The 267,486-nt window shown below is 44.0% G+C and overlaps 4 protein-coding genes and 1 non-coding gene across 12 annotated transcripts; 3 read left to right on the top strand and 2 right to left on the bottom strand.

The window, feature by feature from the left end:
* The first annotated feature begins 33,702 nt into the window (after positions 1-33,702).
* On the top strand, positions 33,703-46,723 carry LOC135990443 (uncharacterized). The gene is made up of 7 exons (XM_065638133.1): positions 33,703-34,246; positions 34,310-35,159; positions 41,083-41,257; positions 42,006-42,210; positions 42,650-43,272; positions 44,889-45,034; positions 45,856-46,723. The coding sequence occupies exons 1-7, from the start codon at positions 33,703-33,705 to the stop codon at positions 46,649-46,651; spliced, it is 3,339 nt and encodes a 1,112-aa protein (XP_065494205.1). The 3' UTR covers positions 46,652-46,723.
* A 7,283-nt stretch (positions 46,724-54,006) lies between these two features.
* Positions 54,007-64,485, bottom strand: TSN (translin). Its single transcript, XM_065637871.1, has 6 exons — positions 64,279-64,485; positions 64,117-64,210; positions 57,581-57,677; positions 56,657-56,772; positions 55,884-55,963; positions 54,007-55,526 (listed from the first exon to the last, which is right to left on the bottom strand). Exons 1-6 carry the CDS (start codon positions 64,342-64,344, stop codon positions 55,290-55,292), a joined length of 690 nt encoding a protein of 229 aa, XP_065493943.1. The 5' UTR covers positions 64,345-64,485; the 3' UTR covers positions 54,007-55,289.
* Positions 64,486-64,801: 316 nt separating this feature from the next.
* Positions 64,802-69,460, top strand: NIFK (nucleolar protein interacting with the FHA domain of MKI67). Its single transcript, XM_065637991.1, has 6 exons — positions 64,802-64,943; positions 65,020-65,145; positions 66,061-66,169; positions 66,632-66,843; positions 67,555-67,635; positions 68,868-69,460. Exons 1-6 carry the CDS (start codon positions 64,815-64,817, stop codon positions 69,048-69,050), a joined length of 840 nt encoding a protein of 279 aa, XP_065494063.1. The 5' UTR covers positions 64,802-64,814; the 3' UTR covers positions 69,051-69,460.
* A 12,484-nt stretch (positions 69,461-81,944) lies between these two features.
* On the top strand, positions 81,945-255,610 carry CLASP1 (cytoplasmic linker associated protein 1). Of its 8 annotated transcripts, none has more exons than XM_065637795.1 (38): positions 81,945-82,034; positions 94,194-94,668; positions 130,039-130,117; positions 130,368-130,471; positions 130,948-131,039; positions 131,127-131,202; positions 132,573-132,670; positions 133,883-133,950; positions 164,224-164,376; positions 165,300-165,373; positions 166,150-166,242; positions 167,587-167,732; positions 168,498-168,633; positions 169,282-169,352; positions 170,325-170,384; positions 171,066-171,143; positions 172,929-173,096; positions 173,823-173,872; positions 175,041-175,211; positions 183,589-183,696; positions 186,917-187,084; positions 200,509-200,612; positions 203,087-203,110; positions 204,048-204,292; positions 207,963-208,026; positions 209,594-209,757; positions 210,655-210,733; positions 211,620-211,763; positions 220,037-220,132; positions 224,644-224,787; positions 226,051-226,157; positions 235,055-235,205; positions 236,233-236,479; positions 237,221-237,411; positions 239,106-239,234; positions 247,166-247,372; positions 249,613-249,729; positions 251,526-255,610. In XM_065637795.1, exons 2-38 carry the CDS (start codon positions 94,474-94,476, stop codon positions 251,610-251,612), a joined length of 4,488 nt encoding a protein of 1,495 aa, XP_065493867.1. In that variant the 5' UTR covers positions 81,945-82,034; positions 94,194-94,473; the 3' UTR covers positions 251,613-255,610. The 8 variants fall into 8 exon arrangements, with proteins under 8 accessions (XP_065493867.1, XP_065493866.1, XP_065493873.1 ...); XM_065637794.1 differs by having other exon boundaries at positions 237,218-237,411; XM_065637801.1 differs by lacking the exon at positions 175,041-175,211 and having other exon boundaries at positions 237,218-237,411.
* LOC135990581 (U4atac minor spliceosomal RNA) lies at positions 128,783-128,899 on the bottom strand. The gene has a single exon (XR_010606442.1). It is a non-coding gene; the product is annotated as a U4atac minor spliceosomal RNA (small nuclear RNA).
* Positions 255,611-267,486: the final 11,876 nt, after the last annotated feature.

Raw genomic sequence — 267,486 nt, 5'->3', positions numbered from 1 at the left:
GCGAAGGCTGGTACAGTAGATAGTCACAAGCCACCAGAGCCACGTTTGCTTTAGGACAAAAAGAACGTGCAATCTGTGACCAGATATTAGGGACTTGGTGGTCAATGTAAAGAAAAGCTACTGGATGTGGAAGATGAGGGGTCCCAAGCTCCATAGAGGAAGCCGAGAGCTAGCCCAAGCCCAGCTCGGCAGCTGCCAGGCACGCCGGGGAGAAGGGAGCGGGGCTGCGGAGCGGGGCGGGTGCGGGCGGCGGCGGGTCGGGCGGCGGCGGGTCGGGCGGCGGCTGGACGTGCCCGCGGGAGCCGCCGCGGAGCCGCCGGGTCGGGCGAGGGGCTGCCGGGGCTGTCGCCCTCTCCCCTTGCAGCAGCACAAGGGCTCACCAAACCCTCCCCAAGGCCGAGCGCCAGAACCACGGCGGCTCAGGGGTCGCCTCCCCCCCCGCCACCGCCCCCGAGCGCGCGGCGGGCGCGCGGCCGTCGCGCTGCGGCCGTCACCCCACCCGCGCCGCCGCGCGCCCGCCGTTGCCGTGGCGACGGGCTAAGCCGGGGCCTGGCTCCAGCTCGGCGGGCGCGGAGGGGCGGACGGGCGGCGGCGGGCCGGCGCTGCCGGGGCATGCACAACAAAGGCGGGAGGCGAGGCGTCCCGAGCGGGCTCCGCAGGTAGGTGCGGGCGACTGGCGGGCGGGCGCGGGCAGGTCCCTCTCGGGAGCCGCTCCCGCAGGACATCTCCCCTCCGCCGCGCTGCGGGGGCCGTTCTCCTCAGCGGGGAGCGACCCGGGGCGCGGGCTCCGGCCTCAGCCCGGCCTGGCGCCGCACCTTGCGGGCGCGGGGCTGCAACAAAGGCAAATGGCTGCGCGCCGGGCAGGGCTGCGGGGCTGGCGGTGGCCGACCCGCCTCTGCCTGGCTCCTGCCCCTCTCCGGGGGCGACACCCGGAGCGGAACCGGGAGCAGCCTTTTCGGTGTTTTATTTGCTCGTTGGGTCTCGTTCCCCAAGTGCTTCAGCCTGCCCCGGCGCGGTACACCCGCCGGCTCCGCGCCCAGCCCGGGGAGCGCCGCGGGAGCGGGGGGACGCGCTTTCCGCACCCTTCCGCACCTTTCCCGGCGGACACCTGCTCGTTGCCGGGGGACCCGCATGCCCCCACCCGCCTCTGGCAGCCCCTCATGGCAGCGCTGGGCGCTGGCTCCTGCTGGCGCAGCGGAGCGGGCTGAGCCGCGCTGCCCGGCGCTGATTGTTCGCCCGGGCTGCTGCTCCCGGCTTTTTCTCTCCGTGTCCTGAAACAGCAGGCGCAGAGGCAACTTTGTAAATTGGCAGGTTAGAGCGTTTTATTAGAGATGCCGTGGGACTTTTGCCCTATGCATGGTGGACTATTGTGTGCTTGTGCGGTATTAGCCCGAGTTTAATTGTTGCAAGGGCTGGCTGAGCAGCACCTAGCTCTTTAAATCTGCAGGGCGCAAGTGAGTAATCTCTTAATTCATTTCCATGTGGTTCATAACGGTTTTCAACTCCGGGATGCATTTTGCCAAATTCATAATAGGTTTGATACTGGAGCTATTAGTAAGGGCATCTGTTTGAATCCATAGGTACAAGTTTTACTGCATTATTGAAAATAGTAGCTACGACAGAATTCCCTGAAGGAAAATCTATAAAACCTGCTCCTACCATTTTTTATTTACACTGCAGCAAATTGGCGCTGGGTGCATCTACTCTTTTGCCTTCCCTCATTTCCTAGACATTGTGGCACTGAAAAGCATTAAAAACAACTCTGCATTATTTGTTGGTATTATAGTTATGCCTGAGGGCTTGGTAGCGGTTTCTTTCATTCATGGCTCTGAAAATGTTTCACAGACATCACTCAAGACCAGGAGCCCTGCTGCAGGTTGGGCAGTTTTATTGCTCCCATTTTACAGATCGAGGACCAGATCAGAGATGTAGAAAGATTTAAGTCAAACCCAGAATCTAACCCATCATCTCACAGATCTTAAATCCTTTCTTTAGGGTACTCTTCCCCACCCCCTCTAAATAAATTCTCTCTCAATTTCACTGGTGCTCTGGGAACTGTTTTGGGTGCTGATGGGCCATGTATGCTTTGGGATTTTGAGAAAATGCTGTTGCATATTGCCAAAAAATCCATGCCTTTAGTGCCATACTGTTGAGAAAGATGGTTTCTAGTTAAGACAAGTCTCCGATTGTTGTTTGATTTGTCCTGAGGTAGAACCCAAGAGCTCCATCATGGATGAGGGTGCATTAGGCAAGGCATTGTACAGCCAGACAGCAAAGCACTCACAAAGCTGATGAGTCAAATACAGAAAGCCTAGATATCTGCTATGACTCCTTTTGAAACCTCCCTCACAAAAGAGAGAGGCTCTCTCGTCACTAAGACTCTCTTTGAAGGACATATTCCCAAAAGCAAAAAGAAGTGGTTCCTATTGTGACTGTAATCCAGAAGACTCCCGATCCTAGCCTGTTTTTGAGAGTCTGTCCACTTGGTTTTGTTGCCCAGATGGGAAATGGGTTGTGTCTGCGGTCTGCTTCCCATCCTTAGGCGTTGCTTATGTTGATCTCCTTTAAGGTCTTTAACCAGAGAACCCCAGCTGCACTCTCAGGTTTAAATCTCGCTGCCCTGTCTGTAGAGCACTGCACAAGACAACAACGGTAACCCCAAAGCATTTACAAAGTTTTAAGCTTCTTAAGCCTCATCTGTGTAACAAAAGCCTACTGCAGACTAGGTGATGTTGTATAGCTCCCAGTAGTTACAGAGGGAAGGAAAGAGAGCAGATCGAATGGTTTCATGGCTTTTCTGGGTTTCATATCCATTGGGTACTTGCCAAGTGTGATCTAGTCCTACAAGATGTTCTGAAAATCCTGATTTCTTAATATTTAAGTTTGTAGGAGGTCAAGTTCCACTTTAAATATACTCCCCCCACAAACCGAACAATCTCTTCCCCAACCCTTGAATATGTCGGTGCTGCAGTTGCAAGAAGCATCATTCATTGCTGGCAGGCAAGATGTGGTATCACTGTTTCTTTCCTTTCCAGTGTTTCAGAGGACAGTTCTTGTAGAGAAGAGAGAGCAAGTGTAGCTCGAGGGCCTCCATGGCTGGGCATCAGCCAATTACTGTCATATCAGATTAGCTCTATGCCACATTAGCACTAGTTTATGTTAATACAAATGCAGCATGACTATTCCATAGTATTGATGGAATTATTGTATTTACAACAGTATAATATGACTAATTGAAAGAGAGGTTCTGATTACAAAACCGTGGAGTTCCAAGGTGATTCCTTCTGCGGCTTCTGTATAAGCTGGTTTTGAATCATGAAGAAGAAATGGACTACTAGAAGACACAGTCCAGCTTTTATTTACCATTGATGCAGTTACCCTTTTGGTAAACTCTAGGGGAAATAAAAATCCTATATCACAGAAGAAACAGGAAGAACTCATGGGTTTTTTCTACCTTGCCATGATCCTGACTGAGTAGCCTGTGCTACTTACTGTAGCTACTACTTGGCCTCTGAGAAAAGTTCGTGCTTGCCTGTGCTCTGCAGGAATCTGGCCCTTGAGACCAGCACCAAGTTTTCCTCAGCTGCCACTGCAGCACGTGAGCACATTCTCCTTTTCCAGAGCAGCTTGGCAGCAGCAGTCATGGGTGTTTGCTAGATGAGGAGGCATCACATGCAGCACTCCGTAGCCAGGATTGTCGGTCTGTCCACAGCTTGGCGACTTTCCTGCTCACACATCACCTGCTGACATTTTAAGAATGTGCCTGTTTGTCTCTGGGAATAAACCAGGCACCTCTGGCCAGAATCTCCACAAGTTTCATAGTCCCTGCTTTGTAATTTGCTCAGCCTCAGCTTCCAGCTGCTTTGCAGTTCGCAGCAGCCCAAACAGCTGGTTTCTGGCAGCCATTATCACCTTCCAGCACAGGAACAGCTTTAGCTCCGAGTCTTGGGAGGATGGACAGGTCTGGCAGGATCAGTGATATTAGGAAAAATAATGAAAGAGCAAAAAACAGGTGCATGGGGAAAGGAAGGGAAGGTAGACTGAGAACATACATGACAAGGAGGGGAAAAATGAAGCAACAGGTGGGAGACCATGCAAATCCCTAGACTTCTTGGGAGTCGCAAATGAGGTAGGATGTGGAAGAAGGCAGGGAGCTCCACCGCTTGTAGGAACAGGGTGAGTGATCTCTGCTGCCAAGGACAGATTGTATTACTGTTGCGAGCCCGCTGCCCAGGATTCAGAACCACTGCAGAGTGCCATGCAGCCTTTATTTTCAAAACACTCTACTGTTAAGTTATAGCAACAAAGGGTGAGCAGCTCCTGGAACTGCACAGGAGAGCTGGGGTCAGTAGCCTTGTCCACAGTGCCATCCCTCCTCAGGGAGGGCCCTAGGGAAACCTGGGTCACCAGAGCAGCCACCACCATCAGTTATATGAGGAACAGCGATTTGCTGCTCAAGGACAGCAAGGACAGTGGAAAGTCTGTGATTCCAGCAATTAGCTGTGGAAAGCTGGGACCCTCAGGCTGAGGTAATAAGAATAGCTAGAGAATTAGGCAATTCCCGTATTCATGAGATAACAGACTGCAGTCCCTTTGCCAAGGATGTGTTAAATACACTGAGGGGCAGAGAAGTTTTCTGGTTTTGCTAACAGCTGCTTCAAGGTGAAACACAAGGGGAAAGGAAAAAAAATCTCCACTGTCTGCAGATACTCATTTTGTCATGGAATAACATGAGGCCTAGAACAACTCAGGGCCCTCTGCAAACCTTTTGGAACCTGGGTTTGAGAGAGTCTCCTTGCCTTCTAGAAATGACCTGTCCTAAAGACTTCTTTCCAGGAAGGAACTGAAGAAACGAAAGCTTTTGCAATCCTTCTCCATCTTCTATCCTAGATAGGAATTCAAGGAGCAGGAGAAATTTTTTGTCTTATAAAGAAAAACCATGGCTTTGTGTTTTTAGCTAGAGAGAGTGTCTACTCCCTTGCCTCTTCTGCTGCTGAAATGCTTCAAGATAAGTGTAAGCAAAAATCCATTTTTCCTTTGGGATCCGAAGCTTCAGCAGATGCTAGTGGGAGTTTACAGGCTTGGTTCTTTGTCAGTGCTTGCAGAAGCAGCCAGACACTGCACTCGCTGTGGATGCAGTGCTAGAGCTGCTCCAGTCAGACAATGTGCAGCCCATCTTGGAGCCCCTCTGGCATCTAGGAGCAGCACTGACAGTGTCCCGTCAAAACTCATTTGTTGGCAACACAGCGATCTGACTGTTTCTGCAGGCATGTTTAGAAAACCAGTTGAGTGACTGAAAGGTGACAGTGGCTTTGAACACAAGCGAGTGATTCACAAGACTCGGAGTACACGCAGCTCAGCTTTTCATGCAAGGTTCTTCCCCCAGGAAGAAGGGAATTAAAGACCTTCGGACAGTGACGAGAGACAGCTCCATTCAGACCTAGCACAGAAGTGATACACGTTAGTTTCTAGTGTCACAGCCAGTCAGAACTGCTGTGACAGATTTATCTGCTGGCTTCATAGCTTGTCTCAAGGACAACTTGCCTACCATTTCCTCTAATCAAGTCCTTGCTTATCTTAAGGATCTTTGTGTCTCAGGCTTAATGAACCCACCCTGCAGAGAGGTCTAGAGGCAAAGCAGTTGTTTAAAGTTTGAGTAGAGCAGAATTAGCACCAGCCTTGGCTGGTACTGGATGGAAGCTGAGCCCTCTGGACTAATGGGACATCAGTGCGTGGGGATATCGATCAACTCTGTGCTGAAGTACTCCTGTCACTCATGGTGGTGTGGCTGATCCTTCCAGTCTACTTCTAGCAGTAGACAGGAGAAACCTTTTTCAATAAGAGGTCCCCTCTGAAAGACTCCTTTCAAGAAAGTGCCTTTCAAGAGCCAGGGAGGTAATGGCTACTCATAAAGGATCAATACAGTTTCACTGCTAATCCATGCTGTGGTAGTTTAACTTGGGAAAAACCTCAAGCCTGAATTGAACTGAGACCTCTCAATTACAAGAAGATCTGAGAGCACTCCCTCAGGAGGTCAGGTTTGCGGTACTTAACTGTTTTGCACTGATGTGCTCCATTTTTTACCACAGCTGTTGCAACAGCTCTGTTCTCTGTGGATAAGCAGGGTTCAGGTTTCCACAATGTAAGATAACCTGTTTGTGAGCCCCAATGCGGCAGTCCTCTTCCTAGTTTAAAGGCTAGACATGGTTTTCAAAATCAGTGCTTGCAGAAGCTATACCTGCAGTGGGGAGACCTCACGAGTTATTCATTCAGCTTCTCTGAAAGCTTAGTATCACTGAGAAAAAACGTCAGCCGAAGTCAACAGGAGAAAGAAGAGAAGAAAAAGCAAATTTGGTTTTGGAAGAGGAAGGAGTAGGCCATGGAAACCTTCCTTACTGATAAGCAACCCCTGAGCTGATCAGCTTTCAAGATTAAGGTGCATAGCTTGCTGCTTTGATCTGCCACTTGAGTCCCAGGACAACTTCCAGCAGGTATGGGAAGAGCTGACAATCCCATTCCTGGGTCTAAGAACCAGACCTGCTAATACAAAAGTGCCTCCACAGCCAGTCATGTCTTTCAGGGAGGATCTTCTGCCCTTTATTCCAGGTTCTGTGCTACCTGCTTGCCATATAGCCATGTCCCCAAGGGACATAGTCATTGCTTGTCTACACAGCGCTGTGTTATTTCTGGTCACATGCAAGCAGTAGAGCAATAACTCTGCAACACTTTTTATTCTGGCTCTCAGCACACTCCTCAGGCTTTTCATTACAGCAGTAGCATGAGGTAATGCTGTAAAACAGAGCTAGCGCAGTCCAGAAGCAATTGCAGGCACTAGCATAGCGCACAGCCACGTCTGCCATCTCCTCCATGCTTACGACACTGCAGTATGCATTAGTACGTAGCTTGGATTTTTTTGTGCAGGATGGCTTTTGACCTCCATGGCAAGAAGCTCCCTACTCCTTCTGGCCTGTCCAGGAAGAGTCATCAACTTTATTTCCTCACTGCATCAGGTGCCATGCTTTTACCTGGATCTCACCTCATATAAAGACTGTGTCAAAACACAGTCCTTTTTGAGTAAAGTCATATTTAGGACAAAACTCCAGTGATGCCTCAAGCTAACGCTACTATAAACAGTAATACCTTTGAGAATATCTAAATGTTATACAAATCAACTCAAAGTTGTTGTAGTAGGAAAGGCTGATGATATATTTATGCTAAGTAGTACATCATTAAAAATTATGTTCCTGCTCCACCGTAAAGAGAAAAAATTAGACATACTTTCCCTTCTTAGTATCTGTGGAAGAAACACCTCTCCTTACCTAGTCATGCCTTCTGCTTTCCTCCCAGGACGAGACTGAGCCTTTCTCTCCCACAGCAGCCAGTGTGAATGCACCTGCTTGCATGATAAAGCAGAAGCTCGTACTGCTCATTTTCCAAGGGCTAGCTACAAAGGTGTCCTAGCAGAGAAGTCCTGGCTTTCTGGACCAGGAGAGATGATCTGCTATTTCCAGATGGAGATTAGAGAAGAGAGAGAGGTTGGCCCCTAGATAGGTACTTATTTAAGGGGCAGATTTCCAGAGAGTCTCTGTGGTTCCTGCCAAATTGTTTTGAAAGATGCGAGCACTTTTTTGTGGTGAAATGATGTAGCACATTCTGTGATAATTTGGCTATGAATATAGGTGCTGGACACTTTTAATAATAAGGCTTTTGTGCTGCTGTGCCACAGAGGTGGATATGTGTTTGTAGAGTGACTGAACTTTTGAAAGGCATACTGAGGCAAAGCTAGGTCAAGTGAAACATCCACTTTTCCAGACTGTGGTATGTCTGGAAATACAACACTCAGTCTGTGGTTCCACCTGCAAGACCATAATACATCACTTTGTAAAACAGCATTAACAATCTACTTTGGATTGGCTCTCTAGATCATCATAATTATTGCATAGTAAATGTGTCCATGCGTAGAAGTCCTCAGCAGTAATGTACATGTGCAGACCGGAGTTTGACTCACATTATATGATATTTAGTAGCTGCATAATCCTGCTGATGTCAGCATAGCTTCCAATAGGTGGAAGTCCTGCACAGGGTGTGGTAACACGAGATAAGAGGTTCATGAAGTTGAAAGCTGGACAAGAATGCTGAGATCTTGTATTTTGCTAGACATGGGCTATAGGACTTTCCCAAATTGATTTCTTCTGCCCAATGCCTCTTTCCTTTAATGGCTTTTTCCAAGGCCTGAGCCCTATGAACCAAACTTTGCATTCATGTCCCCAGTCCCACTGGCTGTGAGTAGCTGGTGTCACTGTCAGCTGCCTCTCTGGGTGCCTGTGCTGATGAGCTGGACCCAGTGCTGTGTGTGGTGATGAGGGATGTGCTTCCTGTGCATCACACATTCTCCTTCTGCTTGGTGGGAATCAGCTGCTGGACTGAGCTGAGACAGAGCCGCACGGGGCACTGGGGCCACACAGAGGGGCAGGGGACCAAGGTGTGAGCAGCGGATGCTGCTTCAGGTTGAATTATTGCTTCATAGCACAGCTCCAGCTCATAATTCTTGCAGGGCTGGACCAAAGCTCTAATGGGAATGCAAGTGGCTATGGCTTAAGGGCAGGTGATAGTCCTCCTTCAGCTTCTTCTTCAAGGGCGTGGAAGGGCCAAAGGATAAGGAGTTTATAGGAAAGCACAGAAATATGGAATGAGAGCCTCATCAGGCAACAGGAAAGAAGAGTGTGCTCTGTGGTAGGGAGAGGAATTTTTGTAGCAAGGGAGAGAGGGTGTAGCAGGGGTGGCTGTGCTGAGGAGTGGGGAGGAGAGAGGGGCATGGTGAGGTGGTGGAGCAGGGAAAGGGCAGGACAGGGGTGTTAGGCAAGGCTGATGAATGGCAGTTGTGTATGAGCTTGGGAAGGCCTTGTAATCATAGTAGGAGCCCCACATACAAATGCCTGGAGCTTTTGAGATTGAGCCCCATCAAGCACCAAAGCAGCAGGCAGGCAATGTGAATCTAGGTGAGGAAGAGCAAAATGCAAAATGCCTGGCTTCTAAATAGCTTCCCTTCTTACCCTGCCCTATTCTCTCTGCCCATTTTGCCTTTCCTACTGCTGTTTGAAACACACAGCATCTGGAAAAAGCAATGCCCTTGTACAGTGCCTTTGGCTTCAGGAGAGTTCTTCCAGCATTGAATTTGGCTCATGGATTTTAATTACTCACCACTGTGAAAGTAATGAGGGCCAGCGGAATTGTACTGATTTTATTTCCTTTTAATTTGTTATGATGCTCTGGATGCAGATTAACATTCCCAGCTCGATACATATTATTGATTCATCCTGCCTCGTGGTGTGGTAAATGGCTCAAAGAGGTGGCCAGTTTCACTGTAGCTTCCCTTGGTAGCTCTCTAGTCCATGCAGTGTCCTCCTTGCTCCTGCAGTAGCCAAAATCAGGTACCTTTACTTGCTTCTAATCGGTTTGTTTACATCCATGTAAGTGAGGATAAAGTTGAGTATATGGTACTGCTTCTTTATGTGCGGTAGCCCAGATCTCCCAGCTTCCTTCTGTACAATGTACTGAGTTTGAGAACAGATTTGTGATCATTTGATGGAGATGAACCTGCTTCTCAGCCCAGCCCACAGGAGTAGTCTTCACTGAGGGGAATTGTCCTGCAAGGAAGGGGGAGAGCTGCAGTCAGAGGCATCTTCCAGCAGTGCTTCTGCAAGCACATGTCTGTCCTGGAAGCCTTTTGCAAGGCTCTTGCCTCTGTCTCCATGTGTTGAGCTTGGCTGATGGGCACATGGTAAACTGCACCACTACTCAGTTGTCCATGGGATCATGGAGCAGCAGGGAGATTCTTGGACTCAGGGCCTCCCTCCCATTGAGGGAACTGGACAGCAAAGCTTGTGGTGTGAGACTACACCCTACTGAGGGGTCTTCCCCCACTTTCTTTAGAGAAAGACGCTGGCCCCCTTGATGCAGACTATTTAGTGTCTTTCTTTTTTCCTCTGCTTTTACATCATTGAAGCTGTAGTGGGGATGGGGGACAGAGCCTGAGTTCTCTCAGTTCAAAGCCCTACCAGAAGTTGAGATAAAGAGGTTGAGAAACAATGTCTTGCTGGTTGTAACAGGAGTGACTGCAAGATAAGCTGCATGTGCATTAGCAGGAATTTGCTCCACAGGCTCAGAGACACCCCAGTGGAGCCAGGCTGGTGTGTCAGTGTATTGGCACAAGCGCACGGCCAGCCCTAGCCTGGAGCCACCTGCTGGCTCTGTGCCACACAGCCTGCTGCTCCTGGTGGCTCACTGGGCCTGACTGCAAACCTGATGTTCCACCTAATCGAATTAGCTCACAGCGCAGTGCTTGGAAGCAGTGAGGGTGTTTTCTGTCCCCCATGATGTTCCTATCCTACATCATCTTGGATAGCAGAGAGCCCAAGGGGAAAGAGAGGAAAGAAGCAGAAGTTGGACTCAGCAGACCTGCATCCCTCCACATGCCAGCCCTTTGGCATGGACTGCAGCAGGAAGCCTGGTGTGCCAAGATGCATCTTAGAAAGCAACATTGTCCTCATCCGTACTCATAACCTCCCAGCTCAAACTGTGGCTTTGTGGTAACTCATCCTCCAGCTCCATGTGTTGTTACAGCATGAGACCAGCGTGTTCCTCAGCAAGTCTAGAGAGACACTGTCTGCACTGGATGAGTGATGCAAGTGTCACATCCTCAGAGGCCATTTGGTATCCCAGTGCAGTCACTGCACTGACAATGAGTAGCCCTGCAGCTCAGTGATATCATCTGGTTGCTGATGATGGTGGTTGGTGTCTTAGAGGCATTTTCTGGAGCAGAAACTGAACTCAGGCCAGAGTAGCTTTGCCTCAACTCAGAGTCTGATCAGTAACTTCAGATGTAAAAACTTGTTCCTCTTGCAAAGAAGTCCCATTAGCTCTGTGGACAATTCTAATGCATGGGAACGTATGTACAGACCATGCAGCACTGGTCAAGCCAGGATAAAGCAGATAAGAGGTAGATATCAGTTTGTCTTGTGACACATCTGACTTTAGGTCTTAGAAGCCTATATCCAATTAAAGCAGCCAGGCAATTAACATGAAACAGTTGAGCCTGGTCTTCATCTAGTGCATGTTAACATGGCTGCTGTGGCTGCAAAGAAGCCTCAGATTTATCTGAGTGGGTCCAGCCCTGCTCCCCTTATCTCCATCTTGCAGAAGTTTTGTTTCCAAACATTGCTGTGTGTGACTTGTTCATAGCATGGCAGTGGCAGCAATCTTCTGTCCATCTCTGTCTGCCTTGGCCTCCAAAGCTCTCCTCTGTACCTGTCTGCTAACATCCCACTCATGCTGACCCCTGAAAAGAGAGGAACTGCTGTCACCAGCTTTCTGGGCAACAGACTGGGAAAATACTTTTTGGAAGATTAGAAAATAGCACTAGACAATAAAACTGAGGTAAATTGGGGCACAGTGAAAAGTCAGATACTGGGGATTAGTTTCCAAGTGTAAGCATCCTAGGGAGTTTGGGGCAGAATCCCACATACCCTCAGCTGTGGACACCCATCATGTATTAGCCCGGTGGCATCACAGTGTCCTTGTACCTGGCAGCATTTCCCTGGAATACTTGGTGTTCATGTAGGAGGAGCAAAAGCGGTGGGGACGTAGTGATTCACCAGAGATCTTTTGCCTTAGGCAAAGCAGTACAAATACACACTTCTGTCTTAGTTCCACCATATCCTTAGGGAAAATTAAAAAAAAAAAAACCCAAAACGAAACCACAAAACTTCCCCCCCCCCCCGCCCCGCTTAGACTAAGCCAAGTTTAACACTCAGCTGGGCTCACTCATCAGTGGTACATGTGCCTTCAGCACACCACCACTGAGGGCAAAACTGGGAGAAGAAGGGCCCTTCTGCTCCCCTACTGTCACACCCCAGGGGAACAAGTGTGTCTCTTCAAACAACTTACAGACTATTTTGTGATCCCAGCCCAGCTACGCCAGTGTCCCCAAAGTCTAGCCAGCTCAATTACATCCATTTTATATCATTTAGGTTAAAAAACCCAAAAACCCAAAACCAAAAAGAAACCTGCCACCACCAAAACAAACTTAACAGAAGCATCTAAATTCTGCTACTCTTGATTTACACCAAGTTTGCCTTCCTTTCTGCCTGGAATAAGAACTAGACTGCTTTGTGCCCTTCTCTAAACTTTTTTTCACTGTTCAGACTGGGAAAGTGGAAACCAGTTGAATATTTGAACAGGCTCCAGCCTTCACCTTTCTCCAAAATGGTTTGCATTGAAATGGGCTTTTAATATCTTCCTGAAAAAAATGATATTGCTTTGAAATTGTTAAAACTCTCACTCCCTACTTTTCTTACAGTCCCTACCTCACAGAATCACTTGGAAGTAACAGGATTTCTTTGAGGGTTTTTTTGTTTGGTTGGTTGTCCTTTTTTTTTTTTTTTTTTTTTTAATGATAAAATCCTTTACTCTCTCTTGTCAGTTGGAATTCCCTGAAGCATTCTCCAAGTGAGCATATCTCATGGATGATGCTTTGCTTGGAGAAAATGCTGTAAATACCGCCTGGTCTCCTAAAGGAGCAAAGCAAAGGAAGCCATGTAGCAACTGCCATTGTCTGGCGAGTCAGAGGGGCACTGTGCCTCCTAAAGCAGCTCCTAGAGTAACTGTGCATCATCTCTAGTCAGGTGCCTTTTCCAAAAGATAACAGATGACTGGTAAAAAAAAAAAAAAAAAAAAAAGGAGAGAGAAAGAAGGAAAAGGAGAAGAAAACAATAGAGAAAGGCCAAAAGCAGCTGCAAAGATGTAGCCACGTATGCTTCATGGACTGGTCCTTTGATAGCACAGTCTTGTCCTTGACTGCATACCTGCATTTCCTTACAGCTTGAGGGGAGAAGGCACCCGTGTCCTTCGAAGGAGCATGAGCCATGCCAGCTTGTGCTCAGGCAGTGGCTTGGATCTTTTACACTTGAACACAGGTCCTAGAGTTCAGTTAGTTACAAATAATTAAACTTCAGTTTTAGGAAACCTTGCTTGACTTGCCTTGGTGCTCAAAGACTACACGGAGAGGAAGGGTCTAGTTCTCACAGGTGCTGGAAGGTAGTTTTATCATCTCCTTTTACAGACATCAGAGCTGAAACACAGGAACTGGAGTGTCTTCTTTGGGAAGACCCCAAGAGATCAGGGACCAGATGTTGGTCTCATGTTACCAGGTTACAACCTGTTCACATCATCTCCCATTCTGCAGCTGTGAGAGCGCAATGTTTGCTTCATTTGCACACTTCAGGGTGAGAAGTTGCACTATCAGTTTGTGGCCTCTCTAAGTGATTTTAACCTATGTCCACAAAAAGTTCAGGAGCATAAATCAGTGTCCTGTGACCTCCTGCAGAGAGGCTATTAGCAAGAGGAGAAAGTGCTGCTTCATTTCAAGGCATGGGGAGCTGGCTTTAATTTTTAAAACACTCTCACAAGTGATGGATGAAGCAGTATTTTTGGAGAGGAGAGGAAACCGGCAGTCTCCTAGGGCTAGGTCAAATGTCTCATGATGCCAGTTGCCTACATCAGAGTACTTCTACCAAAATACCTCAGACACTGAGGCCTGGCCAAAATCATCTGCTCTGGCTGAAGCAGGAATGGCATCTGGAAATAAAATCTGGCTTGAGGCAATCAACAAGGCATCAGGATCTCTCCCTGTTCATCAGGATCTTGAGTCAAAGGCTGTCGTGTCAAACTGTCTTAATACAATCCAGAGCTGCTGTCCCATGAGGGCATCACAAATTCCTCAGTGCCCAGTGAGGCACAAAGGAAGGCAAAGCAAACCAGAGCTGGAGCTGAGAGCAGCACCATCGCTGGACACGGTGCTGGCCTGTGGGGCCAGTTTCCATCATCACCAGTTGGGAAGAGAGAAAGTGATGAGTTGAAGGAGGGTCTTTAGCTGTGGCTGGTGGAGAGTTTCGTGATCACATTAGGAGACCCCATACCAGCAGCTGGGAGGCAGAAGGATTTTCATTGCATTTATCTGTTTTTCCTCTTTATTAACTACAGTTTCTCTGACCTCCACAGAAAGAGGACATACAGGAAGAGAATATCAGCCATCTACTTAGAGTGCTTGATGTCGCTGCTGCTTTTACACATTTATCAAAGGTTTTACCATTAATTTCAGCAGAGTTGAAAAAGAGCCCTTGTTTCGTCAAGTGGCACCAGATTAAGTTAGCAGGATTCTGTTCCAGGGCTTCTGACATGCTTCCAAAATCCAGTCCTGACACTGCCCAGGCTGTGAGTAATTTGATTTTGCTGGTGCTGACGAAAGCCCTGAGCAGCAGCAGCAGAGATTGCACCTTAAGATCTGCATACTCAGATGGTAGTGCCTGCTTCTTTGCATGTCCAGCTGATTTGTTTTCAGACATAATGACCAGAAAAGCAAGCCAACAGACATCCCTAGCTTCTGGTAAATATTGTAATCTAAACTTTATTTCAGTAAGAATTGTGAAAAACAGAGACATTTTATGCTGCAGAAGTTGATGGCTGAGGCATAATGCTTTGTGCCCTGGCAAAAATTGGTGATGTTAGCTGGCTGGCTTCCATTTGAGAGACTTCATTGATTTTTGCAGATGGCAGCTGGATGACCTCAGGGACAGGAATCAGGGCCTCCCGCTTCACATGGAGAAAGCCCTTCAATCTTTAACTAGCCAGTCTTTGACTTCATTTTATTTCTAGGTTTTAGGCACTGTGCGGTGCTAAAGAGGATCTTGCTGAGCTCCTATTACCTCAGCAGCAGCTGATAAGTAATGAATTATTCAAGCGTAGCCAGTTCCTTCATTAATTTTAATAAATCAAGTTTTCCACCATGTTCTAAGCAGTGTTGCCAGCTGGGATATGATGAGGTAAACCCATTATTTCCTGGGGTCTTTTTTATTTGGTCCACATTTACATACCTGAGGGCCTTCATAGCTAGCAAGAGATTAGTAGGAGACAGTGTAAATTTGGGGTAGATCTACAGTGGGCAGAAGAGGCGACAGAACTCCCCCACCTCCTAGGAGGTAGCAAAGCCCTGTCTTTACACAGGGAAGATGATTTTGCATGTACAGAAGCGAACTCAGCTGCTACATGCTGACCTCCAGGGCAGAGTGTCACCCTTCAGACAGATGGCCTGGACACCACAGCAGCTGAAAGGGGCACTTTCCATCTTTCGCATAGACTCACTCTCGTGAAAGCGTTCCTAGGTCTCTGATATTTCTCCAGAGCAGGCAGAGTGTGGTGTTTATGAACCAGTCCCATTTAGTAAGCATCTGCGTGGATCAATCTTGTATGTAACATGTAACAACTGTTAATATGCAACCAGCATCTTTCAGGACACTACGTGCATCCTGTCCAGGCTGCTCATAAACTTCTTCACAGTGCAGTAGCTGCCACAGCAAATGCCAAGTTGAGCTGGTGACTCTTGTAGCCCGTCTTTCCCTCAGCTTCTGCTCAAACTCAACAACAGAAAATACTTTCTGACACTGAAGCACTATTAGCACTTTCTGTACATCTCTTGAGTAGGCAGGGATGCACTCGTCTCTGTTCATTTGCTATCAACCTCAAAATTGCTCAGCCTGTTCTTTGCTTCTGCTCTCTTGGCCAAATAAGAACCAATCTTATAATGGAGTCAAAGGCAAAAAGATGCTGCATGTCCCCTGTAGAATTTATTTTTACCTTGTTGTGCTGTGTTGCACAAAGAAGTCAGATTGACCTATATCCTCCTTTTTCTCTTTCTTTGTAAACTGTGGGTTATTCAGGACAGGGAATTTCTCCAGCCCAGGTCTTGTAGAGGGTTTAGTGCTTATTGTCCTTATCCTTCCTGTACACAGAACACGCAGTTTTTACTGGAGAGAAGCAGTGTTCAGCCCAAACCCATTTCTACTGTGTCTGCATCCAGCCCTGATTATTCCTCTCTTCAGAGACCTTAAATTGTCATGAAGACATGATAGATACAGCACAACTACACTTTACAACACATGCAAGGACAGACAGCAGAAATCTCCATAGCTGCTTTTGTTATAATGTATTTTAGGAGAGGGAAGATGAACTGCTGGGGAGAGAAGACACTGGACACCAGCAATGCTGAGCATGAATTGTTTACAGCCATGATGATAAATTCAGTCCACGGCTTAGCCTGTGAGCATCTAACCTGCCAGCATGTACGTGGTGCATACTCTCACAAATGTGCTGATGGTAAGGCATCCAACTACAGCAGTTTATTCACAGATCTGGCACCAAGGCTCAGTTTGATTGATAGGTGAAAGACAGACCTTGCTAAAGGAAGGTCACAGTTATGGGAGATTTAATGATTTGATCTTTGCGGATGGAACATGAAAGAATAGCACCTAATTATGAGAAATAAGAGTGTGGCTCTTCACAGTGTATTAAATAGCAATATCCATATGTCTGTGTTTCAAGAAGTGGGAGGGACGTTCGCAGATCCCTGCAAACATTGCACCTGCTGGCTCCTAGTCTGCCTCACAGATGTGGGGCTGTTTCCCATGCCCAAGCCATTCCCATGAATCATCACAGCCCCCAGAAAATTGATCCAGAGGTTAACTACCTTCACTATGAAATCATGCACCTTTGTGTAGTCTGCTTCAGTCTAGCTTCTGTTCCCAGCCAACAGGAATGTGCTGCTTTTATGAAATGTATTTTCCAAACTGACCTAAATCTAAGGCCACTCTTATCTCCTGTTTTGGTATTCAGACAAATAAAAAGATCTCAGATTAATGTTGCAGAGCTCCCAAGACAGTTATTGCTGAGCAGGAACAGATGTAGCTTTCTACTTACTCTACATTCATGGCACTGCTACTGACTGTAGTTCCACTTCATTTTTGGAATTACATTATGCTGTTTTTAGGACTCAACATATTTCAGCTCCTTCACACCATTATTAATCCTGAAGCTCTTTAGTTCTCCTATTGTCTTTTTTCCCTTATCAGTTTTGTCCAATTCTTAGCTTGTAATTTTTATCTACTACTCTCTATTTTCCCAGTGTTCATACACATAACACACTTGCTTTCACTTTCACAATAAACAAGAATCCTGCTTTTTCCAAACCAAATTTTATTAATTTTCCAAACCAATTTTATTTTCCTCAGCCAGAGGATTGTGGCTATTTGAACATTTAGGAAAAAAAAAAGAAAATAGGCTCCCAATTATCACTTGTATTTTTCTACTAAAATTTCCTTTATTACTTGGCTCACTGTTGTTTTCAGCTCTCCAAAATTGACATTTTTAGAGTCGTAATGATGGATAATTGGTTTGCACTGGGCTCTGTTTGCACACAGCAAATATAACTGTGTAGTGTGATCACTGGTAACTAAGCAACCAGTTATGTTTTTAATTCTGTGATCAATTCCTTGCTATCTGTCAAGATTAAGTCTAACACAGCATGTGCCATCAAGGGATACAGCCATTTTTGAAGTTAAGAACCCATCATCTATGAGACTGGGAGTAACAGCAGCATGAGGCCCCTGATTTACCACTCTGATGCAGTCTCTTACAGGCATGTAGCCTTTTTCTCTTTGAGTTAATGTGAAAGTTCAATGGTCTTATAGTCTTGATGGTGAAGGTAAGCATTATCCATAATTTTTTTTCTGTGATTTAGGCGGTGACATCAAACACATTTTTACTCTTTATCTGTTAAAGCAAATTGTTAACATTCAAAGGCTCTGGGTGGTTTGCCATTCAGAAGTCAGAAGGCCACTTGTGACAGGCTTGAGTTGCTTTGCTCCTATATCCTGGAAAGTCTGCTGGCAGTGGTTGCTGCATGGGACATTTGAAAACTCTGAATTTTCTACTCTGTTATTCCATGTGAATATTTCTTTCTTCAGTTTAACTTGCAGAATTAATACCAGCCAAACTCAAGGGCTTGGAAAACTTGTCAGGGAGCAAATAAGGATGGACATCTCTGGAAGGGAAGGTGAGGTGGAAGCCAGGCAGCAGGGCAGGTTGAGACAACAGCCTTGGACAAGGGATACAGCCCCACCGCGCCTAAATGGCAAGAGCAGAGTGGGCCCCATGCCTGTATCTTGGTTCAGCCAACAGCCCAACAAGCCCCAGAGAAAGCCGTAGTCCCAACACAGCTCTGATGACACCCAGGAAGTCAGGTTGGCCAGAATCAGTATACGTACAGCCCCACTCAGGCAAGGACCGGGGCAAGGACTTCAATGCAGCTCCCAGGCCAATGGCTGGCAGGAGTAAGGGTGAAGGTCTCAGGTGAAGCTGGTCAAGGTAATTAGAGGCTGTTGTACTACAGGGTCTGACACTCCTCAGCCTGGGCCTGGATCTTTTCTGCTACCCAGCTTCTGTTCCAGAGGGATCACTAGTAGACACTTTTTATAAAAGAAATCCATTTTAGCATGGCCCATCTGGAGCAGGTCTTAACAACTCCTTCATCACTGTCCATCTGCAACAAATGTTATGGGGTGCTTAGAAAGAAATCTTTACAAGCTCCGTCTTCACACTCTCTTTGCAACTCAGCCTTCTTGCTGTTACTTCTTGCTGAAAGGAGCCATATGGATTTTGTACTGAATGTTGCATAAATGCCAATATGTAACTATACTTAGAGGTGGCATATGGGTAATAGTAAATGGAAACGAGTGCTTTTTTGGTTCAGATTACATAGGCGAGTTCAGTGAAGCCAGATGCTGCAGTGGGTTAGTCAGGAAGCTTCATTCACCTGGAGTCCCAGGTTCAGATCCTGATGGGGATTATTTCTGCTCTTGGCTGTGCTGGCTGACTTTGTCAACAGTACAGATGTTTGCTAGCAGATGAAGAGAATTCTGAAGACTTCAGCCATTGTAAAAAAACCCCACAACATATAGTCTGATCTGGGTGCTATTGTAAGCTGGTCAGAGATAGAGTTCTCTGTCCTTTGGGGTAATATAGGTACAAATGCACGTTAGTCATTGGTGTCAATTTAGAAGAGTCATGTTGTAGTCTAATATCTGATGGAACAGTCTGCTATAGCTCGTAGATGAAGGAAATTCTTTTAGCTTTGAATCCTCGCTGAGGTTCAGGAAGTCTGGGGATATATGAGAATCCATGGGTTTCAGCGCCCTCTGTGTCGAGGAAGGTAACATGATTGATTTCAGTGCAGCGCATCACAGCTGCTATTGAGCCTGTCCTGGTCTTGGGGCAGGAGTGTTTTCTGTGCTCAGGCAACAGGTATTTGAGCTGTGTCTGAAGGCTTGGGACTGAGTCCCATCTGGCAACTTCCAGGCGAGCTGATGCCTGCATAGTAACTGGCTGTGTTAAGAAATCTCCTATGCAATGAGCTTTATTCTTTTCTATTTTTCAGTGTTTGGGGGATTTACTTGTAGACCCCTGAGCAAAACAAAACAAAAAAATTCCAAGTTGAGCAGAGATCAAAATTTTTAATGAAACTGTAGATAGAGCACCACCTTTGATGATAATGTTATAATTTTATCTGCTCTGATTAAAAGGTTAATTAGTTTTAGAGCATTTATACACAAAGGAAAAATGACAGCATCCTCACAGATTTTTACTACTTGCTCAGGGGTTGGCTTACAACAAATCTACTGTGGTCACTACGTTCCCCATTTCTGTCACAATCTGATGTCTCTTGTTTACAGCCTCGCCTGCAACATTAAATAGCAGCCATAAAGCATTTTGCCACTGGTCCTGCCAGCTGATGAGTCCATTTTAAAGCCTGCTCACTGCATTGCATGCATTTCTCTTTGCATAGGGAAGTACTTAGTTTTGAATGTCACCCAGTCCTGCGGAGGCAAGTGAGAAGATGGATTATGCTGGCAGTGATCCATCCATCTGTTCATCTGCCAACACTAATGTTTAGCTTTTCAGGCTCCCAGTTGTCTTAAATAATGCTGACCTACAGGATCTGGGGTGGGAAAGGTCACATAGCTCATTTTGTCTTCCATTTCTTAAGTGGTAATTAAACTTTCTGAGGTGTTATAGCTACATGCAGGAATTGTTGATGGGCAATATTTATGAAGTTGAGGTTAAATCCTTTTCTGAGGTTCTGTTTTGCATGAGAATCTTACCATCACATTGGCTGCAGCATCCCCACCCTGCCTTCTTTGAGTACTCCTTATAAAAGGTTTTTACAAAGAATTCATATCTGTTGCCCATGAGGGATTTGGTGCCTGCATGGGCAGTGTTTTTCCTCTTTTGTTTGATATTACTGAATTGTATCTATAGAGTGGTTCTGTCTCTCCCTGCTGTACGTGTTCATCTTTGAGTAGGTGTGGGTACTTTGAGACAACCACAAAGGCTGCAGACGTTCAGTGCTGCACAGAAGCCAAGTTATTAGAAGAATACTCATTTTTTGCCTACAGTGCAGCCATGATGATCTTGGTTCAGCTCTTAGCGCTGCCTTGGTAATATAAATGTGCATGTGATGGCTTTCATTAGCTACCATGAGCTGTGTCTTATTTTTTCCCAGTTGAAAAAAAAAATAACGAGAATATAGCAACCTTCAGGAGACACTTGGAACATTTTGCAGAATGGAATGAAAGTAATGATATCTCATTCTTACTGCGAGGGAAATATGAAGCCCAGAGCTGGTTGGGAGCAGCCAGCTTCAGACCCTGCAGCAAGTCAGTGGCCTAGGAAGGCACTTGGGCTACCTGTGACTCTGGACCCAGGGCAGGTCTCCTTCACACTTAGATTTATGGTGACTATGTGATGTAGCTAATACCTGAAATCCACAGCCCAGATCTAGTTTAGTGTCCTTCTTTCTCTTCCTCACTTGCTTAGAAAGAGCTGCAGAATGGCTGCATTTATTCTTACTTTTCTTCACAATCTTACCAGTGCAATGGCTAACCTGCAGTGCAAGAAGATGTAGCTTATTTGCACAACTTATCCAGTGCATTTGAGCAAGCAAGGCCAAACAAAGGGTCGTATCCTGCCTCCTCCTCCATTACCTTTCATTAGAGAGTAGGAACAGGTGAAGCACCAGAAAGACGGAGTCCCTCAGCAATATCAATAAGTAAAAATATATAGATGTGATTAGGAGCATCCCAAGAGCTTATGGGTTGGTATTAATCAGTCATAGAATTTGTTTCTTAATGGTGACTTTAAAAACATTGCCCGTGTAAAAACCGTGCATGACATGATGCACGTGAGGGGAGGTGAGGCCAGGTTTGTGTGTTGCGAGAAATCACACGGATCTGTATTGCCTCCAGTCTGATCTCTCCAAATGCCTTTCCTATGGGGTCACTGGGGAGTTAGTGCCCAGCTAGGGTCAAAGACAGCCCAGAAAGATTCTCCTGTTTTCAATGCATCTGATATCACTTAAGTTAAAAATCTTGGCATAAGGAATCTACTCTCGGAAACCTTTGGTGACCAGCCATTTAGGGCAGACCTCACTTGGAAAGTTGCCCTCTGGAAAATGCGCTCTTTCCAGCATGTTGGGATTTGTGCCTAAAGTCATTTGCCCTGGTGTCTCCAAGTGGAGGAACCCAGAGCTCCTGCCCAGTTCGAACTGGCCACTTCTGCTCAGTCCTGAGCTGCTCTGGGCAGTTCACTGCCTACCATGTCTCTGCAGTCACAGAGTCGTTAGCAGAAAAAGAATAGCTGCACATGCAGTAGAACAACAGCTCCCCACAGGCAGAGATCCAGTTTCAAGAAGCTATTATGTTGCTGTAGCCTCCTCTGTCTCCCAGTTCAATAAACCAGTTCCTGTCCCTGTTTGGCTCCACCAGTTTGTGGTGATACCTCCTTTCTTCCACCCATAGCACTCAGCCCACGCATCCCCTCGCTTCTAGCTGGAGGAAAGGCAGGGTGCTGCCGCTGGGTCTGCGCTCTCCGCCCTGGCCAGCAGCAGGTCAAGCACAGCAATTAAGCTTGCTAATTGCAAGCCACAACCTTTCCTACAGCGAAGACGCCAACTGGAGTCTTCTCCAGCCGTGACTGTTTGTAAAGCTTCTAATAGAGACTGCCAGGCAAAAGGAGCTGTGAAAAAAGATGACCCAACAAATTGTTTCCATAGCTAATTGAAATGGAAGGGAAGAGATGCAAATCCAACCTGAAAGAGCAGCCTTTGCCTCTGATTGTCAACTGGGAAAAAGAACTTACCGGACTATTCAAGAATATGAAACACAAGCAAATAAATGATGCTGACAGTCTGACGAAAGGGTTGCTATACAAGAGAGAGCCTCTGTCAGTGCTGGTCAGGCCTCCATGTGCTTAGGAACCTTGCCCAATAAACTTGATGAACAGCTACGTGTAATGTAGGAGAAACTAACTGAATTTTGCTCTTGGGCTCTGTTCCTGAAGTAGAGTGCTTTCAGACTCCATTGTCCATTAAAACTACATTTATCGAAAGATGCAAAAGAGAGGGACAGGGTAATTTTGTTTCCAGTTCTTGAGTTCACATGGAGGCAAAGGATCTGAACACACAAGGAGATGGAAAAGCTGACACATCAACTGGATCTGATCTACACCAGATAATTTACTGGCAAAAATGTCTGCATAATGATACTGCTATAGATACTGCTCCCTTGTGGTTATACTTAATCTTTAATAACAGATCCAAACCAATAACAACTTTCTGGAGTAAGAGTGCCCATCAGGTGATGGAGTGGTACATGCCTGGAGTGGTACCACTGTTTGGAGCAAAAAGTTTTCTAGTAAGTTTGTATGTGTGTAGAGCAACTCCTAGACATAAAACACAGCAGAAAAGAGTCTTTGCTAGGACAAAAAGCATACTCTGAAATTTATTGATCGTACTAAAATCTCCCCCAAAACAAGGCATCTTGCAGTTTGTACACCCCTTGGTGGGCTTAGATAAATAGCATGTGCAGAGGAAGGGGGAGTTCCACTGAGACTTTATCACTTGTCAGTCACCAGCCTGAATTAGGAATGTTTTTCCCAGAGAAAGCAAGGCCAAAGAGAGAACTGGCGTTTTAGGAAGGCGGTTCCTGTGCCCCAAATCCCTAGAACAGTTGTGCAAAGTAAGACGGCCCAATTGTGACTGGGGTGCAGCCTGTCCTTGCCAGTGGTCATTACTCAGCTAGGATGAAGGGTAAAAAATTATTCTAAACTACATATTGTAGAGTAGGAAGCTGTGAGAGAGCCTACAACACTGCCTTCAGAGAGTGCACAGCGCTGAGCCTCAGGAAATAGAGCAAAGCACTCAGTGCAACTGCGGCTTTTCCACGCTTGAAACAGCTCGGGAGGGGCAAGGGGTTCCCAGTGGCTATCGTGGTGGCTGAAAGAAATTGTCACTTGTGATAAGGCATCCTGAGAGCTGGGGAAAATCCTGGCTCTGTGCCCACTGGCACAGGTCCAGGTGATTTCACTGGAGCCAAGATTTTTACTCTGTATGTGAAATGAATTGCCAGGGTGAAGCTGCAAAAATAATGCCTGGTAATGAAATCTACTTGCAACAGCATGCCCGTGTGCCAGAGCCCTGGCGCAAGCAGGAGTGTTTGCTCTGGCTCTGAAGAGCACGGTGGTGTTCTTGTAAGAGGGAGGATGAGTCAGGAAGTGTGAAGTGCCACTGAATTCATCTAGGATGTCACACAACTGCCCTTTTATAGGCAAACTCACATTTTCCTGGGAGATTTTTTTGACCCACTTGTTTGGGGTTATTTTGGTAGCTTTCCCTGAATTCCCACCAACCTAAGGGACTATCCATCAATATCACCATAGCAACAAGAAGTCGTTAATGGTATCCTGCCTATTGACAGTCAGTGTCTACACAGTACTGAGCTGGGTGACGAGCCATCACCATCAGCTTCAAGGAGAAAGGTGAGACCTCGGGATTTCTGTGGGATCATTTCTCTCACTCTCCCTTCCCTGCATCTCCCCAGAGAGGTCCTGCATTGCGTAGCAGTAATAAGGGACATATTTCATCCCCTTGCAAGTCATGTGCATTGTGTGCTGTAGGGAGCAACTGCCAAGAAAAGATGGGGATGGTTTTGCAGCACAAGAAAGGATAAATGTGCCTCTCCTGGGTTTGTTTGCACGGGTCTGTGGCACTGAAAGACACTTTACATTGCAAATAAGCAACTTATATTCCAAACCTACAGGGAGTTCAGAGCAAAGCAGGAGGCTCGGGGGCCAGGAAAGGGGAATGGCAGGCTAAACTGCGAGGAGAGATAAAAGACGTGTCATATAATTCTGCTAAATGGTGGAGGAAGGGAAATTCTCAGTGGGTGTAAATTAGCGTTGACAAGCTATACTGATTTACACCCAGCTCATGGTCTGGTCCACAGTTTAATCAGCTGAAAAGCATCAGCATCTGAAAGGGTGGGGGTTGTTTAGAGAGGCTTGTGGGAGGAGTAGGGGATTGAGGAGTTGAAAATCTGAGAAAGAGAAGAAAATAAGTTCTCCTAGGTGGGTAGAGAAAAGGTTGTAATGTTCCTTGGGGGTAGAGCCTGACCAGCTGCACCAATTCCCTGTGAGGACTCTCACTGCCTGGTAGCAGGCAACATGCAGTGCGGGACCTTCTGAGGACAAATCCCTTGGCTGAGACAGCTGACAGGTGCGGTCCTCCCAGGTTTTCTGTAGAAGCATTGCTCGGTACCTCCACGCTCTGTGGAATGGAAGCGTGGCTGCTCATGGCCATCCATGCCCCAGCCAGGACAGCTAATGCAACCGTCATCCACATTTTGTCATGCTGAACCCGCCCCCGCCACCAATATGCCACAGTGGTTGACAGCTTTGGGATGTGACCAAACAAGGCATAGGATGAGATCATCCACCTCCCTCACACTCCTGACACCTCATTCTTCCCCCACACCTCTCTCTGAGCTCACTGGTGAGGCATGTGTTGCTGGCTTGGTAGGACTCTGCCCATCCACTTCCACTGGCTGTGGGGGTGCTGGACCAGGTTCTGGTGCAAAGGTAATGAACTGAGATCAATAGAGTTAGGTTGGGGGATTTTTTTTCTCCACTAGTGAGATAACAGCCAGGCTTCATATTGCCTTGTTGGAAAGACCAATGCAGGAAGCCACAAGTGCACTCAAACTTGGAGGTTTATGGCTGTGCGGCAAAATACCTTTTCCTGGTGCAAGGAAGGCAGCAGAAATTTTTGACATACACCCTATTCTTAGAATTAATGTGTGATTTGTTTCCTCTGCCATATGCATTTTAAAGAATTTGGCTGAGACTCTTGGGGCAATCTTAGAACATGGAATTAGGAATTTCTTCAGCAACGCTGATAGATACAGCTGTATAAGACTAGTTTTCTGTTGTCTTCCTGGGACTGGTGGAGGCAACGTGACAGGACATGGGAAAACCTGTGTTTCTGTGTTCCCTGTTGGTCATGTACTGCTAGCGCAGGCAGGAGTATTTCCATCTTGAAAAAATCCAGCGTCATGACTCAGGCCTTGCAAATCATGACATTAAATCACGGGTTAAATGATGATGCTTAAAACATCCTGATTTTTTTTTCCCATTTAGTGTGACTTGGCTTTTTACCTCTTTCTTGCCCGAGAGTGAGTGAAAATTGTGATTAGAAAACCCAGTCTTCAGTGCGCACAAGAAGAAAACATTCAGCTGAGTGTTTAGGTGAAGGCTTTGTTGATCCTCATCACATGCTGCAAGGGGAAGGGGGTGGCCAACTCCTCCCTGCTGCTGGCTTGAGGTACTTTCTCACTTTTCATGTTCACCTAACCCAGTGTGCCCCCTGCATTTTTTGCACTGTCTGCTCTGCCTTCATAAAACACACACAGAGGATCAAGACACTTCTAGATGTTCTGACATGCAGTTCCCCACCTCATCAGCTACCTGCTGCAGACACGCTCTATGTCTGCTCTTTCAAAAATTATCTGCTGTTATCACTGCTGGAGACAGGCCTCTGGGGTGGCTCACATCGGTATATCCAGCAATCCACTGAGTGCTGGGGGCAGTGCTGGGGATGTGCCTCTGTCCGCTGGAAACCAGAGGAGAACAGATCTGGAGCTGGCACTGGGATGTTGGACCCTTTGTTGAGGCTCAGCTTCAAGTCACAGCCTTGACCTTTTTTGCCCCGCACCCCCTCCCCACCCCAGGAGGAATAACAAATTCACTTGTAGTCATATTGTGACCATTTTCTGCAGTTAGTGCTGACGTTATATCTGTGCAGAGTGGGAATTTGAAGGAGGAGTGGAGGTGCCAGGCTGTAAAGTGGGCACACATGACTTCGTACTGCCCAGATCTCGTGGGGGGCTGGACAGGTTTTCCTGGCTCAGATTTGCCTGAGAACTGCATGTGTCTGAGCCAGGGAGCACGGAGCCGGGTTGGAGACTGTGCTCAGCTCATGTCTGTTCCTCGCGAGGCTAATACTACTTGCTGTGTGTGTGTGCCAAAACCAAGATGGGTGGTGGGCAAGATCTGCTCTGCATGGCTCAAAGGCATGAGAAGGCTTGGGTCATGGTGTGTACACAGGACAGGGGAAACCACCTGGGTCCTGAACACCAGCTAACTCAAGCCTAAGCCTTGGGTCTGCTTGGTTATAATCCTATGGGCTCTTTCTCCACCTGTAAGATGTGAGCAGAGTGGCTCATGGTGTTACAGACAAATGCAGGATCTCTTGATCAGATGCTGTGAGTGCTGTGGGTGATCCGTCCCAGGAGAGGACTTTACCGCAAGTAGGATTTTCTTCCTCCTGAGAAGGAGTCACCCAAAGGAGCTTTGTGGCCAGCCAGTGTGTTGACTCACTGAAAGCTTGGCAGATGATGAGTGATGCCATCTGCTGGGGTGCTTCACAGCTGATGCTGCCAAGCAGCTCCAGCTGGGGCACATGATGGGGGTGTCACACTAGTGTCTCCAGAAGCATTTGTCACAGTAACCAACATACTCAACCTTCCTTTGCTGCAAGGTGAATGCTAATCCTCTCAAGCTCCATTCCCTCTGCTGCATTGTCAGCAGGACTGTTGGAGCAATGTTGTCCAAGAGATTGAGTGGTGTGTTGGTGAAACAAAAGGGGAAACAAGGAAAACTTTCTCAAAACAAGGAATCAAGAGGGAACATAGGTCACCTTGAAAATATGTTGCCTGAAATCAGTGCGCTGGAATGCCTGTCCTTAGAGGTAGGCTGGAAGTACTGTGTCATCACAGCCTCTCTGAAGGAGGAACGCAAGGAGAAAACCAGGCTGTGACACAAGAAGGAGAAGCTGCTCAGACTTAGAGAGCAGACAGAAAAATTCATCAAAGGTACTGCTGCCAAGTGCACAGATGTGTGGAGCAGTAGGGCTTCTCAGGTGAAACCTTTCATGTCAGTAACACAAAGTTCCCAAACAGCTTAAAAACCCCACAGAAAAGGAGCCAATAGTGCCTAAGACCTTCAACTGATTCCATAACATTTTGAGATTAGCTTTTCCACTGCCTTGAGACTACTTAGCTGGCAACTGGACCAAAATAGAAGTTCACGTGAAGTTATGGTGATTTCTATGCTCTCCCTGGTGAAACTGTGTGTACCATAGCAGGATGTTCCCATGATGATCAACAGATAATGTGGCAGATTCTTCTCTGGCACATCTGGCTGGCACATGCATACCTTTGGGCTGCTCTTATCATCCAGCTCTGACCATGGCCAAAACCAGTTATTTTTCTGGAAGTAATGGTGATGATGCTTCAGAAGTGGTACCTGTTAAGCAGCAGCCACAGATGGGCTGTGTAAACTCATGTTGAATGCAGTAGGATGGAGGAAGAGTTGGGGAAGAAGTGGAGGGGAAAAAAAAAAAAGACAAGAATGTGGAGAAGAGATGTGAAAGGAAGAAAACTGTCAGACAATATAATGTGTAAGGCAAGCATCTCATTGCACAACAGAAATTTAATGTCATTGTCTGTTCTCTCTGCAACCTCCTAGACCCTGGGCTAAGCTCAATTAGAGGTTCAGAGGTTCAAGAGAGATGTTCCTCCTGCCAAGTTGTCTCTGAGACAACGTTGTTCATGTTTGTGATTAAGCTGAGAACACAAGGACTATAAATACAGTGAGCAGACTATAGAGCTTATGATTTTCTCTGTATTACCTAGTTTTGCAACCAAGATGGTAGTTGTTCCTCTTGTTTGCGATCCTGATTTGTGCCATGGAGCAGACAATGAAAGCAGTGGTAATACTGTAAACTCAATGAAAGTTAGACTCGGCTGTTCACCCTAAAAAGGAAAAGAAACCCAGAAAATTGTACTGGTTTAGATACTTTCTGTGGCTGCACCTCTCCTGCTGCAATTAACAGACCCTATATAAGCCCTGTTCCTATTTCAGCTGCTAGAACAGACAAAAAAACCCCAATAAATGTAACTGCAGTCACCTAATCATCCTACTGCATCAACTAGTTCCTGGTTAAGTGAACAACTAAGAAAGCGAATACAGCCAAAGCACCTTTATTTCTCTTGTTAACATTTAACTTGAAAAAATAGATGTATCTGGCATTCTTTCCCTTGAGATTGCTGGTGTTCTGCTAAGCAGCTGAAGTGATATGCCTGACACGGCAGTAGACAGATCATGCTGTGTCCATGAGGTTTGCTGTATCAGGTAGCAAAAAACTCACAGCGGTATCATAGCTTTCTAAAATCCCTTGTACAGCTCTTTGAAATGTGCCTTTCACATCCTTCTAGCTAGTTAGATCTCTGAAATAAAAGGGAGACTGTACTCCAGAATAAACCAACCTCTGTTCAGTGGTGTAATTTGCAAAACCCAACACAGAGAAATTAGAATAAGATGTGAAGGTTAATTTAATCTCTTATTTCAAGATTGAGTAAGGTGACTCTGGTTACTCCCTCCCCTGGAAACAGGAGTTTGGTGTGATGGTCATGACTCAGAAGTTAATTTGTTTGTGACTGAGATGTTGTAAATGTGGAGAGTAGAAAATGTGCCAGACTCACTTGATCTCTCTGATCAAGGCAGGAGAGGCCAGACAATAGCAAGCTGCTCTCCGCCATCTCATGGAACAACCTTCCCTGTTTGACAAGTCTATTGAGCAAATCTTGCTGCAGTGAACTCTGCAAAGCAGCGCTGGCAAACCTAGTCAGCCCTGCCACATTTGGTAGCCTCTTTCCCTTGTGAGGCTCTGTGGTCCCCTGTCCTGATGTCCCTGGATTCCTTGGACATGACTGGTCCTCTCCACAGTGCTTCCCACTAGCACTGAACAACTTATCTTGTGCCTGCCTGCTTCATCCTCCTGACACTTCGTCTGGTGCTTCACTGGGAAGGTCAGCCAGGCAGAATGCTTATGTATATTGGAAGGAATAATTTATCCTTCAAGCTTTAATCCTTAAGAAATAAGTTCTTTGGGGGATTTTGCAGGAAAATTAAGGTTAGTGGCAAGTCTCCAAGCAAGCACTTATCAGAGTAGTGGAGGAGAAGTTGATTAAACAGAATCACATGGTAGAAAATAAGCTGAGCACACGATGCCTTTAGTCTTATGCTCACTTAAGGCGTGAGGCTCATAACCACCAGGAGCTTTTCAGTCCCTGAGCCAGAGAACAGGCAAATGTTGCACAGACAATGTGATCAAAGAACAACAATGTGCTATTCCCACAGCAGCAACCAACACTAAGCTCTTTTTTGCTATTTGGCCTGGAATAAGTCAGTTTTGGCCTGGAGGATTACTGGGCTAGAATAAATCCCTAGCTTGGGGGAAGTGTGGACCAGGTGGGTCGTTTGCCCAGGTGGGTAAACAAAGGAGTGCAGCATCAACCCATAGTGCTTACATACACCGGGGAACAGCAAAGAACTGGCAAGCCACTGCCTGGTTTAACTGAAAGAGAACACAGGGTGCATTAGGACTGCTGTGTACCTCTAGGAGAGAGCAAGTTAGGACCCTGAGTTGGGTTACTGTGTGAGAGATCAGCATTTCCTTCTCTCCATTGCCTCACACTTCTGTGGCATTTGCTAGTTTGTGTACCTGGGATTCCCAGCTGTAGCTATAGACTGTAGTTATACCTCCGAGGTGGTGGAAGGACAAACTCTTTCATGTTGCTGTAGTTCGCAGTGTTTCTTCAATGGCGACTGTGTAAGACTGCAGCTAAATATTCTGTATGAACAGTGAGCCTGCAAGGATGTGCTGAAAGATCGTCTTTAGCATACATTAACTCAGATGCCTTTTTTCTGTCTCCATCTTGTGCTTTCCTCCAGAAGAGTGCCTAGAACATGCTTGTGGTCATGTTACTTTAGAGCTGAGTGTGTAGACACATGCTTTATATTATAGTAGTGTCACTGACGTGACAAATGCAGGCATCTGAGCTGAAACTGTGATGCTGTTGCTGTGTGCTGTGAGAAGTCGAGCACAGGAACAAGGGAAGGAGGGAGAAGGGCTCAGTGTTTCCTGGTTATGGGCCGGGTCAGAATTATCTGATGTTTTAGAGTGTCCCTTGCTTTCTTCCTGGTCCAAGCATCCCTGGGCAGCGGAGGAAGCAGCCTGTACCTCAGCACAGCTCGTCCAGCTTCACAGGTCATGACTCAGGCTGCAGTCGACCTGGGTGATCATTGAAATGAAGCTTTGCTACCTGACATGCAGTGCACAGCTTGCAGAGTAGTGACATGGGCAAGATTAGAAGAGTTCAATAGGAAAGAGATGGTCCTTTCAAGGATGGAGTGACAGGGAAGAAAGGTGCTCCTGTCTAAGCTGGCTGTTGGGAGATCTCCGCAGCTGCCTTGCAAGTGTGAGGTGACACAGAGCTGATGGGTTTCTGAGGCTCCCCCTCACTGCAGCCAGGGCACTGCACCCCCTTGCACACCTGCCTCTGGGCTACATCCCCTGCACACCTTGCTCTGAGCTCTCCTGATAGTATTGAACGGACCTCCCATGTCTTAGGGCAAAAAGTCACTTTTTAGAGAAAGAAAATTCAGCTCTGATGGGTGACAAAGATTAAAATAAATTGTTTGGAAACAAAATTCCCCTCTTCCTCCACTTAATCCGGTAATTTCTGGTGCCTGCCTACATGTCAGCGAACCCTGCCCAGCCTCCTCTGGGAAGTCTCTGTCTCCTGCTGTCTCTCACAGCTGGATCTGGCTGTTCTCTGTCTTCTCTGGGTTCTCCACTCTGCAAAACTGTCTCTGCTGCCCCTCTCTGTCCCTCCCTCCCTGTGCCACGCACCTGAGCAGGCAGGGGCCTGTGCTACCCACGCCTGGTGCCACTCCAGCTGTCCTGCAGCCCAAAGCAGGTCAGTGCGATGGACCCCGGTGATAAGTTTCCACCTGAAGAGAGACCTCAAGGACACAGGTCAATTGTATTTTCAGTGTTGCCTCATCTGTTGGTAAAGGGAGCAGCCACAGACAGATCCCAGTCCATCGTTTCTATGCCTCTGCTTCCTTGCTCTTCTCGTGACTGCTTCTGCCCTTGCCTCTGCACTTTCTTCTCCAGCTCCCTCATTCTCACGCACACATACAGAGCTTGCCAAGCAAGCGTTGGTTTCTTTTCAGGCTTCACTGTATATAATTCCCTGCCTTGGGCAAGGACTGCTTTATTCTCAGCTCTCACTACAGCAAGGGTTGTTTTCTCTTTCTACTTGGTCTGAAAGTAGAGTGCAGAAAGTACACAGTGGCTTTTAGTCCCGTGGCTGTGACCTGATCACAGACCAACCTGACAAGCCATGGCATCTCTCATTAACAGCACTTTATCACAGGATCCCTTCGGCACTACCAGGAGCCCTGTTCCCTACTCAGTGACTGGCTCTCACATCATCTCATTCTCTCTTTCTTGACAGATCATGTTATAACCTATGATCACAGAAAGTCCTGATCCTCACGTTTCTCTGCTGTCACCTGTGGGCTCCTCCAGAGCCGTGAAGAAGGGGGAACTCCAGCCCCACCATGAGAAGACTGGGTGAGAAGTGCCTGTGACATCTTGGGGAGCAGCTACACCTTTAGAGCTAGTTTTAATTTTTATTTTTAGCAATTATGAAGAACAGAAATAGTTCTCCATTCAGCAGCAATCCACAAGAGCAGCTCTGCCTTCCCTCTCTGGGACTAGATTAGAGATAAGTTCATTAATGCAGGGAAAGTATACTAATCTGAACCACTCTAAGCAAGGGGTGAATCAAGTAACCAGCACGGTTGGCTTCCAGGCAATGCGTCACCACCTCAGACTTCTCCTCAGATGGAAGATGTCTCTTGGTGTCTCACATGGTTAGATTCCTGAGGTGTTTTGTCCTTCAGGAGACAACAAGCCTCTTCATTCCTCTCCTGGCCAAGGTGGCTGTGCTGCCTGAATAGTTGGCAGAGTGTGGAGAACCCAGCTGCTCTACAAAGCAAATAGTCTGGGCTGTAACTCACATGGTCCTATCTTGTTTCACCAAGACCTCTTCCTGGGTGTTTTACCTGGTTGGTTCTGAGACTAGAGACTGTCTGGTACTAAAGACCCATGTCCCACCATCCCAGCTCTATGTTGCCCTTACAAATCTCAGACTAACCCCATATCCCCTGCCCAGTCTTGTTCTCGTTTACCTGTGGCACTCACTCATTCCCTTTGCCTCTGGTTGCCAAGGGAGGGAGTGGACAGTGCTGTAGCAGACACTGATGTCTTGTGTGACTGCTGGCAAGGCCATGAGGTCTAAATCCTTAAGAGAAATTTGGTGCCTCTCCATTCAATGTAAGGAGGCTCCTTTCACTTCCAAGGATGACTTACACGCTTAGCCTGCGTCCTGCTGGTCCAAACTGAAGTTTTGAGATTTGATTCTCTGCATTGCTCTGAACATGTGATTTTGTCATTTAGGTTCCCTGGGCCTTACAATGCTGAACAAAGATCACAGGAACAGCCTTGGAAAACACACCTTCTCTTTCTGGGCCACCGCTGAGCTGTCATGGGGGGTGATCATTTGGACCTATTGCTAAAGGGTCAGGAGCATGCATTTGTGAAAGGTGCCTTTGCCTCTGCACTGGAAAGGCCTTGGAAATGCTTGGCTACCAGTCACTAAAAAATATGCATCTTCCCTGTTAAGCGTAAATCAGAGCACTGAGGGGCTGTAGTGTGACTCTCAGGGACAAAGCCACCACCATCCAGTCACCTTCTTCCTCTGTGCCACTTGAGCCTTCCAGGAGACCACACTATCATGTCATCCTTTGCCACTCCCAGCCTCCTCCTTTTAACCCACACACTCTTGTCTGCACCCCATTCGAGGGAAAGAACCTCACTTTCTCTTGTAAAACTCCCATCTCCTTAGCGCTGCTGTGTGAGTAAGCTGGGCTGACAGCAAGTGTTTTGGAGTATTCGTCACTGGAGTTGAGCAGTGTTATAGTGAGGGAATTGCTGAGGGTAGGCAGGATAAACTTCTCCAAAATTCAGAGGGGCAGTGTAAGGCCACTGTTGGCTTGGCTAGAGATGGAAAAGATTCCCTGCCCCAAGCCCCGCAGCTTATCTCCTAGTTATGCTGCTCTGTTTCCACCCAAGCTGTTAGTGTTTGTCTTCTGCATTCCCTGGAAGCAGACCTGCTATTGCATCCTGCAAGTCATCACCAGGCTGCTTCAGTAACTCATCTTTCCTTCCATTCACAGGTCTTCTACGCATGGCGACTCAACCCATGTGAGAGCTCTCTTTTGTGAGCACCCAGCAGCACACTTTGCTGTCTGTGGACATTGACTGGCATCTAAGCAACACCCCAGCTCCCTCCTCTCCCCCTAGACGCCACTGTCTTAGAGCCTCCATGTGCATTTGCTATGACATACATCAGTGTTGATGAGAGACAGGAACACTGCCGGGTGATCTTGAGCTGCCAAAATAATCAGCTCTGTGCACAACATGGCTTAAAGGATTTTTCGGTTAGCAGCATGCATCCACTAAAGAACCTAGACACTCAAATTTTCTCTGGGGACTTCCACACTCCAGACTCCTGCCACACAGGCAAGGCACCTTTGGCCAGTCCTGTGGAGAAGCGGATGTATCGGAGCGTGGAGAACCTGCACTGGGCAACCGCTGCTGACTCCGGGCTGTATTCTCACTGCCGGAGCCTGGATAACGAGATCATCTTTCGCTATTGTGGCACCAGTCGGTGGACAGAAGGTTGTGTGGATGCGGCCCCAGTACAGAGCACATCGGACTCTCTGAGAAACCTTTCTCTGCATGCTAAACAGGCATCTCGATCAGCACAGAATGTGCTCCTCCCTCCCTTTGCCAAAGTGCCTCAGTGGCTTTTCCCTTCAGCAGAAGATAGAGGCCTACATGGGGATGCCAAAAAAGAGCTGAAAGAGAAGCTGAGGCTGCACAGCAGTAAGGTGGCAGAGCCCTGCAAGCCAGTGCGTCCACAGGCAGCCCTGCCTGACCTGATGGCCCAGGAGTCTTTTGAATGCCAAATGTGCCAGCAGTACAAGAATGGTTGTGCTGTCAACTGCTGCACGGTTTTGGTGGAACACACTGCTCTCAGGCACAGCCTCACAGGGAGGCAGAGACTGTGTTTTGCACACAGGATCATCAGTCCAGAAGACATCAAGCAGGAGGCTCAGAGGAGGCTTCAGCTCCGAAGGCAGAATAGCTCCCCCAGTTTGCCCCTTCAGCATGCCGGGGAAAGCCATGAGATGGCCCAATCCAGAACAGCAGAAACCCTGGAACAATATAGAGGGGAAACAGATGTCAAAGCCACATCGGGACAGAGCAAGAAAGGCCGCTGCAAAGGGAAGCTCTACATCCCCACCTTTGAGGAATTCAAGCAAATGAGAAGTAAGGAGGCAAATTCATCTGCCAGCAGCAGTGGGCCAACAGAGAGCTTGAGTAAGGGTCTGCCTGCAAACCAAACCCTGGAGATGAACGATAAGAATGTCTGTCCAGAAGCTCTGGGAACCAAAGCTGTGAATGAGGCTGCTGTTACAGTGGAGGATGATGACGATGTGTTCCATGAAAACCACACCTCTGCTGGCTTTTCCCAATATCCAGCCACCTGGGATGATTTCAGAATGAACAGCCCTGAGGTGAAGGACAGACCCTTCCAGATCTCCAGCCCGGATAGAACCCCAGTCCCCATTTGCTCTAGCCCTATTCCACGGTCACCATTGCAGGCAGTATCAATACACAGAACTGGGCAGGAGATCTTCAGTGATGAGCAGCAGAAAGGAGAGACAGGACAATTAAATGATGTCCTCCACCTTGCAGGGCAGTCACTGGCTTCTGAAGCCCAGTCCTCTTGCTGTTCATCGCTGCTGTTAGAAGCCACAGACTTATCCAGCTATGGAGCTAAACTACAAAAAATGAAGGATGAATTCATAGGTTCAGCCCTGGAACTTATTAAGAAAAGGTAACATGTTCTGTGGAGTCACCTGAAAGCACCTCCCCTGTTAACAATCTGGTCCCTCTCCTGATACACACATTTAACTCCTGTAGCATAAATATGCTGCTGGCAGAGCCTTTCTTCTTAGGACCTGTCTTTAAGCTGTTGAGCTTAAACTCCATCTTTATGTGGGATTAAACATCAAAAAGCATTTTCATCTAGACTTTGCCTTTTTGTACACCTTAATCCTGTACAGACAGCAGCCATTAGTAGTCCTGACACCCAATTTCGCACCCATTTCATTTCTGTAATAAATTTTCGAAAGGTCTTTTTTCTTTTTTTTTTTTTTTTTGGACATCTGTTAAAAGTAGAGGACAGCAGAAGGATACAATGAACTAATATGATTTCTTTGAAAAAAGATGCAGAGTCTGTCCTATCACTGCACACATGAATTCAGGTAGTGTGACGTGTAGCAACAAGCGCTTTCACTTGCTGCCTGTACAGAGTGAACTGACAAACAAGTGAGAGCAAGATAGTGCTGCAAGTCTTTAACCACCCTCTCGAGACCAGCCCAGGCAGCCAGTGAAAATACTTACAAATACTGTCCTTCTGCCAACTCAGCGTAAGCAGTGACAGAAAATACTCGTATAAAGCTTTCCTCCCTCTCTCCAACCAGGGTTTTCCCATTCTCTGGGTAAGATTTTCACAAGGACACTGCAGTCCTGTTACCTCCCCCCTGCCAAAGAAATGGGGGTCCCTTCCTATGCAGGTAGGTAGACCAACGGGAATCAGCAAAGTTCTGGAAGCTAGGAATTTGGGGCAGCTACCACTGTCTTATCACTAGATAAGGCTGATGGGAAGAGGAGGTGTAAATGTTGCTGGAGTGGTTTGTTTCCATACACTTGGTGTTCGGGACTAGCTTTGCCAAGAATTACATTTGACTTGGTTCCTGGCTGCTTCTGCCGTCCACTGATGTTGTGTGTGAAATGCCAGGGCACCAACCTTGTACACTGACTTGGTATTTCTGGCATGCTGGAGCTCTGAGACTGGACTCAGGTTTTAGGAGAGATTATAGTGATGTCAGCACAGGAATGACAGTTGCCTAAAAGAACTTCCGGGGAGCTGAAGCTCTCCTTGTAGACAGAGCCAGAGTGACAAGCAGAAATATTTCTGCAACTTGATAATCCAAAGGAAAGTAGGTGGTGTCAGAGCCCTAAATGCCTCTTTCAGCTGTCCGGCCCAGCCTTTGTGCTTTTGTTCTAGAGCATGAAAGCGCAATGAAGAAACAGATGAGAAAGTTATGGTATGCAGCCCTTTTCATTGAGTAGGCTATTTTTATTTTATTATGAAATACACAGTATGGCACAAGCCATGAGTAAGAGCATACGAACAGCTGTCTCCAGGCAGATCAAAGGTTTGACTAGAATCTGGAGCCTGAGGTGTCTGTGTAGCAAAGTACACAGGAACGGGATAGTTCATATCATCTTTCTTCCCATTACTCTCGCAGCCTCTGAACACTTTCTGCCCAAGGCCTTTATGGTTTCAGTGTGGTTTCTGTGCTTTTAATATCCATAGTGGGTTTTTTTTTCCTATGTGTTCAGTCTCTCCAGCTGGATTTGTTGAATTATATGAGGTGGTTTCATTAACATCAAAATGATAATTGATCTAAAAATCAGAATGACAGTGGTTCCAGTTTCAGAGAGGTTGTTTCATGTGAAGAAACCACCCTGGAATGTTTATTTTCCATACTAATAACAAATAATGGTAAAGATTGTAATTTCTTCAGGATAGCAGGAGGAAGATAAGTCTGTTGGCAGTGCCAAAATACTGGTTAGTGGGAAACTCCAGTTTCCTTTGTCTGGTAATTTCTCAATTTTCCATAATTTTTACCTCAGACTGTAAAGTACCTGAATATTGATTTATAACTCAAGCTGATTCTCACTGCGGGGGTGGAAGACTTTTTGTCTGGATGTTTTGGGTCCTAAATTATGATCGCTGACATCCAAGTCACATTTTTACGTCTCAAATGAGCTGAAAGCTGGGGGTTTGGTCCTATTTCCATGATACGGAGCTCAGCACACCTTTGATAGAGATGTTGTGATGGAGCATCACAGAATAACTGAAATTGTCTTCTTTTTCTAGTCATTCTGTGTGTTACAGTTTTACAAAGCACTTTTGTCTGGTAAGTTAATTGCCTCTCTAGTAATTCATAGTTAATTACTTAAGACTCCTTCAAATGGCTTAACACTTCAGCAGTGGAGATCTGATTTTCAGCTTCATAATTATGCTGGCTTTAGCCCCCACATAGGTCACTGGATACCTTTAACTCAGATGATAGTCCTGACAGGGAAAGGCTGTTGAGATTTGGGTGGAAATCCTGTATGCATTTCAACATAGAGTCCACTCTCTGAACTTTTTTAGTTAGCAAATTGTTCGGGATAAGGACATGCAAGGACCCTGTCTACGAAATGGGGGACAAGGTGACAACAAAAACCTGCACAAGGAAGCAAAGAGCATGACTAAGAAATAGGACTTCCTGAAAAGAGTGACGGGCTGTGTTTGGGATGACACCGGGATGGTGGGTACAGTAACAGCTTCCCATAGCAGAGGACTCCAAGTCTGGAAGGCAGATGCCAGCAGGGAAGGAGCAGACGGAAATGTTTCCATTAGTCAGAAAGAATCAGAACATGTGGAAAGGCTGAGAACTGCTGGCCTGGACAGGGATGTAACCATGAAGAACCTCATAGAGACTGTGAAGGAAAAGAGGTGTGTTTCCAGTTGTACACAACACACCCAGTGCCTCTGCTTCCATGAGATTCAGAGATGATGGTGCAAAGATTTATAAGGACATTCAGAAAGAACCTGTCCTCCAGTGCTAGCCCAAGCACATAGAATCATAGAATGTCCTGAGTTGGAAGGGACCCACAAGAATCATTGAGTCCAACTCCTGTCCCTGCACATGACAACCCCACAGTTCACACTGTGTGTCTGAGGGTGTTGTCCAGTCTCTTCTTGAACACTGTCAGGCTTGGAGCTGTGACGCCTCCCTGGGGAGCCTGTTCCAGTGCTCCACCACCCTCTGGCATCATCTTCATCTGTCTTGGAGAGAACAGGGAAAACTGACACCAACCCCAGGCAGAAAACTCCTGTCCCAGTAAGTGATTTGATCCCCCGGAAGGGAACACGGCAGAATCCCCTCTTCTGCAGCTCTGCCTGAGAGCAGAGGGGACTGCTTGAGCAGGTATTGGTGTAGATCTGTTGGCAGCCCAGAACTCTGCCAGGGGCAAGGGTTAAAGGAGCAGCCTTAAGTTTGGTTCCTACAAAACGATGTGTGTCCTCCCTGGTTTGTCTGCATCCCTCAGATCCCACTGGTGGTGTGGTGCACAGCGACTGCTCTGTGGAGCAGCATTACCACCACACGGCATAGCCAATGCATCATGCAGGAGGGATCTAATCACAACCAGAAGCAGAGCAGTCTAACCAGGGATGAAGAAATCTCCTTTCACACAATGTGGGCTGTGCATCATTGCCTTTTTCAACCCTAGCTGACCAACCATGGGGTGGGTTGAATTTCTCAGTCTCCAGTCACACTTTCTTAGTTCAGCTCTCTGGGTAGTATCAGCTTTTGTTCCCATTGCAGGTCATGCCTTGAGATTATTTTTTTAAATATCCCTATTAGGTTATGGAAACCACAATAAGCAGTGGCATCTGGTCTGCAGACCTTATCAGCAGAGAGCTGCTGTCAGCTTCACTTAGAGGAGCAGTGATACTCTGGAGTACTTTTCATGTTTAAATGGATGATCTTGCAACACTGTAAAAATGACAAACGAGAGCTCAGCTTCTCTCTGGGAGTATGGTCTGTATGGTGGGAGGTAGTGTGATCAAGAGGAGAAGGTAATATTCCAGTTCTGAGCTCTGCTACTGACCTTGGACACATCCCGTTGCCTCTCTGTGCCTCAGCATTGTCCCTGCTTTCTGCGTGTTTCAACCAGAAGCTGTTTGAGCAGGAGCAGCTTTTGGAAATGGTGGTTTTCCGGCAGTGGCAGATCCTTTTCAAGAGCTTTTTTGCTCCCTGACCTCTGCCTTCCCTCCCACAGGTATGCCCAGCTGAACTGTTCATACTTTACCCAAGTCAATTAAACACAGATGAAATATCTGGCTGGGAATACATGAGGGAGGATATTTTTTTAAACCCAGGTCATTTCAAGACTGATTTTAGATCATGGCCACACAGACAGTTACACTGGATTGGCGGAAGGTGTTGGTACCCCAAATGTGGCTGGGGATGGGAGGGAGGAAGGAGACAGGAATCTCTTAAGCCAGGCCAGGCCCATGACGGGACCACAGCCTTGCTGTGTGCCTGCGCTGCTCTTACTGCAACCCTGTACAGGGGACAATGCAGTCCGTGCTGCAGACTGCTCCGTGACAGCGCTGATGTTGGTATCCCCAGTCTACAGGCTGGGGAGAAGAGGCCAGGAGGGGTGAAGTGATGCTTCCAAATCTGCATGGCGGGGAGTTGGCACAGGACAAAGTAAAAAACAGGAGCCTGCTGTTAGTTCTGTGCCTTTGCTGTACAGCCGTGGCTAAACTCTTTTTAAGGTGGTAAATCCTCTGGTAGTGTCAGCTGGAACCTGGAAGCATAAAAGGAGGAGGATGAAAGAGCATCAGCTGGAAAGTTGCAAAACAACTTTTCTGGCCTGACAACAGAGCCAGTTTGTGTTCTGGGAGATTTGTTCCCTCTTCAGTGATTTCAGTATTGGCTGATGGTTTGTTACCAGAGCCAACTGTCATTCATTGTAAGGAAAATGCCCATCTGTCTCATGTGTTTTCTTGTAGCTGGCAGTGTTGGAATTGCACATTAGCAGTATGACCTACCAGCATAAGTTCACAAGTGAAGCCTTTAAGAAGCAGATTTTTGTCATAGGAGACTTTTGTTAAGTGTAAAATACATGTATAACCTGAAATATATTCCAGACACTGGCTTCCTGTATGTACCAGCATCCATATCCAGTCCTCACAGCCTTTCTTTTTAAAGGAATCCAAGCCCATAAAAATTAAGTAAACCCAAAATGGAAAAATTAATATTCTTCCAAGCAAGCTTCATTATGCATGGAAATAAGGTGTCTTTAGAGAGTCTGTTAAAAAAAATGTATCACCAATAGTATCACAAACTACAGACTGTCACTACTTTGTCAAGTCAGTGGTTTTGCACCAGACTGTGTCTGTCTGGAGAGGTGGTGTTGTCTACAGGCTGGAGAACATGGGGTTGGAACTGGCTGCCTGTATCAGCCAGGCCAGGCCCTTGTTAGCACCAGGCAGCTGTGAGTAAGAGCATCCCGGAATTGCCAAGCAAGAAAAACAGACTCGGCCAATCTTTACAGGACTCTCTAAGTGCACCAAAAGGCCTGATATGGAGTTCACTGAAGGCAGAGGGAATTTTTCCGTGGTTTCAGTGGGCTTGGGATCATATGGGATGAAAAACAGAGGGAAAGCTCTTTTAATCCTCTAATCTCTTCAAAGTATTACAGTTTTTAGCAGGTGATTTTCTTCCAGATGAGCAATATGGTTTCTGTGTTGACAACATCTCTTTAAATAGCAGCAAATATGGATATGGCCTACTTAGAAAGAGGTTTTTCTGGTCCCTATGGAAGAACCTCATGTTTTATGGACACAGAAATGCCCTGTGAACACCCGAGACTTGATATCCCAGACTGATGCTGGCTTGAGTGCAATTACCCGATTTGCACTGCTATAACTGAGCGGTGTTTAGAGCCCCTGAAATGCACGCACTGACATCTGTGCCAGCCAGTCTAGATTCCTGCCTGTACTTTCCCTGAACTGTTGCGGCTGGTTGTTCAAACCTGGGCTTACTACTCTGTGTCATCTGTGTCAGGAACAGCAGATGAACTGCATACGTGATGTTCATCAGCGTCCGCTTCTTCTCCTGCAGCTGCAATGCTGAGACTGCTGCCAAATCCCCCTCCGAGGGACGGTGTGATCTGAGGAAAGCTGATCTCCCACCTCCGGAGGACAGCCAGCAGCCCACAGCGATGTCCATGGCAACAGAGACCTGGGAGGACAAGCCAAGCAATGAGACATCCAGTGACACTCCACCTGCAGGAAATGTAAGAGAGAGGAGTTCCCCTCTCATTTTGAGCATGTGTTCAGGATTATTTTTCTTGCCAGAAGCTCTAAACGATCCCTTTGTTGTAGGAACTGGGCAGGCTGGGAACCTGGGGTCTGAAATCACACCAGCTCCCATGAGTGAATAAGCTCCGTGATAAGGATTTTTAGTGCCTTTTTAATTACAGTTAATCAAACAGGAGTCAGGTTTGTGCCCTTGCCTATCTGCCACTGCATCTCTTTTAGGGAGTTCAGCAATAACTCCTTTATAGCTTTCAGTGTTGCACCAGCCCCTCACTGCTGCACTGCCCGGGAGATCAGACTCCCTCCTAGTCCCCGCTTGGTCAAACCGCTGATGTTGGTAAGGCATAGAGCTGGAGCTCCTGACTCCGTAGCGCTGAAACATTCGCAAAACAGAGGCAAACTAGTTCAGATCCCTGGAGGACAGGCTCAGCCCCGCTTTAGGCCCTTAGCCAGGGCTCTGCCCTTGACGTCTTCATGGTTATTCGACAGCTGTGATCCAGGCACTGTGGAGCCACTGTACTCAGAGGGTGAGGGGCCCTCGCTGTTAGGTCTAAGCAAGATGGAGGGACCTGGGAGACAGATTTCCTAATGATCACGTAGCAGAGCTGCATTGACAATCCTAACACTGATGAGTTGCCTTTTCTCTCCTTCGGCAACCAAAGTCCAGTGGCTGCAAACCAGACACTGCTTTGACCACTGCTCCAAACCCACTTGCTTTTCTTGCAGACCCCCAGTCCCAGCTGCCGCCGGTCCAGCTCTGACATCGTCCACGAGAGCACAGAGGGTGCCAAGGCCCAGCGAGAGTGCCGGCTGCGGCCGCACTTCAGTGACCCTATGCCGACAGACTCGGTGAAGAGGAAGCAGCTGGAGCTGAAGATTGCAGCTGCAGCACGGCAGCACGCACAGAAGCGCCGGCAGGAGCGAGACTACGGTACCCGCATTCTGCACACACAGAAGGGGTCAATGGGCCACATGCTGAGCCCTGCTACACTGGTGTAAATATGGAGTGACTCTGCTGGCCCGGGGGAGGGAAGCATTCTGGGTTCTGGGAAGCGTTCCCAGGTGTGCAAGAAACCAGGATCTACTGTGTGCTGTGTCTCTGTTCCTGCCTGGGGGATAGCAGCGGGGAGAGACACCAAATGAGCTCACAGGTATGAGCAGAGCAGGGATGACAGGTTTCACCTGGGAGCCATTGACTTTTGACCCCTGCCCTTCCCAGCAGCAAAACAGGAGGAGGGACAGCTAACAGCCCTGCTTTCACCAGATCTCCCCCACCAGGGTTCCTGCCACTCATGGCTCTGCCAGCTTGAGCTCCTCAGATGAGCTCTGTGCAGCTGGCATTGCTTGTAATGATTTGTGTCTTTTCCCAGGTCCAGTGGTAGCAAAAGCCAACCTTGGCCATGGTGGCAGCTTTGATGAGACCCGCCATGCCCCACGTGGCTCCCTCCGCTCCAGACATCATTGGAGCAATGTCAGCAGCCTGAGCACAGACAGCGGGATTGTTGGCGTGAACGACGTCCGGGATGACCTGGATTCCAGCGAGGCCACCCGGACCAAGTCAGCAGATGTGGAGAGGGCAGACAGTGGCATTGGCCAGATGGCAGCCAGAAAGTGGAGGAACAGGGCATCCGAAACGCTGAGCTCCCTGCAGGCCTGGGAAGCCCACCGTCCCTGCACCGACTGTGGAGAAAGGGACCTCCCGGTGGAGACGGATGTGCAGAACTGCAATCAGAGGCGGGCTGACCTCTGTGAGAAGTGCCGTAAGCGCAGAACGGAGCGCAAGGAGTCTGTGCTGGAGTTTGTCAACACGGAGGCCAGCTATGGAGAGGACCTGCGCATCATCAAAGAGGAGTTCTACCTCCCCATGCAGGCAGCTGGGCTGCTGAGCCAGGACCAGCTCCTGGGCATCTTCAGCAACATCCAGGAGCTCATTGACCTCAACGAGAACTTCCTGGAGATACTCCAGGAAGAGATTGATCAGGCCTTTGACCAGGTATGACACTGCATGCTCTAAAGGGGCCAGACCAGGCAGACAGGAGTAGGTTTTGTATTAGTGAGGCAGCATAGGCAGAGCAGAGAATCAGGAGGTAGGACTCTGCATTCTGGTCATCTACCTGGTCTCTTGTTATCTCAGCTGTTGTAAACCAGTGATTTCAGTGGGCCTGCGCCAGGTCAGAGCTGCTGGCCTCGCTCTCTGCTGTGGTAGTGCTGCTGACACGAGCAGCCCATCAGCAGTCTAGCTCACGCAGGATCTAACTGTCCCATTACCAAAGTTCACTTGGACACTGATAAGAGTGTGACCATGGGGGCACAGCGCTCAGCTTGCACTGGCTCACAGGCCATGTGCTTGCTGACTTCAGGCTGGCTTGGGTGTATTTGCCTTGGGTTGCGGTTTATGAGAGCTTGTCTGTAGGCTACTGCAGGGCCAGGCAGCAGTGGCTGCTCCCTGCTCTGGTGACAGCTGGCACTTGGAGCTGCTGATGCACCCTGCCTTGCAAAAGGGACTTTCCTACCCCACCAGCGTGGTGGTTAGAGGGCAGAGAAATAGAAAGAAGACTCTAGAGAAGCAGACAATCACTGCAAAGGACAGATAATCAGCTCCACACCCTCCTTTCTTCAAGAAAGTAAAAACCACTTGTTGCTGTATCAGTTTCACCAGGGTGTTTTGTTCTCAGGAAACATCCCTCCTCTCCCTCTCCGAAACCATGCATGTCAGACCAAGTGACACAAGTCTCAAAACTGGCACTACTGTCATGCACCTGGCACAGTGAAGACAGATATGTTCTGCAGGTGTGATGTCCCGTGTGAATAATTTATTGAAACAAAGGCTTCTACAAACAGCTGTGGGTTTCTGTCTGCCTCCATGTTGCCCTTTGCAGTCAGAGCTCAGTACTGCACCAAAAAGCCACCAGCAGCCATAGAGCTGCTCCCTTCTCTCTGCTCAAATGAGTAGTGATTGCAGAGCATGTCAGCATACACCTCGACAGGGCTAAGAGCATTGTGTGGCACCAGATTCTTACTAGTCCCTTATTTTATTGCACATACAGAAATTGGAGAACAATTTAGCATGAAATGTATTTTTCTCTTAGGCATTTAAGTAGCCAGTGAGAGCACAACTGAAGGAGACTGCTTCCCAGCCAGGCCTGTGCTGAGACCAGCTGCAGAAGTTGTTAAGTGCCATGTTTGTTACCTGAGTCACACACCTCCCCTGCCCATTTGCTCATAAACACTCCCTGTTAATTTGTTCCCTGCTGCATTAGCCTGAGGGCAGACCTGCCACCAAGAAGGGCCCCAGTGTGACTTGCAGGCTCACTCTGGCCTCTGGCCTTTGAGCCCCTGCTCTGGTGAGCTGGCTGAGCCCACAGAAGCAGAGAAGACATCTCTGCCTGTGTAGGAAAGCAAAGTTAGACCAGCTTTCCTTCCCTTCCCCACACAATGCTTCCCCCCAGACCTGCAGGGATGGACTTTCCACCAGGATAGGTGAGCCCAGTTCCACCTTTGGGCTGGTATTGACCTTGCAGTAGATTCTTGCTGGTAGGACTGAACGTGGGCTCCATGCTTGTGCCTCTCCCGATCTGACCCAGCAGGGGCTGTGTTGCATGCTTGCAGGGTGATGGTGACCTGATGACCGTGTGTATCGGCGAAATATTTCTGGAGTTTGTCAACATGCTGCCAGCCTTCCAGACCTACTGTCTTCAGCAGTCTTCCTCCGTGAATATGCTCAACGCGCTGGAGAAGGAGAAGGAGTTGCTCAGGTGAGAAAAAGGCTGAGTGTATTCTTCCAGGCTTTGGGGACAGGAAGGCACCAGCGAAGCCTTTGTCAGCAAAACTAGATCAGTTTTCATGCTAATGTTCTTCAGTGATGAGCTGAGTAATTTACTTTAAAAAATGTATCAACCCCTTGATACCTCCACTGAGGCAGCCAGTTGGTCCCCAGCTGTACGCTGTGTTTTGTGGTACCAGTGTTTGCCCATTGACCACTGGGCTGAACTTTCACCAAATAACACCCATCTGAGAACAGCTCTCAGTCCCAACACCAGAGCAAGGTTTGGATTTCCACTGGGGAATACCACTGTGTGGAGCATGCATGACTTGAGTTAGTTTCCCATTCCTAGCCCTGGCCTATTGGGCAACATCAGGTGGGTCACATCTCTTTCCACTGCAACAGCTTAAAATGATGACTGTACCAAATTCTTGTTTAGAGTGCTCTGTAATCCAATGATGAAAGGAGCTACAGATTAGTGTAATCTGATAGAAGCTCATGTATCTGCCTGGGGCCTACGTCAGTGTGTACCAGAGAAAGTTCACACCCTCATTTTACAACAATTTAATAGAAGACTGTCAGGATGTTATGTGCTAGTGTCCCAGGCATCTCATCAGTGTTCTGCACCTGAGCACAGCTGCAGAAATTGTTGTTAGTTTTTGATAGGACAGAATTCACAAGGCTGTGAAAACCAGAGAGGGGGGCTGCAGTGCCCAGCAGCTGTCAGCTCCACACCGTTCATTTGCATTTAGGATTGCAGCATCTGCTGGCAGAACAGCCACCATTTCATTCCCTGTTCTTAAATCCATGCAGAATATTCCTCAATGTCTCCCAGAACGACAACACAGCACTGCGGCGGATGAACTTGAGGTCCTTCCTGATGGCCCCTTTGCAAAGAGTCACCAAGTACCCGCTGCTGCTCAGCAGAATCATCAAGGCCACCACCGAGTACCACCCAGATCATGGCAGCCTGCGAGAGGCCAAGAGCCGCATCGAGTCGCACCTGGAGCACATCAACATGAAAACCAAGCAGGAGGGGAACACGTGGACTCTCCGCTCCTTCCGCCAGGACAGCAAGAAGAAGAGGGAAGTCATCAATATCGAGATGAGAGAAACTGCCCTCAAAACTGTAGGCTGGCTGCGGGAGGAAACGCGATTTGTGATGGAGGGGCCTCTGCAGCTGGCCCAGCCTCCTGACGGCCAGTGGGTGAAGAAAGGCAGCAAGACCCTGAAGTTCCAGAACATGCAGGTCCTCCTCCTGGTGAACATGAAGCGCGTGTCTGAGTCCAGCCTGGAATCAGCTGAGCCAGGGCCTGTGAAGGATGCCGTGCTGGTACTCATCAGGGACAAAAATAACGGGAAGTTCCATTTGCTCAGGGAGCCCTTGAGGCTGAGTAATTGCATCGTCTCCACTGATCCTGACAGTGACGACACTTTTGAACTCATTGAGATCAGGCGGGAGGCATTTGTGTTCCGGGACAGTGACCGGGCACGGACTCACCACTGGTTCAGGCAGATCAGGCGGTACTCGAGGGAGCTGGGCTCCTGGAAGAAGCGGCGAAACGCGCTGCCCAACATCATGATCAGCACCCCTCACACTAGGCCCTGAGTCCTGCCTGGGCAGCACCCAGGGAGGCTTGGCTTGGCCAGTGCCACCTGCAAGGACCATCAAGAGCTTCAGTGGCTTGAACTTGTTCTGCTCCGTGGACAACACAGGGAGGAGTCTGGTCCACCAGGACTCAGCAGCACTGGAACCAAGTATTATGGTGTAATTCTGGTCTTCAGCCTCAGAACTCACAGCCTATTTGTGGCTGATGTACATACAGAGATGGGCTTCCCTCGAGGAGCAGATCTCTGGAGGAAAATACTGAGTTTAACCTGTTAATATTACACTGCGAGAGAATGATGTATGATGCTTGCCATTGCATGGATTGTGTTGAAAGCCAGTCTTGACAACATGAGAGAGGTTTCCACCATTGACTGTATTTCATCAGCATTAGGTAAAGTCAGGGTCAAAATTAGGTGCAGTATTATGCAACAGAGGAGGAAAGCTGGAGAAAATTATGTTTTCCACCATTGCTCTGAAGGACTATATTTCATTATTCACCTCTGTATATTCAGTCAAAATACTTGTTTAAAAACAAAGATCTTTCATCTTTAATCCAAATCAAGTAGGTATCAATTCACTGAGATACAGCTGCATGCACACAGAGAAAAAAAAAAAAAAAAGAAAAAAAAAGCAGACAAGAATAAAAGGAGTTCTCGCTTTCTGACACAAACACCCCAAATATGTGTAGAACCTGTTGAAGAACTGTCTACCCCCACTAAAAGTCTGTTATTTAACTGACTTAGGGACTGGAACATAACGCTGCATCTGAAATATCTCAGAAGTGTATGTAAATATAACTCCACTATCACTAATAGTGAATTTAAAAGTTTGCAGTTATTTAAATGATGTAATCTAGTGTATTTCAAAATTTAATTGAAAGGAACAATTTACATTGTACTGTAGAGTAATATAAAAGGTTTTAATAATTATGTTTCAATGACTTTGGGTGGGTATTTTTTTAAATTTTTGTTTCCCGGAGTAGACACTTCATTTAGTGTGGGTGGCGTTCAGGTGAACAACATGCCTACATCTGTTGTTTGAATCCCCTGAACAGAATTCAGGGGCTACTCCTAGCGAGACTGGGAGAACGGTTCAAGCCTGCTACCCTAATTCTGACTAGACCACAACAAACTGGCACAAAATGTTACGCTCTGGCTGCAGCCCTGCCTGGGCAGGTCAGGCCCTGGTGTGCCAGACCTGAGAGCCAAAACTGAGGCCACAAAGTGCTGCCTCGTAAGGTCCAGCCTCTCAGTTCCTCAGCAGGGAAATGATTCAAAGCTGAACAATGGTAAAAAGGCAAACAGGGTTTAACCTTTTCAGTCTGACGTTACCACCGACTGCGACCTTGCGATTACAAGATCAGCAAAATGTCATGCTGTGACTTACACAGCAAAGGCCAGATTGCAGCCCTGGAGGCTAAATTAAAGGAGACTGGATTTTGGTCAGTGGATCTCAGAGGACAGCCTGTAAATATTCTTTCAACCCTCAGGGTAAAGACAAAGCCAATCAGCATTATTCTCTACCAACAAAATATTTCTGTTGCAGGCATTTAATTTACAGGAGGATTCACATAAGGAAGCGTATTTGTGTATTTCTCCAGAGATGAACCAGCATCAGCGAGCACACAGATGAGGGCGGACAGAGGCTAGGAGAGGACGGGTAGTCCTCGTCTTGTAGATCCCCACTGACCCAAGGCTTAAACAGCCTTCCAGACCATGCCCAGTGCTTGTCCTGCCACAGCTGCTGGGGCTTGTGACACTGCTCTGGGCTCTGAGGCAGACACCAGCAGTGAAACTCGTGTACTACCTGTATTTTCTCTTCATCTGCGCTCTCCAGCGTTTTTGCCCTTGAGGAAATGGGAGTTATTGCATCATGGGAGGCTTTACAAACACATTCCCAAGACGCGAGGGTGGCAGCACACAGCTGAGCGCTGTAGCGAGCAATAGCTGGCAGAACACTTGTTGGGGCAGCAGCCCTGACTCCCTCAAGTTGGAATTCCCTCCACATATTTCTAGTCTTTAGACAATAAATTGTTCGTTCCCCCAAAGCACACACTGAAGAGTCAGTGAAGAGCGTGAGACGTTACTTTTACACTTTGTTGTTTGTTTTTCAAATAGATGGATGCCTAAGCAGAGCAGCTGCTGGAGGGAGATTTCTCTGATGCTGTCATGACAGATCTGCATCTAACAGCCTTCAAGCCCCGTTCACTGAACATGCAAAAAGCAACAGCCTGTAGCACCTTTGTTTTCTCTCCCAAGATCAAAATGGCACAGGTACCTTCTCTTCGTTACCTCTAGTGGCAGTTTGGATAAGGAAGGCATAAGAACAGTAAGCCTAATAGCTATATTTATGCAAACACAGTGGCTTTCACAGCCACAGAAAGCTGCTGCTTTCTGGAAAGTTTTCAGTGACTTCCCAGCACAGTGATTTTCTCCACACCAATTCATGCTCAGAACCAGCCATGGACTGTTTGTACAGTCATATCTTTAAATCAAGATACCTTCAGTCACCCTGCCTATTCAAAAAGAAAGAACAATAAGTATAAGTAAAAGGTCTGATATTCAGCATCAATCTTGCATTTAGCTGATTGTTTGATTTGTCAGGTTCAAGGTTTTTCTAGGTATCACAGGAAACACCTGCCTGCCAGGCTCCTAGTAATCCTGGTCTATTTCCTCTGAACCACGCAAACCCTCTCTCAAAGAAAGTCCATAAATAATTACTTGGTGTTGAGTTACAAACAGGGCACGTACTTAGTGCTGTAGCCCTGTCCTAAAAAACCTGCGGCCAGGGAACAGGACAAGCCCTTTGATGTGGGACAGCCTGATTGTTGAACCTGTCAAACTAGACAGAGGTGGTGTTTCCAATGTTCTTTATCTTTTAAGTATCCGGTGTGTACTCAGCTGCTCACCTGCCTTTAAATTACAGGTGTTGAAAGGGAACACGAGCACAGAACAATTTCTGTGGCCCTGCAAGAGCTCATACTGTGGGGTGATCCCGTGCAGGAAGGGTGAGGAGTGTCAGCACACTGACAAGGCAGTAGGTTTCCATAATCCTCAGGCATTACTCTGAACTAGAATGATCCCTCTCCTGGGAAGTTCCAGGTCTTTCAGTATCACAAGTACACATCTTACTTGGCAGCCCTGGAAATTAGTTGGGCTGTATTTTTCCATTTCCGATTAACAAACCTGACAAAATACTATGATAACCCAGGGTACTTGGGAACAGGGTAAGCCAAGAAAGCAATTATTTGTTACAAACTGGCCATCCTAGGGCTCTGTAATATTTTTATGCCTCTCAGAAGTCATGATTGACAATATTAAGGTTACTTCTCAAAACTCCTGCCCACTGAGCTTACCCCGTGAGCACAATCAGGCCTCTCTGGAAGTACCATGTTAAGGGGAAAAAACCCAAAACCCTCAGATTACTCCACTGATCTATCAGAACTCATAAATGACCTTAAACAAGAATTTAGGATGAGTCTTACTGGTCACTTACCAGGAAAACAACAACAGGCAGTCTTTATCATAGAGTCCATGTAGTTTTGAGCTCAGAAGGCAGACACATGAGGAGACACAACACTGGATTTAAGAGCCCCCTCTGAGATGAAGTCCCAAAGAAATGAGGAATAGCTGCTTTAAGAGTCAGCAGGCTGAATGGGAAAGCCTGAAGAAACACAGGGAAATGAAGAGCAAATACTTTAGAGGGCAGAGACTTCTCCTTTAGTTCATAGAGGGTTCTCTTCAACAGAGAGTGGAGAACCCCAATGAGGAATCAGAACAAAGGCAGAACATCCTCCAGCACTGGTCTCTGCCCAGGCTTGACTGGGAGCAGTTACACAAGTTTACAACTTTCCAGCTCAAATCCTGCTCTAGCACAGGCTTTACAACACTGAGACATTATCTCAGCTGCAGGTGAGAAGACCCAGACTGCAAACAGCCCACCCAGGGAAGGTGCCCTGCAGAGTAGCAAAAGGAACCCTTTATTTCAGCAGTGGTGAAGCCCCAGGTGCTTTTGAAGCCTTTCCTCTTAGTGCAAGAACCTCCCTTGCAGTGCCAGCATCACACCCTTGGGAGGACCCACATCAAACACCTCTGGGTATCATGAGGAGGTCTGGCAGATGAGAGTGCGAAGCCTGGAGGTCACAAGAAAGTCACCAAGCGGATCCCATGACTGATGTCTGGGGTAACCAAAACATGCAAAGAACACAAGGCCTTATAGCCCTGAACTCTTTCCCAGGGGCTGAAATTTCAGGCTTTTTCTTCCCTTTATGCTTTCTGCTATCCCTGTTGAAGTCTCTAAGAAGCTCTGGTGGTTGTCAGACTTCACAGAAGCCAGTGCAGACCTGGAGGCAGCCAGATGTTGTCCACGGCAGGATGGGAGCCAGCAGGCCTCCAAGGGAGCAGGCAGCACCCTTGCAGGGCTCAGGATCTTACATTTTCCCCAACAGAAGCAGTTTAGAAGTTTGTACACCTGTAGTGTGAACATGCAAGCAAACAAGCATTCAGACAAGAAAGGACTGGGTTTAAGACATCCCCTTAGGCTGGGCAATCCTCCAGTGGTGGCTAACCAGTGTAAGCCAGAAGCACCACAGTTTGAAGTGACAATAAACAGAGGTGGAGAAGCCTGCAAGGAGATACCCATCTCCAGGTAATTCATGCCTGAGCCACAGCATGCATACAGGAGGGATATACCATAAAGGACTATTCCTTTCAAAAAATCAAACACTTGCTTAAAGACACTCCATGAACTCAGCAGGCAGGAGGCTCTCTGAATAGCGCCTACGCACACTTTAGTACAGTTGCACCACAGCATCCAGCAAGAGACAGTACTTTATTGAGGGAAGACAGACTGCTGGTGAGTAACAGGTCAATATCCACACACAGACCCCAGGAGTCATCCATGTCCATCTTCTGCTCTCCTTAATTGCCTTGGAGTCCAATGACCTTGTCAGCAGAAAAATGTGAGTGAGCCTCTATAGCACCTGAGTCATCACTTTGCAGTAAAATGAAGGGAAATTATTTACCCAAAGAGAAAATCCTTGATAACCCTAACAAAACAGAAAGCAATTAAATTGATGCAAGAAAAATTGAAGACAGTTTACCACATCATGTTACATCTGAGTGAACACTTGAGAACCAGCACAGCAGGGAAAGGAAGAAGCCTCCCTCCACACTGGCACAGCATGTGCAGGACTGTGTGGTGAACCAGACTGGGAGCAAACACCACGGAAAAATAAAGATTATTTCAGCTGAATCTGTTCCTTGATCCAGTTCACTGCACAAAGCCGTGTGCTGGCACTAGAAAAGGGCAGTGTGGAGGTGATAACGTGTCCTTTAATAAGTGCCAGTTTAAAGAGGTTGCTGGACTCAGGCTGCAGTTAATCAATCCCAGCAGACAGAGCCCAGTGCAGCAACCAGCCCCGAGGTCTCCTCTGCATCCTGTGCCATGGAGCTGTGTTCACCTCTTTCCCAAATGGTTTCAGGTCAGCACTTCCATTGATATGCAGGGGTTGAACAGGCAGTGCTATAAATAAAGAGCAGTTAATCAGCTATTTAAGTGCCCTTTTTACTGAAATAAAGAAAACCCACAGAAATGACGTCAAGATGGGGAAAAAAAAACCCACCAACCCAAAAAACAAATGAGTGAGTGAATACAAAGATGATCCAGGAGAGCACTCCCTGGAACACACTTAGGCTCAAGTGGCTCAGAGAATAGCTGTGTTGGCTGTTGAGTCAGACTTTCCAGTGCTCCTGCACCAACTCTCTCCCCTCCCAGCTGCCAGCACATGCTGCACAGCCCATTCAGTACCAACAGGAGTTATTTGTTCAGAGTTCAAGTGTATCTGATTCCTCATGAGCCATCAAGCTTCTGCAGCCCTCTGAGCTCCATTTCTCACTGCCATTCCCTGCTGCCCAACCTGCTCTCTGGGAAAGGGAAGGGTCAGAGAAGACAGACCCCTACTCAAGTGCTTCTAGGTCCTCCCTTCTTCCATCTGCTCCCAGCTCTGGGAAAGAAACACAACTGATTATTTAGGACCAGAGTAATCTGCAGGTTCACAGTCAAGGCCACAAGGTCCTACAGGCAACATTTGTGCAGAGGAAGCTACAAAAAAAGCACTTCCCCAGCTCTCCCTGCTGCAGCCTAGGGAGAAAGCTTGCTGTTTCTTTTTCCCCTTCCCCAGACCTAGCTTAGGAATGTGCCACACAGCCTGGCTCTTGCAAGTGATGGTTTTCCAGAGAAACATGCTAGGCTCTCCCAAAACCTAGGAACAGGAAAGAGTGAGGCACTTGCTAAACACCCTCCAGGAACACAACACTGGAGCATCTCTTTTTCAGGCACTTGTTCCTCATAGAGCCTTAGACAGAAGGATCCCACACCTTGCCAACTTTGTAAGCCCTGGGTAAGATACTTGCTCCTCCAGTTGTCCCTACCACAGTATCTGCACCTGTGGCACAGCGTTGTTTTATCTCCACCAGCTCTCAGAAACCCCATAATATACAAGAGCAGGCAGTTCTAGCATCTACTCAAAAGCTGCGTACAGCACATGAGATCCCATGTCAGGAAGCAGACCTGCTGCATGACCAAATGCAACCAGAGCACCTGGGACACAAGCCAGCACAAATCCTTAACAAACACCTGTCCTGCCACACAGCCTCACATCCCAGTCCCACATACCAGGAGCTTCTCTAAGCCAAGAGACATCAGAATGATGCTCAGGAAACTTTCACTAACTCCCCTGCTCACACACATTTCCTGTGTGACGCTGGTCTGCACAGTTGTGTCATGGGGTTTTAGAGTGTTGTTTTACCTTAAGTCTCTGGGTTTAGCAGTAGAGCTGGTTTAAGCTTCTTCCTTCCTCCCACCTCCATAGGGTTAAAGTTAGAATGATGCAAACAGTGGCACAGGGCAAGAACAAAGCACTACTTCAAAAGCTGGTCACATTGCCATGGGGCTCAGGAAGTTACACCCTCTTTTTGTCAGCTGTGAAAGAGGGATATTACCATCTTCCTATGTTATGAGACATCAGATACAAAGAATGAGGACAAACATGAAAGATGAGATGCTCTGAAGATGAACCTTGCCACATCTTGGGTTTGGTAATGATAAACTGCTCCATACCTCTTCTGTTTTACTTTGTGAAATAGGTCAAAATTAAAAATAATAATAAAAGCCTATGAAATGTTTGCAGGTTGACTTAGGCTCCACTCACCAGTGGGTCAGAGTGGGCTACTGAACAGCATACAGCCAAAGCAAGGAATTCTATCATTGTCCAAGTACAGCTTAAGGCTGAACTTAAAATTCTGATATTTCAGAGTACACTCACAGGAATGGAAGCAAATAACAGATAATCAGACAACAGGCAAAGTTACCAAGTGGCCAGAAAAAAAAAAAGCTTTTATTGGCCAAAATAACCAAAGAAACCATTTTTCCAATAATAAAACCAAAACCCTACCTGAAAGTGGGAGATCTTTGCTAACAAAATGAAACACTAACAAACCCCACATAAACATGACTGTTCGTGTTCATCCTCCTAAAGAAGTTAGTTTTTCTCCTTAACCCTGCTGCACCACCAGAAGTAGGTGAAGAATGGGAAAACTCAAGTCATTTAGGACAAGAGGACATACACACTGGGAGGTAAGAGTCTGTCCCTTTACACAAATTAAAGAGGCTGCTGGCATTTGCAAACATCTTACATGCAAACTACCTGAAGCTGGTAATTTCTTCTTTTCTGAGGACACAAACATTTCAGTACATGAACTATAGGTTTGGTGTGTTTGGTTGTTTTTGAATGCCAGGACACAGATACAGTTGTGGCCTATACAGGTTGTTAAACTCAGATGCTACCTGCAATTTATCAGTTAACACTTGTCTATTCAGAAACCTTGGTAAAAAAAAAAAGGTTCCACTGAGTGCTCAAGGCAAATGATCATATTAGAACTCAACATTTACTCATATCAGTAAAACAAATACCAGCCAGTGAAAAGCAGATGTTTGAGAAAACCTTGCTCTCCCTGGTAACAGAATTCTTGGAGAAGAAAAAACAAGAGGGAGAGATATGCTGGAGTACAATATACCAGTTCCAATGCAGAAATTCTCAGGAATATTTTCACTAATTTCTCAATTAAATGAGACACATAAGCCATTTAAAGATCTGGCTAATAAGCAGGTATGCAAGTCTGTTCAACTTAGTGAAGTAGGTGAAAATTTAAAAAAGCAAAAAAGTGTCTTAAATGTATAGATATTTACACAATGCTTTTTAAAACATCACATGTACTGCAGTGAGCTGTGTGCTGTGCACACACGTTTAGAGTGTGAGCAGGGACAGAGCGTGACAATACTGCAGAACTAAGGAGAATTTCAGCTCATGGGAGTCACTGGCTGCTATTGCTGCTGTGCACAGAACAGCACCGTGTGTTTTGACAGAGGAATTCCACTGGAAACAGGGAGCCTCCTGCCCTACTCTAGACATGATTTTACAAAACATTGAGATCTAACACCCGTACTACAACTTTTGTAAGAAAATAGAGAGCAGCTTTCAGCTGCAGTTCTTCTAAACTACTGTAGGAAGGCTTCGCTGGCATGCTTCCTCAATTGGCAACCATCTGAGGTAATCAGTGACACTATTAATGAGCATTCTTCATTTCTCTCCACCCGCACCACCTGTTGCCTCCTTATTGAGTCCTCTAATCGACAAGTCGTAAACCACTTCCTCAATTTTCTTGACATCATATTTCAGGCCATCGTAACGTTTCCTCAGGGAGTCGTTCTTCAGGTTGAGGAGACGGAAGCCAGAATCCAGCTCGTTGATAAAAGTTGAGATGCGGAGAGGGCGAGAATAATCACCAGCTGTGACGCTGTTCACTGCCAGTCTGGCCTACAAGAGGAAGACACACATGAAAACATCAGCAGAGGAACCCACTCAAATCACATCACTATTCTCATCAGTTACTCCACCAAATGAAGCAGTTTTGTTCCAGACAGTCAGATTATTTATATTTAGATCTACCTTTCTGTTGACCATAATCCTGGATGTTCAAACAAGTTACTACTTTAAATCTTAAAATATCAGTGAGGAACAATTTTGGCACACAGAGAGGCAGTTTCCTAGAGGTTCAGATCAAGGTGTTTTGTAGCATAACTTCCAGAAACAACTTGGGAAAGTTAGAAAACACATTACTCTCTTTTTTCAGGTCAGTTTCAATCCAAATGTACACATAAATATCTTCCTTACCAGCTCACTGGCAAGAGTTAATACACCAGAAAGATAGTCCTCAATGTCCAGGTGAAAGCCCCGCTCCCGGTCAGCTTCAACTAAGAGGAAAAACAGAGTGGTAATCAGGTGGTACTGAACACGAGCAAAGCCAGCAAGCTGAAATTGCATTTGTTTACTGAAGCTAATTTGAAATATCAAATTTATGAAATATTATTACAACACAAGTCAGCCTTTTCCTGTACGTGATGTAATTACGTCTCTTCCCAGCATTTCAATTTAGCATCTCATGCATCCTCAACTGGATGTGCAATAGGTTATAATTGATCCAACAGTAAAACTCAATTTACATTACTACAGACCCATCTCCTGTATATTAATTTTTTTTTAGAAAAATATTTTGTTTTTTTTTTTTTTAATCATTTGCTCTGGATGGACACAGTTCTCGTACATCATCAAAATTTAACCTGTTTTCCACACTTTTTAAACACCAAAAGCAAAAATGTGAGAAAAATAAGCTCTCATATTTGTATTATTCTTTTGGCAGATTTAGGCAATTTGAATGAAGAATCTTCATTGATGTAGAACTTATTAATGAATGAATGCTTCTGTTCACATTGGGTTTGCTGGTTTCCACCTTCTAAAAGATTTATATAATGAAAACAAATACCAGATACATTTTGGAACCAACTTCTTGGGAACAAATGAAGTTCTGCTGTTTCCCTATACCTTTGAGAGCTACAATGTCTAAAAACGTGACAATTTTTTTCTCTTTAGTTACAACATCAACTTACTCCCAAGTATTTCTGCAACAGCCTCTCTGGTCACTAATGTTTCTGACTCCAAGTAAACTACAAATGCTGCCAGAAACACCAGCCGCTGAAGCACAAACCTCCAGTGCTCATGAAATCTGTCGAAGAAAACATCAAGTCAAGGTATAAATAAGTAACACCTATTACTTGAGCGTTAGGTAACAAGCATACATTATGCATACATTGTTTTCTACCTTTACACATAGCACTCTGCAACATTTTTGGCTTATCAAGACACCACCAGCTTAAAGTAGTCCCCTTGGCACTCCACAACTTCTCCCCAGGACACTACACTGGACACAAGCATTTGCTTGCACCTCTCACACCTACTCAATTCACAGAATTTTCAGGTTGCTGTGCCCACAAGACACCGGGGTTTTCCTTTCCCTCCCATCTTCCCTCAGTAGATCTGAGCTGACAAGATTCTTGTTCTTTGAAGTGTTCTGGCTAGACACTGTCCCCTTCTGGCAGCAAACAAGACACAAAGGTGACAACTTCATTTAGTATCTGCAGTAACAAGCAGCCATTTCATGACAGATTTAGAGCTCTGTTTTCAGAAATGCCCCAAGCCTAACCCAACTGAAATTAATGGAGCAGCAAATGCTCTGCTCCCAGAAACAAGGGCAGCTCCAATAGAACATCAGTTTAAGTTTCCCTTTTTATTTAAAAAAAAACCCTAGAAAAATAATTAAATACTGGATATTTTTAGTAAGAAGTTACAAAAGTCTTAGAGCCAAAGCATTTTTTACTTATGCTGATAAAAACCTCCCTTCTCTACCATGATTTGCTTTTCAAACAGAAAGCAGCATTGGGCCCACAAGCCTTTAAATGATTCTTCCAAAGTAACAATGCCCAACATGCCCAGGCAATTCCCATATCCATGTCTGGCTGTGTGGTCCTGCACACCTGTAATACTGATCAGCGGGAAACTTGGTCTTCAGAGATTCCAGCTGTGTTCTCACTGTACCAAAGTGTTCACGAGCCTTCTGACATTTCTTTGGTACTGAAAAAGAAACAGCGCAACATTCAGTCCTTGACAGAGAACAGGGCTTTGTGAACAGTTTTCTAGTTTAGACAGCACTGTTTATGCTCCATTGTTGCCCAAGACAGTCAACTGACATTCAGAATCAGTCTAAGAGATATTTGCTGTCACACCATGAGTCACACAGGTAGATAAGAAATAATCCTGAGTTTCGTGCTGTCTAATCTTAAAACAGTTTGGGTTGGAAGGGACCTTCAAAGCTCATCTAGTCCAGCTCCCCTGCAATGAGCGGGGACATCTTCACCCAGATCAGGTTGCTCAGAGCCCCATCTGGCCCAGCCTTGAACATTTCAGGGATGGGGCTCTAGTCCTTAGTTTCCAACTTGAAACAACATGCCCCATGTATTTAAGAATTACTGGTAATCATGACTTGTAACTGCTCATAACTTAAGTCATGGATGAAGACCCCATTCTGTAACAGGCACTGACAGAAGAAAGCGCTGGAAAGGTCACACAGCCTGCGGACCAAAAGGCAACGAGGGATTACAAACAGCCAAAGGCAGGAACAGAGGAATGTAAAAGTCAATCTGGTGTCTGCCTATGGATTGAACCTACAAGCAAAGCGCCTGGTGACACGCTGAGCAGGGTGACAAACAAGCAGTGCTGAAGGAGAGATGACAAGTAGAGATGGAGAAAGGCTGAAAAAGGTCTCAAGTATAAGACCTCATCTGAGGTAGCAGAAGAAAAGGGAACCACCAGATCACAAGCAACAGAACAGCACTGCACACTGCAGCTGGCCCCAAAGCAAGCACCCGTACCAGGCAGTGCCACCAAACAATTCATACAGCCAAAGGAAAAGCTTTTCTTTCTCCATTTTAAAATCTTACAATATTTTTTCTTATCAGAGTTAGGTTAGATGAGGTGCAACATCCCTTCAGGAAACTGCATTTCCTGCTTTCAATCAATGTAGTCAAAGAAAATGCGTTTCAGCCTGTCCAATATATGATATACATCTGTGGAGAAATGGTCTCTTGTTTATGTACCACCCACTGCCACCTCCTGTTTACTGACAGGAGTTACAGCCGCACTGCACCCACAGAACTAATCTGTGGTCCAACAGAACTAATCAAACCTGTACTTGTTAACCGCAGCCTTCTCAGAAATCCTGGCCCGACCCAAGGAAGACAGAAGATCAACCTAACAGGCTCTCCTGCATTTTGATGTACAGAAGCTGGGATTATTGAAACAAGATCACAGAAGCTAAACCTGAAAGTTGGAATGCATGACTTTTGTCAAACAAGCCCTATTAAGAGTCATTTAAGTGTATTTTAAAAAACCCACTTATTTCAATTAATAAAACATCATTTCTGTTAAAAAAAAAAAAAAGAGGGACACTTAAAAGCTTCAGGAAGCAGAAGGTGAAAGTGCTCCATGGGGCAGCCAGAAGGAAGGAAGTGTGTGAAGCTCACTGACAGCTGCCCTTTGAACACCCTCCTCAAACTCTAGTGTCTGCCTCAGTCATGTGAGCCACCACCTGGCAGCTGGGGACAGGGCAAGAAGTAAATCTGCATTTTGGCTTCTGCCAAAGGAATCTGTGACAAAGAAACCCCACAACAATCTTGACTGAAAAGTTTCAAACAGTGTCCAACAACTCACACATAACATCCCAACTCCAAACTATCCTCAAGCATCCTTGGATGTCACCACTGATGTTTTCCTGAATTTGACAATCCAAATCCCCATCACTCAGACTCGTGTCACCTAACAGCAGGCTGCAGCATATGCTGCCCTGAGCACCTTTCTGAGCAGTTCTCAAGCTCCATTTTGGCCAGGGAGCAGAAGGAGAAAGATCCTCTAAGCCTGTTCTGGAGGCTGCCATGCTGAGGCTCTGCTGGTTTTCCTTCCCTTCCCCACACCTGAATAACAGCTACAACCAAAAGTGCTGATGCCACAGCTAAACAGTCTCACGCTCGGTGCAGAGAGACCACGGAGAAGCCACCACCATGAAACAGCTTGTCTGTTGGCAGGTGGCTGCCCCACTACTATAGAGGTTGGACAAAAACCTCAATGAAAACAGGTTTAGCCAAAAGGTATGTTAAATCCCTGGAGAGCAGAGCAAAGGCATTGTGTAAGATAATGCTTTAAATACCACTAACTGGTGCAGGAAACCCCCATCCACCCAGCTTCCAGCCACCCCATAGTTCTATGAACAGCACTCATGCCACCCCTTCTCCTTCCCCAGTAGCACAGACTGCTCACTCAGTCCAAATGCTTTCCCTGTTTTCACTGGCTCTGTCTCCTTGAGTTTTCATCACTCTACCTGTAAGTGATGATGCAAGAATCATTACAAAGGATCAACCAGCAGCCTGTGGGAGAAAAAAAATAATCTCCCACTTATGCTGGCATGAGGGATGGGGCACAACAGGCAACACAGCTTCTGTCAGCAGCAGCAGCAGCTGGAACCATCCACAGCACTACAGCTGCAGTCACCAGGCATCATAGTTACTCTGTGACCAGATAACTTGTGGTAATTAATAGTATTTTTGCTTTTTCTATTAGTTTATCATTTAATGTTCTTATAGTTTAGTATACTTTAATAGTGTTTATATTTATTCCAAGATATAAGGAAACTAAGTCTAAAAAAAAAAATCTTGATGCTACAAAGTCTAGCCAAAACTCTGTTGCAGTGAGTAATCCTCTCTTTCATAGTTACTAGAGTCATAGTTTATCCCTTTTTAATTTACTAGGGAAGGATAATTCTACTTTCTGAGTAAAAATCTGGTACTGACTCAAATGAGATGCTGTAGTAAAGCCAAACAGCCATTTAAGCACACTACACTGCAGCACTACAACCATTATCAGATAAAGCAGTAGTCTAAATATGTGACATCTGACAAGTGCTATTTATCCCCCTAACAATCTTTCTGTTAATTGGCATCGTATTATTCTCCTGTAAACCTTTATTAATCTAAATGTCTATTGACTTTATTATGCTTGTAATTGATGACAATCTGACAGGTCTATTATCATGAGTTAACTCCCAACCTATTAAGCAAGTACTCATTATCTCTGGTATTACAAGAACTATAATCAGAGCTTTTCTTTCCCAGCTGTTCCAAATCTCTTCTCAATCTGCATGTCCCAGGACCAGCTCTCTCCCAGAATTAACAATCAAATGAAAATACACCAAGCCAGATATGGGTCTCTACTACTAAATGCTGGAAAGCAACCCCGATGCTGATACCCATGCAAAACAACAGTCACAACATCCACACATTTACTCAGCAGAAAAGTGAGTGCTTGTGTAAATTAACCAATTAGTGGTTCTAATTTTTAGCACTGCCAGATTTCCCAAGTAGGTGGAAGTGACACTTGCCAGCAGGGGTCAAACCTCAGGTGTTGCAGGTTGCTAAACACGTACCCTCCCAGAGGCCAGAAATCCCAGGTCTCCAGCTCCAGCCCGAGTGTGCTGGTGGGCACCATCAGGCTGAGAACCACCACTCAGCTCCACAGGTGAATCAAACAGCACCTGGTGGGGTTTGTTCCTCTATTTACCTTCCAAGGGTGGCCTGCCAGGTTTCTCCCCTTCCCAAATTCCTCTCAAGAATTTCCAAGCAAGTCAGAATAGTTGCTTCTCTTCAGCAGATATTGGCTTAAAAATTAGCTTGTAAGTTGCATATTTAAAGAGGGAAAGAAAAACTTGTTTATTCCAGTAATTTCACCTGTAAGTCTGAAAATGGGGGGGGTGGGAGCACAAAGAGCACATTTGACATCCAGATCTGCAGTGCTGTTCTCATGCCCTGGAGGAAACAGCTTGGCCCAGAAACATTCTGTCAAACATCTTAAACAAATTTGGATTGAAAGCAAGGAACCAGGCTGGCTACAACCCAAACCTCAAAAAACAGCAGAACAACTCCAGTTGTCACTCAAACATACATCAAGGACAGGTCCTGCTTTATCAGCTTTCCAAATGCCCTTTATACTTAGCAATATTAAAGAGATACTAAAGAGATACATACACAGAGCCTTATGCAAACCAGATTAACACTCCCCCTTCCCACACACTCCTGAACACCTCTCAGAGCATTCAGGATCACAGCTTTTTTTTTTGAGGGGGGGAGGCAGTGAAGAGGTGAGGAAGGGGATACAAAGGCCCAACACGTGATGCTAAAATGACAAGAAAATAAAAATCTACATGCATGTCACTTCAGTGGGAACATATGAGCCAACTCAGCCATGCAGACAGGGAACACCTGCAGAAAGAACTCTTGGGCACTGAGACAGCAAAACACCAGCTGAGGAGGGGAGAAATGGAAAGAACAGTGTTTCCTTAGGAGGAATGGCAGCTTTTCTACTTATCAGGCTTGTAACCTCCCAGCTGTTCCCTCCCGACCCCTAGCAGCCACCAAGAAGCCCACACAGGTCACCAAATTTTAGGAAAGCCAACTTCCAACTCTTCAATGAGTCAGCCAACAGGATCCCCTGGGAACCTGCCCTCAGGGACGAAGGAGCAGAATGGAGCTGGCAGATCTTTAAGCACACTTTCCATCAAGCACAAGAGCTCACAATCCTCAGGTGTAACAAATCAAATAAGGAGGGCAAGAGACTGCCATGGCTGAGTTAAAACCTGCTGGTCAAACCAAAGGGGAGAAGGAAAAGCACAGGCAGTGGCAGCAGGGACAGGGATCCTGGGAAGAGCACAGGGACACTGCAAGGTTGTGGAGATGGGGTCAGAAAGGCCAAGGTGCAGCTGGAGCTGAACTTGGCAAGAGACAAAAAAATAACAAGAAGGGTTTCTACCCTTCTACCGCCACAGGTATGTCAACTGGAAAAGGAAGGTCAAAGTAAACATAGCCCCCCTGATGTGCAAGACTGGTAAACTGGTAACAACAGATGAGGAGAAGGCTGAGGTACTCAGCAGCTTCTTCGCCTCAGTCTTCATGGGCAAGCTCTCTTCCCACACTTCAGGTGGAAAATGATCTGCAAGACGGGGACTGGGGCAGCAAAGTCCCTCCCACTGTGAGGATCAGGTTTGTGACCACCTACAGAACCTGAATGTACATAGGTCCATGGGACCTGATGAAATATGTCCCAGAGCCCTGAGGGAATTGGCTGATGTAGTTGCCAAGCTGATATTCCATGATAGTTGAAAAGCCCTGGCAGTCAGGTGAAGTCCCTGGCGACTGGAGAAGTGTAATATCGTGTCCATTTTTAAAAAGGGTAGAAAGGAGGATCCTGGGAGCTACCAACCTGTCAGCCTGTGCCTGGGAAGATCATGGAACAGACCTTCCTAGAAGCTGTGTTAGTGCACATCGAGGACAGGGAGGTGATTCGGGACAGCCAGAACAGCTTCACCAAGGGCAAGTCCTGCCTAACCAACTTAGTTGCCTTCTATGATGGAGTGACTACATCAGTGGACAAAGGAAGGGCTACAGATGTCATCTATCTGAACTTCTGCAAAGCCTTTGACATGGTCCCCTGCAACATCCTTCTCTCTAAATTGGAGAGTATGGATTTGATGGGTGGACTGTTTGGTGGATGAGGAACTGGCTGGATGGTCACACCCGGAGAGGGGTGGTCAGTGGCACAACATCTGGATGGACACTGGTGACAAGTGGTGTCACTCAGGGGTCTGTACTGGGACCAATACTGTTTTCAGAGCAGCCCTAAGGAGAAGGACTTGGGGGTACTGGTGAATGAAAGACTGGACATGAGCTGGCAATGTGCGCTTGCAGCCCAGAAAGCCAGTCATATCCTGGGCTGCACCAAAAGGAGCGTTGCCAGCAAGTCGAGAGAGGGGATTCTGCCCCTCTGATCTGCTCTGGTGAGACCCCACCTGGAATACTCTGTCCAGCTCTGGAGCCCTCAGTACAGGAAGGACATGGACCTGTTGGAGAGGGGCCAGAGGAGGCCACCAAGATGATCAGAGGGCTGGAACAGCTCTGCTGTGAGGACGGACTGAGAGAGCTGGGGTTGTTCAGCCTGGAGAAGAGAAGGCTCTGGGGAGACCTTATTGAAGCCTCTCAGTACTTAAAAGGGGCCCATAAGAAAGATGGGGCAGACTTTTTAGAAGGGCAATATTGTGATAAAACAAGAGGTGATGGTTTTAAACTACAAGTGGGGAGATTCAGACTAGAGATGAGGATGAAATGTTTTACACTGAGGGTGGTAAAATACTGGCTCAGGTTGTCCAGAGAGGTGGTGGATGCCCCATCCCTGGAGACATCCCAGGCCAGGCTGGACAGGGCTCTGAGCAACCTGATCTGGGTGAAGATGTTCCTGCTCGTTGCAGGGGGTTAGACTGGATAAGCCAAACTATTATATGATTTTGTGACACCTCAGGAGTACCCACGGGCGACAGAAACCCAGAAAAGCGGCACCCGCGACTGAGGGACCCGTGTACCCCGAGAGCCGCTCCCCCCCGCCAGCTCCCCCCCGCTCCCGGGCCGGCCGCGCTCACCGTCCTGCAGGCCGGGGCCCTGGTGCACGCCCTGCAGCAGCGTCAGCATCTCCCGGGCCGTCTGCTCCAGCGCCTGCACCTCCCGCCGGATCTCCTGCGGGGACAGGCCGCCGTCAGCCGGTGCCCTGCGCCCGCCCTGGCCCCCACCCGGCCCGCACCCACCTCTCGGATGTCCTGGTCGGCGGTGAGGACGCTCTGCAGCGCGATGAACATCTCGCTCACCGACATCACGCCGCCACCGCCTCCCGCCGCTTGGGCCTCCTGCGCCTTCAGAGGGCCTTTTGTACCGCCGGCGCGGGGGCTGCCCGCGCACTGCCTGACCGCGGCCGCCGGACTGCCCCGCTCAGTGCCTGAGCGGCCGGAGGAGCCAGAAAACGGCGGAGGGGGCGGCGCAGACGGGTGCCCGTGGGGAGCTGCTCGCCCCGGGCGGGGTGTCCGTGTTTCGGGCCCCACTCCTGGTGCGGCGCGGTTGAGCCCGGGGACGCCGCCGCCCCGCCCGGCCGCGCAAGAGCCCCGCTGCTGGCGACGGCGGCGCGTTGCTACGCGACGTCGCGCGGCGGGAGGCGGGGGCCGGGCGGGGAAGCGCCGTTGCCAGGAGACAGCGCCCCGCTGCTCTGCGCCTGCGCGCCCTTGTCGCCGCGTGACACCACGTGCTAGCGGAGTGACGCGCTTCCGGCGGCGGCGGCGGGGCCGACAGCATGGCGGCTGCGGCGGAGGCGGCTGCGCCCGCACCGGCGGCATCGGCATCATTCTTGGCCTTGGAGCCACGGCTGCAGCGAGAGGTCCAGCAGAAGGTGCAGCGGGTCCGCAACAACCGGGCGGCCAAGGTGAGCGGGGCCCTGTGGCGGGGCGGGGGCAGTGCGGCCCGGGCCGGCCCGACCTGACGCGCCTCTGTGCCCGCAGGAGGAGCTGACGCCGGGCGTGGTGTACGTGGGGCACCTCCCGCGGGGGCTCTGCGAGCCGCAGATCTACGAGTACTTCCAGCAGTTCGGGACGGTGACGCGGCTCCGGCTTTCGAGGAGTAAGAAGGTAAAACACCGCCCGGGCGGAACTTGCCAGTTTTGCCCTGTCGCCGCCACTGCCTGTGACGGGCCTGAGACACAACAGCGCGGCCACGCCTCACGCGGGCCCGGACGGTCTCCGTGAGGCGCTGAGGCTTTTTCCCTGCATAAGCTGCCGATTTGGGGAACGAGCAGAGTTAACTCTGGCCTGAGGTGCCTTCAGCAGCTCCGTGTGCCTCCCCGGGGCTCCGCCCGCCGTGCGCGCCGCGTGGAGAGCTGAGCTGCAGTTCGACGGGCGGGCAGAGGGGGCACCGTGCGGAACGGCTTGTCCTAACAAGAGTGCTTGCCGACGAGTATCAGGCCGATAGTGGGTGAGGCTTTGACTCAGGGGTTGGGCTGGATGATCTTTAAAGGTCCCCTCCAACCCAAACCGTTCTGTGATTCTGTGACTGCAAATAAGCAGTTTTAGTGACAGTTAACAGAGCCCCCGCTTTGTTCTGTAAGTAAATACACTTACGTGAGAAGTGTTGGCAGAATACACTAATTCAAGGTAGCATGTGAAATGTCATGGGAAACACTCCTTTTTAGCTTTCTTGTTGCTTTGTGCTCAATAAATGTAACTTCTTATTTCTGGATTTATCGTTTCATTATAATGTTGCTGTATACACTTGCTAACAGCAACAGAACAACAGCAACGCAGGGCAGCTTTTATTTAACACGTAGGTATTGCTGAGCAGTTTGTTTCATATACAAATATATATTTATGAATAATGTCTTGCTAATTTAGAACTAAATGTGGTGCTTTTCATTGATTCACTGAACTTTATGAAATTACTTGTGTTTAGCTGAGAATAGGCTATGACTTTGGAAGCATAAACTGATTTTAATTTAGTTCTTTAGGTATTGATCATCATTTTAGGTTTCTTTCTGTTGTTGTTTGTAGACCGGAGCTAGCAAAGGCTACGGATTTATAGAGTTTGAGTCCGATGACGTTGCTAAAATTGTTGCAGACACAATGAACAACTACCTGTTTTCTGAAAGACTGCTGAAGTGTAAGTATAAGCTGAAGTGTAAGTCCTCAAACGTGCAAAGGAAATTCATAGTTATTGTTTTATTTTTTTGGACTGTTAGGAGAGTTTTGGGTTTTTTTTAAAGGAAGTATTTGTAATTGTTGCAGGTGCAGCCTGTGTAGTTAGACATAAAGGGTTTTTTTACTTAAGACTTATGAAATTAGCAAGTTCTTTCAGATATGGTGGTAGAAACACTTGCTCTGTAAAGGCTTATGAGCTGTATATGCATGAACTTTTGACAAATAAGTTTATCTGACTGTTTTCTGGGTGTTCTTCCGTCCATTATCAGTTCTCTTACTAGTGACTATTTAGTTATTTTCCATGTTCTTTGTTCATAACATACTGCACTAGCGCTCTGCTGCAGCAGTGGATAGTGTTATAAGGAGAACTGAACATTTGGTGAGAAGGGGAGCTCTGCCATAACGTGATATCTTTATGATACAGGTCAGTTCATGTCTCCTGAAAGGGTTCATGAAAACCTCTTCAAAAACAGTAACAGAAGATTTCTGAAGCCTTCTCAGCCCGCGGTCAGGAGGTACAATAAGATACGCTCGCTCGTTCAGAAGGCGAAGATGACAAAGCGGCTGCTGCAGAAGGAGAAGCGTTTACGCAAGAGGCTGGCTGAAAAAGGGCTCAATTATGACTTCCCAGGATTTGTAAGTTCGGCATAATTTTGATGAGTGTTTTATTCAAAACATTTTTCTAATCTTGTGCTAAATACAATAACATCATGTGTTTCGTGAAGAACTGGTAAAAGAATTGGAGCGCCAGGGAGACTTACTTGTGTTGAGAACTATATAGAAGTTCCTGGAAATCGGCGTGGTGCTGTTGCCATGTTGTGCTATGTGTACGTGTGGGTTTGCCTTTAGAGAAGTAAATAAGTAACAGCAAAGTGAAGACGTTCCTTTTCTTCTGTATAATCTATATCTATCTATCTTGTGCTTTTCATATTTGTCTGTAGATCACAGAAGAACAGCAGGGTTTTCCCAGGCCTTGTGGGGGGCTTGGGCAGGGTCGATGTTTGAAGGCAGGTCCCAAGACTAGAGCTTCCATCCCTAGACCTTGCCTGAGCTAGCCGAGTGTATTGCTCATTCGTGGAGCACGTGGCTGAAGTACTTGAATTTTAAGCAGTACTGTTTAACATGGTATTTTTTTACAATGCATAGTAGCAGCTTCTCTTATGTTGCTTTGGGTGATTTTGTTCAAATCAGATCACCTCTGTGGCACTGTAAGTCATTTTATTAATTCAAAGCTGATTATCGTAGCAAAGGTTTTGTAGTTATGAAGCAAAGAAACATATAGACAAGTGACACAGTCTTCACACAAGGAAGTTTATAGTGATCTGCCTGATCCGTCTTGCTTCCTAGGCTGCACAGGATCTTTCCATAATGAGAAAAAACGTTAAAAGAACCAAGAAATCAAAACTGAACGTGTCTTTGAGCAGCCAGGTAAGACCCAACAGCCCTGGTGGTGCCCAGCACTGTGCTTCACCATTCACACTGGGGCAGATGTTTCACGTCTGCAACTGGTTTCTTCATATTAATTTCAACACCTGAAAACCTTGACATTGTTTGCTTGAGAGATTTTCGCGAGAGAAATAGCTCCCTTGAGATGTATTAACACTCTTGAATGGGGGAAGGTGGTTGGATCTTCTCGGTTCTTTCTCCTGTGGGAGTATTTAGCAGCAAAGGTTTCTGCTCAGCGTCTTGTCATGAGCAGCACTTGTCCCATGGTGCGTCCAGGCAGCACTGTGGCTGTTGTCGGTCTCTGCCATTCTGCACTCACTCAAGGCAGGAGAAGCGCAAGGTGCTGGGGACAGTCACCTCTGCACCACCTATGTCTGTGCTTTAAACTGGTACGTGATGATCTGCTTGCTGCCATCCTTCTATTAGTCTGCACTACGTTATAATACCAGCGTGCTCTGACAAAAAGGAACAATTAATACAGTCTGGTGCTGTCCGTCCATTTATATTGTATACTGTTCCTCCTCCCTTGCGCTCTCCAGGTGTGATGCTCCAGTATTTTGAGAACTAATGCTAGCTCAAACTTGCAGCGGGATGTCAGGGAAGCTTGGGTCATTACCACTGGGATTTGGGGCACTCACAGTCTGAAATCTCTGTTGTTAACATATTTGTTTAGTTTCATCGCTGTTGTGAGTTTCTATTTTTTTTTTTTTTTTTTAAACGTTACTGGATTTACTTGTGATAATTGGACTGGGGCTGGTTGTGAGGAAGACAGGGTAAGTCATACATTCCGTCTAATGAGTTCTGAGAATTTCTGGGATAATGAAGCTGGGAAGTCTCAGCTCTGCCGTGGGCTTGAATGTGGCATTTCTGTATGCCAGTCTCAAACATTTTTTTCTCGATTCTGTTCTTCTTGGCTTTCTTAGTGCTTTGAGTATGGAAATATAAAGTTTAGAAAGCAAATGTGCATAATGACATGGTAGGAAATGTGAGTTCATTTACATTTGCCTTTCGCATATATTTATTTGAAGATGACACTTTTGTCTGAAGAAATACTGTCTATAAAAATAGCTAGTTATAAAAAGAAAATGTTTTTCCCTAACACATGGAAGTTCTGAAGGACAGCTGGACTGAGGTGCCTTGTGGTACCGCAGAGGTAGTGACAGCTTTCTTTGGCAGATGCTTTGCAATGAATCATGTTTTTCTGATCTCTCCAGGCTCCTACTCCAGTCTGCACTCCCGCAGTGCTCGAGTGCCGAAAAGCTGCTCAGATGGATGATGACACAGAGGACAATGAAATAACTCTCAGACTGGCCCCTGCCAGTGTTAAGAATGCTGTGCAGAGACCAAAGAAGCAGCCAAGAAAAAGACCAAACTTGAAGAAACAGAAACAGACTTAAAATTTTCATGACTGCTGTGTTTTTCCTCAACTCAGAAACTGGTGAGGTAGAGCTTCTGGTGGTTCTGCTGCCCTGGCTCAGTTCGTCTTGACTAGACTGTTTCAGTCTTTCCTAGGCAAGAAATCTACCTACAAATCCTCTCCCTCCTGTTTAGCCATCAGAAGACCTATAGTCTTCTCTGCTTTTGAAAATGTTCTTCACTCTGTGCTCACAAGTGCCTGTGCTGTGACAACCTACAGTCGTGCCAGAACCTTCAGTTAGTTCTGTAACTTGTCTCTAGCACTCGCTGTTTTGAATGAAAATGTGAGGCTGTCCATTCAGAACTTGCTGATGGGGGCTGTCTTACATTTATAATTAATGATGATTAATGATGGGTTATAAAAAAAATAACCATTTTTCAACTGTTTTGGCTCTTGGCGGTGGTTCTTCTGTTTAACTGAATGTCTCTGTTTCATGCAAGTTCTCACATAGTTAGAGAGGAAGTCACTCGCATTCAAGATTCCCATTCCTTTCCCTGTGCAGGCAAAAGGTGTGTGTTTGGGAGCGTGCCCTGCTGTGGAGGACATGGTGGCTGTTTTGGTGGCTTAGCCGGAGTCACAGCTGTGCTTTGATTCCTCGCACACTTGCGTAAAAGTGATTTCACTCTCTTGTGGGAAGAGTGATGCATTTCACTTGCAAGAGAGGAGCAGCAATATGGTTATTGATATAAATCAGCGATTTCACAACGTTTGATAGTAAATGCGTCAGTGATTTAACCAGAGTCAATGGCAAGGTGCACTTGGTTGTGTACTGCATAGAGGGCAGGGTCAGACAACACTGGTAAGGAGCCCCTCCTCTTGAGTCGTGAGGTTCAGAAAGGACTCTCTTGCATTCTAAACTCCTTCTCAGAGAAGAGTCTAGGTTTGGCTGCATCCAGACTTAGCCTCAGACTTAGTCAATGGTTTATGTTGAAAGGATTATATATGCACAATCAATCCTTCGTATCACTTGGCTAAGATTTCAAAGTTCAGCATGCTGTTAGTCACCAAGGATCTGATGTGATCAGGATCCTCTCAGCCTCGAGGAGTGACCTTGGGAGGTGTTCCTGCTCAAGAGGAGATCCTGGTGTGCAGCCCGCTGCTGTGCAGGAGAGCTCAAATGGCTCTGGGCTGTCCACTGTTCATGGAGTAAGATGGTTGATTCGTAGTCGTATTTGTGTACCCACTGCAGATGTTAGTCTCTTCCAAATTTGGCTTGAGTCAGACATTGGACAGCACTGTAGGTAGGTGGGCGTGTTGCTGTAAATGAGCCCTTGGCTATTGTGTTGTTTTCTGCCTCCCCAAATCCACTTGGAGCAGGATGTAGCCATCACGACCAGATGCATCCGTCACAACCACTGCTGGTGGTTATCGCTTGAGCGGGGGTCAGGTGGGGCAGGGGGGAACACCCCACCCTGCACTCTGCAGAGGTCCCTGGTGTGCACCTATGGATCTACTTTACCTCTAGGCTGACCAGGCAAAGGTAACTTGCTGATTGTTTGGGGCTTTGTGTGCCTTAGATGTACAGTTGCCTGGTTCAGAAAACGTTCAAGGATGTGCAAAGTGTGGCTGCCTTTAGAGGGACTTCTTGCTGAACTGTGGAGAGGAGCAAACAGTGACCACTGCCTTAACTACCACTGTTCTCAGACCAAGCAAAGCTCTTTGAGAAGATTTGTCAGCAATCGGAGCAATCTGGGTTGTATTAGGAGTTCTGTCATCCTTTGGGCCCTGCAGCACCTTGTCCCTCTCTTTTCGTTTCACTGTCTGCATAAAACAAGGGTATTTTCTGCTTCAGGGGGTGACAAACACATCACAACATTGTAATAAGCCTCTAGGTGGGTGAACCAGGAATGGGAAGGCAGGTTTTTGTCACCAGTAGTAGGAGATCAGAGAACTGAGTGTAGCTTTTTGTTGTGCATCAAGATTTATTCTTGTTCCAACATGACCTGTTATAGGTGGCTGCAGATATCCAGTCCTGTTTGAAAATGCAGTTTGACTATGCAATTAGAATTTGCATTTTATTGCAAATCTGAGACTTGCAGAAATTCCAGTTTAGGTTTTGCAGCACTTACTTAACCTTGATCGTTTACTGTCTGAGATGAAACACTCTCTACTGCTGTTGGCTGTAGGTCAGGCTTGGCAGAAGATTTCAGAGGAAAGCCCAGGTGATAATAACCGGCTGCTCAGGTAGGTGGCTGGCGCTAATTTCTTGGCTATTTTAAGACTCGGACTCCTGGCAGAGGAGAAGAAATCTGAACCATTGGCCTGGCTAATTCTGTCCTGTCTGGCCTGCTCACTTGAATAATTGCGATCGTAATGACATTCTCTCAGTGACTTAAATCATTCTCCTTTGTCACTGTGAACTGTTGAGGAAACCACTTGGATGAGCGTGTCTCTATATCAAACGCTTGTCACCTTGGGCGTGCCAGGGAAATCTGTTGACCAGCCCAAGGGCCACGGACAATCCTCGCCTTTCAGAAAAGTGTTGTTCCATATGTCTGCAGGCTTTCTCTGTGCATTGTTTGATGTGAAGCAGGTAGTGTTTATACCTCAAAGCCCGGGAAAATACATCCTTAGCTAAGGTTTGGGTTAAACGTGACCAGAGTGGTTGGCAGAAATTGCTTATCTGTTAGTAACTGACAGGCACCTCTGAAAGAACTTTTCTACCTTGACTTTGTAGAGCAGAGAGCAGCAGCAAAATGCATCTGCCCAGAATGGACAGTTTTCTTTTAAAGTCCATGTTCATAAATTCATGTGAAAATGAAGATGGCTGTTGGGCCAAGATGAACTAGAAATGTGACTGCACCTTCTCCTGCCCAGAGCTGAACCCCTTGGGCGCAGCCTGACACCGGGGGGCAGCACCCTTCAGCTGTGTGGACACCAGCTGCCCTCTGACAAAAACAAGGTTTCCTGGGAAATGACCTCCTGGATTTAAGAAGTCTGTCTAGTCCAGGCAGTTTGGAGTGACTGGCTGCGTTCGTGTGACTAGCGCATCTCTAACACCATTTAAGAATGTAGGAGAAATCTGGTATGGATCTTAACCAAATCTGCCCATTTCTTTAGTGCTGCCACAGATACTCCTTCCAAGGCTGTTGAGTTAAAGCTGCTCTTAAGACAACTTAGTCTAGAGTAACTCATCCAGTGCAGTTCCACATTCACTGAAGTTCGAGCAGCGCCCTTCCTGTGCTTCCCATTCCCACCCTCGGCCTGCCTTTTGAACTTGGAGTTGATTTCTCCCTACTCTGCTTCTCTCGTGGAGCTTTTCTGTGCCCGGAGTTCTGCCCCTGCCTGCAGGCCCGTGTCTCCTTGCTGCTTTCTGCTGTGTTTCACTCTGTGGCCTCTTTCTGTGCCACTTGCCATGCCTAGGCCATCCTGTCGAGCTGCATGAGCTTCCAGACACGTTTCTGCAGATCTCTTGGAAAGGTTTGTGCCTTTAAGCTGGCACCCTGGTTGCCGCTCGCTCTCCTTGATGGGAAGACGGTCAAGAAAGCTGTGCTTCCTGGTGGAAGTTTCCTTTCCCTTCCTTTTGTTTATTAGTCTTCCTTCAATTGAGATCAGCTTAGATGGTAAATCTGAAAAGCAAGGAAACAAAATTCTGTGCTGTTCGAGTAAAGCACAACAATACCCAGGCTACAGCAAGGAACTCTCAGCAGAAGCATAGTTTTTCTTGGTGATAGTTTCTGTTTTTAGGCTGCTTGTGTTATTAATATACTGCTGTCCTGGGAGATGTACATAAGCAGAAATTCAGACACCTGATACTTGCCAAACATAGTTTCCATAGCAAATGGACAGACATGCTGTGTCATGTGTTATGCCTCAGTCCTTGCACTGATCTTTATTTCTCAGCTCTCTAGTCATTTGTTCATTCATCTTGGACAAACACAAACCTCCAGGCTGAGAGTTGTTTTTCCTGGGATGCCAGGGGTGCTGAGGCTTTGGTTTCAAGGCATAACTTGCGAGCTTTCTGCCTTTCTCATGAATTGTGGAGCTGGTTTACTGAACACCTATGTATGTAGTACCATTTTCAAACTTCAGAAACACTTAGGTGATAGCAAAATCTGCTAATTTATGCTCATTTATTCCAATTTCTCTGTTTTGCAGGAAGGGGAGCTGGGCTTAGGGCTGCATAGCATTTCCCAGCACATGAAGTGCTGGAAGTAAAAGAGGAATGAAGCGGGGGGCAGAGGGAAAAGCAGAGTTGATTGCAAAACAGGAAAAAGGAATGATGAAGCCAGTGCTCACCTCTGGAGAAAAAAGCGTTGGTGAATCTGGCAGTGTTAGATTGATCTAAATTAAAGATGCAGTTTGATGTTTTACTTATTTGTTTTGCCTGTTAGATGTGGTGTGTGCTGCACAGCATGTCAGGAGTGTGCTAGAAACCGTGGTCCAACTGCTAGTGCTTGCTCATGAGCCCTGAGTGGAGGAGGAGAGCAGGCTGGGCAAGTGACACTTGCTCTTGCCAGTAACAAGCCTGTTTGCTCACATACCTGGCTTTTAAAATGGCTGCAGCCCCAAGGAACAAGGCTAAAACCTGTCTGCAAATAGCTCATGGTGCAAGGGAGGATTTATGCATGGCTCTGAGCGGTGACATCCTCTCTTCTCCAAGCAAAGCAGAGGGTAGCTCTAGCAAATTCCTTCTCTCCCAGCTTTCAGTGCACTGGGGCATTTGGTTCTCGCTTTGTCTGTGCCCGCAGCCGGCCAGGGTAGGACTGTGCTCCGTGAGGTGCTGTGCCCGTCCCTGCCCTGGGCAGGGTACTGCCCACGAAAGCTGGCCTGGCAGCTAACAGGAGTATAGTGGGTGTTAGGTGTTTTCCAGGAATATGAGGCCTTCTCTTGGACCAGACTCTTTCATTGTCCAAGATGCTCTTCAAACATAGCCTGTTTCCCAGAGATTATAGTCTAAGCCACAAAGTTTTGAAATGTCCAACTCCAAGCGGTGATAATCGGGTGCCTTCTTGGCCAGAGATATGCGAGGGACCACCCCAGGGTGCTGCTGGGAGGGAGGCGGTGGGAGGGCTGTTCTGCACCTGGCACTGCTAATGCAGACACATCCCTCCTGCCCAAGGCCAGCAGCTTTCGGAGGAAGCCGAGGAAATGGTTAACTGCATGAGTGAGAATTGCTAAAGTGAACCGTTTTCTCCCATGCAGGGTGTGGCAAAGCCTCTAATCACTTTTCCCACCCAGTGTTAATTAAGCATATGGCAGGGACAGAGATGCTGGCTGTCCTGGGAGGCTTGGAGTAGTTACACACCTGAGTGTCTGTGGCCAGTAATTATGTGGATCTCTTATGCTGGGAAAGGATAAGCTGCAGAGAAGCTCCTACACAAGACCTGGCTCTGATCAGGGAAGAAAATGCTGGTTTATAATTGTCTTCAAATGTGGTGAAGAGAGCAGGCAGGACTGTGAGAAAGAATGCTGCAGGACTTTGAAACAGTGAAGTGGGTGTCTGCAGTGAGCCACAGGCACTGGAGTCACCTTTCTGTGGCCACATGTTTGACCCTGCATTTGACCCATCTCGTGGAGTCTAGAGCCTGGCCAGGATTTGAAACTTTTTTTAAAGAACGGGAAGGAGAAAAACAAATAAAACTGGTTTTTAGGACAGTGATTTTGGAAAGCCAGGGCTTTTTTTCAGTGCGTTTTTCCAGCGCTGGCTGAGAAGAGGGCTTGGTAGAGCAGGTACAGACCTGGAAATCGGGCTGCGTGTTCCACAGTGTGGCCTTGCTGCCAGTTCCCCAATAGTGCTTGCATAAACCCACAGCTTTCATGTGTTTTGGTTTCTTTAAAATGAGCAGGGAAATAGAGTTACTTCTGTTAGGGTATCTTTGCAAAGCTCAAAGTGTTGCACCATTCTGTGAGTGAAGGTAGCACTTTGCCTCTCCATCTCGCTTGCTGGGTTTGCTCAGAGCTCCTGTTTCTCAGCAGCCCACCCTGCCGAAGGCAGTTCCGCGGTGGGGAGTGAGCAGAGTAGTGGGGGGAGTGAGCAGAGCAGGGGTCTGTGCCAGTCGCGGCAGCAGCGCAGCTGCTTTGTTGCTTGCAGGAGTGTTATTTCTGTTATTTCTGGTATGACTTTCAGGTGCTGGGCTGCATTTGCAGGTCTGCCTGTTTGAAGGGCTGGGTTCCCTGGCCCAGAAGCGATGGGCAGAGGAAATGTAAGACAAATCTACAAGGCTTTTGTCTCAGCTATCCCACACAAAGACATGACATTTGTGGTTTATTAGTTGGGCAATGCTTAAAGTGCGTTCTGTTGAATTGTATCCTGAAAAACAAACTACCCAGGTTTGGAGCTGCCAGAGCTTTGTCACTGGGCTGGCAGGAGCCAGTTCCAGAGGCAGGATGGATTCTCCCGAGGCAAACCTGTCCTTTGGTGTAACGTCAGTGCAGCCACATCAGATGAATCACAACCCAAGTTTTTATCCTGAGAACGACTAGCTCAGCTTTTTTTCCCCATCAGCTCATATTTTTACAAGATGAAATCCTGCCGTGTTAATACGTAGTATAGATTCAATCAGTCAGTTGTTAAGAACCATTTGGAGTCGGTGATTTGGACAATCAGGTTTGAGCAGGCTGCCGGTATATGTTTGCTGTGTTGCTGTTCAATGTCAGCCCTCCCATTGCATTCTGTAAGAGCTTCCATTAATTTCAGTAAAAATCTGCATTTAGGGTGAAGGGTGACCTAATCTTTAAAAAGGATCTTAATCCACTTAGCCTGTCTTGCACAGCTCAGCGTTTTTTCCTCGTCAGGAGCAGACTGCATTCCTAACCTTGATGTGTCACTTTCCAGTTGGCTTAATATTTGGGTGAGGATAAAAGGGAAATGTTTTTCAAAGATGAAAAGAATCCATGCTGCTAAGATATGTGCATGTGTGATGTGCAAGTACAAAAAAAGAGACATGAGCATAATTATAAGTGTTTGGGTGTTGGAAAAAAGATAAAATAATGCAGATAACTATATAAAATAACAGCAGATGGCTATAGAAAACAGGCATAGGAAAAGGTAAATCAATTTGAAAGAGTTTAAAAGGGTATTTATGAGGGAAAAGGAAATAGGACTGACATGTCGTTTAATGTAAATTTAAGTGCAAGACAAAAATAGGACTCCTGTCAGTTTGACCTGTAAATGTCTCTTCCCAGAGGACTGGGGGCAGCCAGGAAAAATATGGCCTCTGATGCAAATACAAGACCTAATGCCTCAGCTTTGTTAAGACTAGAGATCATCTTCTAGGCTACTGCATTAAACCTAGCTCAGGTCAGAAAGGGTGGAAAGCTGTGGCCAGTAGCCTGGGTTCAGTTTTGGGGGATTTCTGCTCAGGCTTCAGTCACAAAATAAAGAATGCCACAATTAACACTAATTGGTACCTTCCTTGGTGTTTTGGCCAGGGAGAATGAACTGTCCCCTGCCACCCTGGAGGCAGTCACTGCGGGCCAGAGCAAGAGGCCCATGGGGACGTCGCATGGCTCACAGGACTTTCATGCCAACAGGAAAACTTGAATCAAACTCAGTTCACAGTGCATGAGGACTACCTGCTTTGTATGGGATGCTTCTCCCTGGGTGACCCAATTTGTGAGAGGAGAGAACACACACAGTTGTGTCCATGTGCACACGGTGAGCCTCGAAGCCGTTTGCTCACTTTAATCAAAACCTTCTGCACTTGCATTTTCTTTTCTGTTTGGTGACCGAAGCGAAGCTTCATGTGCCTTCACGTGGGAGTTAAGTGGGTCAGCGAGCTGCTTTGTTTGTGGCAGCTCTCATGTGGAAAAAGCCCAATGTAAAATGCTGAGGCTTGGCAGGAAAGTGCCAATTAAAGATAGGAGTGCAGGAGCATATTGTCTGAGCTGAAAGTGCTCGAATCTGGGGCTGTGACAGCTGTCATGTGCAAAGGAAAGAACGAGGAGTTATTAAATTTAATGTTGATTAGCTAATGCTTTCCCTGTTTCAAGTGTTTGAAAGTATGGACAAGGAATTTGTTCCCCGTTTCACTGGTCAGGTAAGTAAGGGGTAGAGGACATGAGTCAGACAGGGAGCCCGTGCCAGAGCATGATGAACAGCACTCAGAAGTCGGGTGCTTGGGCTTTGCTTCGTGCTAGCCCATGTTCTTTGTGCCAGGAGCCACCCAGCCCGCTCCTCAGCACTGCCCCGCTCTGCTCAGGTGATGTGTGTGGGAGATGCAAGTGCCAGGAGATAGCAAAGGGAGACATGCGGTCTTACATCGATTTGGTTGAAGTTGTTCTCCCCCTCAGCCATGCAAGCAGTCGGCTTGGGACAGCACATACAGGAAATGTGGCTTTCTAAGTCTGCATGGCAGTGTGCTCAACTCTAGGAAAGCAACCTAGGGACAGCCAGGCTTTGATGCTGCTTCCTCTGCTGCCACGGGCAACTGCATCACCACACTGTCATTCATAAATAAATACATTTTTCCTTGGAGCGCTCGGCCACCAGATTCCTGAGCAGACATTATGGAAAAGAACCCTGAAGAGAAGGAGAAGAGCAGGTCACTCAGGTATAGTCAGTGTTTCTACTGAAACAGAACCTCTCTCCTTCCCAGTCCATCCCTCTGCTTCCCACTAGTTCCGTTTATTGATGTCTTTTTGTTCGAAAGAGCAGTGTTGGTAAATGAAAGCTAGAACATCCATACATTTTTTAAAAAAGCTTACTGGTTTTACTTTGCCAATCCTTACAGCTTTCTGTGCCCTCACTGCAGATGTCCATAAGCTGATCTCCTGTTTCATCTTGCAACTGGACTGTGCTTTGTTTTGCACGTGCACAGGCACACACCTCCCACTCATGGTGAACCAGACCTTTCCCAACAAGTGGGGAACAGTGTACTTTGCAGGTGCACTGATTAGAGAGATGTGTCCTGCTTCCCTGGGAACAGCGTCCCCTCAGGAGACTCATGTTCCCACCTTACTGCTGCACTAGTCCTGCCAGGGCTGGAGATCCATGTGTGAGATGGGTAGGTCACTGATTTTTCAGAAATGGGAGCAGAGTAAGAAGTACCTTTACTGAGGTACATTATTTATAATCATAGCATCATAGAACAGTTTGGGTTGGAAGGGACCTTCAAAGCTCATCTAGTCCAACCCCCTGCAATGAGCAGGGACGTCTTCAACTAGATCAGGTTGCTCAGAGCCCCATCCAGCCTGGCCTTGAATGTTTCCAGAGGTGGGGCATCGACCACCTCTCTGGGCAACCTGTGCCAGTGTTTCACCACCTTCATTGTAAAAAGTTTCTTCCTCATGTCTAACCTGAATCTCCCCTCTTTTAGCATAAAACCATTACCCCTTGTTCTATTGTAACAGGCTCTGCTAAAAATTCTGTCCCCATTTTTCTTATAGGCTCCTTTTTAAATACTGAAAGGCTGCAATAAGGTCTCCCCAGAGCCTTCTCTTCTCCAGGCTGAACAACCCCAGCTCTCTCAGCCCATCCTCACAGCAGAGCTGTTCCAGCCCTCTGATCATCTTGGTGGCCTCGTCTGGCCCCTCTCCAACAGGTCCATGTCCTTCCTGTACTGAGGGCTCCAGAGCTGGACAGAGTATTCCAGGTGGGGTCTCACCAGAGCAGATCAGAGGGGCAGAATCCCCTCTCTCGACCTGCTGGCAACGCTCCTTTTGGTCCAGTCCAGGATACGATTTGCCTTCTGGGCTGCAATGCCACATGCTTGCTGTTAAAGCACTCACAGTGAAGTCCTTGTGACACACTCGCGTGTGATGGGTTCCTTCATTGACAGAGTCCTTTCTGCACCCCTGGATGAATCCCCAAGGACTGGGTAGAAATACTATGGTTGTTACCTAACAGTAACTTTGGAGAAGCTGAGCTATCAGTGCAGATTTGATTCCATTTGGAAAGTTAGATCTAGTTGCCCTTGGAGTATTCTGACGTGCCTTCATGGTTGGTTTGTGTTGTGAACTGTCACAAGCGATGGACACACAGGTCTGTCATAGATGGTGCTAGAACTAACGCCTAGTGATGTCCCTGTGAAAGCTGGTGGACTGTGCAGTATAGCCAAGAGGAACCTCCTCTGAGCAGAGTGAAAGAACTCTGAAGTCCTATGAGACTCTAAAAGAAAGCTAAAAAACAAATCCCTGAAAGGTCAGTGTTCTGTTAGAGAAAGCAGGATGAAGTATGCAATATAGTGTGTGGTATAGTGCAATACTGTATGCAGTAGCGATTAATTTTAAGGAACTTAGAGGGTAAGAATCAGAACAGTGCTTCACTGCCTGCTTTTAAAAAGTCTGAGGAAAACCTGCAGGTTACAGTGTATTTCAGACTTCTTTTCCTAATGAAAATGAGGTTTACATGATTGGTCTGTCTGCTTCTGTTCAGCTGTCAAGCTGTCTCCCTCCTTTTTCCTTCTCGATATTTAGGGAAGCAAGAAAGAATCTCAAGTTTCATCAGAACTAGAGGAGAGAAATAGCCACTGCCAGCCTCGGGGCAAGGCAGAGGGAGCTGGGGCACAGAGCGGTTCCTTTGCCAGCCGATCCCACAGGAACATGGCCCTGGACTAACCGCACCTCGTGCTGCCCATGTCTGCGTAGAGAGGAGCATCACAGGAGACACAGGGCTGCTGGGAGAGCGGGGCGGATGAGGGGTACAAAGAACACAGACCTGTGGGAAACCAGGCATCCTTGGTGCTGCTGCTCACCGAACAGTGTGGTTATCCTCAAAATACGGGCATTAACTGCTCTGAAAGTCTGTGCAGGGAGCCAAGGGAATGGTCACGTAATAACAGAAAAAATCAAAACATTAGAGCCGATTAAATGAAAGAGAAGTTTATTTCTGTGCAGAGGCTCTACCTGTTTTATAATAAAAATGTGAAGCAAACACGTAAAGACCATGTCCACAGTCTATCTGTTAATTTCACTGTGAAAAAGCTTTTAAGTTCCATGCAGTTGTCACCTGAAGTCTTGCAACAAAAGAGAAAACAAAAATTACATTTTCTTTGCAAGTTTTGTCTAGGAGGGGGAAAAAGAAGTACTTAAAAACCAAGCCAGCTGCATCTCTCAGCATTTCTTTATGAATCGTTAGACTGCCAAACACTGACCCTAAAATTACCAAAAGCATGTATAAAAAAAAGGGCAGACACCCAATTGTATCAGAAGGCAGTGCTGAGAGATTTCCAAGGTAAATGCCTCTTTATTGTGACACTGAAGAGAATGAATTCACAGCAAATGTGTGATACACAATTATTGATTTCTTACTAAAGCTAAATGAAATTTTGCTTCTCATAATTCAGCTAACTTAGAACTATTTGTTCAAGTTTTATCTCATTTCCTTGCTCAAAGTGGAACAAGATGGTATTTTTGGTATCAGACAAGGAACTACCTAGGGTCTCTGAGAAAGCTTTGCCTATAGTTCTAACAGATTCAGCTGAGGTGGAACGATTGGTGTTTTATTAATGTACTGACGGTCACAGGAGACTGCAAACCAAGAGAAGGGCAAATGACTGGAGTGCTGGTTGCAGAACTGCCGAAGTAGGGAGGGAGAGAACCCAGCGCAGGGGCTGTCCCTTCTCTGAGCGCACACGGGTAGTAATGTGGGGAACGGAAAAACCTACAGCAGGTGAAGCAGAGCTGTTGTGTCTCTGTCCTAGGCAGCAGTTAGTCAGGGCTCTCAGGGGATGAGCTACTGTCTGGGGAGTGAAAACTGAGGTAATTTCTAAAGCTGGTTTGTAATCACCTGCATTCAGGTTACACATGGCTGGCATCCTTTTAGGCACTGATATCTCCAGCTTTCTCTTGACATTTTTGCAGCCCGTTGCATTTTTTACGTTCAGCCTGTGCTGATTGATCTTCATGCAAACCAGCAGTTACATATTGCTCTGGAACCTGATGATGGGAAAGAACAAATGAGCAAATTTAGTATTATTTGGAGGGGGCTTGCCAAAAGCCATTCCTACGCCAAAACTGTGAGCCAAGGAGAAGGGCATTATTATTTCAAGAAGTTATGACTGCAAAGGAATATTTTTTTTTCCACAAGGAGTTTTTCTGTGTGAACTGTTTTGATGACTCAGACTACATGCTTGGTGGAAACTGCAATGTTACACCACCTTATGGAGCTCAACTGCTTTCTGCAGCGCAGAGGCTGAGGCAGCTGGGGGTGTTTGAGGTGAAATGGAGGTTCCCCACAACCAACACAAGAGCAGCTGGCGCAACCCTGGGGAAGAAGATGGTCAAACGTCTTGGTGAAGAGCCTGTGCACAGGGAGTTTGTTTCTTATTTTCACTTCAGTTAGTCATATAATAAGAGTGCTGCAACCCATTCCATTTAAGAGAAAGAAGTAGTTGCTTTTAAATGCAGCTTTTTAACTAAGGCCGCACAGGACACCGTTTCCCTCAGTGGGGAATCATTAAAACGGGGGGGCTGTGCGCTGACATGCGGCTTCAGGCTTCTTTCCACACGCAGCGCTCGGCCCCCGAGCTCCCTCTGCGCAACGTCAGGAATTTCCCTCAGAACATTTCAGCCTCTCACACGCCGTGCCCAGCAGCCTCCTGCTCCGGAGCCGCCCGTCGCCGGCGGCGCCGCCTCACAGCGACCGCGCGCCGCCCCGTCAGCCCCAACGGCTCCCGCCGCGCGCGCAGCGTCGCCATAGCGACCGAGCCCTCTCGTAACGGCCGCGGCGGGAGGGGCCGCCCTTGCGCGTGCGCACCGCGCGCACTGACCTCACCGCCGCCGTGCGGGAGGGGCTTCCCCCCACCTACCGTAGAGAGCCGCGGGAGACGCGTCCTCTCTAGCCTTCGCCTCGCGCTCTATGGTACGTGGCGGGAGGGCGGTGCGTAGGCGCATGCGCGCTGCCGGCCCGGGAGCCTTCTAGAGGCGTTGGGCGGTGCCGCGCCGGCGCGGAGCGGCTGCGCGTGGCGCGTGCGCGCTGGCTCCCATTCTTCCCGTGGCAGCGGGCGGGCGCAGCCATGCAGCGGAGCGGGCGCCGCCGGCACTGAGCGCTGCCCGGCCGCCGCCTCCCGCGCCGGGCCCGGTGGGTAATGCCTGTGCCGGCACCGCGCCGGGCGGGGAGAGCCGCTGCGCCGGGGGGCGGTGGGGGCAGGAGCGCGGCCGGGGTCTTTGTGTGATGCCGCCGCTGGGCGACTGTGGGGAGCGCAGCCGGGAGGGGAGGGGAGCGGGGCGGGGTGGGCCCCGCCGAGGCCGTCCCGCCCGCGGGAGCGGGCTGGAGCGCGGCCCCGGGTCGCCCCGCGGTGTGGTTTGTGGGAGAGGAAGGGGAGGAGGGTCCGGCGGCGTAACGGCCACAGCGGGAGCCGGGGGTGCGGGGGCTGCCGGGGCCTAACGGCCGGCGCGGGGGCGCCCCTCGGCATCCCCCGGGGGCTGCGGGGTCAGCGAGCGGCCGGGCCCGGGGGTGCAGCCGCGGTGCGGGCTGCGCTGCGGGCACACGGCTCGGCGCCGCCCGCGGGAGCGGTGTCGCCGGGCAGCCCTGCGGCGGGGAGCGGCGGGCTCGGTGGTGCAGCCCTTGCTCAGTGCCGGGGTGAAAGCGGCCGCGCCGCCTTGGCGCAGCAGTGCGGGGTTGCGGTAGCTGTATTCTTAAAACTGTCTTGTGTTATGGGTGGATTCGGCTCTTGTATTTGGCCCTTTTGCACACGTGTTGTGCTTTACTTATATCTGTCAAAATCTTTAACGTGGGTTGGGTGAGGACTGGAAGTTTGTGGCTGCACGGAGAGGTGGTTTGACTATTAGACAAATCCTGCAGCAATACTTTGGAGAGATTCTGGATCTGAGTAAATAAAATGTAGTTATTTGTCAATGTGTTTACACATGCCCTCGTGGGCTATGCTGGAGGTATTTTCAATGTGTGTGTCTTCTGTGAAGAAGGGAAAAGCCTCGCTCTTCCCCACCCCCTGCACAGCTTCTTGAGAAAGGTGGGAAACTGAGGCAGGGTGACAAGCTCAGGGCTGTGTGGGAAGCCTGTGGTGGAGTAAGGAAGAGACTTCCCAGGTGCGAGGCTTATTCTGACCAGTAGATCTTTGTCCCTTACAGATTTATTTCATAAGTCAGCATTTAGTTGAGGAGACAAGAGTTAAGTAAAGAAGCATGTGCTGAGCTGGTGTTGGTAGGGCAGAGATGTGGTCTCCACCCCAGTGCTCATCCAGCATCTTGGGTCAATACATTGGAGTCCATTTAGTGCAAACCGATTCTCTGTATCCTTTGAGCAGTTGTATCTCCATCAGTTGCTTCTCTTGGTGCCATCTGGGTACTGTTGAAGATAAACCAAAGTATCATTGCTTGATACCTGATGATGCAAATCCAACACTTAGATCAGTAGGTCCCAAATTAGATCTTGCAAAGGCATTAGAAGTGCAAGTGCTTGCTTCTGCTTGGCATTCTGAACTGGATTTAAAAGAGGGTTGCAACTGGAGAGGGAGCTGCAGCTGGATATGTTTGAGAACTTCCAACAGTGGTAAGCTTTTGCTACAGCAAAGGGCTACACCAAGTGCAGGATGGAGCTGCAGTGCTGTCACATTCAGAGTCTTCCTCATCACGGCAGCATCGCTTGCTGTGTGGAACAAGCCTTTGTGCTGCAGTCCTGGCCTTGGCAAAGTCCAGCTTTTGCTCGTTTTCTCTGAACCCTGTCAGTGGGACCGAAGCCTGGAAGTTATGATAGTAATGACTGTGCCACCATGAGTGATCCTCTCTGTATTCTATAGTCACACTTGTCTCGTTTTTTTAAAAAAAATTGCTGCCAACATGAATGGATTTTTTTCCACACTGATGCCTGCAACATTCCTGTGAAATCTTTGAAATTGGTCAGATAGCTTCCAAAGTTTCTGTTTCAAGAAGAGAAATGCCATGAAGTTAAGCACTTTGGCCTTGCTTCACTTGGCTGATAACATACAGTGCTAGAAGTGAGACAGCAGCATGCTTCTGAGATGGAAATGTTTCTCTAGTTCATGTGACATTCCCTAGAGGGACAATTGCAGAGAGTGCCTGTGATAGAGTGAGCTAGTCCTCCAGACATCTGTGAGGTTTTGTAGGAAGCTCAAATCTGAGCTACAACTTAAGTGTTATGGAAACCAGATATTTAAACAGCAAAACTCAATCTGACATGATTTGTGTGTTTCTCCCATATGTTAGTCAATCTTTCCCTATCCATCAGGCAGGTTGGTCAGGACTGTTTGTTGTTAGAGGGTAAGAGCTGACAGCAAGTCTGACCACTTCTGTAATGAGTTACAACATGGGGAGCTAGATCTTGCCCTCAACAGCCTTTGTGTTAGGGGCAGGTCATGCTGCATTATAAGCAGTGTGAAAGGGGCTGGACATGAAATGTTCAAATGGATAAAGTTATGAGCTCCGCATTTCAACTTATGGGCAGACTTTTGTGAGAGTAATGTGGCTTTGAAGCTGGTGGGCTGCCATTACGGGTACCCTTCTGTCCTCAGATGACTCTGGATCGAGCTCATGTGTCACCCTGAGTCTCTCATTATCTTGGGCCTTGCCTAGACTAGGGCTGGAAATCTCAACCTGCTGCTGGGTCGGGCTTTGCTGCTGCTGCTGCCTCCTGGGCTGGCAGCTATAACTGAAGCTTCCTCCTGGATTCTGACAGCGCACCTTCTGATAGCACTTGCCTGTACATTAAAAAATGTGGCAAGTATGTAAAGGTCTCTCAACTGAGTGGATAAAATAGACTAGTTTTGTCTGTTAATTTGTTCAGACTGTGACGTTAGTAAATTGTAAGTATCTGACTGTGAGGAAAGGGCTTCTCTTCTTTCCTTGGTGATGGGTTGATGTTTGTGGCTGTCTTGTGCAGAACAGCCTTAGCTTTACCCTGCTCTTTAATGGCGTACGCTTACGCTTCATGTTGCTCTTAGCTCAGTTTCTTCATTTTCATCAATCTATGCACGGTTGAAGTTTGCATTGCATGTTTCTTCAGAGCTTACTCAGTGTTTTGGATATTATGTGTTGGACCAACCTGTTAATCAGTCCTCAAAGCTGTCTGAAAGCCTGATGTGGGCTAGGTAAGGGTTTTGCACAGCGAAGTGCTGAAGAGCTAAACACACACAAGTTCCTTGGCATTCTTTGCTGTGCTAGTGTCTGTCATAAACAGGAGAGATCACTTTCTCCTCTTTCTGGCAGCACTAGCACTGTTACACGAAAAAAACTCCACCCCAAACAAACCAAATCTCAAATGAACTGGATGGAGTTGTAACTGTTCAAGTTATAGGAGGGCAGCAAACGGGTTTTGTGGTCTGAGAGGCTGCAGGTGCTCTCCAAGAGATACGATCTCAATTCATCTGGTTTCCTGTTCTGTCACTTAATCAAATCCCTGCGTGTTCAGCTCCACAAGGAGGGAGATGTCAATTCTGCATCTAGAAGCAGTATGCCCAATAGGGGCAGCAAAATTAATTGTTAGAAAAGCATCATCATCAACAGTTTATTGGAAGCCAGTGGGAAGATTTAAAAGTCTCTGATTTGTTTCCCCTGCCAACAAAATAAAAGGTTAAACAGCCTAATCAGGCCAGTCCCTGGTGCAGCATTTCTGTGTTTCAAGTCTAAGCTGGAGCCTTCTCTTTACGCTTTGTTTGTAGATGCTTTAGATTCCAGGATATTTCAGAAAGCCAAACTGAACCAACAATGATTTGCAGATGCAAAGACCTGATCAAAATGGAGTCAGTTTCTGACCTGTGTTTCAAGGTGATGCTGAGCAGAAGAGATGAATTGCAGGTGTATCTCTGCCTGTTACATTGCAGCTGGTTTCTTGGCCCAGCAGTCTCAGAACTGCAGCTTAGAGTTCAGCCAAATTCGTGGTATTGTCAAACAAAACCCCCTTCTGCTCCTCATTGTCCTGTGCTCCCTCCTCCCACTGTTTTGTAAATCTCAAGTGTAGTGGTGGCTTTCTGCAATCCCTTGCTGCCTATGTTGGGGGATTTCTCTGGCCATCCGCTTATGTGCGGTTGCAAATGCCAGGCTGAATAGAATCTGCTTATGCCTGAGCATGGGGTAGCCCTCCTTCCCCTCCCTGCAGCCAAACTGGTCCTAGTTTCTGCTGGCCCCTGTCAGCAGCTGCAATCCAGTTGCTGCTGAGAGTTCTCCTGTCCTTGGCCAACAGTTTCCATGAGGGTTGGCAGCCCTGGAGAACGGGAGCAGGCAAAGAGCCCTATTTTGTGATGTGAGGTCGTGTTTAGAGTTGTGGGGGAAGAGATGGGCGTTAGCTGGGAAGCCTGAAGAGAGACTGAGAAAATAAAGTTTTTCCAGAACTGTTGACTTGCAAAAATGCTGCTGTTGCATCCCACAGCCAGTCTGCTACAGGTTCCTACCTGAGCTCCTGTCTTGTTCAGTTTTTGGCATCTGATTAGTTTTCATATCAGTAATGTATTGGCATGGCTTGTTGTCACAAGTATGCAAGTCATTGTTTTAGCATTGGAGGTGCTTTTGTCTGTATCTGCTTACCTGCCTGAGGTTCTTCTGTGAGTGAACTTATTTGAGGTGTAGACTGCATGGAGTGAGGTGTGTGTTTTTTTGTTTTTTTTTTTCCTTTCTTTATACCCACATCACACACATTTTGTTAAGATTGTCTAAAATAGATGTGCATGTTTTGAGAAAATGATGTGGGGTGCAGAGGGAAGAAATCTTACTGAAAGGTGCTTAGTTGGACACTGAGTGTCCCTTGAGGGCTTGTACCTAAGGTATGATCTTGGGTACTATTTTTCCATTCCAACCTGTCATTTTACTACTAGCACTTGTCTCTTAAGTACTTTCTTCCAGAGTAGTTCTGGCTTGGACTCAGTACAAAAAAAACTTACCTGCTTCTTCTGTGTCACTAGCCAGTTACACATCAGTAGGGATAACAAGGTCCTGGAGGATTTGTTGAGTATGGAATTTATATCAAACCCTCTGCTTTAAAACTAGATTATCCTGATCTTGTACAAGCATGTGGTGGTATGGGTTTTTTCTTTCTTTGCCCATGGTGTTGTCTTGCCCTCAGCTCCCGCTGCTGACTTGCTTTGCAGTGGCTCTGGGAAAGGCACTGAATTTCTACCCCATTCCTGCCTCTAAAATAAGAGGTTCTTCTGTTCTCCCACCTTTTTCTTCAACTGATGTACAATAAGATGTGCTTTCTGTCTTCAGGACTGCTTAAATTAGTGATCTTGGCCTAAGGGGCTTCATCTATTGCAATACAAATAGAGATTAGAAGATTCAGATGTGTGTGGTGAAGCCACTCATCCTGCTAGCAATCTGGCAAGTGATGGGTCACCCTGCTCTAATTCTCAGTAGTGTCCTACTTGCAAACCTTGCAAAGCATTTTACCTGCATGAGGCTACAGGTGAAAGTATCTTCCTTTTTTTCCCCCCTTCTTCCAGATGATCCAATATTGTTGCTGTAGTGTAGAGGGGAAGATTAGAACTTGACTCTGGAAAGTTTTGTCCTACAGTCCTAGTTGCAGTAGGATGGGATATGCCACCGCAGCCCCGCGGGGGACCTTGTGCACCCTTGGCAGACACCTTGCAGAGCAGAGCTGGGAGTCAGAGCCCCAGTGCTGCATGGTGTGCTGGGCAGGGTCCCACAGGTGCCAGATCTGGAGTCTGAAGGCTCTAAGGTAACGTTAGACCTCTAGAATGAGGGAAAGGATATTGTTGTATACACAAACTCACAGCTTAGGTACTATTTTGAGTAAAGTGTCATCAGAGTAGGTTGTTTGGGTTTTGTTTGTTTGTTTTGTTTGGTTGGTTTTTTGTTTGTTTGTTTGTGGGTTTTTTGGTGTTTTTTTTTCCCCTGTGGTCCAGTTAGACCCCTAATAACTTGGTTCCAATGTATCACACTAAAAGCATGAACTGAGATGCCTATAAGAGGGAGTCACACAAAGCAGCTCTGAACATCGTAGGATTTTGATCTGCATCTCAGTGCTCAAACTGTTCAAAAGGAAGGAGACCTTGAAAGCTAGTTCTAGGCTTGTCCTTGGTCTCAGACAAAGTTAAAACCAAACTAATTTCGGAGTGGGGTTGTATCAGGCAAACAAATGATGTTCAAAATAATTTAATTTTCTACCCTAGTCCTGAAAGGGTACTGCCACTCTGCAAAGTGGTTCCATTAGTGTAAGTGTTGGGGTCACACTGAGGTGACTAAGTTGTCTTGATTTGCTGCAGCTTCATTACTGTGGACATTTTTTGAAGATTGATGCTTTGCTGAAATTGGTATCTCTATATGAAGTGTTCAGTTACTGAGGCAGCAGTGCAGACCTTTAGTGGAGGCATAAGAATTCCTGTTATCTGAAGCTTATCTCTCATCTTACCCAGGGTAAGGTAATGTGACTTTCACAGCTAGCATCTGTCCTGGAAGGATTGTGTGGGGGCTAGAAAGCCTTAGTTAGCTTAAGCCTTGGAAATCTTCCAGATTTCTTTATTCTAGAAATCTGCCTCAGTTTTCCTTGTGGCAGTGACGACATGCCCTGGTGTGGATTGAATATGGTCTGTGCTTTAGATATAAATCCTTTAATAGATCCAGCTGTGAAGTTTGAAGAACAACTACTATTTAGCAGAGTCTTAGCAAGCATTCAGCCAGACCGGGTTTTAGTGAGGGTGAACTGCCCACAACATTTGGTCGTTGACAGACGCTTCCTTAGGGCGGCCTGTGCTGTGGGAGGAGGAAGAACAGCCCCTCCGCTGAAGACCTGGTAGCACTTCCAGCAGGGAAGCTGCATCCACATGGGCTTTGCTTATCAGCAAGGCTGCCCTGTTGAGTATGAGAGGTGAAGGTGGTTCAAGTTACTGTATAGGGGTGTGGAAGGCATATCTGCAAAAAGCGCAGTCAGAGGCCCTTAGTATATTGAGATAAGCACAGGGCTGTCCCGTCAGCTAATTAGAAAGGAGTTGTCAGGCTGGAAATCTAAGACACCATCTTTGCATTAGGGGGAGGCTTAACTACAAGGCAACACTCATTACTGATGTAAAATAATCACAGTGATTGTGCAATATTCCTGGGCACTAAAGAAACATTATTGCCTACTTATGGAGTCAGATGAGCAGAAGGGAGAGCCCATCTGGCAGTTTTTGGGTGGGTGTTTCCTGCAAACTGCCTTTGGCTCTAGAAAAAGGTCGCTGCTTTCTTCAAGTAGAACACTTGATGTTTTACTTGCCACCTCATTCTCTCAGGAGGTTTGAGCAACTAAGAATATTTTGAGCTTAGAGACTGTCAGGACAGCTGTTTTGTCCGCTGCTGCTTGCACATCCAGGGAAGAGCAGGTTTGAGTGCCAGACTTTGTAAAGGCCTGAGACCAAATCCCCCCGGGCAGGCAATAGCTGCACTGGTTGAAGCAAAAATAGAGAAGAACCAGTGGACACAGGGCTCAGAGTTTCCACCCTTTGTGCAGAGCAGCAGTTTGAGGCTGCCTCGCTGATGGCATCTCAATCTAGCCTTTGCAGTATGTGATTTCTAGGTGCTGTTCTAATTGCTCTGAACTCCTTGCCTAAGGGGGCTTGGCTGGCAATGGTTAAATATTTACACTGCCCACCCTCCAGTAGTGGTGAACTACTGCAGGTTTGATGCCTGGTAGCTCATATACTTGGAAAATTGCTGCATTGGGCTAGGGTGGAGAGCTCTTGAAGGAAGAGAAGAGTTCTTTGTTGTGGAAACCCAAGAAAATATCTGTATAATGTACCCTGAACTCACTTTAAATGGAAGTTTGCATGCAGTTAGGTCCTGAGACCTGTGAGGAAGGAGGCATGTTGGTATAACTGTGTTGCTATGTTATTACTACAGCTGCTGGGCTCCAGTTAACCATGTACCAAAAAAAAAAAGACACCGAAGAAGTGTTGTCATGTTTACAAGTTAAGCTTACTGACTGGAGGTAGGTACAGAGACTAGAAAGGCCTGGTTATTGAGTGGCACTGACTATTGCCTATGGTGATTGTGAGTGGCAGCAATACTTTGTCTCTCTGCAAGTGTCTTGAGTTAGCTTCGTTTGAGCAGTTGGCTGGGGAGGTTGTGGACTACGCTTTTTTTTGGCAGATGAAGATGATGGTGAAACATGACAAAGATGATAACTCAACCTGTGGACTAGAGCAGAAGAGTGGGGCATAATTTTAAAAGTTGAATAGCTATGTTGGAAGAGCTCCCAAGTATAGACAAGCCCCCAGCAGAGTAGTACTGTGTTCTTTATGTGCTTCGTGTTTCCTTTCTCATTGCAGGAGGAAGAAGAGACCTAAAGTTTTCTGTAAATTTAGCCTAAGATTAAGTTTTACTTGAGAATTGCAAATAATGCAGATTCATGTAGTCTGGGGTCAGTGGAGTTCTCCTATGCACTGAGAAAAGGTCATTGGCTTACGTGTCTGGTTTAATGTTGCCACATCTTAGGTAACAAATGTTTCCTTATTGCTCTTTGGATTGTTTTATTCTACACGCTGAGTTGGTTGCTTTGCTGTGAGTTGTACCAGCTTTTATGGTGTTACGGTGGTGGTACCAAGGGTGAGTAACTTTGGGCTATTCAGTCGCTCTCCTTTAAACTGTTTGTTTTGAGCTCCAAGCTGGCATTAGCCTAAACCTCTCTAGTGGATTTCCACTGGGTAGCCATTGATGGGAAATTCAGATGTTACTGGCAGAGGCTTTGACTAAGCACATAGTTTTGATGGCTTAGTAGTAAAAGAGGGAACTTTACTTTTGCAGTGACAGAGTTGGAGTGGTGGGGAGAATAGTTTTTTCTCCTGGATTATCCTGTTTATATGTTGACGTTATGTCAGATGTAACCTAACCTGTCTCTCAGAGCGCAAACCGCAAGCTGAGCAGGAGGATTGGGGAAAACTCTTGCGTTGGAGCCTATATTTGTGACCCTTCTCAAAATTTGGAGAGGCTCCAAACACAGGACCTGTGTCACTGAGTTGTTACTTTTGACTTCTGTGTGACTGCTTCTGTGGGAAGAGGTTGTACTCAAAATCCTAGACCTAAATTGTATCTTCTAACACTGGCTACCTGAAAACCATGGTGTTTAAATTCTACAGGAATAGAAGTTCCTGGGGCTGAGACTGTGGCTTTGTGTTTTCCGAAGCTCGCTGTGTGGGTAGCATCTCCCAGTTGATTTCAGACTTGATGGGATATGGCAGCCATATGCTTCATTGCCTGGGAATTTCATTTTTTTTTGTCAGCTTGGGTCTTGTTTTTTTCAGGTGGTATTTTTTCCACTTCCTTGTGTGAGGAAGAGGGGGAGTCAACAGACTTCCTAACATGTGTGAAAAAGCTTTTTATTTTTTTAGTTAAAAAAAGTGCAACTTTAACACCTGTTGGCTGGTAGATGCAAGCCAGCTTGAGCCTTCCCTCTTGGCTTACTACCCCAGGATTCAAAGGTATTTCTGGCTTTTCTCCCCATACGCATTTGGTAGTGCCATAATGTATGGTGGATCTTCTTTAGATTACAGTTCTCAAGATGATGACACAAATCTGTGATAGTACACAATGATTCTTATCCTGTGCCTTCCTTCACATGTTTAAAAAATGAGCAACTCTGAGAGAAATTTGTTTATACTAGATTACCTTAAAGACCGTGCTTGTAGGCAGAGACTTACAGCTCTTAAATTAAAACCACATATAAGAAAGACTTGAAACTTTGAGTGTGCCTTTCTCATGGCACTATGGTCTGTTAATGGTTTCTTGGGTGTGTCTGGACTTGTTTATGTGTGAAGTTTAATAAAAAATGGCTATTCCATGGTAACTTACAGTCATTCACACCCTCCTGTAATCTGAATTTCAAGTTTAAGCAAGTTCCACATTTCCATTTTAAAAGCAGTTAGGGGACTTTCTTCACCATGTTCTATCCAGTTTAACAGAAGAGTCCCATTTGGAACATATGTTCTGTTTCACATGGTAGCTGCTAAATATCACTTACCTGCTCCTTTTCCACTACATCTCTGCTAGCAAGGTATCTAGAGAAATGCTGCCCTGCCGGGTGCAAACCCTTCTGTTGGATGTGTAGAGACTCCTGTGTGTAATACTGTCTGTGTGTAGTACTGTCTGGCCTGACTGGAGCGCCTGCAGCAAGGAGCAAGGCCGGCCCATGCCAGAGGGCAGGGCAGGGGCCAGTAATCAAAGGTACAGACTGGGAGGCTCAGAGGAGAACTTGTGCTGCGGTTTTAGGATTGCTTGAAGCAGCCCAGTTTTTTAGCTGTGCTGCCATGGGTAGGCAGAGCCATGTTGTGAACTGTTATGGACGAGGATGGGAAAGCTCAGAGCTCTGCTTTCAGAGCTGGTACTAAACTGAAATGGAGAAACTGTAGTGTTGGCAATAAAAAGGCATGGCTTTCCTCTAGTTTGGAACCAATGTCTCTCAGAAGGAAAAAAGGCGTTGCTCTAAGAGTACTGATTTGGGGTGTTATTGACAATTTCAGAACTTGGAGTCAAGTCGCTCTTGAAGTGACTTGAAGCAAAATGGTGAGAGCGTAGTGTGTTCTTTAGGCAGCTCAGCTTGGGGCAGTGGTCACAAGCTGTCATGGCACTAACTTAAAGCCCTCGATGCTGTGTGTGCAGTTGCAGCTAATGCTGCTTTGCTGCTCTGGAGGGTGAGGTTTTGCTGGTGAGGAGGGAGTTTAGTTCAACAGGACAGGCAGTCCCGTCTGGCTGATGGTGAGACTGGCCAGGCAGTTGGCTGAGGTGAGTCCCTGGATGTACAGAACCGGTTCTGATTGCTGTCAGCCGGCGGGGATTTGAACTGGCTGCCTGGAACAGAAGGACCTGCTCTCTGGTGACTCCTCCTGCCTGGTGAATAAGCAGTGTGGGCAGCTGGGACATGTCTGGCAGCACTTGTGGGGTTAGGGAAGAGCAAGACTGCAAGTCTCTGTGCTGCCTCTAGATGCTGTGTTTGGTGTTGGTAAGATGTGGCAGTTTGCATGTCTGGCCAAGGAGGATGGAGATGGGAGGATGAACTGAAATAGTCTGCTGTTTGATGTGTGCTTTTGTTTCCAGGCCTGGGGTTCTTGTGTGCATCTCATCTGCTGTCAGATCCATTCTGTTTTATTAAGACTTTTCTGTGAAGACCTTATTTGCTCAAACAGAAGGTATTTAGATTTGATGCCCCAGTGTTTCCAGTTAGTGAACTTGTGCCTTCAGCTTCCTTCCAGTTGTTTATTGAACCAGGTGTCTGCTCCACAGCCTCTTCCCTTGCTCTGAGCTTGACCTGCTTTCCTCATGCTGGCGTAAAAAGTAGGGCAGATTTCTACCTTTAGTTATTATTAGACAGGAAACAAAAACATGCTCTGGATTTCTAACATACTCTCCTAAAAGAGCCAACCTGTGATGGAGTGCCTTGAGAAGCAGTGTGGTGATACTGGGAGCCTTGGTCTGTGGGAGAGTGGGGGGACAGGCTGGGGTCTGCTCCTTGGCTGTCTGGAGGGATTTGTTTGGCTGCGGTTAAAGGGGCAAAAAAGCTGCAACTGGGTCCCTAATGAAGTCCTTGGACAGGACAGTTTCTAGGGTTGAGGAACATAACCAAATCCAAGACATACAGCTTCTTTTTTTTTTCACATATGCTGAAAACTAATTTCACAGATGATGCTGTGCCTCTGAGTGGCAGCAGAGTTCGGTGTGGCCTTTTTTTGTGCATGGCCTTGGCTCAGGGTGACACCACAGGCACTGTTGAGCTGCTTTTCAGTGCTGTTTCTTGGACACATGTAGTTGGGATATAACTAGGTTCATTTTGGAAACAGCTTGAGCACCTACTTTTTGAAAACTGCTGGTTTTACATTCCTGGAACCCAATGTTAGTGCTGTATCTTGCCGGCCAGCTGATGGCATAGATTGTTGAAAGCTAACAGTCAAAACAGGATCCAGACCTCTTCCTGCTTTCACTTCTTAAAGCAAATGCGTTTTCCTGGTGACCTGCTTAAGGATTTTTGTCTCTACCTTTGTGGGTGGGTGGTGATGGTGATAGTTGCAAAAATATTCATTACCAACCAGCTCTTAAGCCCCAGATTTACTGTCTGTCACTAAAACTTCTAGGGTACTGATAGGTAACTGCTGTTGTAAAGATTAACCAAAGGTTTTTGTCCTGACCTACCTTGTCTGATTCCTTAAAATAGAACTATGCTGCTCATATCCAGCTTGTCACATCTTTGCAGCTGTATATGAATAACCTATTTTGTGACATGCTTTCGATCTGGTTTTGCTCCAGTCTTAATTTAACCTATAATACTGTTCTCTTTCGTTTCTTTCAGAATGGACTGCTGAATTGGGAATTATTGCAGACTCAACAGTACAGCACAGCTAGTTGCTTCGTCTATTACTAGTTATTTAAATTGGACTTTTAATATCCTGCCAGCTGCTGTTCACACACACATGGTGCATTGTTGCCATTCTCAGAATTGCATCTTTGAAACCCAGACCCTCAGTAACCTTCATCGAACAAAGAGGCGACCTCCTGCATACGTTTATAGAGGGATTTTTTGGACCTACTGCCCTCTAGCTTTCTTGCTGGTGCTGTATTTCTAAGACACTATGGAGCCCAGTATGGAGTACTGCTTAGCGCAGGTGCTGCAGAAGGATGTTGGAAAGAGACTTCAGGTTGGCCAGGAATTGATAGATTACTTCTCAGATAAACAGAAGTCAGCTGATCTCGAACATGATCAGACTATGCTGGATAAAATGGTTGATGGACTGGCCACTTCTTGGGTAAATTCCAGCAATTACAAGGTAAGATTCATCAGAAGAAATGTGATCACAGTGAGAAGTTTCAATGTCAAGTGCTACTTGATCTAGGTGGAAATTGTATAGTAGACTTTCTAATATACTGTTCTGTAAGCTGATAATTATGCTGAATCAACCAACCAATCAATTCTCAACCTATTTCTTGGTAGTTGGCAGCTGATATGATATTGAGGACTCAAGGCAGTAAGAATTTAGTAAATGGGGTTTTAATGAATGGATTTACATTTGGTGTTCATACTTGGTGATGTTCTGGTTTCTTTGTGTATCTTGTTAGCTGGTGGCATGCTTTGATCATCCCAGTAGTTAGCAATGTTGATGATTTCCTGCCATATTAAAAGAGTTTCTAAAACTGCAAAAAGTAGATATAAACAGCAGTGTCATTCCCCGTCATTGAATCTTGCTAGACTGTTTTCCCTATTCTGTGGGCAGCTTAAGTACAATTGATCTACTGCACTTAGCTCAGGAGAGGTAGTGTGTGTGTGTCTATGTATATTCTGTTGAATTTCACAGTTTTGCAATGGATGGGTAGGGCACGGACCTTCACTGCCTTGTTATCCGTGTCGTGTTGCTTCATCTCCCTACAGGTCTCAGTGAGGAAGTGCTACCAGTGCCCTGTGCTGTGGGAGTAGGGAGGGTTCTCAGCTGTGGCTTGGAAAACTGTCCTGGTCCCTTCATGAGGCCTCTGACAAGCCTAATAGGGTACTTAAGCTGTTGTATAGGATGTAACAGGAGACTTTGTTCTTTTCTGATAAATCCATAAAAATCAGAGTAAAGTTCCTACAAGAGCTGAGCCTGTAGCTAATTAACTGAGAGTTGTACTGGAGTACTTCCTGGAGAAGTGGAGGAGAGACTAGCCATAGAGGTTGCAAGTGCTCTGGAGCTGAACATCCTCAGATTAATTCACACTATTTTTAACAGAAATTTTGATTGGGAAGTGGCTGCGAGATTGCAGTGTATTGGTCAATGTGTTCTACACAGTTGCATTTTTTCTCTTTATTTTTGTTAACAAGCAGCTGTGGTGGAAGCTGTTTGGCATGTAGGCACAAAAAACCCCAAACCAACAAACCACCAAAGCCAGTACAGTCTCAATAGAGGATCTGTTCTGGCTGAGCACATTAAGAAACCTTAGTTTCCTGTTACCAAGTGGTGTAGGTCGTTTTCTGAGAGTATGGCATGTTCTTATTCCCCCTTTTCTTGCTAACCGGCTTTCTCTTAGACTTCCATGATTCTCAGTGGAAAGGTAACGCACATTTAACTTGAAATTGTTAAAAAATGTGCAGATTGCATGGATTTTACAAAGTGATGTGGACCGCAGAGCTATGCAGTACTTTGCATTTCCAGCATCATGCTTATTTCGCAGAATTTCTTTAAGGATGAATTCTATCTCTCTCTCTCTCCCCGCGTGCCCCCCCCCCCGCCCCTTCCCAGTCTTTTGTCTGCTGAACTACACACTTAAAATGTTCACTGGTCTTTGTCCTCAACTAACAAACTGGTGGCACTTCTGTACTGCGGTGACACTGTTCCAGAACTCATGCTGCTGAGCTAACTGTTCATTAATGTGCGTGTTCTATAGATAGCATTTGCTGTGTTTAGTAGGTTTTAGTAAGCATAACAGAAGCATTGTTTAGATGTCTGGAGGGTATTTTCTCAGGGAATGAATATAATAGAGGATGTGAAACATTGGAGTGGGGCAAGCTGGCTACCTGGAGGTTAGTGATGTAGTGAGGTCTGCTTCCGTGTCCAACCAAGGCTTAGTGCGTCATCATATGCCAATAGCTTCCTTTTGTTTTAGTGCTGCATCTGTGTGATTGTTGCCTTCTTGACTGCTTGTGGGATGGTGGTTCAGAAGCTCAGCTCTGTCTGGTGTGAGGGAGAACAAGGTAGTTGGTGTCATCTGATCCAGTTCATGGATTAGTGTAACAACCTGGAGAGTGCAAGACTGAGCATCGCTGCTCTAGAATACCCATCTGGAGAGCTAAACTGCAGTTGTTTGGTCATGGTTGAAAAACCCATTATATTTGCAGTCTGTTTCTCTGCTCACCTCACTCCCTTCATTTGAAGAAGTATTGGCTTAAAACAAAGATTTGAGATCATCTACATGATCTGAAATTTCTTGACACTTCAGTGATAAAGTGTGTGCTCACAGACTTAGTCTAGGTTTGGATAACAGACCCATTATCTTGGGAGAGCGTCCAGTTAATTCATGGCTCCTGTCTGTCTAGGACTCTTCTAACTAAACACTTGCGCTTATATATTATCACTGAGGAAACATCAGCAAACCAAAGAGAAGTGACATCTCTGAGACAGTCCAGTTGAGTTTGGATTAAAAGGAGCCTCCCTTGATAGGAAAATTACTATACCTTTACAGGGAGGGCTCAAGCTGTCTTCATCATTGGCATACAAGTTTGAGATGTGTAAGTCATGACCATCATTGACATTTTTAGACATAATTGGTTTTTGTACATTGTTTTGATTTTAGTCTGACACTATTTTTGAAGTCCTTGACCTCAGCACTAGGATTGGAGACAATACAATCTGTTCTTTCATGTGATGCAGCAAGAAAGCAATGATGGAGGGGGAAGAGATGCTTCTCTTTCCTTGGTGCTCTCCAAGCATGTAAAAGCATCATGTGAGGAACAGTGAGACCTAACACACTTCTGATAGCAGCGAGCACTCTGAAATTCTTCTAAATGGCCTTGTGACCTGGTCGCTAATCCCTGCTTTGTAACAGGCAGCCTCCTTGGGTGCAGAAGGCACTTGAATAGTTCAGGATTCTTTTCAAGTCGAGGAAGCATGAGGGTTGTTACATGAAGCAAGGCACTGAGGTCCAGTGCAAGGCCACCTGCATGTTTGTGCTTGCCAGGAGTGCACTTGAACTGCACCCAACAGGCATTGCCTGGCCCGTATTTTCCCAGCAGTGCTTATAGGTAGGTCGAAGAAAGAAGAATGATGCAAAGTGAAAAGATAATTTCTCTTTTAAAGCTCTTAATTTTCTCTGGAGCTCAGTGACAGCTGCTGTTTGCATGGGCACTAGGAGGTATGGGGCATATTAGTGAGGCTGGGGTGCAGAAGGTATTGCAAGATGCTGCAGACCACAGAGGAATTCTGCCTCTTGTGGTTTTTTTGTGTGCTTTGTCTGCTTGGTCTCTGCTGTTTTAGGGTGGTGGTTCTGGTGGACTCCATTTCCTACCCAGGTAAGCAAAAACCAGTTACTTTGCAGAGCCTTGAATCTCCTGAACAATAACTAAGGTCTGCACTGAGCTGTCTTGAGAAATGCATCTAAACAGTGCAACAGCATCAAGGGCTTCAGCATGTCCTCTCAGCTTTACAACCTTATAGCAAGGGGAGAGAGCTGAAATAATCAGTAATTCTGTGGTGAGCCATCTCCCTTTGAGCTGCTTGTGGCAGTATTTAGTAATGCTGTTGTTAGATATGCAGGATCTCCTGACTCATCCGTGGCTGAGGTGCCTTTCTCAGTACCCAGACTTTGATGTGCCATTGATGTTTCATTTTGAGGTGTAACATAAGGGAATATGTCCAGGATCTTAAAGCAGTTTTCTGCCAGCTTGGTATTCTTAGAGGTGAACTGAGGGTGTTTGGCAGTGACCTTCTCTTGCCTGCTTCTCCACAACAGGAGAGTATTGTACCATCGCCTCCACCTAGCAATGAGGCTGCATGTTTCTCTTCCCTGTTATGTGTGGCCTGCGCTCTTAGAGCTGAGGTTCACACTGGAAGTAGCCCTTGGTACTGCTGGTTTTTTTGACTAGCAACACCCAAGAGTGAACTCAACTTAGAGATTTGGTGATGACAGAGAACTTAAGCAGATCAGGGTTCATCAAATTGAAGAGAGGTTCTACTCAGTGTTTTCTCATGTTGCAGAGTGGCAGAAGAGGCCAGTTTGAAGTGAAACATGGTGGAGGTCTGCAGTAAGGAACTGAATGAAACTTTTTTTTTCCCCCTGCACTTTGGCAGGTGGTGTGTTTTTGGCACTGCACTACTCTCACTGTGCAGGCTGCGCTGGCCCAAGGAGAGTCTCTTACCCCTTCATGGGATGATCCCTTTTCCCCAGCGCAGCCTGATCTGTGCAAGGCTCTGTGCCCCACAGCTCACAGGACTGGGCTTTGCCTGTGGAAGGAGGATAAGGAACTGAACTGCTATGGTTGACAGACCTCGGTGGCTGAGGACACGTCCACTTGCCAGGGTCTCCTGCCTGAGCACACAATGCTGTGCGGGTACCCCCGTCTGTCAGGGTGAGAGCTGTGCAGGGCTGTGTCCTGAGGTTTGTGTTCATATGTGCAGGACTTCAGACTTAATTTGTTTAGCAGCTAGTTGATTTTGTTACTTATAGAGACATCGCACTCTTTAAAATGTATGGTGAGATATTACAGAGAATTTTTATGTGGTGAAATACTGCAGGGAAATTCTATTTCCCTGACAAAACTCCTAATAGTGCTAGAGAAAGCAGTCTTCCATTCTGATCTGTGTCTGAATATCAAGTGTTACAAGAGCATGCTTCACTGAGCTGAAGAGAAATAAAACTTACATATGTAAATTAGCTGGCTTTCTTAAACTGTGTATTGAATAACTTTTTTGGCTTCTCTAATTGAGGGGTAGAACAGATGGTGCAGGCTTAGTTTAAAGTGGCATCTATTAGAGTTACTTAAGCTGATGAATGGTTTTTCACTGTAAGCATGCATTTCTTCTCTACACCATGTTTGTTTTTGGTTGAAATTCAGTGGAAGAAATCCTGATTTAAGAAATAATTGTCATGCATGGTTATGGGTTGATATGATAATTTGGTGTGTTTTGATTATTTAATGCACAGGGGGAAAAAAAGACTTAACCATCTGGGGAAGAAAAAAAAGAGACTTGTAAAAGGTTTCCAAGCAGCTGCTGTTATTATAGCTGGTGAGTTTTGGGTTGCTGAGGGATACATGAGGATCAGTAACATATACATTCATTTAGCAGTTTCATTCCTGAAAACCTCTTTGCCTTGAAGCTGTGAGTGCTAATAAAAATGAATTAAATTAGTTTTAATGCCCAAAAGATATGAGAAATGGACTACAGAGGAAGAGTGATCTTGATCTGGACATGTGAGTAGAGCTTATTCCTTGTGTATGCCCATATTGTGAAAGCTATCTTGTCAAAAATGGCCTCTGACTCCTCTCATGTGTGGAGAAGGGCTGTCTTAAGACCCACTGGCCTTGAACTACATTTGCAGAGGATGCCCAGTCCTTGATTCTTTAGGCTCCTGTGCTGTTCTGCTCTTAATAGGTGGGTTTTCCTGCCTTAAACTTACAAAAGAGTGGAGTTTTGGTTCAGAGATATCCAGTTTCCTGTAGGCATTGATATTAATTCCCAGTCCAGCTGTGTTGTGCGTTGTTTCTGTGGCTCTAGTAGCCGGGCCTGCCTTTCCAACACTTACCACCCTGTAAGGTAATTTGATTGGATTATGGTGCAGCTCTTACCTATTTGGTGTCAGCAGTATGGGGAGTTGTGATTTAACCTCAGCTGGCAACAAAGCACTACACAGCCGCTCGCTCACACCCCCACAGTGGGATGAGGGAGAGAATTGGAAGGGTAAAAATGAGAAAACTCTTGGGTTGAGTTAAAGGCAGTTTCATAGGTAAAGCAAAAGCCGTGCAAACAAAGCAAAACAAGGAATTAATTCTCCACTTCCCATGGGCAGGCAGGTGTTCAGCCATCTCCAGGAAAGCTGGGCTCCATCATGCATAACGGTTACTGGGGAAGACAAATGCCATCACTTTGAATGTCCCCTCCTTCCTCCTTCTTCCCCCAGCTTTACATGCTGAATGTGACACCATATGGTGTGGAACAGCCCTTTGGCCAACTGGGGTCAGCTGTCCCAGCCGTGTCCCCTCCTCACTGGTGGGTGGTGTGAGAAGCAGAAAAGGCCTTGACTTTGTGTAAGCACTGCTGAGCAATAATTAAAACATCTCTGTATTATCAACACTGTTTTCAGCACAAATCCAAAACATAGCCCCATACTAGGTACTTTGAAGAAAATTATCCTAGCCAAAACCAGCATAAGGATGTGGTGCAAATAGATCTGCAGCAGCAGGGCTAGATCAAATTTAATACTAGCTTCAGTACTACTTATTCAGGACAGGAAAAAATAAACTGCTGTAGCGTGTCAGCATTTAGAGTTTTCCTATGTCTTTCTATTAACACTTAAGGTAATAATGACTGGTTGTAGCAGGAAGGGTTTTCCTTTTCCAGCTATGGTGGTAAGAACTCCAATGTAGTACTAATATTTTCTGGTTGCTTTATATACGATGTGGATATGCTACTGGTTGCATAAAACAAACACGGTGTTTGAGCCTGAGTGTACCAGGCAACAGTATCTTTCAGTTGTTTAGCAAAGTGTTACAAAATCCAATATAAACAGCGAGAAACCTACAGGATCCCAGGAGAGTGTGAAGAGTGGAGATCCAATGTTGAAATAAATAGGACAGAACTTTGTTTCCGTAGTGGTACACATGAGGTTTGTCTAACTTGGTATCCTGTCTCTTGGTGGCCGGCAGTGGATGGCGAGACACGAGTAGAAAAATGGGATACAAAGTAAGCATCTTCCTTATGTATCCTTCTGGCTTGTAGAGATTTGAGCCCCTGATATATATATATATTTTTATTTTTTACCCCTTTCTGGTCAAATTTATATTACATTCCTATAGGATTTTAGTGATGGGACTGGCTCAGGGTCAGGGCAAGAATGTCATTTATGGCTTTTTTATTTTTTAACCCATTTTCTCTTGGCTGCTTGGTGGTGTGGCTGCCTCGGCATTGGCAAAGCCGAACAGGCTCTTGGCTGGGACTGAGTCTGGTCAACATGCAAGAGCCTGGACCATTGTGGTTACTAAATTGAGAGGATAAAGTTATTCCTTTAATGCTGGTGTAGTGTTTCAGTTGCAGCACTTCTGTGCTTGTCACCAGGGTTTATTCAGAGGTCTCACACAATTTGCTGGCTATTGTGGAAACCTTGGGTGTACTGCTTGACTGCAGGTGGAGGGTCACAGCTGACACATTGGTGGAAAAGACAGATTATTGGGGATTTATTTCTGTGGGGATAAGGGTGTACTAATGCTATTGTACAGTGCCTTGCTGGGCCCTTCCATGGCATGTGTTGTACAGTTCTAGTTGCCCGTCTGCAAGGAAGGAATTCAAGCTGGAACAGGTGCAGGGAAGGGCTGTGGTGTTTGGGGGATTGGAAAGCCTGGCTGACCAGAGGAGACTGAAAGTTTTGCTTGTTTAGTTTACAGTATGAAGGCTGAGGGGGAATATGACTGCTGTCTATAAATACATTGGGGGTGAGCATCAGGGAGAGGAAAGAACTATTAGAGCTAAAGGGCAAGGTTACCACAAGAACGAATGGGTATAAAACTGGCTGTGAGCAAATTCAGGCTGGATGTGAGATGAAGCTTGCCTGTAGCAAGAACACTGAGGGACTGGAAAAACTCTTGGGAGAGGAATAGATAAGGACAAGGCATCTATTTGATTTTAGGATAGATCTTGTGATGATTTTGGATAGTTTATATATAATATAGAATAACAGGATTATGGACAGTGATAGGGAAAGTTCATTTCAGTCCTTTGTATGGTAGAACAGGTATGATGTGCCTGAAACTGCTCTAACACAAATGAATAAACACAAATATTTGAAAAAGTGTACTGGTTTTGGGCCTCAGAAATCCCAAAGTGACTTACAGAGACTGTTCATGCTGTGCCAGAGGATCACGTGCCTCGTACCTCTGGATTAGAATTAGCTGTTGCTCGTATGCATGTGTGATCCAGCTCCCCTCATGTTTAATAGGTAGCAGGGTGAGTGGGGGAGGATCTTTGCTGTCCCTGGTGTGGTGGCTCCTGCCTGAGGGCCATTGCCTGAACTGGAGGTTATCTGCACTGTTGGGCTCTGGATGGCTCAGTGGAGTTCTGGTGTCCTCTGGATGCTGAAAGAAATATTCATCAGTCTCCAGGACCCCCACCAACACCAGCCTGATAGCTTCTCTTCCTTGTCTTATTTGTGCGATATTCCTTCAAGTTGTCTTGAAAGCTGTTTGTCTCACCCTTTTGAACTTCAGCATGAAAAATCACCTACTGACAATCCCACTGGTGATGGGATCTAGTTGCCTCTGACTTTGTCTCGTTTTAATTGTCATTTTGTAAGCAGAGAAGCCTCATTTCCTTTGGCTTTTTCTGTGTAGATTTGCTGGTGTCTAATGTTGTGGTTTTCCTCATGCTGAAGTCTTGTCTTTTGCTTGGTTACTATATTTGTAAGAGCATAATACCTTTGGGATCTCTCCCTTCTCTACCATGTTAGGTTGAAATTTGCTAAAATTGGTTAAAGAATTAAGAGGTTATGGGGAAAGGAAAGAATATATGAATGATAGATGAACAACTTAATGATCTCTTCCTTAAAAATAAGGCTGAAAAATAGGTGATATTTAGTAATAAAAATACTTTTCTAACCTTCTAGTGTGTTCTTAGCATTAAGTGCAGCCATGTTAGCTTTTAGAGGACCAGTCCACTAGACGAGGCAGTCTGTTGCAGGGATACTTCTTGTTTCACATATGTGATTCTGGTTCTGGCGGCATTCCTTTGCAGCAGTTGCGTTTTGAGACTAAAAGATAAGATTTCCTGTGTGATGGTAGGATCAGCTTGTGGGTTCACAGAGTAATTTGGGTTGGAAAGGCCCTTGGGCTCATCTAGTTCTATCCACCATATAATTGTTTGCAGCCAAGGCTCTCTGATTTGTTTTCTAACAAAATTTATTGGCACATAAATGGTAAGTGTCCCCATGTCAGAAGTGCCTATGTGTATCTGTTCCCATATACATGCTTTGGGATGCCAGTGATGGCAGAATAAGAGTTTATTTGTCTTAAAGATATGTGAGCTGGCTCTGAGATGAACCACCCGGGGTACTGGTGACAATCCAGCTGAGGCTCAGCACAGTCTGGCTTGTCCTGCTGCTTGGCTGGCTCAGAGCTCCAGGTTTCGGATGCTGGACTGTGCTCTGTGCGTTTGTGAGAAGCTACCTCATGTATTTGTATCCTATGTGCTGTCAGCGCTCTGGCTATATCATTAAATGCAGGAGGCAATGTGTGGAACACAGTGGACACATGTAGTCTCTGATTTTCTCCAAGTGAACATTACCTCCCACAAATTGTTCATTACTTTCTTCCCGGAACAGATCTTTTTTTATTTTTAACTAGACAAAACCTATGTTCCTCATTTGGTATTGCTTTTGCGCCAAGTATGAAACTTTAAAACAAAGCAACATTTGAGTATTCAAGAATCAGAGTGAAGAGTCCCAGTTATCAGAGCATGGAAAGCAAGATAATTTTTTATACTGTGGCTGGGAGTTTAGCCAGAGGCAATAATATGTAGGATTGGGCCCTGAATTAAGTGTGAGAAAGAAAATTTTCAGGCCTGGTAATGCTTTTTCATCTCCAAAAATAGCTTTCTGGAGAGAAGTTTGTTGAAACAGTGAAAAATGAGGCAGCAGAGCCCCATCCTGCCGTAGGTTCTGGTGGCCCCGCTGACATGGCAGGAGGTGTGTACAGATGTGGAGGCCGGCAGGTTCTCTTTGGGGCTGTGGGGGCATTGTGAGGTTAACAGCGGTGTTGCCACCTTGCCAGGGTAAGAGTGTTTGTGCCAGCCAGCTGGTGGTGGAGAAACTGATAACAGCAAATGGAAAACCTAAAGTTGCTTCTACTCAGTGTATTTTGAAATTATACTGTTTAAGTAATATCTGCATTTACTGTGAATTATATGTTAGTGATCAGCTCTTTCTGCTAATAGTCTTAGTTCTTTGTATGTCTGTTAGAACTATATTCCATTAAAATGCAGTATTTTTGCCTTGTATTGTCATGACTCTCCATTTGACTAATATCCAGTGACATAGTAATGTTGGGTCTAATTGGAAATCTTACGGCAAATGGAGACATCACTGCTTATGCAGTGATGTGGAACAAATGTCTGCTTTTAACAGCTTAGGAGAACTTCATGTCTCACTATTGGGAGCTTAAATAAAGGGATGCTGCTTGTTCAGCGCTGTTTAAAGCTGAATGTTACAGGCTTTTACTGATGTATACCCGTCACCAAAGTTGTCCGATGGAGCCAGATCTGTTAAGAACACAGTTTCTGTAATAACTTTATGAATTGAAACAACTCTACTTTTCACATTGGAATAAAAAAGTTTTGGAGGGAATCCCATTTGCTTATAACTAAGGGAATTGGTCCTGTTGCATCAACTTACTTAAAGCAATACTCCTCAATAGGCAACGTATCTGTGTGTGTTCTTATCTGTTTAACTGGAGTGATGTGGAGAGAACGATCCTTGGGCAGATGCTGGGGTACATTCGTAGCTTTTTAAATTAAGACCCTGGAGAAGATAGCTGTGTACCTTGTTCACCTCTGAGCCCTCAGAGGAGCACTGCAGGGTTGTACCCTGAGGAAGGACTGGTGCCATTGATGTGCTGCTGTTACGTGCGTGGCTGAACTGGTGACCTCCAAAAGGAATTTCTCTCACAACGATGGAAAGCTGAAACTGCACACAGGTTTTAGGAGGTACTTGCTCTTGGAATATTTGCTTTTCTTTTGTCTGTCTTGCTAAAGCTTTTCTTCCAGGCCTGCATAGGTGGCTTTCCTGGTAGTCTACTGTCCACTTCTTCTACCTTCTGTCCCTTTAGGTCTTTAAAAAGTTGTTACCTGTATAATGTTGCTAGACTGAATAGGTTATGTGAATAAGTCTGCTTGTGAAAGACTCTACCAGCTCCAGTGTTCTTCAAGGTCAGAGCTTTCTTGTTGCCTTTAAAGAGCTCTGCTTTTTTCTTTGTATTGCTTGGGTCCCATTCTCCCTATGCAATTTCATCTGTTTCCTTCTGGAATTTCCTGTTCTAGTAAGCTAGTTTACAATTAATGAGAAGCTTTTCCCAAGCAGGAGGTCACGTGTGGAGAAAAGTGCAGTGGTTCTTGTTTGAAAACGTTCATCTGGAGATGGTGTGATGGGAACTGGCACTAGAGATGAATGGGAAGGCAGGGGCTGACATCTCAGGCCAAACCCTTAAGAACAAGAGTTGGTTACTTTTCTAGGTGGTACCTTTGGTATGAAACTTAAGTCATGTGAAGCACGGTGTGAGAGTGGCTTGCTGACTTTTTTGTCTATGGAAAGCAGGTTTTTAATTGGGGTAAGGTGAGCACAGACAAAGAGAAGAAGGACAGGGCTGTGTGATGGTGTTCATCAGGGTGGGAGGTGAGCCAGGAAAAACTTCTGGGAGGTCAAGGAGATGACTTGAGTCTATCACATCTTCTGGGAGGATGGAAATGAAATGTGTTATTGGGGTTGCTTTCCGGGGATCGGAAGGGCACTTCTCACAGGGAGAGCAGCAGTTGTAAGTGAATGTATGCCAGAAAAACGGCTCTGCCGCCAAACTTGGCTAAGCAGCAACTAAAACAAAAATGCTCTAAAACCTGCCCTTTTTAATCAGGAAAGGTGTGGTAGGGTTGGGACAATGGGAAATCTGGTACTTAATTAATAGCCAGATCCTGCTGCAATTGAAATCAGCCAAACTCAGACTGACCCTGCCTGCTGCAGTGTGCTGCTTCAAGCATGCCCATGAGCAGGCTCTCTGGAGATGCGACGTTATTTTGGATTAGCACCACCGCTAAGGTGGGAAGCATCTGTCTTTTCTTTAGTTTTAACATTTGAAATGCTTGTGATAACATCTACGCTTGTGTTGTTTGTATGCTTGTTTAATAAAGATTAATTCATATTTGAATTTTCTTTTTTAAGGAAATTTTGGTCTGGGAGATATTCCTTTGAGGCTAACCTTTAATAATAGGTAATCAGGGGATAACTAATGTTGTTTACTCTTTTGTTACAGTAGTCAGAGTATGATTGAAATTTATGATTTTTGCACTCCCTCTATTTGAAGCTTTTGAATTTGTATTTCCTTGTGATAGTTTTGGTGGTTTTGAAGTAAAAACACATCAGTTGTCTTATATGTAAATTAAATGTGAACTTATGTCAGAAATTTTGGCTTGCATGCCGATTACTGCAGCATTGTGTGAATGTTGCATCTTTGAAAGATGCTGTTTTGTATAAAGCTTTTACAAAACAGAAGACAGAAAAAAACATCTTGGGCTATTACTGTTTTTGTATTGCCACAGGCATTGATACAAGACCAACCCAAGCCCTCTCTGTTGTTTGCAGTCTGGCTGGTGTGTACCAGTTTCCCATCTGTGATCTCTGGGCCGTGTGGAACTTGGATAATTGTTTGTTTAGGGAACTATAAAGGATAACGTGAAGTGAGGCTGTTGCCTGTGGGCTTACACTTGCTCTCTAGACATCTACATCCTTACTAGGAGTGATGTAGCTGCCTGTACATTTCAGAAGCTTGAAAACTATTGCATGTGAATCTAGGGGTGAGACAGTCCTTTTCTGGCAGATGAGAAAAATGCTTATGTTTTTCTAAATTTTACTGTGCTGTATGCAATATTTGTTCCTCTAAGAAAAATGCCAGAGTTCCTAGTTCTGATCTTATTCCTTTGTTTGATTTGACATCTTGAATCAGATTAAGCCTGAACGCTGTTCCAGAAGAAATGCTTTATTCTCAGAAAAATAATTGATTTAAGTGCAGGAGGAACTGGTTGGGATTTCATGAACTGTATTACATAGGATATCAGATTAACTGACCTAATGAGCCCCTTCTGCCTCTAAAAATCTGTTATTGGTACAAATAATGTAGGGTAAAGAGATCATGGTTTTTGCTGGCTGTTTTCTTCAAAATAATGTAGCTTGATGATAACGCTGTTTTCAGTCAATTCTTTCTTCCCTTATCCTTGCTGTTTTCTTTGCCCTTTCCAGATTAGTGATGTGAGAAGGATGTTCCCTCTCCTTCCAGACAATACTCGTTTTGACATCCTCTGTTCAGCTCTTGATTATTTTGGAGGAAACTTAAAATCTCATTTGACTCAGATAGAATCATTATAGGTGTAAATGGCTGTGAGGAGAGCAGCAGACTAACTGACATTACGGGCTGGATTGTGATTTGGAACTAAGGGTTCAGTCACATAGGGATGTCCTTGTGCAGAATGTTATTTGCTTGGGTCAATGCTGGGTGATCAGTTTGGGGGGTTTGTGTCATATTTTAAAGGGCTGCTGTTCTGTAGCAAATAGAGCTGAGAATGAGGTGTTTGGAAGAGCTCATCAGCAGATACTTGATTGTCCCAGGACCTGCAGCAGGGTCCACATTCTTGCAAGGACTTGAGGTTCATCCTGTTCCTTTGAATTGAGGGCTGAGGCTGGGCAGGCAGGGAGATAGAGATTAAACCCAGCAAGGCTGAGAGGGGGCCTTTGCTGCAAGATCATCTTCTCTTTCTCACTGACAGGTTCAGTATTTGCGGATGATGCTTAAGCTGCTTATGGATATTGTTTTAGTCTTTGTGTTGGTCTGTTTTGAATCTCTGCTGTTCAGTGCTCATTTTAGGAACAGTTGCATACCTGTAAGATGGATCTTATTTTTTTTTCCTTTTATCTAGCATGAAAAGATTAAAAGGAAACTTGAAAAGCATATGTTCATTTGACTTGCACAGCTAATTTTCTCCTTAATGCAGTGAGCTCCAGCTTTCTGCTGAAAGCGGGTTTGTGCCCAGGCAGCAGGAGTCTGCAAGGGGGGGGTCGGGCAGATAAGTGTTCTATTCCAGGGGAGCTGTAATCTCCCATGTTTTTTTTTTTTTATGCTATTTTGTTAATAATGAACAATAAGTGATCTGTCTGTGCTATGGATAGTTGAGCCTCACATGTTAGCCTTTATGTAGTTTTCTAGGCCTTGTGGGTCTTGGACTGTGGTGATGGCCCATGCCTTGTGTAGAGTCTTTCAGTAGGGACTGTATTTGTCTAGAATATTTGGGTTGGAGCATTTAATGGACTCTTTCAGTGCAGATAATGCTGTTTGTCTGATGTCTACAGCCTTCACTAGAACTAATCTGTGTATAAAACTTCCTGGAAGTTCTGCTTGTTGGGAGGAACCCCCTGCTTCTCCCCTGATCTTGCAGGATCCGAAGTAGAAATATTTAATGCGTGTTTTTCCCTACATGTACTGTAAATAGTTGGTTTGGAGTTTCACTGCTTTTCTGATTGGCATAGTTAATGATACCCCTGTCCTGAAATTCTTTGATGCTAGATCAAAAGAAAAAAATTATTTTGGAAGGATGAGATTAATATAAATGTTTAAATTCTGTACTGCTTTTCATCCAGAAGGATCTGGAATTACTTTTCAAACCAGCAAAACGGCTAAACCCATCATTGAAGTGTGCTGCTTTCACCTGCTTGAACAATAAACTTGGCACAAATGTGGTACTTTCATCAAGGGAAGTGGATTGCCTTAAATATTGATGCTATGTTCTGTTGTCACCAGGTATTAAGGCAGAGGCTCTATTTAGTTCCTAGTTGACAAAGTAGCAACACAATTCTACAGGGAAAATCTGGCAATGGGGTAGTGAATTTTAGTACTCTTTGCCCTCTGAACTAGTTACCCGGCTGCCAATGAAGTGTGGATCAGGCCTGGAAGCTCAGCTCACAGCACATTGAATAGAGCTTCCAAGAGAAGAGTGGGAGGATGACTTTCCTCCCTGACAGCTCTGACCCCGGGGCTGTGCTGAGGATCAGCCCTGCTGAGCCCAACTGAGCAGCATCCCTGTTTCAGTTGGGTTGGTCCCGATGGCTGCCGTGTTCCTGCCTGATGTCCTTCCCCGCTGCACAAGCAGGAACTTGTTCTGCTTCTTGCTGGTAACTGGATTGGTCCTTTACTCTCAAATACAATGTTCTCCAAACCTTGCTAGCAGAAGATCTCTTATTTAAAAAACAAACAAAAAACAAACCCCAAACCACCAAGACTAGACAGGAGGTAGGACTGTGCTTCTCTCCTGCTTCCTTTGACCTGACTTCATAAGAATTTTTCTTTTCCACTCACCCTTTCTGGAGCTACAGAAATCAGGCCTAGTGGGACTTGGTTAGGCAGTGGTCCAGGGTACTTGCAGCATATCCTGACTCCCTCCTGAATGAAGAAGAAACTTGTCTGAAGCAGTTGTAAAGAGGTTTTCTCACTGTCTCCTGCTTCATGTGGAGAAGCTCTTCCTTCTCCCGTTTGCTTCACCAGCAGTTGCGTTGGGTAGCTTGGCTCCTGGAGCACGCTGCTGTTGCTCTGACAGCCCAAAGCTTTTGCTTGCCAGATTGGTTTGGAGCTTCCTTGACCTGCTGTGATGTGACTGAGGACAAGAGAGCCTGGTGTGCAGTACTGTGACCTCTGTTTGGAGAGAGAGGTACAGACCCAGTGGTAGGAAAATGCTTGTACCAGATGCAGTGGGAGGGAGCCCTCCTCTGTCTGCCTGACTCAAGCAGGTTGGCAGGCAAGATGACTTGGTAGTGGAGAGGAAATCCCTGGTTATTTTTCACACTCCTCTTTTTCTGCCTTATGTTTCTGTGAAGGTGTCACTCTCAAAAGATGAAGGCTTCTCCACAAATTCCCGTTGAGAAGGACTTCTCACTGTGGAAGAGAGGCTGGGTGGGTTGCTTGCTAGCCTTGGCCCTGTAGATGTAAGAACATGATTAAACTACTGCAGGTGGGTTTTCTGTGTTTGAAAATTACGATTACAAGTTAGAGACCATCTGTCTGCATTGCTGAACTGTGAGCAACTGAGTGGGAACTGGGTTTCTGCTGGTGTAAAGGTTTGCTGGGAAAGCAGGTGCCTTTGCAGGGATTAGCTCCAGGGGAAAAGGTGTTTTCTCTCTTGCTGGTATATGCAGGTGCTCTAGCTAATGCCACATGCAGATGCTTCTCATTCCAGGTTAATGATGCCTTGTTCCCCCAGGTCTTGAGGAGGATGTTTGAAGAAGGGAGAAGTGTACTGGCAGGATTCAGTTGCTGGGTCTGATGTCTTCACCCAGTTCCTAAAACCACCACGGTGAATTCACTCAGGAGCCATGAGAAGGGTTTAGTTGCTGCTGAGCTGGTGGTCTTAGCAGCAGTTAATTGCAGTTATGCCTCCAGTATTTCAATTTCTTGGGAAATGACTAGAGGGCAGAGCCTTGCCATTTCTCCTTTCCCGAACATATTGCATAGTCTAGGTTTGAAAGACGAAAACTTCTCTTGCAGATCCCTCTTAGCCAACTAGTACTGCTCCCAGTCTGCCCTATGAAGGAGCTGTGTGGATTTTATTTCATGTGAATAAGAGGAGAGTGATAGTGAAGAGCGGTTAATACTGAAGAGCCTGTCATTGACCCTTAGGTAGCAGCAAACCCTTCTCCTTTCGTTGCAGAGGCTGTAAATCAGAGGTGGTTATGACAAAATCCAGGTTTGTAAACCACAGGTCTGTACCACAACCCAGCTTTCTTGAGCATGTAGTCAATAGCAGTCCAGTGAACCTGCAGGGTGGCTCATGAGATGAAGTTTTAGATGTCTTGCATACACTAGCAAACTTTTTCCAATTGTTTCTCTCCTGCTTACAGTGTTTGCAGGCAAAAAGGAGATGCAGCCCCTGCCTGTAAGAAGGTGTGCTCTGTGTTGGAGGAAGCAAGAGCAGACACTGTTCCAGCAGCAGTGCAGAGTTGGCCACTTGGAAGTTTCTTGTGCATTTTGTTCATGCATGTTCAGGGGAAAGCTCTGGAGAAAATCTGTTGGAGCTTTCAGAGATTGCACATGACTTTTTAGGAAACCTTAACCACAAGCTAGACTATATTTTTCCCCGTGGTTTTAAGATTAATAGGCATTGCAATGATGTGATGTGAGTACTACATGTTAATGTGTATGGCTGGTCTATGGTAATTAATATATTTTGGTGTTCTCTGCCTTCATGGTATTCAGGCTATCCTTAGGAAAAAAAAAAGTCTTTGAGATACAGTTTTAAAATAAAGTTTCTTTTTCCAGGTAACTTGGGCTGTTTAATACCATCATTTCTATGAGGAACAATGAGTACGTTTGCAAGGCCTGGGAGCACAGGTTGTGAAACAGCTGGAGTCAGTGGAGATACAAGGCTTGAGCTTCATGCAGGACCTGGGCTGTCACAGACTCAGGTTCAGCTGCCAGTTCTGCCCCTGACTGACAGTAAACAGTGTCTAAGTGTATAATGTCTTTGCCTCCTCCAGAGTATCTTCTCTGTTCTTTTGGGAGAACATTGTGCTCATTAAATTGAGGATACTGACTGTGTAAGCCCATTGTGGTCATTTGAAACTAGGGGCTGATATCAAGACCTCTGTAGGTGGGAGAGGATTTTTAACTTTAAATCAGCTTTTTTCTTGCACCCTCCAGAGCCACCACCTAAGGATGATGGATGAATGTTCCTAGCATAGACCTCACCATGGGGCTTCATTCAGTGGTGGATCTTAATTACATAGAGGGAAGACACTTTCCATATTATAAGATTTGGGAAATTGTACAAATTCATGTTTTGACACACTTTCATATAATTTAATTTAAACTTGTCCCTAATGTGCTAAAACACTACAAGTTTAAAGTTAATTTTATATTGATTTGAGTGGCCTTGGGACTTTTTCTCAAGGTTTAGTTCACTTAGTGTTGCATAAATGGGTTCAGTTTAATTGGGAAAGGGCTGATCTGTGTGTTTTTCTGGCTTTAGTAGCAGGTCTTGCTGTGGCAAAGCAGCACAACTGAGTCACACTGAGATGGAAACCAGCACAGAGCATGCTGAATATGTTAAGCTTGATTCCCTTTTACGTGGTGTCCAGCATGTGTGGTCTGTGAAGTTAGATGTATGGGTGATTAGAAAGCTGTTCTGAATAGTCAAGAGTTTATTAAGACCTATTGTTTGCTGTTGAATAATGAATGTGACAAGTATGAGGAGTTTTACTGGATCTCAGAGCAGCTCAGTGTGATAGAATCCAAATGCCTCCTTGCATCTTGCAGCAAGAAGGCTCTTCCATGTTCTCTGTGAGGTAGCGCTTGCCTAGTTTTTTCTTCCAAGAAATCTCATTACATGCATGTTTCATACTTCTCAAAGCTGGGTCCAGAATAGGTTTTGTCAAGAAGAAAATTCTGTTTGTGTTGAAGTCGGGGGTCATTGGTGTAGAGTTAAAGTATCCTGCAGGGAAAGAAAGGATGAATATGGTTTGGGTTTCAGACATGGGAGAGGGAGTCTAAGGTTCACCTTAGCCTTTATATACTTCATGGTTTTATTAATCTCGAGTTATGCAAGTTTGGAAAGTTTTGTTAACCAGGGCGTCAGCCTTACCCTGGGGAGTAACTTCTGTTTGCCAGTGCAATTTATATCTATAGTGGATCACTAATAAGAGTCTCTTGTCAGTTTGCCTGCTGTTGCTCACAAAGGATGTTTACCAACTAGTAACATAACTTATTTTGCTGATACTGTATTTCTAATGGCAAAGAGGAAATTTTGAGGCTTCATAGGTATTGTAATATAAGGCACCTGAGGAAATAGTCAAATCCAGTTTCTTGTTCACAGAAGACAACCAAATGTACCCAGATGTCTTCTGTCAGGTGTTTATCCAACCTATGATTAAAATACATTCTTTGAAGATTTCACAACCTTGTAAATGAGTGTTTCAGTGCCCCTCTGTTCTTCATGCTTAATTTCTTTTCTAGCTGATCTAAGAGGATTTATCTTTATCCTTCTTTTGAAGGATATGGGAAAAGTTGATCACCACCATTGTTCATTTCCACACTAGCAAAATCTCTTCCACATATTTTCCATTGCAACTGCTTACCTGTGCTTTAGTCTGCAGTGTATTGGCAGAGCTTTGTGCTAAGGCATCCTCTAATTGCTGGATCTGGCATGATTCTGGGATAAGGGCACATGGCTTTTTTCATCCCAGAAAGGTACTAAGTAATGGAAGGGTAGAGAAGAAACCACCTCACCGGCCTGTAGATAGATCTGCCCAAAGGCAGATCTTGCTTGTGCCTCCCTTTGGCTGAGGGATCGTGTGCCCTTGGAAGTGCAACATCTCTGTGATTTAATGAAGATCTCCTAAAGGAATCTTCTGCTTTTTTATGCTAGCTGCTCTGGTTTCTGGCCCTGTAGTGGTGTCATTAACAAAGAGGAGGTGGGGGGAGATGTGGGATGAAGCTTTAGAGGCATTGTTGTGGGCAGAGATACTTTCTGTAATCTCTAGAGGCACAGCATGTGGCAGGGAAAAGAGCAGGCTGGCAGATGGGGTGAGGGCAGCTACAGTCATACCAAGGAGACAGCGTCGTGAAGCTTTCGTGCTGTGGCAGACAAATGGGTCACAATGTTGATTTGTCACCCTGAGCAGGAACTTCTGCTGCTATCAAGAATGCAATGATATGAATTAAAAGCATTTCTGGGTAGGGTGTCAGCAGAAGATTGATCTGTGTGCACAGAGAACTTTGCCACTGGAGACAGAGTGCTCAAGTCTGTCTCCTCTGGGTGAACTTGCATGTATAGCTTGGAAAGCAACAGTGGAGAAAAGAAATGGTGTTTGAGGCTTGTTCTCTTGGCTGCAGCAGAAGTGTCCTGGACAAGTCACCTGGGCTGTAGTTTCCCTTGGTGGTCACCGTGCTTATGAAGTGTCTCCAGTCATCTTACATACCTGGTGGAAGTGACTGGTGGTGTTAATGATGCTTTGGTTTTTGTCTGTGTCCACTTAGCATAGTCTGCCCTGTCTGTTCCTTGGTGGAGCTACCTTTTTGGTATTCCTGGTAAGCTTTGCAGCCTGAGGAGAAGGACACCTTGCATGTGTGCTGAAGCTGAACGGCAGCATGCTGCTGTGTTGAGAGGCCAAATGAATATAGTGAATACTTCAAAGGAGGAAGTGATGGCTTTTAGGCCTGTCTCAAAGTTCCTGAACTGCAATTATATAAGTGGAAAATGGGTTTGACTTGTGCTCTTCTGCTTTAATTTGGTGGGGCAGGAGAGCTGTAGCATGCCTGTCAGCTCCCTCTGGAGTATGGCACCTGCTGGGCTTGTTCTCTGCTTGGTGTGGCCATGGGGACAACTTTGACCGGGGAGCAGGGGCTGCTGCGTTCAGGATCCTCCAACCATGGTCTGTGGGTTAATTACCACCAGGCTCTTCTGTGGGACCTTCATGACATAAACCTGCCTTTCCTTAGATTTAATCAAAACCCAGAAAACTGAAGGTGTGAGAGACACTGCTGGGATGGGACCCTCATGGGAGGTGCAGGTGTTGGATGCTCTTGAACTGACCTTCAGGCTTTTACTGGGTGGCCACAGGGACAAAATCACCCACTCAAGGCTGTTTAGTCAGGACATCATTTGTAGCAAAAATGGGTTACTGTGTATGTTGTAACAGTTTCTATCAGTTTTGTGTGGTCTAGGTCATGGGTTCCTCATCCCAGAGGGCTGAATCAAGATCTCTAGTGGTGATCAGACCCGCATCTCCTACATGGGAGCTGAAGGACTGAAGGCTTGGGAGGCAGACCTGGCAGCCTCATCCTGGCTCTGCTGCAAGTCTGGTTTGTGCTGCTCGGAGCAGCACCGGTTTCTTGCAGTAAAGTTGGAAACAAAATACCTTTGTGTCCTGGCAGAGACAGTGTAGGCTGGAAGGGTGCGATTTGCCTGCGTGCTGCTTCATACAAGAAAAATGAACAATAAAATTGTTTCTGATGGGTTTTCTGTATTATATCCCTTCTCAAACCCTCCTAAGAAGGGATTTCAGACTAAGCTCTGAGCAGCAGGGAGTGAGACTGCTTTCCATGGGTATTTTGCTTGTGACCTTGTGTTTTGTGCTGGGGATGAAGGATAAAAGGGAGGTGTTGATGCTGGCATATCCTGACTTCTAGTCCTAATTTTCTAGTGAGCAAGAGGAATTTTATGGAAAAAATAATGCAACTGGATTAATCTGTCTTGCAAAATAAAGTTTCCAATATCTTAGATTATTTAATGAGTCACTTAAAGAAACCATCAAGGCATATGTAAGGTCAGCACATAACCAGGCAGCTCTTTGGAGAGCATGGGATCTACTTAGTAGACTGAAATAGCTTAGCTAAAAATCTGTTTCTGGAGTTGTTTTTTCCCCACCTAATACAATTTAGGTGATCTTTACAGTCTGAATTATCAAAAGGCAAGAAGTGTGCAGTTTCTGGGTAGAATGATGTGAGTGCAGACAGGTGGCTTCATATTCTAGATTTGTGCTAGTCTGATGGGTCAGCATCTGGCCCATAGCAGCAAATCTGAACTCCTTACCTTTGGTTGATTAAAAAGTCAAGATAGATCAAAAAAAGTGCAGGGCCTGTACATCTCTTGCAGTTCTCTTCTTTCTTTAAATAAAGAGCTAATGAAGAATCTGTGCTTTGCTTCTGTTGCTTTCTGTTTGTGGCATCTTCTTTGATATATGAATTTGAAGACGAAGAACAGAATGTATATGTGCACTCAAAAAAATTTCAAGTCCTTTGAAGGAGGAGAAATATCTTTAAATGGTTATGTGAGTGTATGAGTAGCTCTGCATAGATTTTTTTTCTGCATTTATAGATCTTAGGCTAAACTTTGTTTGTAACTGGACTGCATACTGGCAGAGTCCCAACACTGCAGGCAGATGTATATGAAGTAGCCAAATAATACATCTTTCCAGCATACAGTACTGCTAGACCTCAGCATGACAAGTTTATGATAGTAATAATGCTCTGTAGTTCCAGATGAGGATATGAAAGCTCTTCAAAAACACTAGATTATATTTCCTATCTTGCCAGGATGCAGGATAGTGGCATTAGCCTACAGGAGGAAAAAGATAAAGGGCAAGAAGAGTTGTAACTGTAGCTGGATTCTCTTCCTAATCAGTTGGTGATGTTTATTTTGTGGAAGATTTAGCAGCCGATGTGCTTGATTTTTCTCCCAATGTCTGTGCTGAAGAAAAAGTGACCGCTCGACCTCTAACCCGCACCACAAGCGGTGTTATCAGGAAAGCATGTTATGTTTCTTGGTGTTATCCTTGGGCATCACCATATCTTAACTCCTTGTTCTCTAACTGATGTTTTCTCCTCTGACATAATAACTATCTGTGAAAATCTCCTGTTCTTCTAGAATAGTCTCTGTGCACTAGACTGCAAAAGACTTGCTGGCAGCGATCCCTCCTCCTTGCTGAACAAAGCTGCCATTGACACAGACTGATAGAGGAATAGTAATTGGAGCCTATTGCTGTGTGTGACTTTGAACTTTTTGTTTTTATCAGGTCATGTCAAGTTAAACAAAACCTCCTAGATAATAAACCAAAAACCCAATGTAATTTCTTTGCTGAAAAGAATGTACCAATTCCTCCTATGGCTGGCAATATTTGAGCTTGACTTTTGAGGGTGCTGATGTTGCTGCCTGATTCATGTCTCAGATTCTTTATACCTGCATGAAACCTTGTTTCAAAATTGTCATGGATCAGATCATGTAGCTGGAGTATTTGGGGGCTACAAGTTGTTGCCTGCTTGTACTACCGTATTTAGAGAGGGATTAAAAAAAAAATTAGTTCTGCTGTTTCACAGCAAAGTCTTATTGGTGGTGACACAGAAGCTCATTCATGAATTGATAAGCCTGTGTCTAACTAGAATGTATAAAACTATTTCAAGTTTTAATGAACACTTAAAGTCAATGACAGCTGAATACCTGTATGTTAGGAATCAAGTAAAACAAAATGCATTGTAGAAATATGACCAACCTGATCTAATTTTGATTAGTGGACTGGGGATGCTGTTGAACTAGTTGGCCTTTGGAAACCCCACCTAACTCGATTTTTATTGGTGAGCCCTATTATGCTAAAGGTTAAAGGGCTATTCGGTCTCTTAACTCCATATGGATGTGCAGTAGGGCTGGACGCGATGGGAGGAAACAACCTGGCATCCTTTTCACGTCAGGTGAAGTGTCCCACTGTCATGTCCAGCTTTGTGTGTCTGCCTTATTTCAGAATTCACAAGACATCAGGTTTTGGTTCTGGGAGTTCTCAGAATGACCGTGCTTTCCCTTCTGTGTAGAAGTTGCTTAATAATAATGGGGCACTTTAGTTTGGAATAGTTGCCTCAAAGTCAAGTAACCACTTCGGAAGTTACAAAAGGAGGAAGGCTTGTGTAACTTCCAACCTGTGTGAATAGAAAGAGATGAGATGGTGTAGAATGAAGAGATTTCAAAGATGCGAAGGGTGTATTTTTAGGCATCACTGGGTGCTGCTGGTTTCAGTTAAAGTATTAAGTGGGCACCTCATTTGTGCTTTCAAAAACTCCACAAAGCCTCCCTTGCAGTCTTAGAGGAAAAAAAAAACCAAAACAAAACATCTTTGAACCTGCCTGTGGTGACAGGGGACACCTGAGTCTCTTCCTTGGCAAATTACAAATATTTCTAGATTTCTTAACAAAGGAACCAAACCATTATAAACCTGAACTTGTTGATTTTTCACTAGAGGGAACAATTTGGAAAAAAATGGGTAACTGTTGTTCCTTTCCTCTTAGGAGGTGAGATATAACTTGCATCCAGCAGGTCACACTTATTCCTCTTCAAAGTTGCTTTTTGGTGTTGCTTCAAGTTTCTGCAATGTTGAGGTGAAAAACAAAACAAAAGCAAAACCAGCCAACAAAACCTCCCCCCTCAGAAGCATGGCACAGCCTCTTTTACAGAGCTATATTCAGATTAAGTTTTTGCTTTTTTTTTTAGTGTGTGCTATTAACTGCTTGCATAAATGTATATCCTGTTCAGCAGAAGGTTAGAAGGTTGTTATTTTAATAAATACCCAGTGAGAACAGACCTCTTTGAGAAAATAACAGAATTACAAAATAAGTCATCCAGTCTTCTAAAATCATGAACAAAGTGGTTATTTAAACACTTGATTCAGCTTACCCTTTGAAAATAATGATGGAAGTTGTGAAGGAGAGGAGAACATGGTAAAAACATTGTGAAAGGTGAGCAGAGAGAGTACCAGGAGGTACCTGCTTCATTGGGCTGTGCTTTCCCAGGGTATCAGCTTGTGTGCGCTGCGCTGAACTGGGTGGCTTCTGGTATTACATCAGAGGAACAGAAGCTATTGGTGTATTTCAGTTTCTTCAGAGTTCTATTTAAGAATATTTATCTAAGAGCTAATGATTTATTTGAACACTTAATTAATTTCTTTCTTGTATTAATCCACAAGAAGCCTCTGATGTGAGGGATGCTTGTTTGTGTAGCTACAGTCCTAGACCATTGATAGGAACTATTTGCCTGACTTGTTTAAATGGGCTTTTAGAGTTGGATATAGAAGCCACAATGTATGTGGTTTGTCCCTATAATTTTCCAGTTATTTTCCACTTGTGCTATCAGCCGCTCAGATGGCTTTTCTTTCCCTTAAGAAAACGCTGGATCCTTCACACAGTGCAGGATGAAGAATTCCCTTCTCTTCCCTTGAGGTGTTTGTATGTTGTCTTTTGGCTTTGTTTTGCGTGTACGTGTTTTGGGTTTTTTTGTCCTCTCCCTGTAAGGTGTCTTGCTAGTATAACAGCTCTGGAGCCAGGAGTGCTTCAGCCCCGGAGCAGACACAGCATAGACACTGAGCTGAGCCTCACTGGTGCCAGCCCACCCTCAAGTCTTGAGTTGGATCTTGAAGCTGCTATTGCCAGGCTGCCCACCCAGGTCTGCCTGCAGCTTCCAAGGGTGCCAGTTGTGTGAGGTTTTTTATAGCAGTGGGTTTCCAACAGGACTACAATATCCAGGGTAACTATTTCCAGGCAGATTTTGTCGAACAGCTGTCCCATGGTGTCGACTGTCACCCATTTCAGACCTGGAATATCAGGTGAGTGGGATGCTGTGGAGTGTTACATGTATGCAACTGGGTTTCCAAACAGCTTGCTAGAAAAGCCACAAATATGCAGCTGAACTGCAGTGCATAGTGCTTGGTGCACGTGTTCTGCTCTGGAGCAGTTCTGCAGACACCTGCAGCCTCCAAGTGCCAAGGCAAGAAACCTACCCTTGCCTGTGATTCTGTGTCTCAGACCCTACTTGTGGATAGGTAGCTTGCCTGAGATTACAAAACCTTTTTGGGTTTCTGACCATGTGCCATGCAGCAATGTGGCCCAAGGGTGTGCCCTAATTTAGATGCATTGTGCTTCACTATGCTGTCATATAATTATCTGTTGGAAACAACTGAAAAGGCGTCTGTTTTCAGTCTGAGGGAGGAAAACAGATGTTTTATTCTCTTGTGAGATGCTTCAGCTGTTGCTCCAGATCTCAGTGATGACAGCCAAAAAGGCAAAGGGACAGGCACATAGGTCAAAACGAGTTGAGGAAAGGAACATATTTCAGAAGGAGAGGGATGTTTATTTCCTGTGTGTGAAGTGGCATGTGGGGTTTAGTTCTGGAGCATGTGAAAAACATTGCCCTCAAAGTTAGCATTTACTTTAAATGGGCAGAGACAGATTTTTTTTCCATTCTGATTTGCTTTTTCCTAGACCAGATAGATCAAATTCATAGAATAATTCCAGTTGGAACAGACCCTCAGGATCATCAAGTCCAACCATAACCTAACCTAACTCTAGCACTAAACCATGTCCCTAAGAAACTTGTCTAAACACCTCTTAAATGCCTACAGGCATGATGCCTCCACCACTTCCCTGGGCAGCCTGTTCCAATGCCTGACAACCCTTTCCATGAAGAAATTTTTTCCTAATATCCGATCTAAACCTCTCCTGGCACAACTTGAGGCTGGTTCCTCTTGTCCTATCACTTGCTACTTGGGAGAAGAGACCAACACCCTCCATGCTACAACCTCCTTTCAGGTAGTTGCAGACAGTGATAAGGTCTCCCCTCAGCCCCTCCTTTTCTCCGGGCTAAACAGCCCCAGCTCCCTCAGCTGCTCCCCATCAGACTTGTGCTCTGAACCCCTCACCAGCTTTGTCATCTCCTCTGAATTCTTCTTAGAAGAGATCTACTTGCCAGAAGTTAAAAGATACTAAAAATACCTGAATTGATCAAGACCAGTGCTAAGAGCTGGGTGGCAGAGAGCTGTAGCTGCGAGAGGTCTGCCTGGGTTATGGACCGTTTGGAGCTCTGAGCTGGCTGGAGCTACTGAGCCAGAAGCTGTGTATAGAAGAGGTCTGCAGGATGCTAGGCCTGGCCCAGTTGTGTCACTTCTCAGTCCAGTGTCCCTGGTCCCTCACAGGATGATTCAATGGCTCAAACAGAGGGTGCATGCTGACAGTAGCCCAGTGCAGATGGGCACTGGGACATACCTGCTGGTGGAAGGTCTGGTTCTACCTGCATAGACACACTTGGGTGAGCAGGACAGGACTGGGACCGTCCCTTTCTATGTATTGGTGGCATTTGGTTTTCTGGGGGCCTGGTTTCAGCTGGAGTCACTGATACAGCACTGACAGTAAACCTCTGGAAGCTTTTTAAGTTGGCATGCATTGAAAAACAGCATTTAACTGTATTAGGGAGACTAAGGGAGAGAATGATAAAAGAAGCAGCTGATACAGTCAACAGCTTAAACCAGTAGCACTCAGTCTTCACTGATCTGTTGTGACAGTACTGAATAGTTAAGCTGTGGGAAGCATCACATTTGCTGTATGGGCTGTCCTAGATCTTGTGGGTGCTGGGTTAGATCTACCTTGGGTGCACCCCTCACTGGTGTAGAAGAGACTGAGAAGTATTGTCACCCAAAGCTCTAAGGGTCAACCTCTGGGCTTCCCGGAATGGGACAGAAAGGTGTCTGAAATGCACTGTCTCCTCTCCAAGGCTCATCTGTGAAGGAAGACCTCATGCTGTACTGCTGAGGACTCCCCTTGAGGGCAGTGCTTCCCAATACCGCACGGGTCACCACAGCCTCACCAGCCCTAAGGGGATGGGAGCGGAGGATGTAGGTCCAGCAGAGAATGGCATCATGTGTTGAGAGATCCTCTATACTTGACAATGATGCTGCTTAGTCCCAGAGGTTGGTTTCCTCGTGCTTCTCAACACATTTGGCTTTTTGCTTCATGTATCAGGGCGCTACTTGGTTCTGAAATATTTTCAAACTCTGAATTTTAGTATTGTCATGCAAGGTTTTGAAATCATCTCCTCTTGTGATGCTGGGCATGCTGGAGGAGCTGTCTCTGAAATATGAACAGCATTTGTGGGGCCCATGGTATGTAAAACTGACCAGAAGATCTGCAGGATATGCTGCCAGAGCATGCCTGTTTTGTGTGTTTTGGTGGTGTTTTTTTTTTTTTTCTTCTCTCCCTGGAAAGCTTTGCTTGGATTCTCTTGGTTGAGCTGCTGTGTTTGCAGCTGGGGCAGCCAGCTCTGTCCTTACCTCACCCTATGGCTTGTGTCTGTCTGCATCCAGAGATGATTTTCTCTGGCTGCAAATTTATATTGTCTTATGGTTGCAGGTAAGAAGAACATGAGAAGCCTCTTTGTCTAACTTTCTGTGGTTAAGTGTGTCACCTTTTCTTCCAGCTGCACTCTCCAGCATAGTACTTAGTGCTGTTCTTTCTAAGCAGTCGAACCTTTTGGACTCTTTGGGAACTATAAGATCAGCTGCTTATTTACTTGACTGGTAGAGCACTATAGTACTAGCAGCACTTTCCAGCCATTCTTAACAATGGAAAGTGAAGAAAGGACTCTTCAGGTAGAAGCTGAGGAGGAATTGCAGTAGGGATGTTGTAATTACCAAAGCTGGAGTTTCGGCAGGATGTGGGAGCTGTTGCCCTTGTGTTAGGAGGTTATTAAAGGCTTTCCACGTGGCCAGTTGGTCAGTGTGTCAGCTCTTACCATCTGCTCTGAGTGAAAAGATTTCAGTGGAATAGGATTCCTGCTGAGGTGGTGCCTCCCTCCATGGAGAACACATTCCCTCCTGCCACCTGTGGCCCCTTTCTCTACCTGGAACCCATCCTTCACTTACTTGGGCTATTGCCTTTCTTGCTGCAGCTAACAGTGGCATCTTGGACCTCTTTTCTCCTTTTCTCAGAGGAGTTGTGCTATTAGGCCGTTGTGGATTATATCTGGAGACACTTCTCAGGGGTGCCAGGACTTTGTGGTAGATGCTGAGCAGGCAGCCTGTGCAGGACTGGGAGCTGCTCTGGAAGCTTCAGGTCTTAGGGTGTTTCCAGAGTTTTGCAGAGGCTGTGACTGCTGGAAGTGCTGTTACAGTTTGAATTGCATGTGTTCTTTTCTTCTCAAACAAGGCAAGAAGGAAGCCTTGTTAGCTGTAATCTAGCAAGAGATGTCAGCATCTAGTAACTGCCCTCTACTCAAGTCAGCTTCTGTCAGCTCCTCACCATGATGGCTGCTTAGCCTCCCTGAGAGATCCCCAGCTTTTTAAAAATTTTTTTCCTCCTCACGTTACCAGCAGCTGGTGAGTCTTGGCTGTGTTGGCACCTGTTTGGTGCCCTTCTCATGAGACTGTCCATGTGGCCTGCCATCACTGCTTTGCAGGATTGCTGCTTGTCATAGAAACTTACGTTGAATGGTTTAATCTGGAAATGCAGATGTTCAGATGTGTGGAAGCTACTGCTCGAGGGAGGTAGCTGGATATTTGAGCATCCTCACAATACTCACTACTATTCTTGAGCCCTAAAGGACCAGAGAATGGGTGGTGATCTGCTAGATTGTGTTTGCCTTGTTTTTTTCCAGATGCTGTCTAAACCCACAGAAGCACTTCTGTTTGAATTTTAAAACGTGTTGAGTGCTTTCTGTTGCTGTAGGTGTTAGAGATGGAGTCTGGGTCAGTGCTTTGGTGCTGGGAGCTTTGAGGTGCCCCAGCTAATATGGTTCTGCCTGAAGGTGGATTACCAATGTGATTTCTTTCTCTCTGCACAGTAGCAGGCTTTTGTCTGTAATGGAGGGGAAAGCACTCTGATTAGGTAAATCAACCTGGTTTATTAATAAGGCATATAGCTGCACTAGCAATTTACTAGTTGCCATAATAAAGGCTTTCAGTTTTCCCATGAAAAACAGAGCAGGACATTGAAATGTGTTTGTGTTTTTTTTTTTCTTTCTTTCCCTGACATTCTTCTTGCTTTTCTGCAAGAGAGATCCTAGCACTCATTGTGTGATGCTTCATTTTGCCTTGAGCTCCTGAGATGCAACTTGTCATCAAAGGCAGGAGCTCATTCAAGGATGTGGTGGGCCTGATGCCCAGCTGACACACAGGCACGATCTCATCGGTGCTCACAGAGCTACAGCTGTTTTTCCTCACTGGCCAAGCACCTGGCTGCAAGTGTAAGTGCTCAGGTGGGGGCGATGGGAGTGTACAGAGTAGTGACAGTGTTTGTGACTAAGATATTAAACTGCTTCATGATGAGGAACCAAAAGCAATAGCAGTGGGTAGTGTAGGTGTTGATGTTCTTTTATGTGAAGACACTATACGTTGAGCACTGCCATGCAGATATCCATACCTGTAAGGTGCTGCAAAAACAGGATTGCCTTCCCAAAACAATTCTTGATGCTGAAACTGAGATTTAAATTGGGACTTTGCCTTCAATGTCTCCCGAAGTATTACCATGAGTGCTACTTCCCTGGAGACTGAGGGCAGACTGTAGTTCGTGTCAGTAGTGATTTACCTGCTGTGCTGGCTGGAGCTTTGACCTTGCTCAGGCTTAGAAAAACCACCTGTGCTCCACAGCAGTGACTCTGCAACTTGTGATTCCCTCTGTGTCCTTTGGACAGAGCCCAGTGGTTATGTGCGGCTCCTTCTCATCAAGGTTATGTGCGGCTCCTTCTCATCAAGGTTATGTGCAGCCCCTCAAGGACTAAAACAGAATTTGTGTGAAAGAGAGTGAATTTGTTTTTCGTGGGAATTCACCTCTTCAGTTCCACTGAGCAGAGGCAGGGAGCAGTGTGGCTGGGGGTTGACTCACTCCAGCTCTTTCACCTAGGACATTCTTGTCAGCTTTCCTGGAAGAGATGTCCACATTTCAAACTGATCATGTTCTTGTAAGCATTCCCCCCATTTTTCTCTTCAGAATTTCTGTAGTGAAATTCTTGCTCTGTGGTGCTTTACCTTGAATTGCTTTGAGTTTCTCATGTGTTCTACCAAGTCTCTAGCTATTACATCAAAAGGCAACTGAATTTTTGTTGGATTTTTTTTTTTTACTGGATACATAAAGTCACTCTTGGGATTTTTTTACTTTTGCATAAGAAAGGTGCCCTTTGTTCTCACAGTAGTTGTAAAAATACATCCTTGTAGTGATGGTTTCTGACAACTTTTTCTTAATACCTCCAAACATTTTAAATGACTTTAGTTCTTCTGGGATAGATTTCACTCTGGAGCAATGCATTATTGAGTTGCTCATCTGTTTCCAGTTTTGTAAATGAAGGAAAACTTTCAGTAACCAGGTTTTTGCTCATTTTACAAGTCCTGGTGGTTTCATTGTGTTTTGGTTCAGCTGCTTGTATCAGTCCAGCAGTGAGCCTTGTGGCAGAATGAATGGTATCTTATGGCTTTAGAGAGAGAACCCAGGAGTAATGATTTTAGATCTTCCGTCTGTTCATTTGGGCTCCTATTGCAGTCTTGTTTGCTGGTGTTGGTTTTACAAGCTGTGTCGTACAGAACAGCACATACAACCTGTGTCTGTACCAGGATCATTGGGCTGGGGCAATGCGCTTGTGTTGCCAGTGCAGATGTGATCCTGCCTTGGAATATGAAATGTGAACTGCTGGAGTAGCAGAAGGAGATGACTCCCCCAGGGTGCATGCGGTTATACTTGTGTGCAGGTGGAATACAGCACTCAGTATTTCATAAGCTAATTTCATGTTTGTCTGTCTGCCAGGAGTTTTATTATTGCTATGCTCCCCCAAAATACGTACCTGACTTCAAAACTAAATTTGCAAATGTCAGCTAACTTTAGCTCTAGCTTGGTCTTGGGTGCCTAGTTCAGTTGTGGTGGATATTTCATGTCTTGAGGAATTAGAACTGCTCCCTGTCTGAGTGAGGAGCACTAGTCATCAGTCAGTGATGTAAGACGTTGGTGCTTGTCTCGGGCTTCTCAATGTGTAATCTGAAGGGGTTCTCCTTTTCACAAAAATATTAAGTTTAAAGTATGTAAGTGCTTCTCTGTGTCGTTGTTTATGAATCTAAAAGATTATCTAAGCAAGTATTCAAAAAAACTGGTTGAATTATCTTAGTCTTTTTTGCACTTTGAGATTTAGAAGTTTGTCTTTCTCTGCCTTCTCCTTTTCCTCTTCCTCCAAGGAAGACCTCACAGACAGACTCCAAACTGAAATAGCTGAAAGGTGTCACCACAGTGTTGGAGATGAGGAAACTGAGCGTGAAGCAAGCTGGTGACATCTCTGGGATAGAAACCATATCTCTAGCATTCCCACTTGGGTCCTGGGCTGCTGGGTATGGAGGGTCCTGTGGGAAGCCAGCTCATGGGGACATGCTGCCCGGCCTTTGGCCGGTTCACTGCAAGGGACACGGGACACGCGTTTGCGCAGCAGCCACCACTGCAGCCGTTTGCACGTCTCTGCTGCGTGTGGCACGGTGCAGTGCAGAGGACAGGGCTTGTCTCTTGTCAACCATGGTCCAGAGCTGCGGTGTTGGAGCTGGCTGTTGTGGTAGCCCCAGGCCGGGATTCACTCTGGTCACTTTGTGCTGGATCAGCTGCTGCTGGATTGTGCAGTTTGCTTTCTCGGCCTTTTATGGGAATGCATGTAGGTGTGTCTTGTTTTAAGCTGTGTTGGATGCATCTATTTGTCTGCCATGCTTGGTGAGTGTTTGCTGTTAGAGCAGATGATGATAGGCTGTCTGTTCTCTGATACGTGCAGCTGCCTGAAGGCCTTTCAACACCACCCAGGTATTAGAGGACAGATACTTCAACGAACTCAAAGTAAGCTTTTTATGAACTCTTAAAAAAGTGTTTTCTCTATTGGGAAAGGCCATGTTGCATCCTGGGAACTAACAAGAGCCTTACTTATTGGGAACGATGGTGCCTTGGGATCTCTGGAGCTAGAGGGTGGCAGAGGGGCTCGCTGACAGCTCTTGGTGCCTGCAGACTGTACTCTGAGACATTACAAAGCAGCAGCAGATGCCAACTGAGCTGAGTACTGGATGGCACAAATGCTTTATTGACTGTCTTGGGGAAACTCCTGAGTCAAATAAGCAAATCATCTGAGCTGCAGACCCAGAGCTGTGCCACCGTGTGTTTCTGCAGTGGGTTTGGAAGACCTGAGATCTCCCTTCTGGGGACCTGTATGAAGTAGGGGGCTAAAAGCAGCAGCTGCTGACCTGGTATTTTCCTGGTTGAGGGCTGGGGTCCTCTGTGCTACTAGAGATATTGGTGAGTTGAGTCCTACTTTGCTTGGAGCATGAAGCAAGACCTGTGTTGATGTAAAGGCCTGGAATAGCTCTGTAGTCATCAGCACTGCAGTGTTCCCTGGAATTTCGGATGGAGACCTGCCCTGCCTGTGCCTCAGCAGGGAGTGGTGCCCCCTGGCTGACTTCCCCAGGGAAGGCTGTGCTGCAGGATCACAGCGACAGAGGGGTTGCTGTCATGTCCCATCACGGCCCTGGCCCTGTGTGACAGTCTCCCTGCTCCTCAGGTTCCCCTGGTCATCAGTGTGTGTTAACTCAGGCAGAGCTTGAGTCGCCGCTTCAGTGGAAAACTGAGGTGGGCTCTTCAGTGCAGTCAATCCAGTGCAGCAAGGGCTGGGATTCAATTCATTCTTCATTCAACAATCATGCCCTGGTGGGTTTTTTGTTTCTCTACAAGGGATCTGTTAGATTGCAATCTACACCCGATTTCAACTTTCCACCTCTGACCTTCAGCAGTTCCAGAGGCAGGTGGCACATCAGGGTTGATAAAAGAATCCAGCATGGAAGGGAATAACACTTGGTCACCCCCAGTGGTTATTTCCTCAATAGCTGTTCAAGCCACCAGTGTAATCATCGTGCTAATTAGCTCTCCATTTCTATAAGCACAACAGCAAAAAGTCTTGGGAAGCTTCGCTCATCCTCCCTGTCTGATCCTGGGGGCGAACTGCAGGGTAACTGGCTGTGTTTGCGCTGTACGTATGTTCCTTTTAGTGTCTGAGTGGTGAGTTCCCCTGCTCTTTCTGGCTTGCAGGCAGTTTGAGGAAGAGATGGATCCCTTCCTCTCCTGGGATCAGATTTATCCCCAAGGCCCAGCTCTGTAATTGCAGGCACCACACTCGTCTGTGCAAGATGCTGCTGGGTTATGGCTGATCAGACAGCTGTGAATGATGATGGGCAGTCAGAGTCCCAGGGATGTTTCTTAAAAGCATCTCTTGGCTAATGAGATTCTGAAGCCCATCCTCTTGCTGGGGCTCTGCTGTTGTACCCCAGCTGGGGGAGCTGAGGGATCTGATAGACACGGGGGCAATGAGAGGGTTTAAGGCAGCTGGCTGAGCGCTTGCCAATGGTAGGTTAAATCTGGTGTGCAAGATGGATGTGAAAACTTATCACTGTAAAAGCATGAGGAAGATTCTCCTTTAGCATATGAATAGATTCTAGATCATGTTGGCATGCTGCAGATGATGTTGAATTAAAATAATGACATGGCTGAAAGATCTGTTACTGTGATGGGAGAAAACTGCAAGAGCTGTTTGGAGAAGATAAAGTTTTACGTTTGGAGAAGTTAGGATCCAGGTGCTTGTATTAGGAAGTTTCTTTTTAGGAGACTTGATGTGCAGTAGGCTGTTTCCTCTGCACACTGTTTGTAGCTCCCAGCTATATGGCTGAATTTGGAGTGAATCCATACGACATGCTGTGGGTCATGCACTGACCACTGCTGTGCAAAACAGCCATGGCAACTGCGGCAGGAGGGTTAAAACAGGCTGGTTGAGCGCTGCAACGTGAAGGGTTCTGGTGTGGGCAGTAGCATAAAAGACACTGGTAATTCTGTCGATCAACGTAAGTCAGCCAGTGTATTTCCTATCACGTGTTTGATAGGAGCGCTGGTGGTTTGCAGCGAATATTATTCCATGTCAAGAACAACACAGTCATAGGGGGCGGGAAGGGGCAGGACAGGTGGCAGCGGCCGCCATGCTGGGCAGCGAGTTCGCAGCCCCAGCGCAGCCGGCAGCTCATTGCGACGCCGGCGATACCGTCTGGGTCTCGGCGCCGGGTTCGCGTCAGCCGTGAGAGCGGCCGTCACTGTGAACGCGCCGGGCACACGCCGCGGTGCGAGGTTCCAAAAATTGCGCCGCGCACGAAGCGGACGCTGGTGTGTTGCTTTAGGCGTTAGCAGGGCTGCCCTCACCACACGTTCATTGAGCAGCCGCGCAACCCCAAGATAAGGACGGTTAAAGCGGTACTGCGGCGCGCCCCCGCTACGGGAAAACTAACCGCGCCCTAGGTGCGGGCGAGGGGCGGCGATCCGCCGGACCCGCTCCCCTGCCGCCCGGCTCGGGGGCGCGCTCCGCTTGGGTGCGGCACGGAGGGCGGTGTTTCTGTCTCGGCCCCTGCCCCGGTTTAAGCCTTTTTGTCGACTGTGGCGGCGCCACCCAGAGTGCTCCGCGCCAGCCCGGTGGTAATTTGCATAGGGGGCTGGCCAACCGCGCCGGGCGGCGGTGACGGAGCGCGCCCCCTGCTGGCCGCCCAAGGCACTGCCCGGCACCGCCGCCCCGGCAGCAGCCGTGGTTGTACACACGCGAATGTATAGAGGTGTGTACGTGTGTGTATGTATAGAGGCTGCGCTGTGACAGCCACGGCGACACCGCCTCGGAAGCTGGGCTGTCTCTAGCGCTTCTAGGGATTGCTGACTTCAGCGCCTCGCTAAAAACGTATGGAGCCCTGTCTCATACACAACTATTGTGATCTATAGAGTCTCACCAAGTGTCTATTATACAAGCTATGCAATATATTCAGTAGATGATGTAATTTTTTTTGTACTGTCATTAAATTGAGTTAATCAGAGGGTTTTTTTCCAATTTGCAGCCTGTCCTGAAGCTTCTCTGAGTGCCTTTTCCCAGGTTTTAGTTATGTCATAAAAGTGTTTGGTTTAATTTCTGCAAGTGAATAATTAAGCAGCTCTTAGTGCACACTGCTTTATAATTATAAATGTAATAATTGCAATCAGTTAATGGAAATGCTAGTTACAGCAAATACTGAAATTGTTATGCATATGGAATGTGTTGTGTACGTTGCACATATATGTATGAATTTAGCATTGGGTGGCAATTACAGTTGTTGGCTCTGTCAAATTCTTGGCTCATATATGTCACAGTGGCAATGATTTGGGGGCTCTTCTGTTTGGAAACCACTTGGCTTGTCTGTGAGATGCTGCTCAAGGAGGAGTTGAGTGTACCTGTGCAACCCATTACCTGTGTGAGCGGCCCCCGTGGGGGGGTGGGTGGGGAGGGGCCCTTCTCCTACCTCTCGGGTGCGTTGGCCAAGGTGGTGGAGGGCCGTGTGCTAAAATGCCATCTGTCCTGTGCTTGCAGGTGGTTCTCCTGGGGATTGACATCCTTTCTGCGCTGGTGTCCCGCTTGCAAGATCGCTTCAAGGCCCAGATTGGCACAGGTAAGGGGTCTGTGTGTGGGGGGGGGATGTTGCCATTGCTCTGGTGGGATCCCTTCTGGCTGCTGTATACAAAGCCTCTTGATTTTTGTACACAAAGCCTGCCTTCTCCTCTGGAGAGCACTCAGAAGGCTCTTAGTGGTTTCAGGCTCTGCTGAAGGGCAGGAGGGCTCGTCGCTCCATGGGGCAGGGGGAGAGCAGAGGGCCTGTGTGACTTCTGAGGGATTTGGATGTTCCTGCTTTCTTTCCTCAGTGCTGCCAAGTTTACTCGATAGGCTGGGAGACTCTAAGGACTCGGTGAGGGAGCAGGATCAGACCTTGCTGCTAAAAATCATGGAACAAGCTGCTAACCCTCAGGTATGCTCGGCAGCCCTTTGCAGTGTGAGTGAGCGGCAGCTTAAAAAGGAGAACTTTTTCTGTTACACAGAAGGTTTTCTCTTGTGGCTCTGTTGGAGATGGCTTCATCTCCCTACGCCTTGTTATGAGATATTTGGTTCACTTGAGAATGCTGGTGCATGTCAGGATACACATGGATGGGAGTGTGAGTGTTGGTGGACTTCCCAGGGTGGGATGAGTGGATGTCAGAGTAGTTATTCTGGGTCTTTGGAAGGCACTTGCTTTCTGTAAGTAGAAGTATTGTTTTAGCTAGTGCGGAATTACTGTGAAGTCAGCACAGAACAAAGAATTAGTCAGGTCTAAAAATGTCTTTCTACTTCTTGCTACTTATACATAAGCTCCAGAGATGTTATGGTGTATGTCTGCTGGAGGGAAGAATCTGTCTCTTTCCCCACCTCCTTTTTTTCCTGTCTCACCTTCTTCTTTCTCTTCCACAGTATGTGTGGGACAGGATGCTTGGAGGATTCAAACACAAGAATTTCCGGACAAGAGAAGGGATTTGCCTCTGCCTTATTGCAACGCTCAATGCGTAAGTCAGAAGCTCCTGCAAACCTGTGTTACGTACACAAGCCTGCTCTGTGATTCACGCTGGTGCTCTTTTGTTCTTTATTCCCAGATCTGGAGCTCAGAGTTTAACACTGAGTAAGATAGTGCCACATATATGTAACTTACTCGGAGATCCTAACAGCCAGGTAAGCTTTTGCTGTGAGTCACATCTAAGGGTTGTGCTGACTGACTTGTTGGTAAGCGAGGCTCTGCGTTCTGGTTGCTAAATTAGCTAATTGTGCTGCTCTTGGTGAGCTCTGAACAATGCTGTTCATAAAGAGCCCTTGGCTGGTTTTGAAGAGATGCGATTTGAAGTATGTCTAAGCCAGCATTTCAATTACTCTGAGAGTTCAACAGAACATAAAATGTGCAGGTGAGGTGAACAGAGCAGGAAACCTTTGTGCCTGAGAGCCTGAACGCAGGGGAGGCTGCAGGGATCCCTCTGGGCTCCCTCAGCATCCTTCTGCCTTCAGAGAAGGGCTGCTGCTGCGGTGGGGAGCCTTCTCCTGGGCGCCCAGAGCCGAGCTGCCCCGGGCTGGGTCAGTGCCGCCCTCTCTTGGTGAGACATGGTGGAGAAACACAGATCCAGGTCAAGTGCAGGGCTTATCCCTTTTGTTGTGGACATGGGAGCTGTTTTGTTACTGCCCTTCTCAGAATGAGTGTTTTTAGTTTATGTTTTCGAGTAATGCAGTTTAAGAGTTTCTGTAACTCTGTGAGCATCTGGCATGAACAGTGTTTAAACTATGATTATGATTTTGACTCCCACCTTTAGGTGACCATTTTGACTGTGCCCACAAAATACCTTGTGTCTAGTCCTGATGTTTGTGGGTGCTTGGGCAGGTGCCATGCCATCTTCTGAGCAGCAGAGTGCAGGGCTCCATAGGTATTTCTGTAGGCAGAGCAGGTAGTTTACCTTCTCCGCCTGCTGTGTCTGGAGGAGAGGGGATTCAGTACAGAAAGGTGACACTTTAATCAGGTTTGTGGCTCTTCTGCTGGGTGGAGGGAAGGATGTGCTCAGCAATTTCTTGCAAATCAGTTTGGAAAACATGCAAAATCCGTGGTGGCTCAGGTGACTGATTATTCCTTCCTCCCTCCATATTTTGTTATCAACACAGAAACATAAGTTTGTAAGATGGCATTAAAAATCAGTTTGTTTTATAGCATACTAGCAATATAAGGTCTATTCGTGTCTGTCTCCTTTCTTTTTTGATCCAATAAATATATGTGTTGCACACAATGTGTGGAGTTTGGCAAAGGTAGCCGAGCTCCCTGTGTGTGTCCCTACATACGAAACCTTTCATCTTATGTCTTGACTGCTTTTTCAGTTAATTAGACCTGCTGATACTGCTAGTATCTGAAATGCAGGAATGGAAGCTCCTTCATGAACTTTATGGTAATGTGTATAGTGGCAACTGTTGTTGCTGAGAAATATGCAAATTTCTTTCTCTGAGGTAGAACAGGGATTTATTTATTTAAATTATAAAGAGGATTGATTTCTCTCATATCTCACATTCAGGTTCGAGATGCAGCAATAAACAGCCTTGTGGAAATTTACAGACATGTTGGTGAACGTGTAAGGGCTGATCTCAGTAAAAAAGGATTACCCCAATCTCGGTAAGTTGAGAGTGACCTTATGTCTTCATTATTTTTGATCTGCTTTTTATTCCCTTCCTTCCTGTAGAAGACTTCAGGAGCTGCATGTTTGAACTTTTTCCTGGGATTACGGTTTGGTTTTTTTATCATCCTACAAACACTCAGGTTTCACTTACTGTGGATCCTATACCTTTGCCCAAATATGCCACGATATCTTTGAAAAAAACAATGAAATATGACAGATTTGTAGTTAACTGATTTAAGATTTATGTAGTGCTTTTCCCTGTATATTCTGCATGTGCAGAGAGGGCACTTAAGAGTAGCCTGTGTTTATACAACTTAAAAGGCTGACATAAACAAAAACTGAAACAAAACAAAAACCAAACCAAAACCACACAAAAAACCACACCATAAAGCAAAACAAAAACCCCAAAACACAAACAAAACTGAAACAAACCCCCAAAATAAACTATGGTCAATATCATCGGTTCCAAGGCTTTATTAAAAACAAACAAACAAAACCCCAAAAAACCCAACCCACACCAAAAGCAAAGCCTTGTCCCTCTGCTTCTGCCACTTCAGGTGTGGTAAGAAAGCTGCTCTGCATGTTGCTGCACCCTGCAGTGTGCAGGATGGAGCGTGGCTGGAGCCGAGGGTGGACCGGACGGCAGAGGGGAGAGGGAGGAGGTTTTTTCAGAGGTGGGGTGCGTGTGGGGGGGCACGCTGTTGCCTCTTGTTCTGCAGTGAAAACATCTGCTGCCATAATGGGGCTTAAAGTAAAAAAAACTCTGGGAAGGAATAATGAAATGTGATAAAGATCTTCTACTCCAGCAGGCCTGTGACATGAATGGGAAGGAAGTGTCAGGGCCAAAGACAAATGTTGTGTGAAGGTGTTTTTTGTGGCGTTTCTGCAAAAAAATAAGATGGGTGAAGTAGTAATGAACTGGAAATGTATCTACAGTTAGAACATGTCACATCTTCAGTAGTGTAGTATTTCCAGTTCTGTCTCTTACACATCTGTAGTATCAGTTGTTTCTCAGTTTTTCCTATCAGCTTTTGCATGTTGTGATTTTTAATTTTAAATTTTAAAATAATTTTCCTCCACACTGATGTTTTCAACAGTGTTCCCAATGACCTGAGTGAAGCAAAGTTTGTCCAGTAACATCTTAAATTAGAAGATTCCTAAAGATTAAATTCAACTGTTCACTGTGTATTTCTTTAACTTTCAAACAGGTTGAATGTAATTTTTACAAAATTTGATGAGGTCCAAAAATCTGGAAACATGATCCAGAGTTCAGGTGGTGAGTAGAAGTATTCTCTTTTTGGTGTTTTAGCAAATTTTGATTGGTGAGGCATTCAAATGGACACAGAGCAAGCGTAGCATTCTGTTAGGGAACACAAGTATGGGTGATTATTCAGAAATATACACATAGGTTTTGCAGCAAATAAACCTGATGTTTAGTTAGTCTGTTCTGCGTTCCTAGTAGTATCAGAAGGAGAATGAAACGTAAATTTAACACCACCTTCTGTTCTTGAGAGATGTCCTTTTCCTCTTGGCTTTCATTAGTGAAATACATCTTCTGTTCTCAAGTGTGTGCCTCTTTGTTTAAATTGTTTATAAGGTAAATTAAATAGTAATTTAAGAGAAGAAGCCTTTTCAGCTTAATGCTCTAAATAGCACAGAAAGTGTACATATTAATGTAGTACTGTTCCATTTGAAGCTCATTATTTAGGGATTGCATTTTGCAGTTCCTAAGTTTGTGTGCTTTGTATTTTTATGACTGATAACCAAAGACCCTTATCAGAGCCTTAATTCTGCCTGTCTTGTCTGAGACTAGTGTGGTGCTTACTTTAAAAACAGGTGTGTATTACTGCTTTTCTTACAGATAAGCTTATGAGCTAGGAAGTATTTTTAGTAAGTATCACTCATTTTTTAGGAATAGATTTTCGAGAGAATTCTTGGTGAGGGAATTGATCTTTCTGCCAACAGCTGAGTAAAGCAGAGATGAAGAAGAGGGGTTCAGTGCTGCGGGTTTCTGTCAAGCTCACACCCTCTGCAAGGCCAAGGGCACGAGGGGTGATGTCCCCCATCTTTCCCACCATCCTCTCAAAAGCCAAGAGAGCAGAGAGGTCTCTGCTTTTGTAATTGGAAAAATCTTTTTCACTTCTAGGCACCATTCTTCATGCCATATCTATTTTAAAATAGAGTAAACTTAATGCCTGAAGAAAATAAAGAAATTGACCTATTTGAAAATTCTGCAGTTGTTTTGGATTATTGAGAAATGTGATGTGATTCTTTTGTACGTCTGGGAATGCAGGTTCCTCTGTGATGGAATGGGTTAAAATTATGCTTTTCCGTAATGTGGGAAAATATCGGCTGTATAGGTAGATGAGGCAAAAAAGTGCAGTTAAGAAACGAATGTCCTTGTACATGTTTTAGAAGAAGGGGAAGTAAATATTTAATCACTTAGCAAATATCTTAAGGTTTACAATCTCTAGGTGTGTGTTCCAAAAACCCAACTCTAACTGAAACAAGCTTGCTGCTGTTCCAGCTTCTTTGCTTTCCATTTGGCTAACGTAGAATTTTTTTTTTAGTAGTGGAATAGAATGGACTTGCAAAAAAGGAAAAGTTAATTTGATGCATCATTCTACAATGCAGTTTGCTGTTGTCTGGAGTTTGAGGAGGCAAGACTTGTGTTCTGTGGTGACACGTATTGCTACATGATCTTTTAAAATAAATGCTGTGATGGGATGATGACTGTAGGTGGGATTTCTGTTGGATTTCTTCTCTAGGGGCAAGGGGAAAGATTTTGGCACTTAATATGCCCCTGGCTAAGTTTAAGTTTACAGAGGGTTTTTCTAAAACGAGTGAAGGCTATCTTGGTAGAAAATCAGGTATGTTGCGATGGATTAGAAGAGTATTTAGCATGAAATGGGTGAGATATTTGTAAGAATAAACTTCAGTGAACAGCAAGAAACTGGAGTTAATTTATTTGCAATGCAAGTTTTAGCTGTGCAATCACTTTAGTATCTATACATCCCAGAACAGCACCAGAGACATCAATTGCTGATACTTGACTTTTAAAAGGTGGTTCTGGTCTCTAGACTGAACGTTCTAGCACATGCTGTGGTGTGATTCAAGGCTGCTGGCACCATGGAAAACATCAAAGGCAGCAGGGTGGGACAATAGGGATAATTTCTTCTGGGCTGACAGTTCTTAGTGTCATTTCTTTCCAAGAAAGCAAAACATCTATTTTAAAACTGCCAAGGAAGGATCCCATGGGAACAATTTTTTTTTTCCCTCATAAGTGCAAGTAAAGCATCTATGTATACTAAATCTGTTAATTTTAGGCTTCATTTAGAATTATTTTAATACCCCTTCCTCTGTCACTGTTTTGATAAATTTAAAGATTCACCTTTCTTGCACATACAGTGCCTGAGACCTTACACACCCCATCTCATGACCCTGACTCCATCGCCAGGCTCTTTGTGCTTCCAGGCACAAGAACTCCTGTATTCCTCTGGTTAGCCCCATTTGCTGATGTCCCGCTATCCTGGTGCGATCCCTACAGTGTCTGTGTGTTGGCATTTCTGCTCCATTGAATTGCCCATGTCAGCACTGAGACCCAAAAGTAGCCTGGAGAAAAGGGAATTGGAGAGAATGGAGGACTGTTAAGGGGTCCAAGAGCAAAGCATGAGGAGGATGGGATCTCCCACCACTCTGACAGGACCTTTTCATCTTCCTTAACAATAGAAGTCTGTAGTTGCATGAGTTAATTTTAAAGTAGTCCTCACTTGTGAAGCTAATAATGAAAAAAGATATTATAACTAATATTCTCATGTGTTTGAAGGGAAGGTTCAGTTTCCCACAGTGCTATAGGCTGGTTTGTTCTTTCTTGCCCTCCAAGCGCAGCACAGATGCGGCAGACACGCTCCCTGTTTCTAATGTGTCAACAGCTCTCTGCAGCTTCAGTTTATCTTTTTGAGGTTGTGTAAGCCCGTGGAGGAGGCTTATCTTCACCCGTGGTCACAAGTTTATTATGGCCTGAAGACAAGCTAAGTTTGTCAGGTTTCTTCTGTCCCTGACACCTCCTGCAGCTTTGGAACAAAGGTGACAATCTCAGCAGCTGTCAAAATTACCAAGAAAGATGATGATAAATATTGCACATCCAAAAGATTTGCCTTTCTCAGGAAACAGCTATTTCAATCTGGTTAATTCTTTGAGTCTGGCAGAGTATGGTATTGATTATGAGGATGCCTATCTGTTATCAGTAGTACCACTCACTCTTTTTTGATTGTAATGCCGGTAGGTGTGTGAACACACTACTAATGCTTTAACCTTCACGTTGTGTTACATGACCTGGATCAGATGACTTCAGGCAATATGAAGGAGTTATGCTGTGTCTTAAAAAGCTCCCTTTAGTCCCTCTCTGTAGGTGGCATGCACTATTTCTAGCTCTATGCAGGCTGCATCAGCGTCCCAGAGGTTTTGGGAGGCAGACTGAAGTCTGTACGCCCTCGTCATGTAAAACAGTACTGCAGAAGGAGGAGCATCAGCTCCCTCATTTCTGCCCTGAGCTGCTCCCCATGTTGGGTGTGTACCGACTAAAAAGTGACAGGTTTCATCACTTGGGAAGGGCTTTCTGTTGTTTAGGGTTAACACACGCCTCTGGAATGGAAGGGTTAATTGAAGCTATATCATGACTTCCAGCCCATGAGAAAAGATCAAGCCTAACTTCTTTTTTTTATGTGGTCTTACGGGTGAATCTGGTGAATCTGTACTTCTCTGGGTATTTCAGGTGACTAACCAAGAGCAAGCTGTTGGCTACGGTGTCACTTGTCACTGAGCCCTGGCCCAGGAGTACTCTAGCTGTGCTAATTACAACAAGACTTGAAAGTGGTTGTCAGACCTGAGTTACTGCAGAACTTAGTGGTACTGGGCAGGCAGGAAAGCAACTGTGGCCTCTGAAATGGTTAAATATGGGAAAAGAACTGGTCGAAGAATGATGAGTAAAACTGGTTTCTTATCTCTGAGACTGTTTGGGGTGAGTTTCCTTTAGCAGGTCACTGAAGATGCAAATAAAAGCAAGCAACTGTACCAGAATTTTTTTTTATATCAGGAGTAATTTGGAGATTAGCAAATATTCTGTAAACTGTAAAATATTCCTTAATTGATGCTTCCCAGGGCATAAATAAAGAGAAAACTCTTCAGTCTACCAGAAAATGTGGTTAAGATAATAGAGCATTTTCTGATTCCATGAATAAATCTAATGAAACAACTCTAATCAGAATGTGAATTTCAAGTCTATGAAAATAATTCATATGTTCTATATTTACTTATCTTTCTATACCATGGTCCATTAGTGCTTCTTTGAGTTTATCTTGAATGGCTTGAATCTTTTGGGAGGGTTAGGCTTTGTTTGTATCATTTAGTAATACAAGAATTAAATGCATAGTGGGGTGGGGGAGGTTTGCATAGTAATCTGAGGTGTTTCATTAAGTCAGAGGGAGGTTTTGGCATGCTCAAGTATGCTGCTTGTTGCTAGGCTACCAGCAGCCCTCATAGCTAGAATATGAAGTTAAAATCCACATTGGATTTCTCGATGATTCTCAGTGCATCTCTGTTTTGTTGTTTGGTATATAATTAGTCAGCCTCTTGAAGCAAAAATTATAGTTTTTCCCCGTTTGGGCTTTCAGCAAGCTAATTATTTTTTGTGTAACTGCTTTTGCTAATTATGTGGATGCCTTATTCCCCTGGGACAAATACATTTTCAGCATGAAAGAGCCAATAATTGCCAGCTAGTCAGCTGCTGTCTTCATGTGGCATTGTGTGACAGTCTTTAGTTGGATGTGGTACAGAGAGAGGCTATGGGACATAAACAGAGACTTCAAGAAATCCATGGGCATCCTTGGTATTATGTCTGGAAGGACCTGAACATAAAGTGTGTGGTTTTTCCATGGATTTTAATTGACTTTAGGTCAGACTTGAACTCCAGAAGACTTTATAATCAAGCTTCAGAACAGATTAAGAGTGAAATACGTGATCTTCAGAAAGATAGGGGCTGATAGGAAATGATGACCCAAACCCAAGCTATTAGTAATCCAAACATTTTTTTTCCTTGATCATTGTGAAATGTGGTGTTCTTTGATGTAAACCCTCCTTTTTTTTTACATAACTTGCACAGTTTGTGTGAGATGCCGCTGCATTGATGCGTGCAGGGATGCTGCGGTGGTGTGCCCGCATGGTACCTGGGGGTAGTGAGGGGATTGAACTTTCTCATCTACACTGAATTTCAACTTTGCTCAGGAGGGCAAGATTTAGGGATAGTGGAAGTGGCAGTGGTCTTGGGCTGCAAAGAAATCAAAGCAGGAGATTTAAAGCCAGAATTCTGGAGCTGAGATTTTTCTCTCATGGACCCTTGCACAGAGTAAGGTGAGGGGAGGATTGCAATTTCAGTAGTTGCATGTGAGTTAGTGTTCTAAGAATAAGCAGGTTAATTAAAACAACACTAAAATAGCAGATGTGACCATTCCAGTTACTGGAAGCCTGTGAAGGAAGAGCAGTGTTGCTCTTGAACAGAACTACTTCTGTAGTTGGAGTACTGCTCAAGGTAAATATGCTATTTATTGAATGAATTCTGTTTATGGTGAAGATGACAACTTGGAGGTAACGAGATGGAAACTAGAACTATTCTAGATTCCTGTGTATTGCTGGTAATAAAGCAGAATCACTGAAATGCTATTTTGATGCTTCTTATAAGGAGGAAAAATCACCCCCGTTTGCCAAGCATTGGTGTGTGTCTGTGGCTGGGATGTTGTTTGTTTGTCAACACACACATCCAAGCACCAGAATTACAGACGGGAAGGAGGAGCGACTGTCAGTGATAACATAGAGATATTTTGAACCAACAAACGCTGCACTGTGCTTTTCTGCATTTGTACCTCCTTGTGCAATTTTACTTCATTTAGGGCTTGTTCTCTATGAACACTGTTTTCAAGTTGAAATAGAAGATTCCTTTTATTGACCCAGCATTCCTGTGGCATAAAAAAGCAAGGTCCTGCATGGGGGCTGAGAGAGCAGTAATGTCTGATATTTGAATGAGTACTATTAACTGATAGTGCAGCACTGGGGAAGGTATAAATGGACAAGCTCTGCTCCCTTTCTGTTACACAGCTTTGTAAATAAGCATATTACTGCCTCCTGGATTTTAAACTCTCCAGTTCAGAAGGGAGGGATGTGAGCAGGCAGGCGCAGGAGGACACATGGTGCTGAGCAGAATGCCGAGCAGGCTTTTATTTTGGAGGAGAGGTGGCAATCGCCTGCGAGGTCACAGCGCGGAGAAGTCGCTCGGGAGGGTGGAGAGTTTGCTGGTGGTGAAGTTGCCGAGAGCCATGTACTGTGTGTGCCGTGGGGCTGCTCGTCCCCAGCATCTCCCCAGCGCCGCGGATAATGACCACGGGGAAAGGTGGGTGCTAATGAATGTGCCACAGGGATGGATGGGCTTATTTATTAGCATCTTAATATTTGCCTGTTAAATTTCTTTTTAATGGTGTAAAGAGACTGAAGCAATCTTGCAGTAAAAGCGTAACTTAAAAAAAAAAAGCCTGTAAATATATGTAGCCTGGTGGCATCAAGGTTATCAGTTAAAGCTACTATAAAATATGATAAATTATCTGTTTGGAGTAAAGAGACAGCATGTATATATAAGGGAATAGAAGAGGTGGTGAGAGGTGAAGGACAGGTGGATTTTCAGACACCCTTCCTGGTCTGTGATGGTTTTGAGTGATCACCGAGGCTTCCATTTCTGAACCGTTTCCTCTTGCAGCATCAGCTGGGAAGATTATTTAAATTGGTTAGAAGTACTTTTGAATTAACGTTGAATCACAGTTCTAAGAATGCACCAAATGGAGGTGTCACTGGCTTTTCTGCATTTTTGCGTTTTAACTGCCTTTCTGTAACAGAAGGGGTATCTGTGGAAGTCAGAGGGGCTGGAGGGGAGTAGCTGATGTGGAAATGCAGAGGAGCTCTGCATCTATTCACCTGTGAAGAGTGAATTTACAGGATAGAAGCATGTATTGCGTTTATTTTTGGTAGATCAAAACCCGTGCCTTTCGTCTCAGCTTTCAGAGATGATTTCTGTTTAGCCATCTTTGCAAAAGCTGCATCGGTTCCTTTTTCCTTCCCCCTCTTATCTCCATTACGTGTACCTGTTGTCCTGTTGAAATCCTTATTATGTTGTGGATGTAGCAGACTAAATTTAGGAAGTCTGAGATTGTTGATATCTGAGTTGTATAGACCTTGGTTTTGTATTGATATTTACTGTCTCGAGATGAGAGTGAATGTGCAGCTCTTTTTGTAATGGATTAGAAGGTGGAAATCATCTGGGCAAACTGTATGTTCTGGAATTCTACATGTGAACAATACATGCCATTTTCACAGGCATTTTAGGGGCTTGGATCCTTTTGGAATATTATGGTTTCACAATGCCTTTCCAAGGCAGTTATTACATGTATTTTCAGAGGAGGCAGAGGATGTGTGTGTGTGGTGTTATTTGTGAACTGTCAACAAATGTCTCCTAGTTTCAGGAACAAAACGCCAACACCTGTTTAGAATGGTTCTCCTTCTCATCCCAAACTAGATCACCTGTCACTGGACAGTGTCACCATCTACAGCTGAGAGAACTTTTCAGTCTGACTCCTCCTGTCCAGCTCAAAAGAGGAGTTGAGAATAATACTTAACTGCTTATTAAAGAAAACAAGCTCATATTTGTTGTTCATGAAGCGTGATAATTTCATCATGCTGGGAACGTCTCAACTTTGAAAGATCAGCTGGTGGAATGAAGAGCCTGGGGCCATAGTCCAGCTGGTTTTATCTGCTGGGAAATGTCTGACCTCCAGGTCACCACTGGTTGTCTGAACTGTGGTAGTAGCAAATGTCAGAAGAAAAATAAGTGTGTGAGTTAGTGCTATTGTGTCTTGTGGGTTGAATCCAAAGTACCTTGACCGTAGGATTCCCTTGCAAAGGAGAGTAGACCAGAGTTGCTTTGGTTGTGTGTGTATCATCACTTCTCTAACCCCTGATGGGGGTTTGACAAAAACACAGAAACGCTCTTTTGTCAAAACTTTGGTGTAACCAAGCAGAACCACTATATCACTGCATTTCATGGCAACAGATGTGCATAAAATGTAGGCTAGAGGAGTGAGCAGCTCAATGATGAAATGATGCTGTTTAATGTGGAACTCATGAGCAAAAGATTATTGTGCACAATTCTGTTAACACTGACAGAGGTTAAATACATGAATATCCTGCACATCTGGAGATGGGCTGCTTTATGCAGCACCTGTTCTTTTCTTCCCCTTTGGTAGAAGTACCATGTGGATCTGAGGGGCCTCAATGGTTGTCTTAGAGAACACATGAAACTTGGAACAGGTTGCAGGGATGAAATTTACAGTCCAGTGTCCATAACAGGAGTTGAAGATCCTACACCTGTCCCATGGAAACTGCAGTAACATCTGGTAAAGCTGCAGAGACAATCACACTTCAGTAATGCTTAGTATCTGCCATGGCCTTTTCCTCCAATTTCGTTCATGTCTTGCTGTGTCAGGTTGGTTTCATCTGTAAAACAAAGCCTCAGATCTGCTGTGGTCATAGTCCTTAAAATTTCTGGATCAGTTTCCTGGTATCTTCTTTGCTGCTTTGCCCAGCTGTCTATCCTTTATAGATTTTTTGTGAGAACGAGTTTAGGGGTCAAGGCTGGAGCAATATTAACTCCAGTGACATTTTTACATGAAAGGATTAACTCTAAATCTCATGTTTTTCATCTGTTACCTTTGTCATTTATTATACACAGCATCTTCTGGGGCAAATTTATCAATGGGATGGTTCATACACGTGTGCGTGCACACACATCGATCATTGTGAATGGAGCAGTGATTTTTCAGTCAGCCTTTTAATTCTCAACAGTTCTCTGAGAGATGGGGTACAAATTACTCAAATATCCTAAAGGAAGGCTGTCATGCTAAGGGCAACTTGGTGTGAGTAAGAGGTATCCCATAGTTGTATATTCTGCAGATTTGTGAGGCTTATTTGGGTTGTGTTTGTTTATGTATTTCACATGCTGTCTTTAGTGCTTGTTGGGGAAGCACAGTGAAGTACTTCAGTGAGCACAAGAGAAGGTGTCACGTTCTCTGCTGCTATGGGAAGAATTACAGAAGTGTGTTCTTGATGTAGGAAACTCTGCTTGAGGCTCACAAACAGTTCAGTCTCCACAAAAAGCGGCAGAGGGGTGAGTGTCTTCTGTTCCCCCTTTTTTGTGTGTTGGCTAGGTCCTGGGTTCTTGAGAGCAGTGTCTTGATACTTCTCATAAGCAAATGCTCTGGGCTGTTTTTATACAGAATCACTGCCCCAGTTAGTATTAAATTGCTGTCTTTAATCAGCAGCCTCAGCAATGGCCAAAGGCTGCTTGGGGGAGAGATGAAATTTTTTTGCACCTCTTGTGGGACACTGAATTCCTGTGCTGCTGCTCTCATTTATTTGATGAAATTTGTTTTCAGGATGAGCATGTAACAAGTGAATGAGTTCAACTGTAGTAATTAGCAGCCTTTGAGGACAGCAGTCACCCTAAGGTAATCCATGAACTATAGGGCAAGCTTTTAGGGGCAATAAGAGTACATGAAATGTGTGTTCCTCCTGCTGGTGATGAAGAACATCCCTGCCTTTACACAACAGTGTATGTATGGCATACCTACAGTAGCTGCAGCTTCCATAACCATGAGATTTTCTTCAAATATTAGACTGAAAAGCACCTGGTTGATTTCTAAAGAACCTAAGAGCAAATGCTTGCAGGCTTGACAGTCTTCTCACATCTAGTCACTTTTCATATTCAAATCATTGACTGTATCATCTCACCAGCTGGATGAGATGAGACTATCAAGTCCATTTCTGAGAAAGACATACTAATACAGATGGTGTATCCAGTTTTAACATACAGCGGTAGAACAATAACTGCAGTTACAGCCACATGAGTCGGGGGCATGAAAAGGTCCTTTTTTCTAAATGCAGGGGTGGACAAGTGCCGATTTGTTACTCCAGTGGGAAGTACAGTTCATGCATTGTCCGTACTTAGCCCTGGTCTGGCCAAGTTGCCCTCCTCCTTCATTCATTTTGGCTGAAGTATTTTGTTTGCAACATAAATATAGTGATGTGAAATAGAGCAAAACCAAACTATAATACATAAAAGCGTCCTATTTTTGTAGCATTAAGACAGCAAATACTGCATAATGACTGGGTTTCTTCTGCCTGCTGAAGCAATTAATTCTGCCCTGCTGCTCTGTCAAAGGAATCCTTTTGTTGCTTTGTGAGGCAGTTTGGGTCGGTCTTGTTTATTCCCTGAAGCCCAAAATTGCAGACAGCCCTGAATAATCCTGGCTTGGTTTACACCCTATGCGTAGCCTGAAGGGAGCTCACTGCAGCCACATCTTCATGAGGAAAACTGCTAATGGCTGCGTCTTTGCAGTTGACCTTCAAAGTCAAGCCAGGTGAATTTTAGTACAAACAGTGCACTATAGAGGTATATATACCCTTTATTCACTGTGCAGTGCCACCTGAACTGCTCTTCTCAAGAGTGGCAAAACCTATAGCAACTACACTTCCAGACCTGCTCCTTTTCATGTGGCAGACCTGGCCTACCATCCTTCAGAGCTCGTCAGGGCACCACAGAAGTCCTTTAGATGCTTGACATGGAAGTTTCTGGTGTTAGATGCTGATGCCAATGTCTAATGAATATGAACCGTATCTGGACTTCATTGGAGACTGGGATGGATACTGGTTTGATAGAGAGTTTCGGACACTTACATGTAGAAGTAGGAAAGATAAACTTATACTTTTGTTTTAGTCTAAATCTGTTCCCTCTGATGTTAATGGGATCTTTCTGGTGATTTCAATGGGAAATGAAAGGAGCACTTTGTAAACTGCTGCTTGACTATGTTGTAATAGCCTTGTATGGGTATTTTAGGCACAACTGCTCCTAGTCTTTTAGGGAGAAGGGGGAAATAGAAGTTTTATGTGTGGAACAGTGTTGGCACTGCTTCTCAAAGTGTTTTCTTTATGCAACTGGCATTGGCTCTTACAGAGTTGGTGCTGCCTCCACTCCCATGTAATGAGGCTGTTCCCTTCAGGTTTGGTATAGGTAAAAGAGAGATGTGTACATCTTGCATCTTTAAGCAGTGATGCATGTCTTCCACATACATGTCTCCTGAGTAATGGGACTTCTGCCTGGTGGAGCTCTGGCTCCTAATGAGACCCGACATTTCTAATTAGGTCTGCTTTAAGAATAATGGGTCTAACTTTGTTCTCGATCATTTATATTTCTCCCCCTTGGCCCCCCAGCTCTTGCTGGTGAGCAGGAGGGATCGGGGCAGTCCTGGAGCCAGGCCTGGAGAGGCAGCGGCTCTGCCAGTGCCCTTCAGCTCCAATTTCTGCTCCTGCTGTTTGAGCTCTGTGCTGGCCAGGAGCTGAACCTGCAGAGACCTCTAATCACACGGACCTTCTATGATGTGGAGAGACAATCACGTTCCTTTTCACCGGAGACTTAAATAAGATCTGATCCCAAGCTTCCCCAGGCAAAATATTTATGCACCGGGTCACTGAAACTTACTCTGTGTCTCCTCCCCCATGAGAAATTTCATACTTGTTTCTAGTGCTTTCCTCAGTTTTTTTATTTTTTGTGATGTGCTGGGTCTTGTCTCACTACAGTGGGCTTTCTCCAAGGATCTGAGTCTGGGGTGGATCTCGAATATGCACATTGTGGTCCTTGCTTGCTGCTCCCCTTCGTTTTGCTCCCCGAATCCTATTTATTATCGTGGGCTATAAAGCAGGCTTGTCCCTATTTTTGTCCGAACTATTTCTTGCTTATAGCAGTGTAGTATAAGCAGCGCTATGCACTCTGCCCGAGAGTGTGGGAGTGATTATGGCATGGAAGTGATTTCTGTAAAACAACACACAGTACAAATGCCAATTAAAGACTGTAAGCAGCTCATTTCTTAATTTTTGAGCTAGAATCTTGACTTTTCTGTACCTATAATGCATAGACCACTGATTCCAGAAAATGTCCAAACTGGAGATAACACCTTCCCAGCAAGAGATTTTTCATTTGTTTTTATTCAAGTACTACAGAGACTGAGGGGAGAGCTTTATGCTCCTTTTTGCCATGAGCTGGTAGCTTTTTTGCTTTGAGGATGGCTAGTGAAACACTGAAACAGGTTGCCCAGAGGATCTCCATCCATGGAGACTTTTAAAGCTTGGCTGGATGAGGCACTGAGCAACCTGATATGACTTTATCAGCCCTGGTTTAGGAAGCAGGCTGGATCATTTGACCTCCACAGGTCCCTTCCAACCTAAATTATTCTATGATTTGTATTTGTATTTTTCCTTCAATAGGAGGCAGTAGTTATCAAAGAGCTCCAAATTAATTTTTTTTTTTTAATTCAGTGTTTTTATAGCTGTGTGTGTTAGCAAGCTGAAGTCAAAGATTTCCAGTGTCATTTGAGGTGGTTTGTCTGTTACTGAACACTTCAGTTTATCAAGAGCGATAACAGTGCTAAAGGCAGAAGAAAATGTGACCTCAGCTAACAACACAACCTGATATCAGCATGAAATGCCTCCAAGCCACAACAGAGGCACCTCTATAAATGGCAGCTTGTATCACTGTACATCCTCTGCTGATTTGGTGTTATACCAGAATTGATGAGAATACTATTCTAGTTTTATTGGTCTGTCATCAGTGTGACTGTCAAGTTGCATGTGGGCATATTTAGTGAAGAATTAAGATGTAGGTTGCTCTTTGATTTTAATATTAAGAACTTAAAGCTTGATATTTAAAGATGGATATATTCTAATTGTTTATCTGAGGAGCAGCTTACTACAAATTAGTACGAGAGACTCTATTTTGTTCCATCACACCGTTCTTCAAAATACTTTTTACGAGTCTTCTGAACCTTTACTTCTAATGGTATTTTGCTGGCTGAGCTCTGTGTTCCTGTTCCCCATGTAGGAAAACTAAACACTTATTTTAACTCACGATGAGTTAAATCAATTTTTTTCTCTGTGACCAAGTAAAGTTTTGACCCTCTTCTCTCATAATGTTTGCAAAAGTAAGCTAAGTAAGCCTGGTTTAAATGTAACCTAAGAACCACTCACCTCAGCCTGCCCTCACCACCACCAGACTGCCCATGTTCTAGGTAGTAATTATCAGTCATACTTTGTGTCAGTGTGATGGAGTTTCCAGATGCTTGCAGGAATTAGTACGTTCTAGTGTTTAAACACAAAACTACTATAAAACAAAGGAAGAATGGAAGTTCTCTGGCCCATCTACTCTGTTCTGCTTTTCAATGAAGGCTTCATCAGTTCAGTCTCCAGGTTGTGGGGGGAGTGCAATAGTAGGGCCTCATGGAGCTTTGCATGGGAAAGAAGGCAAGGCAAACAGTTCAAAATGAGACTAATTGCAGCATTGACTTCTTATGACTGCCAGTATGTAAAGGTGGCATTGAAACTCACGTTTCCCAGATAAAATACCTGATCTTGCTTGCTTTCAATCTCTGGAGCAAAGCTGAAAGTGAATCTAAATATAGTTGTCTGTCACGTGCTGTGCTTCACGTGTGCCAATTCCTCTGTTTGCTAATTCTTCTGTAAGTGAAGGCAAGCACAGATGGCTGCTAAAGAGAACCAGATGATTTACCAGCATGGTGGTGTGCTTGCAGGAGTGAGACTTGGACAGGCTTGAGGCTGCTTTGTTGTCATTGCTCTTAGTTCAAAATTGTAACTTAAAGTTGAAATCCTTGGGCTTGTCCCCTTTTTTTAGTTTATGGTAGGATTTATTTGTGGGTTTTTCCATTTTAGCAAGATGCTTGTTGACCTTTCAGTTATTTATTGTTAAGGAGCCATTCTTGTTAGGTGTGGAGTCTAAATGACAGTAGGACATGCATGAAGAAATTCAAAGGTAGGACATGCCTCAGTTCCATAAGACAGCTAGAGGTTCTTCTCTCCATAGTGCCAAACGGCAAAGGTCTCATCCCTTTCCAGACCCTTTCCCAAGGGTGGCTCCGAAGCACGGACTCGAAATTTGGCAACATCTACGGAGCTGGGGGGCTGTGTTTGGTATCTGTGGGACCAGGTCACTGCTTCAGGCTGCCACAGCAGTACAAATAGTAAATAGCCATTGTATAACAGAGCCGTTCGGTTCCACTCTGGACAAAATAATAATTACTGCTACTTGGAAAGTGCTCTGTAGTGGAGGCGAGTGATTCAGGTGGCTCAAGTGATCCAAGTGGTTGAGTTGTGAGCCTCAGATGAACCAGACTGATCCTGCTCTTGTGTTCGGGGAGCCCACAAAACCTTTTCTCTCTAAATAGGCTCATAGCTGATAAAGCAGTTGGTGACATACGAAGAATAATTATCCCGAGACAGAAATCTCTTACTTCTGGGTTACCAGCAAAGATGGCAGTCCAGCAGGCCCCTTAAGCTGTAACTGGTACTTGCCTTTGCCAGAAATGCTGAAGGTTTATCTGCACATTGAGCATGGAATTTGAGTTTAGGGATTTGGTAAGACACTATTTTACCACACGTTTTATTCCTATTTCTGAGTTTTGGCTGCTTCTGGAGGCAGGGTGCTGCTGACTGCTGGCTTACCCCTGTTTGGTTTTCAGTAACAGCTGTTGGCAGATGGCAGTGCTTTGTGAGTGCTCCCTGGTGTTTGTGGTTAAACAACAAGGTACCAGCAGTCTGTATTGCATGTTAAAGTTTACTGAATTGGGTGGAAAAAGTTATGTGGCTTTTTCATCTGCAGCCCAGTCTGCTGACATCTTCTGGTAGGCTGCTACTGATATTCTTTTCTGTTTTCCTTCATTTCACATCTCTGTAGACTGTGGTCAGTTGTTCATGCTAGTCTTTTAATATTCTTCACACTGACTCTTCAGATAGTCTAAGCAGTGCCTGGAAACAGTTGCTAATTATAAAAACTTGCTAATTTGGTGCTCATCTCTGCCTCCACTTTCACACCTCCTCTGTGCTATTACCACCTCCATACCTGATAGTGTTTGAGTCATGGAGTTTGTGAGCATTTTTTAATGTGCTAACAGAGAGTAATCCTGCCTGTCAAAGGGATTATTAACACTTAGTTAAATGTAGCATAACACTGACATGGTCACTCTTTCTGCTTCTGATTTGTGAAAGTGTAAAGCAAATGCATAACAGTCTGGAACCTGACTATTGCTCCTAAGCAGTATTATAATTTAAAAATAAATTACTGGCTTGTCAAGCTCCTTTTACTTGGTGAATGAGTAAATGGAAACGGTGAGTCTCTGCTTTCAAATGCTTTTTACAACTGGTTGAAGTTGTGTGTGCATTGGAACAGATGTACTTGCAGGGCTGTGGGTCACTGTGAATACTCAGGTGAATAAGCCCAGAAGTTAAAGGTTCAAAAATTAAACTCTCAGATAAAGTCTGTAACTAGTTGTCATAATTTGAAGATTGACATCAGTGTCTCTTTCAGTTAGTAAAAGGAAGGTGTTTGTGTCACCTGGCTTCTTGATGTTGCTATACCATGTAGTACAAATAATAAATACAAACCACCAAATATATATACTTGTGTTTAATACAAGTGCATAGCTTTGCACATCCAAGTGAGAGGTTATTGTGAAATAAATGATGTACAAGGATCATTACTTTCCCTGTAGATTTTACTTTCCAGAGCCTATTTCCATCTCCCAAAATGAACTCGGACAATGTACATCAAGTACCATATTAAGCTCTGTGCTGGCTACCTTGTTACATGCATTGCTTGACCACAGTGAGACCAAAAATGACCACTATGCTGCCAGTAGAAATCACTTAGTTGAGTGTCCTGCCTTTATCTGATCCCTGTTTTTACCCTTTCTCAAAAAAATACCCCACCCAACTCCAAATTACCCAGCAAATTTAGAATACAGACGGATGGTGCCCGGTGGCAGCCAAATGGAGAGAATAACCTCATAGGCTTAATTTCCTGGTAGACTCCTCACGGTTGGCAGGAAAGGTTGCCAGGGTGTGGAGTCTGTGTAGGTGATACTGGAACAAGTTGGCACTTCAAAAGAGATTTCATTATGGTGGATAATCTACATGTTTCTAGCTGAGTAGTAAAAATCCATGTAAGTTTTAAGGCTTATGAGTTTAGGGTGTGTTGTACCTCCTAGAACTGAAAGAAACGTAGGAACTATTCATCTTAACATGCATTTTGTGATTTTTCTTCGCTATTTGACACAGTATTTAGCAAAGCAGAAACACAGTGATGTAATGGAGTCTGTTCTCCTGGCGACTTCTGCCTACAGCACGAGCAGGCTGTGGAAAAGGGGACAGCTTGTTTCTAGGAGCTGAGTCTTTATATGGACTACACTTGACAGCTTGCAATTTGGAATAAGGTGTAAATGTCATGTACAAAGGAAGCAGCTATCTACAGGGCAGACACATCAGTACAAGGAGGAAGAAGCTGCTAATTTGTCCCTTTTAGTTATCAATGCAGTGACCCTTCAGGGTCACAGATGAACAAAATGTCTGTGCCAGCCAGACTTGCCTAAGGGAGAGGAGAGATCTCAAGCTCTTTGGAAAATGATTCCTTATATTAATGAAGTATTTTCTTTTTGTTTTTGACTTACCAACTCTTCAAGTTTTGCGTGGAGGCAAGTGTGCCTGTGTGAAGCCGGAAGTCTATACAGGTGGACATCAGTTGTGTTTGGTTAACCTGTGAGACTGAGATGGACATTTCCTTTGCATCTGCCTGGATTTGGGATTCCTTATGGATGTCCGGATCCAAGATGTTATGTTTTGTGAATGCAAATGTTTGCTGTTGATGTTGCCTCACCTAATGATTTCGGTGTCTTTTCTGAATGAGGAAGGATGGTAAGACTTAAACTAACAGTGCTCACCACCTTGTCTGAATCTCATTGTACATCAGCTACTCTTAAGTTGGCAGAGTAGTCTGTTAAAAAAAAAAGTGTCACTGCTAAGGAAAGCTGAACATGGTGGGTGTGTGTTTGGTTTGGGTTTTTTTTGTGCTGTGGTTTTTTTTTTTTTCTTTTTAGCAGTGATGAAAATGGCTAAGGCAGACTCTGCAATGAATATTTTCATGTTTGCAATTCCATTTAGGTCACTATTTTGTGAAGTCTGTAATGGCTGTATCCTGAGTAAGATGTTTAAGTGGCTTGTGGTTAATACTTGTGTTCTTTGTGGTAGATGTGAATGGTTCTGCTTGGCTTAACTTTCTTTCTTTAGGGCTAAGTTAAATTATATTACCTTGCATTTGCTGTGGGTTAAGAGCAGCACAAGGGCTGTTACTGTGGCTCAGCTGGTGTCTTATAACTTGTTATATAGCAATAATTTGATCATGAGTCTGAGTCCTCAGGCACATTCAGCCTTCGCTTTACTTGACAGACTTTGTCCTTGTACCACAGGAGATCTTTTGCCTGCTTGTAAGTATATTTATTCATTGCTTCCACCACATCTTACCGAGTTCCGAACTTTGATTTAAGCCAAGTGACTAAGGTTGAAATCAGCCCGCTCTTAGTGCTTTTGTTAAGCTTTTCTTGTGGGTAAGCTGGTCTTGGAGTCAGGGTCAAGTGATACAGGAGATATGGTAGAGGAACTGTTAGAATTCAGGTCAGATGAACTGAGGTTTTAATGGTCTGTCACTGATCTTTTTCAGTAAGTAGCTTTATGTGGGGAAACTGATTTCTCTTATTCTTTCATGGATGTCACAGTTGTGGAAATAATATGTGCACATAATATATGGGAGGAAAACAATGATTATTGAAGAACCCAAATGACCAGATGTGGCATCAAAGTTAATAATTGACCAACCTTCAGTTATGGCAGAAAATTTGGGATTGTTGGGTGACAGGCTGAAGTTTTGGCTAAGTGAGGTGCAGAGACCTGAGGGTGACTGAAAAAGGATGCTGAGCTGTGAGGAGAAAGTGAATACCAGAACTGACGGAGTCAAATAAGAGTGCGTTGGGCAGGTTTATGTTAAACAGACTGATTAGGACACAAGTACTTGCATTTTTTTAACAGCCTTTTTTCTTTAAAAAGGGAGAAGGATCTTTGTGCTTATTTTTCCTGTATATAAAGTCTGAATAACAGTATTTTTTTTTTTGAACTGTGCTTTGTGACTGCATTATTTATATTGTAAGCTCTTTGGGAAAGAAGCGCTTTTTTTTTTTTTGGTAGCACATTAGAGTCCTGCTTGGTCAGGGCTTCACATTGCTAAAAATTTTATTCCTTTTATCATTAATGACTTTAGGCTTTTAAATAAAACATTCATATTTCAGATGCAATGTCTTGACACTGCCTTTTTATTTCTCTTTGTCCCCCTCTGAATATGACCACTTTATTTGCTGTACCTAATGATGATTGTTTATGGGGAAGGAATGTGGAGGGAAGGAGCTTAGATCTGTATTTTTTTTTAAAGGAGCTGCAGCAGGGGGAAACAAGCTTTGGGAAAACAGAAGCCATGCTGACTGTTAATATTTTATAAGCTATGACACGTTTTTGGCTTTGGAGCCTTTTTCCTCCTGACTTTTTTCCTTGAGGCAATGGTTTGTTTAAAATGCAGCTTTCAAGGGTAGGTGAAGAGGGCCCAAGAAACTGATGTGTCTCAGGAATTGGAGTTTTCCACTTGTAGATCAGGAATTCAGACTGTACTTTTATTTGAAGTCGTATTAATGATGAGGGGTTTTTTGCTTCTGTTTCCACTATGTGTCAAAAAATGGGAATAATCCTACCCAGATCATACATGAAGAAATCTGTGGAAAGTTAATATTAGAAGTGTTAGATGCATTAGAAGGTTAGAAGCATTATTGAAAATTCATAGTAACTTCTAAAAGTTACTGAAAAAGCATTTTTCACTAAAAGTAAAGCATGCCTTATTGTTTTCAGGTTGGGTGCTTTTTTTTTTCCCAAACTAGTCATTAGAGTCCAAAATGTTTTCATAATCTGTTATCTGCTGGTTTCTACTTTTTGCTTTAAAAAAAATTACATTACCATTGAAGTCACTGATCCTCATGTGTGGTCCCGCTGCTTTTTTTTTTTTTTTTACAATGCTCCTGGGAAATGTAGAATGCTAATTATTTAGTTGCCATTTTTTTAATCCCCAGTGTCTCAAAAGAGAACAAACAAAAGTGGCTTGATTGATGGCAGACCATTGCTGCTTCTGTGCCTGCCAAAATCGATGTGATGCTGATCTGAGCTCCGGCTGTAGTTGAATCTACAGAAGCTGGTGCGGCTGCAGACTTTGGCACTGGCCTGATGGTGCTGAAGTGTGGCTTGTACGATATTTTGTGTGTGACTTACCAAAGCCAGGCTCTGCTTGTTTGCACAGAGGTGAATTGATGTGGTGGTGGGGCAAGAATCCACCTCAGAGTGTTAGCTTTATTAGTGAAGAGTAGGCAGAAACTTTTGGTTTTTAATGCATCAGGAGAGTGCTGATGCAGCCGCTCACTGCTACTAAATACTCCCAGAGCAAGGGTCAGCATCAGTCCCTGCCTTTGCCTTCTGCAACTTGGGTGGTGTGGTTAGAACACTTGCCTGTGAGGAAGCATTTATAAAGCAGCAGCATTTTCTTATGGTAGAAATTCCTGTTCATAACTGTTGTAGTAGATGCATGTAGGGTGCAGAGTCACTGCCCGTTGCTCCCCGGTCTTTCTTTCATGGTGGTGCTTTTGTCTCATACACCTGCAGTTTTAGATGTTCTTATCTCATGATTATTGCCCCATTGAGCATTTTACAGTATTTTAAATGGTTATCTAATTAAAGTATATTAATTATGCATCAGGCCAGGCATTCTGGGTGGGAGTCATTGGTGTGTAATATGCATAACATAGTTTTTGCAGCTGTGGTACCTATGTTCTTGCATTAGCCTTTAACCAGGCAGAGGAATGTCTCAGGACAGCAGCCCTGGCTCCTGTCTTCTGTGGCTGTGTAGGAGATGTAGGCTGACAGCCTTGTTGTTTTGTTTTGGTTTGTTTTGTCTGTTTGTTTTTGGAGTGTGTGGGGGGTGTGTTTTTTTGTTGTTGGTTGGTTTTTGTTTGGTTTTTTGGGTGTGTTTTTATGTTGTTGTTGCTTTGTGGGTTTTTTGTTTTTTTTCTTCTTTTTTTCTTTTGTTGTTGTTCAAGAATAACTGCACATGTGTTTCTTGGCTCAGAGGGGATTCCTTGGAAAGTTTAGGATGCCCCACTGTCTCATAGGATAGTCATCCGCTGGCAAATGCAAAGTGCTAGGCAGCATGTTGCCCCTGTTACTGATTGTAAATACACCTAAACAAAGGTCTTGGACAGGGCTGGTGCTACAACTTCCATGGGTCCCTCCAACACATCTTACTGGCTTGAAGTCACTGACCCAGCTGTCCTCTGAGAGCTACCCCAAAAGGGAACAAGGCTGCAGTTAGGCATTTTTATCTCCTTGTAGGTATTTCTAGAAGGCTTTCTGCTGCAGGACTTCTGTGGAGTATCAGGGTTTGCACCAGGGAGGATGTTCTGTGGTGGCTGGAAGTGGGGTCTCCTGCAGCATTTCTGCCCCCCTAAAATGTGCTCTGGGTAAATGAAGGCAGTAAAATGCTTTGGGCCATTTTAGAATCATGGAATCATTTCAGTTGGAAGAGACTCTCAGGATCGAGTCCACCCATAACCTAATCTAACTCTAGCACTAAACCATGTTCCTGAGAACCTCGTCTAAACACCTTCTAAACACCTCCAGGGATGGTACCTCCACCACTTCCCTGGGCAGCCTGTTCCAATGCCTGACAACCCTTTCCGTGAAGAAATTTTTCCTAATGTCCAATCTAAACCTCCCCTGGTGCGACTTGAGGCCATTTCCTCTTGTCCTTTCACTTGCTACTTGGAAGAAGAGACCAACACCCTCCACACTACAACCTCCTTTCAGGCAGTTGTAGACAGCGATAAGGTCTCCCCTCAGCCTCCTTTTCTCCAGGCTAAACAGCCCCAGCTCCCTCAGCTGCTCCCCATCACACTTGTGCTCCGGACCCCTCACCAGCTTTGTCGCCTCCTCTGCACTCTCTCCAGTACCTCCATGTCCTTCTTATGATGAGGGGCCCAAAACTGCACACAGGATTCAAGGTTTGGCCTCACCAGCACCAAGTACAGTGGCACAATTTCTTCTCTAGTGCTGCTGGCCACACTATTCCTGATACAAGCCAGGATGCTGTTGGCCCTTTTGGCCACCTGGGCACACTGCTGCCTCATATTCAGCCGGCTGTCAATCAACACCCCCGGATCCCTCTCTGCTGGGCATCTTTCCAGGCAGAAAACAGCATTTTGTAACAGTGCTTTGTCCTAAAAATGTTAGGGTGCTCTTTCCTTCCTAATACAGCTCTCCATGGCAGTTGTCAATGCTTTACACCTCCATATGCTGCATGTATAGAAATCCAGCAGCCCTTCTGGAAGCAATAAGTGGTAGCAATACAAAATGCAATTTCCTTTCGCTGACAATGATGTGTTAGGGCAGTCTAATCTAGGTGAGCTCCGCTTGTGATAATTACTGTCGCGGGCAGAGGGATTTGTGTGTGGGATGCCAGTTGGGGAGTGTGGGCTGGAGGAGATGCCTCATCTGATGATGTCATGGCAACAGATGGAGTTAATAGCTGGAAACCTCAACCTTGTCCGTGGGGCTGGAGGCACCTGATCACACTGCACGCCGTGCTCCTGTCCTTTGCAAGTGAAATGCACTTGTCCATTTAAAGGCTTCAGATTCCTGGTATATCTCTTAATTCACTCACATAGGATCTAGACAGCCCAGGTAAGACAAAACTTCACCTATTGATTGCCCAGCTCTCTGCATTTTCATGTGGGTTTTGGCAAATTAGACCCAAGTTGTTGCCAGCAGCTGTCTCCCTGGGAGCTCGGTTTAGGCCTGGCTTTAGTAGCTGTTTCCCTGTAGCATTGTTGGGTACCAACCTTGTGAAATACAGAGAACTCAACTGCAAGTGTTGCTAAGCTTCAAGCAACCTGTCAAGAAAACTAAATTAAAACATTTTCTTTCTAATATCTTGTGATGTGATTTATAGTTTCTCAATGCCACTTGCAAATGTCCTTTTTCAAATATGCATGAAACAGTTTTGAAGGTAATATTGAGAAAATCAAGTATTTGGGACACTACTCACACCTTTAGGAGGAGGGAGAAAAAGTGATTTAGGATAAAGAATGGAACCTAATCCAGATTCTAGCAATGCCCTGAAGTTTTCACACCCTTGAGAATGTTCCTCAACAACTCTGTTCACTCACGTGTTAAAATAATAACAAATACTTCTAGCTGCTGTGGAATGACTGTGCTTTTTAATCACATTTGTATCATTTTCAAAACAAGTACACTGTGCAAGGTCAAACACAGACCCCAGCAGGGCAAGCTGTGGGTGTGGTGTGGATGACCAGTAGCTGGATTTTGCTAATTTGGCCCATTTTACCTGCTGCCTGCATTTCCGACAGAGGTGGGGCTTGCTGCGGGCACAGGGAGCCCAGCCTGGTGCCGTCTGTTTTCCAGCAAGTGTCAAGAGCTGGCAAAAACCTGGAGGTGAGGGCGAGGAGGGGAAGGGTTTGTTACTCACTCTTCATGCCAACCATGTGTATGTATGGAGATGGTGCCTGAGGGAGTTCCTGTGCTGCTGCAGAATTGAATTTTGCTGTCTTGTGAACCAAGGCAGAAGAATTTGCTTTCTTTTATGTGATTATTTGCCTAAATAATTAAATGTTGTGAAGGCTGAGTAGAAACCTCAACATGGGCACTATGCAGCACAGAGGATTGATATTAAAATGGAAAACCGGTTGCTTTTTTGTTGTTTGTGAATCAACAAATGCTTTCCTGCATCTATACCAGTCCTGCAATAGGCTGTTAGTTCCTGTAGGTCTGGAAGAAGATATTTCCTGACTCTGAAAGATCCCCCTGGTCCATCCTGCGTAAATAGCCTTTCTCATTGACTGGTAGGGCTCTAGGGCTCAGGGTATATGACCCACTTTGGATTTTTATCTGTGAAGACTATGCTAAGGAGAGCACAGTGAGGAGGGGGCGATGTCTGTGCTGGGCGCTGCTGCTGGCGTGTTTCTACCTGGTGCCATGTAAAAGGCATTTTCAAGGGTCTAGAACAAAAGGAGGACAGCACTGCCAAGTGCAGTCAGCAGGGAAAGCTGTAGCAGCAAAAACCAGAAATAACACCTTGTTGTGGAGCATTTAATAGAGTAAAATAATTGGTGTGTTTGTGGAAGGCTGTGATGGGAGATAATTGTGTCTGTACGGACAGCCTGGCTGGGAGCAGTGATGGGTGCCCTGGAAGGGCTGATGATGAACCTCTGGGTGAGAGGAGGGTACAGGTTGGGTGGGGGAAGGCTGGCTTTGCTCAAATCGAAACCGTATGGAAACATCTGGGCTTTTGGGGTAGGTGTCGTTTTATTTCCAAGGTATGCGTTATGGATTTCTTGATGCTCTCGAGGTCTGGAGGAAAGCTGTGTGGCTGGCTGGAAAGGGCACTGTGGGAATGTTGTATTTCCAAGGAGGACTCTGAGGAAAACAAATCCTTATCTTGTCTTCTCACTCTTTCTGCCTTGTGTGCATGTCTGTACCTGTCTCAGTTTTTTAATTTTATTTTTTTTAATCTGCATGGGGTGAGGGCTGTGTCTGTGCAGCTCTTAGCACAGGGGCTTGTGATTCTTCTTTAGGTGTCTGTATGAACCTGTACTGCAGTAATTAGCAGAACTAATGAATTCTGGCTATTTCAATAGATTTTATCTCAACTCTTGGTGCTTTTGTGAATTCTTTGGGCTGTAAGGCTTGTGTTTGAGCTGATGCTCTTTCACTCAGTATCACCTATTTTGTTGTCTCCTGTTGCTACTTATTTTTACAAAACTTGTAGGAATGTGAAACCTTTCTACCACCTCTCTTCCAAATGTACTTATAGCTAATGGAACCTTTTGTATTGCTGAAAACTGTCTGAATGACATTTTCACAAACTCTTAAAAATTTCCATTTCCAGGTGTTAGTTTCATTAACCACTTTGTGAAAGGCACTTCGGCTGATGTATCTGTAGTTGTGTTAATGTTTGTATGCTATTATAGAGTGGATGCTGTGGCTTGCTAACAAGATAACAATATTGTCAACTTTATGGTTTTAAATATCAGCCTTATTTAAAATCCTTTTTATTTGTTTCTTGTTTTCAAGTCTTTATGGCTCTTGGTCTCAAGCTTCCACACAGCCATCGTGGATATGACTTAAATTGGAGCCATCTGATTTCAGGATTGAAAATTACAAAATTCCTCAGAAAAGTAACCTGGATTGGTCATGATTTGCATGATTTCTCATGTTAGTTTTCTACAGGAAGATTTTATGTGGTTGATCAGGCCAGTCCTTGAGCGCAGATTTTGAGTGCTGCCAGGGCTATTGCTTATTTTCTCTGGTAGAAGTTGGTATTTACTTTCCATATGCAGACTCTGTCTGCTGTTGGATGTGGTCAGGCCAGGGTCTACATCTGTTTCCTTAGTTAAATACAGCATATCGCAATTGGTTTAATAACAGAACTGTGCTTTGTTTATTATTGGTGCTCTGGCCTGGTTGTTCTTCTGCTCATAGATGGATGGCAGACATCAGTACTCTGAAATTGTGGTGGTGATATGCTTGGGACTGAGTGAGATGTCTATCAGAACAACTACCTGTCTGTGTACATAGTATGTATTTGGAGCAGAAAACAATTCCAAGTGTTATTTCTTTCAGGAATCTTTTTTTTCCCCTTGGCAGCTGAAGACCTGTTAGGTTATGAGTAGTCTCGTTAGCTTGTAATTAGACAGAATGAGGCAGCAGCCAAGAAGATGAGCATCCTCTTTCATAGTTAAAAAAAGGAAAAATGGAACATTTTGGATTGAAGTGGAAACCACGAGGGTGGTGGAAAGATTATTAAAATAAGAAACAAACCTGGCATGATGTTCTTGGGTTGGGTCACTAAGTATCCCCTTCCCTGTGGCTGATGGCACCCATGTTGCTTGTATTGATTACGATCATTATATACATATATACATTGTGTAGACTTAGTAGAAATCTTTTTTAAGAAGACAAACTCCCACCCACAGTTATATATATGCTAGTTTAAAAAGGGCAATGTATGTGAAATAGGAAAAGGAAGCCAAGGTAATGGTGATCTGTGTGTCCTTGCAGGCTCTGTCATTGTGGTTGACTTGGTCCTGGTGAGCCCTTGGAGGGTGCCCTGCTGAGGTTAGGTTTTTGGGAATTCACTTGAAAGCTAGTTGTGAAGGTTGTTGAGATGGTTCATGGAGTTCTACTGAAAGGTTGCAGCAGGATAGGCTGGGACTGGAGCTGGTGCCTGGTTCAACCTGAGAGAACTGGACCCAAGGGGAAGAGGGGTGGTGGGTGGCACTGGGGGGCTGACTGGGATCCCTGAGCCCAAGCAGGTGGTGTTTTAAAGTCTCAAAACTGTGTGGCTGGTGTGGAGGGTGGGGAAAGAGAGGCTGGGGCCAGGAGAGAGCAGCTGGGTGTCTGTGGGAGATGGCTGAACAAGAAACCTGAACGATGTGCTGTGCCTGCATACTTCTGCTTGTGGCTGTGACTCTTTTGTTTTTAAACACTTAATCCTGCTGAGGAGCTTATATGTGTCCCTTTATCTTCAGTGGGTTCATAAATTAGTTTTCCTGGAGAAACCTGTATTGGAGCTGGGCAGGCTTGCAGCTAGGCCATGCATGGTTTTGGTGTGTGCTAATGGGAAGAGGCATTTAACCTCAGCTGATTCTGTCACACTTGGAGGCTGGTGGGACACCACAGAGAGGACTGAACTGTGCCTTGTGTCCTTCAGGAGTCACAGCTAGAGATGGGAGTGCCAGACACTGGCCTTTGGAGAGGGCATAGGCTGAGGTGTCCAAGGGGTGTCTGTCTCAAAAACGTCGGCCAAAGCATGTGGGGTCGTGTCTGGTGAAAAAGAGTAAGGAGGAATGTACCCCATGTTCTTTGGCATTGGTGGGGTTGCCTGTGCATGTTCTTGGCTTTTTTACAGGGATCTTCAGGGAGTTGGGCTTTGCCCACCTGGTAGGGGTTGAGCGTGGGGTTTTGATGCCTTGAAATGTATGTCAGCTTCAGCAGCTGTGTGTCTGCTCCAGGGGCAGGACACCATGTGGTGGGTGGGAAGGCAGGTTTCTCTGGTGCCATCCATCTTCATCTGCACCTGAAAGGGAGTTTCTTGTGAGAGAGATGTAGGTGATACTTGCGAGTTGTATCCATCGTGCATACTTCAGCTGCACTGATGCTTGGAGATGGGACATACGAAAAATTGGCACAGCGGGGCCAGAACAAGTTTAGTACCTTGTTGAGTTGGGCCTCTTTGCTAGGAATAGACATGATTGTAAGCTTTTTTTTCCCCCAATGTGTTGTCACTACAGAGTACCTATCTTCTCTAAAGCTTACAGACAACTAAAAGTTTTGAGCCTGACATTGTAAAGTATTTAAAAGCCACAAAGCATCTCCTTTCATTGCAAAGGAAATTTGAGACTCAGTTGCTTTGCTTTGAAAGGTCTCAGGCTGGTGGTTCAGGCAGGGGAAGCGCTGGCCCTTGCTAACTGCGGCTTCTGAAAAACAAGCACAGTCTCTTCTCCCCGTTTTACACCTTGCCCAGACCTGAAGGGGTTACGTTTTAAAATGAATAATGACTAAATTTATTCGTCATGGACAAACGATGACAGCTGTTGAGACGTTCCTGTTAGCGCTTCCCAGGGGATGAAGTCAGGCTGGTTCCTAGTGTAAGCCAGCCCAGCCAGGCAGACTCAGCTCGTCTTCAGCCCGGATTATTTGTCCGGAGTTCCCCTCACTAGCAGGGAATTTCCTTCCTAGAGTGAACTGAAGTTTCCTGGGCTGAAATGGGTGTTGATGAGAATCCTGCAGAGCCGCAGTCATAGCGAGAGGACTGAAGCTGTAGCTGTTTAAATCCACGTGTGAAGACGGCATGCTTAATGAATACGAGGGGCAATGATTGATTATGTCCTGGACTGAAAGCCGCAGCGCTCTGTGAAGCACTGTTACATCTGGGCACGCTATGGAAAATATGAAGGAATGTTGAGGAAGCTTATTTGCAGAAGGATATGTACTTGTAAGCAATTTTTGTTTTCTTCTTAAATAACGTAGAGGAATTGAGAAGCGTAAAGCAAAGGGTGTTCTCTGTTTCTCCGAGACAGCGGAGTGGTAAGCAGACAAAGGCCTCTTTTATAAGGGCATGTCTCCGACAGAGAGTACTACATGGCTCTTGTAAATGGGCACTGGGGGGTCTTGGGATGGGAGAACTTCAATGGTTATTTAATGTTAGAATGTGGCACTGATTCTGCTTCAGTGCACCTCTGTTGGAGGCATGAGAGTTACACCCATGCTGAATTTACTGCCTTGTGATTTGCAGATAGGCTGCAAAAAATATGAACCTTGTTCAAATGAGTATTGTGAACAGGAGTCAATGAATGGAGGAAAAAAAAAGGCTTTTTTTAATGGTAATGTATAGTAGCTTGTTTTTCTCTTATTTTCTGTACTCCCATGTTCAGGTTTCTTTCTGTTCTTTGTTTCTCTTTCTGTCCTGCACACGTGCTGCTGGAAGACTTGATGTGCAGTTCAGAATGTGGCGCTGTCATTCTGCACTGCTCAGAGGAGAAAATGCTCTTGGGTTATCGAAGGGATATCCTGATTTGATAAATATGTAATGCTTAGTTTGTAGGCTTAATGAAAAGGAATATGTGATTGTAATCCAAACATCCCCCAAACCGTGGGCTGGTTAGTTTTTTGGAATGTTGTTTTGTACCTAATGCTCAGAAAAGCCTGTTTTATGCTGAAATGATAGTTGATGTAACTGCTAAAACACTATAGGAGTGTGTTCCTTTTAATACTTTTCTTTTTCTGAATTTTTCTTTATTATACAAGATAGCAAACCACACCCTCTTCTCCTTTCAGAGGAGCTTTAAAAATGCAGATACAAGGGGAAGTGAGTTAACTGAGACTGCATATAGATAGCCTGAAATGCAGCTGATGGAGAATTTTATTACCAGGTGAAAGTGGTTTTGAAGCAGTAAAGTATCTGTTATTTTTTAAATATGACTGACTTTCTCTTGGCTGGTAATATTTATATCACAAATAGTCATTTGCTTAATATCTGTATGAGCTTTTGAAATAAATGCAATTGGGGCAAATTTTGCTCACAAGTTTTTGTATTCAAAGTCTTTTTTAGTCTTTCTGCATCACTTAAACCCTTTTCTAGATGCTTCAGAGATGATACTTTTTAAAGTCTGTTTCGATCTGCCATGACCTTCTGTGCAACTCTCACCAAACAGTGTTTTTGAAATAATTCATGTTTGAACTAGACTATATCTTTCAGGAAAAAACCCTCAATGTTTCTTTTTAAGAGCTGACCGTGGTAGAATTCTGAGTGACACCTCCTAACCTCACAGGGAGCCAGTCCTGTGATTATTGCAAAAAATGGAGGGAGGAGGCAAGGGAGGGGGGAAATAGGGAAACTCAGAACTTAATTTGTTTTTAACCTCCAGCCAGAGGCCTTGTTTTATATTTTTCTGTTAGGTGAGAAACAATATTAATAAATCACACTGGAAAACTACACTAATAAATCTTGAGTTGCTGTGTTAACACAGAATATAATGAAGCAACTTGTTAAGAATCTGGCCAGGCTAAACAGTCTCCTGCAGTGAATTTTCATTTAATTTAATTAAAAACATATTTTCCAATCCTTTAATCATTCTCATAGTTGTTCCCTGAGCTCTTTTCAAATATTTTTTTGTTACGTATGTCAGAACATGACCGCTGTCCACAGGGAGGTAGCACGGCTGCCTTAGGGCACGGTGTTAAAGAGAGAGCCCACATCCTAAATGTGGCTTATGTTCTTTTCCTTAGGTGCGTGACCTCAAATTCCTTGATGTTAAAGTTCACGTGTTCACTTTTACCTGAACAACAGTCCAAGTACCCGTTATTATATTAACCTTTTCCTTTAGATGTTACTTTTTTTTTCCTAGCCCTTTCCTGTATTCTAAGACTTCCTGAGCATCAGAATTAAAGGGAGATATGTCCTTGGTCACTTTTCTTAAGTTGTTGGATGCAGCTGCCTACCTGCCATTTCAGTGTTGTGCTGTGATTGGAGTGTGGTATCGTGCACAGGTGCATATTGGAAATGTGGGATTGGGGTTTTTAGATGACTTGTGACAGTTCTCCTTTGTCCAACTGCTAATAAGCAAATACCACGTTGGGTAGGGAAAACTCCTTAAGGCTGTTGGGCTGAGGACAATACAGGCTTTTCTTTCCGTTCTTTTGCCTCCCCTAGAATGTCTTTACTACTACCAATTTATTTTCTCACTTTCAGAAAACTCAACCTGTATTGAATTTCATTCCGTGTCTAACTAGGAGTCTGTATTTGTTACTAGATACTCCCGGGTGCTTTCCTGAACAGGGATGGATTAAAGCATCTGCATGAGTTTTTGCCAAGTGAAATTTTGCAAAGGAGATATTTCTGAGATGGTGAAGAGTGTATGTGTACCGTGGACTGTTGGAGGGGGATGGACATGAAGTGGGTCTCAAATATTGAATGAAGTGTTAGTGTGAAGAAGCTTAAGTGATGGGGACTGAGATGGCTTTTCTGGCCTCAATAAATAACGTGCACCATGTACGTCAGCTGTCTAAACACTCTGTCACCTTTCAACCAAAGGCTGTTTTTTTAAGTGGATTAACTAATCTGTGTAAAACTGCAATATAAGCACTCCTATGGAATTGAAATGACCTTCAGGGAGAATCAAAGTGACTGTAATTCATTTTAAGTTAATTTATGTTCATGTTTGGAGGTAGAGGCTGTAGTTCCCTTTGGATGTACCCAGAGGGTTCAGTAAGTTTTAATATGCCTTATATTTAGAGTTTTTATAAATTTGAGGTCAGTATTTCTATTTCTTTGTAAAGAATCTCTACTGATCATTTAAAAAGTTAAAGTGAATTTGTAGTTCTGGATGGGTCTGTAGCTAACTGTCTAGAGTTTATCAACAACATGGGTGTTGCCATGTGGTTTTCTGAGGTTACCCTGTTTATTCTTGATCTGGTGTGGGCAGCTGGCAGGGTGTGACAGGGCAGCTTGTGCTGCCTGATCCCTGCCACACTTGGACCTTGTTTTTGCTCCAGCCCATGGCAAAACAGCTCTCGGAGGCGTAAACATGAGAGAGTCTGTAGACATCACAAGTATTATCTGTAACTTGTATCTTTCTGCTCTAGATTTGAAGTTTATTCTTTTTACCTGAATGCATTCATTGAAAAGGTTTATAAAATTAGTGTTTGCAGTAGCAAAGAATTGGGTTTGGTGCTCTGGTGGTCATTTGTGAATAACCAGATTTCTAGCATGAGGATGCTGCCGAGAGGAGAGCTGGCAGAGCAGACCTGAGCAGGCAGCATGTTTGTCATCGCATGGGCGTGTTCCCTGGGATGTCCCTTTGCTTCATTTGACTTACAGCTGAGTGTGCTCTTTTTTTGGCAGATAAAATTTTTGACGATGAAGACTCGGTGGATGGGAACAGACCTTCCTCAGCTAGCTCCTCTACATCTTCAAAGGCCCCTGCAAACTCGCGCAGAGTTGGGATGGGGACTACACGCAGACTTGGCTCTGCGGCTCTGGGCTCCAAGTCTTCAAGTAAGCCGATAGCATATATGAATTGACTTTTATGCAAAGTATTTATAGTGTTTGTGTTTGAGCTTATTGTGCAAGGACTTCAAGACTGGCCCCCAGGATCCAGTAACAAATTTTCCCCTGTGAAATCATTATGTGTACGTTGTCTGCATGCCACAACCAAACTTCAGTAGGATGAATCTCCAAGCAGTCCCCACATCCCTGTGATGTGTTTTGCATTTGTGAAAGGTTGGACCCGTGCAGTTGTGCACCGAGGGGTACGAGTAAATCATGTCAATATTGCAGTCCATAGGTTTTTGCCTTTACAGCTGCAACTCTAGTTCGAGGCAGGCTGCTTACAGCTCCATGCTAAACTTCAGCCCGTGCAATTTAAAACTGATACAACGACCTTTTTCTGAGACCTTTGGGCATTGCTGGTAATGAATGTGCAGAAAGAAAACTGAGCAGTAATTTGGAATTGTAATTCTACATGTGACTATAGAAATGGAGAAAGTTCCCTATATGAGATCTCTAATCTGATTAGTATTCCAGAACCTATTTACCTTCCCTATCATTTGTCTGTTAGGGCACCTGTCAAATCTGCACCTTCATCTATTCTAAATAGGGTTAAATCCTTTAAAATAAAATCTCCAGTATAATTAAAGTAAATATTCCCTTTCATCTTTTGTCTGTGTCCCCTAACTCTTGAGTGACAACTGTAATGACTTCCCTAATGTGCCCTCTGTGTCTAGGAGTTGAAGGGTGCTGTGAATGCTGGTCTGTGCCTGGCATTGAATTTCTGTCTCTGCTTTCCTCGCATCTGCAGCACTCTGAGGCTGCATGTATAGTGAACTTTCTCCTGATTAGATGCCTTGATAGCTGGTGGTTTCTTAATTGATTCTCTCGTTGATAAGAAGATTGAAAAGGCTTTTTCATTTTTATGTCAGCAGCCAAAGAGGGAGCAGGTGCTGTGGATGAAGAAGACTTCATTAAGGCATTTGAAGATGTCCCAACGGTTCAGGTAGATTTACATGTTAAAACACAGTACTAAAAAGCAGAAAACGAGTAGTATAGGACCTAGTCCTAATCACTGGCAAATTGTGCTTTATTGTGAAGTTGGCGAATCTTTAAGGGAAAGGCAAGTTGGAAGGAGGCAAGTTTTAAATGGTGGTGTCTGCCAGTATGTTGTGTGAAACCCTCGTAAGTGGAGGGAATTGGGGGTGTGGTGGTTGTGACAGAGATATCCCAGGAGCAGACATGGCACTGGACACGCGCGCTGCCCAGTGCACAGTGCTGACTGAGTCAGCAGGAGCCTCTCTACTTTTCATCAGTACCACCTGGGAATGGAAAACAAAGGTGACTTGTCTCAGGAATCGCTGCTGTTGTGAGGGTGACAACTGGATAGTGTGCATTTGCTGATATATTTAGCTGAGTAGCTGAGCTATGTCATGTATCCTCCCTCCTTCACCAGAGCTTTATTTCTGGAACAGCTGAACAGCATGTATATCCACTTACGATATTCTGTAGGTCTTCAGTAATATAGCCACTGCTTAAAATTGTGAAAATATAGTAAAATAATAAGACGATCCTTTAATCATCTTGTGGTCATTTAGTAAAATTTGATTGCAGGATAATGGGTGTAAATTCTTTGCATTATGGAAAGCCAGCTGTGTCCAGGGATAGCACATGACATTTAAGCGTTGATGAGCAAAGGATGTAAGAATGTAGTTGAATAGTGATCTGATTTTCTGGATTTTACATCTTGCATTATGGTGCTACTCTGTATTAAATTTGCAGATTTATTCCAGCCGGGATCTTGAGGAATCCATAAACAAAATAAGAGAAATACTTTCAGATGATAAGCACGACTGGGAACAGAGAGTTTCTGCGGTAAGTAGCGAACTGAGATATGAACACATATTAATATAAGCTTTTGCTGCACTGAGCTTAAACCCATGGAAAGGGTACTGAGAAGAACCTCAGATTAAGACTAGGACGTAGTTTAAGTGGTGAACATCTGTTATGTTCCCTCAAACTTGGGGGAAACATTTCCTTACGAGGCTGAATTTAAACCACATCTGTGAAGCAAAATGCTATTTGATACACAAGGATCTACTTAGACAGCATCAGGCTGAACTGAAAGTCATGCAGCAAATCCAGATGTAAAGCTAGAAATTTGCTAGCAGATGCTGAAATCAAGATGCCCAAAGTGGTATTCAGAATATCTTAAAACTTCCTGATGAGGCATAAAGTCTTTGGTTATAGAGAGCTTATTTGTACTTTTGCAAAAGGAGAGGTATAAAACAATTCAGAAAGCATTTACACACTTAGGTTTTGAATAAATAAATATGACTGTGGGAAACGTGGAAGTGGAAAATCAGGTGTTATATGCATGCCAAGATTGTGTTTTATTTACTGAAGTGAGCTGTGTTTTCATGATATAAATAGATGCATGATCTTGTCTACAATGTAGGCTTTCTTCATGGTGTAGCATCTTTGACATATCTGTCAAATCCTGTATTACAGATCTGAGTGGCAAACTGTGCTGATTCAGCTTGATTTTTTTTTTGTTTGCTCCACTGAGTAAAAACGAGCTTAAATCGAGGCACTGTCAGATGCATCGGTACACATGAGAACCTGTGGTGGTGTCCAAAAGAAAGTCTATAGGATGAAATGGTGCTTCCTGTGATATTAATAGAAAACTTCCCACTTTGATGGAGTCAGGGTTCTACTTCTAGTAGTGCCAGATAATTATTTTAATGAAGTCAATGGACATATTCTAGATATGTCAGTGTTACTCAGACTGGAGTATGAGTCATGCCCTTCAAGTAATCTTTTTAATACAATAGTTACCTCTGAGAGGACCTGAGCTTTAGAAGCTGTTGGAAATGGGTGGTTTCAAAGGGGAATAGCAGAGAACATTCAAGACATCTTTTGGCTTAAAAAAGTAATGTTTGTGTTATTAACAATATAGTCTGAGTGGCTGTATGCAATGCTTCTGGATTCTGGTAAGTTAGCTACTGTGTTTGTTATCCTACTGGATAACCTATGAATAACCTGTGTTAACCTATGAACTGGGTAGAAGATCTGAAACAATGAAATTGCTCAGACTTCAAGAACAGAGTTCCTCAATGCATGTTGAGGACTCTGAAAACCAAGTATGACCCCTGAACATAACTGCCCCTGTGTTTATTGCTCATTGACAGACACTTCTTTCTTTTATGGTTCTAACAGTTGAAAAAGATCCGCTCCTTACTTTTGGCTGGAGCTGCAGAATATGATAACTTCTTCCAACACTTAAGACTTTTGGACGGAGCATTTAAACTATCTGCTAAAGACCTGCGGTCTCAAGTAGTGCGAGAGGCTTGTATCACACTGGGGTAAGTTTACTTCCTAAATGCGCCTGAAATGTGATGCAGAAAAAAACAGACACCAGTTAAAACATGTTTAGGATGTAGCTTGTGCTGCTAGTACTGCATAGTTATAGGTAGAACATGATTTTGCTGCAGCTGTTTGAAGCTACGTCCATGTAGGTCACTAATTGTAGTTGTGCTAAGCAGTGTTTTTGAGTTTTAAATGCTGCTGATTTGAGATGTGCTGGGTGAATAAGCAAGCCATGCATTCATGCACCGAGGAGGGAAAGATTGACCAATAAATCTGAAAAAGCATATGTGTCATTCTGGTTTGGATTGAGCTAGTTTGGGTTTGGGTTTTTTTTTTTTGATGGTTTATCTTTTGTGAAATGCTTCAAGAAAGTGTGCTGCAGTTTTTCTAACAGCTTTTTTGAAATTTTTGCATATTGAGGCGAAATAGACAGTTTCAGAGAAGCTAATACAAACAAGTTCAGAAAAATACATTCTTTCAGCATGATCCTGTTTGATAACAAATTTTTAGCTGTGCTAGTTACTTTATTTTATGCTGAACTTACTGTTTCTCAGAGTTGAGATGAATATAGAGCCTAAGTTTGAAATGGAAGTAAAGGAAATATTTTTTGAAACATGTTGTTCTCTGTCCTTTGGAGTTGTAAAGGAGGCGACAGTTGCAAAGACTGAGATGTCAGATGTGCTTATGTCAGATGTTCTGTAGAAGTCTGACTTGCTTAATCCTCAATGCACTTACCAGCATGAACTCATTCTGTTTTTCAGACATCTGTCATCAGTTCTGGGAAACAAGTTTGACCATGGGGCAGAAGCTATCATGCCAACAATTTTTAATCTAATTCCAAACAGTGCCAAAGTCATGGCCACTTCTGGTGTTGTGGCAGTTAGATTAATCATTCGAGTAAGTATGCATAAAAAGAGATCAATGTTATCAGTTCCAAATACCATGGTGTTTCTGTGAAAATATGTATGTTAACTTTTCTGATTGTGCTCAGCTTGGCTGTCTCAGATGCCATGCAGCCTTGTGTAGATGATGATAGTTAAGCCCTGCAGAGTAATATATTTCCATCTCCCTAAGAGCTGAGCAGACACTTTCCTTTGAATGGGTTTTAAACCTGCCTTGCAGGAGAGACTCATTCTCTTGACTGTGCTCTAAAACTCCACACAGCGCACGTTTCCCAAAACCATTGGGTCACAGAGGTGACTTCTGCCCCATGATTCATTGGGGAAGCTGTAGATGGCCTGATATCTCTCAAGTTGTCACACTGGCAGTTTAGATCCTCTTGCAGGGACTTGACTCACTGGACGCTGTCATTATAGAAGAAAATAAAATATCTGATAAACATATTTTAATAGATAAAATAGAAAATATTAAAAATACATGTCCATATCTGTTAGTGCTCCTTTATTTAGCAGTTCTGTTTTTAAGAATTGAACAAAAATAAGTACCTACATACTGGGATGAGTTGGCTGAAAGAGATGGCCTTTCACTCCATGGAACTCTGGTATAAAGATTTCTTCCTAGTTTTGTTGTTTCTTTTTCTTCTAGCATACACACATCCCTCGATTAATACCCATCATAACCAGTAATTGTACCTCCAAGTCTGTTGCAGTTAGAAGGTGAGCATTTAGTTTGAATTTATTCTATTTTACCAGTAAATATGTTCACATGTACTTTTCGCTAATGTTCATGTGCTTGTTTTTATTTGTGAAAAGAGTTGATATACACACTTAGTAAAGAAATGCATCTCATTTTCTGCCATGAATTGGAGTCAAATTCAAAATCGGCTATCTTGTATAAGATGTAGTCCTGCAGAGAAGGAAAGGCAGTTTTCCCCAGAAAAATGTTTTTTAAACTAATCTTTGGCTTACATGTCATTATAATCTCGTATTATTTTGGCTTCTTTACAGACACATTCCTATTTCCCATTACTAGCTGTTAGAGTGACGTATTTGTTTTTGAGCCAGTCAGCATTGTGTTCAGTGACAGCATCACCCGAAAGTTGGCCTGGATGTGCTAATGGTCCTCTCTGCACTTAATTCTAAGTGTGTTTCAGTCCACCACCTCACTGGGAGACTCACCTGGTCCATGTGGATTAGCTAGTTTTCTTCTAGTTAAACAACATGAAGGGCTTTGTGTCTGCTGAATTTGGTGACAAACCTTAAACAAATAGCAGGATACTTGTGCCTTAGTTTTTTGACATGAGGAAGGGAGATCAAAGATGAAAAGGTCTGTCTCTGCATGAAGCTAAAAGTGAAGTTTCTGTGTGAAGCCTGAGCTACCAGGTACAACATAGCATTAGCGTGGATCTTCTGGGTCTGTATCCTGTGTAATGAAAAAAGGGACTTTCTGGGTTGTTTGATGTCAAGCCCTCTCTTCAGAGGTCTCTGTAGAGCGATGCCTCCGGCTGCTACCTCAGACCGTTTATTGATGGCGTTTGTAGAGATGCTGGTATTTTTATGGGGGTTGTTGCTGAATTCTGATGTCCAAAAAAGCTTCATTACAAAGATGGCTGTTTAGAGCCAAGTATGGCAAAGCCAGTGTGCGTCTATTAATGCAGAGAACTCAGCACTTCTTCTCTCTTCTCTCAGGCGTTGTTATGAATTTTTAGACTTGCTGTTGCAGGAGTGGCAAACACATTCTCTTGAAAGGTAAGCTCAGAAAACAAGCGGGTTAATTCTCTCCTACTTATGTCTAGGGAGGTTAATTCTGGAGAAAGGATAATCTAAGAGGTCAGACTATATCAGGTAGCTCTAGTAGAGATATTTGTGCCACAAAAAAGGCATTTATATAGGTGCATGTACAACATTCATCCTTGTAGTTCTGGCAGTCAGAATTTGGCGAGTCTGTCTTCTATTCCAGCCCTGGAAAACCTGGCTAAGCGAATCCCTGAACTCGGTAAACTCAGCAGTGTTTTCTCTTCCCCCACCCTGCTCCTTTTGCACCCTGGAGTGAGGTGATGAGGTAAAAGCTACTAGATGTCTGTCAGGAGCTTCCGGGGCTTCTACAGCACTTCAGACTAAGGAACAGTGGAAGTAATTGTGGGAGAAGAGACTGGGACAAAATTTCCTTAGCCCTAGACTACCCAGGCAGTTTTAGTAGCTAACTAAAGACTGACCATGAAGAATGCTGCTTGCCTTTTCCTAGTCAGAAGTGTGGGTGAAATACAGCTGACTTGTAAGAGTAAATAAAGGCTCCAAAGGATCTTGCATGGAAATGGATGTGATGAACTCTTTGTTCTTGGAGACAGAGGCAAAATCAAATTAGTCATTTGTTTATAAGTATGGTGTGTCTTTCTGGACTACTGGATAATATATTCCTTCTTATTTCAGGCACATATCAGTGTTAGCTGAAACGATAAAGAAGGGAATTCATGATGCAGACTCTGAAGCCAGGATAGAGGCAAGAAAGTAAGTGGAAGCTCTTGTTGGTGTCCTTTCCTCTTCCCCTTCTTGTACTGTGAGTCAATGGTATTGCATGCTGGAGGCTCAAGCTCAGACAAGTTATGTTCTCCTGGCAGTTAATGCCAAATTTCCCTTGGCTTCAGTGGGAGCGTGTACTTAGCAGATGTCATACAAGGTGATCGCATAGGGCTGAGTTATGTGTGTATTGCATCTTCTAATGGTGCTTACTTCACTTTGTTCTTGTAATATTTTGTTGTCATTTTATCTATCTGAGCAGTAAAATGCTTACCAGAGTTGTTCTAGAGTTGAGAACTAGTAACCTTGCCTTTTTTTTTTTTTTGGATGTTTGACTTGCTTGCAGTTAGCTGCAGCTTCTTCTGCTTAGTACAAAATACTAATTATTTCTAGTATATTTTTGCTTTCTTTTTGGCCTGTATGCAAGACTAAGTTATTTACTGCTCTTGAAACAGAAGCCCTTGTGCTAGTACACTGTTAAATAGTATCTTAAATTAAGGAAATATTTTATGACATTGAAATAATACCTTTATGTGTATCTATAGGAAACTTTAATACTGGTAATTAATTTTCTTCTGTTGAAGATCTCTTGCATTTCTATTAATATGTTTGTACTTATGATAGTATGCTGATGTGCTAGGACCATGCTCTTCTGAACAGAACACTACAGGAACATTTTTCTTCAGAAGGAGAATGCTGTTAAACATGGAATAAATGAACAATACGTTTTATTAATCTAAATGCTATGTTGTAAGGTGTTTCACAGTCAGACCGTTTAAATCGTTTTCAAAGGGAATGTGTCCATCACTGAAAAATACAGTAGGCACTGAGGCTTCACAGCAGGTCACTAGTTAAGCTCAAGAGACAGCAAGGAGAATGGCGTGAGACTTCAGAGAGCATGCTTAACTCTCTTCCCATACTTCTTAATTAACAGCATGGCTGATTATAAGATGGAAATTTTCTTCTTTCTAGTGATGTGAGAATGCATGTGACTTCTCTGAGGCTCTGAAGACTGGCTGTCACACACAATTCTTGATTCATTTGAGCTAATGATTTTATTCTTAAGCTGCCCGTTAGTTCCCCTCTGAAAAGTGCCAAGAGTCTTCATCTCCTTTGTGATGAGAGTGAATGGTGTTTAACCATCAGCCAGGAGATTTGGACCAGAGAGGCATTCTTCTCTCATGTTAAAATGCTCTCTTATTTTCAGCATGGCACCGATTGGAAATCCATAGAAGCATCTCTTTGCTTTTCCTTGTTATTTCTTCCCGAAAAGACAGTCAATAGCCACAACTCAGTACAGAAGATTTGTCTCTGCAGCATTGTAGAAGTGCTGTTTGTTAAGGAAGAGAACAACACTAGCTGGTGCTTCCCTGAATCAGGCCCATGCATGTGTGTTCTGCCTTTGCTGGGTTTTTTTGGTGGATTTTGAGCACCCAGTCCCAAACTAGTATCAGTCTGTGAGTCTGTCATCTCCTGTGCGTGGTAGACAGCCAGAGGGATGCGGGTTTCTTCTGTAATAAAGCTTTTTTGACTACTTGTGTTCTCACAACACATCAAGTGGTATGCTCCTCTCTGCTTATTTTAATTCATTTCTCTTCTGTGTGGCTGTTTGAGCAATACAACTGGCGGAAGAAAGTGATGTGTCTTGAGTGTGCCATAGGGGCACTAGATGGTTGAAGTGACTGGGCTAATGAGCCTACTGATGCAGCAGTGAAAAGGTCTCTGCCCCCTAAAACATGAGAAGGGGATGTTCACAGTGTTGTACCTTCCTTCCAGGTGTTACTGGGGTTTCCACAGTCACTTCAGCCGGGAGGCGGAACATTTGTACCACACCTTGGAGTCTTCCTACCAGAAGGCCCTGCAGTCACATCTGAAGAACTCTGACAGCATCGTGTCCTTGCCACAGTCGGATCGTTCCTCCTCCAGCTCCCAGGAGAGTCTCAAGTAAGTCCTTTGATGTCACTACTTCTTGATGTAAGCAACTGCAGATAGCTCCATTGAATAGGTGCAGCCCATCACATTGCTTTGTCTCATCTGGTCATAGCTTGGCCTCAGCACTTGGTTACTTAAAAATATTTTTAGCTAAAACTGTATTAAAATAAAAAGCTATCAGAACCCATTACTGTCTTAAAAAAAGTCATTATCTTGACTCCATACATAATTTTCCAAGGAACTTTTAGAGGTCAGCAGAAACTGATAGTCGTTCTTTCCAGGTATGCTTAATACATTGCTTGGATTGAAATTCTTTGTTTAGCATTAGTCCTAGAGGTGTAAGTCTGCCTCTTTCCATATAAGAGAGAACTAAATCTGAGTTGTAACTGCAAAATCAATATGTAACTCTTCTGTTGAATGTATTTTAGCTTTTCTTAGAGATATGGTCAACTTAGGCTCCAAATGCCTGCAATTTAAGTGTTAGACCTATATGGAAAATATCCATAACTTATTGGTGTAACTTTTTAAATCTACAAAAAGTGTTCTTAAAAGTGTCTTCTTGCTCAAATAATTTCATGGTGGTGCTGATTTAGTCTTAAACAATCAGCTTTGCTAGTCTATGTGTATATAAATAACTTCCTGTTATCTCAGCTTTGTACCCAAGGAACAGAGTAGCACTGTTACTGATGACTGTGAAATACCAGTTTTGTTTTAATAAATATTTATATTAACTTCTAGCCGTCCATTGTCTGCCAAAAGAAGTCCTACTGGAAGTACTACATCTAGAGGTGAGAAGAGGAGCAGAAAAGTGTACTCAGGTGTTGCTGAGGAAGTGTGGTGAATTAAATGAGAATTTCAGACACTATAATATGCAAAGAAAATTTTGATCACTCTTTACCGCTCCTTAAAATGACAACTTGTTATGTAAAATTTTTAATTACTTTTAGGTTGTACACACATTCTGTGCCTCAACTGCTGATGTAATGATGCTTTTGAAAGTTATTAAATCTTGCTTGCACCTGAAAGGAAGGCTAAAAATCCTTGAAAATTGTAGCAAAAGTATGTTTAGCTGTGCAATAGCTGGAACAAACTACTGCTGATACAAAGATGTACAGCTACATAGTCTAATGGTGCATTCAGCTATACAATTTTCTGTCCTTTATTCTGTGATCTCAGCACTGACTGGAGGCATCATCAGCACACAAGCCCTACAGTGCTCCATCTCATTGCTAATTTGTTTTTACTGTCAGATGGAATATTTAGGTGCAGCTTTACTGTCCTAAATAAATGCATACAATAATCTAAATAATAAATTTTAATACAGAATATAATAGACAAAACTTTGGTAGAAGATAAGCTGCCTTCTGCATCTGACCCAGATGGGATTCTGGCTGGTTTGTGTGTACAGTACACCCTACTGACCTTTGATTCAAGGAGATATTGTTGCGTAACCTACTTGATTGTGCACACAAATGCATGTTTGCTTGCAGCTGAATAGACAAGCTTCATGCTTAAGAGGGTCAGCATCAACAGGTGATGGGAACAGCAGTCCTCATGAGAAGACAAGGTGCTGGGAAGTTAGTAGAACCTGGACTGAAGGACCTGCAGGTCTCTCTTACCAGCAACTCACCAGCTGGTAATGGGTACCATGGTTGAACTTTCCCATCTAGTTTCTGTTAGAAATTCCATTATTACTGGCCTGGCAGCCTTGTTGATTTCAGCATTTAGGATAGTGTCTGATAAAGCTTTTAGAGGTTGCATCAGGTCACCGTTGAAATATCTTTGCAGGCAGCGTGGGGAAGCCCACATTGCCCTGATAATCATTCTTAGTTGAGGTATTTCAGTTCCAGCAGGGAATGTTAAAAATAGTACTTTAAACTGCTTGTCAGGCTCTTTGAAGCACACAGCTCAAAAAATTAATCTTCTTTATTCTGGATCTCCCACTCCCATCTGCAGCATCTACAGTAAGTACAAAATCTGTGTCAACACCAGGATCCCTGCAGCGATCCCGCAGTGACGTCGATGTGAATGCAGCAGCTAGTGCCAAGTCAAAAGTGACGTCTTCTGGAGCACCCGCCCCCTTCAGTTCTGCTGCAGCCTTGCCCCCAGGCTCATACGCATCACTAGGTAAATCTACGTGTTCTTCTACTCTTGCAGTTAGCTTTCCTGACTACCAGAAAGTGCCCTGTACTTTTTATTTGACTATTAAACTCCAACTAGAAGAACTTATCTCTGAGAAAGTTACCAGCTCTCCAGGATCAGCATGTGATCTCTTGCCCTTTGGGGTTAAGGGAAAAATTTGTAACAGAACTGACTTGAAATAACTTCTTAGTTTTCGAATTGTATAATTGTCTGTGTCTACTTCTTCTTTCTGGGGAAAAGCAGATCTTATTCCGATTCTGGGACGTTGTTGAAGAAGATACTTACTGCTTGGTTCCTTTTGACATGTCCCCCTGTCCCTGTTCCTCCTCTTCCTTCCCTCCTTTCCTGAAACTTGTTTTCCCTTAATTGTTTTATGCTTTGAATGGTACATCTTAGTTGAGCTTGATCACTTTCTGTTTTACAAAAGAAGATGATGTAGAAGAAGTTAGCCTTCCTGTTTCACCACACAGGATATAAGTATCTGTTCCTTATGCTGACTCTTTTTGGCTTACAGCCACATGTCACACTATTCTCTCAAAGCATCGTATATTACTTTCAGGTGCCCCAGGATTTCTTACAACAAAGTTTGCATTTGATCTTTCTCTCCTGGAGATGCCATTGAAGGAGGCATGGCAGAGGAAACGCAAGGTGGTGATTGACACCATATTTACCGAGCTTCAACTTGGTTTTGAGGCGAGCTGATCATCTGAGCTAGTTTCTCATTCTGCTGTCTTTATGCTAATCTCATTCCAGACTTTTCATCTATTTACCTTTACAAGAGGGAGAAAAATCAGAAATCAGTGATCTTGATTGAAACTGTGTAGATTGTCTTCAGTGATCTTGATTTAAGCTGTGTAGGTTGTCTTCACTGAGTCAGTTGAAAAGTTGCTTCTCCTTAGTGTAGGGCATTTGGTCTTCAGTCTGATTAAAATACTCTTGGTGAATTATATAGGGATGGTTTCTATAGATTCCTTTTGTAGACACATTTCTTTCATGTCTGAAATATCTTATCTTGGCTTAAATGTGTTGGTTGTATTTGGTTCAGAAGTTGAGTTCTTATTCTGATCTAAATGGTTCATACTTGGTTCAAGATTTAGATACATTGCAGTGAAAACATAATACAGAATATGAAGTTGATCATGTAATAGCATGCTCTTGAGCTTACAGATGCAGCCATTTTTCAGTCGCTCTGTGCACTGGCTTCAGTGGCAAAACTGCTTTCAAACCTATGTCGTGAAGAACGGAAGAGGGCGGGAAGTGTCTTCTCAAGTTGGCTTTGTCCTTGAAGCTGGGAGTCTGAACACGGTGTTAGTCTTGTCCTAAAAGACACTAGAAGAAAAGCAACAAATGCACTAAGTGATGTGAACGTGGCTGCTCCTGAAGGAGCCTGTTTCCTTTGGAGCTAGTAGGGACATTTGTCACCTGCATGTTCTATGAGAGAAATGGTGAGGCAAACAAAGAAATGGAGCTTGACAAAGGTTGGTTATTGCAGGAGAGAAAACCTGCATATTCTTCAGATACATCAAGCTTTGATTTGCTGCTCGGTCAATTTTTTTCATTTCTTTAATTGTGTAATTCTTTTTGCATATTTCTGTAGCTAATATATAGTGCCCACTTCTGTTGATGTTACTGATTTTCCCTATTAACACTTTCCTTATTTTTTTCTAATTTGCCTAAAGATGGTACTACCAGTAAAACTGAGGGTAAGCAGTCTTTGTGTAACTGAGGTGTGTCTACAGTTGTACCACCCTACCTGGTCTCTGTTCTCAAAGTGTTATCTGGTTCTCATCCATGTTCACTGGTGACCTGCATGAAGTGTTGCATGGTTGTCCTGCTCATTTTGATGCCATGGGGTATTCTTCACTTTCTCTTCAAGCTCTTCCCCACTAATGGGCACTACTTTTTTTTATGACTTCTGATCACAAAGCTGTGTGTGGGCCTCCCTGTTAAAAGCACTGCTTTTGGTTGAAGGTGACCTGCACACAGATAAAAAAAATTTAAAACCAACCCAAAACAACAACAAAAACCTGAAAAACAAACCCAAGAAAACCAACACAGGGCTTGTGTTTTCTTGCCCTATGATGTGTAAAGGTTTGCTGTGTTTTTCCATCCAAAGCTCAGGTCGCAGCTGCCAAATGCTTTTGGGAAGAGACTGGGCAGTGAGAGAATTGAATGAGATGATCACATGGCAGAAAAATGAGGACAGTAAACAATGATCTCTAGGGAAGGAATATTTAGTCAACCTTTTTAAACCTGAGCGCTCTCTTTTTGTTGTTGACTGTCTGAGTGAGATGGCTACATCTAAGACAGCTGGAGGAAAGGCTTCTTTTCAGAAACACTGAGCCTCCTAGTTTGGGAAGGCTCCAGTCTGGTTTCCCGGCTTGCTGCCAGAGCTTGTTCTTTATTTCTCTCAAGCAAAAAAACATCACTGGGAAATCACTTTTTCTGAGGTAGACAGGAGTGGAAAACAAGAATGCTTTCTACACATAAAGACGACACCACATCCCCCAACAAACCCATTTTTTTTCCTGATGCAAGTCTCTTTTCAAGGGATCTATTACTGTCTTGTGGGACTGTGCTTGTATTCTTGATGGCTGCCTGTATTTGGATGTGGTGTTCTCAGAAGTGCCACTGTGCCGTTGTGACGTGTGTGTTTTTTCCTTGCTATTATTGATGCATTGATTCATTATTTTGAGGGAAGGGTCTCTACCATTTTTGGAACTGGCACTTAATCTTAGTGTTGAGAGCTTAACTGGCTCTGCATCATGGGCAAGTGTTTGTGCTTTGTGATCTGTCAGTGATAAGGAATATGAAGTTGGCCTAAACACCTGTATTTCTAAATCAGATGAATTAGATGAAAGCTCCAGATTGTTGTAATCCTGAGCTTTTTTTGTTCATTGCCGACCCTCCTTTTTCTCTTCTTCCTTTCCCCCCAGTTATCAAATGTATCTATTTTTGGCCTTGACATTAAAAGTTGAATGTTAACTTATGAAATACCCTATGCAGGTCTCAGTCCTCTCCCAGGCTGTAATAGTATTTGTGAAGGCCTGTTCCAACATCTGTCCTCTGGAATACCTTTATTTTTACTTTATTAAATGGTTTATTGTCTTCATGCATGAGAGTGGGGTTTATTTGATTAGTGGTGTGGCTTTTTTTTTTAATACAGCTACATTGGAAACAGATCTGATTTGGTAAAGATCTGCAGTAGAAACCAGCAAGTTGCCTGGGGGAGAGATTGTGAGATGAACTTTCAGAAATGGAGTTTGTCACCAACCTCATGTTAATACCAAATCTCCTTTCTTCATTTTACTGTAGGATTCTCTTTCTTTAGGGAAGTGATGATCAGAGAGGACTATAACAACATGACACACTTGAAGGATCAGGTTAATCACTGTTTGAAACTCTTCATCTTTATTTTCCTTCGTTGAGAGAGTTAAAGGAAAACCAGTCTTTGTTCAGGGTTTGGTGTGTCCTGGAGATAAAAGCTGAGAAAGGTCTTTTGCCAACTCTCTGATCTTGCAGAGTTTGCCAGGAACTACAGGGAAGGCAAAAGTTTGTATTTTTCACATAAATATAAAAACTAGGAGGTGGGGGCAGGGCAAGAGAAAAATATCCCCTTGCTCTGGACACACTTTGAACATAAGAAATTCCATCCACACCCATGACCCTGTTGTTGGGATTTGGTGGGGTTTTGTTTGTTGTTTTTGTTTTTTGTTGGTGTTTGGGTTTTTTGGTTTGTTTTTTTTTCTCCGTGTCACCAGTAAGTAATTTAAGAACAAATCCCTGTGGTTTTTTTCTGTGGTTCAGCTTGACACTAAATCTGCAGTCTGCTTCCCATCATGGCTTTCTGTAGCTACAGGGCAACAGTTCTGCACCTTCTCCTCAGCCAGGAGCCAGCGTTGTGTGAACTTGGCAGTTCCTGTCTGCTTTGCCCTCAGTTCTCCTCAGTGTTTTGTTTTTGAGCCAGACATCTCAAAACAGGAGCAAGATGGAGTAGATTGTCAGTGGCAAGAATACAAGTCAAGAGCTGAGTATCAGTCCTTTGGTTTTTAGTAGTGGCATCCCAATTGACAAATGCTGATAAAATGTTCTTCCTTATGGAAAGGTAGCGTGAGTCTGTTTACCACGGAAATCTGTGCAGGTCTTCTCCTGTCTCTGTGCTGCGAGGCTGTGTCTTCATGCAGTGCACCATCATGTCTTGATTGCCCAGACCCTTTGTGTGTGGGTATCTCTTGAACTGCCCTAAGAGTTTTGCAGGCAGAAAGCCTGTAAGATCTAAACCTTTACAGTCTTGATCAGGACTTAACACCTGGTGCTACATAAATAGCAGTTGTGTCCTAAATCCATGTTTGTTATACCTGATTAAAAGAAAAACCTCAGAAAAGTTTGTCTGTTTTACCATGAGATGGCTTTTCAAGGAATATTTTTAAAAAGGTGCATAATGCTGATTATCAGTACAGATTAATGGTTCAGAGAACTTTTGTTATCTCTTTTCCAAAGGTGTAGCCTAAAGACAAGCCCTTCAGACAAACCTTTCCCAAAAGGGGGAAGCTGGTCTGTCCTGAAACTGGCAAGTTTAAAACAAAATCAGCAGTTTCCAGAGTCAGCAGCACAATTTTTAATCGTTTTTAGTATTCACCAGAAAGGAAATAAAATCTGGTTTGTAGTTTTCAGGGAACTTGGGCTCAGGAAGAGCGGTCGGCTCAGGTGAACATCTTGAGCCGTAACCGAAGGCTTTGGGAGTAACACAAGGTTTATGAAATCACCATTCCTGTTTTCTTCTCTGCCTTAAAGCTCTTGCTTGTCCTCAAGGGAAAGGCTTGATTCAAAGGTACGACTGTACGTGGTGTCTGAAATGGAAATGCTCAGGGAGTAGGTTCCTTTGTTCTCTTGGTCCATCCTTTTGCAAGTGCTGACTTGACTTGCCTGTGCTTGTTGGTATAGGGCAAAGTGGTGCCACTGCTGGTCCCTCAACCCTCTGCTTTGGAGGGAGTTCTTATGCAGAGAGCAGAGGCAGCATATGCTGATGGTTTCCAGGAAGGGTCAAGTGATTCTCGGGGGAAATTATGGTGCAATCATGTCTTATACTAGTATAACATTGGACATGTGCTAGATATGCGTGGAAACCATTCCAATGGTGGTTCTAAAAAGTCATTTACAGATTTATATTTAAAACACGTTTTTAGCTGATGTGTGCATGTCTCACAGATGTCCACGTGTCATTTAACAGTGACACAGCTTGGGATGGGGTCCTAGAGGCTCTTTTGGGAATGCTTTTCTCCAAGCAGGGGAAAAACCCTGTGCTGAGTAACCTAAATGCATTAACCTGGTCTGTGGAGAGACTGTTACCATCCCAGTGCTTCCTTATATAACTTGTGTGGTTGTAGATATAATTATTCAGAGCATGGAACTGATTAAACTCTGTTGTGGAGCTGTTATATACCATTTCTAGACTCTTTGAAAGCCACTTTTTTTCAGTGTAATAGACAGACTGAGTCTCACAAAGCCAATGTCTGTTCTGAGCACTGGGGATGGTGATGCTGCAGTATCTTCCCAGAGGAGCTCAGGGTAATGCTGCTGGATGAAGCCTCTTGTCATGCAAAAACATTATTGTAGAATCTTCCTTTGCTGTTCCTCTTTAAAAAACAAAATAAACCAAAACAACCTTCCTAGGTTTAGACACATGTTAAGATATTTTAAGGTTGATTCTAATCCATTGATTGTTGTAAAAACTGACAATAACTTAAAAATAAAACCAAAACATCCTAAAATAAAACCCCAAGCAACAACCACAAATCATTTCTTAACACAAAGCATTTGTATGGAGTCTTTCAAAATACTTCCTCTACCAACAGCGATGTGTCACATGTCAAATCTAGATCAAGGGCTTTTTTTACGGAAATACTTTCATGGCTTTTGGAAGCTAGTTGGGACAGTCCTTATCTGTTCCTTTGTGCTGCTGTTGTCAGGATGCAGTAATTATTTTAAGAGGAGCAGAAAGATAATGGTTATGAAATATGAATTGCTACATCTGCAGTTTGAGCTAGATATGGAAACAATCGCACTTAAAAGCAAAAGTTTTGGGAGGGGAGGTGTTTGCTTGAGTTTAACAACAAAAAGTAGTTTGGATAACTTATTTGATATGTTATTTACAGTCTTGCTTGAAATTAGTTTTTCTGTCTGTGGTGAAATGGTAGAGATAAAGCCACATATAGCCCCACGTGCAAATAACTTGAGAGACACCTGTGCATAAGAGGAGGAGACATCAGTCCCTTCTCACCCATTCTTGGCCCATACACATCACTAAACATATTTTGCAATACTGTCTGTTACAGTGTGAAATGTTGAATTTCAGCTTGAGTTACCCCCCAGGACTTTGTGCAATGCCAAAGCTTTCTCTTGGCCTTCTGGAAGGATGTGATTTAATTCCATTACTGGTTCCTAAGACTGGTCACAGGTTTAACTTCTTGCCTCACTGTTTCGTACCCCTGCTGCCACAGTGATGCCCTCCTGATGTGAGAAGTGCAAGGAAGCCTTGAGGCTTCTGACAAGCGTGAGGTCCGTGTGCCTCCTTCCTTGAAGCCCATGATGGGGTTGGGGGTATAGACCTTGTGGCAGGTCACACAGTGACTCTGCTCCTCTGCATCTAGCTGTGCCTGTGCCAAACCCATGAGGGAAGGGCATGGGCCAGCAGAGAGCTGGAGAGCTGGCCCTGGCGGTGCATCAGGCTGGCGGTTTGTAAGGGGCAGGTCACGTCCTAGGATAGAAGAGATCTGAAGCCTTGCTGGTGGTAAGAAGAGCTTGGTGGCTGGTTTCATGGCTGGACCCATGCGAACGTGCTCAGAGCTCGTTTAGTTGAGTCAGTGGTTAAACTGATTTATTTGTTTTCCCATTTTTTTTCTCAATGATTTCTTCTATGTCACTTCTACAAATAAATGTTTGAATGTAGATACCTGTGTCTTACCTACTGAGCTATTTTAAAATTAGATGTTGGTGGAGAGGTCTGAAGTACAGCTGTCTTCTAGGCTTTTACCCTACAAACAAGTCCAGGCTTTCTTCTCAAAGTTAAGCATCTCCTTGTCGCTTTGTGTCTGTGAGAAACTTGCAGACCATGTTATGAATATTTTGAGAGCTCAGAGAAGAACAGAGCTCTCAATCTGTTCAGCCTGGGCTGCTTGCCATTGTCTTGCCCTGCATGTGTACCTTATGTGATTTTTTTTTTTTTTTTTCTCTCTCTTTCTTTGGGACGGGGAAGTGTATATCTCCCTTTACATATTTCTCTGTATGCTTATGGTAGAGACAAATGGCAGGAGATAAATATCTATAACCGGTGGGTGCAGTTGTCTAAACTCTTCTCTTACCTGTTGTTTTTTTTTTTTTCTCTTATTATTGTGCCTGAAACTTGAAGTCATCCCCTGAATGCAGGATAGCACTGGCATTAGTCCTGAGAAACAGCTGAGAACAGAGTTGTTGAAAAGTACTGATGGAGGCTTTCTTTGTGTTGCTCTTAATTATCATTTCTTTCCCATTAACTAGAGACAGATAATTGAAGCTTAGCACTGGAAGGAACATTCTGTAGGAAACAGCTCTGCCCCAGGAAGGGGATGAACCGATGACCCTGTAAGCTTTTCTAGATCAAATTTCTGTGGCTTTTTCATGAGGAAAGGACAGAAAAAAGGACCAATAACACTTTGAGACTTTATATCCATTCTCTGCTTAAATAAAGAGCAGACCCAAGGAATCATTTTTCCACAACATTGATTGTATTACAAGTAAAGTTACACTGATCTTGGGATAAATATGAGAGATCTGTAAACAGCAGGGAAAATTCAATGAGCCTGAAATAAAAGCGCAGTCAGGCTGTGTTGACAGGCTCTTGCAGGAGTGCCTGCCAGCCTGCGCGTGTAGAGCGGGGTATAAAGCACCGAACTGCTAATTGGAAATCCCAGTGATGGAATTTGTGGGGGGATCTGTCACGCATGTCTCCGGAAGGGTGATCGCCTAGTCAGAAAGTAATAATTTGACATTGGAAGCAGTATTTAGGAGACTGAAGTTTTTGTTGTTGATCCTTTGTGAAGAAACTACTATAGAACAGAAGCAAAGGCTACAGAGCAGTAATATTTTTGAAGTAAGCCAGCTGATAGGGTTACAGAAAGCAAAGAAATTTTCAGGTTCGTGGACCGTGACTGTGTTTCCACTCCTCGCCTGCGTCTCAGCCAGTCTAATGAAAGATGTTGCCTCTCCCTGTACCCTGGTTAATTGTGTGTATAGCAACCCTACAAGCATAGAAAAGCATGTTAGACACTGCTGCTGCCTTTGGAAGAAACCTATTAACAGTCTGATTGTCTTTGCATTCCTCCAGGTCGGATCCGTACAAGGAGACAGAGCTCTGGCAGTGCCACAAGTGTCACCTCGATGCCTGCTGATACCCGCGGCCGCAGCCGGGCTAAAGTAGTTTCCCAGTCCCAGCGTAAGAAATGTTTTATTTCTGGGGGAGGAGAACAAATAGCTATTAATACATTTTTCTTAATTTGTCGTAGCATCAGCTGAGGATTGGGCTCACTTCCACCAAACAATGTTTGGACATGTAATAAAACAAATCCCCACTCAGCCAGTGTGTGCTTTTGCTGACAAATAGGTCCCCAAATCTGAGAGCTTCCTTGCTGCTTTCTTAACCATCATGCAGCAGAATTTCACATTGTTGTGATGTGTAGGACTAAACTTGCACTGGGTCCCACTGAGACACCCTCTGTGTCTGTAGCTGACTGCTGTCCTGGGTTCTTGCCCTGCCAAGCTTCTCCTGCTTATGTGATCGTATTTCTGTATGTGTAACACGTGAGCTGTCTGAAGTTAATGTAATTTGACATAAATTTAAAATAGGACGTAATCTATTTTGTGTAGGTACAGAGAGGAGAGTTCTGCTCTTTGATTCACATGACACATCTGCAGTCTCTGGCTTCCTGGCAAACCCTGATTTTCCCCTAGGAGCCACATGTATGGTGCTGCTGTGTATTTGTCATGTGTATCTAAGGAGAATTTTGTCACTTGGGCATTAAAGGGTTTAGGGGAGGGAGAAAACCACTTGTGTTTTGAGGACCTTCAAGCTTGTGGGTAAGAGGAGATGGGGTTTGTGGAAAGACATGTTTGTTCTGAAGACTTGTCTTGCTTTGCACCCTTATTTCAAAGCCCCTTTCTGTTCATGCTCTCATTGCTTTGCTCTGTCATGCTGGAGGAATGGGGAAGCAGTTTATAGCATTGTGGGAGAGATGGAGAGAAGTATTATACTCAGGATGAGGCTAAATGGAAATCTTTAGATTGAGGTCATGAAGGAATTTGGGCTTTGCTATGCTGATTTAAATTGATTTATTCAATTTTGAACCTAAAACTGACCCAAAGGTAGAAGTGACTTTTTCCTAAATTTAGTTTAGTGAAAAAGTGATCACACCAGATGAGACAAGTCTTAGATGCATTTAAAGAATAGTTGAGTATCCAAAGGTTTCAAAGATTATGGGCTTAATTTTCTATAGAATGTCTTATGAAGCGTTAGGATGGTCACATCTGAACCTGCTCCCTTGGTCTAGTTTGCTGATTCCCGATTCCAGCCTAGCCCAACTAGATGTGATCTTTATCCTGAACTGAACATTGCATGAAATAAGTTATGAATTCAAATATAATACAGCCCCAGCACCAAATTCTCCATGCCCATGCAGTGATAACCCTGTTGCAATTTTGCAGACTGGGCTGGGGTGTAATTTAGAGCAGAACTTGGGTCTCAGTGTGTTGTTTGATATTTAGCTAAGAAGCTGATCAACCTTGGGAAATCGTTAGTCGCATCTGCACATTAACTCACTGTGTTATGCAGAGGCTTTAGGAGTGACATATTTGTGAATAAATCTGTCTGCATTGTGTATAGCATAAACCGCATGCTGAACACTGTATTGTCTTGCTGTCTTTTAATCCACTTTTTGCCTGTCCTTTGGTCTGCCCTCATAATCAAGGATCCAGATCAGCTAATCCTGCTGGTGGTAAGAAACGTTTTCCCTTTCTTGCTTTCTCACGTTATTTTCTTCACATTTTTAACTGCTTAGCTTCCCTCCCTCTCTGCTAACTATGAGATCTAAGAAGCATTTTCCTAAAGTCATAAATCCAAATGTGCCTGGCAAGTGATTTTGCTTTCTCATAGTAATCCAACATGGTGAGCATGCATTCTGCTTATTGCAGCTGGCTTAATGCTGCAAATGAAACCCCAGGTGCTAAATTCTTCTTTCAGTTACTTCATTGCAACCCTGCTGACATCAGTGAGATTGCAGCAGTGTAACTGAGAGGAGTGTTGACTTTCAGGGTGTGAAACCTATTTTGGGGGAGCCAGCACCACATACAGTATTGGTGTATTTGGTTCCTTTGGCCAAGAAATTGTAGTGAGCAAGTAAATTAAATAATACATGTTATCATATTGTCCATTGGATTAATAGAATTGCGTATCTTCAGAAGAGCAGTGCTTAACTCTTGCTAGTCGTAATAGTCTCTGGAACTGATTTTTTTCTGAAATGTGTGGATACTTTTCAGAAGGAAATGAACATGACTGTTGGTTCAGAATGTGAGCTTGTCCAAGTGTGTTCTTACAACTTTTTCAAAGATACATTTCCTGGCTGTTTTAGCAAACAAATTGAATGTCAGGAATGATAAGATCAGCAGCAGACTTTCAGTGACTGTTTTATACCTGAAAAAGCAAGAGAAAGTCCTTAATCTATTACAGTTCTTTGTGAGTACCTTTAAGCTTGCATGTTAATTTTCAAACTACTTACCAAATGAAGAACCACAGAAAAAAAAAAAGATATTCTTTAGCTCATTGAGTTAGACAGTCAGAGTATTTCAGATAAAAAATATCTGCTGCAGCTGGAATGTAAATATGTAAACAAACATTGGTTAGTAGACTGTGTTGCAGACAGCATTGCTTGGAAGACATGTAAACTTGCCATGGACTATTCAAGCAAACAAGGAAAAATAAAATGGGCCAACTACTCAACTTGCTGAAAATTTTCTCCGCTGAAAACTAAATAGCTTAGGTTAAACTAGTCAGGCCTAAGTAAGCCAGCACCTCGAAAAATGTGACACTCAGTTTACCCTTTATTGTGCTGAACTGCTGCTGTTGACATGGTATTTTAAAAAATTTTCCTGAATTATTGCAGGAAGGCAATGCCACTGCTGCAGTGTAGCATGAAGATGCCTGGGCCACCTTGCAGCAGGTGACCTGTGCCAGAAGCCGGCTCGCTGCAGCACAGAGCTCCACGCAGGCACATGTTGCTTCGCGAGGAGGCGACGCAGCCTGCAACTTCCCTGCTGCTGCAGCGAGGCTGCTCCTGGCACCTCCGCGGGCTCGGCCACGGCCAGCTGGGATATTCGTACCCTGCAGTGTCTGCTTTGGTCTTGCTCTCAGCTGGGCGGTATGGTTCATACAGGCAGGGTTGCTGATGTGAGTGTTTATTGTCCTTGGACTTCCCTCAGTCATCTTTGACAGCCCATGGGGAACAGTCCTGTTAGTTTTCTGAGTGATTTGGGTCAAATTCTTAGATAGGGCTGATTGTGTTCCAGTTTTGCTGTCAGCGTATTTTAAATTTTGGATGGTTTTAATTTTTTTTCTCTCCTTCTCTCTCTCTCTCTCTCCCTCCGTATTTCTGGTTCTCTTCTAGCTGGTAGCCGGTCTAGTTCTCCGGGTAAGCTGTTAGGAAGTGCCTATGGTGGCCTGAGCGGTGGAGCGTCCAGAGTCCAGCCGGTGCCGTCATCTGCGGAGAAGCGCAGCAAGATCCCTCGGAGCCAGGGATGCAGTCGAGAGACAAGTCCCAACAGAATAGGACTAGGTAAGAACAGTCACTGCAGTGACATGCTGACCGGTGTGCTCAAAAGAGAGGCTTTCCTCTTGACTAGGAGACTGTTTACGTCTTACTGTTATTCTTCTGAGTGTTTCAGCTGGCAAGTTAATGTGATTGTGTTTTATGGGAGAAAAACTTTAATTTTCCAGGTTGAGCTATAGTTTCAAAGTAGGCCTAAAGATGTCATGAGATGTTTTCTGTTTGAAATTCAACGTGAGCGATATTATTAGATCAGGCAGCAAACACATTTGTTGTGGATAACCACCACAGCAGAAACACCTCGTTTGGCATCAACAGCTTAGTCCTAAAATGAGCTGAGCAATTTTTACAGTCAGGTGGAATCAAGGGCAAAGAGTACGTTTTAGAAATTTTGCAGCTTAATTGATTTGCTTCTCTCATCCTTAATGTCTTGGATCCACTTTCTTAGAAAGTGTTTTAGACTTATGATTTAATTGTTCTGTTTCCAATATTCTTGTCTCAGTGACTTATGTAAATATTCTGTAATAGTTTTTATTTTCACATTTATCAGCAGACTCATTTTTTTAAGTCAGTTGAGTGAGCATCATTATATATAAACTTCTGTGTATCTGGATTGGGTTGAAAAGGTATTCAGCGTGCTGTCTGAACAAGTAAATATTGCTTTCATTTTTTTAAATTGAAATGTTTTCATAAGTTTGAAGCTTATGTAGAGGAAGAACACTTTAATACTGTTACTAAATTATTTTATACCTCCAAAGAATTTATTAGTAGGTTGAAATTGTTTGAAATTATAGCCCTATTGTTGTCAATTAAATATTTAACTACTGCTTTAGCAAATGTATTTTAAGCTATCTTTCTATTTAGAGTATATTGTTAATAGAGAAGTATTTTATTCATTCTTCAAGTATATTGATATGAATTTAAAGCACCTGAGTGCATATGCTATTATGATTCATCAAAAAATATTACATGTTCATTGTGATTATTTTTCCAAATTCAATGTTCTTATGTCTGATCTATTTTATGGCCTCAGTATGAATTGTGCTTTTCTGTTCATTGCTTTTAAAATGTAAAGTGCTTCCAAAATACTATAGGTAATTATTCTGTTATCACAGTGCAGAAGGATGGTGTATTTTAGGAGGAAACAAAGAATGATGGAGAGTACCATCACATATGCTTAAACTGATCATCACATTATGTGATCTGATTTGAAGCAGTCTTGAGCATCTGAAGGGAAATTGCCTTGTGTCAGATCCTCACTCTTGGGTTGCCTGCTTTCAGGTATATTATGGGAGCCTTGAATTCTTTCGAACGTGTAATTTGTATCTCATTGCTGTGATGTGCTCCCTGTGAACACAGTCCATGTCTGTTCTTTGGGAGAGAGCTCTGACAGATCTACCAGGTGTGGCTTCCACCTGCTCCCTGAGTTGATGGCCACAGCCTGTTCTTTTGGGCTGTCATGGGAACAGGAGAGTCTGACACTTGTGTTGTCTTTAGTGGTCAGTTGTAGAAATTGTGTCTTCATTGGATCTTGAAAATGGTAATATTGGCTTGGGTGGAGATAGCTTTTTGAGCTGTCATCTTCATACTTCATTCTATTGTATTTATTACTTTATAACACAGTAGCTAATGGTATTTTGCTTTTTTATTGTGTTGCTTCAGTCGCTTTTGTTGACATTTTTTTCATTTGTTCATTTCATGAGACTCCCACTCACCTTGGTCCTAAGTATGTTGATAGACCTTTTCAGAATCTGATTCAAGAAGGTGCTTGAGCTCATGTCTGGCACCAAATGTATGTGCAGTCTTTTAGGCTTTGTGGGATTATTTACACGTTTGACACAGATGTGCTTATCCAATGGGCTGAAACATCTCTTAAGCCTGTGATCACATTGCAGTGCAGCAGGTGGTAAAGCATTGTGCAGATCAGGCTTTTGGAAACGGGTAATTCCTGGATCCTGTTCATAACTCATCCGTTGACTTTTGTAGTTTCTTCAGGGACAACTGGGAGTTGCAGCTGGCCCCGTGCTGTGTATGCAAGGGTCAGCACACAGAGTGTCTTTGCATGCAGCTGGGCTTTTTGCAATAAGCTTCCACTGCCTGTCTGGGGCAGTGGCAAGCTGATAGTACCTCTGCATGTGGATGCCTGCAAGCATCAGCAGCTAGCAGTTAACTTACGTTCAAACTAGATGTAAGGAAGAAATTTTTTACAGTGAGGGTGGTGAAACACTGGCCCAGGTTGCCCAGAGAGGTGGCAGATGCCCCATCCCTGGAAACATTCAAGGCCAGGCTGGACGGAGCTCTGAGCAACCTGATCTGGTTGAAGATGTTCCTGCTCCTTGCAGGGGGTTTGGACTAGATGGCCTTTGAAGGTCCATTCCAAGCCAAACCTTTCTATGATTTCTGTGCTGCCCGGAGGTTATCCAGGGGCTTTTCTTTGGGCCCCTTGAAGGACATCTCAAATGTGATGTCTGTTTCCCATGGCTTGAAAGTTTATCTGCTTTCAGTTAATTCTGTTGGATGCTTACCATATCATGTGGCACAGCTGGATCTGAAAGGAGTGAGATATTCAAGACTGCCATTCTCCAGAAAGTGAAGCAGACACAGCTGGTTATCCTTTTAATGCAGCAGCACTTCTTCTGTTGGGGTTATGTTGTGTGTGTTTATTGGAAAGTCAGTTCTTGACTTGCATCTGTTGGGTGTACCCAACTTTCCTTTGGCTGTTCTGGCAGCATTTACAGGCTCTTTAAAATGCTTGTATTGCTGTAAAGGAAGCGTCTGCTGAAATTTAGTCTCCACTTAAGAATCATTAAAAATCACACCGTAATGAAATACAGCTTTCTTCTAAGTGGTAGGTTGGTAAACAGGGACACTATCAAGTTCTGCTGGTGGTATTTGCATCTGTTGGGTTCCACTGGTGTAAGACAGCCTAACAGTGTGTTTTAATAATGATGATAACCGTATCCAACTGCTCTGCCTTTCCAGATCAAATCGAGAAGACTTAGGACACATCTAGAAAGCTGGGGCTTCACTGGAAGCAACCCACCTTTGTCCTGTCTCAGGCCCTCGGTCCAGAGCTGGCTGTGGCCCCGCTGTCTGCTTTCATCCTGCCTGCTCCTTTGAATGAATTTTGCTACTCACTTACTTAATATCTGTTCAATTTTTATGGGCTGGGAGTTCTGAAATTGAGACTTATGTCTGTCTTCTCTGCCTTTGCTGCCTGCAGTGCAAAACCAGGCTGTGACAGTACGAGACTTGTCTAAATGACAACACTGCTGGCCCTTGCTGCTGGCAGTGCCCAGCGGGAACAGCTGATATCCAATCTTCCCTACACAATGCAGCAGTAAAAATGTGGGGCAGGTGCCTGGGAGTCCACAACAGGCTCATTCACTTCTTTCCAATCCTTTTTTTTCCCCTTGCATTTGTATCTAGTAGCATGCAAATCTTTTGTTTGACTGTTACTCATGAAATACCCAGTGTTTGTTTTTGAGTGCTCTGTGCTGTCAATGTTGTGCTTCATCTGTGGCATTGTCCTACTAATCTGTTCTCATGCAGTTAAAGTGCATTTTCCTCATACTTTGTGCAGCTGCTATTAGCTGTTATAGAAGGAGAATGTATTGTGTGCATCCATTATATTTTTTTGATTGTTCAGGTCTCTCCCTCTCTGAAGAGCCTTTCCTAGTTTTAGTAGGGTTGTATCATAAAAAGATTAACAAATCTTCTCTACTTAAAAGACTGTGCAAACCTGATATGAAGGCTGCCATTATTTACACATAAGCATGAGACCCAAGAATGAGAACTTTGCTTCTAGAGTCCTCATTTTCAGGGAAGTATTTGTGTAGAAGACTTCAGTGTGTTACTTTCACTTGTGGGATTATGGTATTTGTGGGCCTTAATTTCATCCAATTCATATTATTTAGTCTGTCTTATTTGTTACAAGACCATCTAACTCAAATTTCAGACATTATGGTGATCTAATCAACTTGGTCAACAGCTCATCTTGTGTTGTCTGACATAAAAGTTCAACCATCAGAACCATTAATTCATCTGAGAAATATGAGCTGGGTTCTGCAAAACTGGGAAGGATTTGAGAAACCAAGAATCTTGGCAGTAGGCTATATTTCAATTTTAAAGCCTAAATATGAAGGTTTCTATTTTGTTCTGTACTGTTTTGTTTGAAAGGGTACTAACAGATCCAGTGAACGTGAGCCCATAGAAGCACTGTAGGTGAACTTTATTAGCTTGAGCCCAGACATTTAAGTTCTGTATACAAACCACTAGAGCTTTATAAGAATATATATATTCTGAAGTGTGCACTATTTTTATAAATATGAGGATACAGTTAAAGTATTCATATAAAGCAAGTTCATGTTATGTTTATGTGCCTCTGCTCCATTGTTATCAAAGCTGGTAAATTAGATTTTGCTCTACATGAGAAAATTCTTTAGAAGGCATTTCCTGAACATTTAAAATATGCCACTGCCTCTTCAAAACAGCTAAGGAAATCCCTTTCTAGTGATTAAATATTTCAAGGAAAACTCATGACATAACTGCTTTTTTTTTTTACATAAGAAAACATTATATTCTCTACCAGGCATACACCTTATTTAATGACATTCTGCAAATGTACCTCATGTCAAAATGACACAATTTGCAGAGGAATAATCCAGTTTTAAATACCTAAAATGCTTATCTTTATAAAATCATAAAGTTAAAATCCTTGATGTTAAGCAACCGAAGGACCTGGCTCTGTTTTTGCTACTTGGACAATACTTCAGCTAAAGGCAGTGGGATTGGTTTTTACTACGGAAGCAGCTTTATCTTCTACTCTGCATTTGGCCAACTGAAGATTGTGCATGAGGAGTTTGACACAGCTGCCAGGCAGGAGCCTCATTAGGCAGTGGGAGATGGAACACTTGCTACCAGACCAAGGAGTATTGTTGATGTAGGGTTTTGTCAAAGTAAATAATATAGCTTAAAACTCTCCTTAAGTGCACGTATATCTCAATCTGTGTTTATGTAAAACTATAAATATAAGGTTTTAGAAATGTTTGAGTAGCAGAAATTAGATAGCTTCTGTTAAAGATCTGAAGCTGGTGCTGTCTTAAAATTCAAACCTTTTTTTTAACCTGTCTTTCAGGTATTCAGGTTCTAAGTGCTTTTTCCCAATATCTTTCATTGGAGAAAAATATCTCTGCAAGACTGAACAATACACCTTTTTTCCTTAGGATATTTGTTCGTGGCAAAACTATCCATGTCAAAGACAAATCTATGTAAAATTGCATATTGGTATTGTGACTACTTTTAAAAATTTTGACCTGTTTTCTTTCAGAAGGATGTTTATCTTATAATTAAGGAAAAAATATTCCAGAAGGCTTTCTTTTAGCCCTATCTGTTTTGCATGTTTCGTAACAGTAGAGCTCCCCTAAATGATTGAAGATTCCTGCTCTACTTGAATAACAAAACTTGAATTGCTTAAGAAAAAAACCAGACTGTCAACCAGACATTTAATGCTGCTGAAACTTCACATCACAAACACAGCTCAGCACATAAGGTAGCTGGTTTGTAAAGAGCCTGGGAAGGCTGCTGCAAATTATAATTACTAATGTAATAATTACCGTAACTAACAGATATGTGACTTGACTTTGAGCTTTCTGTCCTCATTAAACTTGTTCACCTTCTCTGAAACTCTCCATGCTGCATGCTAGCACGGAGCAGTCGTATCCCCCGACCCAGCATGAGTCAGGGGTGCAGCCGCGATACCAGCCGTGAGAGCAGTCGAGATACAAGCCCTGCTCGGGGCTTTCCTCCACTTGGTGAGTACATGTAGGCATTGGAGCTTTAAGGGTCAATTTTTTTTTTTCCTCCTTTTCCTTTTTTCTGATCGCCCTTTCAAGATACTGCCAGGTGGAATGAGCCTTTCCTCTCTTGGATTCCCGACACACTCCCTGTTTCCAACCCCGTTTGCCTTCTGTTTTCTTCTGCATGCTTCAATTCTGGTTTTCAGCATTTCACTGTTAGCAGGAAAAATAGTTTATTTTTTGAACTTCTGTAATTTTTAGTTTCATTAAATCAGCTTGTATGGGGCTGCTGTGCTTCACTTTACAGCACTGATGGAAATCTTATGGGAAAGCAAGCCTCTGTTTTCTGGGTCACAGTGAAGTTGTCGGTAGCATCATAGACTGTTAGAGTGACTCCAATTATTCATGATCTGATTTTCTTACAGCTAGGTGCAGTAGCAGTATATCATTTCTATACTAAATCCTCCAAGAAAGTTAGAAGCTCTTTTTTGTAGAGGTTTTACACAACATTGTCAATCATATATTAACAAGTCGCACATACTGTTTTGTAGAAAACTTTTTCAAGCAGCCTAAAATCATGGAAAGGTTGAGGTTTTGAGGGAGCGTCATTAACGTGCAGCTTAAGTGTACAGTGCAAATAGAAAATTTCATTACATTTACCACATGCAGAAGTTTTTCTGCACAATTCTGAAAAGAGCGGGATAGTTAATGTTTCTGATCAAATACCATGTCATATATTCAACCAAATACATTACTTGTTGTATGAAAGATTTTTGTCATCACAGACATAATGAAATATAGTTGATCTCAGGCCCTCTTCATTTCTGTAGTAATTTCATGGCTGTGCATGTGGTGTTAAAAGTGAGAAAGAAGCTCTTACAAATTTAATCAAGGCTAAAGAATGGTATTACAGGATCTATTTTGCACACAGTGACAAAATATAGGTGTATGGTGTAGTGTGTAGGTGGAACAGCATTTTGGGCTTAGTTCTACAACTTTAATCCAATAGTGAGAAAAGGTTATAAAAATATAGACAAATGGGTAAAATTTTCCTGTTTGTTTCTCATACTTGATTAGTATGCTGTACTGCTGTACTGTATACTGCAATCTTCTAAACTTGCATAGATGTTGTCATTGATTTGGCTATCACTGCAGAGTATGGTAGTCTTCATCCACGTGAAATCATTGGCAAAAATCCCATTTATTTCAGTGGTGTAGAGTGGAATCTTCAAGTTAATATTAGAGAGGCTTCTGCGTTCAAAACTTTGTTATTTTGAGCTATAAAATAATCTATTTGCATTATCTATAATATCTAAATTTCTGCTGAAAAAAAAAAGTGAGATGTCCAAGTTAGCATTCAAAACTTGGTTCATGGCTCTTTTAAGATAGATTAACTTCTTACTGATTAAATGACACAGATTTGATACTAGAGCCATAAAGGGATAGTAGATATGCAACTGCAGCTCATTTCTGTAGTTCCCTGCCTAGCTTCAGTTCTAGATTAAGTTGGTTTTTTTTTTTCTCCAGCCATGGTGTTTAAACTGGCTGCATTTCAGGGTTAACTCATCAGTGTTCTATGGCACTGTGCTATGTCTTGTTTATTGTAGTGAAAACACATTAATTGAAATACTGTCTTGAGCCCTTGTTCTGAAAAACAAATGTAGCATATGAGAATCACAGTGGGTGTGAGTTTTGTACACCACCACCATGGAGTCTGACTCGTACACTGACCATAAAATTTCAGTTACAGATGTCTGTTAAAGTGGTTGTAACAAACTTTATTGTGGAGAGAGGGTGATTTCATTTCAGCTCATATTTAATTACCTGAAGATTAATGCATTTCTAGAAATACATTGTTATTAAAAGTCATTAAGGTAAGGTTAAGGGAGGAAGTATCAATATAATAGTAACCCAGTATGGTGGTTGTTCTATTTTTTTTCTTGTGTCTTCATTGAAATGCTTTAATCTTGAATATGTTCATGAACTTGTTAATTATATTGTGTAATTCATCTGAAAGAAATTGATATATGTCAATTTAAGCCAAAACAATATGATTCTGTTACAGTATTTCCAGAACACAGTTAATCTTACATTAGTGCTAGAATAATATAATCCTGCTGTGCATGGTCTATTTTTGTTCATAAATATTAACTTGTATATTAGTAAATTATGCTTAAGCTAGCTATATGTAAGTGACAGGGTTGTTACATTTAATGTTATTATGGTCAATGTCAACGCTGACACCCTGACCTCATAAACTGCTTTGTTTCGGGGCTGCTGTGCAGGTTTGCATGTCTGTGCACCACACTTCTTACGTCCTAAGTTGGGAAATGCCAGTGAAGAGTCACTCTACACTCAGTCTCCTTGCAGAGATGTGATTATTTTTTTTTTAGCTGTTATTCCTGTTTTTCCATGGGCCTTGATCTTGTGGTGACATCCACAGGGGCACAGCGGATGGAGAAAGCGATTGTGAGCTCAGAATCCTAATTGTGAGGTTCAGTCCATAATCCCACACTGATCCTGCAAACGTTTCATGAGTTACGGTGTCAGTGCATTCGTTCTCTGGAATAGACGCATGTGTTCTCCATAGCTAAAGACCACATTGCATAATCTGTATAGCTTTTAGTCAAGCTCTCACAGCTGGAAAAAACTTTTTAACTTTTCTCACTTTGCTGATTTCTAGTTTATAATATTAGTATTTTTGTTTATGAATGCTTTGCCTTAAATGGATGACTTATAATTTTTCTCCTGCACACATATATGCATAATTGACAAAGCCTATTTGTGTTAGAAAGGGATTCTGCTTTATTTTTTCAGTTTCTTGACAGTACTAGTAATGATGATAAAGCAGCAAGGCCTTCAGCGAGTCTGTAGTGATGAATTGCTCAAATAAGCAGTCGGTTTCTGGGGTCAGTTGCTTTGAGCTAGGTGAGCATGTCATTGCTAAGACTCAGGGAAAACCTCTTGAGAAAAACTGAATTTCAGGAATTTGGAAGTGGCTGAACTAGCTTTCCATTTGCTTTCATTGAGAGCTCACCTTTATGTTGAATCCAAGAACTGAAAACCTCCCCAAACGCATTTTGTAATTCATGTGCTGCTGACAACTAGGAATTGAACTAGGAGCTGCCTTTGGCTTCAGCTCTTCTGCTACTGTGTGCGCTCCGTTGCTGTTAACAATTTGTTTACATGCGGTGTATGATGTGCATATTCAGATTACCTGTGCATGTACATATTTAAATTGAAGAAACATGTATGCAAAATTTGTTGACAGCAAGAGACTTTAGGTAGTAGCAACAGCTACGATGTGTGTACGTGTTTACTTGAAAGAAAAAACAAAACAAACAAAAAAGAAAAAAACAAACAAACAAAAAACCCTACACAAAACAAACAAGCCCAGCCCAAAGACCTATGTGTGGTGGTTGGGTGACCTCCCTGTATGACTCTTTCTCCTTCTGTGGTTACTCGTTCTCTTTGTTAATGTTGTGTTTTTATGCATAGGCTAGAATGTTGTGGAAAAATACCTGCAAGCACAATTCCTACCCATTCATCATGGCTTCACTTTGGGGTTTAGATCAGACACATCTAAATCCTGCTCTGTAGGTCTGTGCTCTACGTTCTCATGATGGCCGTCTTCCAGATCTCTGGGTCTGGAACATGACTGATGTGCACTGGGGTTGGTTTCTTGTTTCTGTTTTTGTTTTTTTTTTTTTTGCTGAACTGCACCGGGTTTGGGACTGTTACAAATGAGTTTTGTCATGCATTGTGTTTACGATCATGGGGGAAAAGCGGGGGTGAGCTACAGATGGAGGCGTCGCTGTGGGGCTTGCACTGTATCTGTTCTGCATCCATACACAGCGTCATTTCCCCATCACTACGAAACACCGTTACTGGTTGCGGTCACACGCATCCCCTTTGGACTGTGGCATTTTTCTGTCTCGGGTTCAATGTGTGTTAATCCTGTGGGTGTTGCCATTCCTTCTACTTGCAGCTTCTCGACGTCATTCCAGGTCCACTAGTGCTCTCTCCACTGCTGATTCTGTTGGGCAGTCAGGTGAACAAGCGCTATCTGCATGAATCCGCTTCTTATACGTCGTCTTGTTTTACACCATCTTCACATTTGCTGTCATGTGCATCAGCCAGCACTTGGCATGTGCTTCTCACCACTGTGGGGCTTTCTGTTCAGTTTCGTTCAACGTGCCTTTTTGTTTCAAATATCATTTATTGGATGTTTTTGATTTTGTGTATTTTAGGAACATTGTGAGCAGTGTTTAAACAAAGGGTGATCCAGGGCTTTCTCAAGTTCTCCTGTGAATTGGATCAGTTGTGCAGCGTGGGCTAAATCCTGACTGATGCAGAGTACTTGTAGCGCCTGTTTGTTTCCTCTTTAGCAGTGTAGCAGTTCCCAGTGCCAGGACCTGATCCCAGTGGGTTTCATCCCATTTGTTACTAAATATTCTGGACTCCTGTCTCTGTTAATGAAAGTGCTTTTTGGGATCCTCTCCAAAATGCACAAAAGCAGCAAGAGTTAAGCACCTGATGAACTTTCAAAATGAACTTTGGAGGATAATATGTGCTAATCCATCCTTCACATAATTCTGAAGGCCTTGTCCAAAGTACATGGAAGTTGTTGAAAAAAAATTTCCTTAATTTCTTTGTGCTTTGCGTCAGGAAATTAATGCTTACATACAATGAGAAAAATCTGCAGATTCCAGTGGTGGCTTCCCCATCCCTGTGCAGGATTTGTAGTTGTGGAGAACCTTTTAACTACCTTTGGAATGGGGATATTTCACTGGGAGTCTTGAAATGAAAGAGAGCTGCTAGCTTTAGGTCAATAGAAACTTAGTTGTGAGGACAAAGATGATGTCAAAGATGAATAAGGGCTCAGTGTTTGCTTGGAGGCTAAAATTGTACATGGAATTAGTGATACTGAAAATTGTGTAGCTAACTCCCTTTAGGTAGGGAGTGAAAAATATTCTGTTTCTCTTAAGTCTAGTTAAATGGCTGTCACTTACCTAAAACTCCCAAAACATTTCCCTTATCAGGTTATTTGATGAAATGATGCAAACTGATTTGACTCTTTGGCATTTTTCAAAGTAATAATTGGAATTCTTAATTAACAAAAATAATTGAAAATATTTTTTTAAAACCCCTCAATTGTAATACAGTTGTAAGCTTTGTTTGCATTCAGTTTCCTGTGATAGTCACTTCGTACTTGGCTCCAGTGGTTTGGTACAAAGCATAATCAAATTGTATATGGTTACCTGTGTCCTAAAGAAGGCTAGAATCTCCCTAAAAGTGGCAAAATTGGGCCAAAAATGTTGGCTAGGAGTTTTCACCAAGTTGGTAACAAGTATTAATAAATATAGTCAGGGGGAGAAGGGAACGTGGGCAGAGCATAACTCTGCTTATTTCTTGCCCAGTAATGTTGGACTTGCCTGTACTGGTTATTTCTGGATCCAAATGTGTTGCCAGCCTCACATTAGAGAGATGCTGAGGTCTCTCCTAAGGTCCATCTTCTGCACTTGGGTATGAAAATAGTGTCTTGGGGAGAAGACCAGTGTGACTTTAGGTGTTATGAATTTAAAGATCACTGAAAGTAGTATTTCAGAAAATTCCTGATAGTCATGGAGACAGATAAACACCAGCATGCCACACTGTATTTAATTTGTTAAAAAAGGCTCCATTTTTTCGTTTCTTTATGCTGGGTATTTAAACTTATCTACAATTGAATTACTTTGTCATTCTGTTTTTCATTTTAAAAAACAAACAAACAACAAAACTATCTTCCCTTTTCTAATGTAATACTAAATTAATGTGAAAACAAATGACAATGGTACTTCTGATGCTATGTCATTTCAAAAGTTAAAGCCAAATTTTGTTGGAGTAACGTCACTGAGTTGGATTTAAATATAAAAGTAGTCCAGAACTTTTATCAACATTTACAGCCCTTGTACCATACCAGATATAGTTTACACCTAGGAAAATAGTTGTCTTCTGTACATCTTTGTAGTGTATATCTCTGTAGTAGTGACTTTAGTGTCAATAAGACCTAATGCATTATCATTGTCTCTGTGCTGCTATTAAGAGTGTACAGATCTTTCCATTTTAGGGATGATGTACTGTTTCACCTGAATATTTGAAATCGTTCTTCAACACAAGTGCATTAAAAAAGGGGATAGTAATAACACATACAACTTTTATTTCTTTGTGAAATGTCATGATTTGATTACTTTTTGGCAGTAGTTTTAAGAATTTTAGTTGTGGTTTGGTTTTTTGTTTTTCGGTTTTTTTCCCCCTTTGTAATGTGTTTTGTAGAAAATGTGCTTTTGTTGTAAATCAGAAATGTCTTGTCTGGGTACATAACTCTAAGAAATAGTAAATTTTGATAGATAACACTCCTATTTGAAATAAATACTAGTCTTCAGGTTGTTTTTTTTTCCTCAAAATACAAATGCATCCATGCAGTTTGATTTCTGCACCACCAAATTTGCTGGCAAAACTGCTATTGGCACGTGTGAGTGCAGGGGGACAGAGGTGTCAGGTATGTCCCAGGAGGGATGTTCCCAGCCCTTCTCGAGTAAAGACAGGCCCACGTGGAAACACAAACTTGGAATGCCAAAACTAATCTCTTGCTGCTTATAGACCAGAGCCAGGATCCCAGTAATACCGTATCTCATCTGCCCCCATTGAGGGGAATGGTGCTGCCAGCGTCCAACCTGTGATACTTAAGTCACTGATTCTGTCATATCCCTAGTTAGTACGCCTTTGTGAATTTGACTTTTGCCCAAATAAACTAATTTCAGTAACTTTTTTGGCAGCCTGGGCAAATGTTAAAGTAAGCTAATTAGTATTAGGAGTGTAAACATCGTTTTGCACTCAGCCTTGTTACTTCCGTGCCACTGTCAAATTCAAGGGGATGATGATATTGTTTGACCAAAAATACGGGTTTTGATATCGTAGAGCTTTTAAACAATATTTCAGTCCAGTGTACGTTTAAACTGCTTCTCGAGAACAGCAATAAAACAAAACAGTAATAAAACAAAAATTGGGGTCACTTCACAAGAAAATAAATCTTATTTTTATACTATAGAGCGTAGGGAGATATTCTACAGGTTAATCAAGCCTTGAGACAGAATAGGCTAATCTGGTACTGCTAGTCTTACATCCTTGCCTGAGAAAAAGCTGCAGGATGGATGAGTGCCCAGGTATTAACATGTTCTGACGCTGGGCACGATTCTGTCTCTCTGAAGTTAATGAGAAGCTTTCTCTTGATTTCTGAGAGTGCCGGATAGGGACTGGCATGTCTGCTTCTGACATAAAAGTAAAACTTTGAAACAAGTTCTGTTTAAAAAGAAACGCAAAATAGATACCCTGCTTCCCAGATTTAAAAAAAAAGAAAAATCATTTTAAAAAATAATGCCCTGAGGATCCGAAGTTGTCTCTGGGGCCCAAAAAACAATAGTTTATTTCTTACTCTAATGGCAAGCTTTCTGGAGCTCTGGATAAAAGAGTGTTTAATGGAAAAGCACTGCGAGTTCCCAGAGCCCATGGGGAGAGCTGCTCGGGCACCTGATTAGGATTCCAAGTGAATGTGAATTCATTTAACAATTCCTTTCAATGTTGTCTTTTGTGCAGACCGGTTTGGGCTCGGCCAGCCAGGCAGGATGCCTGCTTCTGTGAATGCCATGCGAGTCCTGAGCACAAGCACAGATCTGGAGGCTGCTGTGGCCGATGCACTGGTAAGAGGAAAAATACAAAATGCTTCCAACACCGGAAAGTGGCTTAAAGTTACCTGTACGTACATTCTCCTCTTTCTTAAATAGCTTTGTTCTGATTGTGCCAGTGTCTCATGCTGTAGAGTTAGTTACCTTTTGCTGTTTTGTCTTTGGGTATATTTGCTTCCTTATTCCGTGTTAGTTCTCTGCAGTTGTTATCAAGCAGTCTGTGGCTTGGTGCTAGAACTACAGGGTGGGTTGGATCAGCTGTTTGCCTTCTGCTTGGCTGTCAGAGGACAAATGCAGCACTGTAGGGGTGCTCAGCACCCACGGGGTCAGCGATTTCCATCCACCCCGTTACCTGCATGAAGACTTTGTCAAAAAAACAGTATTCTTTGTTAGTCTCAGTTCCTGATCAGGTTTCAAAAAGAACTGAGAATTTCACAAGTTCCTGCCCTGTGTTACTTGCACTTGGCTGGGTACTCGGATCAGCTCATAACTTGGCTTGCCTGTAATCGGTACCATTTCATGCAGTCAAATTGAAGTGTATTTGTCTAGTTTGATTCAAAAATTTAGTGCATTTCCAGATTTTTTGTCATTTAAAAAAATTTCATTGCCCTGTGTAATCTTACTGTACTATAATCTCTCTCAGCTAGAAGCCAGAAAGTGTTTTCTAGTCTTCAGAGGACAAATGTGAAGATAAACGTTTGGATTTAGCTGAAGTATTTGCGGGAGAGAGAATGTGTAGCGGCAGGAGCAATTACCTTACAGCGTTAGCTGAGTAGCAGTGTACCTTGGGTCTTCTCCAGCCCTAGACCTGAGCTGAAGGGGAGGATTTCCTGATGTATCTAGAGACAGATATCTCAGGTCTCTCTTTATGGAGAATGAACCATGTCCCCAGAGATTGTGATCAATGTACTTTCTTCATTTCCTAGTTCACCTTCCCTAAGGATGGCTAACATTTTCCTTTTTATATTTGATTATCACCCAGCTCATGTCACCTCCATTTCTGGAAGATACTCTTAGAGAAATGTAACATTTTACAAAATCTACCTTTCCTTAAAAAAAAAAAGTATTTGTGAATAATATAAAGGTAGGACAGTATATAGTAGATGGCAATGCTGCATTTAGTGGGCTGAATAGTTAGTGGACATTTTATTACCAAATACAACAGCTTGTGAGCCAGTTTCTGTTCTCAGCACCTCGAATTTGCTACCAGAGCAGTTCAGGGCATAATTATAGGTGATGGTTTGCCTGTGTAAATGAAATTGGGCTGTGTCCCTGAGTGTGTGCAGTTGCTGAATACAGGTTTCTTGGGGGAGGAGAGGGTCACAGTGTTTCAGTTCACTGCTCATCACTGAGATCTCTTTGGGTGTAACTTAATCGTCAGCTAAACTTACAGAGTTCCCTTTTAAATATTCCTCTCTTTTAAGCTAAATTACAGTATACTAGAATGTTAAAATCTTAGAGTTGAATACTTAAAGGAAATTCATAAGTAGCTGGAAAGTAAGGGGTTCTTCTGACTTGGTTGATCAATCTGAATTTGTACGACTTTAGGGGATGCAACGTGATCGTGTTGTCCCCTTCCTTCCCACCACCCCAATCTGCTCTTTTTCTTGGTTGTCTTCTCACAACAGGCAATTTGCAAACCTTCTTCAGGCTTCTTTTGAGACAGTTAATGTGATGACTGCTTTTACCCAGCAGCCTTGCTTTCAGAAGAGTATTTTCCCTGTAGGAAATGAAAAGAACTTCTCCAAAGATGACTTTAGCCAAATACTCGGTTTAAACAAAACACACATTGGGTCATTTTGTGACCTCCGCTCCCTGTGTACAATTCTGTTGGATCCACTGCTTCTGTTTGAGAACTGGACTTGGCCTAAATCCACAGTCTATAGTGGGAATCAGTGCTCGAATCTGTCAGAAGAACTCAAAGGGTGATGGAAACTTTGGTGTTAAGTAAGGCCTTTAAGCCGGGGGTGCCAGGCAGGGGGTCTTAAAAGAAGCTAAGCTTCAAAAAAGTGCGTTGTAAGAACTGCGGGTTGAAAGAGAACTTGTTCAAGTGAAGTTGATTAAATGTGTTGTACTGTAGATAGTGATTTCCTGACATCAGAATTTCTTTCCAAGACTCTAAGATCAAATGCTACTACTAATATGTGGGGAAATAAATCATTACTAAAAACTCTGGTATCTTCCAGAGCAGCATTTCTGAAAAATAAGCAGAGAGGTGCTGTGTGTAGATCTGTCATTAAAAACCTTATGAACAGATAATCTCACTTCCAGGCTCCCTAATGGAGATTGTAGGCCATAAGAGTAGTACAACAATTATGAGATAAAGTCAGGCGTTATTATACCCGCTTTTATTTTGCTTAAACTGTATTTTTTTTTTATTTGCTAAGACACATTTGCTATACGTTTTTGTTGCGAAAACAAACCCTACATAAGCTTCTGACATAATTCTCTATGCTTTTTCCCACCCTTCAATATTTTCCTGCCTACAGCTGTTAGGAGACTCCAGGAGCAAGGTACTAGTGCTTTCTTGACTTTTTATTTCTATTTTCCAACTTTCCCCACCCTGTTGCTAACGCCCATGATACTGCACTTGAGTTAATTTCTACGCTTCAGTCCTGCAGTCCTAGTGGAAGCAAAACTCTGCTGGCTTCAGAAGTCCAAGAACTGCACAACTGGACACTGGAAGGAATTCTGTATCAAACACTTTAGAATATAGGCGATCTTTTCCCGATACATTGTCTTAACAATCCTGTTGTGTTAAGGTTCATTTAAGAGTTTGCTTTGTAGTCTAGCACACAATTTGTTTTGCTAGCATAATTATTGTAATATCTGTTCTGTAAGGATCAAGGTTGTCAAAGATGAACCTAATGGAATCAGGTCCTCTAACGTCATGCTATGGAAATGAGTGGGATTTGAAAAAACTCCCTTAGCAGCCTCTGGAAAAATCCTAGCCCAAACTAACAGAGAAATTGTCATCTCCTATATCCCAGTGCATCTCTAGTGTCACTTAATTATCCATATCAAAGTGACTGTGCATGCCAGCACAGATTCCTTCAGCTCTTCCTTCCTTATCTTTATTTTTTTTTCTCGAATTAGAGGTTGTATAATCATAGAATCTCTAACAATGGAACTGACCGTTATCGACAATAAAATAACATAAGATTTTATTACCAGTTGCTAATTCCGCTGGGCATAACTACCTTGCTTTCATGCTGGGGAAGACAGGCTCTGCTCCCCTTAGTCACTTGAATGGTCTCATTGAAATCAATGGGATCTGCCTCGCTCGACTGTGAGGGGTAAGCAGGCAGTGCTTGGTGACATATTTAAAACACTTATGTCACTATAACAATAGTATTAGTCTTCCTTTTAGTGGTTATGGATGGAATGTTTTTCTTTTGGCATTGATGTAACTTTATATAACTTACAAAGTCAGCATTTCCCCTTTTCCAGAAAAAGCCTGTGAGAAGAAGATATGAACCCTATGGGATGTACTCCGATGACGATGCTAACAGCGATGCATCAAGCGCTTGCTCGGAGCGCTCCTATGGCTCCAGGAACGGGGGCATTCCTCACTACCTGCGGCAGACCGAAGATGTGGCCGAGGTCCTCAACCACTGTGCCAGCTCCAACTGGTCTGAAAGGAAAGAGGGCCTCATAGGTCTTCAGAACTTGCTGAAAAGCCAGCGGACACTGAGGTGACCTTGATAGTTTCATAGTGCCAGTCATTCATGAGAGGTGGCTACAGTCACAAGTCAGTAATGTTTACCTGCCTTATGTGGACAGATAGTAACTTTTACAGTTCTGAAGGCTTTGTCTCCGCAATGTGGGACTTTAATTACTTTTGGAAAAATTTCTGTGGTGTCACCAGTATAATTTGTATTAAGTTTGTAGCAGTAATGTAGACAAGACTCAGATAAGCATGCTGTCTGCTCATCCCTTCTTCTGTCTCGAGAAGATGTCCGATGGTTGGTGCTTGTTGCAGCACAGTGAGATTTCCCACAGTGATGGAAATGTAAATGCACTCCAAGGGTGGTGCTGTTTCTACATTAGTCTGTTTGAATCTTCTATATTTTTTTTTTCCCAGCAGCTTAGTTGTTGAAGCAAACGCTGCACTTATTCTAAAATGACTCAAGATGTGTGTGTTTCAAAGATGAGATCAGACAATGCTCTCAATACTTTGAGTATACTTTGACACTTTATGAAGGCTGTGTTAGCTATAATTATAGATATCATTTGTAACTCTTTAAAATCTCTTATCAGAAACTTGACTCTCCTCTAAATGATGTAATTTATAATGTAGAGAGAAGCTTCTTAAGGCAATAAAGTAGGTGTACCAACTCTGAAACTTTGCTTATGCTAGGAGAGGCAGACTTTTTTCCTTATTGAGAGCCACATAAACCCTTCAAACACCTTTGGCATGTCACACATTAAAGGACTGTAGAATTACCCAATAGTCGTGAGGAAACTTGATATGGCCACAGGTCACATTAACTAAAGTTAACTGGCTCTCAAACCATGAGCTTTTCACCCTTAGTTTATGGTGAAAGTATTTGGAAACAAGCTGTTTATCTTTTGGCTCCTTTGAAGATAGCATTCACAAATAGCTGTGATGTTTTCATTTTCCTGTTATGAGTATTATGTACTTAAATTATGACCCAGTTAAGTGGTCGTTGTATGGTTTATAGCCTACCTACTTGGATTTGTGCATTTTTTTCCGTTTCGAAAGGCTTTCACACTGACTGAACATATTTGATGGTTCATGTTAACAGGCTGAATGAAAATGTACTGTGAGCAGGCCTGGAAAAGTTATTCTTGTGCCATCATAAAAGTATTCTAGCATTTCACATGATGTGGTGCAAGCCTTAAGTGGGAAGTACTACAGGTTTTTATAATAATATGGGTAGCTGGAGTCTCTAGATCAGAGACGCTTCCTGATATGATCTATTTACCTGTTTTTTAAAAGATACTTCTCACACATATGCTGTCTTTTTTTCTTTATTTTAACGAACTGTCGGGAAAGACTCTGGCACCTCATATACTTGCATGGAAAAACTGAGTTAGACTTTGTTTTTTGTTTTTGTGGTGTGGTTTTTTTTTTCCACAAAGGTGTGTGAGGATTATAACCAAGGTTTTGAGTGCTGTTGGGATAGTTCAAGGGAGGAAATGCAGCGAAGGTTGAGTGATGAGCTATTTATCTGGATCAGTAGCTCTTAGCAGAAATGCCAGTAGAATTCAGCTATTGTTTTTGGCTGTGCTGGTTGCAGTGTTTGAACTGTGCTGCTGTCACCAGTCCCTCAAGCTGGCACGTTTACTTACCTTTGATCCTGAATAGTTTATAAACCTGTCTCAGAAACTAAACCCCTGTGGGGTTGTTTTTTTAAAATTTTTTAAAATTTGATACTAGTTTTAGTTCTCTAGATTATATTTCATTTTGGTTTGCTTTTGGTCTGCTTCCTCCTTGGTTCAGGGTTGATCTGGTGCCTGTTCTAATTATTAGATTTTATCATACTGTTTGTTCCCACAGCATCTTGCAGAACATCATCAAGGTCATTAGTCCAAGGGGCGAGTCTGTCTGTCTTCTAATTAAACATGATATCTTCTGTTGTGGTATAACAAGTTTAATAAAAGACAATGATGCGGCTGGGTTTTCTTTAGTCTGAACCAAAAGATGGCTGAGCCTATATTAGCTGGGATTTGCATATCCAGAAAGATCTGTATGCAAAGTGGTGTGGCATTTACATATCCTGTTTGTGTCCTACAGCTTCATGTGGCCTAATTCTCTAAGAGCTCCCCATAAGGTTTTCTAAATAAAACAAGGCCAACAGCTCCCTTAAGGAGACGTTCTTCCACTGCCTCTTTCAATCTAGTACTTGCATTGTTACCTCAGGTCCATGAGCTTTTAGAATGAGGCGTGCTTACACGTGATGTCTTCACGTAACCTTTGGCCTGAAAGAAAATTCGTTAGAGTAATAAACAGGAACTAACTCAGAGTTGCAATCTGCATGGAGTCAAGAGAGCATTGTAGAGTAGTCATTGTGAGACTGGGCAGTCTCATCCTGAATGAGGCTGACAGCTTGCTGTGGTGTCATTACAAAGACTTTTTCCTCTTCATCAGACTCTTAAGACCATTGGTTTTGTGCCTTTTAAAAAGTTTGATTAACCTTTCATTCATAGATTTATTTGAAAAAATGTTCTGTGATACTTATAAACAGGCTAACATAAAATAATTGCAGACTACTATCATGTTCCAGCCCGTTCTTTGAAGCTTGTTTTGAGAGGAAGATATGTTGGTGGATTGTAGAATTAACATCTTCCCAGAAAGAGCATACCTTTAGTCAAGACCTGAATGGCTGTTCTCTAAGCAATCTAAGCAATCCGTGTGCCTTTCACTAGTTGCTCTGGTTTCATAGTAATTGTGAAAAATATCTAACTGCATCCATAGTATGCAGGAAATGTTACTTAACTGTTGTGCTCTAGTTTTTGTTTGCACAGTAAACAAGCAAAACTTCTTCTGTCTTTGGCAATTTGTCTTGCAGGAAACTAAGACTTGGATTTTCAATACATGGCAAATAAGAGCTTTGGCACCAGACAATTCTGTGTTTGACTCAAACTCATTATCTCATGAAAGGGACTCATACATCATTCTTTTTTCCCCTGGCGTAGAGCATTACTAACTGTCTCTAATCTCTTACTCATAGGAGCTTACACTTAAATTGTGCTTTGATTTAATTATCTTCTGATTTACTAGGTTGCCCACTTGTTAATCTGTCTTCTAGGTCTATACATTTGTTTCCTCAGTGTGCCTGCTCTCAGGCTTTGTAGTCAGTTCTGGTACCTGTTAATACTGTGCAATTCTACACTGATTTTGCTGAAGCTACTGAGAATTTAGACCAAAATATTTATGATTCGTATATACCCAAACAGCATAAAAGTTCTGGTTTTACTTAAATTTTAAATTTCCTGACACAAAGGAGACTTAAGAAACCTATTAAGCTGCAAGAGACCCGTGTTCCAGTTAGTCAGCAGCCTTGATGCAAACAGAAAGTAAATACCTCCCAAACATGCACATTTCAAGTTGTCTTCTGCAATCCAGAATATCAAAGAAAATAGAAGCAGCAGGAAATGCAGATGTCTGGCTTTGATTTTAAAACCTAGTTTATTAGACTTCGTAAGACTGGTGATTCCAGCAGTTAAACTATTAATAGAATGCTAGTTAAGGCTTTGCCTTGATACAGGGTTTTAAAAGTGTGACTTAAGTAATATTTAAATAAAGAAGGTTAGATTTTTCAGCTGTTAATATTTACTAGCTTTTTTGCTGCAACTAGAGTTCTAGCATTAATACCATGTTTTATTTATGTATTTTAGCCGAGTCGAGTTAAAAAGGCTATGTGAAATATTTACTCGCATGTTTGCTGACCCTCACAGCAAGGTAAGATCACAAAGACTTGGCTCACTGTCTTGCGTTACCGTATGTGCACACTTGACACTGTTCCAAGATTAATATTTTGTATTTCTGCCCCTGCCATCTGCCAGGGGAAACTGCCATTTATAAATCTCCTTGATTTTTTTTTTTTTTTTTTTTTTTTTTTTTTTTTTACAATGAAGGGATGTGTCTCAGTCTCTCATGTTGCTAGGAGCTGGTACTCTGTGCTTCCCAAGGAGCAGCCTAATGCCTCTCAGGTGTCAGCTCCTGGAGTGAGAGGTTCAGTTTTATCTGTGCTTCTCTAGGGACTGTCTTGGTGATAGAGTGAATTTCAGGAAGGGTAATGAGCCATAGTTCAGCATCATGGTCATTGGTTTGTATATTGTATATGGAATCTCACAGAAATATTGTTCTGGGTCTCATAAATAAAGTCGTTAATGTAGCCACTTTGCCTTCTTTATAACACTGACCTTTGAAGTTAAAGGCTGTGGCGTGAAGTTACAGACATCTCTTAAAAAGAAGCAGGCTGGGGAACGGGGAGGTTGAGCTGCAGGCACATTCAGACCCATTGGTATTTAGCTGGCAGGTAAGTGGGAGAGGGGAAAAGGGGGTTTTGTGCCCTTACCTGAGGAGGTTTGCTGATGGAGGGCAACCAGTGGTGGCTGGGGAAGAACATCTGCTGTTGGGTGAAGTACAGTTTGAGAAAGAAAGAAGAAGTTGTATAAATATTTGTACTTAATGGTTGTCAGGTGGAAACCCCTTGGACAGGCACAGTTGCCTGTCACAGGTCTTGCTTGAAGTGTGTATTTTTGGCCGTAGTTATAGTCTGGACCAGCTGTCCCACAGGCCCGTGGCAGTTCCTACCTGTAAGGTCTTAATGCTTTGGTGCTCAAAGGTTCAGTAGGTGTTGTGGAAAGAGTGAAGGTATAGTTATTAGTTTGCAAAATATTTCCAATTTCTGAGTAAGGCAAGGGTTTATTGCACACTGGACTTAAGTATGTCCTCTGTGGCAGCAGTGATCTGTCATCTGCACTGCTTTTATAGAATTATTGCTACAAACTCACTAGTTCTGGTGTTAAGCATATGTAAACTTTGTTACATACAAACAAATATAAATGTTACTTTCATGAGTGAGGAGACTGGATCTGATCCAAGGTATATAATGTTTTGAGTAACTCCACTACGAAGAGATTGTGTGTTAAGAAAATGCAAACCTTCAATGAATGCATCTTTTATCTGTTGGCAAACTGCATCTGAACAACCAGCCTTGATCACTGTGTGCTAACGAGTGGTTTGTTTTGTTGCATGGCCTGCTTTGCCGTGGAATTCACAACAGAGAGTAAGTGTATTCTACCCCTTTCCTTCATTTGTTTCATGTGGTATTTTAATATGACACTTTAGACATGTCTTGTCTGATTTTTTTTTGAGCAATGTATTGTAGTCACTAAAATCATTCATTCATTAAACTGTCTGTAACAAAGTCATCCTGAAACTGAGATTGTAAGCCCCTCCCCTTTGATTCTTTTTATTTAAAACAGGGTATTCTTTTTTGTGACACTGATTTTGTTTATAGGTGTTCAGTATGTTTCTGGAAACCCTGGTCGATTTCATCATCATTCATAAAGATGACTTGCAGGATTGGCTTTTTGTTCTCCTGACCCAATTGCTAAAGAAAATGGGAGCAGATTTGCTGGGCTCTGTGCAGGCGAAAGTTCAAAAAGCTCTGGATGTCACCAGGTAGAGTACTCAGGTGGCAAATGTTATGGAGTTTTTTGTGGGTTTACAGGAGGAATTTGATGGACATTTTAGAAACCCATAGTGCCTTATATTTTGAGGGCTTATTCTTGAAGAATACCAGAATAAAGGAGAGCGAAGTTATGTCACAACATTTCGAGCATTGAATTAAAAAGGCCTGTCTCTTTTCTAAATAGCTTCAAAGCATAGCATTTAAAATGTGTAACAATTTGGCGGGGTTTGTGTGCATGTGCTTTATCAGTTTTCTTATTGATTATATATTTGCAGTGTTCAGAGTAAGAACGGTTTTTACCACAAAGTACAGAGCATCTTTCATGTGTTCAAACAGCAAAACAAACAATGGACCTTGAATGCTACTGCAACGTGCACACCAGTTTGTAGTCCATGTTCTTTTCTATGGATGTCCAGCACAGGACACTGTAATAATGAAGTTTGGCTTATCCTGGAAGTGGGATAGTTAAGAAAGAAGTAGTAGAACTCCAGGCAAAACTAGGATAGAGGAAGGAAAAAGAGGAGAGAAATCAAAACCAGATATGAACTGTGAGGAAAAGATGAACCGGTCTGCTACTAGAGATAAGGGAACAAAGCACAGCCTGAAGTGGGGAAGGAATGGAAAGGTGTGCCAAAAGCTGGATAAATTTACAGAGAGCAGATAGAGTAACAGCGTATAAAGGTATTGACTTAGCAGGTTTTGATAGTACTAAATCAATAATCAGCTAATCCTTAGACTTGGAGTTTCTCTGGTTGATGGTAAAGTTAAGAAGAAAAGCATTGCAGGTGCTGAAATCTGTTGTGTAAGCTTTAATGTATCGAGTTAATTTAGTCCTGAAAATCTAATACATTACGTTACATTACATTTTTGCCTTTTTCTTTGGACAGGGATTCTTTTCCATTTGATCAACAGTTTAACATTTTGATGAGGTTTATTGTAGATCAGACACAAACACCAAACCTGAAGGTCAGTATCAAAAACCTTTTCACTAAAGCATGAACTTGGTTGTCTTAGCTTGCTGTGTCAGACATACTTTAAAGCATAGAGCTCAAAACAAGATAACTGATTGTAAGTTACCTGCATGATATAGAAATCATATCGGCAACTTTGGTCAACTCCTCTGTTCTCAGTTTTAATAAATCTAGATAACTTTAAAATAGGACCCTATGACTCATCTCAAGTCAGTAAGAGTTGGGTTTTAGGCACACTGGAGCTGATTAAAGTTTAGACATGGAAAATTCTTTTTCACTATGGTCTTAATGGGAGGCAAACCTGGCTGTGCAGCACAGAAGGGACCAGACCCAGTCTGAACAACTGGGAGACTGGGCCCTAGGCACAGCTTAAGTGCTTGTTGCGCAAGTGAAGCATAGCACAGCTAGGGTTTGAAGTTACTGAATCCTACCAATGGGATGCTGTTGTGCAGACTTGTCTTTCAGGAGGTTACTGTTTCAAGGCTATAGGAACACTGTAAACATTTATCTTCCGGAGACAGGAATGTACAGAATGTCAAATGTCTCAAGTGTTCTTTCTTCAGTCTCCCAAGTTTTGGATCTATTGAGACTCCAGCATCAGGTATTTGGTTTGAGACCAAAAGCTATGTTTTGGTATCTAGAACAACAGCCAGTGGAAACAGTATGGCGGAGTACTGGTTTGCTTATGCAAATACTTGTATTTCAAGTCAGTTCTGATACACTATTCCAGACTCTACACAGAATTTATCCTGAGTAGAGAGTTGCTCTTGGTGTTCAAAACATGACATAGGTCTTGTTGATCTGTAGTGGTTACTGTTTATTATGGGATAAATCCATCTTTGCAAGCTCATAAGATTAACAAATCCCTTTTCACTTCTCAGGTGAAAGTTGCTATCCTGAAGTATATTGAGTCCTTGGCAAGACAGATGGATCCAACAGACTTCGTGAACTCCAGTGAGACAAGACTTGCTGTATCTAGAATTATAACTTGGACAACAGAACCAAAGAGCTCAGATGTGAGAAAGGTAAGCCAGGATGAAGAATAATTTGCAGTCATGATTGCTCTTCAAAAAAAGATTAGATTCTACTTAAAAATGGATTTTACATGCCTTACTGTCCAAAATAAATTGTCAATTCAGTAAAAACACATTTCTGAAGCATGTCTTCAGATATGTATTTTTTTTTCTATTAGGTACTTAGCCATGTGACTTGAACTACTATTACTGTGCAAATAGAGATCAGTTTGAAAATGTGCTTTTTCTTGAGCAGTCTGGAAATATCTGTAGGTTTTTGTTCATTTAGGTGAAGGCTCTGTGCTTTGTAGACTCAAGTGAAATCTAGCACAACTTCTGTGTTTATAATATTGTTAAAAGAAAGTAAACAAATCAATAGCCTGCCAGGGGCTCTCAACTCTTTCTTTTATCTCAACCTGGAAAAAACTGACACATTTAGGTCAGGCCTGGGTAAAACAGTGCCTTGTTCTTTATCTTGCTGTAGATGAAAGTGTCAGGCGAGCTGAAATGGGGCAGATAGTGATACTCATCTCTCCCAAGAGAAAAGTGTGACTTAGTTTTATGTACCTGGCATCTATAACGTGGTTCAAAATTACCTCTTCTTTCCAGCCCAGATGTAGAAATAGATTCCAGTAGGAGTTAAAGACTTTGAGATTTACTTGGATTTTTTTTAATTAAAAACTTTAAATGTTTCAGAATATATAAATTGTATGGGATTTTTACACTCCACCTCCACTTAAAATGTTGAATTAATACTAGAATAACATACTATTTTATAACTCTGGAAATATATTTTTATTAGTGATAATTTGATTCTGATGAAAAGATCACTTGGTATCAAAGGTGCTGCAGCATTATCTGATAGCTGACACACAGCTTCAAAGACGTTTTTTGGGTGCATGCTGTTTGCTTTCTGGCATACAACTGATTGGATCTAGAGAAAAATGTCATCCTCTTCTCTGAAGATTTTGTGCAGGGATTATTCACACCAGCGTGACTGAAACTTGCTTCTGCAAAATAGTCTGCCTCGGGGAAAAAAAAAAGGTGACTTTAAATCCTGGACTTAAATCTGGAATATGCATTTCTGTTTGATGCTTCTATGTACAAGGTCAGAAAGAATTAAACAGGCAAAGAAGCTGCTTCTCTGTTACAGTTCCAGTAAACCTCAAGCAGTTTACTCTGCTGGTGATCTACGAGAGGGAGTTGTAATTAATTCAAGTAGAAATATAAAAAGAAAAAAATCTCTGCATATTGCACAGTAGAAGAAATGTTCCACCATTAGGGGTCATCATTGCTGCATGCAAAGTTGAGCGAAGAGTGAACGCAGAGCTGAAAGAAAGGGCTGTTTGCTGTGGGATGTGGGGAGCGGGTGTTCCCAGCGCGGTGTCCATCCTTTTATCTGTTTCACAGACGTGCAGAGCTCTGCCAGAACTTCCAGCAGCTCCGCCTGAGCAGAGCCTGGGCAAGTGCCTTGGGGGCTGATAAGAGATTATTGAATCTAAATTCTTTTTATTAAACCTACATGTGACTTGGATTGGCCTCTGATGCCTGTAGCTTTCAAATAAGTTATTACACAGTTAAGCTAACGTAGCCTACTAAAAAATGAATGCCCAGGTGATCTTTTATTTCATCATACTGTTGCTGTACTATGATTTTATTAAGAACATAGTACAAACCACAGGCTTTAGAAGAAACACTGCAGCAAAGGATTTATAAGCAATCATTGGCCATTATCTCTGTCAGGATTGTAGTTAACAGACTAATAAATTCATTATGCAGTAACGAACTGGATTATCAAGGGCCAACCCAGACAGGTGAAGTGTTCTGAAGAGCACAATTAAGAAATTGTCCTCCTTTTTTGGAGACTATAACCTGGAACAAAAAGTGCCTTTTTATATCATGATGATTCATTTAAGGATCACAAGATTCTGCCCTTGTGAAACCTATTACGGTGGCCTTCAAGGTCTGAGGTTTTCTAAGTGCAGAGCAGACCACACGTTGTAAACATTGACCCAAGCTGAAAATGGAGACAGCAGTTGAGGTTGGAGGGGAGAGGGAAAAGAACCAGTTCAGCCTTCAAATGATCAAAGTACTACAACAGGCCTGTGAAAAGTGTAAAATATGGTAATTTTTTTTACTAGAACCTGGATTTGAGACCACCAGTGTAATCAACTCAGCTCCTGCAAGCTGACAAGAGCAAAATTTGTTTGGGGTACTGAAGAGTCTTGGCTGGCATGGTCCAGTCCACGTGTCTGACTGCAGCTGCTTTGCAACAGCGATGCCAGGGCTCAGCTAATTGCAGAGGCAGGGACTTCTTCCCCAAAAAATGTAGTCCCAATGTGGTGGTTCTCATCCAGATTTGAGTTACTGAACACTACCTTAATGCAAGTAGCATCTCTGTATGTAAGATGGCCATGCTGTGGTGGCTGGATTTTACCTTGGAGCAGATGCAGGTAAAACAAGCTCTCTCATGCTGGTGGTTGAGTATAATATATAAATGACCTTTGTCAGTGGGGAAAGCACATGGCTGCTGTGTGCACACAGCAATTAGTCATGCAGATCTGTTCCTATGGTAGTAATCAAGGGATCTGTTCCAGAAATGGATTATATTTTCAGTCAATAGTGGGATTATCCCTTTATTAGCTATCATCTGTCCATTACTGCTGTTAACTATATGTGATGGTCATGGAGGTCCCAGCACCGTGGTGTTAAGGCACTGGAGGAAAATAGAACTAAAAGTGACATTTAGTCCAAAAACCTTTTTCACACTGAGTGATACAGCTTTGTTAACAAACTTTGCATATTCTTGTGATGACGAAGTGAGCACACTTCACCTATATGACACCTCACTTGAACTACAGATCATGTTTTATAGCTAGTGAAATCAGAGCAACTTAGTCAAAGGAAATGCTGTTGTGCATAAAACAATTTATGTTCTCATGTGGAATTATATTTGTAGCTAAACATAAGTTCTGTTATCACAAGAAAAACATGGTGTACTTTGAGGAACAAACGGTATTACAGAGTGTCATTGACAAAAAGTCATGATTCCTTCTCAGGGTAGAAACCATTTAGGCTGCTGATAGTAGCCATGAACTATGTATGGTCAAAATTATTGTCAAGCTTTATGTTTAAAATAAGGTGATCTGCAGTGTGTTACAGGTAAATATTTGTCTTGTTTTAAAGAATGTTAATACTTATGGGTGTTTACCCTGCATTCAAGTTAGGATTTACTTCCTGCAAGCAGTGCTAGAAGAAAGGTGAAAGACGTTTGTCCTCCATGCTGAACAAAAGCCATTGGGTAGGAACAGGTCACACCGCATTGCGTGGAGACCTGGGTGGGATGCGGTTCCAGTGCAAGGAGAGCACCTGTTGGTAATTTCTGCACGTACAGCTGTCGCACTGCTATTTTCCCTAAGCAAAATGTATTGATGGGCAGGGCACAGATCAGGATTTCAGATAACTGAGCTCTAATTTTGATTGTACTAGCAGCTAACCTTGTGTGATGCACTTGACTTTCTTCTGCCCTGGTTTATTCTTCTCTATAACAGGATGTTCATTCTGATTTTTTGCTGGAAAAGGTTTAAGATCTGATGAAATCATTTTACAAAAGCCAGTTAATTACCACACAGAAAAGTAACAATGCAAATACCACGGTGACTGGTCTGAGGACGTTGTCAGTAACTTCACTATGTTATCACTAATATTGCCAGTAAAGTTATTGTGCAATCCTTACGTAGGTAAAGTGCTTATTGAATTTGGATGACAGGCTTGGGCTCTGCATGGGAAAATACTTTGATCTTGGAAAAGAGCCATCGCTTTGAGAATGGAAATTAAAATGAGGCTTCTGATTTGATTCTGGCCAAAGCCTAAAGAAGCCTCATGCCCAAGGCTTGGGTGAATGGAAACATTTATTAAACATGAGTGCTCAGCATTTGAGGGGGTGCAATTGTCTGTGAGGGCACACAGGATCTTGGAGTTTAGGAGGAGCTTGTACAGGCTGAATGGGAACAAGACCTTCAAGGTGAAGGGCCAGTGTCGTTGCCCACCATCTTGTTAATCAGCCAAGCTCTGGTCTTAATGATAAATAACAAGATCTGTATTGCCTGATCATCACTTAAACTGCTAATCTCAGGGCAGAAGAAATTTTTCCTTTGTGCCAGATATCCTGCCTGGCTTCTCTGTTGGTGAAACATTCCTACAGTAGTTTTATCTTACAAGCCTGGGTGCATTTTTACATGTTATGGACAGGCTCATGTCACGTGTACGTCATGTTCTGTCTTCCACTTATCTAACTGGGAAAACTTTTATCAACTGTCCCACTCATTTGAGCTTGGCCAAGCTGTCCTTGAATACAGACAGTGGATGGGACGTGATAAGAAACTAGAACCACTGCCATGAATCAAAAGCCCAGTAGAGTGCTTGCGTTACTGAGATTTGCAGGAAAACGAAGTCCCTCTCAGACTTCTAGGGGTAGTGCCCTCCTTGGATTGGCACTGCTGATTTGCAGACGAAGCTTAGAGGTGTCCAAAGAAAAGTTTGGGATCAGATTTTTTCTAAAACTGATTAATTGAGAAACTGTTTCTGAGTTATACCAGAATATAAGGAAGATTTCAGAGAGAAAGCTGCAGGTCAACAAATTCTTCATATGCTCCAATAGGCAAGGACGATGTATTTGCTACTTTAATTAGTAGCTGTAGGTGTCATTTCTTGAGAAATATTGATTTTTGTTACTTTGGTAAGGAAATCATATCCATCAATAAAGCCCAGAGCAAGTTTGAATAAAATATTGCTGTGATGTCTGTAGGAGGACCAGTGACAGAAAATCAAACACTGCTAAGGAAATGAAATTGGGCTCCTTTGCAATGTGGTGCCGTGAGACCTCTAAAATCTCTCCTGGAGCTTTAATTTTCTATCTAGCATAAGGCTGATTTGAGCAACTCTGGGTCAGAAGCTTCACTGTAAAAGCACTCCCAAAGACTCTTAATGAGCTGAAGTTGCACTGTTCACCTTTACTGGTGTTGGGCAATAAACACTGTTGGTCGTAGCCTGTTACAGAAGCAGTGGCAAAGACAATGTCTGCAGAAATGCTGTTGAATGGCAAATTGTTTTAATATTCGCCAGCCACAGGCCCTTGCCTTTCTAAGTCAGAGGTTTCTCGGGCACTCTTGCAGTATTCCTACACCAGATTTGAGCACGTCATGAACTCCATGAAGAGCAAGGTTACTGGAGAACCAGGCCTTAGGGTTTCATTTCAGATTTCTGGAGTGTTAAACAGGACTATGTCCATGCTGCTGAGGTCAGCCTTTTAGCGAAAGGATATTCCTAAAGAAGTCAAATTCAGCCTAAATGCACAGAGGAGCTCCTTTCAGTCAGTGTTAGGAAGAATAGTGTAATACATCAAAAATGTCACTTGGTGGACTTCAGTTTTTACTTGATTTAATCCTATTAGAACAAAAAGGATCTCTGTGTCCTAGCTGTGTTTCCAAAATAGTAGCCTTCATTTTCTGTTTGTTTTGAATTTGATGCTAGAGAGCTATGAGACCCAAATGTTTTTAGTGAACGCAGTGTAAGGAAAATGGCTTTTCCCGACATCAGTGGCCAGAAAATCATGTGCTTGTTACCCCAGTGGTACGGGTGGAGATTTCCTGAAAATGAATCTCTTCACCTCATACAGCCTTCTAGTATCCTTCGAGTTGAAAGCAGTTTGTAATATAAATACATTTTCTCAGTTTGCCTGAAACAGTAAGAGCTAGTGTGTGATAATACGAGATAAGTTGTTTCACAGAATGTGTATATACTTATACTTATACTCATGCTTATACTATGTGTCTGTGCATAACATGTTTGTGTGTATGTGCCACTTACATAAATACACACAACCCTCTACCTAGGTATAGGTGATATATCTATTTTGAAAATCAATATTAGAGGTGATATTTACGTGATGCATTTCAAAACCCTGTGTAGATAAGTGCGTGTTTTCATTACAAACCATCTTACTTCAGTAGCCTTTCTTTCTTAGCTTATATGTGTGAACTTTTCCCTCAGAATTCAGACCTATACCAGGTTTATAATTAAAGTTTATCAGTTGTTAATGAAACATAACCTTTGTTTCTAGTCATGAAACCTATTTTTGCAACCAATGTCATTTTTTAAGAAGCAGGGCTACTCAGTGTAGCCTTCATCAGCTTGACTTTTAGAGTAATATCTGGCTCTCCAGAAATAAAGAACACTTTTGCCATGGTCTTTGCTACGTCCAGATCGCAAAACAGTACACATAAGAAGTCATAATCACAAATGTTAGGGATTGGAAGGGACCTCAAAAGCTCATCCAGTCCAATCCCCCTGTTGGAGCAGGACCACCCAGATGGGGTTACACAGGAATGTGTCCAGGCGGGTTGGAATGTGTCCAGAGAAGGAGACTCCACAACCTCCCTGGGCAGCCTGTTCCAGGCTCTGTTACCCTCATTGAGAAGTTTCTTCTCAAATTTAAGTGGAACCTCTTATGTTTCAGTTTGTATCCATTGCTCCTTGTCCTATCATTGGTTGTCACCAAGAAGAGCCTGGCTCCATCCTCGTGACACCCACCCTTTACATATTTATAGACATTAATGAGGTCTCCCCTCAGTCTCCTCTTCTCCAAGCTCAAGAGCCCCAGCTCCCTCAGCCTTTCCTCACACGGGAGATGCTCCACTCCTTTCAGCATCTTTGTGGCTGCGCTGGACTCTCTCCAGCAGTTCCCTGTCCTGCTGGAACTGAGGGGCCCAGAACTGGACACAATATTCCAGATGCGGTCCCACCAGGGCAGAGTAGCCTTTATACAATGGTAATCTGAATAAGCGGTGATTCAGTGCTGCATAGTTTTTGCTGGCACTTGTTTGAGATGCCTTTGACACATGTAATGCAACTGTCTGTAACTTGTAAAAGCCTTTCATGATATATTAAGTGTATGCTGTAAAAAACACAATAGCAATGTGGATTTAATCTGTATGTGAATTCTGTATTTAAGTCTATTAAACAAATTCTTCCTTTTCAGGATGTGGATCTAAACAGCATATTCTAGTAGAAGTATCTTGGGAAAGCTGTGTGTTTAAAAACTTGTACTCAAGTTAACATGCTTGGATTATGTATGAACTCATGAAGCCATTGTGTTTCATATTACCATATCAGTAATGTGGATGTCCATAATAACCTGATTTTAGACTGAAAAAGGAACAAGCAGGAGGTTTGGTAGATAGTTTATTACCTTAGTGCCAGCTAGCACTTAATTGTCTGCTGGAAAATATACTTACTTAACACTTGTTTAGAGCCTGCAAACAGTCTCAGTAGATGTGAATTAACTCATTTAACATCAGCTACGCTCATTAGAGAATCGAAGCGTTGCCTTATGCCAATATGTGCTAATACAAGCTGCCTAATGTGTCAGTGCTGCCTCTCGATCTCAGTGGATCTCTGCTTGTTCTGCTGTTAAGTATGATTCAAAGTGACATGAGAGAGACCTTCTCTGTTCTAGTGTGCCTTAAGTTATGAAAACTATATTTGCCTTAGACTGGATGGCAAAATGAATGATGCATACAGGGAGTAGATCATAGAATCATAGAACAGTTTGGGTTGGAAGGGACCTTCAAAGGCCATCTAGTCCAACCCCCTGCAACGAGCAGGGACATCTTCACCCAGATCAGGTTGCTCAGAGCCCCGTCCAGCCTGGCCTTGGATGTCTCCAGGGATGGGGCATCCACCACCTCTCTGAGCAATGTGTTCTATGTTAGTGTGGATCTTCCTCAGACCAGTCACATGATAAAAGGCATTTGTTGGTCTATCAGACTGATGCCTGCACTGGAGTGAGGAGTTTCCATGTTCTTAACCGCTTCTTCCTCTGAACTTCGAGATGTTTGTGAGGTGCAATCAGATGCAAGCACCTATTCCCCTGCTCCTGGCTGGCCAGATGCAAGTGCCATCTCAGTGCAGCACTGCCTGGGCTCTGTACCTCAGCACAGGCTTTCAGGTGGTTATGGAGGCCATCAGGAGATTCCCAAAGCCCTGTAGGAGAACTAAGGGATGGTCTGTAAACCTGAGAGTTGTGGGAAATTTTGAGCTGCTGCTGCCCTCTGCTGAAAGGAATGCTTTTCTTGATAAATCAAATATTAATGCCTTTTTTTACTTGAAGCAAGCAACCGATTAAAACTCTTCTGTGAAAAGATAGCATGCATACTGTTTAGATGATTTAGTAGAAATCTATGCTTTCTCTAAATAATATCAACTTTCCTGTTTGTCAAACCCAGACCATGCATAGTTGGGTGGGTGAGGATTTGCCAGCTAGGACAACTACAGCTTCCTCAGGGCCTGGTGAAGGAAACTTGGAAGAGAAATGTAAACAGGTAGACTAAAAACCGTGTGCACTAATCACGCTAATCATGTTTGCAGTCTCGACTGTTTGGCTGTGTAGAGAAACCTTGACTGGGAGCCTGAAAATAGCGTGTCTGTCTGAAGTAATTTTTGGCTTTGCTGTGCTTTTCTGTTAATTTGTTGTTGTAGTCCCTCATAAGCAATCAGAGCATGAGGTCCTCTCCTTTTGCCGGGCTGCCAGTGCTGTGAGCCCATGACCAATAGAAGTTTGAGTAACCTGAAAACTGCTTTCACGTAGCTCAGGCGACTACCTGCTTATTTTGCGTGGTCTATTGAATCAGCTGCAGCAGCAATCATAAGGCAAGGGCTGGCACTAAGCTTAGGTCACTGACCACGTTTCCTCTCTAAAATTAATGGATTTTTCCAGTTAGCTTTTGTCTTTTTGCCTAATGAACCCAAACCATTTCACAGAGACTTTATGATAATTCAGCCAAGTTGCAGAGGTTACTGATTTTGATAAATCTGTCTGTCCAACACCCACTGTCTAGGTGAAAACAAAAAAAATAACAAAATCATTTGTGTCCCTTTAGCAGCTGACGCTGTAGGACAGCATAAATTGCATTGATCTAACTGTTAAACTTCGGGAGCTGCTACTGGCCTATGGAACCTGATCCCTCGCTGCATTGTTATGAGGAAAATAATGAAGTTACATAAGTGATCCTTTGCAAATGATTCAAGAACCTGACCCGGAGCCAGACCCCCTCACTCACATGGTCAGGTTCTGAAGTCACTGGAGTTTCTCCAGCTCAAGCCAGCAGAGAACTGCTTCATTAAGATTAGATAATCTGTAAGGTCTACGTTATATGTCACTGAGATGGATTAGTGTTCCATGCTAATGGTAGAGGGACACAAAGGCAAGGGAAAATTCAGATATTACTCTTTCTTCAAACTATATATCATCCAGCACGAGTGTTGCATGGAGAATGCTTGTACGGTGTGTACAGAAACGAGTTTCTTACTGCTTGTTTTAAATTTATCTAATTCTTAAGTAATCTAATAAAACATGGGCCAAGATTTTCAGAAATGACTGGTGATTTTGAGATGATGAAAGTCTCCTCTGGTGTGTTACAAGCTGAAAATCCACATATTTATAACTCTTAGAAACACTGTCTGTAAAAGATGTCCTTTGACCAGATAAATGTATGCTAGATAAGTGAAATTTAGGGAATGACCAAGTGTGTCCAGATCTAACTATTAGGTGTAAAGATTATGCTCCTGATGCTTTACATTACTGAAATAAGCTGTATTAGAACTGGAAAGTCTTGCAAGATTGAAATTTGGACCATGTTCTAAATGAGCTTTCAAGCTATCATAGACCTTCCAGCTTTTGAGGTCAGTGGTAACAGTGTTCTTGATTTCATGGCAGCAGGGACCAGACCTTTCTGTCTTAAATAGGAAATAATTGCTGAATTTTGAAAACATGGCTTTTGCCTGAAGTAAACCCAGAAGTGCAGCTGGATGGTTGAGGACTATTTAAAAAGAACACAGCCAGGATTAACCCACATAGCTCCAGTGTTGCTTTTGAGAGCTTTACTGGAGCACCGCTCCCAAGCTGTAGTAGTACTTGGCTTTATTTCAAAAAGCATTGACTATAGGTCTGCTTTCTTTCAGGCCACAGAAGACTGTAAGCATTGTGAGCAACCATTCAGCTCTCCATTCAAAGCCCAATGGCCTGTTTGCAGGCAACAGCAAAGCTACTAACTAGCACTGTGTACACAGAATACTGGCAAACAGTCCTAAAAACAAGCTGTATTTTTGCAAAGAGGGAGTGTGGGCACAGTCTTGTTTTCATTAAAGATGAAACAAAAGAAAAATGGGACAAAATTGAAGTGACTTCTGGGAGCTGAAACTTCCCTCAGATACCCCTGCAGCACAGCATCTGTGCTATCAGTGTTTGTGTGGCAGGGCTGAACTGTCCCAGTCAGATAACTGCCTGCTTCAAAGTGAAGCCACAGGATCACGAAGTCCCTGGGGGAGCTTTGAAAATTTTGCACAGATCTATGAGATGCATCTTAGAACTCTCGGGCACACCTCCAGAATGTCACATCATAGAGTGCATGTGCTCTTGCTCTTGTTCTGCTATATTTACTTAGATCTCCAAGGGTGACCTTATTTCTAACCCATCAATGAGAGATATGTGGGACAAATATCTGAAATCCTTTCCCACCTCACTGTACCTTGGGGAGCTCCTGACTTACCAGTTGGTATCTCCAGTTATTCCAGTGTCTGAGCAACCTCTCAGCCTGGGTACCTTTTTGATCAATTTTCCTTTGGTTTGGTTTGTTCATTTTTCATCTCGATGAATATGAGACCTGCTTGTTCTGACACAGACGATCTGCATGTCCACCACCTAACCATCTGGGATATGCATGCCATTCACAAAAAGGAATGAACTTCGGCATGACTTGTCACTTTGTATTCAGCTCAACTTGCTGATTGTTTTTATGAGATCTCTTGTTTGCAGTAATATTTTTATTACAGAAAATACTGTGCTGGTGAAAACTTAAAAGTTCTTGGATCAAAATGGACAGAAATACATGTCCTTCTTGGATACCAGGCAGACTTCATGGCAGAGATGCCCAAAACTTCAGGTCAGAGGAGGGTAGAGTATGGAGATAAGCAAGCCAGGAGGAAAACTATTTCCCCACTTCCTTCATCCTCAGATCTTTAGTGTGAAGTGAATGACACACTGTGTTTCTGTTCAAGTCACTGAGCGTTTTGGCAGGAGGCAACATGCTCCATCTGGAATGAAGAGTCTGAAGACCTGTTGTTCGTTGCAGTCCTTGGAAGCCCGTTAAGAGTGTTGTGCCTCAGTTTTTGTTGGCCGTATGAAAAGGATTTTACTTACCAAACTTTCATGGATGGAAAATGTTTTTATATACAAAGGTGTGTTACTGCGAGTTGGGGTTGATGAGCAAAAGGAACAGTATAGCTTGATTTGCAATTTGGACACCGAAAAAATGAGGTACTTTGATTCCTCTCCACTATGAAAAGGGGTTTTGTGTATCCAAATTCATCATCTGCTAAAGGATACCACTTCACAGGGAACTGCAGATACACTTAATTACTGCAACTTTACAAACACATTACTCAAAACTCTTCCTTTGCATTTATGAGAAGAATGAATGTACAGTTAGTTATTGCTACAGCAGTGAATTATATTTTTACTTTGAGATTATTTTTTATTTTTAGGAGGCTTTAGAAAGTTGCCAGAAGGGTCAGACGCTAGTGTCTGCTCTTCCTAAATCTATCTGTCTGTATGCTGTTCCAAAATAAAAGCACGTGTAGCTTTGCTTTTTACTTTGTGAGCCTAAGCTACTGCTTTGTGTCCAGATATGTGTTTGGGAGGTTGATGTGTCAGTGACTACATCCCTATTGGAGGGAGGTGATGCTGCTGACCATGAGAGGTCCTTCATCATTGCTTCAGTTTTGTTATTCTTTTAATCAATTTTTTGTATTTTTCTATATTTTCAAGGCAAAGGGAGGGGAAAACAAACAAAACCCCAAACCAACCAACCAAACTAAACAGAAAAAACCCCAACCAAACGGAATTGGTACAATCCATGTGAGTTTTATGCTGCTGGTAAAGTCTGGTTAGGAACATGAGATGCTAATTAATCTTGCAGATTTGCACTCTGTGATTTATTCTGCTTCCATTCCCATTTGATTCCATTGTCTTAGTTCAGGATACGCAGAGTTGTGTGTTTGCTGATGGAGCTAGTGGAGATCCTGTTCTGGCAGCTATTCTTCCAGGTAGATAGGGCAAACCTTGTCCAGTGAAATGAATGGTAAAATTCTTAATTGTTTCACTGGTACCCTGGTTTCACTTATTACATTTAGAGGAATTGGTGGGGTCTAGCCTGCCCATGGATAAGAGAAAGGTGGTTCTCACCATTCCAGTAGATCTCCCACTTGAGATGGAGTCTTCTGTTGCTGAAACAGCCTCAAAGGTGAGACTTGCCAGGAGAGGTGGGAAAACAGAAGCAGAGATTGTCTGAAACAAACTTGTCAGGTCCTTAGGAAGAGGAGAGGTTGGTTGGGAAGAGAACTAGTCCCATTTGTGCCTAGAGTAGAAAATTTGGGAATGACAGATTGCAGTCCTAGATTCTTCATACTTATCTGAGCTTCTGGTTTTATTTGTTTCCTTTAAATTTGTGTAGTAACTTGTTCAATTGAAATATGTGCTGGACAGGACGATGGTAAGACTTTCTCTCTAGCTGTGAGTAGCTGTGCACTTCATGTCTGAGAAGTTAACAGTATAAATGCAAAAATATATTGCAAGCTCCAAGAACTGACAAGTTAACTATAGGAGTTAGCAATTCCTTATGACACATCACAAGGAATATGTCAAAAAAAGTCTAGTATGGGAGTCTTCATTTTGATTGAAACATACATCAGTTACTGTAAGGATCATTACCAACAGGGTGCATACTCTTTTCAAAGAATAAAAACTGACGGTCATTTCTTTCTTTCTTCTTTTCAGGCAGCACAAATAGTCCTGATTTCTCTCTTTGAATTGAACACTCCTGAGTTTACCATGTTACTTGGTGCCTTGCCAAAAACATTCCAGGATGGTGCTACCAAGCTCCTGCACAACCACCTCAAGAACTCCAGTAACACCAGTGTGGTGAGAGGCCCTTGTCCTTGCAAACAGCAGAGCCACGAAGGCAGCAGCTCATTGATATATTGATAAGCTGCTGCAGATGTTCAGTAGCATGAATTACCTGTAACTTCCGTTTTGAAGCAACATGGCAGCAGAGGCTTCTATTTGTTGCTTTTATAGGGACCGTTAAAACAAAAAACTTAGTGATTTTTAAATTTAATATAGTCATAAGCAGAATAGATTTTTAAAAAAATACTGAGAAGTTTATGAAAGTTGGTGGAGTTTGTGCTTTCAAGTTGGTGGTGGTTTTGAAAATCCTGCCAGTAATGACCTCTTTGCTAAAACAGAGATCCTGATACCACAGATTTTTCTGGGCTTATCACTACTATTGAAATCAGTTTAATAATACTGTCTACAAAGAAGCTTGCAGGATCTTTGTGACCTACAAGGTCTCCTTAGTCTAGACCTATTATCTTATATTTTGGTTTTACATGGAGCTGTTATGTATTTTGATTTCCCTGAAGGTATATGTTAGTAGAGGATTTAAGTGTGCTTCTAAATTTCTTTCCCCCCCCAGAACAGCAAGGATTAGAATATTTTTTTGCCCTTTTAATGTGGAAATCTTGTGAAACTTGCTGGAATTTGAATCCTCCAAACTTTGCACTTCCACAGGGACAATCAGACCTTCGTGTAAGCTAGAACTGCAGCATTAGGCTTCCAAGCAAACAGACTGGATTGTCTAGTACCTTCAACTTTGTGTGAAGAGAGTTGGAATTGGAAGCAATTTCTGCTCATTTTACTGTGGTATAAATGATTGTGCAGGCCAGTGGAAAAATGATAAGTTAGATTGCTTACTTATGCTCATAACAAGCACAATCAGAAAGCTTTAGACAATGTGGAAAATAGCTGCATAAATTGCTCAATTGCCAGGGTAATGATCTGCATACTTTGGAGGCTGGCAAATCATGTCTGAGAAGCTGTTTAGCCTGATGCATTGATAAACCATTTCTGGCAATATTTGCAGGCTGTATGTGTTGCGTAGTTAAAATTGCAGGTACTGTAGATTCCAGAAAAGTGCACATATGCATTCTTGGTCCTCACAGCAGTACCTTCAATAACATATTGATGACTACATGAACCATGCCTGCGGATTTTTAGGTCAAGAGCCAGAACCAAAACAGCTTGTCTAGTGCAAACAAAGGCTGTATTTGGACCTGTTGTTGTTGTGTGCTCCTGCCTGTGCATTGCGACATGTTGCTAATCCCTGTCTTCCTGCTTCTGTGCCAGGGTTCCCCCAGCAATACCCTTGGTCGGACTCCTTCCCGGCACTCCAGCAGCAGAACCAGCCCCTTAACTTCACCTACCAACTGTTCCCATGGTGGACTGTCTCCAAGGTAATGTGGCAGGCTGATTAAAACTCTTACAATATATTAAAGGATTTCAACACTGTGTGTGCATTTGCAGAATATGACTCACTTTGAAAGCAAAAACAAGACCAAAGGTTTACAGTACATTGCTCCAAAGAAACAGTTTGAACATGATCGTACATGGTTGGTGATTGACTTCAGTGTTCTAGTCCTCATGTTATCTGTGTGATCTTAATGTATTGTCTTATAGTATTTTCTTTCATAACTAGGCTTTCTTCAGAATCACATTTGTGGGGTCAGTAAAGGTAATTTTAAATGGCAGCATTAGAAATGAGGCCTTGTTGAGGTTGCAAATATCGCAAAGTATATGATGACTTTCAGGTCAAGGGTTTCGGATTGTGTCTGGTTTTTAGGTGTGCTCTTTTCATCAGTAATTCTTCTGGCTGTTGTACAGTCCTTGTGCTGCTGAGAGAAGTACTGCATCTCCTGTTCCCCTCTGATGCTTTGTGAGGATGCAAAACAGGCAGAGGTGGTGACTGTCTTTCAGTGCTAAATATCTCTCCGAGCACTCTCCGGGCTGCTCATCAGCAGAATACTGATCTGATCCTTTGGGCAGCGGGTCTATTGCAACCAGTGTTTTGTTGAAGCTGCAGATGCTACCCTAGAATATATTGGTTCACTCCAAAACCTTTTACTGAACAAACATAAACTCTTCAATATTGGGAATGTACATGTTTTGTACCGTAAAAGCTTAGAGCAGAACAAATAAGAATTCAAACAGTATGCTCTGGGACCATAGAAATACTGGAGGAAAACATTAGGTTGTTACCTGGACAAGCCTTGATTCTTGCTGGGGAAAGCTTAAAGGCAGCTGCTCTGGTCTGCCTGCCCTCTCCATGGGAGGCCACGTCCCTTTTCTGTTGAACAGACAGAAGGAAACGTGTTGGGTGAGGACTGTAGTTTGTAGTCCAGTGCAGTAATTTACGCTGAAATGTGTTGATCAGCCCTGTCGTGGCTTGATCGACCCTTCTGGAGGGGTGCTTAAGCCATGTGAGTTCCCATGTGTCAGGAAAAACACAGGCTTTTAGCCTTTAATGAGTAGTTACACTAATTCCAGCAGCATATGTGGAACACACGGGGTTTCCTGAGAAAATTTTGGATATCTAGATAGATCTTTGTGACCCCTAAATCTGCTGTAATCCAAAACTAGACTGAGAAGTTACAAGCCAAGGTCAAGTTGCCTAATACAACTTTTTTTTCAACAAAGGTTTCATTAAGAAATTAAGTGGTAGAGTTTCAGGGGAACTGTTCCAACAATGTTGCCTCATTTGTGACTAGTTTGAGCATTGTTGCTATGCTGATTTCTGTCATGGGCAATTATGAACTGAGATATGTTTCCCTGTGGTTACGTTGTGGCTTTGCTGGCCATGTTTGCATGTGGCACTTATTTTATAAATCCATGGCATTTTACCATGTTTTTGGGGTTTTGCCATTGGGACACAACTGTGTTTTGCCACTTCACTCACTGCTTTTCAGTTTCTCTTTGCATTCTTCTCACATCTTGATATCAGGATGCATGTATCAGAATATTGATTAAAGCATTCAGCATACACGTAATACTTTGTTGCTGTTGTTTTCTAGTATTTGGGGTTTAGGAACTGGAGTTTTTTCTCCATATGGTATGTTCTCAAGGAATAGTTTAAGTAATTCCAGAGTAATCTGCTATTGTTGTCAAGACCTAAACTACCACTGGTGCCACTGGTACCTTTAGAAAACAATCATTCCTTCGGTTTTCTATGGAGTTCTTGGAGATGCTGATCCCAGAATTTAGGTGTATTTTCAAGAAGTGCGTCCTGCTTCTTTGCTGGATTTAGTTATTCAAGAGTGATGTATAAAAGTTACTCTTCAATGATAGGTGAACGTGGAAGCTGCTATAAAAGCCCTTTAAAATATTCAGGGGAAAAGTTCTGCTTTTTTGGTGAGTGACCTCTGAGCAGTAACAGTAGCTCCAGATTTTTATTTTTTGTAAAAAAAGGCAGTGGCAAAGACTGCAAATCAGTGGCTGTAACTTCTGATGTTCTGCAGGACAGCATCCTCCTTGAAAATGTCTTGTGTAGCACAGTTTGAACATGGTCCTGACTTACAGAACAAGGGAGAATTTAGCTCTGTTTCTGAAGAGTATATGTGGACATCCTTCTTTCAGAAAAAAAGGCTTTGGAAGACGCACTATAACAGATGATGGGAAGTAGGTACACCGCAGTGTTGCAGTTGTTGATATAGAAGCTTCTGTGTCACGTTTCCAATTACAAATGCTTGTCATTTGCTATTCATCAGTGGTGTAAACTGTCACTTTTCTCTCTACAAAGGTGGAAAATGAGAACACCAGAGTCATTCTGATAGCAGTATAAAAGGATAAAGATTCCCACAGTTTCTCTCTGTAGCCCTCCTCTGAAACTAGGCTTGGCTTTACATTTTTGTGGAAGCCATTGCCAGAGGGTTGTACTAAGGTCATGTTTGCCCATCACTTCCTGAGATGCTCCGTGTGTGGGTCTTGCTGCCCCTGTGCCGATGTCTTGCACAGGCAGCCTGAGTGCACTTGGCTGAAGAATTCTCTCCAGTTCTTAATGCCAGCTCTGGCTTTGAAGATTATACTTTGATTTCTTTTTTTCTTAATGCAGAGATTGGAGGAGTCATATCTAGAGATACATGTCTTTGGGGCTGGAATATGTGTAGAAAGGATAGTTTGGGTCCGCTAGGCATATAAAAATGTTGCTAAGCATAGCTGCCCTCCCTTATCTCACTGATGGTTTGTGGATGATATCTTCAATATTAATCAGCAAGGCTGATACAGACTTTCTATAGAATATATGTGTGCCATTGCCGTTAGGTCACATTACTTCTCCCATATTATTGCTGTCACAACTGAATTCCAGTTGACTGACACTTTTATTTTGTGTATGTGTATTTGTGTGTACATGCATTTAAGCTCTGGATAGATTTTGAATGTTTTGGTTGAACTGGACTTTGATGCAAACAACTAACTTGCCTGTCCAGATGATAACATCTGCTTCAGTATCCCCTGCTGTTAGTGTCTTTGGAAGAGTAACGTGCTTTCAGGGCCTCAGGCAGAGTCCTTCCTTCTGCTTTCATTTGCTCCATCCAGTTCTGTTTCATGATCACTAGAGCATATCCACTGCATCTGAGTTATTTCAGCATTTGTACCTGCTTTTTTTGTTTTCACAGTTTTAGTTTTTGGAGAAAGAGGAGTTATGGAAGAAAGCGCTTTTCTGAAGAAGAAAAGCAGGGGAGGGCACTTGGGAAGACTGAAAATAATAGGGGAAAAAAACCCAGACTTCTGACTGAGAGGAAAGAGTGTTTCCTGGGAAATGCTCAGATGAGTGGCTTGAGTTTGTGTTGGACAGAGAAAAATCTTCTGAGATACAGTAAATGATGTAGTATGATAAAAAGGAAAATACTAAGTTGTGAAGTCCTCCAGTGTAAGAATACCATTCTGAATGGCAGATGCACTTCTGTAAACTCAAATGTTGCATTCAAGTTGTGAATTTTCAAATATTCCAACAGAATTCTAGGTGAAGGAATATCAAAAGAATAGGTTTGCCCTAGTGTTTTTACCTTTGTTAGCAGCTCAGAAACCTGTGTATAGATCCAGTTATTAAAACAAACAAACAAAACAAAACCAAAAACAAGCCACAAAAACAAAAAAAACCCCAAGCCACAACAAACAACCAAACCAAAACCAAACACACACACAAACAAAAAATACCAAACAAACAAAAAAACCTAACAAATTTGGTCCTTCAAAGAGGAAATGCATCAAAATAAAATGCTCACTCTTTTATTTGGCAATGTAGTTTATGTGCTTGTTTTTTCACTGACAATAGAAAATACCATTTTGACAGTTTCAGTATTAAATTGAGCAAGGTAAGGCATGGAAAAATAATTAAAATAAGCTACCCACCTTATACAATAAGGACAAGCCTGCATTGTTTGGTGACCTGTTTGCAGGTAGGTGAGACCTGAGCTGTGAGGCTTCTGATCAGCAGTCTGGGTGTTGGGTGTATTTCTGTAATCGTTGCATGTAACAGCTGTGGGGTTTGATTGCTGGTTAATGAGTGAATTTCTTGACACCAGTCTTCAGAGGAGTTTTCAACTGGCTTTGCTGCTTTTTGCACTAGAGCAATTCTTGACTTGTTTGCCACTTCTGATCTTGCAATATCTTTCACTTGTGTGTACACAAATGTGACTTTCTGAGATAGTGTACTTAATAGAAATAAAGCGGTGTCCTGAATACTCCACCAGCTTAAGCATCTGTATTTTTATGCAGAAGTTGATTTTGAAAATCCATGTACCATAAAGGGAACAGGACGAAAGCAAAGGTTAGTCAAATAGGGACAGGGATGGATGCCTTGACCCAAGGGCACTGGATCAAACAGGAACCAGAAGGGGCTTGTGGAACTTTGAGAGATCTGAATTGACTTAGAGGCTGGTGTCATCCAGTCTTTGCTGGTTTATCTGCTGAGACTTGGGCCAAGTCCCCAGTTTACATGATGCATCTACACTCTAGGCTGACTTTCACTTGCTGCATGTTTGGGATCAATTTGAATCTGGTGAAATAGGGTCTGATCTCAAGCCCTGTGAAGGTTTGCTGGTTGTGTAGGGCCTGTTTTCAGGCACTTACAGAGGTACCAGGAGCCAAACTAAACAAGCTCCATTTGGGTATCTGATTAAAGAAGTCAACTCCAACTTTCCTTTCTTCCAGGGAAATGCTGTTGCTTGCAAATACCTGCTTAGAGTTTGAATACAGATGCGTGGTCAGGGATTGTTCACTTGGAACATATTAAGAGTTGTTTATAGAGGCTATATCCATTTGTAAAATTTACTGCTTAGTACAAGCAGGGACTATTTTTGTGTGAACAATATCATTATGTTAGGAATAAAAGTGGAAATTAATAATAAAGGCCAATTATGGGGCTCAATGGAGTATTCTTGTTTAATTTTGTTTCTATTAATTTTTTTCTCTCTCTCCAAGGCAGCATGACAGCACTAAGCCACTCAGATTATAGTTTCTTTTTTTTTTTTTTCCTCCCTCTCCTTTGTCTGTTTTTTCTCTCTTTTGTTTCTCCTCTGATCACGGCAGTCGGTTCTGGGGTTGGAGTGCAGACGGGCTGTCGAAGCACCCCCCTCCCCTTCCTCAGCCTAACTCCATCCCCACTGCTCCTTCCCACAAGACTTTCAGACGCTCTTACTCTCCCAGGTAACAAGCTACCTGTTAAACCAACTTGTCTGAGGTGTCACAGTATTATTTACCTTTCACACCGTAGCATTTGTTCAAATGTGGGAAATGATTTGCAGAGGCTTTGGTTGGAGAAGGAAAAGAGGTGACGATAGCTTTCAGAAAGTGGAGGTGGCAGGTGGCTGCTTGCTCGCTGCTTGGAGAAGCAGCAGCATGCAAGTGGGAAAATAAAAATGAGGAATTTTCCCAGATTTTTCCTCCCTGCCAGGTTCCTGAATGGGTTATACATCTCACAGTTGGTTTCCAATGCAGAACACAGTTGCTGAGCACTTTTGGCAGGTACTGGTTGTGTTGTGACAGCACAGGCAAGGTCTTTCAACTTGGCGACGCTGTGCAGGCGGCACATGGATACTTTCATCCAGGCAAACACGGCTCAGTAGGGATTTCACATCTGCAGTAGTGAATATCCATAGGACAATGAGGATGAAGCTGGCATGTATGATTTTACCAGCTGCTTGCACAGTGTGATTGTGGAACATCTTGGAAATCTGTAGTATTGAAATTAAAATTGGCCTTACCACAAGATTTAGAGGTTATTGATTGCAATTCTGACATCTCTTCCTCTGCCCTCACATTTTGTTCCAGTCTGCATACAGGTCTTAAATCAGTATACTAGACTAAAGCGGTATACTGGTTTTAATAAAAAGACCACTTCTGAATACAAATTTGTCAGACCTATATGCTAAATCCCTTGGATTATTTTTAAGTTTATACCTGAGAACAGACTGTCTGTAGATGTGGTTTCTCCTGACTTCAATATATCTATTACCTGAGGAAGGACTACATACCAGTCTTTCCTCGAAGCAATAAGTTGCTAATGAAAAACTATCAAAAGAAAAGCAAATAAATTGTTCTTTGGCTCAAAATCTAGGAATCTGTGATGACCGAGAAAACAGGATCCTACAGCCTGTACCTCTGTGAATACCTGCAGAATTTAAACTTTAAATCAACGTTCTGACTCTTCTAGGACACTAAGATATCTCTGGAAGAGATCCGTGTTGATTTTTTGGATTAAACTAGTAGAGAATTTTTTTTTTTCCTCCATTCATTAGCTGTCACCAAAGTTTGGAATAATTTGACATATATTCCAGCCCAGAGCCTGAAAGTGCAAGGAAGTAGGTTACTGTGTACTGCTTGAGGATGCTAAACTGTTGATTACTTTCACATAGTTTGGATTGGAAACTGAATAAAAGTTTATGGAAGTAAAATGTATTTCATGTCAGACTGGAAAACCGCCAAATTATATCCTGATAAACTTGTGTGGAGAGCTGCATTGTTTTAGTGCAGCAGAGGATGGAAAATAATGTTGTGACATCCTTAAACACTGCTCATCTCTACTCACTTCTTACTCATCCTGTGACTTTCCTCTAGTTTTCTGTATGGGTCATATTTTTTTCCTTTTGTTCCCTTTTTTTTTTCTTTTTCCCTGAAAGATGGGTGTAGTTCCATTTTATTTTTTTATTCCCCCCATTGTGTTGTCTGTGAAGTATTCTAGCACACATACTGTCAATAGACATGTGTTCACATGTAGAGTTTTTGTTCATGTAGAACACAGACATAATGTGATCTCCTACACAGGCTTACTCTTGACATATGAAATCATTGGATTCTTTAGATTTTTATCAAAATGTGGGTTTGTGCTTTGAAAAATGCATCAGATCAATGACTCTTTGAGAAATTGCCATAGTCCTTTAGCGTTGCCAAGTCTGTACTTTGATCTGCTCTTTGGTAGCAGTGTAGGGCAAAATTCATCCCCAAGGAAAGAAATGATTATTTTAGCAGAATATTTAGCATCAGTACATTTGTGATTATTTCTCTTTTTTGTGTGACCATTAGTAAGTCACATCATCTCTTGGTGTGGGTACGTGGTACAGTCACATGTACACCTTCTTGAATGGTAGTTTCATTGCTCACTTAAATATCGTGTGAAGAACTTCTGGGAATCAAATGTGCTTGAGGTCAAGATTACTCTTTTTGAGATCATATGAAACAAAGTTGTCCTATCCCTGCCTGATACTTATAAAGAATTTAAGAACTGCCTTCACTTTTGTCTGGAAAGCCATCACACTGCATTAGTGTCATTCAGCTGGTTAAAAGGTCTAAATACTTTGACTTCTGTAGGTTTATAAACCACTTATTTTTTTTTCCTGCTCTTGGCTTCTCTTTCTTCCTGGCCTGACAGACACTGTTTAAAGCTGGGGAGTTGTTCTTTGGTTTCTTTGCCAGAATACATCATGCTGATGCTTGTGCGATTGCAGAGCATGTGTGTTGCATGGGAGCCAGGGATTATGGCTATTTTCAGTGTGTTAATCCCAAAGGAATTGGGCAGCACCAATCTTTTCCTGTCTGAAGTTCCTGAGTTTCTTCCGGAAAAAAAAATAAAATAGTGGTTCTAGATATTTAACATCCTACTTTTAGTTCTATTGAAAATAGCTGTGTGCCCAGGATTCAGAAGGGATTTTTTTTTTTCCCCACCCATCTCACAGGGAATCTTTCTTTTGTGGAAAAGGAACGTGGCTCTTTGTTCAGCCATCATCTTCCAAGCCTGTTCTGTCATCCTCCCCCAGCTGTTAAGAAATAGTAATTCACCCCTGTAGGGAGCCACTCCTTGGCATTTATTGACAAACAACTTGATGTAAATGTCTCAAATTCTTTTGGTTTATTTGCTTCTGGTGCTACTAAGATCCAAGACTCCCCCAGAAGAATTGTTCTCAGTTACTGGATCTCTTCATTAATTCTCTTGGAAAACTGATTGTCATACAAACTCAGCTTCCCCTCCTAGACAGAATAAAGCCCTGCCAATGATGCCTTTTCATTTTCTCCAGGTTTGTTGGAGCTTCTCAGCCACATCTTTTCATATCATCTGCCCTTGCATGCCTGGTATTTTTTCACAGAACTTAATTTTGGATAACTCCTTGAGGAATCCAAAAACTCGCATGGCTTTATGCTGCTCAGGAGTTTCTGAGGAACAGACAGACTGCAAGAAGGCATCAGATTTGAGTGAGAGAATTCCCAAACTTAGGTTCAATATTGAAATGCATCTTTTATCAAGGCATCATGCAAGTGGTTTTGGTTTTACTACTCTATAAATGAAAATAGGACATGTTAGACTAAGGTTTATGACAAGATGCATTTTCCTTTCCATTTAAATCTGTCACATTTTAATCCATTGATAGAATATATTTAATTTATTGTGAAACTTAAATTTCATTGATTTCATTTCCATCGTCTGTCACAACCCTTTGAGTAGTTGTTGTGATTTATTTACTTTATTTTCCTTTTTAAATAACACCATTACCATGCTGGGGATAGGTTTTTGACTTACAGAAGATAGCATACTCGCTCCTATCTAATGCAACAAACAGCGGACCTGATTTCCCCTCACAGCGATGTGACACCACTGATTTCAGTGGAACTTCTCCTTGATTTAGCCCCATTTGAGGGGAGACTCAGACCTGAAGTCTGCTTTGATTCCATCCATGTTTTGTTACCAGTCACTCTTAGAAAGAGTATGCCAAATCATCTGTCTCTGACTTGGCATTGTTTTTGTTAACAGTCGAAAGCGGATTCCAGTTTCATATGTAACATTTCATATACGTTTGGTCTTTAGTATGCTGGATTATGACACGGAGAACCTAAATTCTGATGAAATCTACAGCTCTCTTCGTGGAGTCACAGAAGCGATTGAAAAATTTAGTTTCCGTAGTCAAGAGGACCTGAATGAGCCAATCAAACGTGATGGAAAGAAAGACTGTGACATTGTAAGTATTTGATTAATGTCCCCAGATAGCTGAAATTTTAAAACATTGTGTTCAAACTTGGCTTTGGATTGTTAGCGTACAAAATCCAGTTACTCCTGCTGTATTCTTGCAAGTGTCTTCAGCTTATTGGTTGCTAATTTCTTATAGCTACGTTATGGGATCCCACTAATGTAGTCCCTTGCTCCTGTTGAGTTCTGCCTCTCTCTGAAATGGGCTCACTGGGTTTCTGAGGGAGTCTCATGTACGAAGGGAACAGTACTAGTGTTCCTCAGACTCAGCATGGCTCAGTGATGGTGTTTTCATGGAGTGTGTGTAGTCAGGTCTGCAATGGGCAGTGTTAGCTCCTAAAATGCATGGGTGGTTTCCCTCACAGGCTTATTACTTCATATATAGGAAGGCCCTGTAATCACTTTGAGTGTGCAGCTCATATGGTACCTTATGCTGCATGGATGGTTACAGAATTATCTACCATGTGAGATGCCATTGATCCTTATGAGTCCCTTCCAACTTGAGATATTTTATGATTCTATGAGAGTTTTGCATCCTATCTGGACAAAAAGAAAAATTGAGTTAGCAGATTAAGTTAACCTTCAAATCTAAACATTTTTGGTCCAAGACTTTTCTTTGGGACCCTTCTGTTGTTCATTTCATGTTATCTTGCTAAGCACCACCCAGTCTCCTCTGTCAGTGGCTTGTGAAGTTTTGTGAGGAGGATGTTGCCTTTGCTTCCTTTCCCTTTCTTAGCAAATTGGTCCCATTCCAGAACTTATAGTCTTTGCCAGCTTGTGCAGTTTTAGCAGTATTAACTTAAATTTAGGAATGTTAGTATAGCTTTTTGCCCTATGATCGTGAGATATTTTTGAACAGTTGTAGTTACGTAAGCGAAAGAGGTGGTAATCGAAGTTTTGCTCAAGCATTATGTATGTGTGATTCTGTGCATCTTCTTATTGGTGGGTGAACTCCAAGAAAGCTACAGCTTCTAGAATTTGAGTGATCTCCTGTGTTTTCTGTCTGTTTGATCCTCCAGGTGTCTCGAGATGGTGGCCTCGCTGTGCCTACCAGTGATGTCCGTGGAAGCAGTGACATTGTGGAAGGCGGAAGGATGGCTCTAGATAACAAAACCTCCCTGCTTAACACCCAGCCTCCCCGCGCCTTTTCAGGGCCACGTGCTCGAGAATATAACCCCTATCCTTATGTCGACGCAATTAACACTTATGACAAGACTGCCCTGAAGGAAGCAGTGTTCGATGATGACATGGATCAGCTTCGGGATGGTTTGTATCAGCGGATCTTATAAAACTGCGGCAGCTTGCTCTGTTCCTGGTGTATTTGTGGATGGGGAGCGCTCCCAGATAATTCCTGCCCATGCATTTGTTGTGTATTACTTTTCACCTGAATTGAGGCTTGGTAGGAAAATCCTCTGTGTTCTTGTGTACCAGCAGATCCTGGTCTTCAGCAATTGAGAAAATGTTATACTGCAGTTTTAATTCTCGTTTGCCTAGAACTTCCCTCAAACTAGTTCCTTAAGCATCTAAATACATCTGTAGGACACTATTTTTGGCACCTTCCACTCTATGACTGAAACTTCTCAATAGCTCTTACTGAGCATTTCACTTCATTTAAGCGATGCTGCACCTTAGCTTTATTTTTTTGCAGTACACTGAGTCACAGTCACTGTACTTTGATCTAAAGGTCATACGTGCAATCGTTGGTTTGGGGTGTGTGTGTGTCTGGGAAAAAATGTGGCAGTTCTCATCTTGTAGAAGTAATTATTGGAACTGGATGAAATTCAATCATCATCTCTTCCTGGTTCATTAGGAGCCACCTGCAGAGTCATGAGCTGTGTTATGAACTCAGGTGAGATTGTGGGTTAGTCAGATTCTCTTGACTGGTGCATTTTGGGCAGTAGGTTGCCCTTGTTACATGTACTCTGTTCTGTAGAGGGTTAGTAATCTTGACACCTTTGATCTTGTTCCCTATTTCCCCAAATGATTTGCTGCCATTTGTCCTAGAAGTACCCATTGACCATTCAGATTTGGTGGCTGATCTTCTGAAAGAGCTCTCCAACCACAACGAGCGGGTGGAGGAGCGGAAAGGAGCTCTCCTGGAACTGCTAAAGATCACAAGGGAAGATAACCTTGGAGTTTGGGAGGAACATTTCAAAACCATTCTGCTCTTGCTGCTGGAAACGCTTGGAGACAAAGATGTGAGATGTAGATTTTTTTTTTTTTTCTTTTTGTCTTACCTCTCTGTACGTTACTTCACCTGGGGTGATAGTTCCTCCACACTAGGTTAAATTAAACCTGCTGTTTGTATGGCATCTCAACAGTGATGCCACACTGCTTGTTTTTTCTTGTGAATGTTGACAACTTCTGCTTTTCTTTTCAGTGTGCTCAATGATGAATTGTAAGCTACTCTGAAGTGTTCCAGTTTTCCCCCCCTCCCTCTGGAGTGTTAGTAACAAATAACTAGGAAATTGAACCAGAATCAGAAAATAAGTTATTTTCTAATCTTGAACAAAAACTATCAAGATCTCAAAAGTTTTTCTCTTCCAAGTTAGAATGAAGTTATAAGCTCTTAACTCTATCATAACCATTCCTCAAAAAAGGAGGATAAAAGCACCCTAGAATAGATTTTTTCTTTTTTTTTTTTTTTTTTCTGTGTGGTTTAAAGATCCAGGCTATTAGATCTCATGGGATGGGTCTCTGTCTCTTGCAAAAATGTCATCAAGAACAAACTATGTTTATAGGGGATCTTGTTTTGAAGTATTAAAAAAGCCGCATTCATATCACAGCTTTCTATTTGATAGCTGATTAAAGTGGCAATTTACAGGCTAGGGTTTTACTTTTTCCACTTGGGGCTGTATGTTCAGCTTGCAGCCCAATGGTACTTGGTAAAGCTCGGCACCCTGCTGCAACTTCATGTCAGGGCCGTGCTCCATCTGACTGTTACAATATTCACGCTTCAAAGCACGCACAGTTCGTTCTTGTTTCATCTGATTCAAAATCCATTGTATTTCCCATACTCCTTGTAAAGCATATGGCACGCTGTCAGAAATTTTAATTCTGAAGCAGTGTAGGTGGCTGACATTTTCTCAGTCGTTGGTAGTATAAGCATGAGTTGCTGTAGCCCTATGTATGTAATCATAGTATCATCACATGTGTACCAGAAGATACGGTGGCTTTATCTGAGTGCATGTGTATTGTAGCACTGCATGAATTTTGCAGATGAATAGCAAAGGACCTGCTTTAAAGGCTGAGTATAGAGGAAAGTAAGTATTCCTCTGCCGAAATGATAGAATCTATTTGGACTGGCCACAGGCCAAAAACTTAGTGTAACAGTTATGAAATTGAAGCAGGTGTGTTAAATCCCTTCTGTTAATGATATTTTGATATAAAGGATTAACACATAGGTCAGCATTGACTACAATGACTGACTGTTCTTGAAAGTAATTTCCATAGGATTTACAGTAAGAGAGTCGATTTTACTGCATTGGTACATGAGAAACAGCTTTCTTGCATGGATCATGCCCAGTTTGATATCTGCAAAACTAAGCAAAAGAGGAAGGGCAAAATAAATACGATTTGAGCTTCTTTGTAGATTAATGTAATGCAGACATGCTGCCTTGGGTACAAATTTGCACTTCATTGCCAAAAGAGTATGGAATTTAATAGAGTCATTCTGATTATTTCTTGTATCTGTGACAACAGTCATTTTATGTGATTTTTTTTTTGTGTGTGTGTATGCAAAAGCAAGCAAGGAGACCAATTCTGAATTTTCGTTATATACATTTCTCTGCTCACTCCACTGGAGCTGGTACAGTGAGATAAGATTTCTGGTGGTGTAGGGAGCCATGAGAATTTACTTCAAACTTTCTAATGTGGATTTCTCTTGATACAGCATTCAATAAGAGCCCTGGCACTGCGAGTCCTGAGAGAGATCTTACGGAACCAGCCAGCGAGGTTTAAGAATTATGCGGAGTTGACCATCATGAAAACACTGGAAGCACATAAGGATTCGCACAAGGAGGTGAGTGATCCTTTCAGTGTTGCTACTGGGAAAGCAATATGGACCTGCTGAAGAAATGTGGGATTTAACAGGCAAACATGTTGACCCATCTTGACAGGAGAACAAATTGATATTAAGTCTCCCAAGCACGAAGAGGCAGAATTTTTACATGCTGAAGCAGAGGGGAAACAAGTTGAGACTGACAGAGCTGTTGAAGTGGATTTGGGGCTATCTGGAATTGTAGGCCACTATTTGGCAACTTCCCAGGATTTCCTTGCCTGTTCTGGGAGAGGCCGAGACCCTGTAGTATAAAAGCACATTTAATAATTTTATGGAGCTCATTGGGGGCACTGTGCTCCATCTGTATGGGTAAGGATGGGAAATGTACTGGAGAACACAAAGCCCCCCATGTTCAAGCAGAACTGTTGTGAAAACTGAATGGTGAAATAAGGCCATGCTGGAGAACTGGGAACTGGTGAGTAACAGGAGAAAATGGGCAAGAGGCCGTGCTGCTGAAAAGAAGCTGAGGCAGAGGAAGAAGCAAAGGGAAATTGAAAAGGTGAATTGCATTTTCCTCTTGTGAGAGAACTGTATGCAACTGAAGGTATCTTCTGGAGCAAAACAAAAATAAGGGGACATGATGATAATATTTTAAGTAGATCATTCAAATTACATTTAAAATCAGCCTTTGTAGATTGACTTCCAAGCTGTATCTTTTCATCTACCTTGTGCATGTTGCAATTTTGAGCTATACCTTGGGAAATGCCACATTAATTTTTCTGTATGTCTGTGGTGACTTTCAAAGCAAGGACTTTGGTAACAAATCTAAGACACTACTGCTCTGCAACAGGCTTGTTCTCAACTAGCAATTTTAGGTATCTCTGTTTGGAGAGCTTTGGCCATTAAAAAGGTCATTGTGTAGATCAGATGGATCCAGAGCAATGCGTTATTGGCACAAGGTTATGTTAGCTGTGCATAGCAGAAACTGTACTATTTAAAAATCAAAACAACAAAATAAAAAACACCCTCAAGGAAAGAAACGAACAGGCTGTATTTCCCTAAAATGCAAAAGTAGAAAATGTGCAAACTTTTGTGAATGAGGACTGTTTTGCTCTGCCTACCTTCCTCTCCTTGATTTAGAGCCTTTGCACTCCTGTCATTTTCAGTTCAGAGTAATAAGAAGCAGTTGTAAATTGATTTCCTGATAAAGCAGTCAGACAAAACATTGTGTTCTGAAGGAGTGCCTTTTATTGGCAAGTTTTCCTGGTTGCATACTTCTCAGCTCACCTTGACTCATTGCCCTTTGTAATTTTTTTCTGAGTCCTCCAAAACTGCCATTTCTAGCAGACCTTTCCAGACTGCCTCTGGCACTGTTTTTAATGCCCCTCAGAACTTCCTGTCCTTGTGGAACTGGTGGGTTTTATAGAAATCAAGCACAATGTTGAAAACATGACACTTTATGCCTCTGTCCTCCCCACACTGTGTTCTTCAAGCTTGTGGTATGGAATGGTTCTTCAGGATTTGCATGAGATGCCTCATAAGGAAAAGCAGAGAAAATAAGTCTTTGCTACAGAGAAACCAAAGCTCAAGCCACAAATGAAGAGATGCGAGTTCTGGCACTTCTTTATAGAAGAATAATTCATAGCTATATTGCTATCGGCAAGTAGCTACTGTGCTGTACATAGCACGCCTTTGATTTGCAATGGTTTTGCATAGCATCTTCATTAAAAAATGTCATATTTGCAACTGCTGCCATGAGGCCCTTGGGTGACAGCTGTTATAGCAGGATGCTGCAGGTATACTCCTATTTTTCTGTCTCTTGCTAAACAGTTTTGTGTGCAGCAGTATTAAGTGGTGGCACTGGTGCTGGATCTTTCATTCCATGTATGTGGGTTTTTTTGGATCCCTGTTTAAATGGGGCTCTCAGAACTGTGAAATGCATAATCTGCCTGTAGGTAGCTTGAGAGTATCAGCATTCATGAAGTTAAGAAAGGTTTCCCAACTTGCATGTTGGTCTCTGCATGAACTAGGCTAAAGATGGACCTGGAATATGCTTTAGGTACTTTTACCTGTAGCTGAGACTTGCTGATCCAGTTAAGCCTGTGAAAAATTAACTGAGAGTCCATTTGGGCATGGTGCAGTTGGTCAAACTTGTGGCCCTAGGCCAGAAGGTCACACATGCCCATCCTGTGGTGACCCTCCAGCTTGGTCTCCCTGCTGCCTTCCCAGCACTGCTCTTTCCAGGACTGGTGGGGGAGCTGCCCTTTGACTTGATCCCACTGAGTGAGAGACTAAATGAAGATTCACCAATTTGCAATTGAAGGGCACTCATAAAAAATAGCCGAAGGAGGAGAGGATCTCAGTGGTCTGTTCTACGGTTTTGTTTTTCACTAAATCAGAGCAGTATTAAGGGCAGTGGTGCACTGTCTTTAGACTATGTAGAATTAAATCTTTCTCTGTACTCTAAAAACTGTTTTGAGGAAAGCTGCTATATAATTTAGTTAGTAAAGTGTAAATTCTTGTGCCAATGATGCCCTGATGGGATGTCACTCCACAGTTTGTTTCTGGGCTGCTTCTGCCTTGTAGTAGAAGACAGGAGGGATCCTGGTTTTACAGTTTGAGATCCTTTGGCACGCAACAGGCTGCATAAGTCAGCTGAAAATGACTGTATTGAGCAAGCTGTATCTATTTCAATCTTTCCTACCTGATCTTCCCTTTCAGCACAGGGACTGCTAATTGCCCCAAGTTATTGCTCCCATTTTCTGTTATGTATGGTCCGTGCAGAATTAGTCCAAAGTGACCAAGCAAAGAGGAAAGAGTTTGAAGAGGAGCACGGTACAGAACTCTTAATCTCAGGTACCGTCTCCAAGAAGTCATTGTACTAAGAGGCGGTTTGTTGGAAATCAAGAAAAAGGTTCGTTTGTCTTCCTAAATTCCAATATTGCTGCTGTTCAGCATGGCCAGGAGGGATAACAAGTTGCAACCAGCATATTCACCACATAGCAAATACTACCCCCTCCTCCATTTGAGTGCTAATACCTAGTTAAAGATTGAAACAAAACGGTCTATGGTTTTATTCCAGGTTATGTGATTCAAAGTATCAAAGCACTCTTAGCATAGTCAGGTATCTTGGGATGCTTGGAGAAACTCGGTACATGGAGTTGGATGCCGAGTCACGCCTTGTTGTGAGCGCAAATCCACAGACCTCCATGGAGGGTCAAAATTAATGTAACCCTGGGCTACAGACTAGAAGACTCTGTTTTGGGATTCATGTTTCGTTTGCATTTTTTAACTTTGGCCTGTTTTTTATATTGGTTTTAGTATAACAGTCTGTTCAGTGCTGTTGATTTAAATGGGGTGATGTGAAGAGTCAGGTCTGCTTCTGTCACAGCTGTAAATATTTATGGGAGTTGACATGTAAATGCCTTTCTCTTTTGGAGTATTAGAATGTAATTGAAATTGTGTATGGTATTAAATCTCGTTGATTTTTATCACACTTTGTTTGGAGTTAATAGGAAGAGGACCATCTTTCTGTGGCCAATTAGTTAATATTAACTCATTTGTTCCAGTGTAGTTACTCACCCATAACTCAGGAGAGGTGCTGCCTGCTGACCCAATACCATTGCTAGGACCTTGCTTCAGATTCATACCAGCCAAAAGAGTATAATTTTTATTATTGAGTATATTAAACCAGAAGTAGTTCACTATCTTGGGAAATGGTTGAGTGAAAATCACAGGATAGCTAATTCCCTGCTTCTGTCTATGCCACTCTGTTTTTCTCTGCAACTAAGCCTATGGATCTAGCTGATGAGTACTTTTTATTGTGCCATGTCTTAAATATCTAGTTTTAGTCATTTATTATCCAGAAGGTCCATAAGTGTAATTGGGATGTAACATTCTCTGTTGTAACCCTCTAAAAGAAGGTGAAAAAGAAGAAATCACAGCTGTCCTTTAACTGTAGATAATTGTTACTATCTTGCTGAGGTGCTTTTAGAGTGGCCTCTGACACTTATAAGATGATTTGCAGCTGTTCTCTGGTGCGAAGTATGTATTAATATAATAGTTTTCTGCAAAATGTAGCTTACTAAAGAAGGGCACTAAATGATAAGTCTTTAAGGTTAATTGATACATACTTCATGCTGGAAGCTTCCAAGGGCTGCAGCTTGGCAGTTGTTGATGTTTCATAGTATATGCTTATGTGCTTTTTCTAATTCCTAATACATTTCAAATATTCAGTGCACAGGAGAAGCAGTCTAATCTACCTCATCTCTTCTGAATCCCTTATAAAAATCACATTGTTTTTTCACCTGCTTAGCACTCCCCATTGCTGAGCCCACTTCCTGCTTTGCAACCGAGTTCTTAATTGTTTGCTCCTGTCTGGATCAGACTGTGAAGCCTTCAGGGGCAGGAGTTTGCCTGGCTAGGTACTGGTAAGCCTTCATCCCCTCCAGCTTAGATTATTCAGGCTTTAACCACCTCTAGATGGCAAAAATTGGCTCAATAACATAGCTGTGTGCCTTGTAAGCCCAAAAGCAAAAACCTTGTTCTTCAGCTTAATAAACTTTTCTGGCGCTCTGCATGTTTCACAGTGGCATACAAGGCCTCTTAAGTTTTCAGCGTGGTTTTACCTACACTGCCTCATCCTCTGACTTTCTGCAGAGATGGTACAACTAGCAGTTGTAGCAAAGTATTCCAGCTTACGTTCTTACATCCAGCTCTCATCTAAGTGTACAGATGTTGCTCTGCTGAGGTCCCAGCAGGTTACACTGATGCCAGGTGTAGCCGATGAACCTGGCATCTTCTGCCTTAAGCGAGTCAGGATGTGTGTTTTTCTTTCCTTATTTGCCAGTAGTTTGTGTCACTTCAAAGCAGAAATGAAACCATCAAAACTCTTCAGAAAGCTGCTGCACGTTGACCAGGATTAGATGACCACAGACAGGCTGCTTGCTGCAGCCATCAGGCAGCAAGCAATGTCTGTGATACCCTCAGAGTAATATCTGAGCAAAAGAGATTATGCATAAGAGATGGAGTCTTGGTTCTGGCTGTCTCAAGCGAACAGGATCCCATGGCTGCAGTGCATTGTGAACCAGGTAAACCAGTGGGAATTGTCATCCAAAGTTTGTTGTAGAATGTCGATGATACCAATGTGCTTTTCTATTAAAAGAAAGGTATCTGTGACAGGTGTCTGTCTTGATGTGCACTATTAGGAACAGTGTGATCAGCATATCCCCTCCCATTTAAATCAAAAAGCATTTCACATGCATATTCCTGGGACCATCTAACCTGTAACTCCTTTATAGCATTAAGGAAGACATTGTTAGAGGTGAGCAGCCTACCTATGCGCTACACCTCGCTGGCTTCGTGCATGTGAATATGGTTCCTTCCCTCAAGCAACCTGGGTGAAAGTATAACCATTTCTCTCTTTTTGGGAGACTCACTGGAAAGGTCTTAGTGCACCATGGATGCCTTTCAAGGAAGCCACCAGCAAACACAGCTTAATTTATGCCAGCAGAAGTCAGGCTGAATCTAGTCTCTAGTGTATAGAGTGTAAGGTAAGCATTTGCCTTAAAGAAGCAGGTTTTTCTCCTTTCCAAAGTGCTATCTTTTAGATCTGCATTCCTGGGCTACCTGCCCTGTGTTGAATGATATCGAACTATCCAGTTCAAGCCATAGTTTGCTCTAAGCTTTCGCTGGGAGGTAAAATCATGTTTGTGACATACCTTACACACAGCTTAGTGTCTGTGTTTTAGTAAAACACTGCAGGCTCTTGCATGTCTTGCTTCACAGCCACACTTTTGAACTTGCTTTTTCCAGCTACCATCGTCATTTGACGACTTTGCTAGTTTTCTTTCATTTTTCTGGGATCACTGAGAATAATTATATTAGGTCAGATGAAAAGTTTGCTTCACTTGGTACCCTACCTGACAGCAACTAGCAAGAAGCAAGCATACAGTGATCCTTCCCTGAGGATATTCTCCCTTCTTCCAGCGGTCTGAAGCTTACAGCCTTCCCATGCTAATGGTTCTGCCTGCCTTGCTGTGTATTTTGGCCTTTGTTGTTTTCTTCAGTAAACTTGTCTAATTTTTAATCCTTTTGTGACAATGAGCTCTCCCTAGTCTGAACGTGTAGCAGACAGCACGCTTTCTTTTTCTCAAATTTAAAGGATGCATTTCACAGCCACAACTTGTAGTGTCTGCTGTTAGTGTGAGCCATTCCTGTCACTTCCTGATGTGTATTTGTTGATATTACCTCCAAAGTTGGGATGAAGACATGTTGCTTGATGCTGTTTGCTCATTTCCCCCTCTCTTTTTAAGGTTGTTTCACCGTGCTGGTCAGGTTAAAGACCTGATTCAAAAAGATTTTTTTTTTTTAATATTGTATGGTATGTATAATTTGCAAGACATGAGTGTTGTGCCTCATGGCAAAATATCTTTGCTAAACTCTGCTGTAATTGCGTGTTCTTCTTGCCAGATGACCTGGCAGTTTGTATCTGGATAATGCATTTCCCTCTGTGTGGGCATGCTGTTGATTTTTCTGGCATAACCAGGTGAGCGTGACTCTGAGAGAGCTGTGTAAGTATTTAGAGACATGCTTTCTTGAAGTCAATCTGGATGGCTGAATGTTTTTTTTTCTGCCAAAGCCAGAAGGAAAGACCTTTTGGACAGGTCTGGTACTTGCATTGCAGAATGGTGGCATTCAATTTTCTGTGCCAGCAGGGATGAGCTTGTCTTTTTGGCTTACCCTCAGCTGGTACTGCCTACACCCAGTGCCCTGCTGGCCCTTTCCAAGGGAGCTGGGAGCAAGTTACCTGCAGAGGCTCTGATTCAAGCAAGCATGTAAGCACACGCTTGTATCCCATTGACGTCAGTGAGACTTCAGCATGTTATTAAAGTTAAACATATGCTTCAGGGGTTTGCTGAAGTGTGGCTTAGATGCAGATGCTGTCTGCCAGATGTGCTCTTGGAAGACTTGGAAGTCTCCCTGGTGTTGTCACATTTACAAGCTAATATCAGCAGGAAGCCTGCTGGACACGTGTAAAGTGTCCTTCTGTGTTCAGAGGGAAGACACCACAGGGAGAAGTGGTGTGAAATACCCAACTGCTGTGTAAATGCGGCCAGATCCTTGCTAGAAATGGGCAGCTTTGCTGACAGGAGGACTTGCAGGGGCATAAATCCTGCACCTTTACAGCTTCTCTTGCTGACCTTATGATGTGCAAAATGAACTTTGCTGTTGCTCAGGCCAAGAGTGGAATTGAGTTTGATCTCCCTTGTCTTGCATGACTGCTTTGCAGTGTGGGCTAATTGCAAAAGGTGGGTGCTACCACTATTTCCATTTGTTCTTCCATGTTAGATAGAGATCCCAGTGCTGCCGTAACAGGTTAGATGTGCTGAGAGCACAGCTGCCTGATCAGGGACACCCTGAAGCCTGTTTATGTCTGTAGATTACAGCACAGTTTAGCTGGGAAATGGCAGGACACACCTGTGTAGGCATGGGTGTCTCTGCTTGGGCACCCAAGCACTTGGCAGGTGAGGAGCACACTAAAAGGTGCAACGGTGTCATTCATTTTAATGTTTAAGGAGATAAAGTTTGTATTAAGTCTAAGCTGGTGGGTTTAGGTTCCTTGACAGTGGCTGGAGAGATGTTATTGTCTTTCTTCTCCTAGGATGGGGGTGCCTGTCTCTTGAGTGACAGATGACTTTTTCAAACTAGCCACAACTTTGACACAGTTACATTAGGCAGAATGGACTTCTTACTGCTGGCTGGAACAAAGATGTCACTGGAGGCAAAGGATGTGAATTCTCTGAGCCAGTTGCCTCTTGGTAGAGCCTCCTGCAGATCTGTTAATGACCATCCCCGAGCATTTCCTGGCAGTCATTCCTTGTACACGCCAGTGGTTTTGGCTGTGATACGTGACCTCTTTAATGTAAGGTTTTGCTCTGCTTTCGTTCCAGGTCGTCAGAGCTGCTGAAGAAGCTGCTTCTACCCTGGCAAGTTCCATCCACCCCGAGCAATGCATCAAGGTGCTTTGCCCCATCATTCAGACTGCAGATTATCCAATTAACCTAGCTGCTATCAAAATGCAGACGAAAGTCATCGAGAGGATTTCCAAGGAATCATTGCATCAACTCCTTCCCGATATCATTCCTGGGTTGTTACAGGTACAGAATCCCATGTTACAAATGCATATCCCTGAGCACAAACCACCATGGAATGATTTCTGAGGTCCAAGAATGATGGATCCTCTGGGGCCAGAGTTTGGTAAAATAAAGTTTTGATCCCTCAAAGCTTTTATATTTTTGAGCTTTTGTTAGTTTAAATGTTAAGGAAAAGAAAACTCAGATTTCTATGTGTATGTTCCACAATTAGATGCCTTGGCCTGACTCCCTAAACAAGCCAGTAGCAGCTATGTAATAAATTTGAGAGTAGGAGTTAAACACACATTATGCTGTCTCGGTACATCCTAAGCAATGCATCTCATAGTCTCCTTTAATTCTGCTGAGCTGTTCTGCACTTTGATTGTACTTTGCACTTGAATTTGAATCCCAGCAGGCAGGCTGGTCCTTTATTCTTTCCTCTCTGAAATCATGACCAAACTACTCACTGACTTCATTCAGCCTCTTTCATAACCCTCTTGGGCTGGGTGGGGAGCTGTGTTTTTGCCAGTGCTAAGGCTTGGTCTTCCATTGTGAATTTAGCTTTCAGCGTTGGCTGTAGTGATGTTGTCTCCTGTTCCCCTGCACAAGCAGCTGGCAGTGCCAGAGGCTGGGATGAGGCTGCAAGCAAGAAGGAAATGAGGAGGAGGTAGCAGTGAGGGAGGAGAGAGAACTTGTGTGTGTTTAGTGGGGAAGAATTGTAACAGGAACAAATCAATGTGAAAGGGGAGACATATTTGGGTGGATAGGACTTCAGTGGAGAACTGGGATAAAGAAGCTTCCTCATTGTGAGCGTAAAAAGATGATGGACAAGAGCAAAGTCAGAAATTCCCCTTACGTGTCCCAGCATTCGTCCCAACTTTGCAGCGTCAGCTCTTGTAATTCTTTTCTTAAATCACAGTCTCTGGGAATCGGGCAATTCTGTATTGACTTACACTTTGCTGTAAAATTGTTGGCCCATAGGGAAGCTTGAGGTCAAGTAGAGTCATCTGATGAGTTCAGGAGCCTTTGGCTTGGGACCCAGAGAGCTCCATGTCCCAGCTGTCCTCTCAGCAGGAGGACTCCTGTCTCCATGGATGTCCCTCTGCTGTGGGCCTGGGCTCTGCCTTTTTTCCACCTTGGTCCTCAATATCCTGATGTTCCTCTGGGCTCACCTAGGTCTCCTGCTTTTCTAGTTCAGCATTCTTTGGGATTGCCAGCTGTCGTTTCAGACTGTTTTGCCCCTGCAGCTAGAACGTCAGCCCTGCTAGTGGGCAGCCTGGCAGCTCCAGCCCTGCCGCATGCCTCCTCCCGGCAGAGGTCACCCTGCCTCTGGAGGAGCTGCGTCCCACAGCCCGAGGCGATGTCTGCATTTCTCGTGGTATGGCTGCTTAGTGACAGATCTCTGCCTCAGTATGGGACTGATGTCACTAGCTGCTGAGCTAGCTTGAGCTCTCCTGAAGCTGCCAGAGATCCAGCACAACTACAGAGGACTTTCAACATGTTATTTTCTGGGGTATTTCCTACCTGACAGGTCATCAAAAAGCTCCGGATTACAGAGGCAGTTAATCTAACAGACCAGCACACATGTGTAATGTCGTTATATGCAGTCTTTAAGCCCAGTGCTTTCAAAGAGTTGGAAAACATCCACTATGCCTCTGACTTTGCAGTTTCTAATGCCTGGATAGAGCTATTCTGTCCAGGAGAGATTTGGGCAGCATATCTGTTCACAAAACAGGATTCTGGTTTTCATGTCCCAAGTGATATAACACTCAGGCCATTTTGCTGCAGAAAATCCTCTCCATCTGCTACTTTGCTCTCAGGAAGCAGAATTAGTTTCCTTTGGGTTAGATTTGAGTTAGGAGAGACTTTTCTGTGGCAAGCTGGGAGCGCAAGGGTTCTCCTCCAGGAAGTCCTGACCATCCAGGATAACAAATATACGGTCATCTGAACTGGACACAGGAGTGTATATATTTGATAGAATCCTAAGCTTATGTTGTATTGCTGCTTAATGCTATAAATAACAAGATGTTAATAACTTATGATAGTAATAACTAATAATATAAGGAACAAACAGGAGATACCGGGTGATTGTATTCTCCCACTGTTTGAATATTCAGGTTGCAAACAGTTATGTTAAGCGGGACCTTTCTATTGATATGTTACGTCAGCCACATTTGAAAAATGTTCATCAGCTCTCCAGTGTATTGCTCTGGAAGGATGTGAGTGCTATTTGACTTCTGACCTTTTTTTTTCTTGTTTCCTAGGGTTATGATAACACGGAGAGCAGTGTCCGTAAAGCTAGTGTATTTTGCCTAGTGGCAATTTATTCAGTAATTGGAGAAGAACTGAAACCTCATCTTGCACAACTCACGGGAAGCAAGGTACAAGAGTAATGTGTCTCTGGGGTGATAATTGCCAGCCCAATGTCTTGCTCGACTGACAGCAAGACCAGTGGCTTCACGGTAGCTCTGGGTCAAGTTCCCTGTACCCTGTTAGATCCTGTCTCGCCCTGCCGAACACCACTAGAACGGCACAGCACTTGAGCAGTGCCAGCATTTGAAATTCCACTAAGCAAGTTCCGATGGGGTTCAGGGATCAGTTCCATGTCGCGTTTGATCCTGTGTAACTGCAAGCTGCCACCAAGCAGGTCCTTCCCACTGCAGCTGTGTTTTACCTTGGCCCCTTGGCATTGTATCCAGGGGTGACTGTGCAGTGAGTTGGATCAGCTGGCAGCTCTGGCTGAAAACCAGGTCTGCAATACAGATTAATTAGCTCCCAGTGCGCTCTGCAGCTGCACGGGTTACCTAGTGCAAAGAGTGGCTGGGATGGTGGGAGAGCAGGTCCTCTCAGCAGCAGATTGTGATTAGGGCTGGTAGAAATGCAGGTAAAGCTTCATTCTGAAAAGCATGGCAGACGTGTTCCTTTCCTCCTGGGACACCGGCAAGCTCAAGTGACCCTTCAAAGGGCTTTGTGCCCTGGAGTCAGGTTAGCAGCAAAACTCAAATTCTGACCTGATGCTGCAAGTGAAACCAAGTCCTAATTCAGCTCTGTCCTTCAGACAAGAGCTGGTATTTTGTTTTGTAGCAGGTGGTGAGTGATTGCTTTTCAGAGCTGCTCAGGAAGCAGTCACAAGATTTCTTCTCCTGTTTGAAGTCATCATACCCAATATTTCTCTGCAATTTTAAGATGAATTCTGCATTTTTTTTTTTCCTGAAACAGATCTCTGTGTATGGCTAAGCTACTTAGTTCAGAGGGCTTTTTTCTGTTATTTTGGAGCAATAACTTTATTTTGTGGTTAGGGAGTGTGGTGTAGACCAAAACAACCTGAGACTGAGTACACTTGGATTTTATTTCTGAACCGAGTTGCCTTGTCCTTAAATTACTCGTTTCCAAATTGCTCTGGAAAGACACAGCTATGGGTGCTGAGGTTTACCTCATTATATTTAGGCAGTTAGGAAATCCCTCCATAAAATATTGTAGAGTATTTATTATTACAGTATCCTAGGTGCCACAGTTTTACTCCACCAAATAACTAACTATAAACATGTGAGTAATTCTTCTGGGTTTATGTAGACTGCTTGTATGTTTAAAGTTAAACATGTTCATGAGTCATTGCAGGATCTGGAGCTAAGGTGGGTAACGCAAAAAAACCCAAACAAAAAAAACCAAAAAACAAAAAAAAAAACACCCCAGAAACAAACCCATGCAAAGGAAGTAAATAGTCATAACAGCTGCAGCTTCACTAGATGTACCAAGTTAGTAAAGGTATTTAAATGTCATTGAAAACTCTATAAAGCAGGGAGAGCTCAGGGTGTTTTCTAGGAGGGACCGTGGCTCTTGGAGCCCCACTGACCTCTGGGAATCCTGCTTGCCCAGAGCAGGCTGCAGGATTGAGGTCTGTGAACTGATGGCTGCTGAAGTGAAATGCAAGGGGTTTTTCTAAACCCCATTAAACATGTGTGTAACTTCAGGACTAGGCATACCCTCCTGCCTCTGTCCTTTCTGAAATACACTCAGCTGCTGCATTTCCTCCAGAGAGCCCAGTGTCAGCTCACTCAAAACTTGAGTTCACCACAGAATGCAAGTTTTAAGATTTGCAGTCGACTTTTGTCTGCCTGGTTTGCTTTTTTTTTTTCCCCCCTGGCGTCTTCTCCTGATGTTTGTATGTTTCTTTCAGATGAAGCTACTAAACTTGTACATAAAGAGGGCCCAGACCACCAACAGCAACAGCAGTTCCTCTTCAGATGTTTCAACGCACAGTTAATGGAGATATGTGGACATATGTGTAGACTTAGAAGCAATCAACGGTGCCTCTCGGAGACCTTTCTGCTACTCTTCACTGGCGCGCTCCATCAGCTCAAGGAGGCCATGCAGATATTTATTGCAATCAGTATTTTAGTCTCTTAAAAGCTTTTATGTAGAATCTTACTGGTATTGAATGTAAAGGAAGCAAGGTCTGTGTTGCAGTTTTCATTAAAAGTAAGCAACAGAAAGCCATACTTAAACATATTTGTATAGCCTGCTGAAATCTCAGAAATATGTTTAGGTTAGCATTCTAAAACTGAGTCCAAGAACCTGGACACACCTAAAGGTCAAACAAATCTTGTTGGTTTAGTTCATACCCAGTTTTGTTTTCTGTGTGCTAATTATCTGCTCTTTCCCCATGGCTGCAGCCGTCCTGGCTGGGTTCTCCTCTTCTTACAAGTCTTGTGGTCCTGTTTTGTACTCCCTGTTGCAGCTTGCCTAATGTGCAGGGCTCTCCGGGAAGAGATCTTTGCAGATGTGGCTGTGATTCCAGCCTCAGATGCTTTAATACTGAGAGATATCAAGTGAGTAATGAAAAAGTTCTTTTTAAACATCTGAGTTTTTGTACATAGTTCTTCTGACAGACCTATGATGGGCTGATATCTTTGTAACTGCTCTCCAGCCAGCTGTGTCAAACAGCTGGGCTCTTGCTCCTTTCATTGACTGTGTAAATATTGCTCCCCTTCCAACCCATTCAACTCTTTCATGTGCTCAAAAGACTCTCCAGGTTATTTGTTACTCCCCAAAGGGAACCTGAGACCTAATTCTGGGACCGATGTCTGTGATGGGACACTGGAGTTAGGTGTGTGGGTGTTGGATTAGGCTGAGCATGTCCATGGGCGGTCAGCAGGACCTGGCAGGGCTGTATCTTTGTGCTGCCTTGTGAGGTTAGCTCCGTTTTTCTTGAAGTCTGTAGCATCAAAGGGCTGATCTGCTGCTCTGACTTGACCCACTGGTACTGGGTGGTGAATGGCTTTGTCCCCACAACCGCTTTTACAAAGTGTTCATCCCAGAGGACAGAAAGGGCACCTGAAATGGAACAAAAAGACCCTGTGGAAGCACTTGCTTGAGCCAGCTGGGATGCTGCTGGTTGCCTGCCACAGCTCTTTCTGTGCCTGAAGAACCTGCAGAGCTATCAGCTGCCTTTAGAAACCTCCTTCTTCCTGGGCAGCCCCACGCACAGCCCTGCTGGGTGCTCTGCATTTCGAAGGGGTGCAGAGGGCCCTCACTGGGCACTGCTGTCAGCTGGTGCTCCGGGTGAGCGTGCAGTGGGGCAAATCCTTTAGCAGCCTAATGACACAGACCAAGTCAGAGCCAAACCAGCAGCAATCGATCACCCTGCGGCACCACCCTTTCCCAAAGTGAGACTCCTCTGTTTGCCAAGGGTGAGCTCCCCCAGCCCCTACCCATCACTGGGCAGGGCAGGAGGACGCTAGTGCTGTGTCTGGCCCTGGGCTGGGTCCTGGCTGATGGGCATGCCCACCCCAAATCTACAGAAGTGGGTTTTTGCCCACAGTACCAGCGATGCAGGGGGATGGTGGACCTGCAGCTCACAGCTGCTGCTGTGGTAATGGATGTGCGCCCCTGGCTGTTCTTGGTGCCTTGGTCTCTCTCCATTTCCCCTTTGAGGAGCTGAAGGGACACCTTGGTAGTGTATTGAGAAGATGAGTTTCCAGTACCACAGTGGGGATGGTTGAGTGCCGTTGTCCTCCCTTTCCATCAGTTCATCCCCGTATGTCTCAGCCCCAGCCCAGAGGAGCGATGTTGGGAGGTGACGCTGGGTGCCCGCACCCCTCCCAGGCCCCAGCTCCCGCAGGGTCGAGGCTGCTGGGGAGCGTGCGAGATTGGGCTGCAAAGCTTCTGGGTCCCTTTCCTGGCTGACATGAGAACGGAGGAGGTGGCCTGCTCCTGAGTTTGTCAGGATGTGTCCAGGCTTTTGCTGGCTGCAGGGCTGGTTCCCTCATCTTTCCCCATGAGCGGGGAAATGCCATGGCAGGAGAAATCGCGCCATGCTGGTGGGTGGGATTCCCCTAGGGTCCTTCTGCAGGCTTAGAAAAGCCACCCCTCTGAGGAGGAGGATGGGCTGCTCTGTGGTTGGCATCTCCCTTTCCCTGGACCATTTTGTTTCAACATCTTTTGGTATGCTTGTTAGAATATTCTTCTTTTAATGTTTTGAATGATTCAGATTATCTAAGTTTGCCATAAATTTATTTTCCCTTTTGAGGAAATATTCAGCTGACTTGTTGGCAGCAGTTAGCTGTCTTGTTTGGATTCTTAGTGGTGGGTTTGAAATTTTTTTTTTTTTTAATTTTTACTCTAACTGCTTTGTATTTATGCCTCTCTCCCCATCTCAGCTCAGCATCTTCTGTTTCAGTTCTGGGATTCAGAAGGTCAGCATAGCTGACCAGATGGCAATTAGTCCCTCCCAGCTGTGATGGAGCTTGGTCCATCACTGTTTGCTGTTTGTGTGTTTGTTTGTGGATTTTTTTTTTTCAGTTTTGAATGGCACACTGTAGCAAATCCCCAGGAATTGAATTCCTTCTCAACTGATTTTATATACTTTATAAAATCCTGTTAGTATGCACTGAGAGTGAACACACTGTAACGTCCCTGAGCTGACCCTGGTGTGTGTGCTGCCACCGCAGCAGTTGACAGCCCGTCCTTCAGATGATGCTGTGACCTGCTGCCACCTACTCCGGTGACAAGCCCATGTTTTCCCATACTATTGGCACCCTCGGGGCTGCAAATGGTAGAACAGGCCTTACTTTCTGAATCAGATTCAATTCTGTTTGTCAACAGATGCTCATTAACGTGCTACTTAATTCCGTTATGTGAGTCAGTCAAGGACTGTTCATCCTTTGAGTACTCTACAAGTATGTTATACCTGTATACAGTAGAGAGCATTCTGCTTAGGTATTTATAAATCATTGCGTATAATGTACATAGTAACGTTGTTTAGTATGTTGAACATGACCCGATTTATAATTTTTTTGTTTCCTTTGAAGTACTCAAAGGGCTAGCTCTGAATGTCACCTCTCATCTCCAGTGTTCTGACTTTAACAAGCTGTACAATCTTTTTTTTTTTTTTCTTCAGTGAGCATAAAGGTCTCTCTGGCTGTAAATCACAGTGTCCACACACGCTTGCAGAGAAAGATCTGCACGCTGGCAGTGCCTCACCACACCAGTGAAGCTTGTGTTCATGTTCTCCTGGCAGTAGACACCTACTGCAGCTGCCTTTTTTTTTTCTTGCTGCCCATTATGCAGGGCTTCAATTTTTTGTACCTTTAAAAGAAAAAAAAAGTGTATTTTCTTTGCCCGCCATGCTTTAAAAGTCTGAATGGGAGAAAACTCTCAGCAGACAGCAGCTCCTGGCTGCAAGGTTGCCGAAATCTCAGATGTGGATGTTTTTTCTGCCATTGGCTGCACCAGTGCTCCATGGGCATGGGCAGATACCAGCTCCATCCGCCCCACAGGTCTACGTACTGTAGTTCTCATGTAGTGCAGAAATATCGAGGCATGTGGCTTTCTTAAGGTACACTATGTGTGCTTGCCTGGATTACAATACAATACAAGACCGTCTTTTTTTATTGCTTATTACTAGCTTACCAATAATCTGTATAAGTAATGTAACTTGCATCTTTGTCATCAAAACCTTTTCTCCCCACCCCTTTATTTATCAAGCATAATATTACATATTAAGGGACAGAAAAATAGACCTTTGTAGTATACAGCAAGACGTTGCTAACAATGTTTTAAATGGGAAATAAAAACCGCTCTGAAAAATGCCAGCCATGAGAAATGACATTGTTGGCACCGTGTTCATGCGCATGTATTTTTTCTATTTTTTCCGCTTTTGTCATGTTACATCCATATCTGTATTTATATCTTATTTGTTTCACTTTTGAGTGTATCATGGCAATTGTACAGATGTTTTTTTGTTAACATTTATGTGATAGAATTTGCTAAAAAAAAAAAAAAACAAACCTTGAAATAAAACCTTTTGAGTTTGCCCTAGAATATGTGGAAGCTGAGTTTCTCTTTGAGGAGGAAATATTGAAGCAGATTCATTATTCAACACAGCTCCTTACTCCAGTGACCTTTGCTTGTAAAGGATTTGCTTTTTTTTCCTGCCCTGCTGCTGTTGTGTTTTCATGCATTAATTAGAAGGCGTGTGGTGGGCTGGCTCTTTCGTCCAGGCACCAGCCTGTGAGCGGCAGCAGGGCCAGCAGCAGATGATCTTTTGGGGTGCTGGTCCTTCACTGTCAGCTTTTAAAGGCTTTTGGGAAGTCATTATTTTAGGGAATTCGTGTGACTTTACCAACTGGAGAGCCGTCTGCTGTTTGAAAGCTGATGGTCTTGTGCAAAGTCATGTAACTCAAGGAGCAAGGGCTTCAAACGATGCCTGTGTTATGAGGCTTGTTAAGAGAGTTGCAGAGGTTTTAAAATATGTGGCAGTAGAAATTTGGGTGATGAAGTGTTTGAGGAGGTGAAGGGGTGCTGGGAACTGCACAGGTCTCTGCCTGGTACCAAAACACGAAGAACTTGAATTCGAAGTGGCTGGGGAGCCTGAGTGCTCAAGCGCTTGTGTGTCATCCAGGGCAATAAAGCCCATGACTCTTAAACCTGTAGTGAAGCCGTGCTCTACGCTAGGGAAATGGCTTCCTTAAGTTATGACTTGCCTTGATGCTGCTCCTTTAGCATCAAGGTAAAAGGTCCTCAAATACCTGGTGGGGGGTATAAGGGAGTCAGGAGATCATGGGAGGTTCAGATTTCCTTTGGGAAGCTTTTTGTGTGAGGATTCCCAGACAGAAGAGGACATGGAGAGTGTTACAATGCATGAATGCCTGCATTCAGGACATGGTGGTTCTGCAGGAATCCTGCAAGAGTCTTATTTTAAACTGTACTTTTTGATCTCCAGCTAGTTACTGAGCTAGAACAAGTTTGACAATTTTTTTGGAAGTTTCAGACAAGAGAGAGTTTGATTTAGCTGCAGACCCTTCACAGCACCAGCAGCCCTCCCTGGCGTCTCCTGCTGCCACCAGGCGCTGCCCCTGCCGGCCCAGGGACCCTCCTGCATTGGGATTCAGGGGCCCAGCTGAGAGTGAGGAGCAGCAATTGGTTTCCTTGCTGCAGATGGACCATCTCACCCCAGTGCTGCCAGGGTCTTTTTTGACTCTGCTGTGTGTCAGAGCACCGTGATGGAAGGTCCACTCTCAGCTGTGACTCTGGCTTCTTCCCAGAGCACTTCCCAAGTGATTTTTTTTTTTTTTTTTTCTTTCTTGAGCAGTGCCAGGTACATGTGGTTATAAGAAAGGGAAGCGGGAATGAATAGAGCACTATCTCGTCTGTGCCTTGTAAAACTCCAAATGCTGGCCTAAATTAGACTTGCAGCCCTGAGGGATTTGGAAAAGCTCTGAAGTCTGAGGCATTGCAAATGTGGTATTAGACAACCCAAGCTGGGGAGCTGCATTTCACTGACATGTGCTTAAAATGGTCAGTCCTTGCAAAACCCTTTGGAGGGGGTGAGGAGAGGGACATCCTGCAGACACAGAAACAGGTCATTCTGGCAGCTTGTGCAAGACTCATGCAGAGGGCTGTCTGTGTGCCCTTTCCCACTGGAGCACCAGGCAGCAAGGGTTGGACCAGATGAGGCTTGGTGTTTACCTGCTCCATCTCCAGAGAACACCTCTCTGTACCCTGCAACTGGGTTTTACCAAACCCTTGGGCTGTTGCTCAGGTTATAAGGCAGAAGACCAAGGTGGAGCTGCAGCTGCTGTCTCATCACCAACTATTGCCAGATGCACAGAGCTCCTCTTGGAGAAGCTGTCATCTCCCAGCAATGGCTCATGCATCCAGGCACTCACTGCCCAAGTCTGAACCTCTGCTGATGTCCTTGGAAAACACACAAATATGGGCTTTGGTGCTGAGACTTGCCCCTTTGGGGATGCTAGCACAGGCTACCCCTCTTTGCTGCAGGAGCTGCATGGCAGAAAGCCACAGTTTTGCAGGATGCAACCACAGCAAGTGAAAAGCTCAACAGGAGCATCCCAGAGTGGTTACTCCCAAAGAAATACAGGAGCAGAGGGAAATAATTGTCTCATTCAGTCTCCTGGCTCCTTCTGTGCTGGATTTTGGTGTGTCCTTTACAGCTGAAGACTGCAGCATGGTGGCAAGAGCGTGTTTATTGAACAACCTCAAAGTATCTGTTCCTTGTAGCTCTGCTGTCACAAAGTCCCCTGTTGTCCTAAGCCACATGATTGCTTCACAGATGGAGAATGAGGAACGGGTGTAATTGCTGGCTTAGATGGTTTTGCTGGGCTCTCCCCTATGGTGAAGGACTGGAGTTGCTGCTAGCAATTAAAGGTAAGTAGGAGATTTCTGGCAAGTGTCGAAGGCTTGCTCTAAGCACTTGTAGACCCTTCCTAATTCATTGTTCTGGAGGGTCTGAACTGCCGATTTCTTCACAGCCCAGCCCTTTGCAATCCCCCTCAAATGATTTTGGGATCCCTTCCCTCCCATGGAGGGATGCGCCGAGGAATGGCTCAGTGCATGTCAGCAGAGTTGCACTCCTGGACCAGGTGCCTTATCTTAATTTACTCAAGTTAAAGAATAAGATGTTTGGGCCTAAAACCCCTGAGAAAGTGCTGCTCAGCTGATCAGTGGTAACTTGATAAGTTACTTCTGATTGTGCAACCCAATCGCCCGCTTGTGCAACCCTCATTTACCTTCTCTGAGCAACTGTTGCACACCCCTCTCTTCCCCTTACCAACCCAACACATTTTTCCTGCTTTGCCTTTTCATACACATCCATGCAGGAAGGAAAGGGCCTTCCCAGGCGAGCGTGCCCCAGCCCCGGCAGGAGCCTGCTGGGACGAGGCTCAGTGCAGACATGCGTGTCGTACCTCACGGAGGAGAGGACAGGCTGTAAATCTCCATCCCCTTCCGTGATGGGGAAAAAAAAAAAAAAAGTCCTTCAAGGCTTTTGGGAAGCTACTGGGGCAACATAGGTGTGGAAGGCAACCTTGAGCATCAGGCCGGGATAGAGGGGGGCTCTTGCCAGCAGGCACTGGTTGTGTGTTTGTTTAGGTCCAGAGAAAGACCATGACTTACTGTGGTCCCTGGTCATGGATCCATTCATGGATAATATGGGGTTATAGCTAATGTGTGCGTGTAAAATGGGCTGGAGCAGGTTGGTTCAGCAGCAGGATCGGGATCCGAGTGCCCGCACCATGCAAAGCTCTCCCCTGCCAGGGCAGCGCTCATGCGTGGATGGGAGGCTGAGGACACCATTGCAGCTGCTGTGCTCCCCTGGACCACTGCAGCACAGGAGATCCTGACATGTTTTGGGTTCTCCCTGGGGACCTGACTGCAGCCAAAGGCTCAGGAAATATTGGCCCATTAAACCCAAGGCCTTTACGCAACATTACTTCACTCTCTATGCAGCTTTGTCATAACTTGGCAGGTACTGAAACAGGCCAAGCAAAGCCATTGCTTTCCAAAAAAGGGCTATTTATATTCAAACTTGAGTGCCAGCTCTTTAACCAGGAGCCAGTGACTCTCTTTGCTGCCTGGTACGGCAGTGGGAATCGGTGCTTGTCCCTTGGGGCAGGCACGATGCACGGGGATGATGTTTATGGGGCTTTGAGCCACCGAGGGGCGCAGGGCCGAGGCCGGAGGGCTCAGCAGGAAAGAGCCAATTGGTACGCAATGAGAAGGCAAAAGCTTGTTGGGGAGCCGAAGAGAAAGAGAGCAGCGGAGGGGAGAGTAGAGGCAGCATAAACCAGCCCGAGCTAATGCGGGGCCGGGGGGATTACAGGGTGCCAGGGAAGCTGCTCGCAAACACATCAGAGACAAAGCAGCCCTCCAGAGCTGAGGGGTAATGAGTAATTAATGAGGAGAGGGATGAAATTCATAATGACTAAAAGATGCCTGAGATAATGAACTCCTTCTCTTTAAATCCACCTTTAACAAGAAAGCTAAGGGAAAGGATTTAAATCAATTAAGAAGTAAAGAAAAGCAATCTTGTAAAAATAGCTATTGACACAAGCAAGTGGGAGAACAGCTGGAAAGTGTCTCCATGGCAGAGGCAGCAAATGGCTAAGGCCTATAGCTGAGGGGGGTTGAGGGAGAAAGTATTGATTCTTAAATGATGGAGAACTGCAATGAAACCTGCCTGGACCCAGCCTCATGTCTGTGCAGCCTTCTCCATGCAGGTAGTGGAGTGGATCCTGGACCAGCTGGCCTTAGGGAGCTGCTCAGCCTCTGGAGCTGCAGGAGGGGAAATGGAGTAAAAAATGCTCCCTGCTGTCTGTGTGCTGGTGCAGGAGCTGCATTGCTGGTGACGTGGGACAGCCTGCGTGTGTCCAGCACGCAGCAGCTTCTCGTTCAGCCATCTCTGTTATGGGTAACAGTTGCAGGCCAGGTACCAATTCTCAGCTAAGCAGCTACGACACCTTTTGGGTTTGTTTTTGGTTTTTTACAGAATCGCAGAGTGGTTTGGGTCACAGATCATCTAGTCCATCCCCCACTCTCATTGTATAACATTTCTTACTTATGTCCAATGTAAATCTACCCTCTTTCAGTGTTGCAGCCCTGTCTCTTCTCCTGCAGATAACTGGGCTATACTGAACACAGCATGGCAGAACTAAGCACCTCTTTTATTCTGTTTAGGGTACCCCAAGGGCTAATATTGGTGTTTGCCTTTTTTTTTTTTTTTTTCATTAAAAAGCTCACCCTCCCCAGATGTGTCTCTGCTTGTCTTCACTTCTGGTGAATTCCAGGCCTGGGAAATCAGAAGGCTGGGCAAACTGGCAATACCCAATTTCTGTATTTAATGACTATGTATGGCATAAGGGCACCTGTAAGTGACAGCAGGTAGAGTAGTGGTCGAAGGAAGAAGGCACCAGTGTGCTCCTGGACCCAGAGGTGTGCTGACCATCTCCTGCTGGGACTCATCCCATGTTCTACTCAGCTCCTGCTCCCCAGTTGTTGGATGTACAGGGCACTTGCAATGTGAACCCTACGTTTTTTGGTGTTTGTATGACCTCTCCTTGGAAACTGTAACAGATTTAACAAATCGCTGAGAATTTGGCAGTGAGCTGGTGATATCTGGCTGTCCTCTTGCTGATGAGCTCTGGGATGAACATGTTGGGGAAGCAGCAGGAGATAAGGATCACAGTCCACTCTTGTGGGATGGAGCAGCCGTTTGTGAGCATCAGCAGCCATTCGTAGGCAATGGATTTGCAGTGGCCCTCAAAGCAACAGCCCCCATTGCCTTCAACTCTGCCAAAACTCAGGGGTCACCAAACAGGCTGTAAACATTGGAATTGCCCCTAAAACCTGTTCATTGTATCCCTGTTAGAGGAAATATTTTTCGGCTCACTCTGGCTGCCATGCAGCAGGACACTGGGATATTGTCTTCTTTGTCCTGATGACCAAACTTCTTTACACTTATAACCCCATCTCCCTCCCCATCGTCCTTGCTGGAGAAAAGCCATTGTGCCTGGACCTGCCTCATGCCTCCTCCACGGGTGCCCCAGTGCGGGGTTTCTCTTGTTTTCCCCCATGCTGAAATGCTGCCTCACTGCACAGGTTGGGGCTGGCTCAGCATCTCTGGGCAGGTCAGTGCCCAGGGCTGAAAGAGTTAAACAGATGGCCCTGTCACAGGGCGGCTGGTCTATAAATAGGAGCTGGGTTTCTAATCTGCTTGCTACTCATTTCCACTCCCTGCCAGTTTTTTCCTGCTTTTTCCTGCAAGGAGGTACCTGCAGCCACCACAGCCTGCAACCCGGCAGATGCTGCTGGGAGAGGGAGGTGAGTGGTGGAGTCCTGTCTGGTGAGACTTGCCGTCTGTCAGTACTTCTGTAATGCATCCTGATTTAAAAATCAACAAAAAAGGAAAGAAAAAAAAAAAAGAAAAGAAAAAAAAAAAAGAAAAGAAAAAAAGAAAAAAGAAAAGGAAAAAAAAAAAAAAAAAAAGAGGGGAGAGAAAGCAAGCCACCCACCGGCAGGGGCTCCAGGACTCTGGTCTGTGCTGCAGGTCCTCAGCCTAGTTTTGATGTCTTGCCTTTCCAGTCCAGAGGCATGTCCCTGTTTTGGGACAGGTCAAACCGTGGTCCAAGGGCTGTGAGTTGACGTGGAAGACCCAATCCTGTACCCTGTGTACAAACTCCTTGCCTGATGGCTGAAGAGGGAGTGGGGACTGGGGGGCCTGGCAGCATTTTTGGTCTCCAAGTGAGTCTCCCACATGCTGGTTCCCCCCATGCCTGCATCCCCTGCCCTATCTCCTCCATCTCTCCAACAGAGCTAATAACTCCATCCCTGCCAAATGACACTCAGGCTGTAAATCTTTGTGAAGAACATGAGGACCTGCTGGAAGAAGTCTTGGGCTTAGCAAGAAAAATTTAAATCAAGAAAACTTGTTAATAGTTGGAGTAATAAAGTTGACTTTTTTCCAGGCATCATTTTGACAAACTGATGATTTGATCAAGCATGTGAAGGGAAAAGTAACTCCCAAAGAGTGAATGAGCTAGTGCGCAAATCCTTCTGTTGTCTCAACCCGATGCATGTCATTCTCAGCTTGGATGAGCATCTCTTTTAATAGACAAGGAATAGACAGGAGGAGAATTGGGCAAAAAGTGGGGTGGTTCATTGTATGGCTCCTTCTGAGTACAGTGTCCATGCAGCTGGGTCAGGTGCATGTCCCAAAGATCATTCCCTGGGCGCCTGCCTCGAGCTTCACTGTTGTCAGCAGACGTTTTCTAAGGCTGCTGACTCATCAAAATGGAAATGTTCTGCCAAAAAACCATTGAGTTTGATAAAATTGCTAATGGGACCCTGCTGGTTTCCCTGACAGGCTGGCTCAGTGCCCTCCATTTGAGGTAGCTGCTGGGAGGAAGGTCAGTCTTCGCAGCTGAAGGAGCGTGATGCTCGGGGCTCCCAGGGCGGTGGCTCCACTGAGGCTCTGAATGGGCTGCACCAAGCCGGGGCACCTTGGTGGCATCTGCAGCCCCGCGTCCTCCAGCGCCCCACTTTGCAGCTGTCCCTAGTGCTTGTTGTGCCATGGCTTGGCTTCCAGGGAACCTATCTTGTTTCAGACACCGAACTAACATTTTTTTCCTCAAAATCTTGACTATTTATTTATTTATTAGGAGTGAAAATTCAGCCTCCTGGCCAGCTTCAGCTCTGCCTTGCAGGACTGGCCTGAGCTAAGGATGCTGTGCTGGAGACAGTTAAATAGGATGTCCACATCTGCACCTCAGCTCCTCTTGCCCTGGCATAGAGCAGCTCCTCCACGAGATGACAGCAACGTGGTCCCTGAAGGTCCCAGCCCCGTAAGCACTTGCCCTTTGCACCATAAACCTCTTCTGAAAGCAGTGATTCTCTGGGGTGATTTTATTTATGTAAACAAGGAAAATTATTCCCATCTGCTATTTAGTGTGAACAATATGGATCAGTCCCTCCCCAAAATGCTACATGTGAATGATGGGCTGCCCTGCTTGGAGGACGCGGACTTCCCGGTGCATAACTGCAAGGGTACCTGTTTCTGTCCTGCATGCATGATTTAGACTTTCAGCTGCCTATTCCCATTGAAATATAAGCTGTAAAAGCCATGTCCCTGTTTCCTCTGTGTGTCCAGCTGATTCCCCATGGCCACTGAGCATCTATCTGCTCCCACAGGTTTGGAGGGAATCACTACCTGAAGGTTGGGACAGCAGAAGCTGTGGTGACATGTTGTCTGAGGCTTCAGGCTCTTCTTGCCCAGGACATCGCGCCACGGAGCAGGCTGTTTTATCACAGCTGGACCCGGGGCAATGCTCAGCTACACCGATGCTGAGATTTCGGCATTCTCCAAAACCCCTTCTGACATCATCAGCATTTGCTGCCATGCAGTCCCCTTTGTTCTGGGACCACCTCTCCGTTCAGGTGGATACTGATGCTGCAACAAGTTCAGGCTGTCAGCCTCTGCTCCCAGCTTCAGCTGCAGGGAAGACCATCTTTTCCTAGGATTTTGGTAGATGCTCCCACCAACCTGTACTGACATGCATCCCTGGCCATCACCATGCAGCCTGGGCAAATACTGGTTTCACAATTTAGAGACATTTGCAAGACTTTTGCACCAGTTCCCACCACTTCTTGTTGCAGCTCCCTGGTTTATACCTGGCTGCAAATGGTCTCCACTAAAGGACTATGGTGGGATCTGTCCTTGGAAATGTAATGCAGCTTGAGAAGTCCCTGGAGGTTTTCCTTTCCACCGAGCTTCTTCACAGTCCTGGTGAGCCAAAGCTGCTCCCATTAGGTGGGGGCTGAGAGCCAGGAGGTGGGATCCTTCCCCTCCTGCTGCTGAGAGGAGCCTGGGTCCTTCTCCTGGCTAATCCTGACTGTTTGGCAATAGGTGACAGGTCCAGGGTTTCCCCTGGGACAAACCCACACTAGAGGAAGGTGGGGACAGGACAGCCCTTTTCCTTCTAGGTCTGCAGCTGAAATCCAGCCCATGGCAGGGGTGAGCTAATGCTTGGAGCAAGTGGGAGCACTGGAAAGGGATCCCTGGAAGGGATCTCAGCGCAATCCTTGATAGCTCTGCAACCAGGGTAAAGCGCTTTGGCTCTCCAGGCAGTCCTTCAAGAACAGCCAGGGTCAATGCGGTCAAGGAATGGAAATGTCACAGCAATAGGTTTAGAAAAGCAAAATCCCCATGAGTTGCTTGGCTCTCACTGTGTAGTGTGGGACCCAGATTCTCCTCTTGCTTGCTCCGGGATGTTGCTGCAGATCAGAGCTCTCCCTTGAAAGTGGCGCTGCTGGGATGTGGGGATGTCCTCCCAGAAGCATTTTGCCCTGCAATTGTTACCAGTATGTGGCTTCTCACTCAATTTCCTTTGGCATTTGGCAATCTTTGTGTTTTGGGTGAGCGCTAAACATTAACTTAGACGTATACTCAATAACTCCGTGGTGTGTTTGGAGCCCAGTGCACAGGGAGGGGATGCGCTCAACCCCCTTTCCCTTGCCCTGGTAAAGGTTTAGTGATGCCAAAGCAAGAGAGTTTCACTGAGAGCAGACCAGTGTGCACTGAGCACACACCTGTGCTTGGCCAAAGGCATATGTAGGTATCCAGCAAGTATTGTTTTCATCCACCAAAAATCTTTGATTTCCTTGATTAGCATAACCAGGAGCCCCTTGCTGATTTGAAAGCAGAACGGAAAACCTTCTCAGCAGAAATCAAAGCCCTGGAGGGGACCGGTATGTACAGGAATGGCATTAACAACTAATCCCCTCTAATCCAAGATGACATCCTTATCACATGGGGGCATAAAATGCAATTAGACTTGTATAGTGCTATCTCCAGAGCACTAAGTAAATATTAACGAATCTATCTTCCCAGCACTCCTGTGGGGACAGCCCAGATACCCTGGCTGTGTAGGTGGAGAAACTGAGGCACAGGTTGGTGCACTAGCAGGGTCCCTTTCTGGAGAAGGCCATGCCAACCCTGCATCAAAAAAACCCCCAAATCAGCAAAGTATTTATGGCCACTGGGTGGTCCTTTGGGGACATGGGTTACATCTTCCTTCAAGACCTCTGTCTTCAAGGGGATGGTGAGTCTCTGCTGTTTCCCTGCACTTCCAGGATCCCTCCACAGCTATTGCATATCTGCAGGGAGACAAAACACATGCTCAGACATGGGCTTCCTCTATAGTTAAAACACATTTAGAATGATATCCAACCATCCCTTCAGCTCTATTTGTATTAGAGTTTGTTTTTCTAACCTCACTTATACCCCAGATTCACCCCCTCTCATGGATGTTGCAGAAGGCGCCTTTGCTAGGGGAGAGAGTTGCTGTCCTCCCCTTGGCTCTTGGAAGTTAATTAGTCCCAAGATAGGTAGTGCAACTGATGGTCCCTGCCTGTGTGCAGCAATGCTGCTGCCCTTGGGACTAAAGCCAGTATGCAGACTTTACAGCCTGAACTGAGGTCTCCATTGTCCCTCGGTGCCAAGGGTACCTGGAGATGGGCAGGGAGCTCTGCCTCAGACAGTGTTTGCACGATGCCTTTCACCAGGCTGTGGTGGTTTTTTATTTAACAAAATATAGGGCCTGACCCACTGCGAACAGTAGGACCATTTGCAGAAGCTGGGGATGCGGTTCTCTTATCAACATTTGTTCACGTTGGATGCCCTTGACCAAAAGCTGCTTTTGATAGTGGGAGACACACAACGGCCACTGAATTTCTCAAGGCCTTGGGATAAGATTATATTTCTTGGACTGGCAATGCCCTCTACTTTAAAAACAGTTAGAAGTTGGATGTATTTGAGTGTGATACCTGGGCTCCATCAGTCTCTAAAATCAAAGAAACCCACCAAAAGGCTACTGGCATTTGAGGGACAGAAAGTTTAATGGGCTCCTCTTTGGTGGGGACATGGTAGTATCACTCCCTTGACTGGAGGATGTCACGCTTGAAGACCTGTCACAACATTTGTCAGAGGGCCTGGGGAGTGCTGCGTGGTGCAGGGTGAGGAGGGACAGTCACGGTGTCCCCTGGGTGCTCCCTGGCTCCGGGCCACCCCTCCGTGCTGTGAGCTGCTCCCACTCCCTGCAGCGATCAGTCAGTGAATGTTTTGTTTTATTTTCCCCTGGGATATTGGGAGTGAATGAAACAAAGCACTGAAGGTTAGGACTTGGTTAGGGTTAGAAGGTTAGGGTTTGTTTGCTTTATTAATAAACTTCCAGATTTTCTATAATAGAAAAGAAGATGCTGTCTGCAAAAAACTTCAGCAAACTTTTCCAGGCACAAGGAGGGAAGGAACACCATCGAGGGAGGTAGATGTTGAAGCAGTTCATGGAAAGCTGTTTTACCACTGGTCTCTTTGGAGCTGAGGCTATGTTATGCCCTCAGTGGCAGTCACGCCTTGCTGGGCTGAGGGCAGGGTCCGTCCCCAGCCCTCTCTTGGTTTCTTCCCTCCCTACTCCTCCCACTGCGGTGGCATCACTAGTTGCATGGCCACACTGGGGCTCAGATCCCTAGACTGACCTGACTGAGACCAAAAAAAAAAAAAAAGCTGTTTTTTTCTCATGGAGAAAGAACAGTTCTCAGAAGGAGCCGCTGGCTCCCGGCGCTGCTGGTGCAGGCGAGGGGAGAGTTGCAGCATGTCCTGCGTGGGAGGATGGAGGAGCAGGGTGAGGCAGTGCTGCTACCTGGGCAGGACTATGTCACCCCAGAAACTGCTGTGGGACACCTCAGTTGCTGAGAAGTCAGTGCCACTGCAGGTTTCCATGGGCTGGGGAGCTGCTGCAAACTCTGTGTCTAGGATGGGTGCTTGAACCCTACACACTGAGTTGCATTCCGATTGTGAGGTAGTTAAAACCCACAAATGCTGAATTATTAGCATGCTACAGGGTAGGGAGCAATTTTTGCCCTAAAAGGTAGCTCACCTGGCACTGCCTTTCCAGCTTTTTAATGCTGCCAGTGAGCTGCTGTAACATGTGTGACTTGGCCTAGGCATCCTCTAAAAGCCATTGAAAATGTTCCCTTTCCTTGCTGGAGGGGCCCTGGCTCCAGAGTCGCTGGGTTTCTTCCCTCTGCTTCTGGAGCTCAGGCTGCCCAGATTAAATCGTGTATTGAAAAATTCCATAACAGCTTCCGACCTCAATGAATAGCATATTCAAGGCCACTGGAAGGCTCTTGCATTATCTAGTTCAATGGTTTTTCAACCTTTTTTTTTTTTTTTCCAGTGGAGATAGGAATCCCCAAAAAGTCAGATCTATAGCCAGCTGGCTGGCTTGGTGGAATCACTTTCCACAGACCTCATAGGAGCCACATGGGCCCTTGCAGGGTCTCTGGGT

Source organism: Caloenas nicobarica, chromosome 6 (assembly GCF_036013445.1).
Source record: "Caloenas nicobarica isolate bCalNic1 chromosome 6, bCalNic1.hap1, whole genome shotgun sequence".
Lineage (NCBI taxonomy): Eukaryota > Metazoa > Chordata > Aves > Columbiformes > Columbidae > Caloenas > Caloenas nicobarica.
This window is presented reverse-complemented; position numbering and strand designations above follow the sequence as displayed.

Excerpts from the sequence above, each read along its gene's own strand:
- LOC135990443 (XM_065638133.1), top strand. The coding sequence starts at position 33,703 with ATGCATCCACTAAAGAACCTAGACACTCAAATTTTCTCTGGGGACTTC. Across the intron at positions 43,273-44,888 it reads TTGATCAGGCCTTTGACCAG|GGTGATGGTGACCTGATGAC; the intron begins GTATGACACTGC and ends GCATGCTTGCAG. Across the intron at positions 45,035-45,855 it reads AAGGAGAAGGAGTTGCTCAG|AATATTCCTCAATGTCTCCC; the intron begins GTGAGAAAAAGG and ends AAATCCATGCAG.
- TSN (XM_065637871.1), bottom strand. The coding sequence starts at position 64,344 with ATGTCGGTGAGCGAGATGTTCATCGCGCTGCAGAGCGTCCTCACCGCC. Across the intron at positions 55,964-56,656 it reads TGTTGCAGAAATACTTGGGA|TTGAAGCTGACCGGGAGCGG; the intron begins GTAAGTTGATGT and ends TTTTCCTCTTAG. Across the intron at positions 55,527-55,883 it reads TAACTCTTGCCAGTGAGCTG|GCCAGACTGGCAGTGAACAG; the intron begins GTAAGGAAGATA and ends TTCCTCTTGTAG.
- NIFK (XM_065637991.1), top strand. The coding sequence starts at position 64,815 with ATGGCGGCTGCGGCGGAGGCGGCTGCGCCCGCACCGGCGGCATCGGCA. Across the intron at positions 65,146-66,060 it reads GGCTTTCGAGGAGTAAGAAG|ACCGGAGCTAGCAAAGGCTA; the intron begins GTAAAACACCGC and ends TGTTGTTTGTAG. Across the intron at positions 66,170-66,631 it reads TTCTGAAAGACTGCTGAAGT|GTCAGTTCATGTCTCCTGAA; the intron begins GTAAGTATAAGC and ends TTTATGATACAG.
- CLASP1 (XM_065637794.1), top strand. The coding sequence starts at position 94,474 with ATGGAGCCCAGTATGGAGTACTGCTTAGCGCAGGTGCTGCAGAAGGAT. Across the intron at positions 132,671-133,882 it reads AAAGGATTACCCCAATCTCG|GTTGAATGTAATTTTTACAA; the intron begins GTAAGTTGAGAG and ends ACTTTCAAACAG. Across the intron at positions 167,733-168,497 it reads GAGGCTTGTATCACACTGGG|ACATCTGTCATCAGTTCTGG; the intron begins GTAAGTTTACTT and ends TCTGTTTTTCAG.